Below are 267,279 nucleotides of genomic sequence, written 5' to 3' on the forward strand. Positions count from 1 at the left end.
CGGTTGTGTTAGCTGTTCCCACTATCAGCCCCAGCATCTTTCACACCAAGTCCAGCTTCTGTCAGGAATGGCTGACCGTAAACTGCACTGAGTAACCAAATCTGTCACCTCAACCCCCACTCCCCACCCCCCACCTCCTTGCCCTCCAAACAAGCTAATCATAGTAAGGAGAACTACTCACTGGACAAGCAGTATTGGAGCTTTACGACCGGATGAAATGAAGACACCTGAGGTGTAGTCTTGAGTATGGATTTGGTTGTGCAAGCTGTGGCTGTGTCTGCACTTTTCAGGTGTGGGGCATCGGAAGCGAGGACCGCACCATCTATTTCCGACAGGGGGTAACCGCCAGCCAGGTGACAGGGACTGGCTGGACTCCAGTGCTTGCCCAGTGGGACAGCTCTCGACCTGCCGACGGCCAGCCAAGGTCAGTCCACCAGGCAGGCCGCCAAGGCTTCCCCACTTCCAGTAGTGCAGCTGCTTTTTACTGCCCGGCAGAAAATGAGATTATGTTTCAGTGTAACAATTTCTTTCATTGACACAGAGAGGATCTCAGTGTTGATACTGATTCTGGGTCAGTAAGAAAAAAAGCCACACATTCTAAATGAGTTTATTTGGGGAATATTATACTATTTACTACCAGTAGATGGCGCCTCGTTGCAGGCACTCTTAGTGGGACTGTCCCCTGTGCTCCTATGTCATTGTGATGATTGGAATTGTTTTGATCGTTGCTGGCCCCTCTTCTCTGGCCTTCCCCTGCAGCCATGACTTCAGTGGGGAGATGACCGACTCGTCCCAGGGCTCGGTGCTGGGCTTGGAGGACTCCCTGGGGGGACCGGACAGCCCAGTCCCAAAAGCGACCATCCCCAAGATCACCAGCGACAGCTTCATCTCGGCTCTGGTGTCAGATCGCGAGTGCACCATCAGGCCCGCGGGCAGGACGCCACTGACCACGGTCCCCGCAGAGAACCCTGAGGCCCAAGGGGAAGACGGTGAGGAGGAGGAGGTCCCTCTGACCCCGAGCGAAGCTCCCTCCCAGGCAGCTGGGGTCGACCCGTGGAGCAACGTGGATCTGGAGGAAGAGGCCAAGGGCAAGCGTCCTGCTGGCCCAGCAGGGGCCACTGCCCAGCGGGTCTCTGTGGCTACTTACCCCCTGGAGCTGCCCGAGGTGGAGGAGAGGCCGCCGTGGGCCTGGGTCAGTGGGGGAGGCTGTGTTCTCATCTCAACCTCCAAGGTTGACTGGCTGGAGTCCTCAGCAGACAGTAAGACATCACTGTGGCATTTATATAGGTTTATATAAGTTGCATTTTAATTCCAGCACTAATCTGACTTTTGTATCCTTTTCTGAGCTGTGGGCAATTTCAGCCCCTCCATTATTGATCTGATAAGTGTATAAACACACACACTCATAACACATTCTGTGTGTGTGTCTCTTATTCTCCTCCCCCAGAGTCAAGTTCTCTCTCTTTATCCATCACTCCAGCTCATGCCTCGGGTGAAAAAAAGAAGGAGGCGTCAGAGGAACAGATCTTTGAAAAGGTGAGAGCGAAATGGAAAGAAAGTTGAGAAACCTCCATCAAAGGTCTGACCGGACTGCACACAGCCACCCTGAAGGTTCTACACATGCACTGAAACTGGATTTGTTTTTGTTTGTTTGTTTTGTTTGTTTTTTCTCTCGCTTGGCACAGTCGGTGAGTGTCACTAAAGGACACCTGCGCTGGTGGAGAGATTGGCAGCCCCACCAGTGGGAGGAGGTCAGCATTGCCCTGGAGCAGGCCATCACAGAGCAGGGCAGAAGAGACGACATCCTTTATCTCTACTACAAACAAAATGATGAGAAAAAGGTAGAAAAAGGAGACAAAAGTCAATAGAGCCAGTTTGTGAAAATGGTTTAAGATTTATAAGTCATTTTCTTAAGGTAGTGTACCAGAATATTCAGATATTGAGCAAACATATTTAGTATAGTAAACTTAAGTGTCTATCTCTCTATCTCTCTCTTCCTCTCTCTCTCTCTCTCTCTCTCTCTCTCTCTCTCTCTCTCTCTCTCTCTCTCTCTCTCCGTTCCTTTGCACACCCATAAGTGAAGTGACAGCACTGGTCCCCAAGGTGAGGGAATCCCCATACTGCTTTGCCATCTACACAGCAGAGAGGACCAGACAGAGGTGGCCACTACTGCTCTCCACACCTACTCAGCAAGACCTGCAACAATGGGTACTCACATTACTGTGTTGAGCTCATGGCCCCAGACCAAAGGACACTACCCATTTTCAGATAGCAATTTTTTTTTGCACAGAAAGAGATGTATTGCATTTGTGCCATGCAATGCTGAGTTTTTATTGCACTTCTCAAATCTCCCTCTTGCAGCTGTCTCTCCTCGGTGAGTCCTGCTGCCACAGCAAGGGCATTGTGGGTTGGCCCTCCGAACAGGCCCTGTGGGCTGTAACCTCCAAGGGAGACATCATGGTGCATGAACCTACGCAGAGCCTAGAGGCGTCAACACCAAACCCAGCCTGTGACAACATGTGAGTCTGTCAGAATACCTTCCAGTCTTCTCCTTCTCTGTTTCTCTGCATGACTGGGTTGACATGTTCACAGGAGCTCCCATATGAATAATAAAGTGATGGGCCTCTTCTTTCTGCATGTGCACTCTAATACTTTACCATTGGCAAGGCCAAGACAGCATATAGAGCCTCTTCATGGACACTAAACTCTTGGAGACAAATAGGAGCTGACTCAGCCTTTCACCTATTTTCTTTAGCTCTGCTGTGCTGTCGTGTGTTACCGGACTTGTGCATTCATTAACATTATTTGTGGCATTTCTCCCACGGCATGGCTGCCAGCATCCACCAATCTGTGCATCTGTCTTTGTCTGTCTGTGTGTGTGTGTCTGTGTCTGTGTCTGTGTGTGCCATGGTGCAGGTTCTGGTATCAGGTCCCAGGCCACCTGCACACGGTGGAGTGTAATAGTCTGGGTGTGGTGTGGGGCATTGGCTTTGATCACACAGCTTGGGTCTACACTGGTCACAGGGGATGCTCAGCGGAGGGTAAACGCTCCTTTTCTCTGCATTGCTTTGACCCGGTCAGTTTCCCTTCTGAAATCCAGCCCCCTTCTCCTGTTTCTCAGCATTGCTTACTATCCCTACTTCACCACTGAACTTTGACCTGTGCACCATCTCTTTTTTCCTCTCAACACTCCCCCGTCTCAGTGGCCTTCCACCCCAAATGTCCACAACTGTCCCGGTCCCCATATATAATACGTGTGTGTTGGGTATGTGTGTATGTGAATGTGCGGTGTCAAATATTTTGCCTCTGTATTTCCAGCAGACAGCCGGGATCATCAGCATCCACAGGCAGACGTTAGGAGCATATTCATCTTCGAGAACCAGCGTTGGATCCCTCTGACAGGATACACAGACAAGTATGTCTATATTTCTCTCTCTCATTCATCTTGTGCCTGGTTTGGACTGCTGGCTGTGGAGCTGGTCACTGACGTGTCGGTCCTTCCCTGTCTCTACTCCAGGGGTCTCCCCATGGACCGCCATATGTGGAGCGATGCCTCTGGGCTGAAGGAGTGCACCAAAGCCGGCACCAAACCGCCCTCACCGCAGTGGACTTGGGTGGGTGCCCTCACGGGCGCACCGATAGTAAAGGGCAGGCTAATACCAGTTTGGGTGCTGCAGGGTTCCCACGGGTCATGGAATTTCTGGAATAGAATAGAATTTTAATAAAATCTATTTTTTTTTTTTTTAAAGAAAATCTATTTTTAGATCAAATCTATTTTAGACATGGAAAGTCAGGGAATGTTATAATTTTTGGGGGCAAAGTCAGGGAATATCAGGGAATTTTGTTGTAGCAGTTTCAAAATTGACTTGCTAAAATAACATTAAGACAAATATATTTCCATGCAGCATTGGTGTTTATCGGGTTATTAGCTTTTTCCATTACTGCTTGCTTGAGTGGTTGTGGTTAGGCCTACTTTTTTTCAATGCCCATTTATTTCTCGCTCTAAAATGTCAAAGATTCTAAAAGACTATGCAGCTGCTCTGAAGTCTTTTGGTCAGTACAGTATATTGAACCACTCTCTTTAACTATTACTTATAAACACATGCTGCTCATGCAGGTAACAGACTGGGCTATCGACTACAGTGCCCCGGAAGGGACAGACAAGGAGGGCTGGCAGTATGCCGCTGACTTCACTGCGTAAGTGTGCTCAGTGCTATCATGACCTAAAATAGTTAAACTTTCAATTCAACATTTATTCCAAATGCATTGATGCAGAATTTATTCAGTTGGTTGGTATTTTTATAAAGGGAATTACAAAGGAAACAGCCAGCATAATGTCAACCAGTAGTTCGATAAACTGTAAGAAAACGTCAGCTATGATCACAGTGACCAGTTTAAATATATGCAAATGTTAGTGATATTATTAATAATGAGAAACATGGTATTGGTTGGACAGAGCCTATACTGGCAACAAGACTCTCAAGGACTTTGTGAGAAGGAGGCGCTGGGTCAGGTAAGTCTCCTCAGTGTTGTGGTTTGTTGTTAGAGAGGAATGCAATAGCCTGAGGTATCGTAAATGTTCTAATTACCAACCATTTCGTTCGAAAATTCTAAAACAATGTTTTTTAATACTTCAAAATAACATTTGATAAATTAACCTTACATTTTTCAGTAGCCATAGGTGTGTAGATTTGAACAAAATCTAGTTTGGTTCTTACCAGAGCTTTTACTGCCTGCTTTTCATGGTAATATTGTTTACCATGCTCAGAGTTTAGTGCTGGGCTGGTGGGTGCCTATTCCCAACCTTTCTCACGGCACATTAACGGTTAGCCCAAGAATTCTGGTCGCAATTCAAAATTCCACTGGAGCTCCAAGCGGATTTGTACACGCAGCCTTAGAAGACTGTTTACAGCTCTTCGAATCACAGTAAAATGTAATTTTTGGTACATAGCTAATTTAGATACACTTATGGTGTGGGTGCTTGCGTTTCTTTAGGAATCTGCCATCTTGGTTTGTATAGAAATTAATAGTAAGTGACACATACACGTAAGAGGTTGGAAATGCGGGACGGTTGGTAATATGTGACGTTCTGATACTTGTGAATAGAATTGAATTGAGGGCTAGGGGATTCAGGCACTGAGAACAGTACATTGCCTTGAGACAATGGTGATCAGAGTATACAGTATAAATAAATAAAACTGTATTGCCTTGAATTGAATACCTAACCTGTCTGTCCATGGCCTGTCTCGGCAGGAAGTGTAGATTACAACTGACTGGCCCCTGGGAGGAAGTCCCGCCCATTCCACTGAGTGACATCACCATCCTGCCCTGCTTGGCTAAGAGCAGCATGGAGCAGGTGCCCCTGTGGGCCATCAGTGAGAGAGGAGATGTGCTCTGTCGCCTGGGTGTGACCAGAGAAAACCCTGCTGTAAGGACCCATGACACTAACCTTTCAGCAGACTAGATGTACTGTAGGACAATATGCCTTTAGCAGCATACATGCCATCTCATTTGGGATTCCATTGGGTCACGCAGTCAGTGAGATAATTGTGTGGAGTCTCACATGTCATACAAGTGACATGAAACTGAAGACTAGTAGGTGTAGATTAATAAAGATAGAATGACCAGCCCAGGAAACACCGCTAAGCCCCTTAGACAGCAGGCTGTATCAGTGACCAATGTGCTTCCCACTCCCCTCAGGGCAGCTCCTGGCTTCACATCGGCACTTCTCAGCCATTCTGCTCCATTTCCATTGGTGGAGGTCACCAGGTGTGGGCCATCGCCCGAGACAACTCGGTCTTCTACCGGGGTTCTGTGTCTGCCCAGAATCCTGCAGGTAAGACCTTCTGCTGAGGAGACATACAGTATGTAGAATCGTCCATTCGTCTGAGAAACAAACAACTTTGGTGTAACATTGCGTTACTGACTGTGTTAAGCCATGTGTATGACCGGGGGGATTTCACTTGGTTTGGTTTTGGTGGTTTTGTTTGTGCTCTGCACTCCGACTGCTGTTCTCTTCTGCAGGTGACTGCTGGTACCACATCCCCTCTCCACCTAAACAGAACCTCAAGCAGCTCTCCGTGGGACGGACGTCTGTTTACGCCGTGGACGAGAACGGTGAGCGTTCTTCACGTGTCCCTCTGTTTGCTCTGCTGGGTCAATCTGACAGGAACCTTTCAGAGAACCATGACGAGAATGACTACTATTACTGTTTGGCCATTATCCATTAAGGAGGCCATTTTACACATCACTCACCCCACTCTCTGTATTTAGGTAATCTGTGGTACAGACAGGGTGTGACCCCCAGCTACCCCCAAGGTACAGTGTGGGAACTCATCTCCAACAACGTGAGCAAGGTCTCTGTCGGGCCACTCGATCAGGTACAAGACATCAACATCCAAATGATCCTTTTATTGTTCTTCACGTAGTGGTCATAGTTTCAGACAACTGTCTGTAAGTGAAACTGAGATTATAATTAATTAGCAATGGTGATAATTACTAATATTATGTAGTGGTAGGTCATGACAGCAGATATTTAAAAGATCACTCTGGGGAAAGATGGCCGGATCTGAAGGGCTTGCTGACTGGTGTGCTTCTTTTCTCCAGGTGTGGATTATGGCAGAGAAGGTGCCAGGTTGTCCCTCGGACAGTCCGGGTGTCGTCTGTCACCGGGCTGGGGTGCAGCCCATGCAGCCCAAAGGCCAGAGCTGGGACTTTGGCATCGGGGTGAGTGTCTGCTGGCCTGGAGCAAACCCGGACCAATGCTATAGTCTTTAAAAGGGTAGCATTGAGGAGATGGTGTTGAGATAAGCTTATAGCACAGCTCAGCTTATAGCACTCAGACGCGTCGACGTCTACAGTTACGCCAGTTCATATTAACTCATGTTTTGTCTAATTATGCCTGAGGAAACCTATAAATAACATATTATTCTTAGATTTTACAGTTATATGCCCTGAGATATCCTAATCCACTATTCACCAAGGCAATGAATTCGACATAGCGTGAAATCAATAGCACAACAAACTTGATCTACTATTTAGTGAGTTAAAGCTGACCCTGAACTGAAAAGGACTGCCCGTGTCAATGTGTGTTTCTGTGTGTGTGTGTGTGTGTGTGTGTGTGTGTGATCTTGTGCCCATACAGGGAGGATGGGAGCACCTGTCGACCAGGGGGAACTCCCAGGACGCTCCGCGCGCCCTTGCCCGCAGTCCACTGCCCCCCCGCACGCCCAGGCAGGTGAATGGGAACATCATTGCATGCTGAGTGTGTGGTCATCCACCAAGTCTCTGTCCTCTCTCTTCCCATCACAATAAGCCTGCAGCCCACTGTCCTGGGGTCAGTCAGGGGTCATCTGGCATGGAGTTACTCGCACCCTGCATGCCTTCTGGTCCAGTGATCTGAAGACACTAACACACACCACACTCCTCTCCTATTAACCACCAAGTGACTTTTGTCTGATTTTGTGTTGAAGCATGATTTTGTTATTTTTTATTTCTGACCATCACAGATATGTATTGTGTTCTGCTAAATGGAATATTTGTTTATTAATGGTAGTAACCATTAATATAAAGGTATTAATAACTAGGTATTAACATCACATGAGGATGCTGTGGGATTTATTTTGGTCTCTGAGTTAACCCTTTCAACTCCATCTTCAACATGTAAATCCGATCATGACCTGTCCATATTCTCATGGAAAGCCTCATATTGTTACATGGCAGACCTTTTGATCATAACATATTAACCTAAATTATTTACAATATGCTGCCTTGAAACAATGTAAGGGGTATCTCTGTACATGATCCATGTCTATAATAAATTTATTTTGTGGTTGATCTTTCATTAGTGTTTTGTTGCTTGTCTGAATCAAATCTGCATATTTTGGTAACATAGCAGTGCCATATGAATAAGGTTATTTGGATGGTAGCCTACTTTAAACTGAAAGGTGCCGTAGTATAGAGCAGTGTTTCTTAACTGGTGGGTCGGGACCCAAAAGTGGGTCACGGAACCGTTCTGGGTGGGTCGCAGAGCTTGTGGTTAAAAATAAATTTAAAAAATCAGCAATTTAAAATGATACCTTATCAGATCTTATATTGGACCTTTATTTTTTTTGATAAACTTTATTTGTAGTTTACATATTGGTCATTGACATAGACAATGTTTATGTGACAGGTCATGTTAGATCATTTTAGTGGTAAACGGAAGTAGGCTACTACTCTGAATATTTGAAGTAGCCTACAGTAGGCTCAGATATGGATTCGCTTAAACTGAGGACAAAATAGGATAGAAACCCCATTGTGTGGTGTGCAGTAGATGGCTGGCACATGAGAGCATGAAACCATCAAAACTAAAATGCCACATAGAAACAAGGTACCCCTGTCAAAGTCATACATGTAGAGTACTTTGAAAGGTGACATCAAGAGTTGAACACTTTAGCTAATGCCAAACAAGTACTGTAGGCCTACAGGCACTTCGCTTGTCTTACCATGTAGCTCGCCATATCCATGGCTTGAACGCTAAAAAATATATATGGGTTGCGACTTCATGAACATGGGAAATTGTGGGTCCCAAAGTCAGACCAGTTGAGAACCACTGGTATAGAGTATAGGTCACATAAGAGAGCCCCCCCCCCCCCCCCCTCGCTCCCTTTCATTCATTCTACAGAGGTGTAAGATCTCAATTCTATGGAAGGTAGTGGTACTGTAAAGAAGCTGAAACTTGACAAACCCAATTGCAGAAGTACATTTTCATTTATTTCCATATTAAACAGTGTAATTATAAACAATTCATTCAATTACACTACATAGGATCATCAATATTAAGTAAAAATAGCACAATTTTTAAAATGTACAAGTTACGCATACAGACACAGTATGACTGCATCTTCTGGTCATTGTCCTTAATTTAAACGTCTTTATCTTCACATCATTCGAAACCATGATATGTTGTCATTTGTTTCACCTTAAATTACAAATTGAAACCTCAAACTAGAGCTTACACCATTCCCAATTTACAGACAAAATTAAACGTTTATATACATGAGTACAGTTTAACATTTAAGTTACACTTTTCAGATGTGCAAGATTAAGCAATATACAATGGGAAAAGAAACAAAACAAAATGGTCATTTCCTTAAATAAAATGTTCAACTCACAGAGACTGCTGGTAATACGGATGTAGGTTTGCTAAAATATGGGACTTCTGTCTGTGAATTAAACAAAGGCCATCCACCTGTTACTTCAGCAGATCCATTCACACTCTAATCAACACCATCAGCCACCATAACACAACTGTGTGACAGCTAGCTGCTACAGACCTGTGTTGAGAGAACTCAATTTAATTCATAACTTTCAGTCAAGATAATGGGAAAAATCAGCTTATCTTGCTTGAAATTTATTAATTTAATATATACACACAAACAAAGCCCAATGAAATGATTTACCATTGAAGGGCATGAGCGGGGGGAATTCCCCAATTTCACCTGTGGAGAAGATTTGCTGTCCAAAGTTTACTAAAATAGGGCACGATACAGAAAGCTCTACAACAGAAGTGCCCTCCACCTCTCTATTCTGATTGAAAAGCACAGAATAAATACAAGACTTTACATTTTGTCCTTCAGCATCATTAACATGTTTGACATGGGAAAGACAGAAGGAATCTTCTGACCCCAAACCGATTCCCTTTTGATCTCACCACAGAAAGAAAAGGGAAGCTTTGACAGGAAGTCTTACAGTAGGTTTTGTTTGAAACCATCAGAGTCACTGTACCCCCAGCTTCAGAGCATATATGAAGACAATTCATATTACATTCTCTTATTGAAAACAAATCACCGGCCCTCCAAGCATTTCAGCATATGGCATGATATCCACCAGATTAGTGGTTACGTTTCTAAAACGTGGAGTGTGTATGTGTGTGAATTAGGGGGCAAAATGGTGTAGGCACAATGCAGATCGACTGATGTCGGGCAATGCGAGGTGCATGGAGATTGGAGATTGAGATTGGTTCAGTGTACGGAGGGTCATATCCTCAGCACGGGTGAGTGAATGATGGGTCTCTTGTGAGTGTCCACGGCATATGGGTTAAGACTACACCAGATATAAACACAGTCATAGCTGCATTATTTCCCTGGCTGGGCCTCAACAGTGTCCCATCCCATGAGGTAACACTGAGCTGCAAACTCATTGTTCTGGTTTAACACTGCAACCTAACCCAGGAAGAAGACTAGAAGACTCACGCTGACGCTGAGATTCAAGTGAACGCAGATTGCGTGGTATTTTTCTATAGGGGAAAATGAAAACATCTCCTTCAAAGGAAAAAGGCAATCGACACAGAACAGGAAATCTCTATTATCTAGTAGCTTGAGAGGACAGCCAGTGTTGCCAGTGTCACTGAGAAAAAAAACAAGATTATTCAAGTTCAACCGTCAACGTTTAAAGCAGATATCTGTAGCTAAGAGTGTGTACAGTGTAAGTACAGGGTATGTAAGAGCGCACACAGATACCAGGTAAGACACTGGGGAAGCTCTTGAAGTTCAACACCTTTGTGTTTGTTTGTTTGTTTGCTTGCGTGTGTGTCTCCTGCCATCTCTTTCGGGAGAATACAGAATGTTCTATGACGTCTTGATTGCACAGAGAGGAATGATCCGAGATGCAAAGGATCACGTTTAAGTCAAAATAATCCTCACCACGGTTGGATGAAGATGACCAAAAGAGTTCTTGATAGAGAGGGTGCAAGTGGTGGCGTTCGCAGTAAAGTGAAAGGGATTGGTCTGAAGCTGCAGTCCTAAGCACTGTCTGTAGGGAGAGATTTGCAAAGCCTGACCAGTCAGGGCGACTTCCTCTCCAATAGCTCAATGCCGAGACTCCCTCCCCTTAGTCCCTCTCTCCATCTTCACTGCTGCCTGTGGAGCAAGAGGAAAAGGAGACACATTAGATGTGCTTCTAGGGGTGGCAGTTTGGCCATTCTTAGTTTTGCACTGTGGTGTTTTAAGCCCCCAACGTTGCATGGAAGGCTAGGGTTAGGCAAGGGTTAGGTTTAAGGTGCCTTGAAGTCGACGGTCGCAGCGCTGCCTTGAAGTCGACGATGGGGGCTTAAAACACCATCGAGCGTTAGTTTTAAAAGCTTTTATTAAATAACAAAAGGATAGAACAGCAAACAATGTGTGTGTGTGCGCATTAGGAATGTGCAATTAATGAAATTCCCATTTCAATATAAATTATGTCCAACGATTATGATACTATCGAGATGAAACAATTATTTTGCTGCGTGCGTGCGTGCGTGCGTGCGTGCGTGCGTGCGTGCGTGCGTGCGTGCGTGCGTGCGTGCGTGCGTGCGTGCGTGCGTGCCTTACCCCCTTGCTCTATGTCCGAGTCGGTGAGGTGTGTGAGCGAGAAGCTGGCGATGCTGGCTGGGGAGATGGAGAAGCGGGAGTAGGAGGAGCTGGTCCAGCTGCTCTCCGGGCCCCGGTTCTGGGGCGGTGGAGAGAAGTAGCGTGAGGCACCTATGGGCGAGGGCTTGGAGGCTGCCACATCACTGGCCGCCTTGGCGAGGAAGGAGGAATCGGGCGAGGAGAAGTCATCGTCCCACTCGAAGCCACCACCTGCGGGACAGTAACACAGCTTGTCAGGGCTGTTTGGATAAGTGCTGCATTGATGTATGTTCACAAGTAAACGTTGTGAATAGCTTTACCTTCTTCATCAGTGGAGCTCTCTGTGGAGTTAGTGAACCTGTTCAGGTAACCAGTGGACTGTGCAGGGCTGCTGAATTCTGACACCTGACTGTTGGAACCAAGAGTGTGGTCTCCCAACTCTTTAGTTGGAGTCTCCTGTTAAGGGGAAGACGGACGGAACAGACAGGAAATGTAAGAAAACACACAGAAATTACTTGCTGAAATTGAAAAAGAAAATATTCCAACAATTTTTTAGTTTCAGCGAGGCATCAGATGGTACCTGATCAAAGAGGTAGACAGTGACATCATCAAAAAAGGACACGGCTCTTTTAGAGCCGTCGTTGTCGCTGGTGTCTGCCGCTGCGGAGGCTTTGTCTACCGCTAGCGACGTGGGCTTGAGCAGGCTCTTGAGGTGGCCCGCGTCGCTGTTGTCGGAGATGATCTGTGGAACCGGGTGCTCCACGTCGTCCTCGCTCTCCTCGCTGCTGCTGTGCAGGCGGTAAGCGCTGTGCCGCTCGTCGTCCGAGTCGTCGCTGTTCTCGTCGTCCTCCTCGTCCGCGTCCATCCCGTCCTCGCGCCCGTCCTCCCCTCCCGCGCCGTCCCGGCGGTTCAGGTACCTCCCCTCGCTGTCCGGCTCCTTCCGACGGGTGATTTCGGCGGCATACGTTCTGGTCAGCTTGGCGTGGCCCATATTGTCCAGCGGAGGCCTCGGAGAGTGTTCCGTGACATTGGAGGAGGCCTTCGCTGAGGGTTCTGTGCTTGCAACGGAGACTGCTGGGGAAGAACACACATCAGAGAAACCAGCTGTCTTCTGGGCTTCAGCTGACACCAGGCTGTCCTCAGTACGGTCCTCCTCTGCACCAAGGACAGACTCAGGGACACCGTTCCTTGTGGACTCTGGGAGCACGGCATCAATGAGGCCAGAGGCAGGATCAGACAGGCCTTGCGACGTCCCAGTCAGGGAGTCGAGCATCTCCTGGTGCAGGGTCTCCTGAGGAGGCGTCACTGCATTACTGCTGTTGCGGAGCTCTGCTTCGGCAGACTCCCCGAGCCAGGCCGGGGCCTCGACGGGAGTCCCACCGTTGGTCTCCTCGGACCGCCTGTCGGTCTCCAGCTCGTTGTCGGAGAAGTAGGCCGAGTCTCTGTAGCTGCCTGTGATGTAGACGTCGGAAGGGGGAGCTTCCTCCTGCTGGTCTGCTGCGCCTTCCTGTTGCTGCGCTTCCTCGTCCACTGCGTGTCCGTTCTCGACCTCGGACACGACGATCTCCGGGGGCACCAGTGGCATAGAGGGGACTTCCACTGAGGAGCTGGCTTCGCTCTCCCTGGAGGCGCCGTCCTGAATCAGCTGAGAGTTCCACTCCGGAGACTCCAGGTTCTCCGTCTCGTAGCCGCTGTCGGCCGTCTTGTAAGGGGGCTGCAGCTTGCACGGAGCCGGGGTGCTAAGGGTCTCCTCCTGACCCCCGAGTCTGTGGATGTCCAGAGAGTCCAGGGAGTCTGGCGTCTCGGCGGAGTTCTCCATGGTTGGCAGTGGGGAAGAAAGGCTGTCGTCCAGAAGGCTGTCCTGACTGATCTGGTCTAAACAGGGTTCGGACACCTGTAGAGAGGTCCTGTCTTGAGACAGACCGTCTGCAAAGCTGCCCTCTTCATCGGTGCACGGCGGCAGGTGATCCGTTTCTGCATCCAAGCCTTTATCTACATCTACAGCTGAGTCGGTCAGAGAAACAGCACTGTATGGGTCTTTGTCTTCAGCTGACAAGCCAATGGGTTCTGAGGAAGAGGCATGATTTAGTTCTGCAAAGTCTGTTTCTATGTGTTGTTGCATGTGATCCTGAAAGTGGTCTAAGGGGCCTTCAATGCTGGGCGTTTTGGCAACGGCGCACGTCATTTCTGGAGTGGCACTTGGACTGAGCACAGGGGACTGGGGACCAGTGGCCAGACATACTGGGACTGGACCTGTGAGGGCCTCTGCACTGGGGGAGGTAGAGGAAAGAGCAAAAAAGATCTCAGAGCCAGGAGAGAGCGGCGCTAAGTCGCTAGGAAAAGCACTACTGACAGGCGACAGGTTGCTACTACAGGCCTCTCCTAAAAGCAAGGGTTTCGAAGGCACCAGAGTTTCATTTCCTAAAGGCTGCAGAAGCGCCCCAAAGTCAGGGCCTGAAAAGTGCAGCAGTTCCGCATTTGAGTGGGGGGCAACATTTGCTACAGATTTTGCAGTGTCCTCAGTTACGGATGCTTTTTCCGTGAGCTCTTCACTCTCGAAGATGCTTGTGATTGCACTGCCAGCAGAGTTAGCGTTCTGGTCCAATTTGCCCAAATCTGGGCTCTCCTTCATTAAACTTTTCTCCTTGAGAAACAGGAAGTTGTCGGCCAGCTTCTCAGTGTTCAGAAGCCTCAAGGCGTTTGCATCGTCCGGCTCACAGTCCTCCACCAACATGTCTCTCCATCCCTCCGGTCCTAAAAAAGCCAGGCTGTTCTGTTCTGTGTTCTGAGACTGGGCCTGTGTCTTGGCCTGGGCAGTGTTCCCCTGCTGGAAGCCACCATTGCTGTGTCCACTCATATCTGGAAGCTCCAGGAACCCAGTCCTCCACGAATGGGGCTCCTCTAGCTTCGAGTCTCCCTCGCTGAATATGTTGGTGTGGAACGGACTCTCTTGCTCACTGGAAGACCAAGTGTGGCTGTCCGGCATGAAGGAGTCCTTGGAGTCCATGCTGCCATGAAAAAAGTCTGCATCGGTGCTCGACTCGTCCATGCGCGAGTCTTGCAGCATCAGGAACTGATGGGACTCGGGCGGCGGCTCAGCCTTGGCCACCAGGTCCTGCGAGTCGGTGGTGCTCTCCTCCTGGTCCTCCAGCTGGATGTAGTAGTCCTTCCCAGAGGCCACCTCATGGGCGTCGAACACCGGCAGGACACCTGGCACTCCCTGGGCGGGAGGACTAACGCGCTGATGCTGATGCTGCGCCCCAGAATCGCTCGCCGACGGAGGGAAGAGAGCGTGGATGTCTTGGCTAGGCACGGGAAAGAAGACGCTGTTGTAGTTGAGCGTGGAGTCCATGGCAGCGCGGCTGTGGTTGTCGTAGTGGTCATGCTTGGCGCCCTCCCACACGTACTCGAAGCTGAGGCCTCGGCTGGTCTCAGTGACCGTCAGCATCTCGTCCGGCTCGCCGCCCTCGTCCAGCGTCTCCAGGATGGGGAAGGACGAGTGGCTGACAGTAGTCTGGCGGGCGCAGGGGTTCGGCCGGAGGGCGTTCCAACGCTGCTCGAAGTCGTCCTCCACGTCCTTCTGGCCCTGCATGCGCAGGTAGGTCAGCAGACGGTGGACCTCCTCCGCCGTGGCCCGCTTGTCTGGGGGCAGCCAGCAGAACTGCAGCACCTCGTACCTGCACAACCACACAAACACACACAGTCAACAAGCACCACTCATATGTGTGTTTACAATTACCCTTTTCCTGAACCCCTGATCGTTCTTACCTGAACAAATACAAATCAGTAGTGTTATTTGATTAGCACAATCTGCACCCAAAACTTTAGAAACAATATGGCATTTCTATCCCCTCATATTGTATATTTTCAATCTTACGCTCACCATCTCTCAGAGTATGGCAGGTCCAGCTGTGGTTTGAAGAGTTTGATCTGTTGATCCCTGATCACATGGTTCAGTACTTCTCTATCAGACAGGTGAGGGTAGGGCTGGTTGGCATTCTCAAACAGCTCCCACAATGTTATGCCCAATGACCTGCAACAACAAAGACAGATATCTCTTTCAAGCTACAGCAATTGGGATGACCAAAACGTGAGACTGCTACTGGTGTAACCCACTCTACAGCCAATCTGACCTCATGAGGATGCCTACATGTATAAAATTGACCATGGCAATTTGAGGGGAGAATCATATTAATAATTGCAATGGGATCAGTATATTATATGACCTGAAAATGGCCTATCCTTATAGATATGGCGACTACTCTTAAAATAACTCTGTATTGCATAAGGGCCTGGGATATGTGGCACAGAGCCACGAAGATATATTATTTTAGGAGGCGAGAGAATTATGCATATGTGCCAGCAGAAAAAAGAGCAGTGCCTGATCTCACATCCATGCATGGGAAACGGAGATTTACGAGCACTGACAAGCAGCGCCTGCAACATTAGTGGAGAGGCTCACTTTCAAAAGGCTCTGACCCTCTCAGCAGGGGGATGAAATGACAGAGCACCAATCAGCTTCTGAGCTCTACTTACAGCAGCCAGACTCAGCTGGACAGAGTGACGTGTGCTGACCAACACATTGTACTGACTTCTATTTCTATTAGAAGTGGTGTGCTCTTGTATGGGTGAGGCTATGAGTTTCAACGCTATTTGGTTAATTTCTCTGTGGCTGGTCTTAATGTAAAAATAAATAATAATACAAATTTAAAAAAAAAACAAGAACCCCAAACTGTACTGCAGAGGTTGCAACTATACAACATCTGTATGGTATTCTGATGTTCTGATAAACCTAAATGACCAGAGATTCCACTTTATTCAGTGTTTCTAAAAGAAAAAAAAAAAACAATGCTCCTTTGATATTGGTTCTATGATGTCTGAAATTATTTACCAGGACAACATACACTTTCAACTTAGACATGGGAGCATGCCAATGCCCTTACCACACATTGCCAGGCTTGGTTTGTTCTGCGGTGATGACACCACCATGGAGGTCCCCCACCAACTCAGGGGCCAGCCAGCGCAGAGGAACCAGCTGATCCTCCTCCGTGGTGATGTAATCCTCCTGAGACACACACACACACACACACACACACACACACATCACATGAGGGCATTGTCCCATACGTGCAAATATACTGTGCACATTAGTCACACTGCAGGGTGGGTCAAAGTTACCGGTGTGAGTCCATGGCACTTGAGAAAAGCAACTGCTAAATACCAGTCAACTTTTACATAATTCATCCAATGTGTAACCATGCTCACACCACTTGGGTTGACCACATGCATGTGGTGGTCACCATACCCAATCCCTTCACTTTAAATGTTGCCCATCATACTTGGGTATAGACCAGACTGTATAAACAAGTATGGATATACACGCACATAGAATCCAAGAAAAGCCAAGAAAGACTAGCCTGGGTGAATCCAAATCACCATAATAGCTATTTGAATTTTGCTAACAGTGGGGTATACTACAAACCATGCTGAACATACCCAGGCTTTCTTTGGATAACCTGGATCGACAAATACGAAACTCACAGAGTTAAATGGTACCACGAAGCTCGCTTACGAGGAAATTTGTCAAGCCAGGTTGTCCTCTTTAGTTTCAATGCGCGTTCCCATAAAAAGGGCGTTTATCGCGTCACTTTACACGCCTTTACAAAATGGATCAATCTAGAGCGGTTTATTTCACACAAGAGGAACATGTTATAACATTTAGAAGAATAACAGATCACTGCTAGGTGCAACACAGTTGCACATAATAAGCTAGGGATGCATGCTGGCAAAAAAAAGCCAATTGTTTACATTTGTTATGTGAAAAGATTCTGCATATTGTCTGAAAAATAAATATGCAGACAGGCTAAATTGATTGCCATTAATGCCAATAGAGTGATTATGATTTCAAAAATAAAAGCTGCTTTGTGGGGCTAGGAAGCTGAGCTTAGTGCTTTAAGGGTCTGTGTCCACCAATTGAGTTTTGTTGTGCTGATCTAACCTGATCAGCTTGGCTGATAACCTCCTAACCTAACCTGTTAGCAACTTAGTTGGTTGGCAATGGAAAATTGCATCGCAACCAACAAAGTTGCTAACTAAGTTAGCAACTATGGTTTTGGGAAACGCACCCCAGGTTTGGTTGGCAGCATAAGATGCCATGATGACACTAAAACAGAGCCACTTTCGTGTTACAGCCATAGGTTACAGCATACCCTTGGCTTTGAGCGGAACATACCTCGCTAACCCACCAATCGAGCTCCGTTTTACTATATACCCCACAGGTTTGTTTGGGTTATCTTGAGAAAACAAACATTGTTATATAGAGATCTGAACTTAATGATCTTATAGTTGTTATTTCAATATAAAGTTTTAAAAAAACATGACAATGGCCTCTTTCGGCTTCTGTACATAAAAAAAGTGCCGTAAAACAACTCATGTCATGACCTGGCAATCTCCAGGCACCCAACTGAGATCTCAGCAATATCTGGAAAATGCAGATATACATCTCCGGCTAGTCTGTGTTCTGCTGAAAACATGGCCACTGGATTGCATTTCACCGAGTCTGAATCTAGACCTTGGGCTTTAACTCGGGTCATGGGGCAACAGCTGCACGTAAACTGCGGTGGAAAACATTTATATTTCTGCAAGGGCATGGACCTTGGTTTTAATGGGTGAAACAGTATCTGCTGACAAATATGTGAGCTAGCACATCATCATATTGGAGAACGTGTGAACCAGGGTAGTCTTACCTTATATCTGTACGGTCCTATTCCATAATCCCCAACTTTAACTGTCAGGTCAGCAGTTAAAAAGCAGTTTCTAAGGGCCAAATCACTGTAAAAGGAAAATATTAAAAGAATGAGATTTTTCAAAAGAAAAAATATATACATTACACATATAACATCTATCAGCTACTAACTGCATTTTGATTCCATTTGCATTAAATCTGTATGGTTACATTCAGGTGGTTTTACAGCTGAAGCTGGCAATTACATCTTCAAACAGATTATGACAAAGGACATGGTGTCAGTCAGTCAGTCAGTTAATTGTTTTGTAGGTCTCTATTCAGGTCTGTATTACAGTCACCAGTCTGTATTCAGCCTGATGGATATCAGCTTTCCACTTCAGGTCCTTCACCAAATTCCCATGTCCACTTCGTCAGGTGGCCCAGTAAAATCATTTTTGGAGATGCCAATCTGTTCACAGGCCCACCCCGACACCTGGCATTGCGTGACATGGGGCATTAGGAGTGTGTGTGTGTGTGGGGGGGTAACCATCTTCAGGTGTGTCTGCTCTCCCCCTAGCAACAAAATCACTGATGCTGGAGCATTTCCCAGCTCGCTCACACAGCACCATGATATTGTTCCCAGGGAGGGACACTCTCGCTGTCCTCCACAGCAGGTTTGACGGAGCGGAGTGTGTGTGTGTAGGGGGGGTGGGGGGGGTGGACTCTGGCACTGCCCAGCATAGTGGGACAGATGGTAGCTCATTCAGACAAGAGTCCGAGTCCGGTTTCATCCTGGCCCTGCTGTACCCTCTCACACCAGTTCCAGAAGTGTGTCTCTTTTACCGGCAGCCTTCCCGAATCACCCCCCTCACCAGCTTCTAACCCAGGACATCGCTGACACCAGTGGTCTTTGCTCCATACACCCTGCTACTGTCAGCCTGCATGAAACTATTGCAAGATAAATGGAGGGATATTTTCGAGGCTGTAGCCAGGTCTTGGCGAGGGCACAGCATACAGTACTGACAGTCTTGCCCCTCGTCTTTCAGCCCTACAAGGCTCCTGTGCAGCACAAGCACAGAGAGGTCGGGCTAATAGAGAGGCAGATTCAAATGTGGGAAAAATGTTGAAGAAAACGTTGTTGAATTTTGATATCAGGAAGGGTGAAGACACACAGTGAATACTTGTCAGAGGAAGTGCAGGTCAAGGAGAGATTATAAAATAAAAGACATTTTTAATTTGCCAACGTTTCTGCTGTGCAGCCTTTTTTCAAGTCTTGAATGTTGATCTACAAGACCAATTCCAATGACCTTCCAGTCCGACAGAATTATTCAGTTGTTATTCAGTTATATCCAGATCTGTTCTCCCCCATGGTGTAAAAACACATGATTTTCTCTTTGTGCCACCAGCCTGTCTGCTCGCCGTGTGGAACAAGACCTCACACCCGAGTCTCATCTTCAGCATACGCAGACTCCATCCCAGAGGGACCAAACAGAACGAGGGGCACGGGTGAGACAGGGGCGCGAGATGGAGACCAACCGGAGCAAAAAAAAGGGGGGGGGGGGGGCGGTTGCTCAAAAATAAATCTGCTTTATCGAAAAATCCACAGTCATTTTCATGACCGCCTTTACAACACGCAGAGGAATTTTGGGAGTGTCCCGGTTGAGTCCTAACACCAGTGGAGCGCTGCCTGGTGTGAGGCGATCCACTTACACGCAAATCGCAGATTCATCATGTCCCGTCTGTCCGGGGCAAGCCGACACTCTAGCTGTCCCCGGGCACAGTGTAACCAGACGCCTTCCGGCATATTCCGAGCATGCAAAACAGAGCAGACCGACTCAGCGGCGCATATCACCCAAAACTTCTCCTCCATCCCGAACCCATCGCCCGAACCCTCTTTTGCTCACTTGCTCGCATTCCCCCCCTGTTTTTCTTTCTTTCTTTACTTCTCTCCCTCCCAGACGCCCAACACCAACACTGCAGAGAATGAAAAACTAAAGCACGTCTGACATAGCTGGCCTTTTTAGGAGCGGCTCAAGGGAGCTGCACGGCAGTCTTTAGCCCGGTGCCATTCATGTGCAGGTTTACAGCAGGACAAGAAGTCTCCTGCTGGATGACGCGCGAGCAGGGAACATGCCATCCCTCCACACTGACAACAAGCAGCAGCAGCAGCAGCAGACTTCATCCAGTTCAGCAGCCACAGTGTAAACACGGGGGCCACACCACTGGCTCTAACCCTTCAAGGTGTGGGTTTTTGAACATTCGAACATAAGATTCCATTCCGCAACAATTGAAGGTTCTAAAATTCTATGCTGAATTCAATGAACCCGGATATTCTTTAGAACGTTAATTTTCCAACATTCCCGTCAACCTTTAAGAGCTAAGTAAACTTACTACAGTATACACTTGACTGCATTTTTCTTATTTGGTGGACCCTGGTGATGGGGAACCTTGGCAATGCACTTTTTGTGTCCTTGCATATTAAATACTTCACATAAAAAAAAAAAAATTCACAAAACGATAAGTGGTCAGGTCCATCCTACAGGGGAGTTTACCTGTGCAGGAAGTTGTGCTTGTGGAGGTGGGTGACCCCAGCGGCGATCTCACAGGCCATCCTCTGCAGCTGCAGGAGCTCAGCCTTCCCATAGCGCCAGTCCTGCTGAGCCAGGTAACTCTTCAGGTCGCCCTGCAGCACACACACACACACACACACACACACAAAGACACATCATTACAGGTGCATATAGAACAATGCTGTTATAACATGACAAACAATAGTCAATGCAGTAACGGCACTATAAACTCACATCAAGTGGGTATCCCAGTGAAAAAATACTGTATTGTGTAAGTAAGTACTAAGGTGACTGATCGTATGAACAGATAATGACAATGGGCATCTTTCCAGTGAATAGAACATACTGTATGACGCAAGCTGCTAGTAACTCAAGAGGCACTGACAAGAAGCTGCAGTTCTGCAAGCAGCCACAGGGTGGCAGAGATGCTCACCATGCAAATGCTGTGGACACCATGGACCCTGGTGCTGGCACCAAAAAAGGGAAAGCCATTTTAATGGCCACCCAGCCTGGGTCACAGCAATTTTAAAAATAAAAGTCCAGCAGTCAGTTGGATGTGGTGGCTGTATGTTCGCTATTGCAGGTTGAGTTTCTGATAGCTGTGGTCATCACAGCTCTAATATCTTCTCTGGGGTGGGGAAGGGAGGGGGCCTAGGGGAATATCAGGTCAGGGGAAGATCATCTCATTAGCGCTGATGCGCCACTGCATCGGGGTGTAACGGGAGGGTGGGAGTGGTTAAAGGAGCATGGTGCATGAACACAGAGGTCTGTCTGTCCTGTCTGTCTTCTCGGTCCTGTCTGTCTGCTTTATGGGGCCATGAGTCAGGCTTGCCGTCAGGGGACCCCTGCAGTCTGCTGTGTGCAGTGTGGTCACCGTGCTTATGAGTCAGCAGGACTGCAGCCTGCGTGCCCAAAAACAACCCCATGAGAAAGGCTGACTAGGTGCGAATACCAAAGGAGCTCAACATCAGGGGCATTCCACTAATTACTGGAGCTGATGAGGCACACTGCCACAGGACAAGGAATTCAGTGGGCATGACTAGTATGTATTGAAATCAGTACAAATATGAATTATTAATATACCCCAAACAATTACATTCAACATAAATAAATAATTCACTTGCTATAAAGATAAATATCACTGATATAGCACTCATACAGTTGGGTGATCAAATGTGTATAAATTCACGCTAAATGGTCACAAAAGGGCTTCACTGTTCCACTTGCATTCTACTAAAGATTCCTACAGGGATGCACAAACAACTAATTACAATGGCATTCTTCAAAAGGGCTATGAACGGAAATAATTTTAAAGTTTTTTAGTATAAGGGTGTATATGGTTTTTAAAACATTTTGACATTAGTAACACCACTCATCTCTACATTCTTACAATATGTGTTTATAGAATAGTACTGCAGCATTACACACATATCAAGAGGGGGGTGAGGGGGTTTAAGCTTCCCACCAGCAGTCCAGGCCTCCACTGTCGTCACACTGCTGCCTGATTACAGAGCGCCACTTATGTTATGCAACAGTCATAAATCAGCTGCCCCTGATGCTCCACACACCTCTCTCACACGTGCACACACAAGTGCACACACACACACACCTTTCTGTCAAACAGCTGTGAAGGATGCAGCAGTGTGACAAGAGAGAGAGATGCAGGGGCCGTGCGTGAGGTTGCTAGTAGCAGTGACAGGAAGCGGTGGCCTGTAGGAGAGACGGAGGCTGTGTGCATGCATAGTAGCTGACCGCCTAATGTGGCAACAGCAACATGCAGCAACTCGTGGCACTGCAAAACAGTTGTGGCCACGGCAGATATTTCAGTGGAGAAATGTGGCAACCGTGAACAGCAAGAAGGGTAGCAGAGCACTTCCTACCAGACATTCTCTGACTTGCCTGCTCCATCACAGCACAACTGCAGTGTCTTTGGAGTTTACATTAGTGACCGCAACAAACATCCGACTACCATCTGCACTTCAGCGCTTTCTGCTCCCTTACTTCCTCCAGTTGGCCTGTACTTGTGTCTGATTAATAACTCATTAACAACTGATTGCTTAATACACTGCGGATGACATGATTTCCTGTCCAAGACTTAAGTGGAGCTTCCCTGCTTGCCTCCAGCTTGGACTCTGGAGAAGCATGTGTAGTGGTGAAATGAAAGTGTGGCCTATGCAAAGGTCCAGCAGGTGAGGACAGGAATGTAGCACATCGGGTCATTCAGGAAATTCGGTTTCAGGGATCTAAGCATTTTTCCGCCTAAAATTATAATGATTTTCATCTCCCTTGGTAACACATTTGGCATCTTGCCCTGTACACACGCGAAGACACGCACGCACACACACACACATGCACACAGACCTCCAGTCAGCTCCCTGAGCAGACGAGGCTGTCACTCAGTGTCGGGGCAGCTGGCCTCCTGCCGGCTGTGATCCGGTTGCACACGGCTGCTTATTTCTGCACACAATTTCCTGAGTCAGGCCTACCGGCTGTTACCAGCGCTACTGCCCCAAAACAAATCATCAATCACACACTCATCAGGACTGACACCCTGCCTCCCTCACGATGGGAACAAAAGATGTACACACTGAAATGGATCACTTTTATGCAAACATAAAAGTATGAAATTGGGGACCACCATCTTGACTTACCCATTTTGAGTAGCAGAACTTTTTAGTGTGATGCTCAGAACATCAACTAATATGCACACACAAACACACACCAAAACAATTATAACCTATACCCTCTTAGGAACAGTGCAGCAAGTAACCCTCTCAGATTGCATGTGCTGTGATACGTGTGTGTGTGTGTGTGTGTGTCCGAGCTCCTCCAACCCAACTCAGCACTTCACCTCTCAGCTGGAGCTTGTCAACACGGACAGCCACCAAGGCCTCTCGCAGATGCGTAAGAAACACTGATTTAATCCGCTCATCCAATGCCATCATACATATGGCCTTGACCAACACCCCCACACCATTCCCTTCCTCTACCCTACAAAGGGCAGACAACAGATGATTTTTGGTTGATCTATTTATAAAAATGACAATGGGCTGCTTTTAGAGTCAAATTGTTTATGTCCTTTTTCTTCAGGAAACCATTCAACAATGTCTTCTATGCACCATTCAAAACCTTTAAACAAATATAGGCATAAATTTACATACGCCGGCCACTGATCAGCCACACAGACAAACTGACCAGCATAGGCTAAACTAGACGCTCCACGCTGGACAGACGAGAGCCCTGAAGTGCTGTGATTAAAGAGCAGGGCGGGGGCAGGAGAGGGAGAAAGAGCAACTCTGAAAACGCCTGAACAATCTCCATGGTGCAGCCTTTTCAGCAGGACATTGGAACGAACGAACACGCACACGCACACACACACACACACACACACACACACACACACACACACACACACACACACACACACACACACACACACACACACACACACACACACACACACACACACACACACACACACACACACACACACACACACACACACACACACACACACACACACACACACACACACACACACAGCAAGATGCCTGACTGACACAGGGAGAAAGACGAGCCTGCTGCTTAATTGGGATTGGGGAGCAGGGGAGAGTGAGGCAGAGGGTGGGTGGGTGGGGTGTGCGGGGGCTGCAGGAGATGTTGACGGCAGCTGCGTGACTCACAGCTCTGGGTGCAAAACAGGCCGCCGGCTAACAGAAATAGACTGAGGAGATACATGAAGTACATCAGAGGAGAAGAGCAGACAGCCGTGCGATGCAGACAGCCGTGCGATGCAGAGCAGCGCAGGACAGAGAGAGAGTCTCTCCTCCAGCCTTGGTCTCAGAGAGCGTTCTCTCGTTACAGCTGCGAGAGGTGGCAGAGGGGCCTAAAGAGGGGCTCCCAGAGTGAGCCGTGACTTCTGGGTGTCAGCACAGACCCAGAGGGACACAAACCCACCCCACAAACAAAATGCACCACCGGGTCTTGAGGACACACTGGGTTACCCTAGGACAGGTCACCCACTGAGATATCTGGGCCTTGACCTTTCTGTAAATTCATCTACCTACACAGTGACAGTTGATTGATATATCTGCTCATAATGTTGGATGTCAAATGGTACGAGATATGCATACATTTATGTAAGAATGCATTTGTGTTAAGAAGTGCTTATCCTCTCTCGTATTTAACATCACCACATCATTTCCACATTCTCCTGAGAAATACCTGTGAATTTCCCTGGTTCTGTATGTAAACACACTTACCAGGTCACAGTATTCAAAGACTAGCAGAAAGGGAATGGCTTCCACACACTGGCCAAGACACTGGAGGATGTTGGGGTGCTGGAGGACCCTGCAGAGGGATGGAAACCACAGAGATCATATTAAGACCAGGTAAAGACCATTGACACCCGTCCTTTAGATACCAAAGCTAGTTCTGCTGAAGGGAAACCAAACCCCAAGGTTCTCTACAGACCTGTAGGGGTCTCCCTGCTGGAGGAAGTCGTTCTGCTCCTTGGCACCAGCATTGGCCTTCAGCTCCTGGACCACCACTCTGGAGGCGCCTGGGTCAGCGTAGATCTCACTTAGCAGAACCTGTCCCCCAAAGACAAACAGGCCACGGTCAGCGCAGGCACGGGTGGGGGGGGGCACAGAATGACAAGCATGAGGATGAAACACAGACCGGAGCCAAAACCATCCGAGGCTTCACTGGACACTACACGCTGGACAGACAAGAACCCTCAAGTGCTGGGACTAAAGAGGACAGGACGGAGGCAGAAGGGGTGTGTGGGAGATTTCTCTCTCCCTCTTACACTAAACACAACACCGTATATAGACAGACACACACACACACACACATACACACATACACACACACAGGACCACCAGAGATGAGGTTTGGAACAGCAGAAAGAACAGAGTGTTTGAGCAAGAGGAAGAGCTACTACAAATCAAAGAGAGCAAACAAAGAGACAGGGAGACGGCAGCCTGCCACGGCTAAGATAAAGGCTAAGGGCCTCCGTCAGCAGCAGAGTTAACTGCACCTGCACAGCATCACACTCATCCTACACCTTTTGCCAAGAAGGAAGAAAGAGGAAGCAGGTGATGATGGCAACTATTGCACCACCTATTAATCAATTAGTTGTCTACAGTGAAATTAATCAACTATTTTGGAAATCGGTTAATCAGTTTGGATCCTTTTTTAAAGAAAATACCTCTCTGATTGTAAGCTTCCTAAACTTGAAAATGTTCAGCTTTACTTACTCTTCTTTGGTGTGTGGACAAAACAAGACATTTGAAGACATATTCTTGGGCATTGATAAACAATGATCCAACATTTTCTTCTTTTTGTTTTGTTTTAAACAATTTCTCATCAAATAACTAATCGATTCATTGAGAAATTAACTGACTATGACTACTAATTAGTTGGAGCCCAAATGCAATGGGAAGTCACGTCTCATGAAGTCACCCTATGTGCAATATCATTTCTGTTATGCCCTGCTCTACTCAAGCAACCAGACCAACAGTCTGTGGTGGGCTGTAACAGACCACACCTACCTTGCCAAACCAGCCGCTGCCGATCTCCTGGATGTAACTGAGGGTGTGGCGAGCAACATGTGGGCCCGACGATCCATCTGCGGAGGGCAAAACAACACTCATCAGCTACACAGAAGTGGATGAGCTATTAGTTACTAAGCACACCAATGATCAGTTTAGTCACCGCATCAAGAGTTACGGTGTGGTACCGTATCCACAAGTGCTCCAGCTCATTCGGTTTTAATGCTGTTCTGTAGTTAGAGTTGGAAAAAAACTGTCTACACTTGTTATTTTCTCCATTCACACCATGAAATTATATAGCAAATTGAGGACAAGTCCAGAGTTCATGATGAATCATTTGTTTTATCCATCTTTGTCAAGACACTGGTAATAACAATGACATGACTAATAACCATAACATGGAAAAAAACAATTGTGTGTCTGTAAGGTAGGACAGGTTGTGGGTGTTATCTGCAAACACTTACATATTTTGGAACCGTTTCCACAACATTACAGTAAGTGTTTATGTAACATTTCATCAGCATCATATTTGCTTCATTGCACTTCAATGACATCATCAAAAATATATAAAATACAATCAAAGCTAATCTGTTACCAGTTGACTAATAATTTACTTGTTCTTCACCTTTTTCAGTAGAGCACAAAAAAGTAAACCTATCAGTTTAGGCCATTCTGAATCTTTTATAGGATGGTCAGAAAGGGGACTCTGATTGACCTGATGGAAAATTCCCAGGAGAAAGCACAAGGATTTCTCAGAAACTTGCAATTAAAGCACCACAACAACTCATGTACAGAAAATCAGCTTTGTATCCATATCCTACAGGCAGACAGATTTATCTTATGCACAGCCTTTGAAGTGGTATGTTCTTTAGGTAACTCATAATGAGCTTGACTCATTCCAGTCATTTTTAAATGCATTCTATGCATCAATGCAAAGATTACAATAGCTCTATCTACACCAGATCTATCTATTCTGTCTACTACCGAAGGTCCTGTACCACCAGGCATAGCTGTGGTGCATCTACTGTAAGCACTGTAAGTGCTTTCATCATATTAATCCAGTATAATCCAACAATTAATCTTACTACTAATCCTGCCTTTGTTATTCTCTGAGAGTGAGTAGTAAACACACTCCAAGTTACACATCTACTTAACTCACACAAACTGAAAGATTTCACTTTCTGCTTCAACACATAATGCTTTGGCTCCAGAAACAGCCAAAAAGGAAAACAACTGGTGATCTGGGAATGTGCACTTCTTAAGAAAGAGTTACAAGTAGGGGTGAACGATTTTGGAAAAAAATCTAATTGCGATTTTTCTCACCAATATTGCGATTGCGATATGCGATTATTTTTGAGCTCTTTATCTTCTGTCTTATTCAACAAAGACAAGCAATATATTGTTCTATAGTATGACCAACACAAAATTAGATAAGTTAAACATAAACTGTTCTTTCCTGGAGCCCAGGCCTATGTTATGATGGCATTAAGTCATTAAATAAGATTGATGAATGAAATATTTTAATCACATTAGTAGACCTATATTTGTTGAACTTCCAGCCTTGTAAACATTTAATGATTCTGATTCGTTTCTATTTTGTTTCTATTTCATGTAGATATGACCTTCTTGTTAGTTAACAAATAGGTCTACATGTAGTGGCACTGACACGGCTTCTCCTTGTCCTGTGCTCTCCATACACACGGGCGCGCGCGCGCAGGCACACACACACAGACCCGCTCCTCTCCTCTGTAGGCTACTTGCACGTGAATCGGAACAAACTACTGTAGATTGTTGTAGCGCAAATAAATGCGGCCGAATGACCGTTCGGCTCGTTGTTAACTAAAGGTTAGCATCATCAACACCGCAGCGCAATACGCATGCATGCAAATTAACTAGTTTGTTCATATCACAAAGCCAATCGCGGAGACAAAACTCTTTAAACATGCAAAGTTAGCAGCATGTATGTAGCCTAGAGCCTTAGCTGGTAAGCTAATGTTAGAACAGCTGGGTTTTTGGTGGTTAGCTGTGTCAACTACTTGCGGATAACATTATGCATCAATTCTGTGCCGCCAACCCCCTTGGATATCGCAAATGCCCCCACTGTCACTGTACTCCAGTAAACAAAGTGCACAGGTGAATGGCTGCTGTGCAGCCTAAACAGTCGTGGAGTTTTAATCGTCAGCTGGACAAGTGAACGAAGTTACCAGCCAGAGTAGCAGCACAGGGGAATTATGAACTAGAACCAGGGACATGGCAGGTTCGAGCAAAAGGTAATGAAGAGGTTTATTTTTAACCAAAGTAGCTCTACTGATCAGACTTTTCTTGACACTGTTAGCTGGTCCTCTTGTTTACGTTTTTTGCTTTTTCAGTGGTCGGTGAGAAGAGTCGGTGGCGCGTTGGCAAGCGCAAGTATAAATGCGTTTTGGTGACGTCACATATTACAAATCGCAGCCTTTGCGGTTTGAAAATCGTGTTTCATCATATCGCGATATTATCGCAAATGCAATAAATCGTTCAGCCCTAGTTACAAAGCAGTGGTGCATTACAAAAGGCTAACAGGGAGACTAGAGAACTAAGCTTGTGCATGGTCTCATAATTGACTGGCCCATCATGAAACTATTAAATGTAAGAATAATGTACTTAGGACAAAACACAAGGTGTTTACATGTGTATTAGAATCAGTAAATAAGACTACTGTGGCAGTGCAGCCCATGTAGAAAGGCTTTAATATGACAACAGTCATTTATAGCGGAGTATAAATGCAGGAATATAATAAAATAATAAACATACAGTGGACTATGGAAAGGTTATGAGGCAATCAAGTGTCCAGCAGCAGACGTAAGCACTCGTAAACAGTCAGCAGGACATTGCGGTCAGCAGTCAACAAGACAAACTGTTCATTATCTATGCTCATCCTTTCACCTATGTTTCCAGGAAGCAAAAATGTCTGACCTCACAAAACCTTTCAAAACACACAAGTAAGCCAGCAGTGCACCACAAGGGCTTTCATGACTGATGCTCTTGCGCCACAACCCTTTTTTTCTACACCTTCTTCAGAGGCGAGATCTTTCCACTGACTTAAGTTTTGATGGGATCACGGGCACTGCCAGTGCGCGACTGCTTGAGCGACCCACCTGCAATCCTGGGCAGGTCCAAATGGGGCGGCCCTGGCATGGCGACGGGGGGCACGGCCAGAGTGTACACCTCCGCTGGGGACTGCATGGAGGGGGTGTCCTCCGCCGGAGGGGTGAAGTCAATCTCATCTTCAAAGTTGTCCTCAAATTCCTGGGGGGAAACGATGCAAATACATTTGTGGGGGGTAGCGGCAAAGTGTAGCGGTAGCACTATGTTAGGGGAAACGGTGAAATAGAACAATCATTTTGTGTGTCATTGTGTTATGATGTGGGGGCTGTATCTGAAAGCATGACAGCTGCTGGAGTTGGAGAGGGGTGTGTATCGCAGTTCTGTATTCTCGAATCGTGATACGAGATCGTTTGTATCACGATTTAAGTTTCTGTTCTCATGTTGTTACAGCGCTATTCAATAGGTGTGTGTGTGTGCGTTCACCTTGAAGTTGATCTCACGCTCCTTGCAGCAGCTGACACAGTTGAAGAGCACCAGGACCAGCACCACCAGAGCACAGACAGACACCAACAGAGACAACTGGAGAGCCTCCTCCCCCAACTCCACTGCACACACACAAACATGACAGGGTTAGCTGATGAAGAGCTACACACACACACACACACACACACACACCTCAAAGCTGCAAGTTACCGTTCACTGGTAACTTGCAGCTAGCTCGGCTGGTGGCACTGTCGCTAAATTACGTTATGAAGTTTGGCACAATACAATCTCACTCAGAATAGGGATTTTACAATGTTGACAATTACATAATCATTGGAAAAAAACATAGATAGTTCTAACATGAAATAAACGTTTTTCCTTCTTTTTTGAATCAACCTTCCACGCCTCCCCTCAAATTATTTGGCGCCCCCCCCCAGAGGAGGCACGCCTCACAGTTTGGGAATCTCTGCTCTATGGCTGCTCTATGTCCCATAATAAACTCTGAACACCAGGTGGATGGTTTCCTTTCCTACCTCTACAGCAAGCGAGCGTCTGATATGTTTCACCCTCACAACTTGTGTAATTTGTCTCAGCACTTTGTTCTAGCTGCTTTCAGCACGTGGGCTTTTAGCAGTTCAGCCTGTGCCGCGAGGGTGTCGTGCACAAAGGGCTTGGGCATCTGTACTGAAAGCAACCCTCAGCGCATCCATTCAGCGTCATCCCCTCAAATCACATTCTCCCCTTCCTCACAGCGCTAGCCTATTCCTCATCAGGGTCAATGCCCTACTGGTTGCGTGCATGTGCGCGTGCGTGCGTGCGTGCGTGTGTGTGTGTGTGTGTGTAAAAGAAGAACTCTCCTGTATCTTTGTATCTTGTCTGACAGCTTCATTAAAGCAGATGAAATGTGTGAAGGGAAAACAGAGCTCCTAACATTTTTAACCCTGTGTTTATGTTTTAACAGCCACCAAGTTAAATTCACTGACTATAAATAATGATGGATAACTTATATGAGAGCAAGATCACCCAACCCTACCTGTTCAATCGGTAGGCTAACACTCCTGCCTTTAAACACACTATAGTAAACCACAGACTTGGAAAAACCAAAAACATTTATAGAGTTCAACTATGGTGTGGCCTGCACACCTGAGTCATACACATGAGTCACACCAGGTCACATGACCACCAAGTCTCAGGTCCAGCGGCATAACTAGCACAAACAATGTCACAGCGGCATGACACAAATAAGGCATAAGCCTCCTTCCGCATGACACAATGACCGTGACCAATAACAGTCTGTGCATTCTTTCCTCGTCAATATTCAACCAAAGAACAATATATCTAGAGGTCAAAGTACAACCTTGGCTTAGGCTGGCAATATATTCTCAAACAGACTGTTGAACAGTTAGCCTAGCACCTATGCTAACAAACCTTTAGCTAGTATCGTCAACAAATATCAATGAAATGTTTTCAGGAGGGAAAGGTGTTGGAGGCTGACTAGTCAGGTAACCCTTTATTATGACCACTCTTATGTCACTCTCTGGAACTCTCACTCTATGCAAATTTAGGCCTACATCATGACCCCATGCATCTAACAAATTATTCAGTTGGCTTCCAAGCCAATAGCCCAGGAGCTGCCATATCTTATTTCTCATGCCTGTCTGGCAAAGTGGTCTCTGTCCACGGAGAGGAGGAGCTGACCCAGTTCTTCAAGTCCTACGGATGCACAGGCCACTATGTGACAGCGACACATCAAAATGGGACATTGATGGCCTAGTGTTTTGGGTAACCCTACTCCGTCGGTTACGAGTTAGGTCACATTCATAATCCTGAGTCCTGAGTGAAGGCTGCTGGAGCCAGCTACCGGTGGTCATTAAATTATCTCTATTATCAAAGGGAAACCCTTGTTGTAAAACAATAATTGAGGTCAGTTTGTTGACAGTCGACAAATAAGTCTTTTTACTAGGGTCTTGGAAAGAAGATTAGGTCGCCGAGTTCTTAAATAATTTGCTTACAAGCAGGGGCTCAGCCCAGTATGTAAAGTCTGGATAGGCCTGGCTATCCATCACTGTCCAGCATAGCAGAAAAAGGATGACTTAGGCACTAGGTTGTTTGGGCCACAAAAAGATGCAAAGTTTAGGTCTAGATGAATGAACTAGCTATGATTAAACTTTCCTGGAGTAATGTAAACATCGGACAAAATAAAAACTGTGAAAAGCATTTACAGAAAAAAAAACTTGGAGAATGGGAAGAATTTGATTCAACTGAAGGTGCAATATTTGATCCTCCATCATGTCAAACCAGATAAATCATTGAATCAATGAAACCTACCTTTCATTATCAACAGACATTTCAATGTACCTTAAACCTACTGACTCACTACAAGGTTGCCAAGAGTAGTTGTTTTCACAGTCGACTAAACGGCAAAGCCATGCATTGTGTAATTTAAAGTAAAATAGGGTTAGGGTTAGAGTACTGTACCATGTACTCAGATGACACATTCTCCAGTTATTCATTACCACAGCAGGAATGCAGAACAAGCCTGCCACTGACTTTTGCAATGAAACTTCTACAAAGTTTTTTTAAAGACATCTGCACAGCTTCCTCTAGTGCAGGGTTTCTCAAACTTCTCAGGCCTAGGGCCCGGTTATGTCAGAATTCAGGGTCATAGGGCCCACCCGTACAATGCCAAGCTCTCGTAAAACGCCCCTCCCCACTCACATCAAAATAATCGGTATAATGTATATAGGTGTGTAAAAGAATGATACATATTATTAGGCAGATTCTGAATGGAAGAAGCCAAGAGATTCAGTGAATGATAATGGCCATTGACTTAACTCTGATTTTGCTTTAGGCCCTTTAGATTTTTAACCTTGAAAGGCCTATTCCTGTCACTGCTCATCGCGGACAGGCACCGGTCCCCGGCCCATAGTTTGAGAAACACTGCTCTAGTCTATACATCAATAAGCAGGTCAAATCTTTCCACTGATTTCCAATGAGGTTGCCAGGTTGCCTGCTTTCCCCCAACTTAAGTTACATCTATTCGGTGGTATTGATATCTTTTTGTTGAGAAATAGTGGGAGAGGCCCTTCTTTAAAGAGGCCCTTGAAGTAAGTGAAACGTGATTTGACTAATTAGTCTAGCCTACATGTAAACATTGCCTAGCTATGGCATGGCAGTGCACTGGGGCTGGTACCTATCTATCAACAACAAGTCATCATTGGTCAAGTCAAGTGCATCAACTGTTAAATGTCCCAAATCATGCTGTGGATTCACTCATTGCCGAAAAGTGGACAGTGCATAGCATGAATGATCTAGTTCTTGCCGTGTCTTGAAAATGACTACTTTATCACGAGGGGACAAAATGTAGTCACCCACACATAAGTTGGCTTACCAGTTTATCTGACTAAAACATGTTCTGCGACGCTAACGTTAGCGGCTAACGTTACGTGTAGACTAGCAGCTACATCCTATCGAAAGCTAATAACGCTAGCTTGCTTGGCCTCCTATGGTTTGACGGACTATTACAACCAACTACGTCTAAGGGAGACTACAAAGACCCATTGGTTCAATACACCCCATCCATAAAAAATTCAAAGCATTGAAAGTCTTAGATGCAATATTTTCACTTAAGAATGGCCTAAGCTAAAAAGCATTGTCCCGGCTAATGAACCGTTGAACTGTCAGTCCAATGACTGGCTAGCAAGCTAGCTACCAAACGATTAGCTCGCTTGCTTTCTATTCAGTAAGTTAACCACAAACCGACGTTATTTCACACTGACACGTCAAGAACCACATATTTAGGGATTACAAATTAAAATCTTACCTCTGTCTGAATACGGAAGTGGAACACATTGAACTAGCGACGTTGTCAACTGCAGAGTCCATATCCCCAGCCACAACAAACATCCATGATGGCTCTCCATCCTGTACAGGCTTGACTTCTCCAGGTAGTCCCCCAAATATTCAATCACAATTCGTATAGCTAGCTAGCTATAACAATCAGATCTAAACACTTGTATCAAAAAACGTGTATACTATGCGGAGATTGTGTTACAGGTAAATGCCAGCACCTGCAGGACTTCATTGAATATATTTTTACTGCCCAGCTAGCTATACTAGCCAGTTAACAAACAGCTAAAGAAGGTAACGTTAGCAAGCTAGCTTACTAACTATGCTAGATCGCGACTGTTTTTATAAATTAGCCTGGTAGCTCGTAAGAGCTAACAAGAGCCAGCAGGATTATCTTACCGTTTACATTCATTTGCCAACAACACAATTTACCGCTCTACGGCTATAACGTGCCTTTACAAGTATCATCCTACCATTTTCACAAGGTGTTCTAAAGAAGCCATTTCGGAATTGCTAGGAAAACCAAACACCACCTCCTTTAACCAGAAACGCCATGTTTCTACGTCATGCTACAGAGCACAGTACGTCCCAACAAACCAGACAGACAGGAACATATACCAATGACGTTCCTCGGTTCCGTCCGAAACACATATTTATCCAATCATGTCATGCCAATCTCTCTTGTGCCCTTTAATGGCAGAGTGCCAAATGTAAGGCGTCTTTTATTATCCTGCATTTTCGTCGCTCCTCTTCGAAAAATATAATCTGCATGGCCTACGGTAACACATAGTGCATATTGTTATATTATCAGTAGGCCTATAAAAGTCGTTGTTGCCAGTACCCTATAGCCTACTACGGGACCAGCTCTCTGCTATGTGTCTACCTCTGCCTTTACAATAATGTGAGCTATGCAAGAGGGATGGCTGGCATCACATGATGAACATCTAGAGTTGGACCATAAAACACCGACCTGTTTGATTTTATGGGAAGTAGGCCTAGCCCAAGTAGCCAGTAAGGACTGTTTTTAACCTACATGTTGGACTCCGGTGTTATGCAATTAGTTTATAGAGGAATATTCAGTTGTTCATTGTTCAGTATTCATTTTTATAAAGAAAAAGTTGCCGGTAGCCCTATTTAAGCTACATTCTGTAAACAATTTGATAAAGGATGAGTCATATGATGATTCTGTCATGATGTCACCAGACATCCTCTTACTAAAGGATGGCCTAAGATGACATAGGCATCTTTTTATTGTTGTCAGCAGGCATTCACATGACTAATGCATTGTGCATTTATGAGGTGATCTTAATAATTGTCAGCAGCTCATAAAATCAACAATACATTCCAATTCATGTGCACTGTATGGGTCTTGTACGCAGGGATGGATTACTGCACGGGCCTACCGGGCCCAGGCCCAGGGGCCCAAGGGGTCAGGGGGCCCTTAAGCCCAAGCCTTTGCATTAAATCATTGCCTCAATATCAGCACATCAGGATGTAGGCTATGAATCTGATTGAATTTAGTATTGGCCATCCCCAAAATGCACCAGAATACAGGAAATCATATCAAACAAATTAAAACATTTCTGAGGGAGGACCCCCAAACCCCCCTTCCACATGTGACAATTAGTGGGGGGCCCTTAATACATCTGGGCCCAGGGGCCCGAAAGTTCATAATCCGTCCATGCTTGTACGTGCACCCATGCAGAAGATCTGTGAGGTGAATGATGAACATAAGCAAATCTTCCAGGCATGGAACACAGAGACAAAATGGCAAAATGAAATTTATAGAAAGACAATGAAACATGTCGCATATTGCATGGAATGATCTAATAAATAGGATACAGTTCCTGAAAGAAATGTAATCAAAAATAAGTAAAAAAAATCAGTTATGCTCCACCATATTACTTACACTCCACCATATAACTTTCAGAGATGGTAACCAAAGGCTCTTACAGTGGTCTGCTCTGATTCACTAATGAGGAGGGAGGTGTTCTGAGGTCCCCATAGGTTTGACAGAGATGCTATGCACGCTCTCTGTCGCATCACAAAGCTAGATTTGAACTGGGCAAACACTGGACAGGAGACAGATTTCACAGCATCAAGTGGTGAGTCCTTTGCTTTTTTGCAGATGTGCTTTAAAAAATATGTTACATGTCATATAGGCATGTACAGAAATATGATAAGTCCAGATATGATACTATGAAGATATGTAAATTTTGTATTCTTTCAAACTCACAGTGATACAAAGGCTGCATGGCTGAATAGCATATTTTGCAATACAACATAATTTTTTATCATGTTCATATGTACAACATGTCAAATCAGTGTATGTATGTGTGTGTGTGTGTGTGTGTGTGTGCGTGCATGTGTGTGTCTGCGTTTGTCTGTGTGTGTCTGTATGTGGGTGTGTGTCTGTTTCATATTTGTTCACAAATAATGCAGTTTAAGGTTAAAATGGCTTTTACTGGTGTATTGAAAGAGGATGACATCAGAAATGCAATTGACGCTTGTCAAGGTGAGTATTTAGCTCTATATGCATCCATAGACACACACACACACACACACACACACACACACACACACACACACACACACACACACACACAACTCCACTCTAACCGCACACATAAACACACAAACACACAACTCACATACACAAATTTTGCACTCCAGGGTCCACCATGGGGGAAGGGTGGCACCAGGTAACTAAGCAGCCAGGGGGCTAGGGAGTGGTAACCACGCAGATGGTTCTGTGTTTATACTGCAGGAGTTTAAATCACGCCAGACATTCCACTCACAATCAATTATTTACATATAAGAATTAGTCTGATTGGATAGACTGACAAACCACACTGTTTAAAAATGTGTGAGATCAGGAGAAGGATTTTTATAATTGTTATCGCTGAAAAACAAGATTGTTAAAAGAAGATTATTTTTGCAGATGATGTACAGAATTGAGCACACACCCCACCATTCAAACCCACTTACCATTAACTCTCCATCTGTGCCCCTGTTTAACTCCTTATGACATCTCTTCTTCAATCAAAGGACCAGACACATTTGATTTTAAGAGCTTCTTCAAGGTTGCTGGGCTTTGTGGCAGACCACAACCAGAGAGAGAAAAGGTGTTCGGAGTTGTAGACCAAGACCAGAGTGGATTCATAGAAGAGGAAGAACTCAAGTAAGACATGATCTGACTTGATGAAAGGTTAAGGAGTCGTTTAGGACAGCATTATTTAGCTTTGAGACCACAATGAACAGTACATCAAGTCCAAAAGCTTGCTCTGTATACCCTAACGATTGTTTCCCTGTGGATTCTACAGGTTCTTTCTGCAGAATTTCCTCTCGGGAGCACGGGAGCTCACTGAGGCTGAGACCAAAGCGTTCCTGCTTGCAGCAGACTGTGATGGAGATGGCAAGATCGGCATGGAAGGTTTGATTAGATATAAGATTTGGAAGTATGCAGGTGATATTATCATGTATGGTATTACATGTTCGATGTTCAATAGACTGTGATTGTGATTTCATGTAAGGACAGGTTGGGTGTCATGGCAGGTGGCCAGAAATATACAGGTGTTTTGCAGCAGCTTTGAGTTCTGAAACACACAGTGCACATGGCTAAATGTAAATGATATATGGTCCAAATCAGTCAAATGTTTTCTGATTTGACTGATTTGGATCATATATCTAATTTCATATCACTACCAAATGTGAAAATTAAGTTATAGAAAATTGAGCAATGAATATATCAACTAGCAGGTCGATCTCTGTGTCCTCGCCTCTCATTGCTGTTGATCTCCCATTGCCTCGCCTCTCAGTGCTGCATTGTTTCCACCTCACAGAGTTCTGTTCCCTGATGAACTGAAGACCTGGCTGTCATGAGGGAAGATGGTGAATTACCTGTCTTCAGTTACTCTGTTGATGGAGATATTGTCAGTGACTGCCATAAAGGTGTAAAGGTTCAAAGAACAAAGAGTTGAACCAAACAACTTCATTAAGGCCTGTGGAATAATTAAATTCAAGTCCACCTTAAAAAAGTGTTTAGTTGTTTTGTTAGTGTAATGTGTATGAAGAGTATATTGCACTAGTAGCCTACACAAACAACACCCAAAAAATCAATAAAGAAATGTGTGTTACAGTTCTACACTGATGCAAGCCATATAAATACCTGTCTCACTGCATCTGCATAGTTATTGGTATGAAAGCTGCTTGGCTGTTTACAGCCTTGACCACTTCCTGGAAACTATAGGCCTAACCCTTTGGAGACAAACATTATTTGCATTCCAAATTACCAGCTGGGTAAGATTTGACCCTGCAGAGAAATAAAGCCAAAAATCTGATTTTAAAACAATTGAGCAAATAGTTTAATTCCTGTCATTGTTGGCACCTAATAGAATGATAAGTAAGGACTACAATACACACCACAATGACCTTTATGTTATGTTCTTAGTTGTATACATTTTGAGGAAATATCAAACATCTCCACAGAAAAGGTATATTCACTTAAACAATGAAGCAATACATTTTTAATCAACTAAAGTTTAACTCTCTTGATTGTGTCAAATATCTGTCAGATCGTGATAAACTGTTGGGGCATACAGAGCAATGCTTAATAAATTAAGGGGAAAGGTGTGCATTCACTGTAAGTCCTTATAGGAGACCGGCATGTGATCAAAAGGTAAACCAAACAGCAACACTTCCAGATAGCACAAACACATTCTTTTCAAATTTGTCATGCAGATCATGAAGTCTTTCAGTTTCTGCAGACTCTCAATCAGTAGTTTTCACCAGTTATGTTATACGAAACCTTTAGCTATATGCTGCCTCAATGTGTCCATAAATCTGACTTGAGACACTGTAACAGGAGATCTCACTCTCTCTTCACATCAGTCAAAGTGCAGAATGATCTTGCGAGCCAGCAGATGATGAAATCACACATTTGTTTATGTCACTCAAGGATGTACATCTTTGTATGAACTTTACAGCCCGACTAACTGATGGTTCCTTATGGGGAAAATAATCATGGCACCTTTGATTCCATATGCTGGTTTTTCTTTATTAGTATAGGCTACAGATTACAGCTGTAAGAAAGAACTGGATCAGTGTTAAGTGGGTTTTATTATATTTGTCTGTCATGGTTCAGAAGTAGTTGAGGGTGTAATTTTTGAATAAAAATAACATTAACACTAAAGTTAATAACATAAATACATATTTATCTTCTATCAAAGCTGATTGCTAAATCTAAACCCATGAGGGAATTCATTTATTCATATAATATCATGAGTTATATCCAACTATATGAAACTTAACTGAATAATCACTCAAATGCCGAGTAGACTACAGAGACGACCCCATAGGCCAATAACAGAATGCAGACTCAGTCAAAGTCCTATAAACTGACTAGGTGATAGACACACATGGCATGTATCATCATTTCAGGCTTGTAGGTTAATCATAGAGACAGCATAGAGTATATCCATGTGCACCCTCCCTGGGCTATACATGGGTACTGATGGTAATTTTCCTAGTACCACAGTTATCTGGAAACTCAGTCAGGATGGTCAATTAGGAAACAGGCTTTTATTCTTTCAGTGATGTGCATCAAGGGAGAGAGACAAGCTTCACCCAAAAGATCCACCCGTATCTCTAAAACAGGGGAATATCCTTGACTTAAACATGTTACAAGCAAAATGGGGGTGGGGACGGGGCCTCTTGTTATAACACTGCTTGAAGATGTATAGGTGGAATGGCTGACCCTCCTATACTCTATGTTGGAAAAAGTTGGAAATACCATCAGGTCTGGTCACCTTTTATTGTTCTTTAATTAAAACTCTCCCTTGTCTACAAAAGCTGATGTTTCACACCTCACTTTGCTTCCTGGCTCCAGGTGGTCTGAGTGCTAGAGCCAGGAACAATAAGAAATACCCACAGGAATTATTCTGATTCACAACCCTTTCAGTACTGAGCAAACAATTACATGTGAAATGGACTGGTGAGTGCTTCAGCAGGTGTAAGTACTGCAAACGACCTCATTTGACAGTAGATCAGACATCAGAAGTATGAACAAATGGCGTCCATGCATCACACATTTTGACGTGAAATTTGACACCATATTTAGAAATCATGAGGTAGCACCTGTTTAATGCTGACATGCCTTTCTGGAAACCAAACCTTCTGCCTTGGTGACAGAAACATAATCTTCTGATACATATGTGGAAATCTCTATCTATAAATATATTTGAAGTGTATTTCTTGTTTTATTACTTGAATTGGAAATACAATTCTGTTCTTGAAGAATATGCTTGAATAAACATACTATAATAAATAAACTATACAGCTGCAAATAGATGTCTCAAGTGTCTACACATGTCACACACATGGTTTCAGAGCATCACTTGTTTGTAAAGATAAAAATAGACCAACTTGACTACTGGACGCATTTTTTGAAACTATTGCACACCAGTGCGTCTCTCGGATATCAGTTACCCGGCCTCAAAGGCCTGTAAATGGAACGGGATGGGGGTATATAAACAAGAACTCTAGAGACACCCAGCACACCTCGACTTACTCCTTTGGTTTTCACTCGCCTCGGAAAGCAGCAAGGTGAGTGAGATGCGTTTGGCCATGCCCAAGTGGCGGGAGGATGCGCCTCAGCCAATTAATGGAATATTTCGATGGTTTGACCTACCGGCATCATGCTGACCCTCTAAGTGGATTTCTGTCTTTGGTTCCTCGAAATAGGCCACATGCAGTGATGCGCAACTGAGCATCGTTGCCATTAAACGTTTTCACCGAGGATTTGGTTGTTTCTAATGACGACTTTCTTATAGAATTTTATTATTTGGTCAGTCTTGATCGAGATTTGTTAAGCGCTCCTGGTTTCTTATTGTCTGAATACTGGCCGCTTGTTTGATTGTTTTGGATGTCATTTTATGGTAGGCCAACATTGGGGCTACATATATATATATATACAAGTTAAGTAGCTATTTGATATTATTTCGGATACTTTTAACAATTGTTAGATTGTTACTTTGCGTCATTATTAAGCTGTCTACAGATTATAACACATCATCCTGCAAGGGGATTCAATCGGATGTCGTTTGTGTAGCTCATCTGGCAGAGTAGAGTATAAAATCATGGGTTGAGCGCCAAGACATGCTCACGTGAAATATCTCCCACCTCACATATTAGTGACTTTGGGTAAAGTGTCTGCTAATGGGCTAGATGATATATCCCTGAGTTATATCCTCGGCATATTGACCAACTTGCTTGGCTCTCCCACTTCTGAACTGTGTGTAATGTTTGAAAGGGATAACACTGATCATTCAACCTCAAGTCTTTACTGAACTACAGTAAGACTCATGGGAGCTCTCACTCCCAGACCCATAAATGTACTAGTAGCCTACAACATACCTATCATTTAATCATATCTAAACTCTGACATTGACAAATAGCAAAACTACATTGCCCACACAACAATGTCTTGCATGTTTTCTTATGTGTTGTTTTTATCATTTGACCAGATCAACAAAAATGGCCTTTGCCGGACTTCTCGCTGACGGTGACATTGCTGCTGCACTTGATGCATGCGCTGGTAAGTCAACTGACCACTTTTTGTGCTTCTTGTAATGATCAAATATTATTCCAGTTTTCAAACCACTCTTTGTGCTTCATGTAATGCAATAACAACATACTATGCCAGTTTTTTCTCTGCTGTTGTGTAGAGAATGTATTACATTAAACTCATGAAAACATTTGAGACGTCTACTCAACTTGTGTATCGAGTACTGGTCAGACATGTATAGGTGCGAAAATATCGACAACTGTCCTGCTCATACTGTCACACAGCTGCTGACTCCTTCAACCACAAGAGCTTCTTCGCCAAGGTTGGTCTGAGCGGAAAGTCCGCTGATGATGTGAAGAAGGCCTTCTACATCATTGACCAGGACAAGAGTGGCTTCATTGAGGAAGAGGAGCTCAAGTAAAAATGATGAGACTCCTACCTTTATCCAGATGGTGTGAGTAAACCATCAATGATATTCACTCAGAAACCCATGAAATACTCTCTTTCTCTCTCCCAGGCTGTTCCTGCAGAACTTCAAGGCTGGTGCCAGAGCCCTCACCGATAAAGAGACAAAGACCTTCCTTGCTGCTGGTGATAGTGATGGCGATGGCATGATCGGAGTTGATGGTATAACTTTTCAACATCTCAAAAAGATCTTAGATCTTTACTGTTCTGGTTACATAATTAGATTAATAAATCTATGCTATTGGACCACCACAAATAGGATGTGTATGATATACATGTAATTATATATTGCCATTTTAAGTACAATGGTTTACAATATTCCACTATATTTTAATCATAGCAGAGTTTTTACATTGTTAAAAGATTGATTTTAACCTCCAGCAGCCTAACTGTTGTTTTTCTTTTTTCTGTTTCCCCTTACAGAGTTTGCTGTTATGGTAAAGGCTTAAATACCAACTGACCAAGATCCGCTTCTTTTGGAACAAGCACTCCTTGCAAGCAACCATTTTTCCAACATTTGCATATTTTTTATACCTTATTTATGAGTTGCATTTGGACAGTTCAGCAATATTGAGCAAGATTGTTCTAATTAATTGCTGGTAGTTCTTCAGTTGTACAGTATTTTATGTTCTCAACAAGGGTTTGTGCAATTGTAATATCTATTTTGCACTCCAGGGGAAGAGTGAAAACCCAGGAATAAATGACAGTTTTGGTGTACATGACTTGTGATGATAGCTTTATTTATCTCTGTGTATCTTCATTTCTGTGTTGGGTGTTTGAAATGATCATGTCAACCTTACAACTAGTAACCCTGTTACTCTAACCCACTGGCAAGAGAAGACTTGAGGTGTAGATGCTCCATCTGGCACGCAGGCAAGGCAGAGGATGGCTAATGGCTTAGTGAAGGATCACTGAAGCAAATTTGCAAAGGATATCTTTGTCATCCACCTAAGGGTTGCATTTAGTCAGGGGATATTTCCACATTAAAGTCCAAAGAAATGTGCCCCAAGCAATCTCTGTTCTGATGATACAATACTGTTACATGTAATTAACCTAAGTTGTATCAAAGGCTTTGTTTCATATTTCTAGAGATACCATTTAAGACAAAACGACATAATCAAATCGGAGCATACACTTTCTGTCCAATAATCGAGCGCTGCCCTCTAGTGCCATTAGGGAGAATTACTCCCAAGGAAAACTCCTTTGAGAGATTGATATCCTATCTCATAAATATATATCCCTATTCCATGAAACCTGTTTATCTGTTTGAACGTTGTAGATGTAATCAATAGGCATTTTTGGCGTTTCAATTTTCACGAACTGTCATCGAACACGGGATCCGTGGACTGAGAATCTAAAAGGCGCATTGCCCATCATTCACCATAGCCTACGAGGTTGTGTAAATTGATGTTCATCATAACCTTTAACTTAAAATAACAGTTTGAACTCTGAAGTTTCCTTTCAATTAGTGAGAGGTCTGCAGATGTTACATTTATGTAAATGTATGCTCTGACCAAAGACAATACACAAGTGATTCAGAGGCAATGCGTTTTTGCTGTCTGACACCTAGTCATCTTTACAGAACTGTTGAACAAATCGTTGCCCTGACAGACTAACATTAATTTCGCTAGTAATGTTAATAACAGTAGTGTGTAACCTTAGCAAGGCGCGATATGAAGGACTTTCCTCAAGCACACCTTTTAAGCAAATTTATAAAGCTAAAAATAGCCCAGTCTGTCTACGGGACACATTTTAAGCAAGCCCCTCCATCTGGTGTCTATTACATTAAGCCTCATATTTCAGGTGAGTGATAGTATATAAGGGTTCGGTGCTAGCCTTAGTGGGGCACTGCAGTTGCTCGAGTCTTCTCATCCAACCTTACCACCAAAGAAAACTGAGGTGAGTGGACACTCCACAATTCTGAGACAGAAATGAGCGGGATTTGGGATAGACAGGGGTGCCAAGACCCTAAAGAACACAGAAAATATCAAACAAGAAACTCAAACCCACATTTTTGAGAACCCCACTCACCTTATACCTCTTCTGTTTCCTCGGACTATAAACCGTCAGAGGAATGTATTTTGTTATCATTTCATGGAGGCTGCACTGGGAACTACTTTTTTGGGGACCCTTAATGTCCTTAAAGGAATATCTGGATAGAATCTACACTACTGTGAATATATAATGGTGAAGATTTGGTCAAATATCCATAAACCTTTATAGCTCATCTACAATAGAGAGTGGCACATATTTAAACAATATAGCAGTCAGGGGGAAAACCAACTTGAAATGTGACCACAAAAAGCCTGTACCGTCTACATGTTGTCAGTAACAAAGATGTTAGTTAGGTCACTCTGATGTCCCTGTTCTCACACAGCTAAAATGGCATTAGCCGGCATGGTCAAGGAAGCGGACGTCACTGCAGCCCTGAGCGCCTGCAAAGGTAACGTAACGTGCGTTACGCATGAATGTGTTACATATATACCTAAAAGTACCATGTGATTTAATGTGGAAAGAGCATTAACAGTAGAATGGTATCTTCCAGCTGCTGACTCATTCGACCACAAGACTTTCTTTGGCAATGTTGGATTGAAAGCCAAATCTGCTGATGAGCTGAAGAAGGCCTTTGCCATCATTGATCAGGACAAGAGTGGTTTCATTGAAGAGGAGGAGTTGAAGTAAGGAAGATGTAGTAATAAAGAAATACTTTTTAATAAATATACAAAAGAGTATCGAAAGCCACAATATTGATACCTAACCTCTGTTACAGACTGTTCCTTCAAAACTTCTGCAAGGGTGCAAGGGCACTGACTGATGGCGAGACCAAAACGTTTTTGAAAGCTGGCGACAGTGATGGCGATGGCAAGATCGGAATTGACGGTATGTTTTCGATTACTTAATCAACAACCACTGCAAGAATAACAATTCTTACAAATTAAAATAACGACAGTATTAGGCTTCAGAAATTGTGATATGGTTTCTAGTATTAGTCGACCTGTTTCACTAAGTAGTAGCCTATATATACTCTTTTGATCCCGTGAGGGAAATTTGATCAATTTGGTTAACTGGCGACGTCGGCAAGAGTTGAAGATGTGTGTCTGTTTAAGATAGATTACAATAGGCCTATCATTTGAATGTAAGTAACATTAAAAAGTTATATGTTGTGTTTTGTTGCCTGTTTCCTGTTACAGAGTTCTCCGCTTTGGTTAAGGCCTAAACTGCAACTGACCAACAGATCTTGCCCTGAAGGAACAACATTGCCCAAGACCTCCCATTTTCAACTAATAAAACATGATTTTTGTATTTGCTTATGGAGAGATTCCTCCCATGCACCACATTGTCCAAAATGATGATTGCGAATGTAGTCGGTTGCGTCTCATGTCTTAAATATGAATTTTGCTAACTGTAAAATCTTCAATGCACTTTTCGAGAAAGAACGATGAGAAAAGAATAAATATTCTTTTGCAATAGCATGTCTTGGTTTGCTTTCATTAGCGGTTGTGTAGCCTAGCCTACTAGATAGGCCTATGCGTAAAATGAGAAACGCATTTTCGGTAGGTCAAGTGCATGAAGTCCAAGACAACTGTATATGCATTGGTATTTTACGCCACTAGATGGCGTAGAATCTGCACTTGAGTGTTAAGTCATTTAAGGCAATTAAGTATTCCATGCTGCCCAGCACCGTCTTAAACAGATCCGTCAAGGTTTACATTTTGTTGCCAGTTAGGATACTTAAAATGGTAGTGTAGATTACCAGATTTGCTTATGCAAAACATATACTACATAAATAATGAAACGAGGACCTATGGAAAACAGGTCTAGTTGAGAAATTAAGATTCTGGGATAGATTCTGTATGCGCAGCTTACCATAAGGTTATTACATATATACTAATAGGCAGTGTTGGGCAAGCTACTTGTCCAGTGTAGTGAGCTAAGCTATCAGTTACTCAACAATAAATTAAGCTTCACTACACAAAAGCTACCACCTATAGAAATATAGCAAGCTAAGTTACACAAATGTGTTAAAAGTAGCTTAACTACATCAGAAGCTACTTAACGTTGTACCAACCTAATGTCAGATCAATTCAAAATGAGTCTGATACACTGGTTAAAACATTTATTAAAGATCAGCCAATGACCTAACACAGTGTAGACATTGCTATATGAGCAGCATAATAAAATAAAAACTGAAGTAATTACTGCTAGAAATAAAACAAAAAGGTTATTGGCCTAGTACAGTACCCAGTATGAAACAATCTACTGTTATTAGTAGGCCTACCAAATTAAAGGTACTGTGTGTTCTACACATCTATGGCTATGGGTTTACATCCATTGGACATTTCTAGGGAAAACAAAACCCTATAAAAGGCATCTTATTTCTTCAGGGCCTCCCTTAGAGAAAACTTCTTCAGACCTCAATTAAACAAGTCGATTCAAGTAACAAATGAAACTGTTTACAAAAAAACATAATAACTAACGTTACATCTAATATCATGATTAATAAGCATGGCTCAGAGAGTGATCACTGGGACAATAGTAAATGAACACACCACACACTGCTTGCTAGTTAGCTGGGTAGCTTTCGTTTTACTAATTTACATACAACACTTGGCTAAAGTGAGTTGGGATTTACACTGACGCTAGACATTTGCATACTGCAGGAGGCAGGGGCGCAGCTACCCATTTTTTGAGGGGTAGGCTATGCAACAACAAATTGGCGCCCCCCCCCCCCCCCCCCAAAAAAAAAAAAAAAACAAAACACAAACAACTAAAGTAAAACAAAAGGGCAATAATGTATTAGGCCTACATATTATTTTTTAAGAAATTCTGCCGATTTGAACTTGAAGCATTGTTAAATGTCGCAGTCACTTTAAGAGAGTCTAAACGGTTCTCGTAACGTCCTTTTGCCAGCTGTTGCTCACAAAGGATAAGGCTGATTCAACTCTACCCTTTGTTTGAGCCACATTGACAGCACAATATTAAGTTATTACAAGGAGTCTTCATTGTTAGGAAATGGAATCATGTAATGAGTTGTTGCTAGTGTGACATTTCTGTTTGCAGTTTGCCATTAAAAGTGCAGTATGAGCATGGTAGCCACCTAGCTGTCTGAATGGAATAGGCTGTTTCAATCGGCATATGCTTAGCAAACGCTAGTTAGTCTGGTAACATGAATAACATGAACATGAAACGTGTGCTTCCCATAGATATATACACTATATATATATATGTGTGTGTGTGTGTGTGTGCTTCCAAGCACAGACGTCACACTTTAAATCCTACCTGTTGCTTTTCACCATCCACTTATTTAACTACTGTCGCATCCCTTGACATGTCATCTCATTTTCCCTTTCTTTTTCTATTTTAGCGTTATTTAACATTGAGGAAATGCAGAAATGATTTAGAAACGTACAACAGTAGCTACATATAGAATACAAGGATACAAGGATACAAGGAAGTTTATTGTCACATTTATTGAATACACTAAATATATTATTATTATTATTATTATTATTACAATCGCTTTGGCGCCCCCACCAAATATTCTATAGCTTTATCAACCGTCTCTGCCCCTAGGCTACACTCTTAAAAGTGCTGGGTTATTATTTTAACTAAAGCACTGGGTTAATGACATTTTTACTTTTTATTGGGTTATCATAACCCATGCTGGGTTATTGTTAAGACCCAGGTGCTGGGTTAGTGGCTGAGAGCACAAAAAGTCATGTATTGCACCCAGTGCCTGGGTAATTTTAACCCAGTCATTGGTCATTATAATATAGTCTACCAGTTGGATTGACAATAGCGAAGACATGAAGACAACAGTCTTGTACCCCTGCCATTGTGGAACAGTGTTCTAGAATCTTTGATTGCAACCGTTGGTCCTCCACATCAAGCAACAAGCCGGCAGTGAAAGCGCGAAGGTATGTTGAACTTGTCTAAAATCCGTATGCCACAATTTATATGATGATATATGATATGATATGATATTTGGTAGAAGGCATAGACTAATCCGGTGTAGGCTAACTTTTTGGAGATAGTAACGTTATATTAAGGTTAACATTAACGGTAACGTTGCTACACAAGCTATTTTTCAAGCTATTTGGTTATGTTAGCTGCTAGCTGCTAACTTCCATACTGTAGGCCTATATATATATGGCTAACTTAGGATAACACATAAGTAAACTAAACTCATTGTATAAGTGTGCGCCGCATATAGCGCATACCCACTTTTTGCGCTACGTTACTGGCAGGAGGGAAATTAGTGATTAACGTTAGTGATTCACCTGAATGTGAGTTCTTAGGTTGGTGTTCGATGTCTTGGACTTCGACAACAGTTTGGTTTTTGGATTAGTCTACAAAGCAGACATCTGAACACGTACTTTTTATCTGAGAATTCAACAAGTCTCATACATACAGTCGGTTAAGACGTTCAGAAAGGTTACCGCCCCCCACGAGGGGGAAAGCATGCTAACCTTACACAATGGAAGTCAATGGGCGAACTCGCTAACAGTTAGACTTCATTCATACATTCGTTTTACATTCAGGTGGAGTTCTGCTTGTTTCTGAACACAATAATTTGAAGGAATTGTGTTTACTTAACTGCCCAGTGTATGCTAACAACTTAATTCACCCTCGATTGCCCAATGTTGACGACAAATTTCTCTGGAAGCTATATTCAATGGTAGCATCATTAGGTTGCTAACTGGCTAACTTTATATCTTCAGTGTAACATAACCAACTGGTACACATTACTTGTTAAAACTATTCCCACGGCCATTGTAGGGAATGTGCATTCATGTGAGAATAAATTCAGATGCAACTTATGAGTATGTGATGTTAAGGCAAAAGGGTTAGCTTGCTAAACCGAGCTACACAGTCCGGCCATTGAAAGCAGTTCTACAATGAGTACACTCGAGACAGTTCTGGCCGTTTAACTGGAATTAGCAAAATGAGGGAACTTAATGTTACCCTTAACCTCCTTGACACACAGATAACTCTCAGTTGAAACGTGTTTGTGCCGTTTAGTGATGTTTGCTAAAAGATTTAATATTTTTATAGGTGCTTTCTGTACTCAAGCCAGTGCACCTCCATTAGATTACATCAGAGCCCGTCTAAGGAGAGCCTCCCCACTCTATTAATCCCATACAAACCGAATTTGGAGTTCACCTAAATGGCGATCGCGGGCGAGTCCAAAATACATGGGGTCCTATGGAGCTACATGGCTACATTTATTGTTTTCACCTATTTAACAACTGAAACCCTCAGATTTTATTTTATTTTTCGCAAAATGGATATGGATTATCAATCAAAAGTGAAATAATCCGGGAGTCATGTCCTTTCGTTTTCTTACAGGTTGGGTCGTTGTTGCCCATAACACGCTAGCATTGATGCTATGCTATGCTATGATCATGCTAATGAATGAAGTCATTGACACGTTTGAAAGGCTTTTTAGAACAAATAAGTGTCTTTAAAAAATATAATACTCAACCAAGTGTATTGTCTTTGCCTCCCCTTTCGAATACAATATTCAAATTACAAGTGGATTTTCAGGAGTAGGGGAGCGCGGGGCACAAAGTAACACGGGGTTAAATGTAACACGGACTTTTTCCCTATTTGCAGGGGGTTGATCGAGGCATGCTATTGGTCAGTTAATCACATTACTATGAGATGGTGTTCCACAAATTTTCAGTCAGTATGGACGTGTTTCCACGTAGATCTGCAGCAAAACGCCTTTTGAAGACATCAACTTAAAGGAGAATTCCGGTGTGATATTGACCTAAAGTGTGTTGAAACATGATACCGAGTGTGAACGTATGTCTCATAGCCCATCTCGGCTTGTCCCCTGCACTCCAAAATCTGGCGCTAGTTAGCCGATGCTACCAACAGCTTTTTCAGTTGTGGTGCTTCGGCATCGGGCTAGCCATGCAAATAAATCACTGTTTTACACCATTTACGAGGCTCAATGTATCTCCACACTTCATTGGTAGACTACCGAAGGCCCTGACATTTAAAACGAGACATTGAGAACTTTTAAAAATAGTAATGGTACACAGTGGTACACAGTGTACACAAATTCAAGATGGCTGCAAACGCTAAACTTCTTGAAGATACTGTCTGTATAAATCGTCTTGTAAGTAAACTACCAGTGCTTTTTAAAAGTTCTCAATGTCTCGTTTTAAATGTCAGGGCCTTCGGTAGTCTACCAATGAAGTGTGGAGATACATTGAGCCTTGTAAATGGTGTAAAACAGTGATTTATTTGCATGGCTAGCCCGATGCCGAAGCACCACAATTGAAAAAGCTGTTGGTAGCATCGGCTAACTAGTGCCAGATTTTGGAGTGCAGGGGACAAGCCGAGATGGGCTATGAGACATACGTTCACACTCGGTATCATGTTTCAACACACTTTAGGTCAATATCACACCGGAATTCTCCTTTAAATGTCTAGGTGGTACTTGTCTTTCCATTACTGAGTTGTGGGTGCAGCTCACTGACTCCAATCTTCTATCATCTTAATAACCGTCTTGTTGGCTAAAAATGAACACCGTTTTGAAACATGTAGCCAACTCATAGCAGGAGCTAGCTTATCTTATAACAAACGTGACCCAGAGGGGTTAGTTGTAACGCGCTTTTACAACCAGTGTTGGGCAAGTTACTTCCAAATCGTAATGTACTATGCATTACTTATTACTGTCATTTCAAAGTAATTTGTTACATTATAATATTACTGTCTCTGAATTGTAAGGCATTACACTACTATTGCATTACGTTTAAGTTACTTTCACCAAAATATCTCGAAATATGGATTTGCCATTCTAAATGCAGTTTATTACGCTCAATGCAGCTTGCTCTTCCAATGGAGGGAGATGTGGTATAGCATAATGACTGAGCTAGGCTTAAGGCAACAGTAGAATGCAATAGGCGCAGTGCTCATAATGCAATACAAGGAACAATCATAGTCAGAATTTTGTTAAAAACCGACAAAAGGTCAAAGTCTGGTAAATTGTGATAGAAATACTGTAACTTTAAGGCCTAGGCCTACTCATTAAAATCAATAGAGAGCCTACTATATTGTAAATCAAAGCTTAAAGGAACCGTATGTAAGATTGTGGCCAAAACGGGTACTACAATCACTTTCAAATTACTGTAGAGCGGTGTATCCCCTTCCCCTCCCCTCTGACTGGCAGAGTTGGCAACCGGATGACGAAACACTACTGACTTTGTGATTAGTAGATAGGTGGAGGGTGGCGCATTAGGCCAAAACACAACATGACAACATCAACATCAGTTGAGGGCTGCAACTTCACTTTTTAAATGACAATATCCTGGCCAGACTACTGTTGTCAGTGATATAAGTATTTGAAATGAACATGATTTCTTAATGTCTGGTGACATATCAGGGCAATTTTATGATTAATTGAAATACATTTTTTACATACGGTTCCTTTAATAAAGACATGTCAAGATGGTGGCCTGCTGGCCATTTCGGTGCCCTAAGTGAGTGGCTTTGAGAGAGTGACATTTAAATGATAACTTAAACACCTAAAGTAAAATAAAAGGCCTATTATTTACAGACCATTACTGTGTATTTTTAAACATTAATTTCTTAAGAAATGCTGTTTTACTTATAAATGGTGCACTGTCACTTTAAGAGCATTGATCTTTACGTTGTCATAATGCCCTTTTGCTAGCTCTTGTTTACAAGCCTTATTTCTTTGAGTTACATTGAGCACAATATTAACAATAATATGCACAATGTTACGTTGTTTTAAGCAACCTTCATTGCTTTGGAAATGGAAGTATGCAATGACATGTTGCTTCACATTTCGTGAATACAAGTGAATTATGAGCCTGGTATCCACCTAGCTATCTGAATGGAATGCGTTTCAGTCGACTCAGCATATCATGTGCTTCATGTAGCCTAAATGCTTGGAAAACGAATGATTGAAGACCCACCAATTCTAGTACTAGGCCTACGTGGTGATTGAGAGAACCCAAAAGGTATCAAACTTGCATGTAACATCGTGTTAGTGCATTTTGACATTGTAAACGTTATTGATGAAGAGTGAAACGCAGTTTGCAGTAAAGCTACTATTCATTGGTTACATTTGGGTGCCCCCTCTGTCCTTTGGTGCCCAACGCAAAGTGTGTGATGCGCGTGGTGGAAGCGGTGGCACTGCCAGGCTACACAATCTTTTTCTGCATTTCTATCCCTTTATTCTCTTCAATTCAAGTTCACAGCACAAAGCTGACATGCACAACAGCATAGTTTGTGTTTTATCAAGAATCAAAAAGATTAGCGTGGCACTACTTTAGATGTTTCATTAATTTACTTGTGCTATTTCGCGAGCTGAGAGATCTTTCGGTTTCGCACACAAAGTGCACTAACTATTATGTTCTTCATAGCCTTGTCTCTGACAAGCTGAAAATAATGAGCGTAGGCTTATGTCCATCCAGCAAATAGAGTCCGCCTGCGAGTCTGCTGCAGCCACAGTCATATTCAACCAGTATCAGGAGATAACGTTCTACTATTTTGCGTGGATTTTTTCTCCTCTGTTGTTCTCGCGTGGTGTTTGCGAATATGTATCAAAACAAAACAAGCGCTTAATTTTGGGTTAAACTGCATTGTAACGCGCGTTACTGAAGTTTGTACCGAGTAAATATTACCCAAATTTTTTTTTGTAATGCCTTACATTACCGCGTTACCGCAAACAGCAATATATTACAGTAATTACATTACTTTTGTAACGCATTACTCCCAACACTGGTTACAACTAAGCCACTCATACTGTACAATGATGTTGCAATACAAAAATATGCGCGTATTAGTGTTAGTTTAGTTAGTTTTTGTGATGTTTTGCATTTTGCCTCATGTGTTTTCAGGTTTGAGGGCTTTTCTTGGCAGGATTGACCTTGGTTAGACTCTTTGCTTCCATTGGCGCATATTTCTCATGTTATTTCTCCGTATAGAAAATAAAGTCAATTTTCGACACACGTCTGTTGTTAGTTCATGACTTATGTATCATAAATAGTCAGATCCTATTCTATCATACACATTCAGACACATTTATTGAATTCATTTAATTAAAAACAGCCGTTGGGATGAGTGTTACAACTAACCCCGCATATGGGGCAGGTTGTAACATTTCACCTATCGCCACTCTCGGTGGAATTGTAAAAGAACAGTAGCTCCTACAAACAAACTTCCAGTGCATATGTGTAACAGAGATATGTATGTTGCTTGTTAAAAAGTATAACTAGTGAAACTCATTATTTTAGAATTATTTAGCCATAACCAAAAAGTGTTACTTTGTGCCCCGCGCTCCCCTACAGCTCTATAGACCTCCATTCATTCTGGACTCGCCCGCGAGCGCCCCTAGATGCAGTACCACACCGGAAGAGTTCCGAGAGTGAAGGTTCTCCCCTTATTAGACATTCTCTGATTACATGCAGTCAAAACGAATGTTTTCCCCCTCAGGGGCTTTTCACCCACGGTAACCATGGCAACTGGGGGCGGTAACCACGATTATGACTAGTTGCCGATGGTGCATTCAGAGCACCTCGGAATGACAAGGACCGCCTCCATGGCTACTTTGTTTTTCCGAAATAAAAAATGACGTTAGTCCGCACACTGAAAACTCCTTATAAAAAATATTTTAATCACCACATGTGACGTTTCGGGCTGAATGCCCTTCTTCAGACATGTCTAGCATTCAGCCCGAAACGTCACATGTGGTGATTAAAATATTTTTTTATAAGGAGTTTTCAGTGTGCGGACTAACGTCATTTTTTATTTCTGAAGTATTCGGGTCCAGCACCTGTTTGAATCTGGATGTGCGCGTTCTTTTTTTGTATTTTTTGTATACTTTGTTTTTCCGACAGCAAGTGTTCATGTGCTTTGCCATCAGAATGTGTGACAAACACGGATGCCACAACAAAGGTTAAAACATACACTCACTAATCCTAAACAAACAACTGTATTTGCTTAAAATATAGTGTAAGATGCTCGTGAAAGAAAGATATGCAGCTTTCAAGTGATAAAAAGGGCAAATTCCCAAGTTCACATTAAAACTGTTGGACATGAAAGGCCACATGGACTACAAACGAACTACAACGTGACGACAAAAGTGATGACGAGCCACTAACTGGGCAACTCTGTTAGCAAAATCTAGCCCCAGTTTCCGACCTCTGACTCACACATTAAGTGACGTGAATGACGCGTAATGATGATGTTTTCACTCGGAGAAAGGTTTTTCCGAAGCCCATGAACGCTAGGTATGTTAGAGCATCACAGTCCCGCCCCTCCTCCGAGAGAGCTTAGTTTCCGGAAGTAAATTTCCCATTCATTTCTCCCATTGACGTTTTGGAAAAATCCGTATCTAAAGAGTTTTAGAGCATGTCTTAGGCTAATCAGCTACGGCGTAACTCATAAGCATACAACATATCATTTCGAGTGAAAAAACGAAGAGAAAGTCCAAAAAAAGTCAAAGGTACAAGACTGTACATATTTTCATTTCCGAGTGAAGGAACTACACATCCCATAAACCACCGCGTCTCACTGAAAAATATATAAGCAGCACGAACCAGCACGAAATCATTTCTAACCGGCGACAGCACGCGAACCCTTTCCTCCAAACAGTGATTTTTATATAGTTAATAGCAGTTATTTCAGGAGTAATCGTGTAAATAATAGTGTTTTGGTATTGAATGTTATATTTACCATCGTGCATTTTATATCTTGTGTGTGTGTGAAAGCGGTTAACGTTAACATTAGCAACATTGTGCAGTGCTTCTTATCTGACTGCCATCCTGATGCATGGACCGGTGCATGGTCTGCTCTTGGACCACCATATTCAGTTTATTATCTTGCTGTGAATTATTACACAAAATGTTCATTAAATGTACGAAGAAGTATTTCTAGGTTAATTGATTATATGACTCGTACAGTATGAAGGCTACAGTAGCCTAGCTAATGTTAACTAGCATTACCAACCTCCCTGCAAAACTCACCACACAACTTCGTAGGTTTGATAAGTTAGGTCTTGTCCCTCATGCTGGCCCTTACAAAACCCACAAGCTGACCCTCGACACAACAGTCAATAATGTGACCCGATTTAAAGTGGTTTTCACCCCTTTGGACACTCTTGATTTTGTCCTTGAAACAGTGAAATATTTACGGGGGCATGGACGGTTTGCTAACCATTTTACTGCAGTGCATCCAGCATCCAGTTTGTGCTATCACCTAGCTATAGTTCAAAGGTTTATGTACTTAATGGGGATATACAGGGCTTTTTATGCCTCGACTAAGTTGATGTTTCCTATAAACAACAATTCATGTTCATAGAAACAACAAGGTCACTAAAACATAATATATTTCATACCTGTGTTGCAGCATGTAGGCCAATGTTAGCAGCATTATAATTCTATAATTCTAATGTCTGAAAGGCTAATGATTAGCCTATCGGCTACCTGAAAAGTTAAGTGTTCAAACTACACTCTAAACCCGAACTAGTTGTCATTACTAGAAAATTGCGTGGAAACCGATTGCCTTAAACCATTCTAGTTTTTACAAAACATAAAACTAAACATGTTTAGTTGTGTCAACTAACAACCTTATGTTGATGCTGTAGACAAATTAAGCTTACATTAGTAGTCTTTACTAAAAATCTTTAGTTCACTTAACTTATTGTTTCAGAAGTTGCAGTTGTGTAAAATAACTAGGTTAAAATGCATGTTAACAAATTCATTAAAATATGAACTAAGTTCTGTAGATAGGCCTATTGTTTTTTTTTATTTTAAGATAAGGGTACTGTATTAATTTAATTGTTTTATTAAAAATTGAAAAGAAATTCATCACAATGTATAGGAATGCCTTTTATTATTGATAAAACATAAACAAACAACATTTAAACTCATAAATATTCCACATCCACTGTAGATGAAGACGAAGAAAAGACGAAGAACCTATAAAAAAGAACATAAGAAAACAATTTTTTAGTCCATGTTCATTTACACAGTTGAAATAAAAGTTTGTTATATCACCTATGAATGCAACAAATAAGTGAATGGACATTGGCTAACATTAGCCAAAAGCTAACCAACATGTGCTGCTATGGTTAGCTAAAACTGTCTACAGACAGAAACACCTATTTCAATGATAAAGTCTGAATTAAACTTAGTAGCACCAAGACAAGTATATTTACACGAAAACATATGTGATATTGTTATAATCTGGCATACACACCCATTGGAAGGTAGCTACCATGAGCTAACTGTCCGAAAGACTACTAGCATGCTAACAACGGAGCTAATGTTACCTTACTTTTCTTAGGTTAATGTAAGTTAATCACGTAAACAAACATTTAGCTAACTATTGGTCAAACTGAACATAATTTTCGGTTATTTAATCAGAATTTAAATTTTTCAACGAGTTCATCAGAAAGTTCACCCACCATTTGATGTAGTAGCCTATTTGTCACAGCAGCACGAGGTATGGAGTCATTCATCTGGACTGAGAAGCAGGAGGAACGGTTGATGGGTAGAATTTTTATTAGACCCCTCCTCTGCCTTGCAAAAACATAACATTTATCGTTGTCTCTGCTTAACATGATCAGTGCACTGTATATTTCACTTAAATAGTACAATCAACTCATTTCTTTTAGTTATGACATAGAGTTTTCACAAAACACACAAACATTAGTAGTGACCACCTAACATATTTATTACAACTAAATCTGGGTTTAGAGTGTAGCATTTACAGTGTTCTATTTGATGGTGTATTGGCCCTGACTAAGTTTGTGTGATATATAAACCACAATCCTTGTTGATACAAGTACCAATGTTCGTCTAGAAAGTTTTTATTCATATTAAGATTTTCTCCATAGGCAGTAAAAGACTCCACCATCTTTGTCAATAATTTTTGCTGATAAAGTTTCAAACTATGATCATAATGGCCTTTCCACCAATCAGAGGCATCAGTGTGGGATTGTGGGATTGTTCCGGATTGTGGGTAATGAAGTACTTATCCAAGACATCGCAAATAAAAGACATTTATCTCAAAATGAGGTTAGTGCCCCGTGAACTTTTGGCGTCTATATGAGCATATACACAATCGCTTAGTACAGCAGTAGCTGGTTTTGAGTCTACCATGTGCAGTTAAGTTTTTATGGCTTATACCCGAATTGTCAATGGAGAAATTGCATTGAATTCTTACTTCCGGAAACTCCTGTGGGCGGGACTGTGATGCTCTCTCTGAAGATAAGGCCACGGTGTGCTAGAGTCAGTTGGCTGATCTTCTCGCTCTCCTCCTGTCTCCTCCATCCTTCCTGTGTATGTGTATCTGTGTGTGTCGTTCTGTGAGTTCCACTGCCGTACGCATGCGCATGTTTCGATAGATACAGACAGGAGAGGCAGAGTAGAAGCTCGCGCATGAACATGTCCAACCAACAACTCTGATTGATTGTTCACTCTGATTGTTGTTTAAAAATAGCAAACCTGATTTCATTTCTTAGTTATGGATTTTGTAGCGTTTGTGGACGCTACGTCGCTACTTGATCAAAAAAATAACGTCACTACAGGAAAGTTACTTGATTCATAAAGCAGTGACGCTACGGTCAAGCTACTGGAAAATGTAGTTTAACTAATAGCTTCGCTACATGTAGCGGCGATACTGCCCATCACTGCTAATAGGCTGTTTACAATGTAATCAAAAACAGTTGCCCTCGGCTATCGCAAACGTCTTATGCATAAAAATATACTGTAGGCTACCTCAGATCTGGATATAGCATAGCCTATTTGAGAGTTTATGTTGCAAATGTATATTAAAGCAACACCAAATAACTTTTCCTTTGTCGCACGCCCGCTATTTGTTTATCCAGCTCCGGCTTTGCAAATAACGATGTCCACAGAAAAGGTAGAATATGTTGCATGATTTTATGAAAGTATGATGTATTGCGACATCATGCAAGTCAAATTTGTAGTTTCTTATGTCTCATTCCATCGAACTACAGATCCGCTACCCGATCTGGCAAACTTACATAGATAGATAGATAGATAGATAGATAGTTACTTTATTGATCCCCAGGGGAAATTCAAGTACACATAGTGCGGTTATAGCCGATAGAGGGCCGCAAAGCGAATGCAGAAGTGCCGTTCACCCTTTTACGAGTTGATGAACCACTGAAACGATTTTGGAAGCATTATTTTAAGGTTTAAAAAGGTGTTGCTTTAAGTTTATGGTGCAAATTAACATGAACAAAGAAATCCTCAGTAAGCCCATAGGACCCCGGCCTATCACAGTAGCCCATGACATCACCAAGAATGGTAAGATGCACCTGTGGATCTGATGTCAGCTCACGTCCTGTTCTCACCTCTAAGGTTTCCCAGTGATAATTCCGAATATATTCTGCAACATCAGTGTAATGACTGATTTAGCAGGGGGTCGAGCAGGTTTGCAAGGCACTGTGCATATAATTGCAGCTTGTCCAAATGGGTAGATGGGCCAGTGCCCCACCAAAAGATTTATCCACTTGTAATAATAGACCCTTCAATTAGCTTTTGTTTGTTAATGTAGGTAGGCCTGTTCTGAAATATCTTTAAATCTTGACTACTTAGACAGCCGCTGTCAGTTGTTACTGAACGCCCCTAAGCGTCGAAAGAGAGAGAGAGAGGCTTATGTTTTTACTAATAAGCATACAATTACGTCATCCAAAAGGCAAAAGGTCCCCAATTTCAAAGCCGACTTACGTTGTTGTATTTTACAGCTTGGGGAATAGAGATGTCAAAATGTTTATCGGAGTTTATTTCATTTTATATTTATTGGGCTACTCTGCAACATTATGAGGGCGAAAGCCAGCTGTCACATTGGACCAATATCCCAGCTGTTGTGCAACGAGTTCTGCCGGAATGCTACCGGAAACCCAGCTGCGGACTTATTTCCCGCGTGCGTTCGTTTTACTAAATCGCATTGCGGCTTTACAAAGTTGTTCACTCGTTTTTAATTTTTTTTTAATTGTGCACTCATACTGCACGCCACTAAGGCAAACCTTTGGTGTTAAAGGCCCTCCACAACCACCTAAACACTACATCTTCCAGAACCATGCTGCTAGAATCATATGCCCTCTCTATGGGTACTTGTCAGTCAATGTAGGCTACAATGAACTAAAAAGAAGAAGAATAATAATTGAAATGTTGCAATATGAAAAAAATGCGATATGTATGCATATACATTAGGTCATGGCTTCTATTTATTTAGGGTTGCATTGCAAAAGAAAATAAAAAGACCATCATGTAAAAGTACTTACAGTTAAATATTTCAAAACCAAACAGTTATGTTAGATTCATGTTGCTTTACGTTGCTGTAAATGCTGTACATGTATATGGTAGCTTACAACAAAAGGTGTAAAGACTTTTTTAAATTCAAATGAGACAACAACACATGGCTATTACTAGGATACTATAGCTCTAATACTGATCCACAGGTGTCCAATTTGACCTATTTTAAGGTCACATTTGCAGAACCACAACATTTGCCTTGAATCTTTAGTAAGACATATGTAGCATATCTTATCCACCCTACAATGTACATTACACCACACATACTTTGAGGCATGCAGCCTGTCTTAACACCAGGAAGAGGTTTTTTTACAGTGTCTCTTTGCCTGTCCCTAATTAATTATTGCTGTCATTGTGTGCATTGTGCGTATTTGTGTTACAGTGTTTAGCTCTGCGTTTTTGCAAGCAGATTCCTGGCCAATGCATTACTGTAAAAGTCACTTTGGATAAAATTATATTAAATACTTGGCCTTTTGTATTACTTTAATTGCATTATTGGGTGAGTTTCTTACACTGAGAGCCCACTTAGTAATAGTGAAAAAATAAAACAGCAAAAAATAAGATACAAATATTTTGCCTGATATGCACACTTCAATATGACCCGTTGTATGGATATGCTTCCCTGAAGTCAACATAATCTTTCTCATTGGCATTGAGTAGAATCATTTGTGTGTCCAAATACATCTTATTTTGAATGAAAGCAATGTGTGCATACACTGTATAGTGTGTTTACAGTGTCTACTGAAGTGAATATGATACACATGAACACTGATTTTATGGTGTATATATGCCTACACATAATATAAGTGTGTGTGTGTGTGTGAAAATATCTCAAAAAAACATTCCCTGCATTAGCCATGTGTATATTGCTATATATATATATATATATATATATATATATACTGTAAATCAAATGTACAGTATAATATAATGTGATATCACTTTATCCGTCAGGTAAGGACATAAATTAAATCTTGCAAGAAAGAGGCTCTGCTGAGGAACCTTAGAGACGGCTCACTTTTATTTTTCTACACATCTTTCCCGCATCCTGCATTGTTTCTCATTCAATAGATTCTTCTTTAAAAATATATGTAATGCAACTAACTAACGAATACAATGCTGTCACAATTTATAAGCCTAGACATTATAATTTAAAATAAAAGGAGTTAGCTGAGATAGTTGAGAGAAGGGAGTTCCACAGTAAGATACAGCTCATGTCAGGAGCTAGACTTTAATTCTCATGTAAGGAAATAGCATGGTGGTACTAAAGGGAGGGGTTGATTGGGAGAGCTCTAATGACTGTTTAGAAGAGTTTGATGAATGAGCACTTGAGATGTCTGGCGTTGGGTGGCAGGTGTCCCTGTGCTGTATCACCTAACAGTGGAGGCAGCTACAAGGGCATTTCTATGAGCCCTCCAGCAGTGTTGTGCATGCATGACTGTATTCACCATCTCTGAGGAATGTCACCATGTTGTCAACACTATCCTACTGCAATGCATACAGCACAATGCTAAAAGAGATACAACAAGCCATTCATTCTAATCTGCTGCATTAGCTCCCACTCTCAGATGATATCATTGTCTCACACAGAAATGTAGTCAGTTAACATGGAATTAACTCCTGAATCGAGTGGGTTTGCTAAAGACCATTCGGAGCTGCCACTATACTGTTGCAAGTGCTCTACTCCACTCTATACTGTCAGTGGGAGTTTGCCGCGCAGATTACATCAGGCAGCATTTGACGAAAGAAGGTGACCTGGCATCCCTGAATCAGCAGCATCCTGTAGAAATGATAGCCTACTGTTTGCAGTGCACTCCCATTTAGGACCAGATGAGAAGGTTGAACTGCCATGACATTCTGTGATCAACATACAGTATACACGTATGTGGCCATCGACAAAGTATATTGGACTTGCATAAGATCAGGAGATAAATTGACTCCATCTGACTAAACTGGGTGCAGTGAAATACTGAGAATGATAATATGGGATTGTAGCCTGTTTTGTATCTAGAAGTTTGCAGGAGACTTGTGAATATATGGCATCTGACTTAGTGCTGAACTTATAGAAATAAGTAATCAACCACAGGTCTGTCACCAACCAACTCTGTAATATGAATTAACATCAAAGAAAAATGGTCAGAAGCCAAGTAAAGAGGAATATCTGTGTTAGAGCAATCTGGATTATATTGATTTATAAAGGGTATTTTACTTGCTGACACACCCACACACACACACACACAGAAAGAGAGAGAGAGAGAAAGAGAGAATCCCAAACAGCCTTTTGGGATTGGACAGTGAGCATTGCTGAGACAGAGCATATTGGTTAATTTGCCATTTGTGCATTACAGATGTCTGAGGGCTTGCCCATCCATACTCAGCTCAGGCGGTTATAAATAGTAAAGGTTAATTAGTTAGGTAAGAAATTTGAGCTGAGCCTTTTGAATTTGATACGCAGACAGGTAACCTAAGAATTGCCTATTGTCACTACAATCAGACCTATATAAATCCTTCTTGGCAGACAGTCACCACACAGCCTTACTTCTCTGTTCGACCACCTACGGCGAAAACTTCAAAGGGGGTAAGTGGGCTTGTGTGTAGGATCCACACTTGTCGTTTGACTGTCCGCAGGTCTAGTTGGCTGTCCCTAGGATGCGTTTCTGCCATCGGCTTCCAGAATGAGCTTGCGAGGGACAAGAGTTTTTGCATTTTTGTAATTCTACTGTTCTGATCCGCCTGACGTTCTGTATAGCGAAACTTTTTGGATTTGCTTGTTTTGAGACAATTTGTGTAAGCTGCATCGGACAATTCTGGGTGAATACTCTCATTTAAGAAGCTTGACGCGTTAAACAAAATCTGTAGGCTACAAAAACGATGCTTTTGTGTTAACGTTTCTGAATTCACACAGCCTATTTATTTATTACTTAATTAGATTATTCTGCAGTCAAGATGTCGTTTTGATGGTTGCAAGACGTCCATCTCCAATCGTTTTTCTAGACAAGTTGATTTAATGTTCGGTTATAGTTACTGCTAGGCATGAAAAAAAGCCTGAATTATTTACACTGGTTGTTTCTCTAACAGGACAATGTCTATCTCATCTATCCTCTCCGCTGATGCCATCGACAGTGCCGTCAAGGACTGCCAAGGTATCGTCTTCCACTTACATCGTTATTGTTCCCTTAACTAGATTTCAGAATTTAATTGGTGCATCTTTCACCAAAAGAAAGAGTAGACAATGACACACCAAACCTTAAAGTGTTTATAAATGGAAATGTCGCAGGAACAGAAATACAACAACTTCGAACACAATCGGGGAATGGACGTTTGGAGATTAACGTGTTGTACAAAAAGTATTTTGGATGTCTGTGTGTTCCCGACAAGGCTATATGGACTAGTTTATTCTGTATTTTCTCCATCGCAGCCCCAGATTCTTTCAACTGTAAGAAGTTTTTCCAGCTATGTGGTCTGACCAAGAAGAGTGCCCAGGAGGTGAAGAACGTCTTCGGCATCATTGACAATGATGGAGACGGCTTCATTGAGGAGAGAGAGCTGAAGTAAGTTTTATCTTCCCCAGTATCTCAATGTGTTAAGCCATTGGATCTGTTTTGAACTGCCACTGTGAACTCATTTTCATATTTCAGGGTGCAGTGTACCCAAACAGTGCCGATAAACACAGCTGTTTGGGGTCATATTGCTCTGCTTTTGCATTAGCAAAACACTATTTTTGTTTTAGATAGAGATCCTTCAAAATATAATTTCCTATAGTAAATTAAATAATATAGGAGAGAAGGAAACATGCCAAAGTAATATTTCACTAGGATACTTACAATTCTATAGTCTTTAAACTGTGTAATGCTTTTAAAGTAAACCAATATTAAAACTACCATTTGTCTAAACTATTGCATACCTCCCAAAAGCCACTTCAGTTGAAGGTCTCCATACTCATTTATTTAGAGGTTAGGGGCATTATGGCATAAAAGCAGTAGCTAATTGCATGTTTCTGGCAGGTGTTTCCTGCAGAAGTTCTCACCTGGAGCACGAGTACTAACTGAGAAGGAGACCAAGGCCTTCCTCAGTGTTGCCGATGGAGATGGTGATGGCAAGATCGGAGCAGACGGTGAGTGTATGTCTGTGTCCAAAATGAATGGACGGTCCTGTTTTGGGGGATTTTTATGGCTTGGAAGATGAAACTAAGACATCACCCTACAACACAGTTGTTGCCACAAACTAAAGCAGCAAACTGCACATTAGTAACTGTGCATTGCGAGATAAGATGTATGGGGTGTTCAAGGATACAAGGACTGGACCAGCTTACAGCCCTATCACATCAGGCAATTCCATGTCCTTTTTCCCCCATAAAGATTTAATTGCAATTTTCAGGAATTAGTTCTGCTAAAAAGAAAGTTTATCAAATCATATCAATGTCTGTTTTCTCAGTCTTGAGAACTTATAACTCATTCCAAGTTTTCATTTTCTCTACAGAATTCCAGGCCATGGTTATGTCTTGAACAACTGAACCAAACAGGTTTTCTTCCTCCTCATCCCCCATGAACGCCCTTCTACATTTCATCTTACTTGAATTCTCTTCTGAAGCATCAGGACAACACTTCTTGGGAGGCTGCTAGTCGAGAGAATCCACATACACACCATTTGTAATACATTTTAGACAGGGTGCTACAGCATTATCTCCATGTAAACCACCAGTAAATACATTGATGGAATGCACAAATAAATTCATTAAAAATAAAAAACCCAACTGTGTATATATCATATTTCTTGTACGAGGTGTACTTTTAAAACTACTTAAAATAATCCTACTCATGTCAGGGTAATTCTTAATTCTCTCTGAGCACTGATCTGAGTTTTTGTGAATACACATTCACACTTTGACAATTCTGGGCCTGGATATGGCCAGTTAGAAGACTTCAAACTGTAACAAAACAAAACAAAACACAGTTAACTAGATGTAGTTGGAGAACATAGGACTGGTAAAGATGCCGACAGACACTGGGTAATGTGGTGACATATGTCATGTTTGCAGAGGACAGGTGTACTGTGCTGTAATTAGGCTGAAAGAAAAAGGAAGCCAAGCCTTTTGTGTCAAGTGAAACCTAAAGCTGCTGTACACAAGTATCCTGTCAATGACCTTTAACCCAATGCTGTACCTTCTAGGTCAGCTTCCCCTGTGTCTGTGCAAGGTGCAAACTGTGCAAGGTGTAACACTGGCAAATTAGATCACAGGAAGGATCTGGGGCTAAATAGTCTGTATGGATGTGATGCAAACATAGGGCTACACACTTCAGAGCTCTGTTCTTTTTTTTTTAAATCACACCCTTAGTGTCAAAAGCTTTCACATGATTCAAAAAAGACTGAAAGATTTAACTCGATTTTTATAGACGGAGTGTGAAAATGTTGTCCTTGGTCTTTTGCCCCTGATTATGCTTTTGTGATTTCTCAATTTTGAGTGCACCTTCTGTGACACGGATTGCTTAAAAACTATTACAATATAATGGCTGCACTCCAAAACGTCTGAGACAGGACAGTTTGAGAAGACACACCAAACCATTTACTCATAGTCACATACAACTGACTGAGCAGAGGCAAAAATTAGTGCCGGCAGAGAACAACAGCACACCCTAGCATTATCCACATGCCTTAAGTCCAGCTGTGAGCTCAGTCTGGGTGGGTGTGTGTGGCCTGGTGAAGTGCCATATTCTATCAGATGTCTTTTCCGTGCAGACAGCACACAAATCAAAACACAGACAGACTATTTCACACATACTGTATGTGCACAGACCTAGGTTCATATGCATATGCATAAATATACATGCATACACAGACACACACACACACATGCATGCAAGGATTAACACACACAGATGCTTGTATACTCCCATACAGTACATATTCAACCACATTTGACATGTCAATAAGCCTCTTTGTGCAAATCCATGCTGGCATTCATTATTCTGGCACAGCACACAGATTCTGAGAGCAGCACAACTGATCAGTTCTAAGTCGGTGACAGCTTAACTCACATATTGGCACAGTTTGCGAGAGCTGTGCATTGGGTAATGAAGAGGTTCTGACACGCCATGCGATAATGCTTTTTTCACTGGACGATCCAAAAACAAAAATACCCTGTTCCTCAGATTTGAGTGTTACATTTTTATGTAGTATCCTTTATCAGTTTGGTATTAGATTAGAAGATCAGAGAGCGATTACCCAGAGCCAGTAAAAATGATATGTTTCGATTTTGCTAACTTTTGTCAATTTATTCAGCTCTCAGTAGGATACTGAACGCCCTCCAAGAGATGTAAGATTAAAGACATTATCATGCTTTTTAATATCTAGTGCAGACAGATAGAGCACTTAAACGCATCTATCAACATGTGGGATTGAGCAGTCATACTTGATGCTGGTAAAATCCTGTAAATGTTATTTTTACCATAAACAATGTACCTATTCCACATTGTATTGTGAGATCATACAAACATGGCCTACTGCTGCTAGTGAATTGTGTCTTGATAAACTTAATAGCACACTGTACACTAAATCCAAACATAATTGCATAGACCTAATGGGCATTCCCTTCATTACCATGCCCAAACGGGTAAGGGACACACCCAGAGTGACCTGCGTCTTGAGACCCGTCCCTCCACCCTCTCCTTGCCTGTCAACAGCTGGAAGGCAGTCAGATTTCATTTTAATCCCCCCCACACACACACATACACACTCAGCAAATTGAACGCAAGGCAGTAATTAAAATGCAAACAGGGTAAACCCTCACAGGCAATTAAAACATTCAAACAAACAAACAAGCACAGAACAAATAAATAAAAAAAACAGATAAACAAAAAATCTAAATCTCTGATTAAAAAACAACAATAAGTAAACAAGTAAATTTAGGTCATACTGAGTAAGAGAGAAAATGAAATACCACAGACAAGAGACAGGACAGGCCAGAGGGTCAGGCTTTGCATGTGTGCATGTATGTGTGTATGTGTGCATGTGTGTGTGTGTGTGTGTGTGTGTATACTGAGCTGGGATTATTGCACAGTCACAGTTTCTCTGGCTCCTCTGCCCTTGCCTGTCACACTATCCCATCATGCTGTGTCCAGTTTCCTTCCTGTTTATCAGCCATCGCTTCTGGGGTCAAAAGGGTCATAAACCCATTATAGTTCACCCACATGATCCACAGCCTCAAGTGTGGAACCCCCCACCCTCACACACACTCACAGAGGAGCCAAGGAAACCATGACAGAGCAATAATCCAAGAGCTGTGCACACACATGTCTATCCTCAGGTATGAACAACAGAATAAAGACTTACGTGCCAAGGTGAATATTTGTATTGGCGCAATGGCTGTGTATTATATTTACATGGTCACATCTTTTTTTATCTGTAATACACCATGAGCAATCACGTATAGCTGAGAGAATATCGCTTTTATGTCAAAATGTTTTATTAAATCCAAAGAATTTGTTTTTGTTTTGGACAGCAATATTTGTAATCTGTGATTATGTGGGGGTTTTAGTGTAGTAAATAGACTGAAGTATTCATTACCATTATCTTTCTTGATGTCTGCATTGTTTGTGCTGCCACAGTAAAAGGATTGCAGGGGATCAGAGCAATCTCATGCAACATCCATGCTACAAAAATGCATGTCTTCTTGACCTGTTTCTGAACCTGAACATCTCTCTGTATTCCTTGTGTCCAACAATTCAAAGCAGACACACACAATTTGCAAGGAGTGCTGCTAGGGTGCAAGACTGGGTGTCCCTCTGGTGCTTTTTAGTTTAGGGATCCAGATGGTAAAGTCTCAATATTATTAACAACTGAGTATTTTCAGACAACTACTCAAATAATTAAAAGGGCGAGTCCTTTTGGAATCAGGGCTCCTCTCCTTCAATTTCCAAGTCTAAGCACAGTTTGCAATATGAACAGTTCCATGTCAAACAGTATTGTAGGCCCTGACAGCCTCTCTCGAGCCCTAGCACCCAAGCAGCGGCGGCCACACCGGGGTCGACGTCGGCATGCACGACGGAAGAGGATTACCGACGCTGTAACTTAAGCGTGCTCTCTGAAACTATTTGATGGCCGGCTCTAATCATGTGGTTCCCAGAATTACCTAAATAAGTAATGTTGGCCAAATTTCCTTTGTGACACAGACACAATTAGCGAGACCTGCCGAGTGGGCCAGGCGATGAGCCGCCAATGCCGCTCCAACAGACCTCAGTCTCGGACTGCGCTATAGCTCTGCCTTACCTCCGGTCAATAATTGATGGCCCCGGCCTCCATTGTCACCAAAAGCTAATACCAAGAAAGGAGTGTCAGGCTCACCTTACTTATTAAGTCTAACTGAATCTTTAATGGGCCACCCCATCCTCTGGCTGATAACAAAACACTGGCGACTTTTGAGATTTGTTGTGCTCTTCTAGTGCTCTTCACCATGGATGTCTAAATTTTGACATTTTTTCGTGCGACATCATCGCGCCAATCCCTAGAAATTCTGACACAGCTGTCAGGTAATCTAGTAGCCAGAGTCTCCACAAGCCACCTGATATTCAGCACGGGAAGGTGCGTCATGAAATTTTCACGTGCTTTCTTGGAATAGCATGCCATGAATTCTGGCTGCTAGAACTCATGTTTTATGCACTGTGCAGCAGAGTTCAACAGAAGTGGACATTTAATATTTGCAAAGTTTTTGTTTCGGCATGACAAAGGGGAATAATGGGGGGGGGGGGGGGGTTAAATCTCAGCTTCTGCTATGAAGGCAGTAGGCCTTGAAATGCAAACATAGATCTAATGAATGTGAATGAGGAACTTTAGAACAGGCAGCAGCTTCCTTACTCTCCACTGTAATAACCCAGAGCAGAGCAGACTTGGAAAACACCTTTCTGCTGTGAAGAAGCAACTCCACCATAAATATAGGTTTCAATTGAGGTGTGACCTACCAAAACGTCCCCAATTGCCCACCTGTGGTTGGATGCCTGTAGTTGAGATGAATAACATCTTATTATGTATAGGGGAGATAATAGCAAATTACAGAGCTGTGTTGAGACTGTCAGCATGAGTGACCATCGGATGGGATTGTGTGTGAGGGGTTTGAGGTGCTATGGTGTGCAATGTGTACAGTAAGGACAGCGCACACGTCGGTGTGGTTGTTCCGATAGTAACTGAGTGTGAGTGTGTGTAGCCATTCGTCCGGGGTCACTTTCAGTTTGTGATGGGTTTCACGGCTCAGGTTGATCACACTAACCCCCGCTTCACTTTTTGCGAGCGAGTTCAGGCTGCCTGGGCTCAGTTTTCCCCCTCCCAACATCCGGGCGCGCGAGCAGTACAGGATCTCCCTATTACCTCAATGCACTGTGTCTGTGCCATGGCTGTCACTTCTCTAGCTAACCACACAGGAGGGTGAATAATTCAGAGCTAACAAGCAGTTGGAACACCAAACTCAATTGTGCGTTTTAATTAAATCTCCCTCTTTCTCTCTCTCTCTCTCTCCCTCACTGCAGCTCTCCCCCTCTCAGTATCTATCTCTGTCTCTCTGTCTTTCTCTCTCTCTATTTTCCAAAAAATATATTATACAAATAAATGGCCATTTTCTATAAAATCACTAAAATATGTGAGTTTTGGGGGATGTCATCACCAGCAGGGGGTTGTAGCTGAAGAATTTTTTCTATTTGAGATACGTTTTAGAGTGCTGTTGTGTTTTTACACATTCTTGCCAAAAGAAAAAAAATAGAGTTGATAGACTTCACCATATGGTCACCAAATCCCCTACTTTTCTCTGGAATTAGTGATTCTATTTTTACATCACAGAGTGTGAAGGCTTGATGAGAAATGATGCTGCCCAAAAAGCACTCTACATCCATCCTCATTCACTCTTTCTATCACATTCCCTTTCTTCATCCCTCCTTCTCTCTCTCTCTTTCTCATTCTTTGGCATCCCACCAGCCTTTGCAAGTGTGTTGCCTTTCTGAGGTTAGCCTCCATTCTCCAAATCCATTTTGTTTCCCAAAGAAGCGGTTGCAGTCATTCACAGTGTGCGTCCACACCGGAGAGGGGCCATGGCTCAGCAGGAAACGAGCCGACCGGAGGCACTTATCATGCCACGCTCCAGGGCAATGCTGACTGAACTGTCACCAATACCGGCTAAAACACAACCCTGATCCCATATTATGTCCTTGTGCACAGGCACTCACCTCACTTTCTCTTTCTCTCTCTCTCTCTCTCTCTCCCTCTCTCTCTCTCTCTCTCTCTCTCACACACACACACACACACACACACACACACACACACACACACTCACCACATCCAGGGGCACACCAAACACACACACACATACTTCCCCACATAGAGAGACACACATATGAGAAATTAGCATCTGTCTGTCCAGTTACCTATCTAGCACAATTTTGCATCAGCAGTCTGAACATCTTATCTGACCTGTACATTTTAAACTCATTTGATATGCATGGTCCTTGTCTACATTTGTCCCCATTGTCCCACTCAAATCTTGTGTCCTGTAAACAACATGCAATATGCAAACAGTGTAAGTTTGCGACCAAGTTGCACTGGCTACTGTTTACACCAACCAGAGATCTGATCACGGCAGACTGTGCCAGGGTATCCCATGTCTGGTCTGTCCAATCGCACTCTGAGCACTTGGCATGTTGTGGACATTTTTACATGCATTTTCTATGAGGTGCCCTGTGTATATCAAGGAAGCTTGCATATATACACATGAAAACTTTCACTTACATTTTGCACATGCAAGGTGTAAAATGTGATCAAAAATGATTTTAGAATATACATGAATGTTCCTCATTACATAACAGGGTCTTTAGTTTCTATTCAATTATGCTATGAAGCCAGCAATACACTCTTTATGTCCAAGTATTGCTATATTATAAACAGGATTTAGCAGGTGATCAGGTGGAGATATTCTTCAACAATTCTTCAACCAGTCAACAAATTAATTTGAAGTCACTAAATGAACATAGAACTTTAGTTAAAACAATATAAAATAGCACTACAGAAATACTTAAAGATGTTTGCTGATATTTGAACCAAACACCAGACAAAACAACAGAGAGCAAGCTCACCCTAATAAACTCCCCTTGCCCCAAAATCCTGTCCTCCGCTTTCAGTGTTTAGCTGGAACTATTTTGTTATGGTTTTGGGCAGTGGTTCTTAAACTTTTTGTCTGGCGACCCCGCAAAAAACATGGGCCAAGGCCCGCGACCCCCTTCTCTCCAACCGGCAAAATTTGGTTTCAAAATGTTGTGAAATGGAAGCAGAGGCAGAAAATGTCTGCTCTCATAGGTAGGCTATGTCAACACCAAAAGCATTAATGTCAATGGCAGCCTTTGACAATCTGATTTATTACATTCAAAAGATAACTAGCATCCACTGTTTAAATGGCGTTCCTCTGGCAAAAAGGACTGCATAGTGTTCTGTCACTTGTAATCTTATACAGCACAGCATCTTCGAGCTTATCATTGCAAGAGTTTGCATTAACAGAGTATCCACTTTCTGAGGAACATTATGGAAACACTGTGAATTGGAAGCCTACATCTAGGGCTACTGAATATCCCAGTTTTTAAAACAGGTTGGTCTAAAAACCTTTAGAAAAAATGTCTTTAATTCAGACTGTTCAGCAAACAGTTATTGTGTGCACATCCCACCTTCTGGCAGGTGCAGGGCAAAAGAAAACTATACTCAATTGAAAAAATATAATGTCCGCAACACTGCTTTTGACTCCCAATTATTTAATGCACAACAGGCAACGTTTCGACCCTGCTGGGTCAAAAGCAGTGTTGCGGACATTATATTTTTTCAATTGAGTTTAATTCAGACTGCAAATCATTTAGCGACCCCCTCCAATATGTTTGGTGACCCCACAGTTTAAGAACCACTGGTTTAGGAGACAGGTTTGCTCCACTTTGTTTGCCTTCCCATTCATTGATTTTAGCTCAGCTTTTAATACGGTCAAGACTGACATTCTTTTTAAAACGACTATCAAAACTTGACACAAATGGACACCTTGTATTATGGATTAAGGACTTTTTAACTGATCGTCCTCAAAAAGTCTCTGTACAGGGTACCATGTCTGATGAGGTCATTTTAAACACTGGAGTGCCTCAAGGCTGTGCTCTATCCCCAGTATTATTCTCCATGTATATAAATGAATTGCAGATCTGTGATAGTCATTTTAGCCTACTTAAATATGCCGATGATATGGCAATGGTCGGTTTAATGGTTAGGGGAAATGGGGATCTGGAGAGGGCCTACTTTGATCACATCCACCGCCTTGTGGCCTGGTGTGAGGAAAGTGCTCTTGTCCTAAACCCCACAAAGACCAAAGAACTTGTGGTCAATACTAGGGGTGGAATACCTACATGTCAGCCAGTTACAATTGGGGGCCAACACGTTGATGTTGTCTGCAGTTTTAAATATCTAGGTACTATCCTAGATCATAATCTAAATTTTACGGAACATACAGATCATATCTTTAAAAGGGCAACCCAAAGATTGTTTCTTTTAAGAAAACTTAACAGTTTTGACGTTAGTAGAGAGGTCCTGAGGATGGTCTACACCAGTCTGCTGGAAAGTGTCATCTCATACAACATCACATGCTGGTATGGCAATCTAGGGGCTAGAGGCAAAAGTGAACTCACAAAATTATAAATATGGCCAGTAAAATCACACTGAACCCCCAGAGGCAGCTGGTGGAACACACAACACACACTAAGAGGAAAGCCCTACAGCTAGTCAGGATCCTTTACATCCACTACATCACACTTTTGGAAGACTCCCTTCAGGAAGAAGATATAGAGTACCTATACATCAAGCAGAAACATTTTTAAGAAATCTTTTATACCATCATCTATTATTTTGCTAAATCAATATAATCTTTGAGTTTTATGATTAACTGATTAACTTATATTATTTACTGTTTGACATCAACCTCTTTTGCACATTTCCATGTCTCCATATGTTGTACCTGCTGTGTAGACTTCCTTGTGTGTGCTATATGTTGTACCTGATTTGAAGTCTTGTTTGTGCTTGCTATATATTGTACCTGCTGTATAGTCTTTGTGTGTGTTTGCATTATGTTGTTGTTGTTGTTGTACCTGCTGTGTAGTCTTGCTTGTGTGTGTTACATGTTTGTGGGGCCAAAGACGAATTTCCACAGTAGTGGACAGAGGCGGACAGAGTACACAGCTTTATTACTTGAGTAAAAGTACAGATACCCTTTGCTAAATTTGACTCAAGTACAAGTAAAAGTACAACAGTCAGATGTCTACTTAAGTAAAAGTACTGAAGTACTTGTTTTTAAAAGTACTTGAGTATCAAGAGTACAAGAGTAGCCTACATTTTCTAAATATTGCATTACTGCCACAGTGCTTACATTTATGTACAGAAACGTCCTACATGGAGTTATGAAAAATGTTAATGTTAATACCTTGGAGGATGTACGTAAAAGGAATTGAAAGTAAAATCAGGTCATTTTCATCTTTTTACCATGTTGCCAGAGATGGGCAGTATTTCTAATACATGTATTTAAAATACGTATTTTAAATACAAAACACTATTTTGTAATTTAAACACTTGAAGCGAAAACTATCATTAACTTGTTCAGAAAATTGAAATAGTCTGGCGAGGTGGGGCCACAGGTTGGCACATTCCTGGGATGGACCTGCTGCGTCTTCATCCATTGTTTCGTCCATGGTTTCGTCTCTTATCTAAATCTGACCATGGAGTTGACTTTGGCGGAAAATCAGTGGCGCCTACACATTCGAATCACGTTTGAGAGGGAAACAACAAATTGAAGGTTTCCGAGATTTTTCTTTTTTCTTTTTTTTTTAGATGAAGTAACGGGTACTCACGGTAATGGATAGAAATGTAGTGGAGTAAAGAGTACAATATTTGCCTCTCAAATGTACTTGAGTAAAGTCATGAGTACTCCCCAAAAATGATACTCGAGTAAAGTACAGATCCCTCAAAATTGTTACTGTCCGGCTCTGGTAGTGGACAATAAAGACTTCTATTCTCTATTCTCAAACACTGAGTAGATACATTCAATTTCTAGTGTTAAATTACAGTCTTTAGAACAAAAAGGTGTTCATCCTTTGTATTTTGAATCAATTTGTTGTTGTTTCTTTTACTGCTCCTTTTCTAACCTCTGTTAAAGTCCTAATGTTTTATTTCTTGTACTTTTACAACATCATTGTAAATGAGGGCTTTGCCCTCAATGGATTTTCGAGTTTAAATAAATGAAATCAAATCAATTTGGTGGATTCATGGATTGTTTTACATTCTCTGATACATTAAAACATTTCACCCAACACTGAAATATTTCCCATTAAACATAGTTTCTACATAAATGTGTTTACGAATGTTGGTATTGGAAATATCTTTCAATACCATAGATTTATATGGTTTAGCAGGCATTATATCACAGACCTGTGTTGAGGTTAAATAACCATTACCAAATCTCTCATTAGCCACATAGGCTAAAAACAGAAAGCAAAGCATGTCGAGAGAGGACCTTGGGCCACACTTGCACACTCACAAAACAAAAAAAACAAAACAAAAAATTTCTCTTTGTGTGTGTCTGTGTGTGTGTGTGTGTGCGTGCACGCGCATAGAGGGGAGAACTTTTTCTCTTAGTTTTTTTTTTGTTGAGAGATTACCAAAAAGTTGCAAAGCTTGAAAACAACATACTGCCAGATGGTTCTGGTGCTCCATGATTCAGTGGCAGCAGCAGATGGGGCAGAGTGGCATAAATTGATGCCCTCTGAGAAACCCTGAAGTCCAAAGGACAGGGACAAAACAGTCATGATTAGCCATGGAACTGGAACCATTCCTTCACCAGCATATTACTACAACATCAGTCTCTTTTTTAGAGATTTGTTAAAAACTAAATGTAGATCACTGGTCCCTGAAAACTTAATGACGAGACATTTATCAGCTAAATTGGACATGGGTTGAGACAAGAGCAGGAGTATTTCTAAGATATAAAATAGCCCTCATCTTGTCTCAGCCCAACTCTAATGGAAACTTAAGATTTCAAAATAGGTAGCCTATTCTGTTTTTTATTTCTTATCTCACCTTGGGTCCCTTCTACATTCCATTTTCCCTGTTTAGTCAAGTCAAGTCAAGTTTATTTATATAGTGCATTTCATACACAGAGGTTATTCAATGTGCTTTACATAAACAAAGCAAATAGTATTAGCAAATAAAAGCATAGAAGGGCAATAGTGAAAGAATGATTTAAAAAGTAAAGAATAAAAAACATAAATCACAAAAGGTAGCCTAATAGTACATAAAATCATAAAAGGGTAATAAATAATGATAAAGAGTAATAATTAAAAGACATAAAAAACAACCTAGAATGATTAACAAATGACTAGAACACCGCCAACAACTTAACCTATGTGCTTTATAGTGTCCAAGTCAGCCAACAACAGTGATAGTGATCCTAGTCTAACACTCAGTGAATAGCAGCACTCTCTATATGAAGATTCTTGAAATGCGCACACATATATTTCCATTCAGGGCCAAAAATGCCTCCTCATTAACCTACTTGGAGAGTGACTAAAACCCTAATTTAACACTCAGAGTTTCAGAGAAACTCTTTAGGGTTCCTTAGGGTAGAGAGTCGATAGTAAAGTTTGTAGAGTAGTATTTTTCAGATATAGGATACATAGGAGATGTTTTCAGTTAACTTGTGCTATAGGTAAGGGATTTCCCACATCCCTTTGTCATCTGTTTTTTCCCAACTCGGTAGGCTAGTAGGCCTATACGAAGGAAAAACACCAAAACACTGCATTGGTCTGCCCTCTAGTGGGAGAAGGAAGCAATATCCATAGAAAGAGTGGACACATCTGCCAAAACACACAGAATTACAACTTAAATAAATTAATTCCCTAGGCCTAATTGTTTTACCCATGCAATATGAATGAAACACAAGTTACTACAATATACAATATAGCTTACTATAAGTTGTTTCTCATAGACGCATGTCGACTTAAACCGCTAAATGTAGCGGTGATTTTTGTTCTTTGTTTGTTTTTTGTACATCGTTTGCTTTTAGGGAGTCTATTTCTTCTGAGATGATTCAATCGACATGAGATTTAGACAAATATATTAATTTCTTACGTGCGCTGAAAAAACCAAGCTCAGACTCGCCGGATATGACGTACATAGGAAAACAGGCCTTTCCCCCTTAGCGTTGGCTCCTTGGTAGCATTTGACACTTTCTAAGGGGTGTGTGTAATGATCTATATAACGTTTTAAAGTTATTCCAAGGACATTTTATTTTATAATTATTCTGTCTGGGAGTCTTATAAATCATCCGAAGTCATGTCTATGTATCAGGTAAAGCCCATCACCGGGAGTGACATAAAAGTTGATTTGCCGACGTGCATGTACAAGTTAACGAACCTCCATGCACAGCCTGGCAGTGGCAGCTGCATCGACAATGTGCTACAGGTAATTCGAGTTTTGGAACTAGCTAACTAGCTAGCCCCTAAAACACATATTTTGACCCATGTCGAGTCGAATTTGTTCGCCTTTAAGAGCTACAGGGCTAGCAAGCACGCCATTCACTAATCGCGGTGCCCAGTCACGACAGCTGCTAGGATAGTCAAATTTCAGCTAATGTTAGCAATAGCATCCCTTGGTCTTCCCTGCTAATGCAATGGTGGCCACATAACCTATTTTAGTGTAAATCTGCTCTGCCGTGTTTACAAGGAGGCGCAGGCACTTGAAAATTAGTCCCCATACTTTTGGTCAAATGGACGTCTAACGTGTTTGTGTGTGTGTGATTAACATTGATTGCGCTTAGAAGTTCAACATGGTTATGGTTATTTTTTGGCAGACGCCTTTGTCCATCCCCTATGTAACGTTCCTCCTGCTTAAACTCTCAGCCACGCACTGGGACATGGCTTTCAGTCTTGACACTTATCAATTGGCCCGTATGTCTCGTCCGACCAGAATGGCGAGGTAGACCCAGCCCTGAAGGCTCTGGAGCAGCGTCAGGATGATATCTTGCGCAGACTCTACGAGTTGAAGGCAGCAGTAGACGGACTGGCTAAGACTGTGACCACCCCTGATGCAGACCTTGATGCAACATCTCTCTCATCTGCTGCCATGATGTCTGCGCCTAAAGAAGTGGCACACCTGGACTCATTATTGGGAAAGGTATGGTATATCAAAACACCTGGCTGGCATATCGAAACACCTGGCACCAAGTTTTTTTGAATACCGATTGTTCACTGTTGAACTCTAATAACCTCATGCATAGTTCACAAAACTTCCTGTAATCACTCTGAAGTTTCTTATAGTGTTTGGAGTCTAAGTGTTTCGTTCTGTCTATTTGCATATTACTGGGCAAAGCAATACGCACCACTTTTTCCACACAGTGAAATTAAATACTTTGTCTTGTTTAAATGTTCACCGTCTCAACCCATACAGGACCTGGGTGCTCTGCGAGACATCGTGGTCAATGCCAATCCGTCCAGCCCACCGCTGAGCCTGCTGGTACTCCACGGGCTCCTGTGCCAACGGTACCGCGTGCTGTCCACTGTCCATGTCCACTCCTCCGTCTCCTCGGTCCCGCCGGAGCTGCTAAACTGCCTGGGGCCGCGCCACGCCGACAGCTACACACGCCAGCGCTTCCAGCTGGGCTTCACCCTCATATGGAAAGATGGTGAGTTGATAAGGCATGGGCATGCAGAGAGGTAGTACAGACAGTTACATTAGGAACTACTGAACTGAGCTCACAATGACCCCGTCGGATATTTTCCTCAGATCCATTTTTTTTGTTTGGCTGTTCACATTACCTTTTAAAATGTGGTCTATATCAGATTCCAGTGTGAACTGTTTGCGGTTTCGAACTGACCCGCATGCGCAAAAGAACAATAACATCAGCTAACTCCTGCGGCGCATAATTGTGACAAATGTCGATGTAGATTGACGTAAAAGTCGCATCAAATCCACCTTGGTTGTTCACACTGCGGCCGCATTGAAAAAAATCAGACCTGCGTCTGATTTAGGACCACATATGGAAGTGGTCTAAATCTGATTTGAAAAAATCAGATCTGGGCAAGATTTGAGTGTTCACACTACTTCTGAAGAAGTCTGATTTGGGCCACTTTTGGCAGCAGTCTGAATGGGGTCAATGAGAGTTCCGTATTGTACGATCCAGGAGCCTTTGAAGGGACATTGGGTCTTCAATCTTACACTGTCACCACAATCTTACATTGTCTATATGAGTGTCAGCAAGAAATAGACATCAGTCTGGTTGCAACTGTGTGTCATGTAGCCAAGTTGTTAGGTGAAATAAGCTGCAAGCTTAGCTTTATCATGCTTTTACATCAGCTGAAAAAATGCCATGTGAAATAAACTGAACCTACGCCATTATGCAACACTTAAATTTATGTTCACAACATACACTATAAGGACAAAAATAATTGGGACACAATCACTTAATCGTAGTGTGGAAATGTACGCACATCTATAACAATTCTCGACAGGTGCTGAATACTAGCAAATACGTAGGAAGAAGAAAAGATGTCCGCACACTGTCTTGTATGCTCCCAGTTTAATGGTAGGCTAAGTTACAACGTTTCGACCACTCAGGTCTTCTTCAGGTATAAACACCTTGGGATTAACTGGATAGACACACTTCAAAATCTTGTGGAAAGCTTTCTCAGAAGGGTGAAACTTTTTATAGATGTCCTATGTTTCTAGATTTTGAATGGGATGTCATAAAAGGTCCTTTAGGTGTATTGTCCCGGTGTCCCAATACTTTTGTCTATATAGTGTGAGAGGTTCATCATTGCAGGGGGTTCTTGGGGTCACACACCTAGGTTTTAGACATTTAGACTTTGTAAGCCATGTATCTCAAGAAGCAAATACAATTCATGACTTTGAATACCCTATACACCCTACCAGATGAACTTCCTGTCTTTTTTTTTTTTTTTTTTGGGGCTTTTTGGGCATTTAATTTTGATAGGACAGTAGAGAATGACAGGAAGCGAGTGGGAGAGAGAGTCAGGGTGGGATCTGGAAAGGACCACGGGGCGGGAATCGAACCCGGGTCGCCGGCGTACGGTGCAGGTGCCCCAGCCAGTTGCGCCACAGCTGGGGCCATGAACTTCCTGTCTTGATGTGACTATCTTATCATAGGAACTTCATATCACTGGCCTCCTAGTCATCTAAAGACTCCCTGTGGCTTCTCTGTTTGTGTCCATCCCAGTGCCCAGACTCCAGATGAAGTTCAGCGTGCCCAACATGTGCCCCATCGAGGGCCAGGGCAACGTGGCGCGCTTCCTGTCTCGCCTGGTGGGTCTGGAGCCCCACGACCCGGCGGCCGCCACGATGTCCGACAGTTGGGTGGACACGGCCTTCTTCCAGCTGGCTGAGGGCAGTGGCAAGGAGCGGGCGGCTGTGCTTCGGGCGCTCAACGCTGCGCTGGGCCGCGGGCCCTGGCTGGCGGGCGCCGAGCTCTCACTGGCCGACGTTGTGTGCGCCTGCTGCCTCCTGCAGACGGGCACCAGTGCCGCCTCGGCCCCCGCCAATGTCCAGCGCTGGCTTAAGGGCTGCCAGAACCTAGGCCACTTGTCCTGCATCACCCCACTGCTGTAGTTATGGTCTCGGGAGGTGTGTAGATTGTAAAAGGCATCTTTTATAATCTAGTATAAGGCCTTTATACACCCTACATAACTTGGTCATAAGACTGTATCTTTTGCTCACACGTCTACTGTGTTTGACATCATGGTTAATGATGTTCGTATGACCGGAGAACTACAAAAGGAATTATTTCATTGAACTCACTACTGTTGACATTGTTTTTTTACTTTGTTGTGAAGTAGGGTTTATAAAGGCCTTATATAGCTCTTATGAGGCAGCCCTAAAGAAGTGGACCTTTAGACAGATACTATGAAACCCTGATAACGAGGAGAGCTATACAATGCTGTACACACACATCTTCCCTTTCCACCTTGTGCCTAATATGATGTTGTACTAGATGTGTGAGCTGCATTGCTAACAGGTAAATACATTTTGAACACATTTGTAAATGTGAAGTACTGGACCTACTGATGTCTACAAGCAGTATGACAACATTGTAGACTTACTTTGTCTTTCTGTTGAGTATTAAATTTTCCACTTTGGGTCATATCTGATTGTTGTATTTCTATTTATTTCTATTTTTCTGTTGTGCTTGTAGCATACTTAAGATCAGTTTGTCGTCTAAGACCCCATTATTTGGGGCTCAGTAGTTGGTTGTTGGTGAGCAGGGCTCTAGAGTGCGTCCAAAATGTTTAACTCTGACTACAATTTTCCCTTGGTCGCACTGGTGCACCCAACGTCATAAGTGAGCGCCTATATAATTTCCTCCATGCTCTGACAACAGCTCATGGAATGTATATGGAGAGCGATAGAACCTTGGAATTGTGGCATTGAAGGCGATGCAATGAAAAATGTGGGTGCACCTACTGTAAATTTAGGTGCGCCAGTGCAACCAATGCAAAAAGTTAGTCTGGAGCACTGGTGAGGTTTGTGGCATTCAGTTTTTTCTCTGTGTATTGTACTCGCATGAAAGATTCATCTGATTTTGGTGTGTGGTTTGGGTTCTTTGTAGCTTATTACACTTCACTCCAGTACAGTTAGAGAATTCTATTGATGAAGTAAGTGAATTCCCAACATAAATCCCAGCCTGGAGTCTTAATTGATTGCCTAAGTGGTTTCAAAAATACACAATCACTTAAGAATATAGGTGGTAGAGTCAGTAGGATTTACTAATTTGCAGTTCTTGTAATTAGGCTCTTATGAAGGTGTGTGGTGTATCATCAAAATATTTTAAGTAAAGTGATAGTAGCAATTAATGGGTTTAACACACCTGGGCACAAGTAGTGAAGTACAACATGTGTGCAGTAGGTGGCAGCTCAGTCTTGATTTTAATTTTAAGTTGGGGCAAGGACTGCTTGACTGAAATCAGTGAAGTCAGGAAGATAAATCCAGGTTGTGTACATACATGGTTACTTGGCAAAATCAAGATGTCTTGTTTAGACAATAACTTTTGGACTCACACTTGGTGGTGTGGCATGAATATTCATAGATGACATGTAGCATAACAGATGTCATACAGGGACAATGAGTGCAAGCGATTAAGAAACAAATGAAAGTGTTTTAGGCATGCAGGACTACTTTGATGCTTTTAGAGAGAATTGAGTGCCTTGAAATGTGATCACATTAGTGTAATGTGGTCGATCCGTAATAATTATAATAATGTAATTATTATTATTATTATTATTATTATGAATATAAATGTGGTCAATTCGTAATAATTATAATAATGTAATTATTATTATTATTATTATTATGAACATAAATGTGGTCGATCCGTAATAATTATAATAATGTCATTATTATTATTATTATGAATATTAAAGAAGGAGATGAGTCACATTGCTTGAAGTAAGAGAGCCATATACATGTCTTGAATGCATGACTTAGCCTCTGCTATGCATGACTTGGCCTCTGCTTTTGAGGAATTATAAAAGAGTGTCAGTTTAGACATCGATATAAAAAAGCAGAGAACCTTTAAATGGGACCGCTGGATTGTGAGTCTGACCAACACAACATGTCAACCTTGACTATGCTTTCAAAGACTTGAGAGCATTGCTGGATGATGCGGAACACACCACTATGTGCGTAAATACCATACAGATAAACCGCTTTCATTCTAAGAAGACATAACAGGGTACTCCTTGAATAAATGCGAAGATGGCCGCATGGTTTGCTTTGGTCTCTCTGCCTGTCCAACTGTGACAGTGGGCTCCTGAGACACGCACGGCTCTCCATCAGGCCCGCTGATGACACAGCCATGCCTGAGCCCCTCCATTACAGCCCACCTCAGCCTGCGCTCCTCAGGGGGCCGTGGGAGAGCTCTCTCATCACACTCGCAGCTGAGAGGATTGCTGGCCAAAGATCAATGGGAGAGGAAAAAACAAATGGATAAAAAAATAACACAAGAACACAGTGATCAATTCTTGCCACTTAAACTAGAGATAGTCCTAGAGGTGGACACCAGCTTGATGTCAAAAGAGACAAGACCTTTGTTTTATGTTATACATCCCAATATTTAATCAGCTCCATGTCATTCATAGCCTGGTTAGCATGCAGACCTTATCAATTGGAATTGAGCCAAAGCCAATTCGCCAAAGGTTCTTATGGGTATTCCCAGGCTATGCCATTCAGTCACTGATCTCCATTTTAGAAGGTGTTACAAGGACTACATTAGTGCCTAGGCCAGGGGGATATTCCAAGTATGTGCTTGAGAGACAAGCCTGGGTAACTTAACCCAGAGTAAGTGGTGAACCTCCTAAAAATACTACTATAGGTTTATTTTGCTAGAGGAATGAAGCCAGCTGGCTCCTCAGTTTATGTTGCAAACTAGAAAGTGAGGTGTCAATCTTCCATTCTGTGGTTTGAGATGAACTCCATTCCATTCCGCACTTCCATTTTGAAGAAAACAAAACTAGAAATAGGAGAGGAGGGTTGGTGACAGGCAACAATCATTGTCATTGTTAGAGCTCAGTTGCAAAACAATTATTGACATGAAATCTACTGGGTGCTTAGCAACCCCCACCAGGCAACACCTCTTCCAACGGGTACCGTCTATAAAATATATTGACGTTGAATTGTCACTCAAAGATCACACAAGCTCCATAGAACTGATTTGAATTCTACCCACAAAAAAGCTCAGTTACAAACCATTGGGATCCATATGGTTGCTTTTGTATATGGTTGCTTTTGTATACTATACTATATAGTGTATGGACATGGAAAACTGATTCAGTCACATTACCCTAGACTTGTGAGGGATGCTGTGCCTAATTCTCACAATGGTCAAAAATGACTGTTTCATGTAGGATATAGTGTTGTAACAGCTGAACAGAAAATCCCTTTTAAACTGTTTGTGAAATGAACCACTGAGGTTTGGTAGTTATCTGTGGATAACATCTACTGTAGTTATTTACAGGTGTGGTGTGTCATTTGTGAGTTCAGTCTAAAAATGTGAGACCTGGCCTAGCTATTCCTTATTATTCAAAGGTAATTTTGTTGAGTGGCTATTTCATTTTACGTTTACAGTGTTATCTAAAAACTCATTATGTGTTTTTACCAGAGCAGGATGCTGTTGTGTTCTAGGAGGTCAGTGAGGTAGGTGGGGATATAATTGTGTAGGGCCTTGTATGCCAGGAGTAGGACTTTGACATGTATTCTGTAGGCAACTGAAAGCCAATGCAGTTTCATCAGTAATGGTGTTACATGACTAGTGGATTTGGAGCCTATAATAATCCTTGCTGCAGAATTCTGAATTAGTTGGAGCCGATGGAGTAGCTTATTAGGGATTCCGGACAAGATGGAATTACAGTAGTCAAGGCGGGATGTCACATACGCATTTACAAGGACTTCTGCACTCTGCTGGGTGAGCGCTGGGCGAAGCCGTGCAATATTCCTTAGATGGAAAAAGGCACTTTGAGACATACTGTTTATGTGTGCACTAAATGAAAGTGTATTGTCCAGTATGATACCAAGGCTCTTGACATGGTTGGAGCAAGGGATGGTGCTCCAAGATGGTGGGATCTACACAAAGGGTGAAAGGTTCCATCTTAGCAAGAGCTGATTTGGAGCCAACCACTAGCTCAGTCTTACTGCTATTCAGCTTGAGGTAGTTTTGTGTCATCCACAAGTTTATGTCATGGAGGCAGGCAGTAATTGCAGCTGGCGGAAGAGTGGCAGTGGGTTTTGTAGATAAGTAGAGCTGGGTGTCATCAGCATATCAGTGAAATTGAACACCATGTTGCCTGAGGATAGTGCCAAGTGGGAGGAGGTAGATAATAAACAACAGAGATAACAAATGATAACATAATATTGACCAGATCATATCATGTAATGGCATAATTCATGACCACAATAAATGAAGACATGTTGCATATATTCTGTTAATGGGCAAAGTGGCCTTATTTGTTAGCCTATACTATTAATAATACAAAGCAACAAATGAGACATTTTTATTCCAGCAACAAATAACAATTTCCCTGATTTCAAGGCTAGTATAGTGCAGTAACAAGTAGGCTACTGGATTTCACAGCCTACATTTGCATATGCAATCATAATGCCATGCCATCATCTAATATGAGACCTTTGGAGACTACAAGACTAGGTCAACTTGGTAAAGCCCCTTAGTCAACATCTCAAGTGGTTTCCTACCTTACTAACAATACTGAACTCTGGAAATATTCGCAAAACTTTATAGCCTAAATGTTCAAGGGCTTGACATATTTTCTGCCATCTAGATCAGGCACCTATGCAAATGTGGGAGGAGATACGGTAACAAATAACGCAAAATCTGCACCCTGTGGTAAATCTACATTTTTAAAATTGTATTGATAAAACATTTGAGAAGAGCTTGAACTAGCAGGCTATATAAATAAAAGTTACTTGACTTGTCTTGACCTAGACTCTGCCTATGCAACGCAACCCTGCCTATGCAACACCTCACGCAACCAACAGCATCGCTTTTGTCGGCATCACAGATATGCTATTACTGTCATCGGCTCCTTTTTCTTAGGACAACTTTTATTTCATATCCGAAAGCAAGTCGTTAGAGGAGTAAAAGTCTGTGTATGAAGCCCCACAGGGAAAGAATAATTTACATGTCATTTTGTTTCAGTCAGGGCTACAAGTGGTTAAGGCTTTACACTTAAACACACATATGCGCAACCGTTGAACCTTTCGGAGAGCTGAAGTTTGGAGGCGAGGATGTGCGCACTGAGATGACACCTGCGATAAGAGTCGGCTTCGGCTTCGACAGTGTGGGAAAACAAAGGCGTGTGGACACGCTGAACATGGGATGCGCGCAGTGACGCTCCTCGTGTGTTAACAGGGTAGGCTACTCAGGTTAGTATGAGGCGCGATGGCTTGGTGCGACCGTGGGGTTCAAATGCTGCTTGCCACTGTGGGAGCTTTCACAGCTTTCAGTCTGATGACCATCGCCATAGGAACTGACTACTGGCTTTATTCACGGGCATATATCTGTAACACCACCACCAATTCCACTACGGACGAAACTAAGAAAACTAACGTCAAGGGCGATCTTACGCACTCCGGCTTGTGGAGAATCTGCTGTATAGAAGGTAAGACAGACTTCTGTTCCTACCCTCGTTTCCTTTCATTTCCAAATAGCCTACTAATAATAATATCTACAATAAAAAAGTGACTTTAAAACTTCAGAAGTATAGGATATGTTTACCATCAAATAACTGTTGCTTTCATTGGCCCTTTGTTCGCAACTCAAGCGAAATGACTGATTGAGCGGAAAAGCAGTCATGATGAGGCTTTTGTCTATAGGCTAGCCTACCAGATTGTGCAGCTTGGTTTGAGTGAAGTCACCTGTGCACAGATATTTTCATCTGCCTGACATCTCGTCGGCAAAGTTGGAGCGAGGAAGAATAGCTGAAGCGCAGTGACAACAACAGAAAGAGCTCTCTTTATATTTTGAGGAGAAAACAAGTTCATCGTGCCCTAAGTTGTGGACTGTCTAGGAAACAATAAAGCCTGTTACATAGACTACTATTTCGGATACAGAATGTGGCAAACCCCACTTTTTACGTAAAATGTTAAACGTCTCTCTGTTTTAAATATTGGTGTGGCTCTGACTCTGATTCACGTTCACTATCACTCAATGGGCGAAAGGGAGTGTGCCTTGGAAAGGTGCATAGTCTTTGCTTTCATTCATGTCTTTATTGTATTTGATGCTGTTGCTTGGCAACAACATGTCTGAAATCACTATGGTAACGTTGGGTTTAAAATGTTTAAAAATAACCCTTGATATATCTGTTGCATTTTTTCATGGTCATGGACTTATATTGTAGAGAGGTTAAACTGGAGAGGTAAAAGTGATTAGCGAATTCCTTGGTGCACCCCATTAGTCTGTAGCCTATGCTACTTACGACATATAGCCTCTAGGTTACTGTTTCATCAGCGACAGGAGTGTAGGCTAGGGGCCATCATGGAATTTTGAGTAGCCTAGCTAGTCTGTTGCGCAGGTTTTCATTTTAGATTATGTAGGCTATAGCAAAACAAAATCAACTTCTGTTAGTAGACTTGTAGAGGAATGATTCTCCAAGTCACATTCAGACTCTACTCTAAGGTATGAACAGTTTCTCTTTAGTCAGCCTCTTGCCATAGTAGCCTAGACTAATTCTCTAAGATTAGTTTGTTCAGGCGCAAATGAAGAATGCAGCATAGTTTTGTGTAGGCTAAATACTCGTAGATGGCTCTGATTTTATCCGAGTGATGGGACGCAAGATGACGCTGCGGTGGTCTGTAGTGTGCTGTCCATTCTTGTGGTGCTGAAGTTCACAGTAGGCCCAGGAATAAAGATTAGCCTATTTAGGACAGGTTGAGGAACCGGCCCTGGTAGCAATTTGTCGTGGAATCTCAGTTTCCACCGACTTTCTCACTTTATTTTTTTCATGCAGTTTATGAATACAAAATTAAAACTAATATTGGATTGTTTTTGCAAAGTAGGCTATAGGGCTAAAGCTGACGTCAAAGAATGAGAGAACCGTTAAGGAAAATAGTCCAAACTTCCAAGAGCGAAGCCATTTTGTCATAAAAAAAAAACAATAGTATTAGGCTATTTTCTAGAAGATGGGGATAGAGAGGGGTTGAGAAATGTCACTTTTTCATTCCCAGCACGAGCCACAGATCTGTAATTAAAAGGCGGGAGCTGAAAAGCCACAAGTCGCTAATTAGCCAGCGGCTCTGACTTCCGCCCGCCAGCGCTGTGCACACAGAATGAGGAGCGTGAAACGAGCAAGGAATGCGTGCAAAATGCAAAAAGAGTCCTCAGAAAATGTCCATTCGGATGTCGTTAACCACTGCACTTGTAGGCTATATTCGACACATTGATTGTCTAAAAGAGATTTCGATATTTAGATATTGTATGCCTTTGCATTTCGTGACGATGAAGAAGCCAGTCTTTAAATGCACCAGTAAGGCCTTCACTCAGCTATTGGAGGACAAGGACTGACATGAAGTTCACAATGATCTAGGCTACAGCCTATTTAAAAAGAGCTTAAGGGTACTGGACTTACTGACAAATCAAATAAAATGTCATTAATTTACCTGTTAAGTATCACATTGTGTTGAAAGAGCTGGTATAGTAGGCAATAGTTAACAATTGTTTTTATTTTTAAGGGAATAGCTGCCCTATCACCATGGGCTCTTAAAAACCTGTATCCATGCTATTCCTGGTGCCACAGTGGAGATTGAAAATATTTCTGTAGTAAGTCCATATGTTTACCACAGGTGAGCCATGTTATTGGCTTTCACTAGTGGATTAATTTACACTAATAACAATCTCCGACAACCAGCAGCGGTGTTGTGACAGCTGTTTTGCTGCCACCTCCCCTCAGCCCCTTCACAAACCCCCCTTACAGTGCCAGAGGGTATTGGGAGATGGGCTTTGGGTTTTGGATGTGATGGGGGCTGGGGAGTGTTATTGGCTGTTGTATTAAAGCACAATGAAGATGTCAAAGGCATCCTAGGAGACATTATGGAAATCAGATTGTCGGGAACAGAGCTGAGGTTGCCATGGAGAAGATGTGCTCAGTTGTGAATGCTGTTACTCTTCAGGCCTCAGGGACCTGTTTTTTTCTCTCTCTCTGTTTCTCTCTTTCTGTTCTATTTGTTCATTATCTCTCTACTTCTCTCTTTCTCTCCCTCACACACTTCCTGTATGCCTACCTCCCACCACCCTTTGTTTTGAGAGGTCAGTTGAGAGGTTTTTTACCTCTTTATGACATGCATGCAGGGGCCCTTCCCACACCTGGCGTATGCATGGCGAATCACGGCCGTCGGCAAATCAGGCGGGCACGAGTGGCGTGGTGCTCCGATGGAGCCCAGGGGGCCTGGGCGAGGCATGGCGCGGCCGGAGTAATTTTGAGTGAATGATGATCAGCACGCCTCCGTGAAAGGCCCATGCTCAGAGAGAGGGGGGCTGATGATGACGGACAGCCCGAGGGTGAGGGACAGGGGGGCTGGTGGGGGTGGGGGCAAATAGCTGTCCCCGTGGGGCGAGCACATGGTACATGAGATGAGAGTGCCTAATGCACGGCGGCTGTTAAACACAGTGGCAGGCCGGTGTGGTGAGACCGTAATGGGGAGCCTGCAGCAACACGGCTTATTGTGTTTCTCCGAGTGCAATTACTCTCCTCTCGCACACACACACACACACACACTGTACACTCACACACTCTCTCTCTCACTCTCTCTTTCTCTCTCTCTCTCTCTCTCACACACACACACATACACACACACACAGACAGCATGGATTTTCAACTATGCTCACAAAAGGGTGGTACTCTCAGTGTAATAGATATATGAAGCTTCTCGGCTTCCTGTTTTGTTCCCTGTTTTGAAAGATAAGAGTTCAGCTGTAATAGAGAACTCTTACCCAAAGACATCATTGGGACAGCATTGGGGGTTTTGTAATTTTTTTCTTTATGGGAGATAATTTATCTCTACTGCTTAGCACTGAAATTATCCAAAACCAGAAGGGCACATGGAGAGCATAGAGCTCACAATGTAAATTAAAGTAAAACTAAAGACATATATTTGTCCTATGATTCAGATACACTGAAAATGTCCCATTTGTCCCAAAATGTCTTCCTTGTCCCATGCTACACCCTTCTGCCAAGTTTCATGGTATTTCCCCATAATTCTTTTGACAATACATAAACAAATCACACTGAAAACATTGCCTCCTTGGCAGAGATAATGACACAGGACTTGTATCTCTAGTCTGATCTGATATGGAAACACAAATGTCAAAACTGTTCTGTGACACACAGGGTATGAATGGGAGTAGGTGATGGTTAGTTATCATAGGTCATAGGTAGCCCTTCTTCTGGTCATGTTTAGGCCTGTCATTGTCAGTTGTCAGTGGACCTTGTGTGTACACTGATCTGTAATTGTATTGTAGATCATTGTAATTTTACACCTCTCACCTTTTTTCTGTAGCCCTTATGTTAGTATATATGTAACTGTCTTCTGGTAATTTGAGGTGTCCCATTCCTTGTTATGCTAAACTAATGTTCAGGTGTTAATGAAGATGACAGGTGGACCGGAACAGGAACAAAACAGCAATGACATTTTCAACATTCTGCTTTCTGCTCTACAGAAAGCAATCTGTCAGAAATTGTTTGCATGCACGATTACAGCAGATATACAAATAAGATCCAGGTGCATGTGTTACTAGAATACAGCATGGTCAAAGCACCATCAAAAGCCAGTTGTAAGTCTTGATATGAGACCTTTAAGGGTAGGTATACCTATACTTAAATTAAATTAAACAGTGTGTGTTAAATACTATTCTGCATATTAAGTGGGATGTTGTGGTCCTTTTTTTTCCTGTCACATTCTCTGCTGAAACTTTAACATAAGCCTCGATATGTGACCCCATAAGTTTCCTGTTTTTTCTGTCAGTAGCATTTTTCATCCAGAGTCCAGATCCTAGAGGATTAAATTGCTTTTGTTTCTCAGATGCATTATTTACAGGTGGTTAGCCTAGTCTATTTTTGATGCACTGGCAGGCGACTGTCTTGTTTCTAGAGTGGCTTCAACAGAGTGCAAATAAAGGTATGCAAGCCAAGGTCCAACATGTGAACATGGACTGTTGCCTGGTGATTATATGGAAAGAAGAGCTCTGCACGGAGAGGAAAATGACAGTTCAGTTGAGCAGAGAGCGAGAAAGAAAGAGATGGAGAGGGAGAGAGAGAGAGGTAATCACAGCATCCTGATATCAGGGTAGAATGTTTCATGCACATGATTTTATTCAAAGACAAGACAAGCAGTACAGCTTTCCCGTATGGATTTTGCAGTTGACACAGAGAGAACTCTCGTAAAGACAACCGTACATTTGGTTTTCATACTTTTTAATAAAGCAAATACATATACTATTCACAGATTGGGAAAATGGTGTGAAATTTAATTGGATTTTAAAGCATTCTGTATAGTTAGCACTGGAATGCCTTGGTTGAAGTCAGCCTCAACATTATATATATATATAGTATATATATATATATATATATAAAACTGTATGTAATATTCCAGTTTCAGCAATAAAATGTGATATAAATTGTAATAATGTATAAATATATTTGGAGCATGATGTCAGAGTTGGTCACATGCCAAGGCTTTGATGCTTGATGCTTTGAAAGCTTCACGAGTCTCACTCACATCAGGGGCCTTAAATAGGCCCTTCTTTTTAAAACAATGACTCGCTAAGAGCAGAAAAAACCTGCAGTGCTCCACTTCCTCGGACCTATTTAACTCTAATTAATTGGATGCTCCTGATTAAACAGCAGACCCAGTTAACAACGTCTTGTACTGTCTCACCTCAGGGGCCCCGTCGCAAGTCACGTCGGCCCTTTCCACACACAGTCAGGGGCCTCTTCACACCTCGTCGGCCTGATATGATGCCACACAGGGGTTAGTCTGCCCTCTTGTTCCCAACCATATTCCCTATGGTTGGCCTGCTTGATTTGCTAAGATTGAGGACAGAGGTGTTTGTATTGAACTTCTCTGCAAGTTCATATCCGCTGTGCATTGCTACTGTATGGAATAGATTACTGGGCCATGTCCCTCTTCCTGGATCAACCCCCCCCCCCCCCCCCCATTAATTGGCAGAGACTGCCTGAGCATGATTTATCAAGCATGTATACATTTCGTTTGGGCCAGTGACAGACTTACTCAAGGTAGACATGAGACAGCGAGAATTAAATGTATCAGAAATAGTTTAGTTTATTGATAGAAAAGGGCTATTTTAGTAGTTACATAACTGCTGAGATGTTTGTGTATGTATGACTCAGACGCCCAGCTGGAGTTCAGACCAAACCAGTTGGATGAAGGCCTTTGCTTCCTTTCATAATACATCTTTTTTAATGATTATTTTGGAAGGGCTTTTATGCCTTTTATCCGATAGGACAGTGAAGAGAGAGACGAGGTGGGATCTGGAAATTACTGGAACTGGAGTCTCCATGGTAGTCTGGACCTGTGGTATGGGTGCTATAGCTAGTTGCACCACAGCACTCCTCCTTTCATAGTGCATTTGATGCTGAGTATTTCATGATCATTCTCTTGACATAGTGGCATGCCAAGGGCACGTAGAGGCAGATGAATAAATGATAAATGAGGCCATGGCAATAATGACAGACTGGACCAAAATATTCTGATTATAAGCTATCCCAAATGCCATGTCTGCACAAAGTCACAGTTTGTGGAAGATCATTGGATTCTCTGTCATTTTTTCACTATAAAGCAGTCAGATAATCATATTTTCTTATTATATTTTTCATTAATTTAGTGGTAAGTGCTTCATAATATCTGCCTTTCTTGTAAGTTGCTATGGAAAAGAAATGTCAAATAAGTGTAGATCAGTGTTTCTCAAAGTGTGGTCCGGGGACCACTGGTGGTCTGTAAGCTATCCCAAGTGGTCCGCGAGCAGACGTGGTAAAATATAATATAGATTAGTTGTTTGCAATATTGAACCAACTTGTATGTAAATCCAAACAGTTCTGCAACAACGCTGCCTATGTAAGCTACACCAATTTAAATCGTATTAATTGAATTCTCTGACACAATAAGCAAGGTGCAAAGACAATAGGCAAGGTGGTTCAGTGAGTAGGCCTATTGTGTAACTGTTTTTTTTTTTTTAGCTAGGTGGTCCGTGAGGTTTTTTTTATTGGTTAAGTGGTCCTTGGTCTGAAAAAGTTTGAGAAACACTGGTGTAGGTAGATACTCAGTAGCGCTAATGAGGAAAGATAAAAACCACACACGCTCAAACCTACTTTAGTCTCGTCCATCATTTCCTCCTTTCTTTCTCAGGCATCAATAAAGGGTACTGTTACCGGATCAACCATTTCCCAGATGACAATGACTATGACACAGACAGCTCAGAATATCTCCTACGTGAGTAACCAGCCTCTGTGTTTTCAATATAGTCGACCTACGGATAGTTTTTTTTTTTAATCAGGCATTATATCACCACTGAGGACCGATCTCTCTTTGTGTGCATGCGTACATGTTTGTGTGTGTGTGTGTGTGTGCGTTTGTGCGTGTGCTTGTGTGTGTGCTTTTAACAGGCATAGTGCGGGCCTCCAGTGTGTTTCCGATCCTCAGCTCCAGCTTATTGCTGCTGGGAGGGCTGTGTGTGGCAGTCGGCCGCATCTACAGCAAGAGGAACAACATCCTGCTCAGCGCTGGCATCCTGTTTGTGGCTGCAGGTGAGTCCACGTGCCACCCTGCTCTCATAAGCACATGTAAACAATCATAGGAGGCATTGATGTAATTATGTAGGGGATTAGGTTAACAAATGTGCTGCTGTTAATATAACTCCAACACAGTAGCTCAGGTCTGACACCATATCTCCCAGATACAAATCTTAACAGGAGCATTTAGGCCAGAAAAAAACATCAAATGTGTTACATTTCCAACCAGATGCAGCAGTGGAAAATAACCACGTGAAAGTGAAACAGCTTCTCATCTGACTTTGCTGCCAGATAGAAACACAAGGAGCTGTATCCAGATCACCTGTAGCTATAAATGGAAAAGAGATGTCTGACCCAGCTAAGCCTCTGCTTGTTCTCCATCCTCGTCTTGTTTCCAGGGCTGAGTAACATCATCGGGATCATCGTCTACATCTCCAGCAATACAGGCGACCCGGGCGACAAGAAGGGCGAGGACAAGAAGAGTCAGTACAGTTACGGCTGGTCCTTCTACTTCGGTGCGCTGTCCTTCATCGTGGCTGAGATGGTGGCCGTGCTGGCCGTCAACATCTACATTGAGCACAACAAGGAGGTGCTGCGTCTGCACTCGCGCCACCACGCCCTGGTGCGCTCGGCCTCGTCCTCCTCGCCCTACTCGCGCATCCCCAGCTTCCGCTACCGCCGGCGGGCGTCCCGCGAGAGCTCGCACTCCACCGAGGCCTCGTCGTCGCACGAGGCGTCGGTGGGTGGCGGCGGCGGCGGCAGCGGGAGCGCGGGCGGCACAGCGCCGCTGGGCGACATCTCCATGTACACGCTGACGCGTGAGCACTCGCTCAAGGCCGGCACGGACAGCACGTACAGCCCCGAGCACGATGCCGCAGGCTTCCTGCAGGTGCACAACTGTTTCCCCAACGACCTCAACGACACCATCAACAGGCGGACCACGCCTGTGTGAGGAGGAGGAGGAGGCGTCACAAAAGCCAGGCCCTCTCAAAGAACTGGAACGGACGTGTCCTGATCTGGGATGGACCTCTCAAAAACCAAGGCCAAATAACCAGCGGTTAGAAGTACCATGTCAATACTGTCCTGGTCACATCCCAGTCCATGTTATACAGACTGGGTCTGTCGGAGAGCCCATGCCTATATGACATGGATCTGGAAGTTCCACTCTGTAGGAGTTTTTTATGGGGTTTTATTTCCATAAGCTGCTCCTAGATTGTGGCACCATCACCTCATCTGAGGAACCAGGTGTCTTAGAGACTGAGTGCCTATATGAAATCAGCCAAAAAGGCTTTTCTCCATTTGAGCTGGTCTTATTGTAGTCCCGTCAGCTAGGTATGTAGAATTAACAACCCTGCATACGTTGAACCCAGCTTGAATAAGCCAGACCCAGCAAGACTATTTCCACATGAGCCGAGGTCCTGAAGCTCTCCATGAAGGATTAGTGGACAGATCGACAGACTGTCTCATTATGAAATGCATATGGAAGTGCCACATTTTTTTTTATAATTTTAACTAGTAAAAAAAACTGTGAAGACCATCTATAGCATATGAGCTGGACCTAAAGGGACAATATCCAAAAGGATGGCAATGGCGAAAGATAGTCAAATAATCTCTTTAGAAGCAATGCCACATCATGTTTGATGGACAAGCCTGTGACTTCATATAATTGAAGGATTTCTCAAAGAGAAGAAATTGAGTTTACTTTCAGCTATGGACAACGAGAAGACAAAAAGAAACAGACATTGTCTCACCTTTTCTCATTCATAGATGTTGCACTTTCTATCTGACAAGTCATGAATATGAATATAAAGGATAATATGGAACTCTAGATTCTAGAAAATAACATCTATGATGAGAATATAATCACATTACTAATGTATTAAACATTTAAAATCTTAAATGGAAGGAGAAATATTTCTCCTGCAGGTATTGAAAATGTACACACTCACCATCCTGTAGAAATGTGACTTTCATGGACTGCAATGGTGCTAATGGAGAAGTAGTGCCCCTGCCACCTGTGTGCATTTTGTATATAAACGCCTTTAGTCTTGTGCTGTAAACCTCTCTTGTGCCATATCTTTGTAGCCACAGTTGTCTTATCCTGTTTTCTGTGCCTATCAGCCAAATGGTACAGCAGTTTGTGCTCCAGTGAGGGCTTGGACAGCAGACAGTGCCCACGCATATAGGAAAAAAGTATTTCATTTTTGTCGAAGTGCCGTAGTTTTGACACAGGTGTATGATAAGCTGTTAATTAAAATGCCTTTACTTCAAACTTGACATTGGACATTAGTATCCGTGTATTTGATAAAAATGTCAGCTGAAGAGCCATTTTAACATATTTTTTTATGTTTTACGAATGTATTATTTTTCTTTTTTTTTTCTTTACTGGACTGTTAAGTATGGCTTGTAGTGTCTTAGTAGTGGTTATCTTTGTCTCGCAGGTATCTCCCATTCAGTGCCCAGTTTTAATATTAAAACAATTTCTTGCTGTTTTTAAAAGCATGCTGATTTAGACCTCCTCCCATTCAGAAATAACATATTGTTTACAATAGTAACATTCAGTTACATGTCCTGAATACTGAATTCTAATAAGAATGGCTTTGACTGATGATGTAAGGAGGGTGATGTTAACACCAGGTGTGTGAGTTTACATTTGGTAAAGGTCAGTAAACCCCTTCTATAAATGTAGTAAATTCCTTAGGGCTTGTGGCATGTCTTGATAGTACAATTGCTTAATCCAGCTCTTTTGCTCTCAGCGACTGGTGTTTACAGTTACTGTGTGCCACAGTTTGAGCAAACACTGGAGGGGACCCTGAAAGCCACAATTAGCAGCTCACCTACACACAACATGTGTAAAATGTTATTAAGATACAGCAGCTAAAAATTGGGCTGTAGGAATCAGTGTTACTGAGTGTTGGGTCAACAAAAGACAGTGCTGTCACTCAAATGCCTTTTTTGCAATTTTCTTTTTACCCCAATTCCCCCATCCCCTCCACACACACTTTAAACAGCTGACATTTGTCTGAAGGGTGAATGTGAGTTAAATATAGCCTGTCCTCTTATGAGTCTGAGAGATGCCCTCTTGCCTGTCTGACTCTGGCCCGCTCCTGAGTGCAGCTCCACCAAGGGAGACTGGGACGCCACTGGGGGACAAAAGGACTGCCGGCATAAATGTCACACGTCTTGAGGGGGTTGGGGGGGGAGGGGGTCAGACAATGAGATTTCCACCACGGTGACATCATGTGTGCGAAAGACAGTAAGCTGATAGAGATCTTGGGAAAGCGGAAGATGACAGGCCATTAGTCAAAGCCATGAAGAAACCCACGGACAACACGTGGCCTCAGGCCACCAGTTAGAGCTCTGTCTCCGGTCGGCAATCAGGATCATTTCAGCCCACTTCTTGGCGTAGAATCGTTGCAGTTATGAGTTTGATTCCCAGTTGACTAATCACATGACGGCCTCAAATGGATACTTAGGGGAATTGAGTCATTCCAATTCAGAAGTTATTTGTCTACACAGCACCATTAACAATGAGCAAGGCTCTTAAGGTGCTCTACAGGGTACCTGCTCAACATGAGTGATCACAAGGTTGGTAATAGCTGCCAGGAAAGCTCTGCGTCAACAAGAGAAGAAACCTTGAGCAGAGCCCAGCCCAGGGTCTGGGGGTCTCACTTCTGTCAGCCTGGGACTTCAAACGTTTGGAGTCACTTAGACATTTTAATTTCACTCCAAAGTTGTCAGCTTCTTCCCTACATGGTTCTTGCATAGTTTGCATCTGTGCTTTGGGTCATTGTAATCCCTAGATAGATTTGTCTATCCATATCACTTATTCACTGTCTTCTAACAATTGTTATTTTACCTATGTTAATCTTTTCTTTTTGTTGGGTGTTCTGATATATGGCTAATCTTTACAATTATGTGTAGAAGGCCAGCACCCTGAAATCACCTCTTCAGTTGATGTTGACACTCATGTTCTGCTGGTAAAATTTAGCAGTTGCCAGTTAAAGGAGAATTCCGGCAATTTTTCACATAGATCTCTGTTTCTCGAGGTTGTCGAGTACTATCAGTATGAAAAAAATGAAAGAATTTTTTTTTAAATCATGCCCCCAGAGTGTAGCACTGTAGCTGCTCTATATGATAAGTTTTCCTTTAAGGTCCTGCGAGTCAACAGTTTCTTGACCATTTTTAACATAGAGCCCTATGGTTTGAGGTCAACAAGTACTGTTGGTAGGAAAGAAAAAAAAAAAAAAACGGTGTTACATAGCTTGATTCTACTAGTGGCTAGCTCTTAACAGACTCAAGATGTCATTCTCAGTAAACTCAGTAATTGTGAAGAAACAGTATCCAGTGTTTGTACAGGCAGTCACAAATCTCTGTTTCCCATGGTCACTTCCTGTTGAGTCCAAACACTGGAACATTTTTTCCCTACCAACAGTACTCTGTGACCTCGGACACCTATGGTGGCTCTATCTTAAAAAAAACGTTCAGAGTTCTTCCTTTAAACTAAACAAACTATTGTGTCCATCTTGTTCCTCCCACTCCATACTATTCTGGTTTAAAGGTGCTCTAAGCGAGGCCACGCGTTTTTTAGCCTAAAACATTTTATGCACCTTACCAACCGCTAGCTGTCTGTGTCGCGATCTCTGTGGACAGCCCAGGCTCCAAGAACGGCAACAAAAACAACCTGGGCAAACCTAGCCCATGAAAACATAACAAACTGTTCCAGCAAATCACAGACGAGATGCTAGGAGAGTTTCAATAGACCTCTGAAGTTCGCCTACAAAAAAGCAGCCATTTTTGACATCCGGTATCTGGCGATTTTTCCTATGGGAAAATAACATAGGGGGTTTTGAATTATCGCACCTGTTAAACTCTGGCGGGGATGAACAAGTCTGAAATGCAGACGTTTTCCTGAACACACTTTTGTCCTCTGCCTTCGAGTGGATACTGTGATCTCCGATTACACTTAGATTTTTGCTACCACAGAGCTAACTTGCAATGCAACTTGCCATAGGTAGTTAGCTTCAATTAACAACCGGATCTCCTTATATGGGCAAAGATGGCCGTTTTGGTTCTTTTTTGTAGGCGAACTTCAGAGGTCTATTGCATGGGAGCAGCACGGGAGGGAGGGGGAGGAAGTAGCGAGCTAGCTCTCTGTTTGTTTGAAAGTCAACAGAAGTGACGTTGCCCAGCATGGCTTAAAGCACCTTTAAGCCATCAACTGTATAAATAAGGCTAAAGCCAGTTTGCTCTCTTCTGTGAAGGCAAAAGCACACAGCATTGTATGAGACCTTCAGTTTATTAGCCATTTCTTACATGGACTAGCCAAGAATAGATTGATTCAAGATAGATTGATTGATTCAGAGGTCTCCATTTTGTGTCTTTAATCAAACCTACAATAGCTTATGCTTTAGATAATTAAGGGGACATTGCAATAAAAAAAATCAGCCATTTCCTTCTTTAATAATCATTTACAACATTAATGATTTCTACACTATTTCTGATTGATTTGGTGTTGTTTCACAGGTTCCTTCAAAAATAAGACATTTCTAAGTGATCCCACACTTTTTCACAGTAGTGTATGAGAGGAAGGATTAGAAAGCAAGAGCATGAAACAGGGAATCAGAGAGGAGCAAGTCTATATACTGTATTAGTGATAAATGCACAGATATACATGTGCAAGCACACATTAATAGAGCTACGTTAAAAACTGTTACCTTAAAATGACTGCTTCAAACTCAACCAGATTAAACCCCCAAACCAGACTGAATGAAAGAGTGCTCTGACAAGACTGTTTCTGTGGATTATGTTCAAGTCAACTGACTGTATCTCCTATTTGTGCTACTGTAAGTGGTACCAATATCAGTTGAATGAAGAGGAAAGCCTCACTGTAATTGTCAGAGATTCGGCTGAACATCTGCACAGGATGAGGGCTTCTAAACTGTACATAGGCCTTTCTATTTTTAAATAAAGGTGAAACAGGGAAACAGAAATCATGTTCAGTCATTTCTATCAACACTGTTTCAGTGCCAGCAAAGTGCAATATCTTTGAGTAGTGCAACACAGAGTAAAATAGTTCAATGTACAGTGTCTATGCTTTAGGACTTCTGAATGTCTGCTTGTTTTTGCCTCAGTGACAGTCTCAAGGCGCTGGTCTCTCTTACACACAGGTCTGAGGGCTAGGATATGCTTATCACACACAAAGTCTTGCCTTTGAATAATCTGCTTATTTTAGCATCATAACCTAGCTGTGTTGCTTTCGGTATGACGGTTCCCATCTGTTCATGATGATCCTTGTTATTTCCATGAATAAACTGTCAGAAAACTGGGGGAAAGAACATTTCCTGATGCTGTTTTTGTTTCTGTTTGTCTGTATGTGCGTGTGTGTGTGTATTTAGAAATCCCCTTGCCGTTTTTTGTGGAGAGCATTCCTGAGTGTTCAGGTCGGGAGGAGCCAGAACAGACGGCAGCTTGTCCCAAACAGATCAGCTGAAGTTTACCTGACGCGACCCGCAGGGAGTCATCCCCATAGATATTAGAAAGCTAGATATACCGCATTGTCCGTCGAGTTCTATTAGGTGACATACATGAATGTGGCCACCATAAACACCTTGTTGTCTATGGGCAACACTTGCCGGCAATCAGACACCTGTCTGATTTCTAGTCAGTGTCACATGTTTCTCCATTGGCCTCCAGTGATTGTTGCCCTGGTTGCCCCCACCAATATTTACATATGTTCTGGAGCCCAATGCGGTATCTAGCTTTCTAATATCAACGGTCATCCCTATGTTCCCAGGGTCCTATGTTCCCCAGAATAATCTATACATTACAGGAACGTCTGTCTGTCTGTCTGTTTGTCCATTTGTCTGTGTGTTATTCGCATATCTCTCAAACCGTTCCTCCGATTGATTTCAAATGTGTGTCTTGCTACAGCAACAAGTAAGTGCAGTGCCTAGTTTGATGTAGTTTGGATAAGTCATGCAAAAGATTGTTAAATGTATCAGTAAAAGAAGCACACACTGGCTTTCTCCGCTCTACTGTAGCCACTCCCCCTCTCACACAGCACAGCGCAGGACCAGAGACAGAAAGGCTGCACTGAATCAGGCCACAGCACGAGACAAGATGAGAGATGTTTGGATGATTATCATGTCTGACATCAACAATAAAGATTCCCTGTATGCAGTTTGCTTGCATAAAATGATTCTGCGAACACGGCAACAAACACGGGTATGCAGTGGCTATTCAAAATGATGTAAAAATGATGTGCAATAAACTGACACTTGGAATTGCCCAGGCTACTTTGGACTTGAGACTTTGAATAAACAAATCACAATTCCGACTGCAAGGTCCCAAATTGAAATTGTTCCCAGGGCCCTATGTTCCCCTGTTAGAGGGCCCTACATATGTTCCCAGGGCCTATACAGTAGTTATTATGGATTGACTTGCCTTACTTACTATTTGAAAACTTCCCACATCTGTCAGATGATTTTGAAAAAACTAAATTGTGTGGTTTTTTTTTCTTCTTCAGGATGCTCCCGGCGGCAGTGCCTCTAAAGACGTGAAGGCAGATCAGCTGGACCTGAAGCAGCTCATGGAGCTGGAGAGGAAGGTCAGGGAGGCTGAGAGGAAAAAACAGCTGAAAGCTCTCGCCAAGGCTGAGAAGAAGGCCAGGAAGGCAGAGAGGCGCAGTTGGAAGAACAAAGCTAAGAAAACCCAGAAGAAGGATGACCAAGTGGAGGCCATCAAGCCCAAGCGATGCTGGCATCGCTGCATTTTAACCCTGGGTTGTGCCACTTCACCTGTTGAAGACTGATCAAGCCTCTGCATTTTAACCCTGGGTTGTGCCACTTCACCTGTTGAAGACTGATCAAGCCTCTGCATTTTAACCCTGGGTTGTGCCACTTCACCTGTTGAAGACTGATCAAGCCTCTGACCGGGCCGTGAAGGAGGCTCACATTATAATTCTTATTTTTATTATATGCCTAAATATATTTTTATACAGAGTATTTTAAAAAATATTGACTATTATTTTTTTTGAATACGATGCCAACTCATTCGAATGTCATTGTCAACTCATTTGAATGCCACACACACATGCAGTGGCAATTTTGTTAAATTTCTCATCTCACCGATAAGAATGCGACTGAGTAGACCAAACCTACAGACGGAGTCTGGTAGGATTGGAAGTTAGTTATAAGCACAAACATAAAGATTGAGCTTTTAGCTGTTTAATGTCATAATTGCAAACATGTCGACAATCGAACGGACCGGTCAAGAAAATATAATTATTTGATAGAATCTGGATCATTTTCCACTCAAACATTCACTAAGTGATCATGCATAGTGTTGTATTACTGTTATTCTGTGGCTTCTTATTACAATGCATGAACATACACATCTGTCTATTCATATCCATCCAATCATCCACCTATCTATCCACATCCATCCAGCAGGGAAATCAAGAGGAAAGATATCTGTAAACTGTCTTACATGCTCCCAGTGTAGTTTAATCAAAATGTTTCTGCTACTCAGGTCTTCATCTCAGTTTTCCCACAGTTCTGCAATCTCAATTCTACTCTTCCTCAGTTTTTCCACAATTCTACAATGTCAATGCCCCACCCAGTGTCCCCATGCTTTAAAACTGATTGGACCCCATTCATTGACGTCCGAAATCCTTAGCCTCGGTGACACCAGACCCTTCTCAATCAAAGTCCTTTTAGGCAAGTCCCTCCACTCGGTGGCCATATTGTAACGCTTTTTGGGCACTTATCGGGCATCTATTTTGGGCAGAACTGCATGTGCGCAAGGCTTTACGAATCAAGACACACCAACCTCGCTCCAGCTGCGAGATCACAACACATGATTGGCACATGTATTCACAACATACCACATGATTGGTATTTTGGCACGATGTACAGTATTCACAGGTCAACTTTTGGTGGTGGAAGGGGAGGAATGTGTAGACAACTGCCATGTTTGCGTTACGAACTAACCCCATCCATTTCTATGGGAGATTCTTTGAGTGCTCTGTCTCCTCATTAGCAAGTCTCTGTCTCAATTGAGAGTGGGTCTAGAAAAGGTTCATTGACTTATGACTTCCAGCAGGGGCATAACTAGCAGTGAAATTAAACTTAAATTGGTACAGTAAACTCTTACCAAATCATTTCAGAAGTGTAGCAATCTTGTAAACGAAGGTTTTAAATGCAGTTGTTTACTCAATTGCAAAGAAATACACGTCAATGCGGATTTGGAGTTGTACTTGTGTGCCCGTGTTTTAGGGACATTGGAAATGGGCTTCAATGGCCTCTTGACCAGACAGACATGCAGAGCAAATCCTAAATTTGCCGAAAGTTCGTATGGGTATTCCCAGGCTAGGAAATGTTAGATAAATGTTAAATTTTGAGCTTCAGTATATCAAGCCTTAGAGGACTGACCTTTCTTTAGTTGTAGGGATCAAAATTAAAAATGTTTCTGCCATGCATTATGTTTCCGGTAAGCTTATGAACTAAAATTCTGAAATAGTGGATTCTTTTACATCTAACTCACTTTAGGCAGAGTTTCTGCTTAGAGGTTTCATGCAACCTTGTTTTAGAAACCATTGGGAGTCTGATGCATAGTTCTCAGAAAACAGAAAAAAGTGTATTGCTTATAATCATACACAGATGAGGTATGCCAGCACAATCATTCTACTGCTACTAACCCAAACATGTTTACCAGTTTGCAATTATCTGAGATATATCTGTTGTAAACATAAAATTTGCTGTACAACATGGAGACAAAGTCTCAGAGCACAGAGAAGGGGTTCAACAGTAAACATCCATTGTTTCTTTCATCTATTGAGACAAAGATGTGTGGAAACAAACCACAGACACACATTCAAGCAGCTCATTCTTTTAGTGGTGCACCAAAACAAGCACTGGTTAATGCAATTTGGCGGTGCAATTCAGACTGGAGGATCATCATACACAGCCGGGCCAAACTATAATTTGGTGTTAATGTGCTATGACTCAAGGCACGGTATCTTAAAGCGCCTCTAATCCATGACCTTGCAATATCATCTCATCACCCCCCACCCCACCCCATTAAGAGCTTATTAAGTGCGGTGAAATGCAAATCCTCACGGAGCCCTACTCTGGCGTGCTGGCAGACACCCAGGCACACAGGCATGCATTACAGTAAATGGAGGACTGGCTGGCTGGCTTCTACAGACACTGAATTGGGTTTGCCTCGGCCCTTTCCCTTTTTAAATGCAAGCCTTTTAAGATGGCTGAGGTGCTCCTTGATGCGATTCAATGTAATGTAGGCTGGTTTAAAAAAAATGTCGCCGATCAAATGTTCTGGCTGGCAACACAGACAGACACATTCAGCGGAGTGTGAAATCAGAAAAATCATATTATCAATAGTGTCTGGAGCTGAAGCGCTCAGCGTGAAAGGAGGGGAAAATTGTATACAATCACTATGTGATGTGTTATGTTTTAATGTGAGTGAGTGAGTGAGTGAGTGAGTGCAGCAACTAGTGTGTGTCAGGTATATGCTACATACAACTACAACACCCATTTTGTGACATATACTCCTGCAACAACAATTACTACTTAATAATTTGAGCAAGAACTTAAGGGAACGAAGAGACACATGTGGTACAGAAGACACTGTCCTCTGTCCTCTGAGGGAGTGTCAAAGCTCCCAAGTTTAAACAGAAACCAGTGGACTGATACCAACGGATAAATTCCCAGTGTGGCCAAGCTCACAGGTGCACATGAGTCAGTCCGACTGATGGCTCAGGTGAACCCCAGGTGAATCTCCATCTGGCACAGTGGGGCCAGTAAAGGGGAACATGAAGCACATACACAGATGTTCCTGTGGTAGAGGAGCTGACTCATGAGATGCATTTATCAGGAAGGAAGGTGCTTATAACGTCCCTCACTGACAGATTTTTAGAACTAATGTTGTGTAGACCTACAATCAGTAAAATCAAGAACAGCAGCAACAACAGAATGAACTTGGAGATCAACAGCAGTTAATGAAGTATTTGTAAAAGAAGGTGATGAAATCATTCAAATCAAAACAAGGATTTGTTGTTGTTGTTGCCATTCCAGAGCCTAAGAAAAATAACATCACCTGCCTTAACGATTACAGACCTGTTGCACTCACGTCTGTTGTCATGAAGGTGTTTAAGCGCCTAGTCTGCAGGAACTTAGTGCATATTACCCACCAATTCACCTACAGGGCAAATTTGGGAGTGGATGATGCAGTGTACACATTTCATTCTCCAACACCTTGAGGCCACGTATGACCGTGTTCTGTTCCTTGATTTTAGCTCAGCTTTAAACACCATTATCCCTGTCAGGCTGTACAACTCTCTTCTGGCCAAAGGTGTTAATGCTGTACTGTGTCAATGGATCCTGAACTTCCTGTCCTATAGGAAACAATATGTCAAAATTCATAATCATGTGTCATCAACCAAGGTTCTTAACAGCGGTGACCCACAAGGGTGAGTCTTGTCTCCTCTTTTATACTCTCCTTATATAAACAACTGTATATCCCATTTAACAGCAGTCAAACTGTTAAAATTTGCAGATGATACCATTGCAGTAGGTCTTATCTCTGATGGTGATGAATCTGTTTACCGGGGGGACGTGGAACAGCTGGTGAGGTGGTGCGAGGACAAAAATCCAATCCTCAATACTTCTAAAACCAAAGAGCTGATAGTTGACCATAGAAAGAAGGCAGACCAGCAACTCCCCCTCTCCATCCATAGCCAGATTGTTGAGAGGATCTCCTCCTTCCGCTTCTTAGATACCACCGTACACCAGTCCCTCTCATGGGACCTGAACATAAGCAAAGCCCATCAGAGACTCTACTTCCTCCGTCAGCTGAGGAAATTTGGGGTTAGCCAGAAAGGCATGACTCATTTCTACCGAGCCGTTATAGAAAGTGTGCTGACCTTCCCTATCATGTCCTGGTACGGTAACGCGACCAGCCAGGATAAACAACAGCTAGAGAAAATAGTACGCAGAGCCTCCAAGATCATCGGCTGTTGTCTGCCTACTACAGTCTCACACTATGACACCAGAATCACCAGGAAGGCTAGACACATCAAAACTGACCTCTCCCACCTCACGCTTCAGAGACCCACCTCCAATACAACACTTAAACATGGCTTAACGTTAATGTTTTTTCCCTGTGACGTACAGTACCGGTATGTGCTGTATTTCCTTACAGTTTGGACTGCCACCATTATTATTATTATTATGGTATTATGTACTTGTGGGGGGCCCTGCACTATGGATGCCCCACTGCACTAGGGTCTTTCCCATTTGCCATTGCACTATGGACTGTTCCTACTGCACTCTGGCCTGTTCCAGAGTGTAATTGTGCAATTGTGTGGTACTGTATATGCACACCATTAGAAATTCCTATCAACTGTAATGTTGAAATGGTTATAATAAACTTGAACATTAAGGTAGCCTGATACAGATCGAATAAGGCACCACATTTCTGGTTGCATAAACACAACTGACACAATTCCTGCTGTTTCATTTCAAGGTCTTTTTTTCCTGTCAACACTGCTATGTCTATTTCATAAGAGCTGTTACTCCGTTGCATTGTACTACATACCGTCAGGTGTCTATTTTGAAATCCAGTCTATTTTTTCTGTGTCAAAAACTGAAGATGAGACAGAACTGTCTGGGGAGAAAATGGGCCATGGTCCTGTACAGAGAAGTGGGCCACCATGCTTTATAAAAAGACCAGCCGTATCCTCAGGTTCTAAATTGGGATGCAAAAGTTGACTGGAGTGAGAGTGTCCATTGTAAACCTCAAATTGCACAAAACAAAAAAACAACACAATGGTGGTTGTCATGATTATGATTGCTTTAATATTCCAGATTTAATATTATTTCTTGAAGTATCTGATAAACCAATTAAGTTATATCTCTGAAAAGGAATAGCTTCACAGTTTCATAAACAGCAAAATATGTTCATCTGTCTTTTTATATACTTTTGAAATCACTGTAACAGATGATAACATATGGGTACAATTTTGAAGAACACTGATGGCAGAAGATGAAAAAAGGCATGGAGGACGATAACATTACAGTGTCTCCATACTGTTCGTCCTCCCCAAATCTTCCAGTGTGGAAATTTTAAACTCTCAACTTATTTTTATAAAGCGGCCAGGCGGTCAGGTGAATGAGCTGTCTCTAACCTCCCCTGATTGGGGGAAAGTAGATCAGCTTGTTCAGACACCCCCCCCCCCCCTAATAAAATAAATGTCCCCTGTGACCTAAGACAAGAGACAGCAAAACCATCCAAAAACGTAAAACAAGGCAAATTATACCCGAAAGACAACATTCCATCAACATCTTTCCACTTCCATGAGAACTATTATTTTGCAATTAGACGATGTACAATTTTGTTGTTGATGACTTAAGCCCTGAAACTGCTCCTGATATGACCAGAGGCATCCTGTCAACAGTCCCACTGGAAACAAAATACTTCTGGGCCATTCTGAGTCTTGTGACAAAGTGGTAATAAAGCTTTTCTGTGTCATTACATACGCCTGAAAAGCAGCGGTGGTAGCCACAGCCCATAACAGCAACACATAGCAGGGAGGGAGAGTGAAATCTAGGGCACTGTTATCTTTTTTTCCTATGCAGACAGAGAGCAGAGATTTGTGACCAGCAGGTTGGAGAGAGGAGACAGCGTCTCGAGTTTGGAAACGAAAGGCATTCCTGTTGACAGGGAGAATCCTTGGTCTCAACCTGCATCAAGGAGACAACAGACTGAGGGAACCCTTGGATGCCACAACAAAACAAAAACAAGAAAAGCAAAACAGACCAATTAAACACAGGGGAGTACTTGACCAACTTGGAAGGTAAACAGAGAAGCCATGCTGGAGGACAAAAAGACCAAGGTGAAGATCACATTCTTCATCATCCTCGTGGGGATCTCCTCCATGTTCGTCGCCATAGTGACGGACCACTGGGCGGTCCTGAGCTCCCGGCTGGAGCGGCTGAATTCCACCTGCGACACGGCCCACCTGGGGCTGTGGCGGCTCTGCAAGAAGTCCATCTTCATTGCCGAGGAGGACCACCAGGGCACCGCTTGTGGGCCCCTGAGCCTGCCTGGAGGTAAGGGCTTCTCTGAGACCCCACCGCCCAGACCCCATCCACCCCCACATCCATCCACCCACCCACCCCATCCCATCTTATCCCACCTCGGTGGTTCTCTTAACCCCCATCTAATCACATGCCTACAGTGGGCTGGGGTAGGTTCAAATGGTAGGTGGCCTCTGCACTTACATCCTTTGTGTGGATTTTGTTCTGAATACTTGTTTGCATTTATTTTGAAAATGATGTAGGAACTCACGGATGATGATTATGCAGAGAGAACTCCCAGTATGACTGATTCACAAAGGACAACCAAGAATTATAATTAGCTATTTTAAAACTTTGAGCATGTGAAACTTTCATTGTCAGTGAAGAACAGATTTTATAAATCTATGTTTACCAAACCACATACATGTCAATGTATAATTCGTTGGTTAAATTATTAACATAACACATTATAACACAATGCAATTCTGGGTGTTTGTTATCAGGCTCCCAGTGTTTGAAATGCTTAAATGTTTCACTCAGCATGCTGTCTCTGCACAGGAACTGTCTGAATGTTCGGCTGGACAGTTGATATAGCTCCCTGTAGACCAAGTCCTCCAAAAGCTTGCAGTTACTGCAAGATAAATGATAATCAATACAAACCACTGCTTTGTCTTGACTCCAACAGAGTGGATTGGAGAGAGCGCAGTGACAGATAGAGAGAGAGAGAGACTGAGAGAGAAAGGGGGGGGGGGGGGCTGTGGATGCCTCTGTAACAAACATGTCAGGCTAAACATCAGTCTGTCAGTTCCGCAGGTGCGCGCACACGCACAAAACACGCGCGTGTACGCATGTGTACGCGTGCACGCATGTGTACGCGTGCACGCACGCACCCGCACCCGCACCCGCACCCGCACCCGCACCCACACCCACACCCACACCCACACACACACACACACACACGCAATCACCAGTAGCAGCAGATCAATACCTCACCTTCCCACCACCTGTGCGCCCTGAACCTTCTCACAGCTGATAAGCCTGAGGGGCAATAGAGCAACAAACAGTTCCATAACACGTGCAGTAGTATGCTGGCAGTTGACATTAGTCTCTATGCTCTGACAGACATGTTTGGGATTGAGCCCTCTACCTGTCTCTTTTGGGGGCAGCCCTCACTGTGTATGGCAGCTTAATAATGACAGTCAAAGCTCTCTCTTCCTCCCTCCCTCTCTCTCTCTCTCTCTCTCTCTCGCCGTGGCAGCGTGTCGCCTCTCCCCTCTTCCACCCCCACAGTAATAACTGTGGATTCCGCTTTGCCTTCATCTTTGAGGCCTTCGGGTTGCTTGTGATGGTGCCGCTACCGATGCTGTCAGTTTAGCCAGTGCAGTGTCTCAGTGCTAATGAGAGGGAATGAGGGGCCGCGCACTGCACCGCACCACACTACCATGGCGGAGCATGATCGCCCACAATTGTAATTGCAGAATGGAATGGAAGTAGTGCTGCGTCTGGCCCAAGAGACACAGAGAGTGCTTTCGATATAATCAGATTTGAATGCTGATTGTCAGAGTTGGAGGCAGGCCAAGCTATCATGTACCATTTCAATTACGGTGCCTTTGTGCTGTGAGAGCTACAAGCTGGAATTACTGCTCTTGATAACATGCATGCTGTCATAACACAGACCCTCGAGTGCTCTGCAGGCTACATGCAGAAGAGGATCTCTTGATGGACAGAGTAGGAGGAGACACAGATGCACCTTCACCAGGTGGCAGAAATAGCAGAGGGGCGACATGTTAGCACATCATTTAGTTTGCCAGCCAAAGGCGGGACTGGGCTCAACAGCACTATTTCTGTACATGATCCACTGTTGCATGTTACTTGCACGTTGGTCACAAGGCTTATGCTGTTCCGGACTAGTATCTCCCTGAAAGGAGATCTAGGTGAGCATGTCCAGGCTAGGAGATTAGGGCAAAATTACTGTGAATGAATATCCACAACATTGATTTATCACATGAACAGGAGGGAAAACCCAGAGATGACTGAATGAGGAACAAAGGTGGGGCAGGGCAGCTCCTCTGATAGTGGCGCGAGATGCTGTATAGATGTTGTGTTGCTGCTCCAACTTGGAGGTCCCCGGGGCCCGGGGTGGTAAAAGTTGGGCCCAAACGCTGGTGCCCCCGAGGAGAGCAGGCTCGGTGCTGACCCAGATGCGAGAGCTCTTAGCAGGCTAGCAGCTCCACTGGAATCCTCTATTCACATTGACCCAGAATCTGACGGTCATTCTGTATATATGTGTGTGTGCATGTGTGTGTCTCTGTGTGTGAGAGAGAGAAAGAGAGTGTGAGTGTGAGTGAGTGTGTGTGTGTGTGTGTGTGTGTGTGTGTGTGTGTGTGTGTGTGTGTGTGTGTGTGTTTCAGTGGACAAAAGACACTCTAAAATGCTAAATGTACTGAATGTCAAAAATAGCCATAACTAGATGTACCGCGTAGCGGTACAAAATATGACCGCCGCTCAGTCCTGCACATCCATTCCGCGAAAATAAATCATATTAATGAATTTGTCTCCATCTTCTACTCCATCCCCCACTCTTGAAACTTTTGTGTATGCTTGTTTGGAATGTGTGTTTGCACACATTCCGCACACAAAGTAGCCTACTGGCGCTGCAAAGGTGAATAGATTTGTTTCTGGGCCAAAAAATCTGTAACATTGTTATAAAACCTTTAAAATCTCTAAACAATCACAAGTAGGGCAGTTCATCATAGTCCATCCATTGCAACTGGACTGATGAAAGGTACACCTGTAGGCTACATTGTATTTGGGAAAAGCAGAAGGTAGCAGCATAATGTATTTATTTATTTATTATTAAACTAAAACAATCCCTGTCAGTTCCATGCAGTTTTCAACAGCTATCAAGAAGAGAGGTCATGTCATGGATTTTTGTGAATGTTTCTTCTTCTACATATGCATAGGTTTAGTCATCTAGTTCAAATTATATTCAGCTTTATTGTCAATGCACAAATTAAATACCAGTAGTCTAAAACAAAATGCCGTTTTACCCAGTGGTGCAAATAACTGACATGTCCAAAAGGGCCTTCATGAAATGCGTTGCGAGACTGTTAATACACATTTTAACGGGCAAAGTTGAAGAGCTACTCTCCGTTATTGTTTGTGCAAATAATATGCTGATTCATGTTCCCTTGCATTTTGCAACCATGAGGTCCATGGTTAAGCTCAATCTTTTGACGCAATCTTTTGATTTTCACCCAGCCTAGTCCATGGTAGGCGCCCGATAGAAATATTGTTTAATTTTGCGATTGAGATATCCACGCACTGGCGCCCCCCCTGCGACGTGTTCGCCCCCCGGTTTTAGAGCTATTCTAAATGCAAAAATGCATAGACATTGCATGACAAAACCGTGACTGTTAACAAACTATAAGCTATATAAGGTAGGCCCTATGCTAGGCCTATAACACAACACAAATTGTCACCAGGCTATGCTGGCGACCCAAATAAAATCTCCGTTGGAACCAATGGCTTACACCTTACAGTATCAAGCTGCCACCTCTTGGCGAAAAGTTAATAGTTTTGCATATCAGTAGTAATACATTTCACGTAGCTGTGAATCACGGAAAGGGCGAATGAAGTGGACACTTCTAAATGGAACCCAACCCACTGTACAGTAACTCAAGGTCTGTGGCTAAAGCAGCCATAATGAAAGCGTTATCATTGTTTGGATACTTCACACACACGTGTTTTTTAATCGCATAGACTACAACTACCAAGCTGGAATCAAAGCACATCGACTCCCCTCTCACACCCTAAACACGCACTTCGAACAAACAAAAAGCGCCTCAGTCTCACGGAATAGCCATAGGCAAAACTGTATCTGACCGGTGTAACGTTGGTATTAAATCATCCATCGCAAAGAATGATTTTTGTAGCACGTGCAACAAATATGTGTAGGTACAGCCCTGCCCTGAATACATCTCAACGTGCGCTCTAAAACATCTGGTTTAAATGGAGATGTAGATCATCACGGGATCATAGACAGGTTATCTTTCAGGTAGCCTAGGCCTATATATTTTCCATTAAAAAACCATCACGTAGCGAACGTGTTGTGGCTAACTCACTTAGCTCCTGTTAGTAGCCTAGGTTATGGTCATAAGCAAATGAGATGACAGTCGAAAGATACAATTAGTGCTGTTATCGATTTGCTTGGTAGCCTATAAACGCATTTATGGTTTTCTACAAATACATCAATAATCAAATTGGCCTCCATCACTCAACCATGCTAACGGTAAAATTATTTTACCTACGTTCTGCTATTGATAGGATTAACGTAGCCTACCTGCAGTAAAAAACAAGCATGTCCGATAAACATTCTCAGATTTATTTCGGCTTCAAGAGGAAATGGGAATTACATTTCATGCAGAAATCATCCTACCCTTAGACGTTCTCTGCGGTAAACTACTGTAGCCTACAGTCTTGTCCTTGTAGGAAGCATAGTGTCTTTCTAACCCACTTTAGATTAACTTCCAACAAAATTACGTCTCACTGCAACGATGCGCCATCTAGTGGACAAACGACTACTTATCGCCAATACTGGAAATGCAGCCATGATGATGATGATGAATATTTATTTTGGCTTTCTTTTAATCCTACTGAATTTGTAATTATGTATCAGCCGTTCTAATACCGATAGTATGTGGGTGCCTGTGTGTGTGTGTGCATGTGTATATGTGTGCACCACCATCTACAGGCCAATGAGTGTAGAGTCACTAAATGTACACATAACTTAATTTTTTAGACCCCCCCATGGATGAAATTCTACGAAACTTGGCATACCCCCAGAGAATGTCAGGTTAATCATACACATAAACTTTGGTGCAGTTCTGAACGTCTTTACTGAAGAGAGGGGCGATTAAAGCAGAATGATATTGCATTTTCATTTTTTACCGGGGGGGTGCAAATCACAAATGAGTGATTATGGGCTAAGTTGATGTGGGCCCTTGAGACCAACATACCATAAAAATTTCTTCATCCTCGGTGCCACGGTTCAGGTAGTTATTTAGGAAAAACTGCATTTTTTGGGTTTCGGGGGGCCCAGCGCGGAGGGGGAGTGGCCCCCGGGGACCAAACGAAAATTTTCCGTAAAAGTCTAGTGGGGCTACATACCCACCAAATTTCATGTGCCCCGGTGTTTCGGTGCCCCGGGTATCGTTGACCAAAATTTCAGGAAGTAGATGACGGGAAAAAAAAAAAAAAAAAAAACAACTTTGACAATCCCTATATGACCGCTTCGCTAGCGGCGGTCATAATAAAGGTCTGCCTCGAATAAGCATACCTCAAATAAATACTTGTGCTTTGCAGCCTAAGTAGATAGCAGACCCTGGACATAATTTAGGATTTACGGAAATGCAATCATACGATGTTGGACGCCTGGCGATGCTCTGGCCGTCTACTGTGCCTCCGCTGCTTCATTTGGATGGTAACTCCACAGGTGAGCGCAAAGATTGGACGTCGTGGATGCGTAAGTAAACTGTTTTTTTGCTGAGTCCGCAGACAATATTCTCTTTAACCGTTACTTTACGGTTGTGCGGTGTACAACTCAAAGTAAAGACTCCACATTTTAGATGAGTTGGGGACGTAATTGTCCGCTCAGGCTGACCGTTTTGTGCGTTATCTTCAATACTATCTTCAATATTATTTTCAAAACAGGGTGGCTATTGAGGGCTCTGGCTCCAGTCATTATTGTGGCTACTGGCTATTATTGGCTTGATTTGGTCATGGGCCAACGCTAGAATACGTTTAGAGCACCCGCTATGAGATGGCAAACAATAAAATAAAAAACAAACTAATCATAGACTGTAAAAATGCGCTACACTTGGCACTAAAAACCGAATAGTTTATTTATAGTTCGACTACGGATATTTCACGTCAAGTTCGAATGCATATTTGCAGCAGGACAGCAAGCAGACCGCTCCTAGTTAGAGCCGCTGTGTTATCCAATGAAATTAAGTTGCGCTTCAGGGCGACTCCACTCGGACTCCATGCGCGTTCCCGAGCAACTTTTTCTTCTTCTTGTTATGAGGCAAGGACTTTATGTGCATTATCGCCACCCTCTTACTGGAGGATGACACTCTTTTTACAGAATATCCAATAAAAATCGACGTTGGTCCATGCGTCATTTCCAGCTTTGTAACTGGCGCATGGTCAGAGTCGACTGGCGCTGGATCCGAACCCCAGTGTTCAAGATGGCGTTGACTATGAATTGGCCGGATTTACTAGCCTAGCCTCCACCATTCATTTGTATGGAGGGCGGGACTTAGTCACTCTCTCCAGTTATATATAATACCTCCATGAGCCACGACGACGGCGCTGCTCCTGCTCTGTGATTGGTTTGTGAACTGAGATTCATGGTTGGCTAGCCAAACCTGAGGATCGCCATTGGCTATTCAACAGGAAGCGCCAGAACAGTCTCAAAAGTATTTGTGTACTTGTAGAAAATACTTGTGCGAGCAGCAGAGATTTGTAATGGCAGAAAAGTTTCGTAATTGAAAGACAGCAACTGTGGAATATTTAATACCTGTGGAATATATTTGTAAGTGAACGACATATGAGTAATACTTAAAATTGTTCGTGTTATTTTTTTGTTAAATCACAAATCATTTTTACAGTTACAAATCCTGTTACACACACACACAATACATATGAGACACTTCTCATCCCTAAGGTGGTGCAAAAGTCTGTACACCTGTAGAAAAGATTTGTAACTGTAGAGCAGCTTTTTGTGCGTAGAATATTGATGTGTAATTGTAGAATATATTTGTAATTGTAAAATATTTTTAACTGTAGGATTATTTGTAGCTGTAAAACCGATCCGTACCCGTAGAATAGATTTGTAAGTGTAGGGCATATTTGCAGTGTTGGGGGTAACAAGTTACAAAGTAACGGATTACAGTAACGATATTACTTTTTTGGGTAACGAAGTAAAGTAACGCATTACACTAAAAAGATCGGTAACTACACTACTTTACTAAACTAAAGGAACGCGCTTTTTGGCGTTACCCATGCCTTGTTTGCCTGTGTGTAGGCTAAAGTTCTGATCTGTTTAGGTGGTGTGTGCATGCCTGCTGCTTGTGTGTGTGCTTGACTGCTGGGCACTGTTGTCATAGAGATCGATTTGAGTGACGTAGCTGCTGGTGCGTGCGAAGGAGGGAAATGGAGATGGATATGGAGACGCCAGAGAAGGATATAAGGGGGTTTCGGCCAGTGGCGGTATTCACATTACTTTCAGTTTATTGCTCGAAAGGACAAAAATATTCGTGTGAAATGCACTCTATGCCCAGGCGACAAGTGTTTTTCAACTGCTGCCACATCAATGAGCAACCTGTCTAAGCATTTGTCAGCCCAGCATGGCAATACAAAACTTGTGGCTAAAGATCCTGCTCGTCGGTCATTTGAAGGAGTCACTCAGCAGCCGACCCCGCCTAAACAAGCTAAGCTTTTGTCAAGTCTTGGAGCACGGCAGGTAACACAAAACGAAATGAACAGGCTAGTTGCAGGGTTCATTGTAGAAGACATGCTTCCCCTGTCGACCATTGAATCGGCAAGGTTTAGAAAAATACTAGATAAAATACCCGCGACTCGCAAGCCAACATCCGACAGGAAAACATTTCCCGGTACCTCGACAAGTGTTACTCCGACATGGAATCGAAGCTTAAAATAACTTTCGAGTCCCTGGATCATGTGTCTACTACAGCGGACATTTGGTCCGCCAACAACAAAAGTTACTTGGGAATGACGGTGCACTGGATAGACAGCATTAGTTTTAAACGCGAGAAGGCTGCTGTTGCCTGCAAGAGGGTGAGAGGAAGACACACGTACGATGTCATAGCTAGCGAAATAGAACAGGTGCATTCAGCCTTTGGGCTATCACATAAAGTAACAGCATGCGTCACCGATAATGGCAGCAATTTTGTTAAAGCCTTTAGAATGTTTGAATCCCATCCTGATGATGAATCTGACTCTGACGAGCCATCTGATAAGGAGGAGGAAGAGGAGGTCACTTTTACTGATGTTGCCGAAGCACTCTCCACAGAATCAGACGAGACATATTCACTGCCACCTCATCTGCGCTGTGCATCACATACACTTAATCTTATCTCAAAAAATGACCTGGAGAAATGGCTGACCAGTAACAATGAATGTAAAGCAGTTTACAGAACTGCTCTCGCCAAGCTCTCTGGACAAAAACTAGTCGCTCTACCGTGGCTTCAGACCAGGTTGAGGATGTTCTAAAAAGAAAGCTCATCATACCCACTGCTACACGCTGGAACTCGACTCATGATGCCTTGTCTCTCATCACAGAAATCCCAATCAGAGATTTAAACACCATTTTTTCCAGACTGAGTATAAAGGGCATCACTGAGAGAGAGTATCAGTTCCTGAAAGAGTATTGTGCAGTGTCTAGGGATGGGCATCGTTAAGAAATTATCGATATCGATGCCATTGTCGAGTCTGCTTGTCGATGCGATTCCTTATCGATTCCCATATCGATTCCTGTACCATTTGCTGAACACTTTCAGGACGGCTTTGAGAGTTGTTGGCTTTGAATGTTTAATTTAAAGTGTTTTTAGAGAAGGAATATCAAGTGTGCAATAACAATACAGAAGTTGAATACTTAAAAATCTTTAAAAAAGTATACATTTGTAAAACAAAGCTTTGTATTGGAATCGTTAGTGGAATCGTTAACGTTTGGATGTGTACGATTCCGATGGATCGGAACATTTGGAACCGGTTCCTTACCGATACCTGGAACCGATTCCCAAGCCTAGCAGTGTCAAGACCTCTTGCTGCCGCATTAGATATTCCACAAGGAGAAGATGATTGCTACTACGGCACCCTCCTGCCAACCTTGGAGATTCTCATGTCGAAGATGCTTGCAATGAAGGATGGCCTTTCCCAGATGACAGCTGGCATGCCTGGTGCTGTTGTACAGGTAAACACATATAATAAAATAAATAGGCTCTAGCCCTTAAACAATAGCTTGCAGTGTAGGCTGTGTAGGCCCACAGTTTAATATAGCTGATGTAGCCCAAATTTATGAGGCTGTAAAATCTGTTAATTGAACTGTATGTCTGTCTAATGTAGCCTACTATTTCATATCACAGATGATCAAAGACAGATTTGCATCTGTCTTGGACAGCAAGGATGCTCTGATGGCTGCTGCCACAATGCCCAAATTCAAGGTCCGCTGGCTCAAAGATGAGAAGAGAAGAGATACTGTTAAAACCATGCTAATTTCTGAGTGTCGTGCCCGGATTCCTGAAGAGCCACTGGTGAGACCAGCAGTTCAGAGCCCTGCAACCTCTAGTCACAACGACTTTTTTGAATTTGAAGAGGAGTTTTCCTACACAGCAGAGACTGAAGTCATGGAGTACTTTAAATTGCCCGGATCTGACTGGGAGGTTCTCTCCAGGTTCCCCAGGATTAAAGAAATTGCAAAGCAGTACAATACTCCAATACCATCAAGTGCACCGGTCGAAAGGCTTTTCAGCCTGGGCAGTATTGTTCTGACCCCAAGGAGGAACAGGCTGTCCGATAAAAGATTTGAAAGACTTTTACTTATGCGGTACAATCGATATTTCGAAGAATAGAGAGAGAAATGAATTGAATGGGATGAAGTTTGAGAGAAACTTTCTGTTGCACTTTCTGTTTTCACTGTTGCACTTTTGTTGAAGAGAGCTAAGGGGAAAGTATTGTTTTAGGATGATTTGATTTTGAATTCCGTTTATTTAATTAATTGCAATTTCTGTTTCCTTTTTATGGGCTTAAGTGCATTTCTGTTTTAATTCTATGAGGTAAATTGACCTTTAATTTTTACATTTTTAATTGACCACTTTCATTGACGCCTGTGTTCTGAAACTTGTGTGTTGCTGATTGACCCCATCATAGCCTCCTTTATCCTGTTGTTTGTGGATTTTCCAGTGAGGCATATTTCTTCGTGCAGACAGGGATATTGTTCTTTCATATGGTTTTACATGCCATTTTGTATACATTTATACAATAAACAGTATGTGGGCAGGCTAAGTGATGTTTGTCCATGTATCTACACAGTAAATTAAGAAACAGGAAAGTAAAGTAATAAGTAGTGAAGTTACTTTTCAAATCCAGTAACTAGTAAAGTAATCTCATTACAATTTACAGAAGTAACTAGTAACTAGTAACTGATTACTTTTTTTGAGTAACTACCCCAACACTGCATATTTGTGATATTGACAATTACTTGTACAGATCATTTTTACAGTTACAAATAATTTCTACAGTTTCAAAACGTGATACACACGTACAAAACTTTTGAGTCTAATATTCTTCCATAGAAACTGGGCCCTGCTCAGTGAGAGAAATTCACTCTACCTTCATCAGTGGAGGAATCCTTAGGAAGAGCCTGATGGCTGAGAAATGTAAGCAAAGCACCTTGAGGGAGAAAGAAAAGATATGTTAGCATTTCCATATTTTGATATTTAGAAGGGATGCCCCATTTGGTAAATAGATTATCACGGTCGAATAGTTAGTATAGCAGAGATAGTCTGAGCGAATTAGCCTAGAAAAGGGTCAAAGGTGGAAGTAAATACAGCAAAAGCATATTTGGTATCATTTGAATCGTAATTTTCTGTAGATTAAGAATTTGTGGTGCCTACAGCGCAGATTTGTACCGAAAAAAATATATAGGGCTTTGAATGGAGCATGGCACAATGAGTTTTGGGCCAAAAACGTATGTTAGTACATCTTGATATTAGGTGATATCTCTTAAGCCAATTGAAAGATATTCATCAAACTTGGTCTACTTACCCACTATAAGTTTTCAAAGAGCTGGCAAGACAATTTAGGTCTTGAGGTCAAAGGTCAAGGTTACAAGGGGTCACACAAATAACTCACATGCAGTATTTGGTTCATATCTCCAAAGCAGACTAATGGATCTTTATTAACTCTAGTACATTTATTGTCTATACAAGTTAGATGAACTTAGGGACTCAGGGCCATGGGGTCAAAGGTTAAGGTCAGTTTCATCCCCTGACATACAAGGTTATAGATGGTGGAGACATGCTTATCAACATGCCATGTTCAATTCAATTACTGTAAATATAGCATTTTTTTTATGTTGCACAACATAGACTTGGTTGTTTTTGTCATGGGGAGTGCCTATCTACAGCACAATGAGTTCAATACCCCTCCTTTGTATATAAGAATCAACATTCTGATTGCAATTAGTGTAGGCAAATGTGCTTAGCAGTTACATAGCAGTGAAATACTTCCACTAGCATAGTCATGACCTGACCAATATCTCTTTCAAAATTGCCCATGCAGTCCTTTCTACAGTACAAGCAGTGCTACTTCCAGCTGTAAATTATAGCTTTCTGTGCTGTGGTGACTTTCCATAAGTTAGTATGACTGTTAACTGTGGCCCTTGCTATTTTTCCCTTCATGGACAAGGTGTCCACTTTCTCCTGGCAATTTCTGTAACCCTGAAGACTAGCATTGTCTTAAAGGTTTTGATGTTAGTAATGTGGCATGTCCGTTGTTATCTGTTCAGTTGAAGTTACGGGTGGGCAAAAAAAAAAAGTAAATATTTTGGAAGATTTTGACGGTAGATATCAATAATATAATTAAATACGAATTTGTCAATCTCTTAAAAAATGGGATTTAATTAATTAGTTACAAGCCACCTTATAATTTTTTACAAAGCACATTAAGGGACACAAAGTATTAAGATAGAAGTTCATTTTCTAAATTTTGTTTCTGAAAGATGAGACTGTTGTAAGAAGCAATATTTTCCCCTGGGATGAATATCAGTATTTAGTTGTGCTCAGTACTGTCTTGATTCATTATTTTCCATTTCACTGCAATGGATGATGAGACAGCACTTGAAGAGGAACTTGGCATATGCGCAGATCTTTGCGTTATCTGCCAAGGTGAGCTATCATCTTGTAGCACTGGCTTCAAAAGCTGATTTACTATAGCATTGCTATAGGCAACAACACATTTTTAAAGGGTGGTTCAGGATATTGGACAAAGGACCTAATTTCCAAGTTAGCATGTGTGATATTTATCAGTGGAGACCGTTTTCAACACGTTTCATCCAGTCCTTCTAGTTGCAGAGTTTGCAGGTGCTAAGCTGGCGCAAGTAATCAGTATGTTAGCCTGCCACTAAAAACAGTCTCACCCACTCCAGAGTACACCCAGGCAAATAAATTATAACGGCAGACAAATAAATTATAACGGCAGACTGTCGATGTAAATGTCTGTGTGTTGATAGTTTTATATTTCTAACATTATTCTATCCTTGCATTTCAATGATTGCATAACATTTTGAGGGAGTAGTTTCTTAGCAGTGGTTAGTAGTACTGCGTCGAAAAGTAAACAGAGAAGCGCACTCCAATCAGGATACTGTCGTGGAAAATGTCTACCCTGGAAATCCAGAGTTCTCGCGAGAGCACAATGGAATGAGCAATGATGCAGGTTACTTTTAGCCCTTGCATCCCGGGGAACCAATCAAATCGGCGTATCTGATATATGCGGGCCAGAGGCGAGCTAAACTGATGACGACAGCGCTGCAACGTTGGAGTTCAGTAAACATTGGTCATAGTGTTATCCAATTGTGTCGAATTCCGGAATCATTCAGAGTAAACATTGGTCTAGTGTTATCCAATTGCATGCAGTGAGATTTTCAAATGCATGCTTGGTGCCGCCCCTCGAGTTGGGCCATTACATTGTTCGTGGCCAGACCCTTAATCCATCTATATTAACAGGGTCTGGATTTTCCAGGCTAGAAAATGTCTCCTGGTTTCAGAGAGGCTACTACTACAATACTAAAATAAGATGTGGATTTTGAAACAACTGTTTTTATACAGAAAATAAAGTTTGTTTTGCTTTAATAAATGTCTTAATCTTTTTTAATGTCAATTCAGATAGCGGATTCTATGCCTCAGCCACCTATAGCCTCATGACCTTTAACCTCTACCTGTGACCCCATGATCTTTATTGCCTTATCAGTTAATTTAGGCTTAATTAACTGTGTTGGGTTTAATGAGGATCCTTCAATCTGCTTGAGAGGTATAAAACAAACATTGCATGTCAAGTATGACCTCAAGTGACCTTGACCTTTGACCCCAAGACATTAAACACCTACTAATTTCATCAAGAACTTATGGTGAGTAATGGGCCGTTCTTTTTGTCTTCTAATCGCGACTTGCATCTCGATAGTGACGTCACGTCTGTATCGGAAAACAGGTAACAGCTGTTTTTTGCGTTCTGTTTGTACACAACACGACGAGTCGGAGATAATGATGGACGCCCCCAGGAAAATCGCTCTTGCATTAGCTCTGAAAGAGTACAGAGAGCTACAATCCAAGTATGTGGTTCATCAGCGAAATATGGAAGAAGATGATAGAAAACGGAGAATGTAAGTACATGTTTCAGCTAATTTGAAAGTAGTCTATGAATGTTTTAACCGCTGTTTAAGTGAAAATTCCGTTGCTACGTAACGTAGGCCTAACTTGTAACGGCTTTTTATGTGTAACATTGTAGCCTAACGCTTGTTGCGACATGCAGATGTCCAATCAAAGGTTAAATAGCGGAAGCGGGGGTTGGGCTACTCATTCACTGAGACATCATTACACTGAAAACACAAGGGAAGTCAATTAATAAAACAAGCGCGATACACGAACGGGGGTAGTCACATACAAAACACCGGGTAAAACACATGATGTAGGCTACAACCTAAAGAAAGACTCTAGGCCTACAAGCTAACACATACATGGCAAGATATAGGCTACGCAATTACACTCACAAAAGATGCAGTTTTTAAATGCAGCCTACCTAAGATGTTGAAAGATATTAGTGGAACTTTATTCTAGGTTTTCTAAGCCGAATGCTGTAAGCTACTCCGATACGTTAACCTGCAACAAAGAAAGGTGCCCCAGTCTGCTCTCTTTGATAGACTTGCCTGATTTTGCAGCCTCAACTGGATGATGGAATATCCCACTTTAATTACCTATAGTCTACCTACTTAAGTCTACCTATATGTTATATAAGTTTAGAATGCCTATTCTGTAAAGTTCTTAAGATCTATTGCTAGTATAAGCAATCAACCCCTTTTTACTGCCTTAAGAAACAAAACAATATAACAAAGCAATAGATTTTAAACAACATTTATTAATTTTAGGTTTTCTCTTTCATCAGGGCACTGATCTCGATTGTATTGCGCTCCAGACATCAAATTATCCTCAAGACAGGAACTGAGTGGGAAATAATGCTCAACTGGAGTGATGCCACCTTTGCTCGTCATCTGAGGATCTCAAAACACCAGTTCGAGTACCTATTGACCAAGTTACAGGAGGATTATATGAACCGCAAGGCATACTATTCTGTTCTCCTTCAGGGGATTGTGGATGACCGGGCCCGCTTCATTGACATCTTTGCAGGACCACCAGGCAGGGTGCATGATGCCAGAATGCTGAGGAGTTCCACCTTCTTCACACAATGGCAGGAGAAGATGGGGGAGCACTGTCTGCTTGGGGATAGTGCCTACATTGGACATGCCTTCCCATTCATCAAGACTCCAAGGCGTGACAATGGAGCTCTAACGGTGGAAGACCTTAGGCACAACTCAAAGATCAGCCAGGGGAGGGTTATTGTGGAGAATGCCTTTGGCAGAATGAAGTGCAAATGGAGGCGTCTACGTGACCTCCAGAACACCCGCATTGACATTGTGGTCATGATCATTATGTCTGCTTGTTTCTTACACAAAATGTGTATCGCTGCTTCAGCCGTATGTCCAGAACACCGACATGGCTGCCCAAGGCAGGATGATCGATCACAATGAGTAGACTCATTTTTACAGTTGAAAAGCTTCTAAATATATTTACTCTTACAATGCATTCGCTTTCTGTTGTTATTGATGTTTACTTGTTATATTCTGTGTGTACTAATGATAATGTTTTACCTAAATTGAATGCTTCACCATTTTCTAGCCCACAGTATGGTTTTGAGTAATTAAATATTTATTTTCCATAAAAAAAAAAATACTAAATAAGAAACATAGAATAAAATTATTACAAAATATATTATACATACATACACACACACAACTTCACTTAACAAACTAAAGATTTTGAATAAAAAAAAAAAAATATATATACAGCTTAACAAACAAATATAATTATATTAAATAATAACATATATTAAATAATAACTTATAATAATAACAAATATAATTAAATAGAGGGAGGATCAAATGTCACTCAGAATTTATCTATCAATCGTGTAATCAGGCTTTCAAAGCCCTGCTGTGAAGTCCTCATCTGGGCCATGGTCTCCTGGTGGCGTTGCTGGCTGGCCATTTCTGTTTCCCGGAGGAAAGTCAGGAGGTCATCGTCCCTTGGACGCTTGCGTGGCATTCTTGGGGTGGTACAGGGTGTTTCTGGTGGGTTGGAGTTGTATGTTGGGCTGGGTGTTGATGTGCGTGAGGTGGTGGCAGAGACAGTAGGTGTTGATGTGCGTGAGGTGGTGGCAGAGACAGTAGTGTGGGAGGTGGTGACTGTGGCAGTGGCAGCTTCACTGCAAACCACTGCTTCCTGTCTTCGGACATCCACCCCATCTTTCGTTCCTACAAAAGGGAACACCACATCATGTTGGGCCCCAAGCAGATCGTCCATTTCCTTATAGAACTGGAAACGCATGGGGCCCTTCCCTGTGCTGGTGTTATTATCTTTGACCTTTTTATACCCCTCCACTAAGGTGCACCACTTCCTGGCCACCTTGTCAGGGCAGAATGCTTCATTGTATTGTTCGGTTAGTTTTGAGGCCATATCTGCCCACAGCTCCTTCTTATTTTTCCTGCCAAATTTTAGCCGGCTGTTGAGGTCCCTCATAGATTTTGGGAGACCCTCTCCCTCCCTCTCCAGATGTAGCCTCATCAGGTCAACCAGGAAGAGGGTTTGCTCCCTCGTAAAAAAATCATGCTTCCGCATGGGCAGCGCTATGGGATCGTCGGCAGAGGGTGCCTCAGGGCAGCTGCCTATATAACACATAAAAGCAATATGCCAGTAAGCACAAGGTTATTAACATCCTTACTAATGCTATTAATATGATTAAACTATGGTCATTATTTCCATTATCTTACCAGCTTCAACGAGGTTGACCTTAATGGATAGGTCCCCATCAGCATAGAATACTGTGGGGTCGGCTTCATGCTGGTACAGAGGACCAGGGAACGGCAGGGTCCTCTGTGAATTGAGGAACAGGTCCGTGTTCTCTCCTAAATACACTAAAACACACACATACACGGCAATTACATTATAGCCATGATTTAGCTTGAGTAAACATGTAATGGTACTGACCACAATTGGCTTGTCAATCCTTGACCTATGTTTCAGGTCTCAACTAATTATCACACATATAACAACCCTGAAGAGGTTTCCATTGTGTTCAGAGTGGGTGAAGTGCTTTGCTCTAACCAGGCACATTAAGGATTCACCCATTTAAGGCCTATTCACACCAAGAACGATAACTATAATCATAACGATAAAAGCGTTCACAACGATAACAGATAGGCCTAGTTTATGTTTGAACGTCGTCATTCATATTAATTAACGCACGATATATTTATAGTTACCGTTGTCGTTCTTGGTGTGAATGGGTTGTAACCTAATATGCTTGAACAATAGTATCTTTCTGTGTTTAAACGTTAATCAAATATAGACACATGTTCATTACATATTGCCAAACATATTTCACAGTTTGATATCTGAATATTCCGTTATTATTAACGTTAACGGTAACGTTATGCTACTGCTCTGACTCGGCATTGTTGACATAGCAACAGGAGCGTCTCTAGACAATTTTAACGGCACAAGCTACAAAATAACTTATTAGGCGGCACTTGACACATAAAAAGACTGTAGCGACATGCCTATAGGTAACAGTATACAGTGCTGTGTGTACGACTTCTTCATTTGGTTACAACAAAGACAAAAGTGCTTTAAATAGCATAAAACCATAATTTTAACTTACGTGTGATGCTTGTAGTAGCCATCTTGTAAACTGAACTCGGGGTCCTCTGAGTTCAGACGAGTTGACGAGTTGTTTAAACAACCTCGGGAGCATTCTTTTTGCAACGTCTGTTTCGTAACCCAGGTAACCGGCTCGCAAATCGAGTTCGGTGGACAAAAAGAACGGCCCATTAGTACATCAAGTTTGGTAAAGATCCTTTTACCAGTATGGGAGATATCAGCTAATATCTATATGTGATAATATAGATATATATTTTGGCCCAATAATCATTATACCATGGTCCATTCAAGGCTGTATATCTTTTTTCTGGTACAAATCTGCGCTGTAGGCACCTGAAATTCTTAATCTACATGAAATTACGGTTCGATTGATACCAAATATCCTTTTGCTGTATTTACTTCCACCTTCAACCCTAATTCGCTCAGACTAAGAAGCTATGCCACTTTCATCAAAACCTATTACAAAGCTATAGCAATGTTATGTGATTAAATACGATAAACAGTGATTCTGGAACAGGTCTGCGTCTTCCTTATCCCGTTAACACACATATTACAGTATATAACCATATTCTGTCCGTTCGGCAAAAAAGGTTGTGCTAACTGTTCTAGTTTGTTACAAGCAGCATGGGCCGTCAGGCAGCTAGTTAACATAATTTTTTTTTGCTAGGCTAGCCTTCCTGCTGTGACATTACACCATTTGTACAAGACAAGTAGAGCTATTTTATCCAGTGTAATTTATCACTTACCACTATCTTGTTTTTTCTTGTCATCCTCTTCCTTTCTCTTCTTTCTTTTCTGGCTTCCGGACGCATAACTCCGCTTCATTATGACTGCCGATGTTTATATTTTAGCGGCAGCAGAGATCACGAACCTGGCTGGCTGGCTGCTGTCAGCGGCTACTGAGAGGGGCCCCCTTGAGGGGGATCCCGGTATTGCCGGTAACAGTGTCGTTGCACTTTACTGCATTGACTATCAAAGCGGCGCTCACAGTTTGTCGTTGCATTTTATTCTTAACCAGTTGTTGTCTTGGGGCCCCTGGCAAGCTCGGGGCCCCAAGCAATTGCTTGGTTTGCTTGCCTTCTAGCGACGGGCCTGGCTCCGCCAATGAATGTCTCTGAACGAGTGGTGAAGAAACCATCATATGTTTCATCTGCAACAACAGGACAAATGCAAAATCAAGTGGACAAATGGAGGGGAAGATCAGTTACAACACAGCATGAAAACAAGACGAATATTTCTTCACCACATGCAAATTAGTCAACAAAATGATACCCATATGCAAATTTGCTCTCACAAAATAATGGACAGAGTGTATATTTGCATTAATTCTACGCAAAAAAGTACTATAGAATCAATTGAGAAAAGTTTGGTAGTGACCTTAATCAGATCGTTCTGGGTTTTTCCCTGTCTATGATAGATTTGATATACAAACCATTCTTAGCTCCAGTCAAGGCTGTCTACAGTGTACATGTAACAGCTGTGCTGCTACAACCTTGTTACTCTTTGATACAGTGGAATAAACCTATTAAGTGTACCAGTTAATTACCAGTAGTCTTCGATGTCTTGGAACAGGTCTACAAATTCACTACATAGTACATATCAGACATGTGGACTCGAGTCACATGACTTGGACTCGAGTCAGACTCGAGTCATGATTTTAATGACTTCAGACTTGACTTGATAAAATTCGGCATGACTTGCGACTCGACTTGGACTTGAATACTATTCACTCGAGACTTGACTCGGACTTTGCCTCTTTGACTTGTGATGACTTGACATGTCTCGAATCAAAAACTAAATTTCCTGATCGTGGACCTGTCACCCCAGAGACGCTTTCCCTCCGCGACTAAAAAAAAACTAGATGTACCGCGTAGCGGTACAAAATATGACCGCCGCTCAGTCCTGCACATCCATTCCGCGAAAATAAATCATATTAATGAATTTGTCTCCATCTTCTACTCCATTCCTCACTCTTGAAACTTTTGTGTATGCTTGTTTGAAATGTGTGTTTGCACACATTCCGCACACAAAGTAGCCTACTGGCGCTGCAAAGGTGAATAGATTTGTTTCTGGGCCAAAAAATCTGTAACATTGTTATAAAACCTTTAAAATCTCTAAACAATCACAAGTAGGGCAGTTCATCACAGTCCATTCATTGCAACTGGACTGATGAAAGGTACACCTGTAGGCTACATTGTATTTGGGAAAAGCAGAAGGTAGCAGCATAATGTATTTATTTATTTATTATTAAACAAAACAATCCCTGTCAGTTCCATGCAGTTTTCAACAGCTATCAAGAAGAGAGGTCATGTCATGGATTTTTGTGAATGTTTCTTCTTCTACATATGCATAAGTTTAGTCATCTAGTTCAAATGATATTCAGCTTTATTGTCAATGCACAAATGAAATACCAGTAGTCTAAAACAAAATGCCGTTTTTCCCAGTGGTGCAAATAACTGACATGTCCAAAGGGCCTTCATGAAATGCGTTGCGAGACTGTTCATACACATTTTAACGGGCAAAGTTGAAGAGCTACTCTCCGTTATTGTTTGTGCAAATAATATGCTGATTCATGTTCCCTTGCATTTTGCAACCATGAGGTCAATGGTTAAGCTCAATCTTTTGACGCAATCTTTTGATTTTCACCCAGCCTAGTCCATGGTAGGCGCCCGATAGAAATATTGTTTAATTTTGCGATTGAGATATCCACGCACTGGCGCCCCCCCTGCGACGTGTTCGCCCCCCGGTTTTAGAGCTATTCTAAATGCAAAAATGCATAGAGGGAGTTATGACAAAACCGTGACTGTTAACAAACTATAAGCTATATAAGGTAGGCCCTATGCTAGGCCTATTACACAACACAAATTGTCGCTAGGCTATGCTGGCGACCCAAATAAAATCTCCGTTGGAACCAATGGCTTACACCTTACAGTATCAAGCTGCCACCTCTTGGCGAAAAAGTTAATAGTTTTGCATATCAGTAGTAATACATTTCACGTAGCTGTGAATCACGGAAAGGGCGAATGAAGTGGACACTTCTAAACGGAACCCAACCCACTGTACAGTAGCTCAAGGTCTGTGGCTAAAGCAGCCATAATGAAAGCGTTATCATTGTTTGGATACTTCACACACACGTGTTTTTTAATCGCATAGACTACAACTACCAAGCTGGAATCAAAGCACATCGACTCCCCTCTCACACCCTAAACACGCACTTCGAACAAACAAAAAGCGCCTCAGTCTCACGGAATAGCCATAGGCAAAACTGTATCTGACCCTTGTAACGTTGGTACTAAATCATTCATCGCAAAGAATGATTTTTGTAGCACGTGCAACAAATATGTGTAGGTACAGCCCTGCCCTGAATACATCTCAACGTGCGCTCTAAAACATCTGGTTTAAATGGAGATTGTAGATCATCACGGGATCAGACAGGTTATCTTTCAGGTAGCCTATATATTTTCCATTAAAAAACCATCACGTAGCGAACGTGTTGTGGCTAACTCACTTAGCTCCTGTTAGTAGCCTAGGTTATGGTCATAAGCAAATGAGATGACAGTCGAAAGATACAATTAGTGCTGTTATCGATTTGCTTGGTAGCTTATAAACGCATTTATGGTTTTCTACAAATACATCAATAATCAAATTGGCCTCCATCACTCAACCATGCTAACGGTAACATTATTTTACCTACGTTCTGCTATTGATAGGATTAACGTAGCCTACCTGCAGTAAAAAAACAAGCATGTCCGATAAACATTCTCAGATTTATTTCGGCTTCAAGAGGAAATGGGAATTACATTTCATGCAGAAATCATCCTACCCTTAGACGTTCTCTGCGGTAAACTACTGTAGCCTACAGTCTTGTCCTTGTAGGAAGCATAGTGTCTTTCCAACCCATTTAAGATTAACTTCCAACAAAATTACGTCTCACTGCAACGATGCGCCATCTAGTGGACAAACGACTACTTATCGCCAATACTGGAAATGCAGCCATGATGATGATGATGAATATTTATTTTGGCTTTCTTTTAATCCTACTGAATTTGTAATTATGTATCGGCCGTTCTAATACCGATAGTATGTGGGTGCCTGTGTGTGTGTGTGCATGTGTATATGTGTGCACCACCATCTACAGGCCAATGAGTGTAGAGTCACTAAATGTACACATAACTTAATTTTTTAGACCCCCCCATGGATGAAATTCTACGAAACTTGGCATACCCCCAGAGAATGTCAGGTTAATCATACACATAAAATTTGGTGCAGTTCTGAACGTCTTTACTGAAGAGAGGGGCGATTAAAGCAGAATGATATTGCATTTTCATTTTTTACCGGGGGGGTGCAAATCACAAATGAGTGATTATGGGCTAAGTTGATGTGGGCCCTTGAGACCAACATACCATAACAATTTCTTCATCCTCGGTGCCACGGTTCAGGTAGTTATTGAGGAAAAACTGCATTTTTTGGGTTTCGGGGGGCCCAGCGCGGAGGGGGAGTGGCCCCCGGGGACCAAACGAAATTTTTCCGTAAAAGTCTAGTGGGGCTACATACCCACCAAATTTCATGTGCCCTGGTGTTTCGGTGCCCCGGGTATCGTTGACCAAAATTTCAGGAAGTAGATGACGGGGAAAAAAAAAAAAAAAAAAAAAAAAAAAAAAACTTTGACAATCCCTATATGACCGCTTCGCTAGCTTCGCTAGCGGCGGTCATAATAAGAGGTGGAGAAAAAGGAAAAAACACTTGTGGTGACCGATTTAGACCAGCCTCAGCAGGTCCATGTGCCCTGCTTGGTGTGGTGAGGACGACAGGCAGAGAAGACACAAGAAATAAAAACCTAACGTGATGAGTTGCGTTACTTCCTAATTGGCCTTCTCTTAGGAATAATTCCTTTCATTAACACACCTATGGGGCCAGTGTTATGGCCAAAAATATCACCTCCATTCTTCATTTCACCATTTCAAGAGGCACAAGCTATATTGCATGCACAATAAAAACAACAAAATGGGTGCAGGCACTGTGTGAACAAATTACATTTTTCTTACAAACACAGGGATGGCCAAGCTCCAGACACAATGCTCCTGGCATGGATGTAGAATTTTGACAGAACTGACAGTCACTTGAAAACTGTTCACTTCCATTGCTAACCCTCAAATAAATCGGAATCTTTCTCAGAAAGCCATCATGTGTTACCCATGTAAAGGAAATGTTTATACTCACTAGAGACAAAACTACAGAAAAAGGAACCAGACAATAGTACCAATTATATGTGGAAGACTTTCCATCTGCCTGAAATCTTGTTTTGAGAGCTATGAGGTTTTTCGGACTTGTACATCCTCGAGCTGACAAAAGGCGTTAATGACATGGCACTGGGAACAATACAGTCACTCTATTTCATTCTGAAAACAGCTCCTCTCCTTTCCATTCTTATGCATTCCTCTTTTCACCACACCCCCACACTTTCTCCTCTCCTCTCCACTCCTGTCTTATGTCTTTCTTTCTGTTCTGCTCATTTCTGCCTGTTATCAATTCCATCCATTCCCTTAACTGTCTCTCCCCCCATAGCTTAAGTTATACAGCCGTTAAGACAAGATGGTTGCTAGGTTACCTTTGGACTGTTTTCTTTCTCTGTCATCCTGATAGAGATTCATCGTCAGACTAACAAACAGCTTCCCTGTTACCATGCCTGCACCGCACCCTCCCCCAACCCCCACCAATCTACTCTGAACTGGACCCCCCCCATTTGAAAATGCAATACTTGTGCCTCTTTGAGCAACTGCCGGCACGTACACTCAAACACACCATCCATCCGTCCAGTTCCCTCCAACACATGATTATCTCCAGGACCCACATCAGGCTCCACAGTTCAGATGGGTCACTTTCAGGTTATCTTAATCTGCGGGGTTCAGCAGGGACCTAAGGAATTCCACTGCACACCTGCAGGCATATGCACACACAGCAGGAATGCTGACACTGACTATAAACAATGTTTGATAAATGTTAAATCTGCAACCAACATACAGAATGCTTGCTTACAGCACCTGTGATTTGGTCTGAAGCTGTTGCACTGCCTTGGCATTTAGCCTCTGCTACGCTATGTTTGCTCTCATCCTCTGTCCTCCACACACGTCCGTCCATGCATGCATACGCTGCTCGCCCGTGCAGTGTGGTTGCCAGCTTCGCAAATGTCAGGCTGAGCTGGGCTGAGTTTTTCCACCACCGCAAGCTGACAGCCATTAGCCACCCACCAGCCCCTCAGACTCCCAACAACTGCTCCTCACAACTCTGCTCTCCTCTGCAGCAGAGAACTGCTCCTACTTCAGGCACTTCACATCAAAGGAGGAGGCGGAAGTGTTTGAGGTAAACACACAGAAAGGTAGGTCGTGCCTCTAAAGTCTTATTAATCTTGGTGAGGGAACGAAAAGAAGTGAACATGTCAGTGCATCACTGACTCACGCAGCATCAATGGCAGTTAAATAAAACAAACATCAAAAGGGTGGCCAGGTTGAAGCACAGAAGGGTGGCACATAAACATAAACAGTAAATATCAGAGCCCTAGACTCAATACTATATTGTGCATCATTCATAACCAATCTGTTTATTTTGTGTAAAGAAGAATTCAAAATAGGCAACTTGACATGAATGAGCAAATAATTACCTTTGTAGAACATCTGAAACACAATGATTTGGTAGTTGCCATGCAAGAAGAAAGCAGGTTATTTTCTAGGAAAACAATAGCCCATTATAATGAAGTTGTCCACCACATAGATATGCTGGCTCTTGAGGCCTCTGACCCATAAACTTGATAATGGAAAGAATACAGGTATAGAGAGCATCAGAAATCTCGCCTGAAATATAGCCTATATATGACTCAAAGCAAATCAAAATGTTGGTTTTGGCTAAGAAAATAATTTCAGAGAAGATTCACATATCTGGTGGGGTGACTGATTGGAACCCCCCCCCCCCTCTGGTCAGCATAGCAGTGGCATTCAACAAGTAAAGCACTTCAATATATTTTATTGGGCATTCATTCGATAACTGTGCTGTTAAGGAGAAAGCAGAAACTGAAGAGGAAACAAGGAAAGAGATGACAAAAGGGTAAAGGGATGGGACACCCAGGCTATAATAGGATGATGACATCCATCCCCCAGCCTAATAGAACCTCTAGATTGCGGAGTCAGTTTGCACCCTGTCTGATCCCCCTCACTCACCAGGCTCACCTTTAAAATGCTTCGCATGAACACAAATCCTTCTCACTCAGACATAAAATGGCAGACGTTAGGGGTATCATTTCTGAGATAATGTGGCCACAGCAGCTGAGCCATCATGCTGTTTGAGGACAGGTCAGAGTTGCACTGACCTCTTTCTGCTGTGGATCAGGGGGAGACTGAATGATGGCAAATCTTTAAACAGGCTCTTCGGAAAAATCCTATTCTCTCTGGGGCAGTGCTTCCTCCTTCCTAAATAAGATAAACGATAAAAAAGGGAAAAAGCCTGTCTCAATTCTCTTAAAATTAAGAGACCCCTGCCACCATGAATTATTTGGTTTAGTCTGATCTACATGTGTTAATTTGGTCATAAAAAGTTAAACACTTCAGTTCAGTAACAAAGAAGCCCGTCACTGTGTCTCTTATTTATGAAATACATATTAAAGTACGTCAGCTCTCAAGGACTGGCAATTCAGGTATTTTATCAAGGTATTTATGAAGTGGCTTATAACTCTGACTGTCATTCCTGATTTCCAGAGTACAATCTCTCTGCTGCGGCGATCGCCATCTTCAGTCTGGCCTTCATCCTCCTGGGGACAATGTGCCTCCTGGGTGCCTTCGGGAAGGGCAGAGATTACCTGTTGAGGCCATCTGGCATGTTCTATGCCTTTGCAGGTGGGATACAGGGTACAGCACTGCACTGATGCATTGGTCAAGTGGCATCAAGAATCAGAGGGGGAAAAAAAACATAACTATAATGAGAAAGATCTTTTTTCACTGACATTTTCAGACTTACAGTCTTTGGCCCAATAGAAGTGGAGAATCATGAGCATGAACATTGTGTGAAGCAGTTTTAACAAATGGAAGGAAACAGAAAAATAAGCTTAAAAACTTGATGAACTTGCCACACACCTTGCTTTCCACAGGTCTCTGCATCGTCATCTCCGTGGAGGTGATGCGTCAGTCGGTCAAGAGGATGATCAACAGCGAGGAGACCATCTGGATGGAGTATTACTACTCGTGGTCCTTCGCGTGCGCATGCTCAGCCTTCATCCTCCTCTTCCTCAGCGGAATCAGCTTACTGCTGGTGTCCATGCCACATATGCCCCGTAACCCCTGGGAGACATGCATGGATGCCGAGCCTGACACCATAGACTAGTCTCACTGAGGCCAAGTCAGGAAACTTCACTTCCTTCTCTTGGAGGAGGCCCCGTGCAATTGCTGTCTTTATGCTAAATCTGCTTCTCTCTGGTGCCAATAAAGTCCACCTCACTCACCTGAAAATACATTGGAAATAACTAGCTATAACTTGCTAGTATTGTCTCACTCCTCTCAGAACTTGAAAGATGTAATTAGTTTAGAAATGCTCATTTGTATCTTTTTTTTTCAGTTCAGATCATGGAGCTTGATAAGTCAGCCTGAGTGTGTATGAAATGGGGGAGACCAGCATTCATTTTATCATCTTATGTTTTGAGACAATACGTCTATTTATAAAAATGGAATTAAAAAGTTCAGTGCATTTCTTGCAGTGACTTATTATTGTTGTCTGTACTGAGCTGTTAACAATAAACTGAATAATAGTTTACAATGTTCATTCAAACTCTAAAATTAGTGAGGCATTCTATAAAACGTAACACTAAGATATTTCATTAACTGAATGAATAACTGGATAAATGTATCTACAATTGAGAGGAACACTGCACAGATTTGACTATTTGTTAAATCATTCCTATGTTAAACACCACTTAAGTTTATGTGATGTGGGTATATGAGTCATAAAAGCATGTGTATCCAAATGTATCAGAAATCCTTTGCATTTAGATTCTTTTCAATAGAGGTATAATCTAGAAGGCATCCACTAGCTAAATTCATGTCTGTCACATATTAATTCAAGAAAAAAGAAAATTACAACACTAGCACTAATAGTCACTAAGTGCAGTAATTTTTATTAAAGATAAGCCATAGTAAACCAAGTGAAATATAGAATATGTCAAGTGTGTCTCATGCACCTTCCCTCTTTAAGAACACAAATGTTGAGAAGCAAGTCTGTCAGACACAATGGCAGAACACAACACCACCATTCAGTCATTCAGTGATGGAGAGAGAACACCGTTATCTCAATTTTTTATCTCGCACAGGTTACAAACCCTCTCTTAAACTGAGACAAACAAATGATTCTTGACTGAAAGCTTTTACTGTCAGTCAACAGCAGTGGAAGGACACCCCCCCCCCCCCCATCAGTGGAAGTTAAGATGCTGGGCCTTACAAGATTGATTCCCCTGCAGAAGGCACAGAAATGCCTATATAGCTCACAAGACAGACAGCTACTTTACTTGTGTTTTACAGAAAATATGAAATAAAGTATTGTTGCACTAAAATATGCCCTTCGAGAATCTTGTGTGTTTTCAGTGTTCAGTGTGGGAATGAAGACACCAAGACTCACTAAGGGGTAATAGCTGTAATAATCTGCTGACCCTGTGGGATCTGGCTGATACAGTTACAGTATTGAGTGAAGAGGAAACATGCTCAGACCTGCTGATGTCCATGCAGTGGCTCCATAAGGCTTTTCACATTATGCTGACCGACATCCAAAGGCATGGCACAGGTGTCGGATATGGGGAGGAGAACAACACTGAAAAAGGTGCACAAGCATAACTTACAATGCTGACAATGTGAAAATCAGTGTCCTTTAAAACACTATAAATCATTAGAAGCTGCTAAATTATTGCCTGACTTGGCTAATAAGGAAGTTAGCAACACTATCATAATTTGACAGTAGCATCCCTCAACATACTACTATTTTTGATGTCCAAGTGCTGAAATCGGTTTCAGGCCAACTAAATCAGAAAAACAAAAACGTAGAATGAAGCCTTGGTCATATAACGTCAAAAGCATCAGATTACAGATTTAAATAAAAATTATTCAAATGAATAGAGAAATAACATCAAGTGGAAATGCCCACTCTGCGTAAGAGCTTATGAACAAAATCCACAAATGAAGCAGGTATGGTCTGAACTCTCAGGTGTGTCTTTAATTACCTTCTAGTCACATGACCAGTTGTTTGTAACGTCCATTTTAAATGCCAATATCCAATATTCCCATAAACAGTTAAATACAATGAACAATTAACAGACAAAGGACGTGTTCTATATCTTTGTCTGTTAATTGTTGATTGTATTTAACTGTTTATGGGAATATTGGATATTGGCATTTAAAATGGACGTTACAAACAACTGGTCATGTGACTAGAAGGTAATTAAAGACACACCTGAGAGCTCAGACCATACCTGAGCGAACCTGAGGACGCTGTATGTGAAACGCGTTGTTCACTCTGAATAAAATTAAGTAAACGTCAAAACAGTGTGCGGTAGAACCATCTCAATTTTTGATACATATGGAGAGCTTTATAACAACGTACAGAAATCTTTACATTTCATATTTCAGAAGTGCGACTTGATGAATCAAATGTTCCATAGCTCAGTATAGTGTAGTGTAGCTCGTTTCTTGTTGTTAAAGAAAATACTACAATCTGGAGACGTGGGTCATTTCATTCATGTCTTTTTATTCATATGTACAGTTTTGAGAAAAGGGTTGTCTACAGCTATACAACTTTTTATATAGGTTTTTTTTTTGTGTATGTGTGTGTGTGAGGGAGTCAACTAACCACTCAGCTGCAAGCACAAGGAAACACACCAATATTGATAAAAGGAAGAATTCAACATCATTTCAAAAATGAAAAGCCAGCTGAAGAGAAAAAAATATATATAAGAAAAATCACTTCAACAATTTTACTTTTTTATGAATCGATGCAAACAAAGCAGACATAATTCCTGAAAAGAGGGAAGCAGAAGACAGGCAACTGAGTGGTTAGCTAATTCGCTTAAAATGTGTTTAAAAAACTTTTTTTTTTCCTTTTCTTCGTCCCATAAATCTTTTTTTTCCTGATTTTTGTTTTTGTCCAACATTTTGGTATAACTTTGAATATATGCTTAATTTTGTTTGCAAAATCACAATTGTCAAACTGTAAAAGAACAACTAGCTAAATTAAAAGTAAAAAAAAGAAACGAAAACCGCAGGGAAAAAAACAAAACTATCTGACAAAATCATTTTTTTCTTCATTTTCTTGATTATTTTTCCTTTTTTTTCATATATATTTCATATTTTTTACAGGTATGTATTTGATTTTATTTAAAATAGGAGTAATACCCATTGCTACTGTTTGCACTGCCTATGCTAAGCTCCTGTAACAGAGAAAGAGGGTTGTTTTTCTTGGCCTGCTCAGGGGCGGGCCGCGGTTTTGGGGGCGCGCGCAGGGCACTGGCGTAGGACATGGTTGGGGTCTTGTGGGGCCCGGCGGGGCTGGGGCTGCCCCCTCCCCCCGGGTCTGGAGGGGTCTGCTTGCTGGGCAGCAGCGGAGGAAACTGTCCATGGTGCTGCAGAGACGCGGTGCTGGGTGGGTGCGAGGGCGTCTGGAGGACCTCCGTCTTCCCATGATCCTCGGCAGCATTCATGGCCTTAGTAACTGTGGAGAAGCGGGGAGGTCACGTTAGTTGTTGCATGGAATTAGTCAACAGCTTCACTACGCACCAGCAATCGCACAAAGCAGGGAACATTTCTTTACCGGACATTATCAGAAATGTTCAAAGCTGTTATATATAATTATCTATTTTCAAACACAGGAGTTTGTTAATCAGGCCCACGCTTGATTTCCCGTGCAGTGCCTGAGAACATTTAGCCCGGTGTATGTGAACCAATTAGCAAACCATCATTGTATCCAAAATGACAGTGAGGCTTACATAAGGAGTTATCACAGGGGTTCTAAAAGTTCTTCTGCACATGATAACGACTTCATAATACTCTGTGATTTCATTACTGACTTTTAGCATAAACTATCAAACAGCAGGAGAAAGACATTAACACACAAGTGAACCTAACATGACAAGCACATCCTATCTGAAGTGTGCTAAACGAATGTGAAGACGCGTGCGTCCCCGGCGGGCTACCTATGTTGTCCCTGTGTGGGGCCAGGGGGCTCGCTCCGTTGCATGGAATGTTGTGGATGGAGGCAGGGCCGCTGGCGGGCCACAGCTCCGCAGGGGGGAACCGGCAGGGGGGCGCGGGGGGCTGGGGGTCCTGAGGGCTGTCGGGGTACGGCTGGGGAGAGCTGGACGAGATCCGCCGCTGGTACAGGGGCCGGCCGGGACCCCGTGGTTCATACTGCAGCGAGGAGAAGAGGGAAAGAGAGGAGGAGAACGACAGGGAGAGAGAGAGAGAGAGAGAGAACAGGAGGGGGGCATAGAGAGAGAGAGAGAGTGAATGAGGGGTATGGATGAAGAGAGAGAAACAGAGAGAGAGAAGTTGAAAAGAGGCGTGAAAGCCATGGATAACGGGTGAGAAACAAAACACACCTTTAGGAGAAACATCTTAACACAAATCAACACTTCACCACAACTTTCTACACCTCGACTGGTGGGATGTCGCCATGGCGATGGGGAGCGGGTGGGCTTGATGCTCACATGGGAGCTTGACACAGACATGTATCTGCTTAAATCTGTGAGCTGCCACTGGGCTAGCAATCACACTCCAACACTGAAGTTATGCTCTGTAAAATGCTCTCTGTAGGTTCAGATACCTCCTCACCTGCCTCTGTGAGGGGAGGTAGGCTACAAAATTACCAAACTGAGACATTGAGTTTGGCACATGAAAACAGGTCTGGTGCACAGGTATGTGGTGGATTAACGATTCTGTGTTACAGGGTTTCTCACACCTTAAACAACAAATTCAACAACTTTTCAAGGATTTTCAACACCCACTCGCTCGAAATCAAGGACCCAACATGGCATAGTTTGAGACAGATCAACTAACAGATCATTTTCTAACTAAATATATAAAGTCAAGCACTGTAATGATCACCCATGTCTGTTTATGTCTACTTTCACTGATGGTTGGGTGGGCTGGAGCAGGCCATCCAATAATCTCAAAGAAGATTCACATTCCAAAGTTTATTTTCGTTTTCTTTGCGCAGGAGGGGTTGCAACAAACGTTTTGACCACATGGCCTTCCTCAGTATCAGAGCACCATGTGGGCGAAATGTTTGTTGTGACCCCTGCTGCACAAAGAAAGAGAAAACAAACACAACAAAACAAAACCTTGGAGCCTTAACCTTCTTTGAAATTTTCAAAAACTTTTAAAGGCCTTGATTTATTTTTTTTGTGAATTCACAAACTTTCAACTATTTCAAGGAGCCCTAGGAACCATGGTGTTAGTAAAATATAGTAAAACATACAACTTATTTGTTTTTATCACACTCTGATAAATAAATATGATTAGCACATCAGTTTGTTCTTTACTGCCTCTACTCTAGACACAGTTAACACATATGTGTGTGTGTGTGTGTGTGTGTGCGTGTGTGCGTGTGTGCGTGTGTGCGTGTGTCTGTACCTCTTCTAAGCTCTGCAGGGCAGTGTGTGTGGCCTGTTGCTGTTGCTGCTGTTGCTGCTGCAGCAGCAGGGGGCTGTGTTCGGGCCGAGGACCCTGCAGGCCCTGGAGGCCCAGTGGGGGCAGGCCGTGCTGGGGGCCCAACATGTGGCCCTGGGCCAGGCCCGGGTGGCCCCACGCCGCCTCCGGCAGCAGGTACTTCAGCGGCAGCGCGGCCGCCGGGTGGCCCGGGTGGTCCGGGGGCAGGGGGAAGGCCTGGTGGGGGCCGGCGTAGGCCTGCTGCAGGTCCACGGTGCGGCCCGGAGGCTCCGGGTAGCCGTGGAAGGGACCGGCGGAGGAGGGGGAGGGCGGGGGGATGTCGCCCCGCACCTGCTGCTGCTGCTGGCGGTACTGCAGCAGGCGCGACTGAGGTGGGGGCATGTCGGAGGGGTCACGCTGCTGCTGCTGATGCTGCTGTTGTTGATGTTGTTGTTGTTGGTGGTGGTGTTGTTGTTGGTGGTGGTGTTGTTGTTGTTGGTGGTGGTGTTGTTGTTGGTGATGATGTTGTTGTTGATGCTGCTGCTGCTGCTCGTAGTGCTCCTGTGCAGACATCTCACGCAGCAGACCGGGGTACCTGCTGTGACAGCGGCACAGAGGAGAAGTAGTCAGACACAGACACACACACACACACACACGCACGCAGGGAAACACCCATACCACACTGAAGAATCTAGTGCACACTGGCGTCAGCAGGTTACTCCACACCACTGAATGGAATGAATGCAATGGAATTATGAATGTATTTATAGCTTAAAATGTTTTCGGTACATAACCAATTATACCCAATTACCACCACCAGTGGAACACAGAAACCAAGCTCGGACACAAAAACAAGCAAGCTTTCCAGCTATTTTTTATTCAGATGCACTCCTCCAAAAACCACCTCAATCTTTCTAGAATTACTCATTCTTTTCAAATAGAGCTGTTTTTTTCCTTTCATTATATTTTGCCCTGCCCAAGACTTTGCCTATGGTTAGTCCTGTCAGGTCCATTACTGGAGGAAGTGACCAGGTTCCTGCACACCTGGCCTTTGCACACGGCATCTGTATTGTTTTTTGTATTTTTTTGATGAATTGACAAATAGATATGGCCTCACACTGTGTCAATCGGAATCGGAAACGTCAAAAGAGGTTTGATTTTCTGTGCTTTTCCCATCCATATAGCCTCAGCGAATGGGGCATCCTACTGCAGGGGTGACCATGTCTGTGCTCACCTGGTGAGTGGCCCTCTGGGTCCGTCCTCCTCTGACGGGGGCGGCAGGCCCCAGCCGGTGCGGATGAGCGGGTGCGGGAGCCGCATGCCGGGCTGGCCCAGGTGGGAGAGGGGCTGCAGGGGGAAGGCAGCCGCCGCCACGCCTGGGGGCAGGAAAGGGCCCGGCTCACCCCACTGGCCCAGACGAGCCTGCTGGGACATCAGCTCCAGACTGGACGAGCCCTGGGAGTCTGGGGAGACAGAGAGAGAGGGTCAGAGACAAGGTTGGTGAAGAGCTATGCACAAAAAGCCTCAGAGAGAGAGAGAGAGAGAGAGAGAGAGAGAGAGAGAGAGAGACAGAGAGAGATAGACAGAGGGAGAGAGACAGAGGGAGAGAGACAGAGGGAGATAGTGACATCTTTTCGCTAGCAACAGCCTGGCTAAAACCAGAACAAGGGCTGCGGAGCTCTAGGGAGATGCCGTGCGAGACGCTGTGTGCTTGAGAGTAATCACATGTGTGAAAGCCCAGATTACAAGAGCAAAACAACCCCAGAGTCCCTTTCAAGCACTAACCCCAATCACACTGCCGCCCTAACAAGTTAACGAGAAATGCTAATGAGCAAAACCAGATGTTTGGGATACAGATTACATTGGTTGAGCATCCTGATTAAAATCCGGTCATCATAATATTATACATAACATGTTGAAGTAGAAAATTAGATTTTGATATTCTGATCAGTCAGGCCATGAAAAGACGTTGTGGAGAAGATATTTGAAAAACGGACGAGGCTTACCCAGTCCCTCGACCAGTCCTGAGTCCAGACTGTCCTCCCCGTAGCTGTTGACGTGCATGTTCTGATGGTGTGTGTGTGCGTGCTGCTGGTGTGTGTGTTGGGCGTGTGCGTGCTGGACCGCGGCCAGCTGCTGGGGCTGTGGTTGTGCCCCGGCGGCCGCTGCTGACGGCTGCATGGCTCTCAGCGCCCCCTTGAGCTCCTCGGGCACGGCGGACTGCTCGGACGCGTCCCCCTCCAGGCCCGGCGACTGCAGCGCCCGCGGGAGGAAGAAGGAGGTGGCGTTGGGGGGCGCGCCGGCGTTGGGCGGGGGGAAGGGGGGGCCCTGGTGGGGTGGCATCCTCATCTGGCCCTGGTGGCGCGGGAGACCGTAGGGCGGCTGCTGTTGCTGCTGCTGGGGTGGAGGCTGCTGCTGCTGCTGCTGGAACTGCTGGCTGGCGCCGGCGGCTGCAGCCGCGTGAGGAGGGGGGAAGGCGGGGTGGTGGTGGTGGTGGTGGTGCGGGGGCAGGTGGTGCTGGGAGGCCAGGTGGGGGAAGCCCATGGGCCTCTGGGGACCGGTGGCCGGGCCGGAGGGGGGCTCCTTGCGGAGGAGGCGGCCGCCGGGGAAGCCCAGGGGGCCCACGGCTTCAGGGCTCCTGTTGGGCCCTTGGTCAGACTCGCCCTGTAAGAGGATACAACGGTTACCGACAGAGCACTGGTCACACACAGGCACAGGGATGGAGGGATGTGGGGAGGGATGTGGGGAGATGTATGGTATAATGGAGAGGTGTGGTAGAGTGCCCACCTGTTTGTCCTTCTGTTCAGGAGCTTTCCTCTCTGGGGTCAGGAGGCGCCCATGCTCCACCTTCCCATTCATGTCCATTTTACCTGGAAAGTGGATACACATGCAAACTGTTAATCGCCTTTTAAACAACAACCGGAATCTAGCCGGGATAAGGGCTCCTGTCGAACAGAGTGTAATTATACCCGAGGGCGTGTTGCTATATTTATATGTGATGTGAAAGGTGTTACTATAGGAGATGGTGTTAGTCTAAGTGTCAACGCTACATGCTACATGTGACTGAGGCTAGACTACATACTAGTGATTACCGGTAGTATTTTAATTAATTATTTTTTTTTAGATTATGTTCCCACGGAAACTGTCACCATAGGAACAGACAGAGCCCAGTGACAGCAAGAGCTACAGTGGGAACTGGTATTGTGTGTACCAGTGTGCCTGTCTTGACTGATAGGAGTGATGGGATTAGCTCTTTGAAAGAAGAGTCTTTCTTTGTAGTGCTTTGCCATATATTTCAAACATCCAATAGACCGTTTTACTGCTTACGTATAAGTATGCGCGTGCATTTTTTAGAAAAGTGATGTGCCACCCCATTCATTCACACGAAGAAGAGGAAACTACAGAGTTTTGAATGCTGATTTAGAAGTGTATCTAGCATGAAGTTGTTGCGTGTTCGGCTGTCAGAATCGCTACTCTACCAACAGCAGACTGACGTTTTATCGAACATTTGACATGACTCCGCTGCCAAAATGTGCGCACATCCACACCTACGTAATCACTGTTTACAAACTGCAAAAGGGTCCATAACCAACGGTAAGAAGGTAGCACCAGACACAGGTCTTCAGGACAAAATGCACTAATTTGTACGGTGAAAGTGTTGCTGCTACATTCTTCCTTTAGTATTGAGAACGTATAGAAATGACCAGGGCTCAGGTGTGAGTGTACCTGCAGTTCCGGCGTCCTGCAGCAGCTCCTTGTCGGTGCTGGACTGGGCGGTGAGTCCGAGGGGTGAGGGGTGGCTGAGTCCGTAGAGGCCCGGGGAGGCCCGGCTGGTGGGCTGGCGCAGGTTCAGGTTGTAGGCGGCCATGGCCGCCTGGTGGTTGATCAGCCGGGGGTCCATGGGGAAGCGGCTCTGGTAGCCCGGCCAGGGGAGCTGGGAGCCAGGGAAGAAGAGGAGGCTTTAAAATCAAGACAGTCTGCACACAAAAAAATATTCTGGGAAAGCTGATCTGTCTGGAGTCTTGCTCCACAGACACTACTATCTAGTCTTACAGTGTAGATAAGTCAAATTCAGAAAGCTGTATGAAGATCTAGTAACTGAGACTTGTTGCTAATATAACAGTTTACTATGTTAACCTGACATCTGTGTCTATGTGTTTTTGTGTTAAATATCCCACTGCCGTATACCTAATTGCACCCACCACAAATAAAGTGATTAATTGATCTACTGACCTCTCCATGGTTGGCTGTACTTACGGGTAAAGGCATGGGCATGACCATGTTGGCCCCGTACACTGCAGGCACGTAGAGGATGGAGGCACCCGTGTGGGGGTCCACTCTCTGGACCGGGCTGGGGGACTTCCCTGCCGAGCCTGCCGCACCCCCACCGGCCACTGGGGGGGTGAACGCCTGAATGGGGTTCCCCATGAGAACAGCAGCACTGGGCTGAACTATAGAGGGCGAGGGAGAGAGGGAGGGAGGGAGAGATGGAGGGAGGGAGAAAGAAGGGAAAGAGAGGAAATGAAAGAGAGGAAAGGGGGCAGACATAAAGACAGAGAAAGGGGGGGTCGGTGAGGGATGAATAGAGGGTTCCAGAGAAGAATACAGAGAGAAATATTGAGTGAAAAACAGGTCAGAGCAAAGAAATGAAAGTCTTGAAAACATGTTAGCCGGTGGGAGGCCAAGAGAGGCCCTGGGACCAACATAAACAACCAGAGGAGAGGCTCCTCTTCGTAGCCATCTCTCCTTCCAAGTCCTTCACAAACACTCCACCAGATGCTTTAGGGAGCACTTCAACCAGTCTTACACACACACACACACACACTTGCACTAACGGTGCTAATGAGAGTCATTTGGACGAGTAGTAGTTTCATCATGTGCTGTTCTGTTTACGCTCAACCTCTCCAACTCTTAAAGGCCCAGGAGGCCCGCACTTAACCACCGCTTCACACCTCTCTTTATATATATCTCTCTCTCTCTCTCTCTCTCTCTCTCTCTCTCTCTCTCTCTGCTCTCCTTCCTTCTGCCTCAGCGATCTCTCCATGGCTGCAATGCAAACGGATGACCTTGATTCCGGGTGACAGCACAGGTTTGGAAGCGTTCGAATAAGATCACACCCAAAAATGTCGCCGTTGACGCTGAAGCGTCGCTCTATTGACCATTACGCGTGGATACGCCATTACTGAGGAAATGCTCTCCGGTGCCTTTGAAGGAAACCTGTGCCTTTGAAGTAGTCCCACTCACCTGACTACTTCAGGACTAGAGGACGAGATTAGAGGTTTTCTGTCGCATCAGTAATGGGTGACTCCACAAAGAAATGTAAATATCTGACTGAACTGGCAGAATTTCAACTTAAACCATCTACACTGTGCAGCCTAAATAATCCCTTTATAGGTGTCAGTTGATATTAAATGTTAAAGAATGAGTGAGAGAGAGAGAGAGAGATAGAGAGAGATGTGTCATCCATGGCTAGTTCCTGCCATGGTTAGTCCCGGCCATGGTTAGTTCCTTACCGAATCCCTCCGGTGGGAAGTGCTCCGAGTGGTTTGCCATCGTCCCCTTGGCCTGCAGAAGAGAAGAGCAGACAGGAAATGGGTCAGAGATACAGCGGTCATGAGGTCACAGGGGCAGCAGCAGGCAGGCACCCCACTTCTGTCACAACATGGCAGCAGTGCTAAGGCAAAATGACAGGACCCCTACAGGTCGCGTTACTGGGGGAGCGGGTAGATTGGGATGGAGGGATTGAATGTGACACAGAACGTTCCCGAGCGCCTGATCCTCCACCCAGTTTGGGTTTGGCTGGGGTGGTGCAGAGCCATATAGAGAGAGAGTTCGGCAACCAGGGAATCGAATGAGACCAATATTTCTGTAAGGGCCTTTTACATATTGACAAAAAGTTGATGATAACATTTATATGCCTGTGAATGGTGATAAATAAGCCATTTATTTCAACATAGCATATTCGCTGTTGGTATCCAACATGGCGCCCATGCTTTCAGTTGGTCAAACTCTCTCTCTGTACGGCTCTTGGGTGATGGTGGTGGTGTTGAACGTTTATGCTTGGGTGTGTCCACTGGAGTTGGGCTACTTTTTTGGGGACGGGGGCCTGGAGCTATGAGATGCCTGCACCGCCTCAGTCAATCAGACAAAATGTGGTACTATTTGCTAAAGTGACCATTCCAATGAGAACTTGGGCATGCTAGGGTGGCAGTGCTGGGTAGAGTTCGAGACTTCACCTCAGGTATGCAGCGTTGGCCTGAAATTAGAGATGTGCAACATTGTATTTCAACAATTTTCTGGCCTATTGCCAATGCAAATACTGATATATACAAATGTATCTAGAATGAAACATTCGCTGCCATTGTGATGGCCTATTTGTTGCAGATACAGGCCCATTTCCTTTCGTTCTTTAACTTTCAAGAAATCTGGACATCATGACTCATGCGCGAGGTGTCCGTCTGAGTATCACCTTGGGCGGCGAGTGCTGGTGTTTGCTGGAGGCCTGCTGCGGCGGGGGCAGGGGCCGCAGGGCGCGGGGGATGAACTCGGGGGCCAGCGGGTTGAGCACGTACGTCTTCTTCAGCTCCAGGGCCTCCAGCTGGGCCTTGATCTGCTCGAAGGTGATGCCGTGCAGACTGCTGTTGTCATGGCAGATGGAGATGAACGTCTCCCAGAACTTCCTGTAAAGGTTGGAACACACACACACACGCAATTGAGCACATGAAAACACAGTGATGTATGCATAATTGTTTAAGATGAGTGTTTGGCCAGTTCCCTACACATCCCTATGGAAAGGGTTGATAGGTATATATTGAATTAGACCAAACGGAGGCGTTTTAGCGAAGTTAAGGTATGAGCTACACCAGGCGCGTAACTGAAGCGTTCCGTTCGCGACGCGTAATATCCATTTTAGATGAATGGTCTATTTTTTTCGAACCTACGCCCTACTGTCACGTCTGGTGTAGCTACTTCCATTGATTATAATGGAAGCTAATTGTTGCAGCAGACGCAACGCGAACGGAACGCTTCAGTTACGCGCCTGGTGTAGCTCAGCCCTAACCCTGGAGGAGGTGCCCTGAGTGCCGTCTGCACATATCATCCGAGGGAGGCTGCTTAGCAACTGACCGACAGTGGTGCTTGAGGGTTTAAGAGAGACAAGCCTCCCACCACCACTCCCTCTCCAGCTCTCTTTCTCTCACTTTTCTCCCTCCATCTCTCTCTCAAAACACACCAGTCTGTGCAATCAGATACAGGGTACGCACAGAGCACGATTAAAATAACGCTGGCAAAAGAGAATCTGCGAAAGCTCCTCGTCTTGCCAGAACAGAGAGGTCAGGTTTTGCGCCCACTCAACAAGTGAAGTTAATGAATAAATGACAAGTAATCAGATGGAGGGGGAAAAAAGGGAAAAAAGGCAGAAAAAAAGAAAAGGATAAAATAATGATAAAAACAAGTGAGCGCTGCTCCTCCAAACACACGGATTGACTTAATTGCCAGGGCAATGCGATTGACATTTCCTGCGGTCTGGGCCTCTGCGATTGGCTGAACGTGAGGTAGTCTCCATGGAGACGGCAAAGAGCTGCAGCTGTGAAAAGGAGAGCGAGCGAACGAGCGAGAGAGGGATGAAGAGAGAGAGCGAACGAGAGAGAAAGAGAGAGTAAGAAATAGAGGGAGAGAGATATGGAGCCTGAGAGAGAGTGACATGAAGGGAGCCGGTTGCTTTTTGCGGCGGATCGGTGAGGGTCTCTCACCTACCCACTAGCGACAAGCGCTAGCTCCCGGAGTGGGAGCAACGCTGGCATCAGCACAAACAAGACAGGCCACAAGTGCCCGGCAAAACCGCTCCCCCGCACTCCACCTGTTTATGGCAGTCTAACTCACTCTGTGTGTGTGTGTGTGCGTGTGTGTGTGTATGTGTGTGTGTGTGTGTGTGTGTGTGTGTGTGTGTGTGTGTGTGTGCTCATGAGCGTGTTCTGGTAGTAGTTTGCTTCATCATCTTTAGCGGGCAGATTCGGCGTGACATTTCCAATCCAGTGCAATAACACACACACTCAAAACAGCCTGCAGACACACTCCGCCGCGGCTTCGTGCGCTGTGGAAATGCCAGCTTCACAGCTGTGGGAGGAACTGCCGCTCGATACCACTGTGTGAAGCAACAGCTCAAGTCCACCACACTGAGAAAAGGAAGAGACACACTGACCTCGGCACAGGTGATGACCAATACAAATAGACTCGTGGGAATAAGAACAATTTGGAGTTTGGGTTTTGGATGATTTTTTTGAGTGGGTGCAATGTTCAATTCCAATCGGTACAACACTTTTCTTGCAGATCCTCACTTTGAGCTGGTTAAATCAAGACTTTTTTTCAGAGCACAGGGCATAGAGCTTTGTAGATTCTGAACAACGTTTATGCAACACATTCAAGCACTATTAATCTACCCCTCCATTTTGTGAAGAGAAATCAAACATTTCCAAATACTTGGCTAGATACTAAGTTCACACTAATTAATCTACTTCAAACTGTAGTACATTCTGGTACAGCAAAAGCATGCATTCTGTGGTTTGTGTGTGTGTGTGTGTGTGTGTGTGTGTCTGTATTGGGTAGTCTTACCTGCAGCGCCCCACCGAGCAGAGAGCAATGGGGTCTCCCACCACGGCCACCAGGGACTGGGCTCGGGTGATGGCTGTGTTGAGCAGCTTGTAGTTGGACAGGAAGCCGTAGTCCAGGTCCTCGGTGGAGTCTTCCACCAGCTGCTCCTTGCGCTTGATGGCCGTCTGCTTGTGCTTGCAGGTGTGGCGCGTGCGCACCGTGCTCAGGAACAGCACCCGGAACTGCTTGCCTGTAGCGGGGTGGGCAGGGTCAAACGGCAATGGTCAGCAGGTAGTCCAGACAAAGGCACACCCAAACGCTCCTACTCAGACTGGCTATGAACTAAGGCATCTTGAGAGGGCTAAAAAGGGCCGTTCACTGCCTCACTGGAGATTTGTTGAAATAACTGCACACTGTACACGTGTTTGTGTGTATGTGTGACTACGTCTCCATTGTTATATGACCTACATATATAATAGAATACATTTATGTAAGAGTCAAGAAAATACACCCTCAGAATAAACGTATGTGTGTGCATATCTGAGCCTGAGTGACCTCTGTGGGACACACGTTGAGCATATGTAGCGTGAGCATTTAGGGTTCCTCTATCAAACAGAATGTGTGTGTGTGTGTGTGTGTGTGTGTGTGTGTGTGTGTGTGTGTGTGTGTGTGTGTCCGTGTCTCACCCTGCACGTTCAGCACCCTCTCCACGCTGACGTCGTGCATCCTCTTCTTGCGCAGCTCGGCGCGGATGCGGAACACCTGGTCAGCGTAGGGCGACACCACGCCGATGCTGCCCTCGTCCAGCTTGCCCCAGGCCACCGGCCACTTCCGCCGCATCTCCTCCACGCGCTCCACTATCTCAAACACCTGTGGACGAGGCACACGGTCAGAAACGCACAGAACAGGACAATCCAACTCACAAACATGTCACATGGAAGCACACACAGTCACATAGAAACATGCGAGTTATGCTGAATTTACTGCATCCTGTTCACGGATGGTACTGTAATGATGCCTGTTGATCAGTGTAAGAGGACACGGTGACAGAGTATCTGTGCGTATCCGCTTGCGTAAGTGGCACATCTGTGTCTTTTTGTGAACATCTCAAAGACAAAAGGAGTGTGGTGCGTCATCCCAGTGGAGTGGCTGACACAGCTTCTCAAGACCGCTCAGTCAGAGCCATTTTAACCAGCGCCGACACACTCCCAAAAAGGCTGATGTGCAGAGTGTATTACTCCCTCAAAAAATAGGGGCTGATGAATGCCAGCTCTCCCACTGAGAGCCCTACATGTAGCCTAGGCAGGACAACAGCCATTTTAACCCATTTCACCTGTGTGTGTGTGTGTGTGTGTGTGTGTGTCCGTCTAAGCAAATGCTTGTGACTCATACCGCTACATCTCGTTCAGACCCACTCCTAGTCAAGTATGTGTGTGTTCATGAGGGTTGAGGGTGTCATGTGACTGGACGTTAGCCCCCTCAATCAAGCGCCCCCCCCACCCCTCGGCGGCTGATCCAGTCTTGTCTGTGTGAGTCATTTCTCAGCTTCGGCAGACCGAGCCTCTCAAAGTCTGAAGTGCTGCTCTTGTAGCTTCTGTGGTCACAAACATGACCAATCACTGCCCTCCTCTTCTTCCTCTCCTCTCTTCTCTCCGGTTCTTGTAGTGCATAGAGCATAGTGCATAATCCAGCTCCGCACCTGCTCTCAGAAATGCCCCTCTTCAACATCTGAGCTTGACAGCACACTGGGCTGCACCACCAACCCCTGGTCTTTCACTGGCATAACAGCCTTCTCCACCTGGAGTGGAGTAAAACCACCTGGACTGGCATAACAGCCTTCTCCACCTGGAGTGGAGTAAAACCACCTGGACTGGCATAACAGCCTTCTCCACCTGGAGTGGAGTAAAACCACCTGGACTGGCATAACAGCCTTCTCCACCTGGAGTGGAGTAAAACCACCTGGACTGGCATAACAGCCTTCTCCACCTGGAGTGGAGTAAAACCACCTGGACTGGCATAAAAGCCTTCTCCACCTGGAGTGGAGTAAAACCACCTGGACTGGCATAACAGCCTTCTCCACCTGGAGTGGAGTAAAACCACCTGGACTGGCATAACAGCCTTCTCCACCTGGAGTGGAGTAAAACCACCTGGACTGGCATAAAAGCCTTCTCCACCTGGAGTGGAGTAAAACCACCTGGACTGGCATAAAAGCCTTCTCCACCTGGAGTGGAGTAAAACCACCTGGACTGGCATAACAGCCTTCTCCACCTGGAGTGGAGTTTCGGAAACTTTGACTCACCCCTGATTATCTAGACCAGGCTCCACTCATCCATTTGGTTCAACACTTACCAAGGATTTGTGCTTAAATATATATTACTGTTTGGATTAGCCTTCTCACAAAGAGGCTAAAGGTTAACTCGGTTTGTGATCTCAGTCTAGGGGACTCACCACCATCTTGTGACTACCTGAGGACATTGTGTTGGAGGCTGAGTTGTGTCTGTGTCATGTGATTTGTGAGGCTAAGAGGCGCTACACTGGCCTCTGATGCGCAGATGAGTAAAAACGTCAGCAAAATAGCAGGTCCTCAGTGACATCCATTTGCTATCGCGAGGTGAACCCAACGCCCCCGCAAAAACCAATCACAAAGCAGCAGGGTGCGAATACACAGTTTTGCACCTTGTTCCTTGTTGTGGGCCCGACAGCAGCATTCTGGAAACGAGTGCGCAGGTGTGAAAAGTGATCCGTGTAAGTGTCATGAGGGAGACTGTGGACCGCGTGACATCATTTACGAGGCGAGAGGCAGAACGAGTGTGTGAGGGGGGAAGCGGTCAGCAGGTCGGTCTCTCACCTCAGCGTTGTTGTAGTAGGCCGTGCTGTTCTTCTCCTGCACGTCCTCGCCTCTGGCGGTGAAGAAGGTCAGAGGGTAGAAGTCCTTATGAGGCGGCTGCTTCCCACTGGCCATCAGCTTGCCCTCATAGAACAGGTCCGACGTGTAGCTAAGGAGACACAAACGTGAACCAATCAACTTCAACCTCTTCATGTATAGTTATTCAGCAGACACTTTTATCCAAAGCAACTTAAAGAAATCATACATTATAGCATCTTATATTATAGCCACAAAGACAACACCTGGAATTTAGTCATTACCAAACTGACACATGCTTCCATAAGGACATATGCTTTTAATATGGTTATCAAATATTCAAACTAGGGATGCACTGATATACTGACATCAGTATCGGACGATTTTTGACTTGTTGGCTGGTACCGGACTATTGGCAATAGTGTGTGAGTGTGGTAAACTGAAGCACAGCTGGACTGCATGTGCATGTTTTGAGCTTAAGGTATACAAAACAATTCAATAGAAACCTGTAGAAAATATTCGCCTGGGTGAACTCAGATGAACCTGTTGGCAAATTTGAATTTGCCAACACCAAAGCCCAGGATCACTTGCATTTAACACAACCAATGGCTGTGCTGATAGGCTAAACAGATGAGGCCATGTATTTAAAAAACCTTCATTTACAAGAAGGTTGAGTTTGCTGCACTTCTGAAACGATTTGGGAAGAGTTTATTTTTAAGTTTGAGTTCACTGCCGGTTACTTCCATGGAAGTAATAAAACGGGAAGCTCGGCAACGAGCGCCAATGGGATCCTTTCCAGACACATTTGCCAACATGTTCATCTGGGTTCACCCCGGCTAGCGATGTACCAAAACCCTGATGAGCTGCTAAAAGTGTGGTGTCAGTGGTAGGGAAGGGCATGATTAATCGACGATCGATAATTGATTATTAGGAATTTCGTCGATCACGTTAATTTGCTATCGATTAAACTAATGCAGGTTGCGTTGCGTAGTATGAGTCTTGAAGCAATGAAATTAATTTCACTGTATGGCAGCAATTAAACATTTTACCACCCGGGGGCAATATTTGAAGGCATAGTCAGTTACCTGCGAGTTTCCGTTTTGATTCCAAAAGTAGGCCTAATGATGAAAAGGTCACGCGAAGTGTGGCGTGCGACCATTTTGATTTTAAAAAATAATGACTTAGTTCACTGCAAACACTGCGATGCCGTGTATAAGTAGCCTACAACATGGCCACGACTCAAATGATGTAACCTAGGCTACCACTTAAACAAAGTGCATCCGACCCTGGTTAATGTCTCTGGCGGTGCATCCTGCTCTCAGTCTTAAGACGGCAGATTCCTAAAGAAGTGCAAGCACCCACCCCATAAGTGTACATTGTACGATCACTCGAAGAGCAGTAAACAGTGTTGTAAGGCTGCGTGTACAAATCCGCTTGGAGCTCCAGTGGATTTTTGATTTCGCGACGAGGACTCTGTTTAAGAACGTCGGCTCGCAGCTGTAGGTTTCGCTGCCTTTAGAGCACCGCAGCGCATAGGCTAGATCTTCAAGTTTAGCCTAACCAACGTCCAGTTTAACTGCCACAAGTTGTTCTTCTTGTAATAAAGATGTCATTGAGGAAAAACACGATGTATTTTTGTATTTCCATTGCATTTTTAATTTATAAAAGTGAAATAAATAATTAATTTTAATATAAAAATATGAATGATTAATCGATAGTCGATCGTTAATTCTCCTGACGATCGACTAAGAAAATTTAATCGAATGCCCATCCCTAGTCAGTGGCACTGGTTCAGTTGGCCTCCGATTCTTCGCCTTGCCTTGCCATCAGCTGTCGCCTGAGATTGGCCATTACTGCCTGGCTGCAGACTTTAAGCCTCAAGGCAGAATGCAGGTGTTGCTCATTTGACTCATTTTACGTCTGTAACCTTTAAGAGTCACATACTGGCACATACTGGTGGCCTCTGAAACAGCTGGACAATGTATGCAGAATTATGGTCAGCTACTCCTCCGCAACAGATGCTATGGAAATCCTCCCCCGTCCGGCAGCATATCCTCATTAGGCTCTGGACGCGTAGGATGCTCGGACGTCAAGGTCAAAACATTCCTGTTTTCCATGGGTTTGACTTCTACAGTATCTACAGTACATCCTGCGGTGGTCCCCGTTGGCGTCAGCCAGGATGATAACACGGGGGGGGGGGTCACATGGAAGGGGTCTCTCCCCTCCACTAAGACAACCGTCAGGCAATTTGACCGCTCTACTCCATGGGGAGACGGTGGCTGTTAATGTGCGTCAGACAGCCACATTGTCCGTTACGTGATTTACTCAGGCGTGAGTGTGACAACATGTGTGAAAGCCTACGTTCCAGTTTATGACCACAGTGCCACTGGCACTCAGAAAGTGTGCACATACCTTGGAGAAAATGAGACTGTGTGTGTGTCTAAAGAGAGAGTTGGTTTGAGAGAATGGAGATAGATAGATAGACAGATAGACTGATAGACTGATAGATTAATGGATTAGATAGATAGATAGATAGATGAATGGATTAGATAGATAGATAGATAGATAGATAGATAGATAGACTGATAGATTAATGGATTAGATAGATAGATAGATAGATAGATAGATAGATAGATAGAGATGTTGTTTATCCTGTGGGAAATGTAGGCGTATAGATAAGACAGTAAGAAGTGCTGGTATGTTGGTATGAGTGTGTGATGACACGTCCCTGGGGCGCGGGTGTGGGGTGAGGCGGCTCCACCTACTTGATGATGGCCTCGTGGGAGCGGTAGTTCTCACACAGCAGGATGCGGCACGGATCCTCCGGCGGGTAGTGCTCATACAGACGGTCCAGCAGAGACACGTGCAGGTTACGCTCCCGGGCAAACTCACTGTACACAAATGGGCTGAGCTGTACGCACACACACACACACACACACAAACGCACGCACGCACGCACAAAGGACATACACATCAGCTTCAATGGCAGACATGCTTCATTTCTATGAGTAATAGGCGTTTACAGATACTAAAGGTGCAATAGAAACACTACATTCTCATATAGTGGGAGTCATCACCACTGTACTTTAAAAAATAAAACTCTTGAAACAGATGAATAGCAAGCAATGAAGTTTATCGAGTTAGTGGTGTTTTATTTTCTCGGCAGGCTAAAGGACTATGAATTTGGCTGGAGTCAGTTGGAGCTGTATGAAGCAGCCTCGTGAGAGAGAGAGAGAGAGAGAGAGAGAGAGAGAGAGAGAGAGAGAGAGAGAGAGAGATATTGGGGTTGTGGGTTACCTGCATGTGGTCTCCTGCCAGTACGATGCGGGTGCTCTTGCTGGCCAGGGCCAGAGGCATGATGGTCTCACTCTCCATGGCCTGGGCAGCCTCGTCCAGCAGGATGTGGGTGAAGAGACCTTCGGATGGGGAGAGAAAGGCCAACATTCAGCACAGAGCAGGACTGCGTGGGATACAGGCCACATGGGCCTCCGCCGTGCATGGGTCTCCTGCTGATATTAACCACTTTGAAATATTCTACATGTATGTGTGTATAGACATAGTTATAGCCACACACACACAGACACACACACATATATTACTTATCTATGCTACTAATTAGTATGTTGGTTTTACAGTCAGGTTCAGGGATGCTGGTGCGTGCTGCTATGGCGATGTTTATCTGAATCTCTGCTGTCTGTCTCCGTGACAACTCCTCCCAGACGTGGGGAGCTCATGATGCTGAGTCCGTCAGACAGCCGAGCCGTGTCTCTTAGCAACAGATGATGTTGTGAGCGGCTGCATCGAGCGCTGTTAATAAACTGGCTAACAGGCTTGGTCTGGGGCTCTCTGGGTGTGGGTGTGTGTGTGTGTGTGTGTGTGTGTGTGTGTGTGTGTGTGTGTGTGTGTGTGTGTGTGTGTGTGTGTGTCGAGCTGCTCTCCACTGCCCTAGCGCTGTCTGTGTGATGCTGAGGATGCGTGTTGCCTGGTGCCCGCTGCCATCGGCTCACACACACAGCTGTGTATGTCCGTCAGGGTTCATCTTGAGGATGTGGGCAAGGGTGTGTGATATGTATGTCTGAGTGTGAGTGTGAGTGTGAGTGTGAGTCAGTGCATGTGCGTGTATGAACATTAAATGAAAGCAGTTTTTCACAGAGATTCGGAGGATCAGTGTGCAATGAGGATTGACTGAAATGATCAGTCAATAACAGTGACTGAAAATTGATAATGATCATTTTTAGTTGTAGGTGAGATGCTAATGCTTTAGAATGTGTGTGTGTGTGTGTGTGTGTGTGTTACCTGGCTCTAGGTCCAGCTGGCAGAGGTACTGCGAGGTGCTGAGCGTCACCACCACAACCCGGTGGCGCTCCACATCGTCCCGCTGGGGCATCTGGAAGCAGTAGTTGGCGCCGATCAGGCAGTACTGCTGCACCACAGGGTGCACCGTCTTCACCCACCGGTTACGAAAGTAAATCCTACACACACACACAGTATTAGACATTAGATGCATCATCTTAACACAGGAAGGGGAAGAGGGAGGGAGAGAGAGAGAAAGAGTGAGTGTGTGTGTGTGTGTGTGTGTGTGTAAAATCACCCAGTCACTTAGACAGACACATTATCCAATTACAGAGACAAATCTGGTCATCTGGTGACACACAGAGCCCATAGCCTGTCACATGAGGGTGATGAGTATGAGAGAAAGACAGACCCCTGATGATAGAGACAGGTGTGTGTGTGTGTGTGTGTGTGTGTGTGTGTGTGTGTGTGTGTGTGGCTGGAGAGAGAGAGAGAGAGAGAGGGAGAGGCCAGTAGGGGCCGGTACCTGAGGGGGCGAGCGTGGGCATTGCCGGTGTCTACATAAGGGTGCAGGTAGTCCTTGATGTAGAGATCTGCGGCACTGTTGGAATGGGTGCAGATGAGGACCCTGATAAAGAGAAGGCAAAACGCCAGCATTAGCGCATACTTCATTTACTACACACACACACACACACACACACACACAGAACTTAACTGAAAAAGCAAACACAAAGGTAACTTCAACATTACAATAAAAAGGCTAAGTGTAGAGTACATGATCAGTGTGGGAATGCTTAACACCTCCACATACAGCAGCAAATCGCTGGCAGCAGTGGAGAAGTAAGGCATGTGGATCTCAACAGCTTCTGACGGCGAGGTACAAAGACCTGCCGATCCATCTCTAGGCCCACTCGGGGCGGACTGAGTGCTGCACTCGTCTTGTTTTTTTCTCTTGTGGGATGGACACTGACCTGGCATGGGGTTGCGCAGGACACTAATGACACTGGGCTAACTGGGTGGTGAGCTGCACAAGGTGACGGAGCAGGCTAATGTAAGCACAGGGTGGCACCATTTCACTTCATCGCCATGGAGACGTGACCCTTTCTACCTGCTCTCGCCATGGCAACGTTTCCCTTTCTGACTCAAATGTCACGCAAGCCTTTTCTCGGCTCCGTCTTGCCCACTTGTGCTGTTCGGAGGCCTCTTTTGAGACTGTTGGGGGGGGGGGGGATTACCGGCTTCTGTGGTCACTGCCGACTCCCGCTGCCCTAATCAAAGGAGAGGCTGGACTCTGCTAGCGTGGAGCCGTCTGAAAGGCTGCTGGGGCAGCCGTGAGCTTGACTGGTCTGTTTGAGAGTCTTTTTGCAGCCAGACTCAGCCTAGGCTGGGAGAGTTTCGCTGCATTCCGACAGGAAGACACTAGCAGCGATGAGATAAGGGAATGTTTATGGGATTCAGAAACTCGCAGCCATTACAGGTCAAACAACCATCGGTGGTGCAACAAGGGCAACAAGCTAATCTGGACAGGACTTTGGAGAGGAAGACTGTGGGGGTGTATGAGGATGTTAAGACTTGCCTGGTGTTGGGCTGCTTGAGGATGTGCTTGACCGCTTGGGCGAGGGTGAAGGTCTTGCCCGTACCGTAGGGGCCAATGATGAGCACGGGGGGCAAGCAGATGGACAGGGGTGTGGTGATGGCCAGGATGGCCTCCTTTTGCTTTGCGTTCAGACGCGGGTCCAGCTGTTCGTCCCACTGCCTGCAACCAATTAGGAGAGACACAAGGTTTTACATAGGTGGCTTTTGAACCAGATGTTGCTAAATATAAATCACTGCTATCTGATGAAATAACAGCAATTGCACTTCAAAACTAGCACAGTATATATCCTGCTCACTACAACATGGATATTTTTTATTAGACATGGTTTAAAACAAGTTTTCTGTTGATAGCCCTGCGTAGTTCTGGACACTGCAGTATATTCATTCTGCCACAATGACTTCATCAGTGCATTTCTGCATGTGGGGGAGTAACTAATATTTTAAAACGTTTGTCTTAATAATCAATAAGTCTTCCAGTGTGTGTGATGGAGGGGTCTGCTTTTGTTCCTATTTGTATGTAGACAGTATCTCTGGGCCACTTCTGACTGCAGCTACACTTCATCATACCCAGCCCAGCCCAGCCCAGCCCATGCCTTTGTTGTGCCCATGACTGGCTTTGTGATTCAGGCAGTTTGGAGACGCTGCTAACGTCACATCTGGGTAAGGCGTCCCCCACTAACACCGAAATCACAGCTCTCTGATGGGGGAACGGGTATTGTTCTGAGACTTTCTGTGTGTGCACGTCAAGTGGTGTTTAACATCACTCCTCCCCCCTTTGTACATGAGTCATCGAAACAACAACCAGGAAAACACACACACACACAAAAAAATGATCACTAACATCTGCTAAAAAATTGCTTCTAAGAAGTTGAGTACAGCCACAAACAACTGCTTTTGTGTAGCTGAACGCATCCATTACTACAAGGGCAAACATAGTGTTTCTGAGCAATGTTACCACCTGTCTCATGAGAGAACTCAAGAGACATTCCTCCTACCTCAGCATACCTGTCTTTCTACCTACCGGACAGGCATGAACTCTGTATGTAAGAGTGTGACTGTGTCTGCATGTGTGCGTGTGTGTGCACGTGTGCGTGTGTGTGCGTGTGTGTGTGTGTGCATGTGTGCGTGTGTGTGCATGTGTGCGTGTGTGTGCATGCGTGTGCATGCGGGTGTGCTTGGGGGGTCAGGCTCACCTGTTGGGGCTCCAGGGGATGGTGGGCGTGAGGCTGACGTCGGGGAAGAGCAGGCCGGTGTCCTTGATGCGGTCCAGGGCGTAGTGCATCTCACACAGGGGCAGCCGGTTCAGCTGAAACTGCAGCTCCACCTGTCAGGAGGGAGGGCAACATGGTGATGAGGCCACATCAGCAGCACTAGCAGCTGTGTCCCCTGCAGGTCAAGCCCTGAGCATCAGCAGGAGAAACGTCCAGTGCCTGCTGCTACCCGCTTTACTATGACAGGAGTCCAAACTAAGTGCTTTTGCTAAAACTGCCTGGCTGACAAAGTTAGCGTTAGAACAGAGAGAAATTCTTCAATAAGTCAGTGTGAAAGAAGCCGGTCAGCATGTGTATCAGGAGAACATACAGGTCAGACAGAGAAAGTTTCTGACCTCTGTTTGATTGCATTTCATTCAGGCTGCACCCAGAGAAGGACGAGTCGCCCACCTGAAGCTGACATTCAGGCGAGACTCAAGAAAAGTCTGCAGAGAGAGCGCTTTGTTTGGCGTCCTTGACCGCCACAGCAGACATATAGAGCAGGAATTCTGGGAGATGCTCTCAGTGGCATTAACCACGAATCTCTCTCTTCTCGGTGTCCTGTCAGGGCGGCCTGCTGTCTACACAAATTTAGGACAGGCCTCCTTGGTCCACTTTTCTGTGTGTGTGTGTGTGTGTGTGTGTGTGTGTGTGTGTGTGTGTGTATTGTGGCACAGCTACTTATGTGGTCCTTCAGCAAGCTCAGTTTTTGAAGATGGGTATATGAACCCCAGCTAACACACACACACTCCTGGAACACTAATGTTTTTCTGCAAAAAAGTCTAGCGTGTAAATCAGAGAAGCACCAGCTGGCTTCCTCAGCAGCCGGCTCCAGCTTTGCCAGGCTCAGAACTAGCCAGTGCCTAATTCATTCTGTGTGGGCAGCTCTTACGTGAGGTTGCCAGGAGATGATCAGCGGTGACACACTTAATGAATTTTCAGCGGCCTCCCCCATTCTCGCATGACTAACACAACATCTCTCTCTCTCTCCATCTCTCCGCATTTCTATCTATCTCTCCTGTGTGTCTCTCTATCTGTCTCTCTCTATCTCCTGATCTGTCTCTCGCTCTCTGTCTCTCGCTCTCCGTCTCTCTCTCTCTCTGTCTGTCTGTCTGTCTCTCTCTCTCTCTGTCTGTCTCTCTCTCTCTCTCTGTCTCTCTCTCTCTCTCTCTCTGTCTGTCTGTCTGTCTGTCTCTCTCTCTCTCTCTCTCTCTCTGTCTCTCTCTCTCTCTCTCTGTCTCTCTCTCTCTCTAGCCTGGCCATCCAGTAGCAGGCGTGGTCAGAGGCAGCTGATGGACAGCATCCTTTCCCTGAGGAGTACGCTGGATGAGTTAAGGCCCTGAGGTGCTCAACACACACCTGAGTTTTGGACGAGTGAGCTAATAACAGAGGGGCATAAAACCACATGGACTGGCACAAGATCTACTGTTTAGGTGACAGGCATAATGCATGTTCACTCTGTCATATGTACTAGTGCAAACATGTGTGTGAGTGAGGGTGTTAGTGTGCACATTTGGTGTTGGGCATGAACACATGTCCAAACATATGAATTACATGTTAATACTGTGATAATGATAATGTGTTAATAATGTGATTGCATATGCTGGAGTGTAATACTGAGACAGGAACATAGATTGTGTGTGTTTGTCTGTGTGCGCATGTGTGTGTGTGTGTGTGTGCATGCGTGTGTGTGTGCGCGCGAGTGTGTATACCTGTAACTCTCGATCAGGCAGCAGGTTCAGCTCCCCACAGCAGTCCTTGCAAACACGCAAGAAGATGTAATCCTTGGTTTTCTCCTCAATCAGTGCCTCATACACGCGCTCTTTGGTGCCACCTGCTGCATGGCCACTGCGCTCGCGGTCCAGTGGCTGCAGCAGCACAGAGTTGACCTTGGTCATGACCAGCCGGCCGGCCAACGTGTCCTCGGACAGCGTCTCGGTCAGCTTGAAGCGTCCGAACAGCTGCCCGCCCTGGGCGTACTTGGCTCCTCCTGAGATGCCTGTCAGCATGAAGCTGTTGACAAGCTGCAGGTTCACCTTAATGTTAAATCTGAGGGAGAGGGCAGTCACAGGGTTAAAAACAAGAGCAACTACACGTCCAGCATTCTTCAGATGGGGACGCTTGGACACACATCTCCCAGTAGACAATAGAGCACCCCTACCCTACCTGTCTAACTGATAGCATGTAAATAGCTAAAAACAAGGGCGAGTATTTCAATTTTAGTTTTTCCCCACAATCTCAAGCGGTCACAATCACACTCAAGCTGTGGCTACATAACACTACCACAACAGTTTTTTTCCCCCTCTGAACACACACACACACACACACACACACTAGGGGTGTAACGGTACACAGAGGTCACGGTTCGGTTCATACCTCGGTTCGGACATCACGGTACAATGGAGGGGAAAGCAAAACAAAAATGCAGAAAGCTATTTTTTTTTATTGTGCATGTCTCAGGCTGTACCACCTAGTGTCATACAGTCTCTTCCCTGAGCTATCTGCAACAGCCTCAAGTGTGTAAGATGTAGGCTAAATAGTACAATAAGTACCCAGACTTCATCTGTAACTTGTAAACAAAATGTGACAATCAGCTATAAAACTGAAAATAGGCCTAGCATCTCTTATTTCTGAAAGTGCAAATTACATAGAAAAATTATTTTTAAAAATCCATTTAAGCAAGACCTTCAACATCCGTGTTTAGTTGTATATGGAAGGGTCTACAATTTGCCTCAATATTTTTTAGTGTGTACAGTAATAATCTACTAACTGTGAAAATATCACACTATTTTGCCTTCTTTTAAAAAAACGAAATTGCTCCTTTCATTCATAAACAGACTACAACTAGAAGTCACGTGACTTTGCCCTTCAACGTTTACTCGCATGGTTTGTTTATTAGCCTGGTTAGCGTTGACACTTTCTTTTACTGTCTATGCACTTAACACTACCAGCTCCTCATGTGAGAAGTTACAAGTTACCCTAACATAAGGGTAATTACCACGCGATTTACATAGCTTTCAGTCATTACGAAATCATTTAATTTAAGCCATAGGTTTTGGCCCCATTTGTATGTGTATCCAAAGGCTGGTGAAGCGCAGGGGAAGTTTTTTTTCTCGTTTCAGCGATTGGTAGCCTACATCATCTGGGTGATGGCTTCGAATATGTGTAGCATGTTCGATATATTTCCAGTCACATACCCAACTGCTGAACATCGCCGACACAGTTTCATCTTATCCACCACTCTCTCGCCTGTACTACTGTAACTGAAGTTCATCTTAGTCATCTTAAAGAGACCAGCGGATCCTCTAACTCTTGTGGGTCGCCACCACTCGCTTAGTGCTGCTATCTCTGACTGACTGACTCGACCGACGACCTGACAAAAAAATAACATAGGCGCCAATCAGAGCTTCAGAGCTAAGGCGAGGCTACAGATTAGCGTTAGGTGTCGCTAAAGAACTCTCTTACTTAACAGTAATTGCGCATTACATTAATTAATCCGCACACAAGTTTTATGTTTTAAATTATACCGTGTATTCTCCGTGTAAATTCATGCACCGAACCGTGACGCCCATACCGTTTCGGTTCAATACGAATACATGAACCGTTATACCCCTAACACACACACACACACACCTCAGCAAAGACTTGTACAAGAGGACATTGGAGACATCTAGTGGTAAGAGACTGATAGCAGCTCCTTATCAATCCCACCATATAAGGCTGCACTCCCAATGAGTCAATGAGTGTCAGTAGGGTCAGAAAAAACATTGAAAATAAATAAGTGTATTAATTAAACTCAGTCTTAAACTTAAACTTAGTGAGTCTTAAAGTAAACACAATCCCCTGGGAGATGCCTCAGAGGAGAGGTGGAACACCCACTTGCTGACTTCCTTGTACTGGGCGATCTCCTCGATGTAGAGCAGGTCGTGCAGGCGGGCCATATAATTCTCCTTCGTCAGGCTCTTGTCCAGCACAGACTGCGTGAAGAGCTGGTCGGCGGACAGCGGGATCTGGTAGCGGGCCAACAGGCTGCGCTCCAGCTCGCCTGTCTCACCCGGCCCGAACTCCACGATGGTCTTGCAGGACGAGTCCCAGCGCTTGGCAGTCATCAGCAGCTGCTGCCGCGCCTGCATCAAATGCTCCAGATCTGAGGGGGGCAAAAACAGAACTCATGGTCAGATATAATGCAATCAAGGGCAGCAACAATTAATCGATCAGTTGTCGGCGTTTACATTAATCGCCATCTATTTTGCTAACCATTTATCGGTTTGTGCGATTTACCTCAAAATCCTGTGAATTGACCTCCGTAATTGACATATTTTCTGCTTTATTTACTCTTGATTATTGGGCTTTGAGAAACACTTTCTTCCCACCATTTTCTGCCATTTTATTGATTAAAGAACTACACAATTAATAGAAAAAAATAATAAGCAGAGGACTAGTTGTATGTTGAGCCTAAAGTCAGAGATACATTGAAATTCAGCAAACAGAAGCAAGCTTTCTTGGCGATTGCTTTGTTGCTGCTCCATTGTCTGGTTGCCGAACCATTTTACACTTTCAAATAAAGAATTTGAAATGTTTGCACAAACATTTTAACATTTCAAAGTTCAAAGAAAACTGTTTCATTAGCTACGTCCTCTGGCTTTAAACAACATGCCACTAATCTTGCTTTGCAGGATATGCCCCAGGACTAAGTGATGGGGATCACATCTCTTTGTATGTCATTTAGAAGAAAATCTTAGATACCATGTTATCTGAAAAATGATAAATGACAGATTTACACACTTAATCTTCTGCTCCCAAATGTAACGCTTTTGAGATATTCAGTCTGCTGAAGGCCTGAAAGGCTTGCATATTAACATAGAACCATAAAATGAAATGTGCAGATATCTTTGTTCTTGGTTCACCCATCCCTGCGTCTTGGCCCTATACTCAATTTGAGGGGTACTTCACTACTACCACACTGACTCCGCTTGTTTACCTTCTATAGAGGCTGCATCCACCAACACCCTCTGTGTGAGCACAGGCTCAGAGCCGAAATCAAACACCACCGTCTGCCGGAAGGTCCCGAAGATCTCTGTGCTGAAGGCCACGGTCACCGTGTAGAGGCAGTGGTCCATGCCGTTGGGCGGCACCAGGTTGGCATCTCCGCTCCACTCCTGGCACCCGCCCAGGCACACTTCCTGGGGCACTAGGGAGGAGGTGTCGCCGGCCGACACCGCCGTTATGGAGAAGTGTGGCCGGTTGGCATCATACAGCAGCGCCACGTGGTGTAAAGTGCGGGCAGGCTGGGGAGGTGGTGGGGAGAATATGTGTTAATATAGATTTAGTATGACATGTTGATGTCTGCTTCATGACATTTCTGTTCACTATAACATATTGAGGGCAGGTGTCATGCATGTTCAATGTAACATCTGGCCTAAGCATTCATTGATTATCGCACACCAATCTGGGAAACTTACCACTCCCATTTAAAAATGTTTCAGATGTATTCAGATATATTGAAATGCTCTGTGGTGTGTGCAAGTGTCAGGAGTCCTACCTTGCAGAGAAGAGAGAAGGTCCATGAGTGAGATGACTTTTTGGAGGTGACGGTCACTGACAGGTCAGAGCTGTGCTCCACGCTGACACCCTCTAAACTGTCACTCAACTAAGGGAGGGAAGCCAGGAAAAACAGCCATTACTTTGAATCAAATAAAAATTGATGGTCACAAAATGAAATTTGGTCATGTGACATTACTGCAACAGATGTTTGCAATACTTTCAATAACAGATACCCCACTGGCCAGCAGTACTGGAAATCGAGGGGCTTACCGAAAAAAAGGCCACATGGCCTGAAGGTTGAGGACTTACTTTTTGGAGAGCGAGGCATTTTTATGTAGCATTTGTATGTAGCTTAGCAAGACTAGCCTAACTTTTAGATAGATCTATTTGTATGTAGCTTAGCAAGACTAGCCTAACTTTTAAAAATGATGTAAGTGGTGCATCACAAGGCTAAAAACTACCACTAAGGTGCTAAGCCGCATTACCACATAACTTTGGACACTGAGCCTCGTAAAGAAAACAAACCAAAACCAAACAAAAAACAATGATAGGACAGCATGATCATACTGCATCAGTAAAAAAAAAACTCCCTGTGAAGGTTTCCTTACCACTTTCTCCGGGGTTAGGGAGTTGATCCACTTCTCGATGAGCGCCTCCATGTAGTTCTCTGTGAAGCTCTTGCTCTCCTGCTGCTGCTTGAGGCGGATGAGGCGCGAGGCATAGCGCCTCTGCCACTCCGTCAGCTCCTCCTGCGAGTGGGCCGATGTGCACTGGGCGCCGTACCGACACAGTCCCTGCTCCAGGAACCTGGGGGAACGCACGAGATGATGAGTGACCTTTCCTACTCTACCGGTCAAAGATGTTTTAGTACAGCATATACAGCAGTAACAACTCGTGCAATCTGTTAGTGTACGTCTCATAACCTCTGGTGATGAAGCACGCCATTGAGATACCCCAGTGGTGCTACCTGTGATGGCAACATGGAGGGTAGCAATGAAAAAAAAAGCTAAACCTGCTCCACAAACCCATAGAGTCACAAAACAGGAGGAATTGGTGTGTGATGATCCTGCTGCCCAGCTGGGACAGCATGGCGTTGGATAAGTAAGGGATAACGGCCGCTGAGGTGTCCTGTTATACGGAATTAATGGACGAGGGGCAAAGAACTCCCCGACGCGCAGCGGAGTTGCCTCCGCCCAAGTCCATTAATTCCGTATAACAGGATCTCTCAAAGGCCGTTATCCCGCTTATCACCCGGTTGCCACTATATGCAATAGTCATGCCTTTAACACGCAAAGGAAACAAGCGGTTCCGTTTAAAAAGAAGCCGACTTGTACAACTTTCTTTGGCCCTATAACAGCGATTGCATGGACAGTTAGCTTATTTACAGTTGATTCCATTGTTGTGAAGCCCGCTTTCAGGCTCAACCGTCGTCCTACTATGGTTGTTATAGTTACCATTCATAAGCATTGATATGGAATGGTGAATAAACTTTTTTTTCCAGATCTACTTCATAGGTGTCCTGTTATTCAGAATAGAGTCCCGAAGCCATGACGTAGTGTTGCCAAGGCAGCAATTTCACTGGATCTAAACAAATCAATCTAACCATTGAAATCACCATTAGCGGTGGCTTTCTTAATCTATTTCAATAATTTTACAAGGTTTCTAAGATGTTAGTATATTTTTTTACACTGTAGGAATCACATACTACAACATATATTCATACCAACACGATCAAATTCGTGACTACAGCGTTTTATTTTAGCATGGGTTTCCTCTGTAAAAGAGATCTGCATGTAACTTCACAGCATGCGGTTAAAATCCTTAAATTCACAAACGTATTTTGGCTTTATTTTTTAAGCAAAAAACGTCACTCTTAACAGCCGCCAGTCTTTGAGAAGACGTGAAATATCCAATGGAATTTTGTTTCTTTATATTACACCTGCCAGGGAATCCGTGTTATGTGGGTAAGCTGCTGCCTAGCAGGTAAAGCACGTTTAAATGGCTATAGCCTACATTTAAAACAATTTATTAGCTAGAAATGATGCCACATGTCTACATTCAATGCTATTTAAGTCACTTCGAAAGTTTGTTTAGATCCAGTAATTCTACAGTCATGGAAACGCTACGTCAGACTTCTGTACTCTATTAAAAGCCACCCCACCAGCCAATCAGAAAAGAGTATTTCTTCTCTCCGGGTGATAAGTGCCCAGTGTTGCCCAGTGTTCCTAAATTGACTTACAGTATTTGTGGCGGCCCACCACAATATCATCATTGACCACCACACAATGATTTTCCATGTTGTACTATTTCAATTGGATGGAATTCTTTCATTGTAGAGCTATGTGCACCTTTGTAAAGACTCTCCTTGTTTCTCTGTCTCTCAACGAACCTACATGCATGTTTAAAGACAATATTAACAATCCTGCAAGGCATAGAAGACGACCAGAAGATTGTGCTTAAATCTGGTTAGCATCACAACTCCTCTGCGCTAATTTGTTAAAAACTTTTGCATTCAAGTTAATTCTGCAACCCTACCACCCCAAATATAATTAAATTCTGTGGGAAACACTGAGTGCCGATATATGACTTAGGCCCTAATGGTCCAAATCGCTACACATTTACACCATCATCAGTGTTAGAATCCTGCCCCAGCTAGGAGCGCACAAAATTATCAACATTTGTGAGAAAGGTGGACTCTGCAGTGCTGCAACTGCCAAACACCAAGCAGCCAGAGTTGTTACTGAACCTACTGAACCAAAAACACACCAAACCCATCACAGAGTGGAGACAGCCGGTAAATGCAGATCCAAGAAACTGCCTTGCTGAAGCGACACATGAGAATGAAAAATCACTGTCCCATATTGCGCAACTTTTGAAAATAATCATACATTTATTGTTGAGCAAGTCAAATAGAGAACAGGAAAAATAAAAACAGAGGACTTCCATTAACTACAACTCTTTGTTGGTCCTGTTGGTCTGTTGGTTATACTCTCTGCCTTTAAAGAAACAAACAATGTGTTGTACACCACTGACATCTGACACTGAGGTCATTTCAAAGTGTGTCTGCGCTGTAGGAGTGTTTGTGTGTGTGTGTGTGTGTGCCGTTTCAGAAAACAGCTTACAGAAACAGAAACCCTATACAGTTTTGGCAATTTCTTCGCTGTTTTCTCACTTTTTGCTCACAGCTTTTTCTACAGAGCTCCTATATCTACATCTATACAGGGTATATATTTCACGACACTCCTCGCTTGCTGCAGTTTCTTCTTTGCCTGTTCCTGCCATGACGAACTCCATCGCTACCTTGATCTATCCGGTGCCTGGCGTGTATGTGTGTAGTGCCGTAAAGCAATTTGTTACATCGCGAGACCGCAAGACTTTCTGACTGACGCCGGCGACTCGCCGGATGAAATTTGCAAGGTCGATTTTTCCGCTCACAGACGCTAGGGCAGGGGTCGGCAACCCGCGGCTCCGGAGCCGCATGCGGCTCTTTGATCCCTCTGATGCGGCTCAGCTTTTGAAAATAATTAATGAGTATTTAATTAAAATGTATTTTATTTTAGTTCGTTCATTTTCAAAATGTAATATTGTAAGTCTATCTGAGTAATTTAGCCTATATAACTTTCCACCTCACTTGACTCCGTAACCGTAGCTGCACAATATTGTTACATTCGCGGTTCGTTGCCATGTCAATATCAAACAAAATCACCGATTTCCCTCCATTTTAGTCAACGAGAACTCTTTAATTGTTATTGTTGATGTGTGCGCTTGCTGTAGGCTAGATAAGGAATATGTCAAAAAGGAAACGTCAGCGACCACAGCTTGCGAGCACGAACACAAGGCTGAAATGGGAAAGTTTCCATCCGAAGACTGATTCTGAAAACGCGAAATGAACTGCCCGTTATATACCGCACACTGCAACGAGTTAGTATTGCTGTGTTAACCCTGTTCGGTTCCACTTGCATGTATGAAATCTTTCTCACATATGAAAAATATAAAGTCAAACCTGCGCTCACGTTTAAGGGCAATTCCGGGCAAAACTGTCACATCCATAACGCCAACACAATGCCATGGTATTTAGTTGGCGTTATGGATATTACAGTTTTGCGTGGAGTTGCCCTTAAATGGTGACGGCCTCAATTCTTGCATGAAACTTCACCTCACTGAATATGAGCCAGCCAGACTCCAAGGCCATTACCAAATCTAATCTCTAGTAGGCCTAATGTTCAATTTCGCCAATGACATGTCAACGAAAATTGAGTGTTGTGTTGTTAACTATGATGTTACTTTGCATACCAAAGGACACTGGAAAAATAGGGGGTGGTGTTTAGCCTACATGGGAAGCCTAAGGCCTATATTTCTGTCATTCCACTTTACATTTCAAGTTACTTGCACATTAAAACTAGTAGAAAATGTAGGCTCTGTTGAATGAAAGTAACTGTACGTTAAATATCCAAACTTTTTCTTGTAACCGTCTTTATGTGGCTCTTCTGAGATTAAAAAAATAATACATTTGGTAAAAGTGGCTCTCCAGGCAAAAAAGGTTGCTGACCCCTGCGCTAGGGGGGAACCCGGAAAAAGTCATATAACCATTCCAATGACTCCAAAGCTGTTAAGGTAAATTAAGCTAAAAAAAACTTCACAGTTCCCCTTTAACAGAGTCAGAGTCAGAGTGTGTGTGTGTGTGTGTGTGTGTGTGTGTGTGTGTGTGTGTGTGTGTTCCTTTTCCAGAAATGCATAGGCATGTGCCCGTACCTTTTACAAAGTGTGTATTCTTCGCTGCTGGTGACCCCCCTTGGCGGGGGGCGAAACTGCCATCCCTCCTTCCCATCTGAAGCAGACAGAGAGAGAGAAAAGAGAGGCAGGGAGGACAAGAGGGAGAGATCAATAAAGCTATTATTCAATTATTTAAGGAGAGAATAAAAACCTCAGAGGACAAACTGTCATGGTCAAGAAAGTACTGACCTTCCTCATTGTCTTCTGTGAATTCTGGCGGCATTTTACTGTTCGCTGCCTGTGGTGCAAAGTAGGATTAAAACAAGTTCTTTTTTCACAAAGTTAGACTAAAAATGTAGTGGCAATTACTTTAACTTGAATTTACTCAGTTCCAACTGCATAAAATTTCTTCTGCAAAAGGATAGGGTAATGGCATGCTAAATAATTGAAAAGGTCATAAACAGTTTTGGGAGGTTTACGGAGGGCACTCACCTCTATTTCAGAGAGCAGCATTTTCAATCTGGTCATGTCTTTAGTCATGATTCCATTCTGGGGAGAATAAAAAAAACATTATTGTGATGAGTAAACAAAGCTGCACGACTGACACTTTTATTGACCCTCACAACAGTACAGCAAAACTCCTATATCGCTTTCTACGCGCTTATTCATATTCCTTCTAGGGTTCAACATTTATGACAGATGGGAAGCTTGAAGACAAATGTGGAAAACAAAACCTTCATACTGTTTGGTGCCAATATGTATGGGTTGCTTCTAGCTTGTTTATTCCATGAATGTATTTATACTGGAAAAATTACCCAAAATAAACTATTGCTACATTCACACCTCATGGACAGGCAGTACATTTACTGGGAGGCCTTACCAGAGGCTCCCCAAACAGGGCCTTGGACAAGATGTGGGACACCTCCTGCAGACTCCCGTCCAGTACCATGCCCTGGAGTCCCACCCGAAAAGAACCGTCCCCCTTGGCAAGCTCTTGTGCAATGACTGAGACATGGAGCAAAGCATTAAACCATGGACAATATCTCACACACACACAACACATGAACCAGCACGTTTGTGATCTGCCAACCTGAAGAACAAGAGTCTAGGAAGAGCTTTCAAAAAGATGGAATAGTTTTTGCTCGTGCAGTTGAATCCACTACTACTTGTTCATCACCATTGCAGCCTACCATGTGTTTTTTATCTCTTGGCTCCACACTTGTGATAAAGTTGTAAATGCAGGTGAATGGAACAATGTGTATGTTATTGGAGATACTCTTTTACACCCTCCTAGATCTAGATTGAGCAGAAAGGAGCAGAGGCCTTCTCTACATGTGTAATTCTATCTCTTAACAGGGCAATTTTGCCCTGCTCTCCCTCGCATTATTTTACACCAGTCCACTACCAATCTACAGTGCACTTATCAACTGGACAATCACTTTACACAATTCCAACCACAAGAAGACAAGCACTCAGGGAGCAGTGAAGGGCTCTGGATCTGCAGATGGGAGTGAAGCCCAGAAGGCTTTATGAACTTACTGACCTGAATGGTCAGATCATTGTATATACAAACATACATATATACATACATACATACATACATAGACGCTGAACACTTGTCTTCAATGCAGTTATCAACTTTAATTTGGCCTATCAAGCAGAGAGACTACATTTAATTTGCACTCAAAACAAATGGCCGTCGTAAGCCACGTAATCGGCCCTGGCTGAAGACTTACCATGCTCGCAGTCTTTGTCTGCCTGATCGTAGTTCTTCTGTTAGGAGTAAAACACAGGATGCAGTGAATATACCTTGATCATTTGAAAGTGCAACATTATGATGTTGGAGATTCTACCTGCTTTCCAGTACAGTGGAACAAGGTCAGAAATGACAGACAAAACAGTCTCTTGCTAGTCACAGAACACATAGTGACTAACCATTTAAGCCCACATATTCAAACCCTCAGCTCTGGTTGGACAATAAACTGACACTGCTGCAATCTTTCGTAAGGATCCATGAAAAAAAAAAAAAAAAGATGTTGTGTCTGTGTAGGGGCGCTATTAGACAGGGGAGTTTGGATGGTTCCATGGGCCCTGCGCATACCGGAACACTGCCAACATCATCATTATCAGCTTCTTATGTCAGCTATGTCTAGCACTCGCTTCTGTTTCATACAGAAAACATTATATACAATGTGCACTTGTTTCATTCATCTATATCTGCAAGAGCTCTATTAGAATCATGTTAACAAAAGCCCTTATTGCACATACTCTATATTATGCTTAGCTATGCTTTCAACATTCAATTCAGTGTCAAGTCAGCTAAAAGTTTGAGTACAATTATGAACTTAACTGCCAACTGTTGAGCTGAAGAGCTTGATAACATGTTCCACTCAGACCAGCCACAACTCACAAGCTCAATCTAGACACTGTTGCACTTGTGCACATTACGTACGGCACCAAACAAATGTTTTTTTAAAGCACATTTTTATGAATAGACTGCTCTGGGCTATGGGGCAACATTACCTTTCCACATTGTTGCGGCTGGTCCAGCAGCAGTCTTGGTTTTTCCAAACCGCACAGTATTTAAAACTGTGAGAAATGTTTTAAGGGAGCGGCACTATGTGCTGTATTTTGCAGGCCCTCCTAATTTATACGACACACCCTAAGGCTAAGTTCACACTGCAGCTCAATCTGACCCAATTCTAATCTTTTCCCATCCACATTATTAATTGCTATTTTTTATTTATTCAGACCTAATTCTGAAAAAGGATTATGAAATTCTAAAGAAATACAGAACAGCAAGGCATTCTCTCAAACAAGCCTCGGTTCTTACATGGTGTACTGACCATTAATAACTGACAGAAACAAACAGAGAGAGAGAGAGAGAGAGAGAGAAATTTACTGATGCCAATGTATAAAGGCTCAATCAGGGTTCCCACTCTACTTCAAGTGTAAAATCCCATGACTTTTCCTGACAAAAACCCTGAATTTCCATGACCTATAATGAGATAAGATTTCAGAGCAGCCATGTAGTGTTCAAGAATCGTTGACTTTTTTAGAGTGGAATATGAATAAATGGTCATTGAATGAACAAAGTTGGGCTAACCATCACCACTCAAACAAGCAGTAAATCTAATAACCAGATATACACCAATTCTGCATGGAAATAATTATATTTGTATTAATGTTTTGCCAAGTATATTCTAAACTGCTACAACACAATTCCCTTATATTCCATGACTTTGCCCCAAATATGATAGAATTCCCTGACTTTCCATGTCTGGAATAGACTTTATCAAAATTCCATGATATCCCAGAAATTCCATGACCCGTGGGAACCCTGGTCAATAAATAGTTAATAGTTAAATACAAAATAAATCGTTTCAAGTGACTTCCTACACAATAATCAGTATGCATGAAAAGACTAAATGATGTTAGGACATGAGGCATTCAAGTAGTCTGGCAACACTGTTTAGTAAGGACGGATTGACAGAGATATGTATACAAGTGGTTGTGTTATAGAAAAGGCTCTCAAGATTGACCAGAGAAGATTGTAGCAACATATTTTCGAGCAGGCATTCGATTTGATGGCCAAGTGTTTAGAAATGTGCCATGTACACCTCAATGGTTTAACCAGCTAGTTTAGATTAGTGACATTGTAGCCTTTGCCAACGGCTAATTTGGTGCTACTGGAAAGAGCAGAAAGATAATCAGACATTAAGCGTGTTTGAACTTGGAATGGAAATGGTGCACACCTCCCACATGCTTTCATCTGCAACCATTACAGTCAACATGTAGCCTGACTAAAGACAAACATGTTTTTTGTGCTACTCATTTGGCTTTGTTCATTTACAAGTAATTACAGGACTAGACATTCAGCATGTGTATATATAACAGGATGCTGATTTCCCTCAAGCTTTGATTTATTGTATTGTGTCAAACAAATACATGGGAAAAGTGTATATGTGAGGTAATTCCCCATAATTCTGTGCAGACAGCAATGAGGTCAAACACCTCCAAACATCTAGCCCAAGAATTCCTAACCTTTTTTTGGCAGGTGACCCTATTTTGATGTCAAAACATTGGCGACCCCAATCATTCACAACATCTCTGCCGTAACACCCAGTCGAGAGTGGTACTTCTAGCAAGCTCATTCGTTTGGCTATCTTTGTGCATCTGGTTGTTTTGCTACTTTGTTTGGAACGTTGATCTAGCATGATTACGTCAATCTAACATCTTATGTGGCCAGTCTAAGTTTATTTTTACGTAGCCAGATTGTAATGAAGGATCCGATTAGTTACTTAAGTTTTTAATATTTTTATGTAATGTATATATATTTTAATATAATGTACAGGTCAATTGTAAGATTTTGAATTTCAGGCGACCCCAAGGTTGGGAAACAATGATCTAGCCGTTTCTCTGTATGCAATCCAGTAGTCACAAAGCCTAGAAACAAGACCTTGGGATGTGGGTCCAGTCCGATCCCAGTGACCACATCAGTGGACTTAAAAACACCATAAGACTAAAACTCTTATTCAGCAAGTTGTCTCAAACAACATCTTGACTTTGGCAACATCCTTCTCATACTCTGATGCTTTGAGACAAACCACAGTCGTTCATGACAGCGGTCAAAATGAGGAACTGAACACTAGCGGACATGACGTGGGCATTCACTGAACAAAGTCAGTGTCCAAAAATGTGAGAACAAAAAAAAAAAACATACTCTGGAAGAGACACTCTGTCAAAGAAGTCGACATCATCTCTAAACAGTGGTCAAGAGATGAACACATAGCACATGCTTACTTTTCACACAGTCAGGTTATCTAAAACAAACAAGGTCAGACAAGAGCTGTGGTGTACAACACGGCTGGAAGCATTAACTGGGGGGGGGGGGGTGGGGGGTTGGAGATTTGGGAGGATCTCTTACCAGCTGTAGTAAAGCGGCGATTCTGTACAGCAAAGCGCGCGAGCGCAGGGCGGCCCCATGGGGGCCCAGGGGCCCTGGCCCGAGAGCCAGGAGCGCCTCTGTGCTCTGGGTCACCGCCTCCTCATACTCTTGTCTCACTAGTGATCCAATGGCTTCTTCACATGACCTCTGTGGTCGCCCGTCCTCCATGTCTCTGGGACAGAGTTCCTGAAAGAGAGAAAGGGGGGGGGGATTCAGAATGAGAACCAACACTTTCATCAGATTGACAGCATACTGAGACAAATAATTATTTGAGAAATCTGCAAAGTACATGAACTAGAAGCAACATACTCAGTTATGGAGAAAGAGTAAACAACTGCTTTAGGGTCCGAAAATGAAAAAAAAAGGGGAGGAAAGTGGCTCTCTGATTTCAGGTTAACTACAGATACAGGGTTGCAAAATTTAGATGTGCAGTGAAATTTAGGCCTATATTCAGCTGGGAGGGGGAGTGCTCTACAGAGTTTACAAACTAGCCACGCCAACATTAATGACTACTAGAGAGAAACTTCTCTTTTTTCATCATTATGAGTAAGGCCTTGTGTACTTCCAATCAGTGTAAACTGGTTCAGGATCACAATTGGCTGTTCTCCATTTGCTAAGTGTAGGCATATAACAAATATCCTCACGATCTTATTGAAGTAGGCAGTCTGAATAGCAGGAGTAGTTTAACGCACTGATAGTGGTGTAGCGTGCAGAAGATCCAACCACGCAGACGTACGAGAGGACGTGCGTGGCACCCGTGCCCACTCAATACCATACTACGACTAACGGTGGGGGGAAATATAAGGGAAGTCTATTGTTTAGTTCTAAATGACATTGTCACAACTAAACTGTTCGTAAGTTTACGCCATACACCCAAGACACTACACAGGACAGACATTAGTCTAAATGGTAGTTCGTGATTCAAGTTGGCTAGTTTTCACTTGAACGTCAATAACGTTAGCAAACGTTAACATCCAACTTAGCTACTTTTAAATGGTAGATCTAATTAACTTGGATCAGACCAAAAAAGGTAACATAGTGACTTAGAAAAATATAAACAGTCTATATTTGGATTCCAGGTCAGTTAATTATAGATGTCCCGTCTGAGTGTGTGTTGCATGTCCATCAAGAGAGGAAAACAACCACATTCTGCTATTCATTTGCTACGTGACACAGTGTCTCGGTGATTTTTCCCATCAACACATATACAACAAAATGCCTCTCAAGTGACAACTGCTAAATATTTCGAAGCTGGTGTTATGAAATCTCGAAGTAGTTCCCGATAACCCATGGAGACTCAACTGCCCGTCAATGCAATTGCTGTCTATTTTCTGCGCTGTGGCTAGTACCCAGCTTGCTAAGTACCTAGCTGGCTAGCCAATGTTAGCTTGCTAGCTAGCTAAATAGCTCTCTTGGCCTTGAACAACTCACGCCCCCATAACGTTACAAGGTAAATCGAACAACACATTTCACGACACCAACACGAAAGGACTGCAACCTAAAATAACCAGCAACACTTTTGCGTTTACAGTGTACAATAAACAACAGCTGTGTCGATGCGTTCAGCTTGCGAGCGGACCAACTAGCTGGCTGTCTATTCGTGCAGCTAGGGAAAGCTAGCTAGTTAGCCAGCTAGTTGTACTAACGCTAGGTAGCTAGTAGGCTGCAAGGGTTGCGGTTCAGGCCTTATATTGATTCGATTCATATCGTATATTACGCGTCGGAAAACTTAATCTTTAGTGCATCTTGACGAAGCTTTCTTATGTATCTTGACTTTGAGCAGAGTTTAGACGCTTGATCAAGATCTTATATACACCCAGCTATAAGATCTTCATAGGAAGTCTGCACTTACCTAGCTATACTTTCTACGCCATCTTGGATCCACTTGTCAGCCTTTCGCATGGCATTATGGTCAAATATTTTCCTCCCTGCTTCCTGGAAAACTGCTCATGTGTATGGTCAACATGTTGGGGTATTGGACTGCCATCACAGGCAGGGAAATGCAGTTGTAAAGTGATGGACAGCAGGCCAGTCTGTAGGCAGTCATGCATTCAAGCAGCAAGGGACTTTGATGGTTTGTTTCACATGATCTTACAGCCTAGTGAAGGCTCAAAAGCCACCACGAGGTCACTTGCTTTGTAGAAAATTTAAATATAGAGACTCACATTCTCTTGCATTTCTGTTTGGTAAATGAGTTTTTAAAATTTATCTTGTGTTACCCCCACCCCTCCCAATCACATTATGTCTGGAGGAAAAATACTCCATGATCATCATGACTGTATGTTTTGAGAGGAGAGGACCAGATGATGTAACACTTGCAGGTAGGCCCTTGCACTCCACATGAGCTTGTGGTACCACTAGGGCTGGGCGATATGGACCAAAACTGATATCCCGATATTTTGGGGCTGATTGGCGATATACGTTATCGATACGATATTGATATTTCAAGCAGAAAGAGCGAAGTGCTTCATATATTCACTCAACACAACAATTATGACAACACAGCCAGTTTTAATTATATTAATTTCAGACTGCTCTAACAGCTGTGCAATAAAGTGTAAACCATAACATAGGCCTACAATAGGCATAGGCAGTTGCTCTGATAAAGCTGCGCAAATAACAAAAGACCAAAAGTTGACCCTGACTGACAACGCAGGCCTACATTGTACTGCACAATGCAATAGGCTATTTTGGGCACAACAATATTGAAAAAAACCTGCGGTTTTGTCACACAATGCAGTTTTTTTACCTCTAAGGGTTTAATAGGGCCTAGATGACAAGCAAATGTAGATTATGATGGCCTAGACATGTTGCTTTCAACAAAAAAAAAAGTTTTAAAAAATTAGGCTACTTAAACAACGTAACTGAGTCACTCATCAAGAGTGTGATAGATGCTACCGTCGTTTTGTATGCGTTCATTTTTGCATGTTCCGGTTCGTAAGAAAAATCCCTATGCACGATTGAATGGGGTTTCAGGAATCATAAAAAATGATGCCATAACTGCTCGCGAGTCGCGTGCATATCCTCTTAATAAAATCAGCGTTTAGGTTGCCTCCCTGAGGACTTTAGATCTGCTACTGTCACTAAACGCAAGCATTCATCAGTGTATTTAAATTAGCTAGGCTATGTACCAAAAATGACATTTTACCGAAGAGCTGTAGCTGCTAAACAGTGTTGTAACTTAAATCTGCGTGTACAAAACCGCTTGGAGCTCCAGTGGAATTTTCGGCTAGAGAATTCTCGGTCTAGCCGTTGATGTGCCGACGGAATAGGCATCAGCACCAACCTCTGATCCAGGTAAACAAAATCTGACTCAGTGTCCGTCATGTTTGAAAGTTTGTAGTGCTGCGAGGGAGAACGTGCACACGCAAGGGGCGCAGTTGAGCAGAGCTGCGGCTATCTGAATGGTCTGAACACAGAAGAGCAAGTGGCTTTGATAAAATGGCCCATTATTTGACATAATACCGGTATTACGATATTGTCTAAACTACATATCGTTTTCAAAAATATATCGGTCGTAGTCGTAATACCGATATATCGCCCAGCCCTAGGTACCACTGTCTAAACAGGCAGTCACTGCCTGAGAGGAACATGCCGTCTTTGCAGACATCTTGCAAAGAGCACAAACCCCCAACTTTGCTTCAGGAACACTGAGGGGTCAACTTGTTTGTGTATTTAATTAGCTGTTGTGTTCAAATTTCAACCAGATTTAGACTGAATAGCAGATATTCTATATGTAAGAGAGAACACTGACAAGAGTTTTACTGATTTGGTGTATTCTAACCATGCATGATGTAGGTTATTTATTTAACTCCACACACTACACCTGAAAACTTTGGAACCTCCAAAGGGACATGGTGGGGATTTATTCTCATTGAGGTGGGATTTAGTTTTTTGAGCCCCAATTGAGTTCCTTAGCAATAGTTTTGCATTCCCTTGCAATGTTTTTGTAGCCTGACGAGCCAGACCCACATCAAGATGTAGGGTCTGGGAACTCACCATTGGCAGTACTCAATCCGAGGGGCGGGATAAACAGTTGTCTTTCAAATCCCCTGTGCACGCAATAGCGCTACAACTCATGAGTCCCATGCGTTTTCCTACCAGCGGAGCTTGTTAGCTAGTTGATCAAACGTTTGCCAACTTAAAAAAAAAAGCTTAACTCGCCAGCAGCATGCATCTTCTTTGTTATCAAGTGGGTCATTCCACGTCAATTCAACCAGGGCCCACGCACTTAGGTCTCAAAAAAATCTGAAAAAATTACCAGGTGTAACTATGTTACACAGGAGACACCCTGTAAAATTACTTTTATGTAAGATCAATACTTTCCAAGATACAGCCAGTTTTACAGGGGGGGGGGGTCGATTTTGTTCGGCCTCTTTTTTTTGTCAAAGTTCCCAAACCCATAGCGCAAGAACTAATGTAGGAAGCTCAAATTTTGGGTAACATAGCTACACCTGGTAATTTTTTCAGAGTTTTTTGAGACCTAAGTGCGTGGGCCCTGGTTGAATTGACATGGAATGACCCTATCCAGTGTACAAGACAATGCTGCTGTGCTTACTCAGTGCATGCTACTCCTCCTATATCAACTAATCAAATTAAAAACTAAAAATTCAATCGACCTATGCTAGAGTAGACGTCATGAGTTCACTAACTCTAGACTAATATGACCCCATTGAACAATGTGGGATGTGTGCCAAAATCTCTACCCGGGACGAAAGTCCTGAAAATGACCACAACAGATGACACTTATCACACTACAGGTTAATGGGACTTTTTCCCCCATTTATAGATATCCCCATACATTTCTACCAGATTAATCTTCATATTAAGAGAAATACTTTTTGTATTACACTTTGCCTAAAAATAAAATAAAATATGCAAATGAGGCAATATCTCATTAAATATGCGTACATATAAATTCTTGAAGGTACAGATTTTATGAGGTGATCACAATGTTTACAATGACCATGTAGTGTATGTGTACGAATTCTGGTTTGATATTTTTAATTGTGTTTTGTGCTGTATTGAATGGAACATTTATTTAATATTATAGTATTATAAATTAATAACAAGGGATGCATAAGTGGGGTCAAAAATTACCCCAGCGGTTGTTTTTTTTTGCAGTATCTTGGTCATTTTAAATTATTATTGTTTAATCTACATGTATACCTCAAATTTGGATTTGTATCTAATTGGTATATATTTTTAAGTAATTGCATTTTTTGTATCAGTACCATACGTAGGGTCAAAAATGACCCCAAGCATTTTGGAATTTCAACGGTTAACCTTAGGAACCTTTTATTTTAATCAAACTGTGACTATCAGGTATACATTTACCGGTGTATTATCAACAACTTTTCATAACATATCAATGTAGGTGTCATAGGAAATTACTAAAAACTGCATGTTCCCATGAGACAAATTGCTTACTAAACTTTCAGAAAGTCAGGTGCAGGTAACTTGCATGAGTGTGCATCAGTACGCATACATGAGTATGCATGGGTGTAAGTGTGCAAACTCATGGATATGTGTGTGTGGTTGTGTGTGTATGTATACTGTACCGGAGAATGTTTGGGGAGATTTATGGAGCTTTTAATTAGTACATAACAGTGATTTTGATTATTTCCTATGATAATTTGTATTATTATAACTTCATATTTGTAAAATATTAATATTCATTCCGCAATGGTACAATGTTACCTGGGGGCAAAAAGTAAGTTTATATCAAACCTTGCTATTATCATTGGAATGTTAAAGTGAAAAATACAAAACAACAGGTTTATTCCCAGCAACAGCAAGGTAAAACTTTCACAACAGAGTCCAGGTATGGGAATGATGATGAGACCTCATTCAGTGATAGGATTTTTACAACTATAGCCTCCCTTGCATTTGCAGTACTTGCAACAACGGATACCAGCTACCCGACAGGGACACCCATTCTTGTGTGCACACTTGCCACACGAGCAGGGATCTGGTAAACCTTCAGGTTTTGAGATTACAATCTCAGGAACTAATAAACTGCACTTTCTTACAAAACCATAAGCATCTGCATTTAAGATCAAGGTGTCTGTAAATTGTGTTTGGACCCAAAGCTGCTGTTGGCTCTTTGTATGTTTTCTTGCATTAGTTGAGGTGCAAGCGGCCCTCTTAAAGTCCATCTTAAGGGCATTACTATTGAACGCAGCAATGCGCAGGTCGTCAAATGTCTCCATGTCCGTTGATGGTTTGAGACATTTGACCAAGAATGTTTCTGCCATTTGTGTTGCACTCTGTTAGCTGTGGACAGTTGACATTGAGAATCAGAAAAGAGTTGTCTGGTTTGTGGACAGTGCTCAAAGCTACAAGTTTGGTTGATATTTTGCTGGTTGTATCGCACCCAGCTAGCACAGGTAGTGTTGGGAGACACTGTGTGAGCTCGTCTCCCAGCGCTATGCAGATATCATGAAGTGGTAATATTGATAATTTCACTCCTGAGTTGCGGATGAGCCACAATTGTTATGTGGTATAAAAGGCACACAAAGACATCTTTGTCACCTGATGACAGTGTCAGTGATGTAGATCCATAAGTTGTTCTCTCACTTTCTTCAGATCTTTTGGAATTTTGTAAAATAAGATTTTAAATATGAGTAATTGGTATGTACCAACTTATCTGTTCTTTGTGAGGAATAACTTCATGACATGAAGACATCGTAACTTCATCAACTTGTCTGAGACAATCTGGTGATGACATTTTCCCCATTTTGCAAAAAAACAAAACAAAAACACTAGCAGCAAGCTAACTACAATACACACCAAATTAAATATAAAACTGATACAAATTCATTATAATTATTTAAATACACAAAACTACAACTCATGATAATGATACATAAGAAGACACATGCCAACACAAAGAATAAAGAGTAGATTTCCTTACTTTTCTTGATCTCACAAGTCATCTTGCTTTACAGCCATGTGCTCTGCTATGACCTTAGGTCACTATGGCTGCCAAGTAAACTTTTGTTGGAGAAAAAAAAGTTGGAGGTGATGGCGTGATGACAGCAATATTTAGAACAGGTAGGAAATGTAAGTCATGTAAGTTTAGGTTAATACATAACTGCCAATTCATGTATGTCACTAGTTGTATGTAATAGGTTGACTGTTTTTTAGCCATTTTCTGTATATCAAATCAGAATGCTTACACTCTTTTAAGACCTTATAATTATGGTCACTGTGAACATTGTGATTACCTCAGAAAATCTGTAACTTCAAGGGTTTATATGTATGCATATTTAATGAGATATTGCCTCATTTGCATATTTTATTTTATTTTTTAGGCAAAGTGTAGCCTAATACAAAAAGTATTTCTCTTAATATGAAGATTAATCTGGTAGAAATGTATGGGGATATCTATAAAGGGGAAAAAGTCCCATTCACCTGTAGTGTGATAATAGTGTCATCTGTTGTGGTCATTTTCAGGACTTTTGTCCCGAGTAGAGATTTTGGCACACATCCCACGTTGTTCAATGGGGTATTAGTCTATAACAGTTGAGATATTCTCCGCTAAATGAAGTGCATACAAATCTTACCCAGGACCTCTAGGCCTACTAATAGGCCTACCCGAAATGCCAAGCCTTCTTTGTGTTGCTCTGTGTCACTCTGTGTCAACGTCTGGGTGATTCATCAAATCAGTCATGAAATGTTCAATGGTTTGAATACTGAGCGGTCTGAATTAAAAAAAAAAAAAAACTTATTCAAATTGAACATGTGAGTTAATTCTTTCGCAGACAGCTTTGTCAGGTCGAGTCATCACAAATGGTTACTGTCACTTTCAGTAGCGTAGGCTACGTGCATTCAAGTGTAGGCTAGCCTACATATAGGCTGTACGGAGAGTGCGGTGTTCATGCGGTATCTGGACATTCCCCTCGCTGCAACTGAGCATCCCACATCGGAGCTTCTCAAATGGTCGGCTTCTTTTATGGGAAGGGCAAACCAATCCTGTGTGAGAAGAGAGGCTATTGAACTCCACTGAACTATCAACACTCAGACTGGCAGCTTCAAAAGACAGAAAGCAAGCAATCATCTTAAAAAGCGAATTGACATGGGCGCGACATCTAAAGGCGACGATTTCACGACATCTGTGAAGACCAACCTAGTGAAATTTTACTTTTCGTGCATGACCTATCTTCATTTATCATGAAAGAAACACAACGTTTTCCTGGCTGTGGATCCATGGAATCTTGTCACAATTTCTATTTTTAAATTATATCCTACTCTATTTTAATTAATGTATAGCCTAGCCTACGTACAAGCAGTTCAATGAAAAGTTGAAGGACAGTTAACCTTATCAAAGACGTAGGTTATTCAACTTGTGAAAAACGCTTGTTAGTCTTCATTCGGTCACACAGGCACCTCTCTTCAGAAGACTTTTGGTTCACCGAAGACCGAACACGCTGAAATGCTGATGAAAGAGTACAGAATATGTATGCCACTTACCGTGGAGGAGGTAAGAGCTTGAAGTTATAAAGTTACAGCCTAATAGTTTGCTATTAGGCTACTTCTAGGTTTAGCAACTCACTGACATCTTTTTCATGAAACAGCGAGAGCTCCCGTGTAAAATTAGGGCATTTACACATAGGCTGTGACAACGTAGTGGTAGGCTAAATGAAAATGATTCAGAAGAAATATTGTCTAGGTCGATGTCTGCAATTTGGCCACCTTTGACATATCATAGCATAAGATGCACTGATTGTGAATATGGCTTATATTTCTACCTGGTCTAGGCTACTAATATTTTGTTGTCAGTGCTTGTTGTTTGTCGGAGACTTATTTGCCACTAGGTGACGCTATTGTAACTTGGTCAGGATCGCTCAGCATCATTGAAGAATACATCCATCTAGGCTACATAGCCTAATGATTTTGAGATGTGAACATGCTAAATGCGCATATTTTACCACTGATTATTAGACAGAAGGGCTTCAAAGATTTTATTTAAGTTACCTCAGTGGATAGTGTGTTCTGCATCCTTTTGACAGTCCACTGTGCAATGCAATTGCATTACCTATCAATGCAAGTCATGCAAAAACTTGAAAACAATGGCAGTTCTGAGCATCTGTGCCCATAGGCCAGCTCGACCTCTAGAGAAATTGCGTTTGTCATGTGTCGTTCAGATGTGCTCTTCAGAGAGAATTTTCAAAGGGCTCTCAAGTATTTAAAGCCTTCTGGCTTTAGCGCTCTCCCATTCTCTGTGAAGTAGGTCTTGGCTGGAGCTGTTTGCTCCAGTGGGTGGGCTGTAACAGTGGCCCACTGAACTAGGAGCCTTGAAGATTATTTTGTTTATTCTGTAAACTTGACCTGTTTTGCTGGTATTTCTATATTTGTGTGTGTGTGTGTGTGGGGGGGGGGGGGGGGGAGGGTAGTGAAAGGGATCTATGATTGTTCTCTGTGGTGTGTTCCGAAAGTTTAATTTTATTGACGTGCTAAACAAGTCCCATCAGCTAAACAGTCCTTGTCAATACTGCATGTTTATAACTGATTCTCACTCTGAGCTTAGTTTGTCCTGGCAAACAAACGCAGGTTTCAGAGCCAAAATCCTAATGAGTCTGCCTACCACACGGGGTGTTGACCTTGTGCTTCGTGGAAGTGCACATATGTTCATGTCCATCTATTGACCATGTATATCTGTTATTATGATGCCTAGGAGGTTTTTTACACATGTTTACTTCCTCTGTTTTCCATTTTACCATAACTTGTGTTTGTATCTGTTGTGTTTGAATGTGTATAGATTTATTAAATAAAATAGGTTAAGTGAAGTCAGCATTAGTGTTGGGTTTGGAAAATAAAAGTGTAAGCAGTCAGGATAATGCGGTGTAGTGAATAAGCAAAACAAAGTCCAAAACGGTGCGGAAGAGACTCATCTGATGCCCTTTTTAAAGGCCCAAATCAGGAAGTGATGTATGAACATGAACACCTGCATCCAGCTCACCTGTAGGAGAGAGTCTCCTCCTCCTGAATATACACTTACAGCATTCTATGAGACCAGAGGAGCTCCCGCTGCCAGACATGTCAGCAATGCCTAAAGACCCAGAAAGTGAGTAATGTACAGTATTATGAGATGGTTTTCTGTGTTTAAATAGACCAGTAGCTATACACAATAACTACAACTCTGGGGAACATTTTGCCCACTAGGCTAAGTTTATTAGTACAAATAGGCCTATATTTTAATGTACGGTGATCATTTGTGCCAACTTTGAAAGTATGAAAACAACAGTTCTTTAGAGAAATATTAAATTAATGGAGATCAGTGATGCTGAGAGTAATTCTGGAGTAACTCAGTTCAGCTTAAATGTCATACAGCATTGCCAAAAATGCTTGATTAATTATTGCCAATGATCAAGATGCTGTGAAGACATTACAAAACACAGTGGTGTATTGGACATTTTTGATAATTTATGTACCACTTATGTACAGATGATAACAAGTCTCCTTTCAGATAGATGCATGCTGTTGTACAAAAAAGTGGTCTATGTTGTACAAAATGGTCTATCTTTCTTTTGTTACGGTCTGATTTGATCAATTGTAGTGGAGAATATGCACATTGAAGTTATTTCAAAAGATGAACATACTTTGTTCACACTTAATATGCACATTTAGCTGTGTATTTGTGTATAACTGTAGTCCTCATCCTCACATTTTCTGTCTTTTGGTATTATAGGATCACCCCTGGATCCTGATCTAAATGTAGAGATTTTTCTACATGGAATTCCAAATGTTAACTCCAAGCCATCTCCAAATAAATGTTATCTGCCCTGGATGCCAAATCGATACGAATACTCATACAGTGATTATAAAGTCCCGAGTGTTGTTCACGAGCCCTACAATCAGCATTTATCCCAGGTCTCTTATCTTACAGAAAAAGCAAATATCACAAGGCGCCAACCGCACACACTGAAGAAGTCCCAAGTAGCACACAAGCAGCAGGTCACTGAGACAGTAAGTCTGGCGGAGGCTACTGAGTCTGAGCGCTTTGGAGACCGGATTTTCCATGTCCCTCTCGTTGTCTGCCAGCATCTCTGTCGGCATTCCAACCATTGGCAAGGCTTCGGTCAGTGTTGGGCTAGAAACATGCATCATCCCTGTTGAAAAGCAACTCTTAAGACCCAATCCGAGGAGCACTCCTTGACCGTGGAGGTCGTAGTCCCCCCAGGCCACACCTGCGAGTTGAGGATGAAGGGCACTGAGACGGAGGCGGTCATTCCTTTCAGAGCGCTCCTCACCAAAACCTGCAAGGACGGCAGGGAACACCACACCAATATCACTGGCACGTACAGAGCAATTCAGGTGGGGGAGATAAATGCTGTGGAACTGCTCCCAGACACAGATCCTGCAGCCGCTGGGCATTCTGCCATGGAGCTAACGCCTGAGTCCACCAGCCGCCAATTCTACCAATGCTCTCCAACCTCAACATGAACCCCGAGACTTCGCGGCAAACTATAAGCACCCCCAGAGTGCAACCTGCAGTAGCCGGTCAACTCTCCACAACAGCCCAGCCTGTGGAACCGACACCCGGCTCTTCAGCGCCTCATCCAACGACTCGTCACAGGACGAGGAAACGATGAACTTCTCCATCACCTGGACTGTGTGGAAAACGGCGTCGCTGCCTTTCTCCATCCAATGCATCCTCCACCCGCTGTGTATTAGCCTCTACTACAGCCGACGACCCCGTTCCACCACGACAATTAGTCCGACGCGCATGCTGTCCCCCCAGCCACCTCCGCAACCTCTGATGACGTCACACACCTGGGATCCCCTTCTCAACTCCTGGATTCCGTGATCACAATTGAAGACAAACCTATGGCACCCCCCAGAGCCATGGAGTCCCATTCCTCCTCTGCCACTCACCAACTCCCCCCAAATCTTACTATTTATACATACAATGACACCGCGGTTCCACAAAAAACCTTTTGTTTGGTGACTCCATAATCAGACAAGTAAAACTCCCTTCCTGTATTACATACTGTCTTAATGGTGGTAAGGTCAGCGACCTCACTCCTCTAATACCAATAATTCTTAAAATCCATCCCTCTAAATGTAATCTAAATGAATCGCATATATAATTTTTGCTGTGAAGGTATTTTAAATATTTAAATTCAAAGGAATCATTGAATAATCAGCATTAGTAACATTAAAGTTCAAAAACTCTTTTATATTATTTTCACTGTTCAAATAATTGCCATAATAATCTATGATATGACCTAATATGCTGAGGAAATAAATTCAAAAGTGCTTCGGGAAGAAGTTTTTTTTTCACATACAAGGCATTTCAGGCCACAGATAGGGGACACAATTAAAATAAATTAACAATCCCCTCAATGTCAACACTTATTTCTTTGCATTGATGTGCGACTATAGAGTTGATGAACTCCGGTGATATGCAAATTCCTTGCTGCAGACATTGCAGAGGACTTTATTTTCAACACCTTATTTTTATCAACACCATCAGGCCGTTTTTTAAAAGTAAATGTTCCAATCAATGATCCAGGCAGCACGTTTTCTTCTCTCTCCTTCATTTTACAGTCTAATTTTTACTGACTAGAACAGCTCGGGGTCAAAGGTCATACGGAATCGATTAATCAGTTATTTTTTCTCAAATTAATTAATCGAAATGAATCAGTTATTTTGACAGCCCTAATTAAAACAGTTACTAATCAGCCTTTTACCACTTAAAAAACATATCCAAGCTTAGGGACCTAATGACCCAAACAGATCTTGAGAAACGTATTCACGCCTTTATATCAGCAGACTGGATTACTGTAACAGTCTCTTCAAAGGCCTTCCCAAGAAAAAAATCAAGCAACTCCAATTAATCCAGAACGCAGCAGCAAGGATTCTGATGAGAGCCAAAAAAACAGATCACATCACACCGCTACTCAAACGCTTACACTGGCTCCCTGTGAGTCACAGAATCGATTTTAAAACACTGCTACTTGTTTTTAAAACTCTGAATGGCAGCGACCCCATTTATCTAAAAGACCTACTCCACCACTACACACCCCCTAGGTCACTCAGGTCGCAACAGAGACTACTCCTGGTTCCACCAACTACTAGAACTAAATGTGGTGAAGCCGCCTTTAGCTCATATGCAGTCAAACTCTGGAACCAGCTTCCTGAACACATAAAGGCCGCACCCTCAACAGATTGTTTTAAAAACCAAGTTAAAGACCTACTTTTTCTCCCTTGCTTTCCCTTAACTTTATTTGATCTAATCCTTCCCCTATTTTCCCATAATTTTATTTCCCATAAATCTAATTTTTCATTTACCTATTTTCATATGTTTATTTTAATTGTTTATGATTTCTCTGGGTATGATATGTATCAACTTTTATAACTTAGATTTTATCAAAATTACCTCGATGTATATATGGCATCTCTTTTTATGTAAAGCACTTTGAACTGCCCTGGTATGAAATGTGCTATATAAATAAATCTTGCCTTGCCTTGTGGAACTGTGTGCTCCCATCTTGGTGGGCACAGAGAGAGTGAACAGGGGAGCTGCTTCTCCCTCCCTCACGTCTTTGGTCGCGTTGTCTTTTGGTGTGGCAACTCTGACTGCTGTAATCTCACGAAGAGTATTTGTCCAAATATGTCTTGTTATACATTGTTTGGGATATATGAGCAACAGACAATATATTGTATATGCTAAGCCTATAATTTCCTTTGACACATATTTGAATTTGAACAGCATAACTGATCATATATGGTGCTTATCAAAGTAGCTTCAGCAAAACTATATTAACAATTAAAATATAGTACAACATTTTACATGTGCATGTTTCTTGAATGGATTGTATCTAATATCATTGTAATAAACAATATGACAAAACACAGCTATGTTTTTGTATGTTATTTGGGTGTTTGTTCTATGAATTGTATGTAATATAATTGTAATAAACAATATGACACAGCACAGCTATATTTTTGTAGTTTTGGAATTCTTCCTGTTAATAGTCAGTTATTTATTTGATTCATCGCCTTCAAAGATTGTTTTGTGCCAAATCATAGGAAAGAAAACAGGTCTGATTGTGGGAATAAACTGCAGTTTATTCAAATTGTTCTTTTCATTCAGCTTATGAAGAAAGCGATTTAACCCTGTCTACAACTCCAATAAATCAATACAAAATGCACAGTTACAACACACCAAAGCCATATAGTCCAGTCATTTTATGAAAAAAGTTTGAACAAATTGCAACAGAAGAAAACTTAACTGATTTTGTTAAGTTTTCGAAAAAAGACCCAAATATACCCTATTCTTGCACCTAATCAGTATTTTTCTCACGCAAATAGGGGGGAAAATTACCTTCACATATCCCCATGAAAATTACTGAGTTGATTACTTATCTCAAGACAAACAAACAATGTATTACAAGTTTTTTTGAAATTGTTTGTTAACATGGGCAAACAGGGCATAATGTAATTACGTATAGCTAATTTGTATAAATACCACAACAGAGCTAATAATAATAATAATAATAATAATAATAATACATTTTATTTGTTACATAGCGCCTATCAAAGCACCCAAGGTCACTTTACACACTGGACATTAAGACAAAAGATGCCGTACGGAGCGACGTAGGTTGTCAGCGTTCCCGTGACATCAAGACAAACAAACAAATTTACAAAATAACAATTGACGCACAAGACAAAAGATGCCTGATGGAGCGGCGTAATCGCCAGCGTACCCGCGACACCTAACGGTAGACATACAAGACAGACAACAAACAAAAATGAACAAGTAATAAAATAAATAAGAAATTCAAATAAAGAAAAGTCTGTAATAGTCCAGGCAAAGTAAGGTCTGACCCAAAACTAATTGCAGCAGAATTTATTTTCACATTTGTATATTTCAATTGGTGAAACACCATAGTAAAAGACCATGAAAATCCAGTTGGTGGAAATATGTTAAAATGAGGGTTGTTTTATGCATTATTCTTCAGCAAATGCTGACAAAACTGTAATTAGAATGTTGTAGAATACACATTCTAAAGAATATCTGACCCCATCTAACTTAACATGGAACTTTAGAATCTTGCATTGTTGAGGAACATTCTTTTATTTTGAAAGAGTGGTTTGTTGCAAATTTGGTGAATCAATGGAAATGGTTGTTGACTCTTTAAATAGAGCCAGTGTGTTTTTGCATGTAAGTGTTCCACAATGTTCAAGCTGTACAAACACATAGTTAAGCATTATTTAGCCTATAGGGAAGTGGTTTTGGTGTTTAATCTGATTTAGAGGTCACTGAAACATATACAGTATATCACACTAAAGTATCAGTTCATCATTTTCCAAGACGTATAACAATTGACCTCTTGCCCGGTTGACTGATATACTGTCCGTCCAATCAGAGGGGCCTGTATGATGCCCCTTTACTTTGCACAATTTTGTCTAAAACAATAATCAGACAGCACATTATATTAATGTTAGTGAATGCAGGAAAATTGTGAAGGCAAAGTTGAAGATGGACATGATAATGTCCACATTCGACAGAAGGGTGCAGATGGGACAGAAGGGTGCCAAAAAGGTGACTATTGTTGTGACATCTGGCAAAAAGGTGCATGCTATACTAATAAATATAGTTTAAGATTAATAATTAATAATGCATGGGTCATGGTTTTACCAAAGTCATAGAACAGTCAAAACTATACATATTCTAAAAGCATATGCACTGTACATTAAATATAGCATCAATCAACTTATGTCTCATCTTCCTCCATACCATGCATAACATACTCCTCTATTCTGTATAGGCGAATCAAGTGAACAGCTGATACATTTTGGTCTGCACTATTAAGGAAAACAAATTAAACACCCTAAACTATATATTTTCTGAAAGCATATAGCCTCTAGAGGAGATATAACACAATTTAAGACATTTCCCATCTTCCTCCATACCATGCATAACACATACTCCTCTATTCTGTATAGGTGAATCAAGTGAACAGCTGATACATTTTGGCCTGCACTATTAAGGGAAACAGATTAAACACCCTAAACTATATATTTCTGAAAGCATATACCCTCTAGAGGAGATATAACACCATTTAAGACATTTCCCATCTTCCTTCATGCCATGCACAATACATTGCCCTCTATTCTGTAAAGGCAAATCTAGTGTAAAGTGGATACATTTTGGCCTATAGTGTCCAGGGAAAACAGATTAAACACCCTAAACTATATATTTTCTAAAAGCATATACCCTCTAGATGAGATATAATACCAGTTAAGACATGTATTATCTTCCTCCATGCCTTGGACAATTTGTTTGTCAAATGTTGCAATTAGTTTTGGGTCAGACCTTACTTTGCCTAGCTATACATAATTACATTATGCCCTGCTGGCCCATGTTAACAAACAATTTCAAAAAACGTATAATAAATTTTTTGTTTGTCTTGATGTAAGTAATCAACTCAGTAATTTTCATGGTGATATGTGAAGGTTAATTCTTTCCCCCTATTTGCGTGAGAAAAATACTGTATAGGTGCATGAATAGGGTATATTTAGGTCTTTTTCTAAACTTTCCCCTATTGGGATTCTTCGGGGCTTTCTTCCCTTACTCAGGACATATTGAGGATACAAAATCACTTTAGTTTTCTTCTGTTGCAATTTGTTCAACGTTGACCCCTATTTTGGCTTAAAATGACTGGACTAATATAGCTGTAGAGTCAACATGGGAGGGGACCAACTGTCCCATACAAATCCATAAACAGATGGAGTGATATGTTTATATATGTTTTATTTTTACAATAGTGTCTAAAAGTAGGCTACCCTATTACATAGTCTGTTCTTCCTCGGTCTATCTCATGAGATTCCATAAATATAATTGTTATAGGAAAATAAGTCCAGATATAGTGACCAAACTTTTGCAAATTGTACTTCTATTTATAACGTGGGTATTCAACATTTGCTCTGATTTCTTCTAATGTTGCCCTTTTGGGTTGTGTGGCCAGATAACCATGGTTCAATGTGATTATGTAAATCAAAACAACTGCATCCTAAACTAAGCTACTAAGCCACCTTTTAACTGAATAAGTCCTTATTTCCTCATTGCTCTCTCTCTCTCTCTCTCTCTCTCTCTCTCTCTCTCTCTCTCTCTCTCTCTCTCTCTCTCTCTCTCTCTCTAGTCTACCCTGAATGCACCAGAGTGAAATATTATCAGTAAACTGTTTCTTGCATGATGTTCAGTAATGGACAACTATTTTTTTCTTTATTTTGTCTCAAGGTCGTAATCATAATATTCTTTGAGAACACATGCTCTTACCAGCAATACACAATATGTGTTCCCACATCTCTGAGCCCAGTTGGAGCAGTTTCATTTCTCTGTTGCTGAGATAGTTTCAGGCATCATAATTCTTTATTAATATAATAAACAATATTTAATTATTGGGCTAGGCTATTGCTTGCATGAAGTTATACACCAGCTGTTTTCTTTCAGAATATTCAAATTATGTTTGAAAATACCAGTTTTCTAGACCAGAAAGGCATGCCTCTTTCAAAAGCATCCATTTTTCTGTTTGTTTCATTTTTTTTTTTAATCTTTCATAGCCTTTGTGAGGTTTTGTTTGTGGATACACAAAAAAGCTGGATCAAAAAGCCTCCTCAGTGAACATCTACGTTCAGCTATGAAAGAATAGGTGGAGTTCCTCTTATTTACCGGGCTATCTTCAAAAGCATACAAGTAAGCACATGATTGCAGGAGATTATGACACATCATGAACACTTCATGTCTGTATGTCATCTTTCCTCCTATTCTTTAGTGTTTTAAAGAAGATCTTTCACCAGACAGTTTGGTCAGTCTGGGTCTATAATCCAAGCTGCTGGCTTGAATGTTGCAGAAGAAGAGCTCAGTCACATCCATTTGATTGTAAGGTCTTGGGGATCAGACCATCCCCATGTGGTCTTTAATAAAGCAGCAGGGATGAGGGGGTGTCATTTGAATTGGCTTTTAGACAGTTGAAGGTGAAAATATTGTGCCTTCATTCTGCCTCAAGGATCAGTATAAAATGATGAGATGGTAAGGGAAGACAAAAGCAACTGTTGTAAATCCTTGTAACGTTATTGATAATGGATCAAGTAGACAGTAGATCAAGCTAGATACTATGTGAAACATCACACCTCTGATCAAGCTAGGCACTATGTGAGACATCACACCTCTGCTAGCACACCGCTAGCATGCTGAATTAAAACACAAACTGTAGCAGCATTTTGCCGCCTCTGGTTCAGTGTAAACCTGTGAAGGCAGCATAATGAGGAGTTTTCTCAATGATGATGTAGCGGGGTCTCTTTTTTATTAGAACTACTCTTTCTCAGCAATACTCCCGGTTACAGGCTTATTTAAGCAGAGTGATAAGGGAAAGCCACAGCTTGCTGTCAGTGACCATGCTTGATAAGTGCCTTTTAATGAAAATGTGTGTTTACGCTAGTCGATGACACATATAGGACTCCCATGGCTGTAGAGCATCACTACTGCTCTTGTGAACTGCTTACTGTTCTTCATCTTTTTTTTTTTTTTTTAAAGTATATATTTTTGGGCTTTTATGCCTTTAATGCGACAGGATAGTGGAGAGTGACAGGAAGTAAGTGGGAGAGAGAGTCGGGGCTCCGGAAAGGACCACGGGGCGGGAATCGAACCCGGGTCGCCGGCGTACGGTGCAGGTGCCCCAGCCAGTTGCGCCATAGCTGGGGCCCCTGTTCTTCATCTTATACTGTTTGGGTATGCAGTTGCTCTCCTCAGTTAACATCATCCTACAGATGACTGATCTCTTTAAAGATCAATAATGGGTATTGATTGTGTGTTGTTATTGATTGCCAATGATTATTGCTGGCAGTAGGAGTGAGAAATGTTCACAGACTCATATGCAAGTGTGAATGGTGGCACAAAGAAGTCTTACATAATATGATCACTGCTTAATCCTACATGTTCTGTCTGCAGAAAATTAATCACTCACAACCAAAGTGTGTGAGTGAATGTGAGTGTGTTCTCTGTTTGTGTGTGTTGTGTGCATGTGCGCACGTGTGTATGTGTGTGTGCCAGTTTATGAGTGTATGTGTAACAGGCCTATACTTAGTGTTTCCCTCCGTCTGTGTGTAGATGGGTGTATGGAGCCAGGTGGTTCTTGAAATATACAGAAGAACCACCATAGAGATATTGAAATTCATAAATTCATCACAAGTGTTGTCACAATGTTTCTGCATGTACAGTACCTTTCACTAGATTGCGCTACACCACAATTGAGCTGTTATGGCCATGTTTGATGTGGCTCCTTAAGGCCAACATACCACAGATATTTCATCATCTTGGATGCAATCACACAACTGTTAGTGAGTTGTGGCTTTGGCCTACCTGGCTCTTGAGGGGCCCAGCGCAGGGGGGGATAGTGCCCCCGGGCACCAAACACTTCTGTTTCTTATCAGCCTATTGGGGCTGCATGCTCACCAAGTTTCATGTGCCCTGATGTTCCGGGGTCCCGGAATGGAGGGAAAAGTTATATGACCATGCTTCGCCAGCACTAGTGGTGGTCATAATTACTCTCTCATAAGCATATGAATTGTATCAAACCCCTGTTAACTGATGCACTGACCAGCTCCTTTATTCTTATTTTTTGTTTTCATCTGAAGTGTAAAGTCCTATGTCCTAAACCATATCTGAAATGCAGAACTGACCATCATATATCTCACACATGCTGACATCTCAGGAACCATGTCTGCTGAAAAACAGGAGCGTTTGCTTTGATGACTGCCACTTTCGCACTCCTCTTTTTCATGCTGTGCTCCACACGTCCCCTGCTGTCCCTTCTGTGTGGCTTCGCTTCGGATGGTGTTTTCACAGTCCATTAACGTCATTCCTCTTGGCCACGGGTACGAGCCTCAACAGATGAGATACTTGTGCAATCAGTGGTAGCTGCAGTCATCAACACACTAGTGTGGTCAGCGTGAGTGGCACTTGAAAATGTAACTAGCAAACTGAAAACTGTCAAGGGAAACAGAGCGGCCTTGGACTTAAGTGAGACTGAGAATAAGTCAGATGGTTTTAGACTGTCTGTGAGGTAATCTTATGTGCTATAAATTCACCAAAGAAATTTCCATTCACTCAGCAATTTATATGCGCACTTGTGGTTTCAGTGGTCTACCTAGTGAAGCAGGACTTCTGGGAAGCTTGCCTGCGCGCATAAAGCCTTGATCCCTCCTGTTGTCTCTATTTTCTGACTAATAGAGCAGTGAAAGGCCCAGTGGTCACCATGTGATGTCCAGGCTATCCATCAGCCCTGGTGACACTTGAGGGGTTTCAGTAGGGCCTGGGAGGTCAGGCAAGACTTAGCCCAGACTCGAGGGGAAATAATGCCCCCCCCCCATCCTCCTCTCTTGTTCCATCCCAGGCCCAGCCCATCCTATACCATTCCTGTCATGGAATTCCTGTCCGATCCCTGCAGCCTGGAATGAGCCCTCACCTGTCCCTGGCTTTTTCTGCCACTAGTTTCCGTCAGGAGCGCTGTTTGGCTGTCATCACACCCTCTCCACTGGGACTGGGGAGAGCCAACCACCCCCCCCCCCCCAACCCCACAACGGTCACTGAGAGCAGGGGTGACTAGGGGGGAGTCGGGACAGAGGACTATTCTTGACCTCTTTTGTAGTTCTCCCTCAGCCTCAGTCTATCGCTCTAGCTCTCTCTCTCCCTCCCTCCTTGTCATTAATTCTTATAACCAAGGTCTTACAACAGCACTGTCATTTTGTTGAATAATATAAGCTTAATTGACAGATGGACAACAATGTAATGTGTCTTACAGAGTATGTGCAGGTTGGCGCCTCACCTCCTCCATCGGTGTATGAGTGGGTGTGTGTGTGTGTGTGAGTGATTGGGTGAATGTGAGGCATTACTTTGTAAAGTGCTTTAAGCGCTCTGAGGAGTACAATAAAGCACTATATAAATGCAGTCCATTTACCATTTATATGATAAGACATGGGAAACAAAAATACAAGAAAATGGGTGAAACATAGCTTAAGGTGACATGTGAAAGTTGTATATAAGGCATGTGTTGTTGTTATTGTGTGTGTGTGTGTGTGTGTGTGTGTGTGTGTTTATATTTAACTGAGATTTAACACAACTCTCTCAGTCATCTCTCTCTCCTGACACTCTCCCTGTCAGCACCTCAGCTCCTCTCCTCGGTCACTCCTCTCTGGAGTCCATGCATAACACCAGAGGTCACACACGTTTAATATGGCTCAGGAGGTTAAATTTGGCTGCTGGCTGTTTGAGAGTGTTTGCCTCTTAGCAGGTTTATTCCATTAACTTGCACTTTTTTGTGCATCTCAGTGCTCTAATGCAGGAGGTTGGGACTAGGTGGATTTGTAATGCACTTCTGGTGATGTCTAACTCATTGAATCACACATTCAAATATATCTGTATAAACACCCACATTTGTCTTTTTGCTCATATTCCTCTCATTTAATAGTTTAACATGAGCATATTCCTTATATTCCTCTCATGGAACAGTTTAATGTGGTCTGCACATGACTTATAACAGAAAGAGAGTAAGAGAGATATCAATAAAGTTATACTACACATACATGTGTTATGTGCCGCAGGGGGCCTTTACATTTGTTTTTAGGATGCATCTTGCATGACACGATGGTCAGCCGAGACAGATCTCTGTTTACATGGATCCAAGGTGTAGGTGAAGGTGTGGAGACGTTGCTGACCACTGTTTAGATTCCGTTCCTGTCAATGCCACATGCATTGGAACTCCCAGTGCGCAGGACACATTAGACCGCATTAGCGTTTACATTACTAAAGACATTACACAAACAAATGTAAATGAGTTCAGACAGACAGCAGTGAAAGAACTACAATGCTAAGGTGTAATGATAAACAAATACTATCAGGTCTGAACTGCTTTGACCCTACGTCAGCTGTAAGGTTAGCTGTGCAAGAATCAGGGATATGAGTGTCTGAACGTGCAGTTGTTAGTGTCAGTTCAAGCATCAGAGGTCTGTTTGACATTGGCTAGTGTGCTCTCAGCAGGGTGCTCCCTCTATCAGTGGCCCTCCTGATGATCACGCAGCACTGCACCTCAAAACTCAGGACAATGAGGGAAAGAGATAGAGGAAGAGACTTACAAGAATCTTATGTAACGTCCCAGCTGGTTGTCAGCCCCCACAGACACATAACTCTCCCACTCTAATGGAACTTCAGCTATCCTCTCTGCTACAAACCATCCATCTCAGCTCTCGCCTCCTACAGAGAGAGCGATGAGTGGGTACGTGTGCTTGGGTGTGTGTATGATCTGCTGTGTGTGTGTGTGTGTGTGTGCTTGCTTGGGTGTGTGTATGATCTCCTGTGTCTGTGTGTGTGTGTCTGTATGTGTGTGTGTGTGTCAGCAGTTGAACATCTTGGATGCAAATAAAGAGAGTGAGAGAGGGGATCAGTAGTGACTCTGACAGTCCCCTGAAGTCAGCCTTTACATTGTTGCCGCGTGTGAGCACTGCAGCTCAGCCATGAAAGGGAGCCCACAGAGATTGCTACGCTGTCTTCTAATATTCGATCCGCCAGATAAATGTTACATGCCAGACAAACAGGCTTTGACTGACAGCTATGAGTGTGTTCGTTCAGAATTAGAAGTTTGTGCCTGTAAGGCAGTTTGCTCTTCTCTGTATTGCGAGTGCAACACTATTTAACTGTCTACCTGTTTTTGGTTTTTGGTTGCCATGCAACCACATAAAGAGGCTGTTATATGTGGTCTTGCTATCTGGCAAAAGAAGAATATGGATTTTGATTATGTAAATATTTGTCATGAAAATAAAAAATACGAACTCTCACATAATTGAAGACTGATTGCTATGCTGCAACAACATGGTCTGTTACAGAAAGGAGAGACCACAGTTCACCCTGTCAAAACTTTAATGTGGACTGAAAATTACGAGAATTACTGATTACTGAGATTACTGATCTATTATCTCAGTTGTATGTCTGTGTAAATGTCATTATCTTCAGCTTTTCTAGTCTGGTTTAAATCCCTCTCAGTATAGCGCAGTTTTTCCAAGCCAGATGTGTGCAGAGTGTGCACCTTTTTTCAGATATGTATGTTGCATTATAAAGAATTCATACGTACAGAGAGAGTACAGAACACATGCTTTCATTTCTTCACTGGCATAGACACTTTCTCTCTCAAGCACTCATACACACACATACACTCATACTAATATGACATCTGTGTAATAGAATATACTCAGAAATATAAAAACACACTTAGGAGACACATAGGTTGTTATATCAATGATATAAGAAAACATCTTTGTTCAGCCCAAAAAAATCTCAAAGGGTCATTCAAAATGTCCTGGTTTTGAAGAACGATACCTCTATTACTGTAATGGATATCTTTCTGCCCATATATCTACCTATATCTACATGTACGTATACACACCAACATACTCCCATTTATTGCTTATGTTGTCTTCACTGCCCTTATGTGCTGAGGCTGCATTTTGTCCCACCCTCTGCGGCTTTCCTGTGTGTGATGGATAGACTGCAGGTATAATGCTGCACTCACTCCCTCACTTGGTAACTTGCCAAGACCCACTCTAGTGTGGCCACCACCACCACCGACCCTACCCAACCCCACTCCACTATCCCCTCTACACACACACACACACACACACACACACACACACACCAACACACACTCCCATTCCATCCATCCTCAATTGGTCCCACCCACACACCCATGAAACAGCACGCAGCGTCTTGCCCCAGCCACTTTAATCACCTACTCATTACAGAGACTCCATCCGTGCGACAAACTCCACCCCAGACGCCATCATGCCTCTCGCTCCACTCTGCCTGTAGGGTGCGATTTGTCATCTCTTGCCCCACGGTCTCCGACCACTGATCGTCCCACTCCCACTGCCATTCCCACCTCCACCCCCTCGCCCCATGGCCTGCTGGCAGCCCTATAAATCTCGGCTGTGTGAACCCGCAAGCACAGAGAGGACTTCTTCTGCAGTCTGCGAGGACTCTTCTCTCACCCCTCTCCCGTCCCCTTTTGTTGTGGGTGCAATGGATGGGTGCAATCTAATCACCAGTCAGGTCTGAAGTAATGTGCCATCATGTAACCGTGAGGGCTTACACAGATGGAATCTGAGACCATAAACACACACACACACACACTATACTCTTATAGTATAAGTGAATGGCAGTAGCAGCGTGCTAATGACTGCAGTCATCTGTGTGCTGCAGTGCTCCACTGCTGGAGACACATCTTTATCAGCAGGCCATAATCTGATACCTCATTACCCAGTCAGCACTCTGCATGGATCTGAATTCATCAAGTTTATTTATCGAATTAAAAGCTTTCTGTGTGTCTGTGGTGTTGTTCTTGCGTTATGCACTCAAATGGACTTTTGTTCTTGCCTTTGGCAGAAGGACTTCAAGCAGCTGAAAGGGCCTCTAATAACTATCTGCACTTACAACTGTGGTCTGAGAAAGAGACCTATACTGTGTTTTCTTGCCACATATTTGTGGGCAGGATAAATTACTACACCAGTCATGTATGAATACCTTGTTCTGAATACCATACCCACGGACATGATGCCTGTTCAGTGGAATGCTTTTAGTTCCTGAGAAGTTTCTAGGAAACCTTTCATTCTCGCACGCCAGAACATTTTTAACATTTTCAAGTCAGCGTGAATGCTGATGAGTAATCATGTTATTCGGTCACATCCACAATATAACAGTTGTATGGCTGATGTCTGAAGCACGGACACTGGACAGCCTCTCACAGCACCAGCATTGTGCTCTGAGCAGCTTTAGCTAGAATACCAGAATGTTTGACACATAGAGCTTAAGTGGTTATGAATCTGATGTGATGATAAATGCTTAGAGCAAGCTGACAGGTGCTCAAGGTGTCAATTTCTGACACATATGAATTTTTAGTTTAAAGTAATTTTAGTAGTCACCACTGTCACATTGTAAGAAGTCATGTAACAAGAACCTCTCGTCACATAGTGTGAGCCTGGCCTACAAGGCCACTTCAGATTTCTTAGACATTTTGGATGAATGAACATGACTGAGCTAGCCTGATTAACACCAGACCGCTAATCTCAATTGAGAATGGGTCTGGAAAGGCTTCATCGATTCGAGGGCCATAACCATCAGTGAAATTAAACTTAAATTGGTGCATTAATCTCTTCGCAAATCGTTTCAGAAGTGCAGCAATCAAATCTTTCTTGTAAATGCAGTTGTTTACTTATTTCCAAAGAAAACACACGTCCATATCTGTTTAAGCCTGTCGCCATCAGCGCAGACATTGGTTGTGTTGAATGTGCTGCTCTATTTCTCATATATAAATGCCGGATAAGCACTTGTGATTAGTGCCTGGGTTTTTGGAAATGGATGTCAATGGCCTCCTTGCCAGACTGACCTGCAGAGCAAATTCAAATTTTGTTAACAGGTGTCTGGTTCTCCCTGGCTATGACAGACGGCAGGGATGGCAGCATGTGAAACTTCAAACTTTTAGTAACTGGAGGAGGGTATCACCAATACATCACAGCACATCAGATCCATTTGCCACCCTTTGTGTTCCTGTATGTCTCTCTATGCCTCTCTGCAGGGTTAATACTGTAGATGCTCAGTTACCTCAGGTTTACACAAGAGAGTATGTCTGGTCACTATGGATACCAACTCTACATAGCATTAATTATGTCGCCTTGCAGGAAGCTAAATGTGGCATTGTCGCCTGCTGTGTAATTGCACAGATTCGCCACATTGGCCATTGTCAGAAAAAAGTCGGCGGTGTCTTTCGTGCTGCACCTCCCCGCCCACACAGCGACCTATCTCTGGAGAGCGACCCTTTCATCTACTGTTCATTATTTTCCCTGTGAAATATTGTGCTCAAGAGAGAGAGAGGGAGACGTAGGGTGAGAGATGGAGGAGAGAGATATCTTGAAACATCCATCTGTTACCATTTGTCTGTGTTTTTTTCTCTCCTTTCAAGTCAGTGATTGCAGCCATTGGTTTACAGACAGGGATCCTTTTAAGATTTCAAAAGACCATCATTAGGCACCGAGCTGCGCAAAAAAGTCTGCGTTTAATCTCCTATAGTGCAAACAACTCTTACAAAACTGAAACCTGACTGATAGGGGCAAAATGACTGATGGTTCTGATCCCTCACTCTCTGACTGCCTTATTTACTTGAGAGATATCCACCTGCTTAGAGTCTGAGATGAACTAAATCAAGCAGACCATGCATATGACATCACAGAGAGAGGGACAGAGAAGTATACAGTGAATTATCTTAGATGTTGATTGGTTGAAATTGTATCCTTACTTCTACATGGCTGGTTTTCTTGCATTTCTCTGCTTTTTCTCAAATTATTAATAAATTATTTAATTGTTGTTTATATTTTGTCATTTATGTCTTGTGCGGCCTGATGTCAAAACCAATTGCCAAATGAACATGAAAGCCATCCATTTGATTGCCCCTCTATTCATATACCTATATTTACCTCTGGCTTGATGGACATGATCAATTGAATGTGCCTAGACTGGATGATCTCTAGATATTTTGAAACTTGAGAGGGTTTCTGCATGACGTGTAATAAGCCAATCCTTGATTTTACTTGTTGTTTGGAAAAGACAGCCAGTCATTTAAACTGGTATTTCACTGACTTACATTCAGGTACCCATACTTGCATCAATGATACACGTCTATATTTGATGCTGGTCTCACACTTCATACAAAAACACACAGGTTTCATTATCTGGAGGCATGACCTTCCCATGAGCTCTATGAGGCTGGCCTCCCTTTTTATTTGGCCACTGCCAGTACACTGCCAGAGTAATAAGAGGCGTTCATTGTGCTCTCCGTCAATGCGTTTGTTACTAAAGAGAGCCTTCGCAAAAGACAATCTGCATGGTGTAAAAAGTACTCCAAACAAGCTACGTTTGCCTTTAAAAAAGCTAATTAGCATTGTGACCCTCTGTGTGTCCTTTATCTTGTCCATGAAAACATGAAAGAGTGAGAATGAATAATTCAGTAGACCTCCACCCATTCAGGCTGCCCTATGCAGCACTTAGCATCCTATTTCCACCACTTGTCAGCCAGATACAAGGATAAGAGGGAAAAGAAAGCATCTCATCAGCACATGTTGAAATAAGCAGCAGTCATATGTGGACAGTTGGGTGTGTTGGCACATGTTGTCCCACTACACACAAAGGTTGAAATCATATGTTATCCTCAAATTTGCCATCTGACCACATATATATGGGCTGTTCACAAACAAATGGCTAATTTTCTGGTAAACAATCTTTACCGCTGTGGGGAGAGTTGGGTGGGAAGTTTGTTGTGGAAGTTGTGGACAACTAGAAACTCATCAATATAGCAAATATAACCTCTTTTAAAGGAATTTAATAAAGCATGATAGGGAAAAACCTGCCATCTCTGACCTCTTAAAATATAACCAGACAGAATATAAAGCAAGCATTTTCACGGTAACATAATAAATGCACTTGTGGTCCTCCTGTGTCTCCAGTACAGGATAGGCCAGCTGTACATGATCAGCAAGCACAGTCTGGAGCAGAGCGAGCGAGGGGAGGGCGTGGAGGTCGTCCAGAACGAGCCCTACGAGGACCCCACGCACGGCCTGGGCCAGTTCACCGAGAAGCGGGTCTATCTCAACAAGTACGTATCCCCGCCGGGCCACAGGCCAGACCATCTGCTCCTGCTGGTGTCCGTTGCATGGCTTTATTCCCGTCTGTTTGTTTTGAGAACGATGAGGCTGTGTGAGGACTGGTTTGAGTGGTGTATAAATAAAGGAAGTACAGGTCTCCTGTTTAATTTTACTAACTGGTAAAACTGTTAACATTTCCAACTCTTGTGATCAAACAAAATATACTGTATTTACACTATCATGTTAGTCAAGTAAAATACAGTGTTCATGATTCTGTCATTATATTGTAGTTATTCAGACATTATTCAGTCATTCAGCCAGGTATCAGTAACCAGAGGGGGAATATTAATGTGATTTAAGTAGTGCTTGGCACTCAACTGCCAAAGACATCCTAGACTGTGCATCTTTACCTTATTGCATTACAAATCCTTTACATTAAAGTCCTTAAAATTCCTTCAAATGAATTTACATTGTTTTTTCTATTGGGATTCAAATTGGGGCCATGTGTGCATTAAGCAGCCATTAATCAGAAATGCACATTCATTTGTTCTTCGTCTATGTGGTAGCAAAGAATGTAACTCATTCTTGAATCCATAGAAAAACCTGAAAAAGTGTTGTGGAGCGTACACACGCACATAACACATGGTGCTGGAGAGACTGTTATAATAGTTGACTAAGTTAGAGGTGTGTCCGACCCCCCCCCCCCCAAGAACCAAGACTTGTTGCTTCTGTGTATCTTTTATTTCCACCAAACAACAAAATATCAACTCTGTGAACTGAGATGTGGAGACTGGACTGGGTGAGACTGGATGTATCGTTTCATGCTAGACTCAAATAGTCTATTTGATATGTTAGTCAGAATGTTGTCTAATAGCTCGACAGCCTCAGACCCATAGGTGCTTAAAGCACAACGGAAGCATCCATCCTCCTCTCTGTGGAAGGTATGACGGCAGGCATATTGCCCCGGTTAAATGGATCTGACAGTTCGTAAATCAGAAATAGCCTCTCCAGAAATAGCCAGGCAGACGGCCAGAGCAGAGCACTGTCCTGGAAGCACGGCCCTGTCAGACCACTCGTATGGAAAATCTATGGGGTCCCATTTTTAACTCTGGCCAAAGACAGACCTGTCCGGAAACTGCATTTAATTGACCAGACATCCCACTTGAGATGTGGCGATTGACCAATCTTAGACTCTCAGTCTCAGACTAGTTTAATGAAGACACCGAGAAGTCTTGTTGATGTCGTTAACAGTCTTTGTCACTGTTTGGTAGGTAACTCAAACCCCCAATGTTGTAGCTAATGCAATACCATTGCACTCTGCAACGTTTATAGTTCTTTCTCTATGGGGCATTCTATAAGGGATTTAAAGAGTCAATCTGCAATTCATATTGCTGTTGATACTTGAGCTCAAGAGCAAGTCAACAAGTTACAGCCTTCCCTTCCTACTCCCAGATCACTGTTTGTTTCTCATGCACAAAACTAGTAACCTGACTCCGGATTTGCTCCGCATATCCATCTGGGAACTTTTCATTGAAGAACTTTTGGGAAGGGGCGGACATACTGGTTAGCTGATTGGATAAACCATCTGTCTATCACCACCTTTGTTGGTTATCGACGGGCCAAATCAACCAATTAGATGAACAAAGTATTCTTCTAATGCTGTTTAACATACAATTAAGTTAGGTAACGTGACAAACGTTAAGATGTTTTAACTTACCATTTATGAACCTAATCAACGACAATTCCCATCAAGTTTTCACGGTAGGCCCTACACTACTGAAGAAAGTATATTCCTCCATTATGAACTGGAATCAGCCGTGGAGGATGTCTGTGTCGTTCATTCCTCCCAGCTGCATGGCTGAGACTCATAGCTTCACAGTTTACCCAGGAATACTTTCTAATTTGAATAAAACTTCTCTGTGGATGCCGTCATGTTGTTCGTTGCGTCACACCTCAACCCGCCTCAAAGCCAACGCTGATTGGACGTTCGTTTGGTGAACTGCTCCAAATTTTCTTTAACGGAAAGTATCCAGACTGATCTGCGAGTGAAACCCTGAAGCTCGCGAGATCAGGATGGTCTCACGAGGCTACAAAACTAGGACCTTGTACAAACACTAGAATTGTTCTGAGTGCAACGCTGAACATATAGCTAGAGGCCACTGAGGAGCATTTCGCTGAATTTGACCCAATAGTTACAGAATGATCATGATAGGCTACTCTATGTGCTATATGTGCTGTATATACAGCGCCCTTCACATTTATTGACACACAAAGTTGAGTAAATAGGTATCATGGACTCATATTGAAATCAGACATTGAAGGGGAATAAGCTAATTTATTTTGAGAAACTAAAATACCTCATAAAGAAAAAACAAAAAGAGATGTTCCACAATTATTGGCAGGCCTGTATTTGTAAAGCCTCCCTCTGCCAGTAAAACAGCTCGTAAACTATGACAACCCAAGATCATTTTTCTGTACGTTCTTCCGTACAAAATCTCTTCAGATCTTACAGATTCCTAGGTCCTGCTCCTCAGCATTGTTTTTCTATGGAGTTCAGATCAGGGGACTGGGATGGCCATGCAAGAAACCTGATCTTGTATTTAGTAAACCATTGATGGTAATTTTGATACCATAGATTTAATAGAGACCCAGTCAGACCAATAGTATGAAAAATCAGGAATAGAGTTTATTTACAATGATGCGCATCAAGGGAGACACAGCATGACTTCACCTAAAGATCCATCAGCTGCTCTAACTAGACAAGGAAATAGTTTAAGTATCCTTCCAGGCTGACGGGAGATGGCGTTGGTCATCCCATCTCACATGGACTACACTGAATCAGACCCTGATTAGTGGCAGCCTGGCAATCCGGAGCAGATAGCTACTGACGCAGCCATGCAGAACAGTGAAACACTGCAAAGTCATAATATGCTTATCTTTAAACACAGTCACACAGAGATATACACAGGGACAGTACAGATATCATACAGTCATTACATAGAATCATATTTTTAGTATCAAAGTGACCTACTAATGAGAATGCAGAACATTAAACCACATATTGGAATATTGGACAAAATGCAGAACATTAAACCATATATTGGAATATTGGACATAATGTTCTATTCCACTTTCTCTCACCATTTATGTTGTGATCTGGACATATGTTTTAGTTAATTGACCTGCTGGATGATCCAATAACGACCCACTTTTAGTCTCGTGGCAGATACTTAGATTTTTTTGGTTACACTTTAGTTGACAGTATCGACATAAGAGTGACATGACACACTGTCATGAAGGTGTCATAAACAAGTCATACACATTTATGACATAACGCTTCTGTTTTTAAGTTACATTCGGTTTTTGTCATAACAAGTTAGGGTTAGGTTTAGGCAAGAGGGGAGCATTGGAATCAATGGATTAGGGTTAGAGGTTAGGGTTAGGGTTCATGTGTCATGACAGTGTCATATGTTCATGACACTCTTATGTTGATACTGTCAAGTAAAGTGTTACCGATTTTTTTTTCTTTTAAAGGTCATTACCATGCACCCTAATAAGGTTCCCAAGGACTTTGGCATAAAAACAGCCCCACCGATAGCACTGACCCTCCACCATATTTATCATTGTGGTTCTTTTTCGTACAGTCATTCTTCTATGTACACCAAACCCACCTTTGTTGCCAAAGAGCACATTTTCATTTCATTTGACAATAGAACACAATACCAGACAAAGTTCATGTAGCGTTCAGTAACTCCAGCTATTTACGTGTTTAATTAAGAGACAGGCTTTTACCCAGCCAATTTCTCTCAATCAAAATAATTTCATGTCTTCTGCTAGTTAAAAGGACCACATTTGTTGTTTGATCCAGCAGTAGTATATTGTTTCTGTGCACCTAGGTACAGCTTTTCATCAGTAAGAGACAGTAATCCTCTTCATCCTCTGGGCATGCAGGGGCTTTATATGTGTTTTAGTGCAGAACGCGTAGCATCCTTAAGGGCTTTGGTGGTGTATTAAATAATAAAGACCTTACTGAAAGCCTATCAATTCAAGGCTGCTTCTTCCCAAGTCTCCACATAAATCTGAGTCGTGAGCAGCATGAGAGAATGGCACGCTGGCTTGTTAGCATCAGCACCATACCTCATGCTCCAGCCCAAAGACAACATTTTCCATCTTAGCAAATAGATGGATCATCCCTGTTTCTGAAGTCTCCTGTCTTCTCACCCCTCTCCTGTAGCAAGCTGCCAAGCTGGGCAAGAGCAGTGGTCCCCAGAATATTCTATGTGACAGAGAAGGCCTGGAACTACTATCCACACACAATCACAGGTAAATCATCCATTTATCAAAGATTTTTCCTTTTCATTTGTTGATTGATTCCTTGATTCCATGATTAGTTTTGTTTTATTTAGTGATTCCATGATAAGTTTAATTCCCACATAACTCCTGTATGAGTCACAAATGTCATAATGTCCATCTCTTTGCCTTTCTCTCTGTCTATGCCCACATGGATGCTTCCCCTGACACAGAGTACACAGTGAGTACCTCCCACTCTCTCTCCCTTCATCTCTCCAGGTGACCACTGTAGCACACACACACACACACACACACACACACACACACACACACACAACACAGCCAGAGTCACACACTCAGCGCCAGCCCTCCAAAGGCCCCCTCGGCCCCCTGTAACTGGAGCGCCTCCACCCGTGACCATCCGCGCATGCAGCAGGGATTGGAAATAATTCAGCCACTGCTCCCCACTCCCCCCTGCGCCCGATAGCACAGAGTGCGGAGCAGTAGCCGGCGGTCTCGAAATCCGGTCTATGAAGGGCTTGTTGCCCGCTGCGATAAAAGTGGGAGTGGGGGGGGGGGGGGGGGTCTGACGCGGTGCCGCGTGTGTGCCACAGGGAGATAACAAAAACATCCCAGCTGTTGCGGGTGCCCCTCCGCTGAATGCAGGAGTACAGAAATGCCCGTGGGCAGTGCGCAGTGCACAGGTTAAATATATCTGTGTGGACCAGTGCCAGAGAACCACAAAAAACAAACGGCTCCTTGATGTGGACTCTCAATGATTTTCTCAAGTGTTATTTTGCAGCTGCTGTTTAATACGTGATAGTTTCATGATTAGCACATGAGAGAGAGGGGAAGGGGGGGGGTTCATTTTTATATTTTTATACACTCCATCAGGAGTTGTATTAATGTATTTATGTGTAGGTATGCCCCATTGGACTCCTCCTGCAAGGCTTTTACGGAGAGTTTCAAAAAACACATGTACAGGGAAACTAATATGATCTTTCTCTCTCTCTCTCTGTCTCTCTTTCTCTTTTTGTCTAAGGTGTTAGGTGTCTATGACTCACACCAATCTGTCAATGAACAATTTAAAGACTGAATGCATGAGTAAATGAGCTGCACCGCAGAGTGGGAAAAAAAATCGTTCTGTCTCTTTGAAAATCAGACAGATCGACTCCTCTCTGGTCCGACATCAGCGATGTCCATGTTTCACTTTTGCACACCTGTTTGCCATCCCAATGACAGTTGAATTCGCTCTAAAAGCTATTTTTCTGGCCAAACATAGGAACAGCCGTGACTGAACGCATAAAACTATGAGGAGGGAGATCAGGGTGCCTCTACAACAGGAGAAGTACACATAACAAATTCAATTAGTGCTATTGAGCTCAGGTTTGAGTATCTTTATTATTAATCTCATATGATTATATAGTATATTACTACCTCCCCAACGTTTAACATTGTGCTCCTGTGATTGACAAAGAGCTTCAGCTTGGGGAAAACTGATCTTACTACAGTTATATTCTGTGCCTATAGTGTACCACTCACCTGAAAGCGTAGCTTTTTATTTAATGGTGCATATTAGATAGTCTTGGCTTTTTGCTGGATTCTGTTGTGACATTCTATAGAACTCATCACCATACAGCAGCATCACAGAATAACGTTTCACCTAGCCACCGATGCTGTATAAAGGGACAAGGGGGGAGAGCACCATGATATACTGCTTTGCCACGCTTGTCCATTTCTTGTCATCCGTAAAGCGTTTCATCATTTGCCCCTCTCCACTACCAGGCCCCGGTCCTGTCACACAAATCAGCAGATCGCAGACGGGGAGCGGGTCCAGGAAGAATCAGAGATCATTAATTACTGAGACACACACACACACACACACACACTTCTCATCTCAGTCCCTTGTGTGCTTCACAGCTCCTTTATTGCTCCCATTGATCTTTGCTGTTTGGACTCCTTCCCCCTTCTGTTGCGTAAGGGATCAGTGCAGTAGCTGCCTATTGTGATTGCTTGAATGACATAAATTAATTTAATCCAGCATGTTGTGGGCATCTATGGAGAAGGGGGGGGGGGTAAGGGGTAGCTGAGAGGAGAAGTCCTATATACATATATCTCATACATATGTCATGTATGAAGCCGGACAATCTTCTTGATTATGAAATGATGTGACTGAACTGAATGCAGAAATAAATTGTACAGATAACAGCTAACAGGAGGTGACAGCTAACTTCACTAAGTGAAATTCACTCTGAAGTGATGCATAAAGGAATCACTCAGGATTATTATTTTTCCTCCACAGTGCTCATTTCTGCCGAAGTTCTCCATTCATATAGAAACTAAGTATGAGGACAACAAAGGCAGCAACGACAACGTAAGTCTGTCAAGAATCGTGTGTAATGTCTGTGTTTATTTTTTTCTTGTCTCAACCACGTTGTTTAATATCACAGCAACAGTTCTCAAACAGTCTTCTCATTCAAGATGAGCACGCATGAATTCCCTCTGCTGCTCTTCTGCCACTTCCGCCATTAGAGTAGGAAACTGATCTGCCACTTCCGCCATTAGAGTAGGAAACTGATCTGCCACTTCTGCCATTAGAGTAGGAAACTGATCTGCGACTTCTGCCATTAGAGTAGGAAACTGATCTGCGACTTCTGCCATTAGAGTAGGAAACTGATAGCCTAGAAATCTAGACGCACCCTATCGGCGGCAAATTAATTTGCTCAGCCTGTACGTCTAGTATCAAACCATAGGGATTTCTATTGGCTGACGCCGTGGATGTCATCCAATCACAGCGCTCTATTTTGTAACAGGATAACGACAGTCCTGCGACAGTGAACAACAAGGTGGCTCTGGCGAACGAAGAGCGGTTGTTTGAATCGGCGTTGGCGTCAACTTTGGAGGAGTTGGACTTGTGCTCTACTTTGAAAATTGAGCAACACAATGCACTTAAGTCATTCCTTTCGAAGAAGGATGTATTTGACGTTTTGCCGACCAGATACGGATATGGTCGTAGCGCTGGCCTATTGCATGGCAGTTTGAAAGACAATTCTCTGCCCGCCCCTTGGATTAAGCGAGGTGAATGGTTCGATTCCAGACTATACATTTCAATGATATAGGATGGCCCGCCAGGCTAGGAAACTAAAGCTCTCTTACTGGCATGAAATGAAAGAAACACAACGGCGTGTTTCATTTTCAGAAATCTTATGGGAAAGGCTCTACACCAGGAGCCGTAACCTTCTCGGTGACCTAAGGGGCTGCACACATGGTCACAATCGGTGCATCCAGATGATCCAGCTGAAGCATTAAAAATGCATTAATTGCCCACCACACTCCTCGTTACAGTTGCTGAAGTGGAAGCACCCCTCTGAGAAAATCATATCATGAAAAAGGTGTGGAGAAAACGGCCTGTCGGTTCTTGTGTTGTAATGGAGCCTCATCTGAGCAGATGGAATACTGAATGTGATCTGGGTTGTCTTTTATTGGCTAAGACACACTCGGTGCTACAGTAGACCTGATGAGCTGATAATCAGATCTAGGTTGAATTTAACATCTGTATTGTCACGCCCAAGCAGACCGGAGGCATATAGAATCTCCTGCCTGGTTTATGCTTCTCGGGCCTCCCAGTGTGCCGTGTCTGTCAAGTGAGAAATCTCATTACGGGAGAAATGAAGAGAGACACTGACATGAGTCAGGCTTCTGCCCAGGTGGCAGAGAGACGGCTGAGAGGGAAAAAAAAGCTCCGCTCAGAAGTGCCATTGTGCACGTTTGTAATTCAGGGTTATGTAAACACGCCACATCCAGAGCTATGTGTGCAATCTCCTTTCAGCCTCGCTGAAGAGACGGACGAGGGGTCGGACACATCAGACTGCTGTGTTCTGTTTCGTTTGTGCTTGGCCCCGTCTGAAGGCTGCTTAATTGGTGCACCTGAGAAACTGATTAGCTTCGCTCTGGCCCTGCGCCCGCCCACCCAGGGTTGTGACTCTGGCAGCATAACAAACGCCTGCATCGGTTTGTTGACTTGTCACCAAACCTTGAGTAAAGAGCAGGAAAAAATAAAAAAGCCCCGCTTGGGCTCTTTATGAAAGATGTGTTGCTGTGGATGATTCATGATGATGAGGATGATCATTACTATTCAACTCATTTTAAAGAAAGGGGAGAAATTCTTATCAAGGACGAAGGGCATTAGAGCAGTGGTATCTTTTGCTGGTCATTGAAAACTTTCAGAAAAAACATTGAAGACTTCAAATAGCTCAATCTGTAGCATACCTTTTATGGTGTGGAAAACGGGAACGGCCCATCTGTCACCTTCTCCTGAGCCAAAGATTAATGCAGGCCTGTGTTTTTCCAGGACTTGACTGACAGGGCAATTTTCTGTGAAAATGTTTCTGTGAAAACATGAGATGCTGAATATTTGTGTGATTTCAGGCACAGACGACGGATGTTCATAAGGTCAGGGACTTGTTATTTTCCACAGAGCTACAAAATTAAATGTCAGCTGTTTATCTGAGGATTTTCTAGTCTCATGTAATATATTCGCTTTGAGCTCACTTACTTGATGAAATTTCACCATTAAGCTGACATTAGTATTCTTTGTCAGTTCACCGACGTTTTTCTATTAGGTCTCAAGTGAACAGGCATCATACTTGAGTTTAATTGATTTCCTCTGAAAAGGTGGCAGTTCATAAGTTATTCAGGGGGTGATCTTGTAGTACAGAGATGAGATCTATTGTTTTCCTGCCTTAGAACATCTTCTCTGTTAGTTCCAGTTAACCAGTGTTGGTCTTTTTATCTCTTATCATTGTTGTGTAATTCCTCTATCTACAAAAGCACCCGAGCAGTATTGTAGAGGACACCTCAACCCAAAGTTAAAAATAATAGCTGAGTGTTCACCTTCAGCACTACTACTCCCTGACCTCTGCAGCTGAACATACAGTATATCACACTTACTGCTGCTCCGCTTCATTCTGCACACACTGGGGCTTTCTAAAGCAGAGCCAGTGCTACTGGAACAAGAAGATTATGTAATGCTGTCGCTTGGGCAAAAATAAAAGCAACCATAGAGCTCCATCTTGTGCTCATCAAAAGAAAAGCACTTGAGTTGGATTACATGTCCTGCTTCTTTTCCTACTCATTACCTTTGTTTAGTTTATTGCTTTTGTTTTAACTTTGTTTGTCACCATAACTAATGGTCCCTGTTGTCCCTGTGGTAAGTCTCCTGTATGCCACTTCCTCTTGTAGATTTTCGACACCGTGGAGAAGGATGAGACAACGGAGATGTGCTTCATTGACATCGCCTATGACGAGATCCCTGAACGCCATTACAAAGAGTCAGAGGTGAGAGAGAGCTCACAATATTACAGTATTGTTACCAGGTTTACGAAAAGATTATGTTATTTACATGACTGTTGTTATTGGATCTAGGCAGTCCATCTATTTTAGATGGATGATGTGGATAAATGGATATGTCACATTTTTTCTTGTTTTCTTTAATCGTGTTGTTATTGGTATCAGTGCTGATTGAGTTCCAGTTCCTCATTTCATTTCAATATCTATTTGTCTATCTCACCTAAATATCTTTAGCCCCTTTTCGAAGTAGAAAAATGTCCCTAAAATCTACAGGAACATTTCCTTTATGGGGTCATTTTTAAACAGGAACAGGAATAGATTATCCAGAAAATCTGTGGACCTACCCCCCATTTACCTTCACGAGACTTAGTAACATTTCCTGAAATGTTTCTGAATGGTTCCTGATGTTAATCCCATTAACATTTCGACACAAGCCAATTAATGCATTTTTCGCAATGTGTTTCAATATCAACAGTGACCCTCAGACACCTTTAGAGAGAAGTTAGTCGGGCAGTTGGTCAGTAAGCAAGCGTAGCTCCTGTCCTGATAGATGACCCCTCTTCCAGAGGCCAGTTAGTTTATCTCCTCCAGCCCGCATCTCAATGAGAGCAGCCTGCTGTCGGATCAATAGCTTCTCAATTCACTGGCTGCCTCCTCTCAGTAGCCTCCATTGAGAAGGGAAATGTTCAGCCAATCAATATGTGCTAAAGAATCAAGGAGCCTGTCATGGCAGATTTTCCGCCAGACCTGCAGCTCCAGCCAGTAGAGACATGGCAGTGTGTTTAAGTGACTAGGGTTCGGTGTCTGCTAATGGAATTGCACACTGATTAGAACGCAATTTAAATCAGCAGGTTTTTTCTTCACTTGGACTTGTCATTATTTAGTGTGGGTGAAACAATACCAGCTCAGATGATCCAGTGTGGATTAATGGATCTTGTCCATGTACAGCAAATCTAATCAAAATCACTTGCTTCGACTAAATAGAAAGCTATTTGTGAGTCATAGTCAAGCTATGGTTCGTTGAAGAACAGATTAATACAAATAGAACCATTAGTTTGTGAATGGGGTTAGCAATATGCTTTTATGCATTGTTCCAAAAACCCTTGATCAGATTATCACTGGAGTATTATTCTACTCTGCAAAGCACTAAAATAATAAAGTTGTTCCAAGTTATATTTATTGCTGCTCAAGAACATTTGAATTCTATCAAACTGATGAAAACATTTGGTCTGGAACAGGAAATGAAGATGGCGGGGAATAAAACACCTCATTTCACTCCCTTCCATATCGCATACGGCAGGAGAATAGTGTCTCACTGAGTGGGATTAATTAGCAGGTTTTGCTTTGCACCCTTGTCACGATCTGTAGGAGGCAACCTTTCTTAGTACAATTTCCTCCCTCACAATCAACCACCGTGTAATCACAATCACATTCATTGTTCAATCTGTCATTCGGACATAAGGTCTACTGCTCTGGGATCAGTTCAAATGCAAATGGCAGTCCTTAGAGGTCACACACCTGGAAGCAGTGATGACTTTGGATAAGATGCACGCAGGCACATACATTAATTCAGCGCCCACACGTGTCTAATGTGTGTGTGATTGAAATACTTAATTGGCCTAAAAGGAAGTGTTTGGCTGATGTAAGGCTAAGGTGATGAGCAGAAACCCTATTGTGTAGAATCACTGCTTTGTAATTAGACTTGCGCAGTTCATTAGAAAGAGAAAAGATAATTGTGCAGTCAGTCTTGGTGCAGCTGTTTATTATTCCGTAGACTCCTCTCACTTTGTTAAGTGGCACTCCAGGGTCTCAATTATATATCAAAGCATTAAACATGGTTGTGCAATATTTGCACAATATGAGGAATATGATTTCATATTTTTACTTTTAGATTTTTTTTTTAGATTTGTTTTTTTTTTTTTGGTTTTTTTTTACATGCACATTTTGTATGTTTCAATACATTTAAGAGCGAAAAGGTGAAAGACTATGATTTTGGTGGAAGTAATCACAATGGATTATGTATATTGTATATACTCATCACATTATTGCAATACGTCTGTAAAAACAGACATTGGGCTCTATTTTGCGTCCCAGCGCAATTGACTTTGTATACTCGCGCTTTTGTCTTTCCTATTTTGCAGTCAGCGCATATTGGAATTTTCCCTCCACAGGTACATGCCTGTGAATTAGGGAATTCGATTGCGCCCACGGGGGCGGTTCAGCGAAAAGACGGGGCGTGTTCCGGCGCAAACGTTCACTGCTGATATTTTGCAGTTTCAGAAAACAATTCCGCCACAGACCAGGAACTCCCTGGTCTAAAGTCTGTGGCGCAAATGCAGATGCTAGGGCGCATGCATGACCACAGGCCTGCATGAATGAATGCGTTTACACACAAATCTACAGACACCCCCGTGCACAGACGGAAACATTCAAAGCCTTGATAATATTTGTCCATTTCCCGGTTTTGTTCGTGCATTGGTGACCTAAAATATCTTTACAACCACAACGCCTAATTATGACCTATTAATGTGGACAACTTTATACAGCCCTATAAATGCTAAAGTTACCTTTAGTTTTGTTACAATTTACCGTTGTGTATGGCTTTAAACATCGCGTGCGCTTTAACATCAGCCTAAGCATTATTCCAGCTGCGCTAAGGTTTTAAGCACCATCATTTTGCCTACCTTGTTGTAGCCCATCTGAAATAACTCCAAGCTTTGTTATGTTCCCTCCATCCTTTCTTTATTTTCAAAAAACTTTTTATATCCATGATGGCCTTGAAGTCTTGAGTTAGTGAATTAGCTTAAATCAGCTTTTATGTGCTGTTAACCAACCATAGTACAAGAAAGCAGCAAGTATGGCTACAATTTCTGTAGTTGCTGCATCCATTCATTGTTATTCTCTCTCCTGCTCAAACAAATGTTGTGCGTGCATTAAGTTGATGATAACGTGTTTACAAACTCTACGTAACAGAAAATATTGTAAATAGCCTACTGTCATGCAGTTAATGGGATACTGTGCAGAGTTGAAAGTTAGGTCAACTTGGAAACTGTTTCTCTTGTTGAGTTGCCTGAGGGTAAGGAGCCCTTGCTTGGCCGCCTGTGCTGCGCAACGCACACTTCGCTCCTCTCATCTATACATTCTGTAAACCATACATAATTTCAAAGAAAAATATTACCACTCGAGGGAAATCAGTGTGGTGTCCATTAAGATGTGAAAAAATAGGCATAAATCTAGCGTACACATTTTCACGAATCACGGATGTGTTGATGACATAAATTAGGAAATATTAGAGGACTTAAGAAGACGTGATGTTGAATTGCATGCCGATGCCATTTAACCCAAATGCCCCAGCGGCAGCACGGGAGAGTATGTTTGATTACATTGTACATTGCAAAAATATCACCATGCATTCATAACCTCGTGATTCAGTGAGAGTGATCCCAAAACATCGGAAAGTATGTCTTTGTGACAATTCTGCATTACATTTTGTCAAGAGGAAAAATCAATAGCTAACTGTTCCCAACTGAACAGTGATTATGGGCTATATTTTGGGGCACCAGCGCATGGCGTACAGTTCGTTTTTCAGTCGCGCGAAGTTGAATTCGGTATTTTGCACCTTTATTTTTTAAGCATTGCGCCCAGGGGTGTGGCAATTAACAACCTAGGGCGGGCCCTGGCGCGTTGTCTAAAAATCGCTATCATACACCACCTAAACCTGGTCAGAAGTCAATGGCGAGTTGTTCATATGCTATTTTAAGAGCGCATGTCAACAGTCATATTGGCAGGTGCACGCACCATCCTTCTATCATTCATGAACGCACACCAGCGCACGTCCATGCAAAGCATTACAAATTGCACGATTACAATGTTAAACATAATTAGAATAAAGATATTACGAAATACTGTACATCTCATGATGAGTAGTTATTCACCATCATTTGCAAATTGGTAATGACGGTTAAAAGTGATTAGGGGAGAGGCGAGAGACACGTATGGAGCACAGCTGAAGACGCACTGTCACGAGATATAAGCAACTCCTCTGCAGGATAAATGTTGTTTTATTCAGTCATTTGAGCAACATTAGGGTAAGTGTTGCATTTTCCAGCCTATGTTTTCGATGGTAACCCATTGTCAGTCAATAGTGAAAGTAACTGCATATAACTGTCTTGTCGTTGACTGACTCCTTGGTGAAGTTAGTTTCACTTTGCCAATGAGTTCAAATAATAGACGAGTGCAAATGCGTGAAGGCTATGCTAGGCTTTAGTAAAGCATGGTTTAAGAATGACTATTCCATACGGTCTCGCAAGCAGCCTCCTTCAAATGCGCCGTTGAATGCCAAAATACCGATGCATTTATTTGACATATCGCGTGTTGCGCCGTTAAAGGGAATGACAGATGTCATTCTCATTGGTTTAAAATGATGTTACGCCCCAAACACACCCATATGACTGATTAAAAGACCTAGGAACACCTTGTTACGCCATGCGCTCCACTTTTGAGAACGAAACCCCTCCCAATGTGAACTGAACATCCTACTAAATTTGAATAGACTTTTGACGAGTGACGATGCACTTTAGAATGTCATGATAGGGCCCTATAGCTGTGAACGCTCCTGGCTGCGCCTGGCAAATACACCACCATAATAGCAATCAGCTATGGAACAAGCGTGCCTGTTGTTAAAGGGAATGTGAGATGACGCTCTGATTGGTTTATTGCACGTTATGCCCAAACCACACCCATGATTAATGTAGCTACTTCAGACCACCCCATTTTAGATTTGCGGGCGCAACAGTCATTAACCCGCCGGTAAAATAGAAACAGCGCCCAAGATCCGCCCACAAAGTCACTTGGGTTTTAGACCATTAAAATAGAGCCCATTGTATCATTTTTAGGTCACATACAGAGTGCTCGTTATCTACATACAGTATGTGTGCACCTTCATTTTCATTTTTGTGCACCTATTTTCAATGTTTATGAATTTTATGAGGATAAGGACGGCTGACGGGCTTCTTTCTCTGCCACAAATGCATGTCCTGTACCTCGATCACCAAGACCAGCAAATTCACTAGCTACTCCACTGGTAAACAGTACGCTACAACATTAGAAAATTCATTACATGCAATTCCACTAATGTAATTTACTTGCTATATTGCCGTTGTGGTTTGCAGTACACAGACTGCACCCGTAGACATTTAAGAGTCCGCCTCAATGAACACCGCAGTGCCATCAACAGGCAGTCACCAGTAGCGCGGCATTTTGCAGAAGCTAACCACTCCTTCTCAGAGCTAAAGGGCCCTATCATGACATTCTAAAGTGCATCGTCACTCGTCAAAAGTCTATTCAAATTTAGTAGGATGTCCAGTTCACGTTGGGAGGGGTTTCGTTATCAAACGTGGAGCGCATGGCGCAACAAGGTGTTCCTAGGTTTTTTAATCAGTCATATGGGTGTGTTTGGGGCGTAACATCATTTAAACCAATGAGAATGACATCTGTCATTCCCTTTAACGGCGCAAAGCGCGATATGTCAAATTAATGCATCGGTATTTTGGCATTCAACGACGCATTTGAAGGAGGCTGCTTGCGAGACCGTATGGAATAGTCATTCTTAAACCATGCTTTACTAAAACCTAGCATAGCCTTCACGCATTTGCACTCGTCTATTATTTGAACTCATTGGCAAAGTGAAACTAACTTCACCAAGGTGTCAGTCAACGAAGACAGTATGCAGTTACTTTCACTATTGACTGACAATGGGTTACCATCAAAAACATAGGCTGGAAAAAGAAACACTTACCCTAATATTGCTCAAATGACTGAATAAAACAACATTTATCCTGCAGAGGAGTTGCTTATATCTCGTGACAGTGCGTCTTCAGCTGTGCTCCATACGTGTCTCTCGCCTCTCCCCTAATCACTTTTAACCGTCATTACCAATTTGCACATGACGGTGAATAACTACTCATCATGAAATGTACAGTATTTCGTAATATCTTTATTCTAATTATGTTACCCATTGTAATCGTGCAATTTGTAATGCTTTGCATGGACGTGCGCTGGTGTGCGTTCATGAATGATAGAAGGATGGTGCGTGGTCTGCCAATATGACTGTTGACATGCGCTCTTAAAATAGCATATGAAAACTCTCCATTGACTTCTGACCAGGTTTAGGTGGTGTATGATAGAGATTTTTAGACAACGCGCCAGGCCCCTCCCTAGGTTGTTAATTGCCACACCCCTGGGCGCAATGTTTAAAAAATAAACGTGCAAAATACCGAATTAAACTTTGCACGGCTGGAAAACGACACTCCTTCAGTGCGAAGTGCGTTGGATCTATTATCTTAAAACATTACATCCACATGGGTTAAATGATGACTTTGACTTGACTTGCTTCCTTTGAGCTGGTTTTATCTGAGAATGTTCAATCTGCTGATTATATATTTGAATATCCATCTATTTTTTTTATATTCACTTGATTATTGTTAATCTTGTTTCCTTATGTTTTTCTTGTTTTTCTATTTTTCCTGTGATTTGTATGTCTTTGTGTATGGTTTGCACTGATGAAGGTCTGAGGACCGAAACGTTTGTACATCACCTCACTTGGTAGCACCTTGGTTTGATGGATTAAACACTTCATTTATTTATTTTTCAACGGCAAATAATGGTGTGCGAGTTTTTTCCTTGATTGACTGTTACATTGCCCAAAACTAACGCACCCGCACGGCCTTAAGTAATTGGCGCGAGACCCTACCTGTCTAACATGAGGATAAGGACACATTTCAGAATTGGAATAAGGTGAATTTAATTGATGAAAATTACATTTAATCTTAGCCACAGTGTGGTTTGCCTACCTTTGCCGATTTTGAACTAGCAATGTGCCAGAGTTCACCCATACTCACTCAACCACCCATTTCTCACTGCCTCTCAGGACCTCCGCTACTTCACGTCAGAAAAGACATCAAGGGGCATGCTGAAGGAGAACTGGAGGGACACCCATGAGCCCATCATGTGCTCCTACAAACTGGTGACCGTCAAGTTTGAAGTGTGGGGCCTACAGACCCGTGTGGAACAGTTTGTTCACAAGGTCAGGACTTCGTTGTCAATTCTCACAGCTCCGGTTCTTGTCAGGATTTAAGTTGCTCTCTCTCTCTTTCTCCCTCTCTCTCCTTATTTATCGCCCACTCTCCATTTCCCTCTCTTCAGATTGTTAGGGAGGTCCTTCTGTTGGGTCACAGGCAAGCATTTGCTTGGGTTGATGAATGGATTGGTAAGTCACAATTATTGTTTATTTAGTGCTCTTAGTTGTTAGTTACTGACTAAGGCACTCCACAACAGTTTCAAATAGAAGAGATACTTCACCACGTGGGGATGTTTTAGAGACCCGTCACACAATCTATCCAAACCATGTATTCAGAATATCCTCTATAGTGTTTAAGTAGGTGTGCTTCAGCAGAGGTGTTGTAAACTTGAATTCAGTCATGCTTGCTCCTGAAACCTCAGTTATAGAGGGTATCCACACATCTTGACATGTGTGAAATGTGTAAATTTATGAAGAAAATATAGCCTCCATACTAGCACATGTAGAGAGATGTGTGATTGTGTCTCTCCTTGGTAGATATGTCCATGGAGGAGGTGCGGGAGTATGAGCGTGTCACACAGGAGGCCACCAACAAAAAGATCGGCTCCTTCCCCCCTGCCATTACCATCAGCCAGACCCCACTGGCATCCTGCGGCCCCTCCAGCGCGCCCACCACCCCCCTCTCCACCGAGCCCCCTGACTTCCTGCCCGTGCCCAAGGACCGGCCCCGCAAGAAGTCAGCCCCCGAGACGCTCACGCTCCCCGACCCAGCTCGCCGCCGAAGCTCCTCTTACCGGCTGCCCAGTTTGTTCTCTTGGCCCAGCTCGTCCCAGAACGAGTGAGAGACACTCCCATGGGCAGAACATGCAACCAGTGGGGATGCCATGTTTCTAAATCGGTTATGGCTCTGTCTGAGACAGACAGGGGAAGAGGGAGACACAAGACACATGCTCAAGATATACAGTGGACACTCCTTGTGTAAACTGTCTCACCTAACTGCTTCAGGAAATCTCAGGATTCATATACACAGAATAAGGGGCAGAATTTAAAGACAAGAATTGCATGGCTTAAGCAGAAACAGATTGAATTGCAGAATGACAATAACATTTTGAGTAAAAAAAGAGTATGATGTTAGTATGGAGCCAGGAGCAGTTTACATTGTAGGGCCACAAAAACCAAGATGCGTTGTTTTGTCAAATGCACACTACATGTGTGAATTGTCCAAAACATTCACCAAGTCCCCTCCAGTGCCTCCAACCGACTAAAGAAGGTCATGCATTCACTGCTCAACTGTCAATCATTTTATTCTCCACTTCCTGATGTAGTGCACATACTGTAGTGATGTCAGTTTATTGTACATAGTGATGTCAGTTTCTACTGTATTGTATATTCAGACTGGTTATTACCTGACCTATTTTAAACATCTCTTCCCAGACTGTGGTCTTGATGGCCTTTAAATTGTGTGTAGATTTAGAGACACTTAAATGGAAGTGATACCATCTCATTGATTTTGTTGCATGCATTTGGTGAGCTACCTGTGGTTTGGTTTCTGTGAAAGTAAAGATTGAATTGCATTAACAATATGGTCCAGAAACAGACGTGATTATGTATTGATATGCCAAACAAGAACTGAGCAGCTACTAAATACTGTTACCTGTTACTTTTTTTCCAGATTTTGTAAATGTTTTGTCCATAAACCTTTCATTGTGATGGGAAATGTTTTGATTGTATGGACACAGGAGGTGGCTTCACAACAAAAGTGAAAAAAAGGATTTTCAGGAACCTTATGACCGTCATATAGGTTGAGTCAGAGTGAATATTTACTGTAGAGAACCATAGGGCCTAGGATGAACAACTTTTTTTCGTCTCAAGGGGCCATGTCAACCCATCCACTCATTGGAGGTATAGCGCCACCTAGTTAAAAATTAAAAACCAAAAACGAGGCGTTGTAATCACAGGTATCTTTGGCTAACATGTTCAAAACTGCACGAAATGTGAAGTGTAGGATCATTATGACACCCTCTGAATGCATGCCAAGTTTAGTGGAATTCCGTTCATGGAGGACCATACAATAAATTAATATAATGTGTACATTTAGTGATTGTACACCAATCAGCCTGTAGATGGCTGGACAGTTTTCTGTGAATTTCTCGAGAACCGTAGGGCCTAGGATGACCAAATTATTTTTGTATGTTGGTCTCCAGGGGCCATGTCAACACATCCCATATCCACTCATTTGAGGTATAGTGCCACCTAGTTAAAAATAAAAAGCAAAAACAAAGCATTGTACTGTAATCGCAGGTATCTTTGGCTGAAAGGGTCAAAAGCGCACCAAATTATAAACACACACAGACATAAACACACACACACACACACACACACACACACAAAGAAGCACACATATGCACAAAAATAAACACACACTATGCACACACCCATTTACATACACAAAAGTAGGAGATGGAGACGAATTGACAAGCGTGATTTCTTTTTGCAGAGAAAATGTGCAGGACTGGGCGGCGGTCATATTTTGTACCGCTCTGCGGTACATCTCGTTTTTCTAAGTTGTCTACAGGGTGACATACAATTGCCACAAATAGAAAAATGTGTCTGTATCCCATGTTGTCTTATCATAAGGGTCATAGTAGAAACCATGATGATTATTTTAAATAATTTCTTTCAGTCATTAGTTGAGAGGATTTAAGTTGGCTACAATGTGGCATACTACTTCAAGGGGAAAATGGGTTTACATTTCATGTTGTTCTTCCAAGAATAGAAGAGGTAATATAATTTGGCTTTTTTATGGACAAACCTAGAGCTTATAGATTTTGTATAAGACAACTAACGATTTCACAATTCCTTCAGTGTATACTGGCTGGCTGTAGTGTCTGTGGTGGACCAAGGTTCGGGCGCGAATGGTCTCCTGAGCCCGTCCCATCTCTCTCTCGCTTCCTGTAAGGGCTGTATTTTCGGTCACCAGCGCATGGCGTAAAGTTCGTTATTCACCGGCGCGAAGTTGAATTCGTTATTTTGCACCTTTATTTTTTAAGCATTGCGCCCAGGGGTGTGGCAGTTAACAACCTAGGGAGGGACCTGGCGCATTGTCTAAAAATCGCTATCATACACCACCTAAACCTGGTCAGAAGTCAATGGCGAGTTGTTCATATGCTATTTTAAGAGCGCATGTCAACAGTCATATTGGCAGGTGCACGCACCATCCTTCTATCATTCATGAACGCACACCAGCGCACGTCCATGCAAAGCATTACAAATTGCACGATTACAATGGTAAACATAATTAGAATAAAGATATTACGAAATACTGTACATCTCATGATGAGTAGTTATTCACCATCATTTGCAAATTGGTAATGACGGTTAAAAGTGATTAGGGGAGAGGCGAGAGACAATGGAGCACAGCTGAAGACGCACTGTCACGAGATAAGCAACTCCTCTGCAGGATAAATGTTGTTTTATTTAGTCATTTGAGCAACATTAGGGTAAGTGTTGCTTTTTCCAGCCTATGTTTTCTATGGTAACCCATTGTCAGTCAATAGTGAAAGTGACTGCATATAACTGTCTTGTCGTTGACTGACTCCTTGGTGAAGTTAGTTTCACTTTGCCAATGAGTTCAAATAATAGACGAGTGCAAATGCGTGAAGGCTATGCTAGGTTTTAGTAAAGCATGGTTTAAGAATGACTATTCCATACGGTCTCGCAAGCAGCCTCCTTCAAATGCACCGTTGAATGCCAAAATACCGATGCATTTATTTGACATATCGCGCGTTGCGCCGTTAAAGGGAATGACAGATGTCATTCTCATTGGTTTAAAATGATGTTACACCCCAAACACACCCATATGACTGATTAAAAGACCTAGGAACACCTTGTTACGCCATGCGCTCCACTTTTGAGAACGAAACCCCTCCCAATGTGAACTGGACATCCTACTAAATTTGAATAGACTTTTGACGAGTGACGATGCACTTTAGAATGTCATGATAGGGCCCTAGGTCTCTAACTATCCTATCACAATATGGAAAAAAAAGGCAAAAATGCACCCAAAAATATATCTTTTAAAAAATGTGTAAGTGCTCTGCATTCACTTGAGAATAAAATAATAACATTGTCACACTGAATGGACATTGCCGATGCACACCGGAATGCCTAATGTTGCACTATGCAACAGTGGAGCACAACCCTTTTTTTTCAGTTTTAGACAAATTGGGTACCACCTTAGTACTAACTGTTACCCAGCATGTTGAATATTTCCGAAATGGGGAATTCCTACATTGCGTTAGTTTAGGGAATATGCTGGAGTGAGAATGTACATCAGCTGAGAATGAACATTAATGGTCAAAGGTCATGGTCACATGGGGTCATACATGTCATAATGCTCTTCCTCAATATTTTCACCTATAACATATTACACTTTTAGTCCTGTAGCACCTGACCCATCTGACCATTTAAGCTCCTGAAGTAACCTTTTTCATTTTTAGGGCCCGAGCACTGGATAACACAGAATACGCATTACCTGGGACACTTAGGTAACGAGTTCAGGCATTGTGTTCCTCTCAGTTTATATAAATAAAGGAATATTTTTCAGTCATAATTTATCTGCAGCTTATTCTATTAAAAAAAATCATGAGAAAATCGTATGGTGAACTTACAGTTTTTTACAACTGTTTACACACGTTTTCAAAACTCTGTGTCTATTTTTCATAACTCCACACACAAAACCCACAATTGCTCACGCAAAATGCAAGATGCCTCAAATCTCCAGCAAAATGACACACAACATTCAAAATGTCATAAACACATCTTTAAAGCAAACATTCGCCTCACATTACAAACACATTTTGTACACTGTTGCTCAAAACCTAACGCTCTTCTGTCTTTCATAGGCTTTATGTATTTCCATACAAGAGTAAAAGTTACGGTATCTACAGAAAGAAGTTGAAATACACAGTAAAAATGCAAGCAATATTGAAACCAAAAATAGTGATTTTTCCCAAATAATTTGCTGTTGCGAATACAGTATTTTACAGCCAACAAGAACAAAGCAAAGCAAAATACAATGACAACCAGATGTACATGGAGTTCTGAAAAAGCTGATTTTGCCTAAGACGGAAATGACTGACTACTATCAAATTACTTTGCTTTTTCCAAAGAAAAGTGTGTGTGTGTGTGTGTGTGTGTGTGTGTCTGTGTGTGTGTTTGTGTGTATCTGTGTGTGTGTGTGTGTGGGGGGGGGGGGGGGGGGGGGTATGGATTCATAGGTCTATAAAAAAATGTATTGAGCTAATGGTAACTTGGGGAGACATAAAAATATAGTAAAAAAGACAAGTTTTACATAAAGTCAACTTTTTGTAGAACATTACTGTAAGCTAAAGTTCGAGTACTGTAATTTTCCTTTCAAAGTATCTGAATTGGTTCTGCACATTTCAACCGGAAATCCTCTAGGGCCAGATTGAAAGGGTCCATACCTACATATAGAGTATATCTATTCATAGGCCTATACTAAGGCAATGATTGGATGGTGTGGCATTAACTAAATCAAGTTACTTCCTGTTAGATTTTTGTGTGTTAAGTAGAAAATTGTGTGTGGTGTTTTGCAAAATGTGTTTTAGTAAATTGAAAACTGAGTCAAACACTGAGAATTAGTGTATGGTTTTGCAGATTTGGTGTGGGGTTATGAGGTTTGGAAGACATGTTTAGAAAATTGTGTGACAATCAAAGATTTAGTGTGTAAGCAGTTGAAAAAAACTGTAAAAATGCAAATCGCTAGCCTAGAAATCTTGACGCACCCTAGCGGGTGCGTCAAGATTATTATGGTAATATATTATATAATTATTATTATTATTTATATAATTATATAATTATCATTATTATGGTAATGATGATATCAACATGACCAAAATGCATGTCTGCCATACTGTCATCATCTGACAACAGAAAAACAATGGCAAAATGGAACAATCAGTTTTACCCACACACATCAAAGTTGGTAAGAATTGGAACTCCCTAAAGCAGTGGTTCTCAAACTTTTTCTGTCATTCCCCACTTCGAAGGTGGGGAATTTTCAAGCCCCACCTGACCCCATTAACCTGGCAAAATGGTAACGATAAAATACTTTTTTTTCAAATACTTTTTTCACAATACATTTCCTGTCTCAGTCCACTGATTCAGATGTTATTTTAATTCATATGTCGGTCTGTTTATGACTTATGTTTGTGTGTGGCTATTTTGTTTTGAATCTATGATCTTCCTTGTCAAAAAAGAAAGGCATTATTTAAGATAGGCACAAAAGAACAAATTTCCTCCTTTTCCTCGCGCCCCACCTGTCATGTCTCTATTCCCCACTAGTGGGGCCCGCCCCACACTTTGAGAACCACTGCGTTATAGACTTCTCCTGCCCGTTGCAGTGTGGTGCGTTTGAATGCCTGTGTTTCATGAACTGAATTATTAAAAGGATAGGCTGGACAAAAGGATACAAAATTAGGCAACACATTTTTATTTGATTTATTTTCTGGCTTTCATGTGCCTCTACTACAGACACTTCAGGTATACTACTTGGAAATGATGCTTTGCTAAGGTCATTAAGGTCATATAGGAGGCATCCATGTATAAAGAGGTCAATATTCCAAGAAGGTTTGAACCTTCCAAATTGGGGGGACCGGGGGGGGGGGGGGGTAGCTTACTGTTGTCCAAGTGTTAATAATGGACTGGGTGTCATTTTTTGTCATCTGTCAGGCTTTATTTGTTGGATTAACTAACCATGTGTAGTGACCCTCAGCTAATCCTCGGGGCTCTCCCAATCAATAACGCAAGCACACAAACAGAGACACACACACACAAAGACAAAAGCCCGCCAGTGAGTATATTACTAGACAATAGGATGAGAATATTACAGGTCCATTAGGTCGCGGGCGCATATCTCACTCCGCCCGGATGCTAATCCCTGACCAATTATGAGTGGAGTGGGGTGTGTGTGTGTGTGTGTGTGTGTGAGTGTGTCGGGACATGTCAGGCTGGGCCCTGTTTGTTTGCGTCCCCTCAGGTCACCCCATGGGCTGTGTGGAGAGGCTCCTTGTGTTGACATGTCCTGCTCAGGTAATGGCAGTGTTACGGGGACAGCTGGCTCAGGAGAGCATGTCAAGCCAGGCGTTGCCCCGCGCGACACGGCCTCAGTGCCTGAAACGCTCAACTTGACCAGCGTTGAACCCCCCGGGACCTCAAATGATCGATCCCAGAAGGGCATATATGGCTGGAAAAGCTCATTTGTAGGTTCACAATCACCACAAACTTCCCAACAGAACACAAGGCTGACAGACAGAGACAGGCACAGACCAGACCAGGCACCTCCATACAGCCATCCACCCGTACACAAGAGCTGGACAAGGGCTAGCCAGCGCTCTCACTCTGGAGATGGGGCAGTGGGGTGCATATCTGGATGATGTTTATGTGTGTGTGTATAAGAAACAGACAGAGAGAGAATAGTACTCCAGAGAGTCGTACAGAACACATTGTTGGATTTTAATGTTACCGGACGCTTTTGCTATATCCAGGAAAAGTATAAGGTAAGCCATACATTTGTGCTATTTTTTTTTTATTGTTCATCGAACAACATCTAACCAACTTCACAAGCAACCACTCAGTTTTGTGCATTGCTCAGACTGCGTGGTTTGGATCATTTAAGTCACATGTGTCAGAGTTCACATGGATCTGCTGTATCTGTGGGAGGTGTATTTCTGCTATGGACAGAAAGGTATGTTGATCTGAAAGGACATCAGTAGTCAGCTGCAGAAGATGGCAGATATTTGCCCTAGTCCTGCCACAGATATTTGCACATAGTCCTGCCACAGAGGGCAGATATTTGCACATGGTCCTGCCACAGAGGGCAGATATTTGCCCCAGTCCTGCCACAGAGGGCAGATATTTGCCCTAGACCTGCAGGAGAGGGCCGATATTTGCCCTAGACCTGTGGGAGAGGGCAGATATTTGCCCTAGTCCTGCCACAGAGGGCAAATATTTGCCCCAGTCCTGCCACAGAGGGCACGAGAGCTGAGGGGGCTCTAATGATAGCAACCTTTCAGGCGTTCTAAAGATGTTTAGCCGTCAGGGGCATCGCAGACATGGACACAGCGTGGGGCAGCATCCAGTGGTGCAGATTTCTAATCTAAAGCATGTGAGACTTTATAGAGACTTTGAATCTAGTAGGTCTTTCGCTTCATGGAAATTCAGTAATAGGATGAACAGAAACCAGAGAAGACCCTGAATGAGACATTAAGTAGGGAAGAAAAAGAAACGGAACACATAAAGCGCCAAATGGCTTTTAGAGTTGCTGCCCATCATGTTGAACAGATTGGGAGCGTTTCAGACAGTTGTTGTTGTGTGTGTCTGACAAGTGGTGGATTCTTGGAAAAGGCCCAGTAAGTGTCCATCCCGTCAGCAAGGAGATTAGCTTTGTGTTAGGACATCACCTAATCAAAAGGTTAAACTGGTATCAGGGCAGCCTCCACAGCAGATTGGCCTCAAAAGACCTGGCTATGAACAGCCTGCTGCACTGGAGCGTGTCACGGCTTAAAGCATCTATGGGGTGTGTGTGTGTTTGTTTTTGGTTGATTGAATATAAATGGAGCATATTTAGTCTATATATATTGCCTTTTCCTACAAACTTGTTGTTCTGCATAGTTCTACTGATGTAATTTTTGTCATAACAAGTTAGGGTTAGGGTAACAGTTAGGGTTAGGATTTAGGTTAGAGGTTAGTATTAGGGTTAGGGTTCATGTCATGACAGTGTCATGTGTTTATGACAGTGTCATGTCACTCTTATGTCGATACTGTCAAGTAAAGTGTTATCCATATTTTTTCCAAAAAGTAATACAATTTCTCTCCTTCAACAGTTGATATGTTGTCTTTGAACTATTCTCAATTAAATAAAGGGTTGACATGATTTGTAAATCATAGCATTCTTTTTTTATTCACATTTTACAAAGCGTCCCAACTTTTTGTGATAATACATGATAATACATAATAGTAATACATATTGGTATCAGCAGGTCCTGCTGTGTGTGTGTGTGCGTGCGTCCGTCCGTGCGTGTGCATGTGCGTGTGTGTGTGTGCAGATGAGTCAACTGTCTGCCAGATTTTGAAGATTTACAGGGAACAGGTAGTATTCATCTCCCAGCACCCTTCTGAGATCTCATCTCTGTCATGAAGTCCTTATACAGCATCTGAATTATCAACCAATTGATCTTTTTTTCTTTCTTTTTTCTTTCTAACACACCCTATCTTAACTCCATATGTGTCCGTGCTGCTACAATTAAAGGGTCACTTTGCCTGATGTTCGGGTTTTACCCATCTCCATTTCTGCCCTGGTTATCATCTGACCTGAGACGTGGCCATTTTGACACTCCGAGACCTTGGGTCCAGTCCTCATGAGATGAGCTCCATCCTCGGTTACCGTCTAGGGCCATAATTTAGATGACAGACAAAAGTGCACAGTCAGGCTGTTCTCGACACCGTGGCCATGTCATTTCCTCGAGGTTGTATTTGGTCATTGGAAATGAATAGAACTATTCTGATGAGCTAGATAGAACGGCAAAAGTGTTACAATCTGAAGTTGACAACAGCTAGATTGTGTGAGCTACGAGTGACAGCTATGCAGTGAGTGGCTTATAGAAAAATGACCCGACTAAATGGGCGAATATTCACTGTCATTTTTAAATTTACTTCAGTTGTCCATGTCTTTGTTTTCACAGTGTCCCAAACCGGAAGTGACCCACCAATGGTTCCGCTTAGGATTTTGCTCATGGCATTAAATTAGCAAATAGATTGGAACAAGATATTGAATTTTCTTTAGTATGACTTTAGACTTTGCACCCTGAATGAGGAGAGAGCTGATGTGAGATAATTATTTAACTAGTAATCTCATGATGTATGCTAACTTAAAAAGTGCATAGAGTCACTACAAATAGTAAATGGTAACCATAGGTAACCCATAGATTACCAACATAAAACATTCAATAATACATACCTTTAACTTAAAACAAAATAACTTGAATTTCTTATAGGACTCCAGGCAATGGCCAGTCATTGCAATAGGCATTTAATATGTGTTGTTCCCAAGTGGTCCTAACCCTTACATCTCACACACATGGCTGTAGTGTTTCGTTGGTCCTCCACAGCATGTTCCATCTCACACACAAGGCTGTGGTTGTGCGTGTTCCATCCCACACACATGGCCGTAGTTTGCGTGCTCCTGATGAAATCAATATGACAAGGTGTCCTCATCTGCCACCACGCTCCCGCACCCTGCAGAGTCTCTCCAGATTCCGCAGTGATCAGGATTGTCTCCTGGTGTCTAATCAATACGGATGATGCCAGATTAAGAGCCCCTGTGTTTGGCGAAGGGCCTTGTATTGGAAATCAATACTTGCTACCCTAGACCCGGGTGTCCAGTGCCTGTGAAGTTTAAGACCGGCAGAAGGATTGTCAGGATTTGTCCCGCTGCATGCCGGTCTTATCTCCAACAGGTGTCAATAACTGCAGTAGGCTAGCGGGTCAAACACGGGGACACCACAAATCCACAACTTGTTGCTGTGATGCAGTATTGTCTCTTAGTTTCCCTTGTTGCTTCCTTCAATAAATCTCCTGAGAGGAAGTGTCTTGGCTTGCCAGGGACTTTGATTATTTATTAAGTTTAAGTATTAAGTATTAAGTATTAAGTATTACGTTTTTTTGTTTCTTTACAGTTTTTGCCCATTGCTTGAACACTTTTTACAACATTCGGTTCATTGTGTCAAAACTTTACACACAAGCACACAAGACACAGCACTGGGAAATAAACCATTCACATCTATGTCGAATTGAAACACTGCTATCAAAACCTAACATCCACTCTGATGACAAAATGATACACACTTGCATCATATGAATCCACTCTCAGATTAGCAGCAACACACTAGTGTACTTTATTTAAAACATTGCAGTCTTTCATTTTCACTGCTTTTATTCAGTTTATCAGTTAACATTCTGTGAAGCTCAATGTAACACTTACAGTTTTTGTTATGTTTTTTTTTTTCAACAAAGGTTTTGACAAAAAACAAAAATGAAAGTACTGAAAAGTTACAAATTACATCAACTCAATACTGTACATCACAGTACTATACTTTACAGTACAGTAGTAAATGCAGTAACACAAAAATAAAAATAAAAACAAAACACACTACTGTGAAACAGGCTTAGATGTGGTGGAGTCTCTGCCCAGCTTCCCTAATTGTCAGGCCATGATTTATCACATGATCCACCAAAGTTTCTGTAATATCATCTGAAATATTGTTCCGTGCATAGCCTCTTCGACCTCCTCCTACTCCTCTTTCTCTTTGTCTTCCTCTACCTCTTGCTCTCCATGCCTCCATGCTTGCAATGTTCTCAATGGCTCAACTGAGGCTTATTTGTGGCTGGCTTATTGGTGTTCAGTTTTGTAAGCAAGTATTTTCACATGTGTGTCTAAGTGTTTTCAATCACCCAATGTGTTTTGTATTTTGAATAGATGTGTTGTCCCAATGGTACCATGAGATTTCCTTTATGAACAAAGTGTCTGTATGAAATATGAAATGTATGTCTGTATGAAATGTATGAAATAGTGTGTAGTGTGCAGGAGCAAGTGTGTTGCAGAAAGGTGCAAGTGTGTTGCAGAATTGCAACTAAAGTGCAAAGCAGCACTTTTGTTTAAGGTATAGTTACACTGTGTTTAAGGTATAGTAACAAAAGTTTCAAGTTTTGTTACTTTGGTGTAAGCATGTATCTATAGTGTTCAAAAAATGACGACCTCATGACCAACAGAGGTGGCGTCTCTGAAAGGCTGGCCAGTTCATTAGTGACAGCATGATGTTTCATTAAGAACTTTAAGCAGCCAGTGGGTTGTTATAAAGCCCTTTAGGAGTTAGCAAGCAGATTAACTTTATGTGAGCTTCCTCACCTCATTGAAAAGTTAAACTGGTATCAGGGCAGTAGAGCCCGTCTGACCACCTGTAGTTAAACCCCCAAAAAAACAGTGGTCACCAAAGTCCACCAAAGTCTCCCCCACTCTCCCCCCCTTACCATCCAGAACGACACGGATTCCTTTAGGTTTCTACGAACTACCATTTCACAGGAAAGTGGTCTCCCATTAGCAGTCTTCAGACCGTCGAGCCAGGCCAATTTGGGGGCTACCTGGTGATAGTAGCCCAGGTCTACAAGCCTCATAACCCTGAGACCATTGTGTTCAGACTACCAGGCCATTAGCCTCTCCGCATTACACCTCGACACACCCTCGCTTGTGAAACGTCACCAATAGCCTACCACACATTTTCAAACAGGATAAGCAGAAGCTATCGAAGTCAGTCACCTAGTTCTGTCCTTTTATGTGTATATCACTTAATATTCATTTCTATACAAACCAAGATGGTGGATTCCTAAAGAAACGCAAGCACCCACAACATATGTGTATCTAAATGAGCTATGTACCATAAATGACATTTTACCGTGACTCGAAGAGCTGTAAACAGTGTTGTAAGGCTGTGTGTACAAATCCGCTTGGAGCTCCAGTGGAATTTTGATTTCACGACAATGCCGCGTGAGTGCATCCACCAGTCCATCACCAAACTCTGAGCGCACAGTAAAGAAAATAGGATTTTGAAGGCAGTAGATGCTCCTGCTAAGAACCAAAACAGACTTTGTTCAAATCTACACATCTATGGCTACTGGAAAATGTAAAGTTCATTTATCAAATGTTATTTTGAAGTATTAGAAAACATCTTTATTTTAGAATTTCCGAATGAAAGGGGCTGAAATTTGAGCTTTTACAATTCTTTAAAGTATTCCACACTATAAAACACACTGGCAGGAATAATTTAGTGGGACGATTGTCTATGTTAGTTAACTCATAAGTTCACGTTTTACTGTGCTACATGGCGACCTCTGGACAGAGTTAGCCTACTGACAGGCAAACATCTTTAACATGGACGTTACCGCTATCTCTAAACTCGGTGTGCTAGCAAATATGCTACTACTGCATGTGCTTTCATAGCCATTTATTTCTCGACTCAACACACAACAACGGGTTGACCCCGCCTTCACCTTGACACCACCCCTAGCCCTGCTCTAGCACCAAGTGGCCCAACGTTTTGGGTGGGCCAGAAATCAGGGGTCAGTGGCACCAATATAGCCCCCAAGTGGCACCAGTTAGCACCCGCACCTGAAGGTGTAAATGCAATTAGCCCCGGCACGGCCTGGCTAGCTCGGCTTTGGCTTGACAGTCTGAAGGGGCTAAGGCCCAGCAGAGGTTATACTTCCTGCGACAGCTAAGGAAGTTTAACCTGCCTAAGGAACTGCTGACCACTTTCTACTCAGCCATCATACAGTCTGTCATCTGCACCTCCATCACACTGTCTGGTTTGGGTCAGCCACCAAACGGGACAGGGCCAGACTGCAACGGACAATTAGGGCTGGGAGAGCTGAGCTTCCCTCCACCCAGGACCTGTACCGGTCCAGGGTCAGGAAAAGGGCAGCAAAAAATGTTTATATTTAAACCTCAAATCTTAGTCTGTACTGACATTGCACTTTTTCTTTCCCTCTCCTCATTGTTATTGTATATGTTTTGTATATTTTATTGTATTGTATATTGTATATTTGTAACAGTATTTTTGTATATTTCTTACTGCCCTTTCTGTTTTTATTCTTATATGTAAAGTGATTATTGTGTACTTGAGAGAAAAGAGCACCAGAGTCAAATTCCTTGTTTGTATACGCAAACCTGGCCAATAAAGTTGGCCAATAAATTCCGATTCCCCCCCACCCCACCCTACCCGTCACACACACACACACACAGACACACACAAACACACACACACACACAGACACACACACACACAAACACACACTGCCAAGATTGTTTGCTGGAGGGCGCTGAACTAACTCTGTAACTGTTTGTGCTGTGTGAAATCTTCATATGATATTCATATCTGTTCTGTGTGAAATCTATTCATATCTACATTATATTTTAATGTCACCCATTTCCGTCCATTACACGATAGACAAAATCTCAGTTCTCTAAATCTCAGTTCAACTGTTTCAATCAAAGAGTGCCCCTAAATAATAGTCAGTATACCAACAAATTGTGTGTTTGGGTAGTTTGGACAGCCTCTGTTTAAAGCTAGTCTTCCATGTGGAAATGGATTCTTTGGAAATTGATTTTTTTTTTTTAATTGCTCCAGTGCCTGTGAAGTTTAAGGATGGACAAGTGATATAGGATACCAGGATGGATATAGGACATCAGGATGGATATACGACATCAGGATGGATATACAACCCGAATTCTGAAAAAGTTGGGACGCTTTGTAAATGAATTAAAAAAAGAATGCTATGATTTACAAATCATGTCAACCCTATCTTTAATTGAGAATACACAACACAACACAACATATCAACTATTGAAGGAGAGATATTTGACTATTTCATGAAAAATATAAGCACATTTTGAATTTGCAACATGTCTCAAAAAAGTTGGGACGGGGGCAGCAAAAAGGCTGGAAAAGTTGTGTAATGATAAAGACAACAAAAGGAGGAACATTTCACAACTAATTAGGTGAACTGGAACCATGAATGGGGATTAAAAAAGAGCATCCCAGAGAGTCTCTCAGAAGTAAAGATGTGGAGGTATTCATTACTCTGTGTAAACCTGTGTGAGCAAATGATTTCATTATCTACAGTAGGGTACATATCATACATACATAATATCATTAAAATATTCAGAGAATCCAGAGAATCCTTTTAAACAAGGGACAGGGCGGAAAAAAAATATTGGATGACTGTGGTCTTTTGGACCTCAGATGGCACTGCATTAAAACCAAACCTTTTTCTGTAAAAAAAAGCATTGTATGGGCTCAGGAAAACTTCTGATAACCATTGTCTATGAACAGTTTAATGCTCCATTCTACCATGCAAAAGAAGAAATGTTATTTAGACATCATACAGAAAGTCTACCATCTTATCTGAGCCTGAGCTCATTTAAAATAAACTGTTGTAAAGTGGAAAAGGAAAATTATTTTTGGAAATCATAGACTCCTCTGGACTAAAGGGGAGAGGGACTATTCAATATCCAACGTGTCCAACTTGTTATAGTGCTTAGTTCAAACCCCAGCATCCATGATATGTGTGGAGGTGCATTAGTGCCTATGGCATGACATCTGGCAAGGCACAATCAATTCTGAATGATGTTCACAGGTTCAACATATACTATCATCCAGACAATGTATTTTCAGGGAAGACCTCAAGTATTTCAGGAAAACAATAACATTAATTCTCCACATATTTAAACAGTATTTCTCCATAGAGGAAGAGTCTAGGTGCTAAAATGACCTGTCTGCAGCCCAAACCTGTCATCATGGGTGCATCATGGAATGAAAAACATCCCCAGACTGTTGAGCAGCTGAAATCCTATATTGGGCAGAAATGGGACCACGTTTCATTCTCAAAACTCCTCAGTTCCTAAACATTTACAAAATTTTGTTAAATGAAGAGGTGAAGTACACAGTGGTAAAAATGCCCCTGTCCCAACTTTTTTGAGACGTGTTGTTGGCATTAAATTCAAAATGAACATATTTTTTCCAAAAAATAATACAATTTCTCTCCTTCAACAGTTAATATGTTGTCTTCAAACTTTCAATTAAATAAAGGGTTGACATGATTTGTAAATCATAGCATTCTTTTTTTTATTGACATTTTACAAAGCGTCCTAACTTTTTCGGAATTTGGGTTGTAGGATATCAGTATGCTTGAGACTGCAAACTTTCGATTATGCTTGAGTCTCTTTTTTCATTCGTGATAATACATGATAATACATAATAGTAATACATATTGGTATCAGCAGGTCATGGTGTGTGTGTGTGTGTGTGTGTGTGTGTGTGTGTGTGTGTGTGTGTGTGTCTGTGTGTGTGTGTGTGTGTGTGTGTGTGTGTGTGTGTGTGTGTAGTGTTCTTCTCCTAGCACCCTTCTGAGATCTCTATGTGATGGAGTCCTTACATAGCATCTGAATTAGGACTATCTGAATTGATCTTTCCTTCTAACGCACCCTATCTTAACTCCATATGTGTCCGTGCTGCTACAATTAAAGGGTCACTTTGCCTGATGTTCGTGTTTTACCCATCTCCATTTCTGCCCTGGTTATCATCTGACCTGAGACGTGGCCATTTTGACACTCCGAGACCTTGGGTCCAGTCCTCATGAGATGAGCTCCATCCTCCAGAGTCTCTCCAGATTCCGCAGTGATCAGGATTGTCTCCTGGTGTCTATACGGATGATGCCAGATTAAGAGCCCCTGCGTTTGGCGCAGGGCCTCGTATTGGAAATCAATACTTACTACCCTAGACCCGGGTGTCCAGTGCCTGTAAAGTTTAATACCGGCAGAAGGATTGTCAGGATTTGTCCTGCTGCATGCCAGACTTTTCTCAACTAGATGTCCAACAGGTGTCAATAATAACTGCAGTAGGCTAGTGGGTCAAACAAGGGGACACCACAAATCCACAACTTGTTGCTGTGATGCAATATCGTCTCTTAGTTTCCCTCTGGTTGGACTGGAGGCATGAGTGTTGAGTTTTGGTCCATTGACCCATTTCTGACCCTAGATATGTGGCAGCTTGTCTGATGTGTGTGTGTGTGTGTACACCATATTGGTGGCGTTCTCCATGTTTTTGTGGGGAGTTTGCCGGCAGGCTTAGAGCAGGGATGTGGGGAAGCGGGGGGATCGGAGACATCTTCTCTTCTCTCTTGCTCCTTTGCTGGGATTTGTGGAGCCTCAGATTAGCCGTCGGCATCATCGCAGATCTGCCATCTCATTCGGCAGCAGCCGGGCAGGTGGGCAGGTGCTGCCCTCAGCATAAATACGGCCCGCTGCAGCCGGCGCCATCTTTCCCGGCACGTCCCTTCGGTGTCTTTCAGCAGCCGCACCTTAGGCTCAGCACTGCAAAATGGCTCCTTCCTGCTGACTTTTGTGAAAGGTCGGCCAGGTAATAGCTCCTTTTGGGCATTTTAGGCTAAACTTAAACGGGACAACAATTCTACGAACCTTTTGACATTCTTCACGGTTAAACCACTCTTTTGTAGTGTTCGTTTTTCCATCTTTTTAAAAAAAAGTTTTTTTATATATACATCATGAACTACTGCATGCCCGACATGTACGAGATGCCTCACGGAGTGGCGGGAGGATTCCCGGTGCAGGGCGGCAGGGGTGGTGGCGGAGGGGGTGGCGAGTACTGCATGCACGGGGGCGAGGGCACCAGCTTTGGGCACTGCGAGCCCCAGCGTTTGCACCACCACCCCCCCTGCATGGAGCAGCAGTGGCCCCCAGGGCCAGCATACAGCTGCCCCTACCCCCCCGGGCCGGGCCCCAGCTGCCCCTACCCCCTCGGGCCTGGCCCCATGTTCAAGAGCGAGTACTGCAGCATGGAGGTGCCGCTCAGCCACTACCACCAGCCAGACTACTACAATGGTGACGGTCGGGCAGACTACTCACAGATGCAGTGGATACAGAACGCCTACAAGAGAGGTACGGGGGGAGGCTGGGGGCTGCAGAGGGCCACTGGTGTTGGGTCTTAGCCTGCCTGAGTGTGGTGGTGTTAAAAAATGTCTGACTGTATTGGACATTCTTCTGGGTTTAGTGTTTCTCATTGTGTGAAGTGTTTTCAGTGTAGGTCTGTCTGACTTTCTAGTTTTCTAGTTCTATATGTTTTACTTAGGTTGTATCTGGTTGAGCGCTTTTTCTGGGTCTGACTATGTGTAACCGACTTTAACCAGTCAGTTACATGATTTATAAATAAATAGTCTTTCTATGGCTAGAAGTGATGCAGAGGAGGCGAATAATTGATTTGTCAGCATTTATTCCTATTCTGAAAGACAACATGGCAATCAATGGACATGCAGACGAAAGGAAAGCTCTGGCATCCCCTTTCCAGACTTCCAAAACGTGATAAAAATAAACAAAATACATACTGTAAGCTACATAATGTAGCCTATATTGTTCAGTACATTCTCTGTTCAATACAGTGTGAAATAAAACAGACTACAATAGTAGCGATGCACTTGACTTTGATCGTATAATAGGTTACAATATAGGCTACAAAACATGAAATAAACCAAGCAGTATAATGCCAAGGAAAGAGTTCTGGCATTCTACAAAGTAGGCTACTGCACCTGTTAGCACCCAGTCAAATGGCTACACTCAGATAATAATCGGTTTATTCACACGGAATTACGACACTAATTTTGCATTATTCAATCTAATACAAATAGCGGATGTGTAACAGAGCATTCTTACATCAAAAAATAATGATTAAATATTGAGGAAAAATAAGAAATACACAGTGTTAAGGCCAGCGGCGTTTTCTCCCGAAACCCAAAGGAAGCCATGCTTCCACTATCTCGTCCGACAATCGTTGTTAGTTAGGCCTATAAAACATTTTGTTTAATGGTTTTACGGTTCTGTTCATTCTTGATGTGCTGTCATCTCCCGTTTTCATTTAGTATTTTGCAATGAGTGAAATGGCGCCCCATAAATTATGTGCTAGTGAATGTGGTGAAACACAGTATTACACTCCCTTGGTAAAATATGTCTCGTCTCCACCGTGGGATAGTGGGAAACGTAATTTCGATCTCTTTGTAGCCTATGTCTTGACATGTGAAGAAATTGACAATAAAGCAGACTTTGACTTTGACTTGACTTTGACTTCGTCTCTAAGTGGCACCCAGCCCTAGTTGGAATCCTTATTAGCCTACTAAAGCAACGAGTAAATAAAAAGATGATCAACCAATCAAATTAGGTACAAATGTTACGACTTTCAAGGGACGGAGAGAGAGAGCCCGTGTGTGTTGATGTTACGAGTGGCAGCTAGTCCAGGCTGCGCTGTGTAGCCTACATTGCCGTGACATTGCGAGTTACGTAGCCAACGCATAGGCCTAATGTCGCAGTGGCCGAGTGTGCAGTTGTGAGGAGGACGTCCTCCAGTTGGGAGAGAGAGACAGCGCGCGTGTGTTGCAAGTGTCCCTCGCCAAGCTTATTTTACGTGGTCTGTAGGTTAGGCTACAGTTGTGCCGCTATATATTGCGCGAAATCCCCCACCCGAAATAAATGAATGAATAAATAAATAAACATTTGTCACTTGGCTTCGTCGGAAAGTTTCTCTACGCCTCGCCTAAGGCATTTCAACCTCGCAAAATTTCCAGCTTTCGAAGTTCCAGACTTTCAAAACGTGAGAAAGTCTGCAACATCAATTAATGCCCCATCGGAAAGAATTAGCAATACCATTTACGGAACCATTAAGAGATTAATATTAAAAAAGAGATTTGGGGACGTTCACAAAAGAAACAAAAACTTTATTTATACTAAATTATGATTTTTCTACATATGGTTGTGCCTAATTTCTATATGTTTGTGTCTGGCATTATGCACAAAGCAAGGACTTTTGTCATGACGTGTGCAAGGTAAAAGGCTCCAAGTGATCCAATAAAAGTAGGCTAACACCCAGGAAACACGCAAGAGAATATGCATTTAGTGTGTTATAGTAGCCTATATATTTTTATTGTTTTGTATTTGTATATGTCGCTTTAGATAAATCTTCTGCCAAATCCCATAACCATAACCATTTATGTTTTGCGTCATAATCAGTCTAATTTTTAAAATGACGGAATGGTTAACCTGAGGAGTGAATTATCTTCCTGTTTCCTTCTAAAATTCTACGCAAACGATATAGTCAGTGTTCTTTTTCAGTCTGTGGGGGAAATCTCTGAGGGTAATTGTTGCATCATATAGGCTAGTGCTGAACTCGGTTCGCAAACATTCTAATCTTTGTGACCGTACTCCTCGATAGGTTAATAAGGGGCCATTTCAGGGGCATTAGAGGATATTTAAAAGTACAAAGGTAAACTGTTGAAGGTAAATCTAACATTTATTAAGATCGCAACATCTGAAATAAATGAATTAACTGTGTCTTACAGAATTGCAGTTTTCATATTCAGCATTATTTTCCTATTTGAATTACTTTGACATTTAGTAGACTACAGGTCCAATAGAGCTGACTGGGTCTGTTATATTTATTGTGGTAGTTACACCTGCTGCAAAGGAGAAATATGAATCACTTAATATTAGTTTAAGGAAATTGTCATTGAGAAATGTGTCATATTTAAATCAAATTGTGGAATATAAATTGGATATTAACTCAGCTGGGGCTGAGAGAGGGCTTGCAGAGAGCAGTAGATGGATCGCAGTAGCCTTAATCCTCCACAGTAGCCTCAAAGGCTGCAGTAGCCTCAATCCTCCACAGTTTGCTTATTTGTTTCATTACAATGCATTAGCATTACAGTCAGCTTGTCATACTTGCAGGGTGCGATTTGTAGGGGGGGGTGGTGAGGATTTCCTCACCTCTGGTTTTCCTATCCCTACCTCTGCTAAATTATTTTTTATCGTCGGGGGGGGACAACATTTATCCCCCTCTGCCCCTCATATTGATTAATGCCACTTTATAGTAAAGCGCTGCAACGTGAGAACAGTCTAGTAGGCTAGCCTACATAATAATCTGACATCAGAAACGCACCGTCACCGTCAGCACTGATGCTGCTGACACAGTGGCTGCGTGATAACTTAATTTGGCCTTGATCGTGCAGGACATTTCAGAATGTCGAGTGTGTAATCCATCATAAATGGCTATGTTCAATGGAAAAGTTAGCTGGACAAATGAAAGAAAACGAGAAGGATTCAGTGAAGCTTAGTAATGTTTTAGAACCTTCAAAATTAGATAACTGATGCAACTGAGATGGAAGACAACTGCACGTAAAGTAGAACGTAGGCCTATTGTCCGAAGGAACCTACATTAAATGAGGAGATATTTGCTGAATGTCACAAAAAGTGTTACAGAAATTGCTTGGCATCGCTTATTCAATGTCTCTCTACCGAAACACCTGTAGTTTGCGGAGGACGAACGAGAAAGCACTCGTTTGATAAATCAGCCAGTAGTAGACAAATAACTTTTAGAAATAATCTGTACTGCAAAAACGAATGTTGGTGGGTATTTAAACTATCTAGCGGGTGTTTTAACAGCTGCAAGAAATAAAAGCTTCATGGTCTTTATGTTATGGTTCGTAAATTATTTTCATAAAACTTCAAGTTGCCCTATAACTTTACTCTCCAAACTCTTCACTGCACTGTAGGCAATTAACTGACAGTATGATAGGCTATTTATTTTCTGTAGGCTACAATAAACACATTTATTTTTTCAACTTTTGCAATATTACGCACTTGGCTACTGAACGCAAATCAGCAGGAGAGAGAATGCACGTAGCCTACGCAGCGTGTAGCGCAATGTGTAGGCTATTTGGTTACCAACTAACACTGTTAGACAATTCACTAACTTAAGACTTCAGTGCCATCATATACAACGTTTTTTTACACAACAAATACAGAAAGGATGGAGGCAGCAAAAGTAGAGAAGTCATTTTTAGATGGGGCAAGAACAAGGTGAATCTGTATGCTTGTCAAAACGTAGTCCTACCCTGCATTAGAGGAGCTGATCATCATACCAAGCACACTCGCTGTTTAAAGTCATACACCACGGTAAACTAAAACTAAAATGTTACAAAGGTGGCAAAAATAATATAGGGTATTATTAGCCATGACATTACTAGGCTATGAATCGTTCGTTCATTTTTTTTTTTTTTTTTTTTTTTTGGGGGGGGTTACAAACTTATTCAAAATCATCCCCCCCTCTGGTTTTCACACAAATCGCACCCTGCATACTTGTGCCATATGTTCTGAAATATAACTAAGCTGATGCAGAGTAGGCCTATACACTAATCTGGGGTCTGTAGGTGTTGGTGTGTGTGTGGTCATCTGGTTCATCTGATTATTTTAATCTACTATGGAAACTTATGTTGAGGCAGAGACTGGACACCATGGTGACATTCATGGGGGGCAGACTTGAGCAGGAGAAGTAAACAATTTTCAAGTTTCAAGTTTTATTGTCACATATACTTTGCAGTATAACGAAATTCTTGTGCCACAGTTGCATTAGTGCAAGGAGGGGTAAATAAGCACAGGGAGGGTGTAGGTGGGACCTTAAATAAAGGGAGTTGAAGAAGGACTGTAAAGTACCACACTAGCCAAACTATCCATACATGCACACATTATACAGCCATAACACACACACGCACATGCACACACACACAACCACTATACTTGCATGCAAAGCATAAATAAAATCTCATGGACATGTAAGTTTACATTTAGGATTCTGACAGCTTGTGGGAAAAAAATGTTTCTGAATCGTGTGGTGTGGGTGGTAATGCTCCGGAAGCGCTTGCCAGGGAAGCAGAGAGAAGAGGGAGTAAGCTGGATGGCTGGCCTCCTTGATGATGGACTCAGCCCTCCTCTGACAGCGTGTGGAGTAGATCATTTGAAGCTGAGGGAGGTCCGCCCCAATGATTTTGAATGCAGTCCTGACAGTCCTTGACAACACTTTGACGCTCAGTCAGGACGCTCTCAATAGTGCAGCATTAAAAGTTCACCAGGATATTGAACTCCAAAGCTCTTTAGCCTCCGCAGAAAGAACAGTCTCTGCTGTGACTTCTTGAGGATACAGGTGGAGTGTAGGGACCATGAGAGGGAGTCGGTGATCTGTATGCACATGAACCGAAAACTGCTGACCATTTCCACAGGTGAATCAGTGATGCAGAGAGGAACGTGATTGCTACCTTTCTTCCTGAAGTCAATGACTATCTCCTGCACTGCAGCCCAGAATAAGAGTCAAGCCCATAAGAAGCAGGGGTGGTGGGCATGACAGAAATAATCGTTTACTAATCGACTAATCAACTAAACAAAAGAATAATCAGCAGATTAGTTGACTACCAAAATAATCATTAGTTGCCTGATATGTGTATTGATTGTCAACAGAAGGGCCAGAAGGCATGCAGCTCCAGGTTTGTGTGTGTGTGTGTGTGTGTGTTTGTGGATCTGGTATTGATCTCCACCTCCGGAGTCTGGCCTGGTTCAGACCTCCTCCAGTCGTGCTAATCTGACCGGGATCTTGCGTAATGACTCTTAAAACCACTTGCACCGCCCAGCTCCGCCATTTTCTTTCGTAGAGCTAAAGAACTTCTTCACACGTCCTCATCTGAGTCTAGAAGGGCACTGATCATTAGGTTCTTGTGTGTTTGCTCATTCTCTAAAGATATAAATAATCCTTCAAATTCATGAACAGTGTTTGTTGTGATTGCTGTGAACTCTTCCATAGTCATTTTTAAATGCCATTTATTATCTATAACTTACACATTCAACAAAATTGTTTTGTTGTGATTTCCAGACACATCATTTTAAGCTGTTTGGTGTCATCTCTTAGAGAGGAGAGGAGACTTAACATTTTCTGGACTCTCTGTTCTTTCAGGGTACATACCAAGTTACCTGGACAAGGACGAGCTGTGTGTTGTATGTGGGGACAAAGCCTCAGGCTATCACTACCGCTGCATCACCTGTGAAGGCTGCAAGGTAAGGTCACACACACCCACACACACACACACACACACACACACCTGTCCCCCCACAACCTCTCATATGTATTCCATACACTCAAAAGAGACATTTTAATGGATTCCGGTAAGCATAAACAATATCGTAACAACTAACAGTCTACTGTTTATGAGATCATAAAACTAAAGAAGGACAAAAAGGTTGAGCTCAAGTGTTTCTGTTACCGAGTTGATAAATGTCAGTGGATCAGCTCCCCTTCTCTTCTCCCAGTGGGGTAAAGTCCGTCTCTGCTTGTAGGGTTTCTTCAGGCGAACCATTCAGAAGAACCTGAACCCAACGTACGCCTGTAAGTACGACGGCAAATGCGTCATCGACAAAGTCACCCGCAACCAGTGCCAGGAATGCCGCTTCAAGAAGTGCATCGCCGTTGGCATGGCGACGGACTGTGAGTGTTCTCTGGCCACTGTCCTATAGGCTTCTGTGAAGATAGGGGAAAGGGGGTTTGGTGTTTTGTGCAGCTTTTGGTGGGGGAGTGTATTTCACTGACCTCTTCATGGGAAGGTGAAAGAGGGGCAGGGATATTGCAAAAGATTTTTCATATGGAATTATGACCAGGGTTGTGCACAATTCGAATTGCAATTCTGCTTCCTGTTTGCTACCTCAATTGAAATGCAAGTGAAATTCAAGAATTGAATTGGAATTTAAGAGCCAGTTTCAATTCAATTCTGGAATTTTGCACAAGCCTGATTATGACACGTAAGATGTAGATTCTGGTTTAGGCGGCAGAGAAACCCTGCACTCCCCCTTGTCTCCAGACTGGTGGGCTGTGCTGTGTGTGGTTCTTATGGTTGACGGTGCCGGCCATTTTGCTCTTCTACCACCTCCTCTGCCCTCTTCACTATTTTCACTCCCTTCTTTCCTCCCCCCTTCTCTCTTTCCTACTCCTCTCCTCCCCCTTCCTCTCTTTATGTCTTTCATTTTTCTCTTCTCCTCCCCTTTCTCTTATCTCTTATCCCCTTTCTCTTATCTACTCCTCCTCTCCTCTCTCTGTTATCTCCTCCTCTCCTCCTCTCCTCTCTCTGTTATCTACTCCTCCTCCTCCTTTCCTCTCTCTGTTATCTACTCCTCCTCCTCCTCTCCTCTCTCTGTTATCTACTCCTCCGCTCCTCTCCTCCCTGCTCTTTCCTCCTCTCCTCTCTTCTATTTTCCTCTCCTCTCCTCTTTTCTCCTCTCCTCTTCTCTCCTCTTTCCTCTCCTCCTCCTCTGCTCTTCCCTCCTCTCCTCTCTTTTCCTCTCCTCTCCTCTTTTCTCCTTTCCTCTCCTCTTCTCTCTCTCCTCTTTCCTCTCCTCTCCTCCTCCTCTCCTCTTCTCCTCTCCTCTGCTCTTCACCCTCCTCTTCCTCAGTGGTCCTGGATGACAGCAAGCGTCTGGCGAAGCGGGAGCTGATCAAGGAGAACCGTGAGCGGCGGAAGCGCGAGGAGCTGCTGAAGGTGGTGTGGGACCGTCCGGAGCCCACGCCGGAGGAGTGGGAGCTGATCCGCGTGGTCACAGACGCCCACATGGCCACCAACGCCCAGGGCAACCACTGGAACCAAAGGAGGAAGTTTCTGGTGAGATGCTTCCCATGAAGAGGTCATGGACAATATGTCTCCATATGTTTTGCACCTCCTCTCACTCTCTCTCTTTCTCTTGTGTGTGTGTGTTTGACTTGTCTGTCTTTTGTCTGCCTTTCTTTATGCCTTCTGTCCATCTCTCTCTCTTTCTTGCTCTTCTCTCTCTCTCTCTTGACTCTTCAGTTTAAACATTTCAGTTTTTTCTAGTGCTGTTGACTTGGGTTCTCCATTGAAACGTCACGCTCCCTGTTGCTTGTCCAACAGGTGGAAGAAGCTACGCTACTGAATGAGATAACAAGTAATTTATTCTATGCTTCTGACCAGAGTGCAGTGGGGATGAAAGACTCGAAGGTAAGAACCTGTAGAACCAATGATGACCAAAACCAAACACTCTTGCCAATCTCAGCTGCTGTGTTCTCTATTGTTTTCTATTCTCTATTGTTTTTCATTTGAGTTATTTTGGATAGACTTCTGCTGGCTGCCTTGAGCATTGTCAATGTGTATGTGTGTGTGTGATGCGGGGGGGGGGGGGGGGGGGGTTGTTGTGGAGAATAATCAGATGGGCTCTATTGTCCTCTATGGGTCCTGATACCAGTTAACCTTTAAATGAGGTTGTGGCCTCCACCTCAGTGAAAAACCCTCATGGGGGGGGTTTGTGGAGAATAATCAGATGGGCTCTATTGTCCTGATACCAGTTAACCTTTAAATGAGGTTGTGGCCTCCACCTCAGTGAAAAACCCTTGTGGGGTGGGGTGGGGGCAGTTGTAGTCAATAGGGTGGGGTGGGGGCAGTTGTAGTCAGAGGCAGACGCCCTCACACAGGGCTCAAATGCTCTCTTCTTTTTGCAATTTCTCCAATTTCTTCCTTTTAATTTCTAATTTCTTTCTTAACTCTCTATCTCTCTCTCTTTCTCTCTTGGTATCTCTTTTATTTATGACGTTTCTGTAAGCGTACCTTGCTCACACTTGTGCTGGCCGGCTTCCACTGAACCCCCAAATACTGAGCGCGTGCCCCCCTCTTTCCACAGCTCGAAGACATTGGCCAAGCACCGGTCGTCAACACCGTGGAGCGAAGTAAAGTGGACATAGAGGCCTTCGGTCAGTTTACAAAAATAATCACCCCCGCCATCACACGCGTGGTGGACTTCGCCAAAAAACTGCCTATGTTCTGTGAGGTAAGATGTGTGTGTGTGTGTGTATGTGTATGTGTGTGTGTGTGTGCGTGTGTGTGTGTGTGTGTGTGTGTTCATTTCAGTGTGGTTAATGTGTGTGTGTGTGTGTGTATGTGTGTGTGTGTGTGTGTGTGTGTGTGTGTGTGTGCGTGCGTATGCGTGTTAATTTGTGTATGTGTTAATGTGTGTGTGTGTGTGTGTGTGTGTATGTGTGTGTGTGTGTGTGTGTGTGTGTGTGTGTGTGTGCGTGCGTATGCGTGTTAATTTGTGTATGTGTTAATGTGTGTGTGTGTGTGTGTGTGTGTTTGTGTGTGCGCGTAGCTGCCTTGTGAGGACCAGATCATCCTGCTAAAAGGCTGCTGTATGGAGATCATGTCTCTGCGGGCGGCGGTGCGCTACGACCCTGAGAGCGAGACGCTGACGCTGAATGGCGAGATGGCTGTGACGCGCGGCCAGCTCAAGAATGGGGGCCTGGGCATGGTGTCTGACGCCATCTTCGACCTAGGCGTGTCCCTGTCCTCCTTCAACCTGGACGACTCGGAAGTGGCCCTGCTGCAGGCCATTATCCTCCTCTCTTCCGGTAGGTCGCAGGGAGATGATCACAGGGAGACACAAATCATGGCAGAACTAAATAAGAAAACTGTATTTGATATATAAATCAATAAATTAAATATAAATTATTACACGGCTCTTCAGAGTGCTGCAGAACGTTCCATTCACATGAATGGGACTTCCCAACGTTCGGGCCTATGTTAAATCTACTTGTAATAGACAGTTTAAATACATACACCAAGTATCAAACTTCACTATTTACTTCATCATCAAAATGAAAATCTATATTGACCAAAATAAGGCAAGATGGCAAGTAAAAGGAAATTGTCTGCATTTGTCCAGCCAGTGAAATGAATGAAGCAAAGGAAGATAGCTGTGTGTGTGTGTGTGTGTGTGTGTGTGTGTGTGTTAGAGATGCGCGGTTCGTGGTTACAGCCGCGGACTCCGCGGTTAAACCGCGGATCGGGCGGATGACATGAAGAAATATAATATTTTAATTACATTCGGGCGGGCGGTTGAACCAATCAAATGAAAAAATATATAGTCTATACATTGTTAAATTGTGTTACCTACATCCGAAAAAAAACGAGCACACTTTGAAATAGTCAAATTTTCCTCAGGCAGTAATTTGACTTGTTGCTGCATGCTGCTTTGTTTAGGCCTAGGCTATCAGAGATGGTGTTGCGGAATTGGTGTATTCAGATGTTTCACTGAGCAACCCCTCTCACGCACGCACACACACACTCAAACACTAAAGGTAACATAAAGTGTAAGTAGCCTATCGTAGCTATACCAGCATTTCTTCCTCTCCAGTGTGCAATAAGAAAGTAGAATAGGCTACAGTGCAAGTTGACCGATGATTCATCTCCCATGTCGCGTCTGGTTGCAGAGCCTTGGTAGGCCACTAAGCAAATCTGCAACCTATGAGTCCAGCTGCCAGTAGCCTATTGGAGGAGGCCTAAACATCTCATAGATGAGACTGCCTTGGTTATTTTGTTTCGATATTATATATAAAACACATAGTCATTGTAGCCTACCATTCAGGGAATAGGCATTTAAAAGAGAGACAGATTATGGAGTGGTATGAGTCAGAAATTACATCGGGCAATGGCATTGCGAGATGTTCAGAACGTAAAAGTTAAAACTTCTACAAGCTCAATAACATCCACAGCGGAAAAAAAAGGTAAGAAAAATAGTCGGAAAACGTAGATGTGTAAGGCAAGCAAGCAAGTTTGGCGGTTGTTACTAAAAATGTGAACATGCACGTTGCAATGTTGTGCGGTGGACTTTCGGAATGAATAGAGTCGACGTGTCTAATATCGAGGCGCCATAGTTTGTCCGATCGTCCTGCTGGTATAAAATTAATTGCGCTGTCTGTCTGAAAAAGAAAATGTGTATGGGGATTTAAGTCAAATAAAAGAAAATAAACCGAGAGCAAGTGTGCGGACCTTCTTTGTTACTGGATCTTGCTCTTTGGGCTCCTGCACCTTAATTTGGATGTGCGCACGTTCCCAAACTGAAAAAGACGCGCTCCCATGGAGTCAAAATTAATGAATTGTCATAGTGTCACCCTGACATGACAGTGCGTAAAGTAGCCTATAATGTGAATGACTTGTTATTTTATTAAGGATTTCTTTCTTTTTGCAAAAAATAAAGCAGGCTACAATAGGCATTAATTAGTAGGCTAAATAGCAGCATGTTGAAATTATGTGCCAAATTGCATTTTTTATTACAATGATAAAATTGTAGGCTACAGGCCGATGTGCGTTTTATTTGGAGACTTTTTTGCGAGACAGAGACCGAGTTTGCTGCTGATATTCTGGGGATAGGCTACAACATAGCCAATGTAGGACTTTAGCCTTTTAATATATTTGCTGCATTGGATCAGTCTTTCTAGAACAGGCAAGAGCTTTCTAGCCTCACGTCAGCAGCGCCGCATCACCCATATTAAAACAACCAGCGGATGGCGGGCGGCTGCGGTTTTGAAAATTGGTCAAAAAACTATGGTGCGGATGGATGATAAGTTTTGCTATGCAGTTACGGTTGAAATAATAGCTAATCCGCGCATCTCTAGTGTGTGTGTGTGTGTGTGTGTGTGTGTGTGTGTGTATGTTTGTGTGTGTTTCTCCATTATTCTGACCCTGCAAAGTAGGGATTAGTCCCTGGAAATGATCTAATGACATGCTTAGGGGGGATTAGCCTACACTCTAAACCCGAACTAGTTGTCATTACTAGAAAATTGTGTGGAAACCGATTGCCTTAAACCATTCTAGTTTTTACAAAACATAAAACTAAACAGGTTTAGTTGTGTCAACTAACAACCTTATGTTGATGCTGTAGACAAAATAAGCTTACATTAGTAGTCTTTACTAAAAATCTTTAGTTCACTTAACTTATTGTTTAAGAAGTTGCAGTTGTATAAAATAACTAGGTTAAAATGCATGTTAAAAAACTCATTAAAATATGAACTAAGTTCTGTAGAAAGGCCTATTGTTTTTTTATTTTAAGATTAGGCTACTGTATTAATTTAACTGTTTTATTAAAAATTGAAGAGAAATTCATCACAATGTATAGGAATGCCTTTTATTATTGATAAATCATGAACAAACAACATTTAAACTCCACATCCACATAAACTCCACTCCACATATTCCACATCCACTGTAGATGAAGAACCTATTAAAAAAAAGACGAAGAACCTATAAAAAAGAACACAAGAAAACAAATTTTTAGTTCATGTTCATTTACTCAGTTGAAATAAAAGTTTGCTATATCACCTATGAATGCAACACATAAGTGAATGGACATCGGCTAACATTAGCCAAAAGCTAACCAACATGTGCTGCTATGGTTAGCTAAGACTGTCTACAGACAGAAACACCAATTTCAATGATAAAGTCTGAATTAAACTAAGTAGCACCAAGACAGGTATATTTACACGAAAAAATATGTGATATTGTTATAATCTGCCATACACACCCATTGGAAGGTAGCTACCATGAGCTAACTGTCCGAAAGACTACTAGCATGCTAACAACGAAGCTAATGTTACCTTAGTTTTCCCAGGTAAACAAACATTTAGCTAACTATTGGTCAAACTGAAGATAATTTTCGGTTATTTCATCAGAATTTTAATTTTTCAACAAGTTCATCAGAAAGTTAACCCACCATTTGATGTAGTAGCTGCTAGCCTATTTGTCACAGCAGCACGATGCATGGAGTCATTCATGTCTCTGTGTGGACTGAGAAGCAGGAGGAACGGTTGATGGGCAGAATTTTTATTAGACCACTCCTCTGCCTTGCAAAAACATAACATTTATCGTTGTCTCTGCTTAACATGATCAGTGCACTGTATATTTCACTTAAATAGTACAATCAACTAATTTCTTTTAGTTATGACATAGAGTTTTCACAAAACACACAAACATTAGTAGTGACCACCTAACATATTTATTACAACTAAATCTGGGTTTAGAGTGTACACTTCCGTTGTTAGTACGGTGTCTTGTGTAATTCCGCTGGATTTTCTTGTAAAAATTTATTTTTTTTGCATATTTTGCTAGTATAGAGTCTAAGGAACAAGATTTTCTTCTGTCTTCAAATTTTCACGATCCATTTTCATACTTAGATGACATCATAATTTATATAATGCATAATTAAGACTGGGACTACTATCACTTGGGGGTCAAATGTGAGAAAACACTGGTAAAGAGAGTATTCTGCCTAATTTTTGGATTCTGATTCTGAATATCATATTTACTTAGCTGATTTTTTAGTTTTAAACCTGCTAATTAGCATTTGCGGCCTAAAACTGGCCTCCATAGGCAACATAGAACGGGTGAATAGAGTAAAAAATGTAACTCCTTGATATTCTTATGAAACTTTACTAGTTGATTATTTATATAGAGACAATATTTTTTTGCATTACAAGTTTTCTGAAAATATATGTTTATGCATGTAATTTAACAATATCTCATTAATTATGCACTAATTTGCATACATTTCAATTACAGACATCTGAATATTGGATAGTTAACATTTAATGTAGTCACGTTCAGGTTTGCCTTCAGAACTTTTTCTGGATTCAGAGCCTTAAAAGAATGGCTTGTTCAAGCACCAGTCCTAGGTTTGGCGATTTCAGTCGTCCATTTATCTTAGAGACGGATGCATGCCATGCAGGATTGGGGGCAGTTCTGTCACAGGAGAAGGATGGGTTACAGCGACCAATAGCCTTTGCTAGCCGGGGCTTGCGGCCAAGTGAGAGCCCCCCCGAACTCCTCCTATGGCGTGTGATTGTAGGCCTGATTTTTAAGCTAAGCAGCAGCGATGGTTGTAGCCGCTGAGTGGAAGGGAGACCTACGGTTAAACCATAGCGATCTTGCTACTCAATGTTTTTCTAAGGTTGGCTATCACTATGTTACAAAGGCAGTGAAATATTAGACAAATGTATGGCCAGTATGGCCACCGCTTGTTAACCCATTCGTATCAGACAATACAGTTTGAATGTACCAGAGAAATGGTACAGCCCAATGGGGGTGAGGGTTTGAAAATCGTATTTCATTAGATTATATCCTGAATTGTTGGTATGTGATGGTAATACTGCATTTACATGCAATATTGGATAACATTCAATTTTATTACATTTTTTCAGTACCCCCCCAAACTATTATTTTCATAGATATACTGACACGGGGAGAGGTTTAATGAGGCGATTTACCATTTTGTACAATTTCATTCTTAATGTCTTAACAAGAGGGAATTTGCACTAATACTCAGGGAATTTCGCATGTAGATTAGTGGTTCTCAACCTTTTTTACGCAAATGCCCATACATCCATAATTGCAACGTTATCTGCAGTTTGTTTGAAACGCTACGTGAACATATAATAATCAATTGGACGTGAAATGTCTTTCCTCGTTGCTATTATTAGAGATCAGCCTTTCTTAAAAGCGTATTGCTGCACAAACGTTTTGTGATATAACACCAGGCGCACAATGCACTAGATATACTACATGATAGTATGGAAATGGACTTAAAATAAGAAGAACATATCAAAATTGGATTCCTTGTATCAAACAAAGTAGAGAAAATACATTATACAACAATTTAAGACTAAAGGAAGCTGAGATATAACCTTTTCTCTTTTCGGCGGGGGCCATTTTGGATATTATGGATAACTGCCACTAGGGGAGCCACCCCAAATTGTATCCATGGATTTTTGAAAACCTTAGGCCTATACCTAACACCCTGCCAAAAACGTATCCAGAAGTCCCCAATTTTCATGAATTGCATCTTAGCTATACTGTTTGCGATTTGGGGCTAAAGCGTAGGCTATACCAGGGCAAGCTCTGTAGTGGTTGATCAACGAAAAATACTTATTAAGCATACTATGCTTATTTGATGTGTTTTAATGCAGACAAAAGACCCTGGGGTCAATTGTGTGTTATGGATATGTAGTAGTGTGTGTGCGTGTGTTAAGGATGTATAGTATTGTGTGTGTGTGTGTGTGTTTGTGTGTGTGTGTGTGTGTGTGGGTGTGTAGTAGTGTATGTGTGTTAAGGGCGTGTAGTAGTGTGTGTTTAAGATGTGAAGTAGTGTGTGTGTGTGTTAAGGATGTGTAGTAGTGTGTGTGTGTGTGTGTGTGTGTTAAGGATGTATAGTAGTGTGTGGTGTGTTAAGGATGTGTAGTAGTGTGTGTGTGTTAAGGGTGTGTAGTAGTGTGTGTTAAGGGTGTGTAGTAGTGTGTGTGTGTATTAAGGGTGTGTAGTAGTGTGTGTGTGTCAGAGGAGGCTCCTTCATTGAGGAAAGGGAGGAACACCCTCCCTAAAATTTCAGAGAAAAATAAAAAATATATAAAGTGAATTACTATTCTGATAAATTACTGTTAATATATTACTATTTGAACACTTTAAATGAACAAAATCGTTCCCCTAGGTCAAAATGCCTCATTGAAGTCCATTATAAACGCCTCGGACCCCAGCGGCTCGTGAATCACGTCGTTTTCAATGGCCAAGGGAGGTAGCTCCTCCGTACAGTAACTTTAAATTGCGATAGGGGGTGCTGTTTTTAGCGGCAACGGTGAACTAATGAGCAGCTGCTCTGCAAGCAAGAACGTTATCGGCAGTCATACAACTAAGAATCTTGTGTTGAACGGAAAGCTTGTTTTTTTGCTCCTGAAATAAACAGTACAATGGAATCAGAGGACAAAGTCCATCTTTTATACATTCAAATACAGTGCAAAAGTTAGGATCAAAGCAGGAAGACCAGATCCAAAAATGAAGGATGGTAAGGCTAGTGTAGGCTACTGAATGCTACGTAGGCTAGTATGACAAATAGCCTACTCGTGACTAACTGGTAACGTTAGCACTGGTCTGTCACAAACGTGGACAGTTCAGGGATTTGGTGATAAAAACATTTTCGGATAGTTATGCGTTGTTATAATCATCCAAGTTATGCCTCAACTAAACAATTGTTAAATGATGTTCTTGTTGTTAATATGCTCTTGTTTTCACCGTTCTAACTGTATCTTTGGATGGTTACATTGTTAATGAATGTTTCAGACCATGATGCATTCCTTTAATGACGTCTTCAATAACATTTGCCTTTCAAGTATAAATTAGCTATTAGCTATTACAACCTGTCTTTAAATAATAGCAATTTGGCTTTAAAAACATTAGCATGTTACAAATAATTACTTTTAAGGGCTATTTTTAATGGTCAATAGTTACATGGTTTTTTAAAACAAGTGTCTACTTTTAGTATTATAGACTTTTTTGCAAATGTATTACATTGAGCAAAACCTCCAGACCTCAAGACCTCCAACAGTGTTTCATAACTAGACCTACATATCTTCCCTGACTTCCCAGACCTAAATGTACATTTATTTACATATACATTTATTAATTTAGCACTATTATCCAAAGTGACTTGTTAATTTAAATTATATTACAAAGTCCCTGGAGGAAATGCACAATGTGGAAGCCAAGAATTGAACCCACAACTTTTCTGGCTACTGCATGCCAGCCTAGCTCCTTAGGTCAGACCCCCCCCCTAAGAATGTCAGAACAGCATTTATTGCACAACATTGCCAGTTAAAATGCTACATAGTACATTCTGCTGCTATAAATGTGTCTGGGTAGGTGGCCTACATACTCGTTCACATATGCCACCAACACCATCACAAACTTACATTTGCCACTAACACCAATCAAGTGGACATTTCTTCCTCCGTTATTTTTTTAACCACCGGCCGCCACTGGTGTGTGTGTTAAGGATGTGTAGTAGTGTGTGTTAAGGGTGTGTAGTAGTGTGTGTGTGTGTTAAGGATGTGTAGTAGTGTGTGTGTTAAAGCTGCAGTTGGCAAGTCTGACAGATTGAGGGGACTTAGCTAAAATTTTGAATGTTTACAACTCTCATGCCCCTCCCCTACTACCACCGAGCACCCTCTCATCGAGTTTGTGCTCGTCAGTGCACACCAGAATGCACCAGACTGTGATTGACAGTCAAATCTCACACAGCCCTGCTCTGATTGGACCAGAAGAACCGGGAGCTGTGGATTTTTGCAAAACAAATAACAGGCTCTAGGTGGAGGTAGAAGTGCGGGTTTTTTTCTAAAACCGGCTGATTTATGTTGTTCTGTCGGAGCATAGTGTCGGTTTCAGTGAATATGATAAAAAAAATCTTGCCAACTGCAGCTTTAAGGATGTGCAGTGTGTGTGTGTGTGTGTTAAGGGTGTGTAGTAGTGTGTGTGTTAAGGATTTGCAGTGTGTGTGTGTTAAGGGTGTGTATTAGTGTGTGTGTGTGTTAAGAGTGTGTAGTAGTGTGTGTGTTAAGGGTATGTATTAGTGTGTGTCTGTGTGTGTGTGTGTATGTTAAGGATGTGTTAGTGTGTGTGTTAAGGATGTGCAGTGTGTGTGTGTGTGTGTGTGTGTGTTAAGGGTGTGTAATAGTGTGTGTGTGTTAAGGGTGTGTAGTAGTGTGTGTGTTAAGAATGTGCAGTGTGTGTGTTCAGGGTGTGTAGTAGTGTGTGTGTTAAGGATGTGCAGTGTGTGTGTTCAGGGTGTGTAGAAGCGTGTGTGTTAAGGATGTGCAGTGTGTGTGTGTGTGTTAAGGGTATGTAGTAGTGTGTGTGTTAAGGATGTGCAGTGTGTGTGTGTGGGTTGAGGATGTGTAGTAGTGTGTGTGTTAAGGGTGTGTAGTAGTGTGTGTGTTAAGGTTCCGTAAATTTTTGCGGGGGCCAATCACAAACTGGCTTATCCACCTGGCGCGCTATTGGCAGGTTTGAAGCGATGGTGATAGCGGGAGAGCCTGGAGTTTTCGCGTTGCTCTGCAAACGTCACCCGGTTTGTTGGTCAGATTGGTGAATGACTATCCAATTGCGTACAGTCATTTGAACTATGCCCGTTGATCACGCCTCTTGTGCAGTAGAAAATACATAGCGGACTCCCCAGACCAATGTTCAGTCTTAAAAGATTGAGCTTGGTCTGGCGAAAGTCAGACTACCAGACCCCCGTCTTTTAGGTTTCAAAGTTTCTGAGGAATCTTTTGTTGTTTCTCTCTCTTCATGCCCCTTCCTCCTTCCGTCTTTCTCCATCCCTCGCTCTCTCTCCATCCTTCCCTCTCTCTCCATCCTTCCCTCTCTTTCACCCCCTCCAGATCGTCCAGGCCTGACCAGTGTGGACCGTATCGAGCACTGTCAGGAGGGCTTCCTGCAGGCCTTTGAGCACTACATCAACTACCGCAAGCACAAGGTTCCACACTTCTGGCCCAAGCTGCTGATGAAGTTGACAGACCTGCGCATGATCGGTGCCTGCCACGCCAGCCACTTCCTGCACATGAAGGTTGAGTGCCCCAACGAGCACTTCCCCCCGCTCTTCCTGGAGGTCTTCGAGGACTGACACACACTCACACACACACACTCACACACACTCATACCTCCCCTGGGGTACCGGATGGAGGAATGCCCCTTCCCCAACTCACTCACCTTACTACCTGGAGGTATTCGAAGACACACACACACACACACACACACACACACACATACTCCCCTCCGCTAGTGTGCCAGGAGGCAGAGGGTGTGTGTAGGACACTGAAAGGTCTCTCTGGACACATTTGAACTCTGAACTCATGCGGGCACTACTGACGAGTCGTTGTCATTCCGTAGACAAACAAGGAGAGTAGCCTTTTGTTTTGTTTCGTTCTCTTTTCTGGATGGAACAGTTCCTCATGATGCGGGTACATGTGAATAGTGTTGTTTGTCTGTTTATTCGTTTGATGTTTATTTGGGGTTTTTGTTTTTTAAAGGTGTCTCTCACCTCTCAGTTACCATAGAATGTGTGTCTAGACATAAGATGACCCAACCACACACACACACACAGCTGATGAGTCAGTACACACACACACACACACACCGGACAGCTGATGAGTCAGTACACAAACACACACACACATACCGGATACCGGATAGCTGGAGTATGGCAAAATGACCTCTCCTCACCCAGGGACGTTGTGCAAGCCAAAATTTTGGGGGAGCACAATCAGGAACGTTACAATTGTTTTCATTTTGAAATTCTGGCTGCTACCATTTCAAATCAGTTTGGGAGGGACAGAAATACCTTAACAGAGCAAGCAGCAATCCTCTCCTCAATCTGAGTACTAAGCTAAAGTATCTATTTTGTAAGTTAATGTAAAACATAGGTTGATGAAAGAACTGTAAGATCAAATTCAAAAGCTTTTGAAGTTTATTTCATTAAAGCATGTTTACACACACACACACTTATGTGTAAACATGCTTTAACACATGATTTTAAAAACAGTACCATTGCAGTTTTTATGTTATGATTTTAAATTGGTATGTGACCTACAATCTTATATTAAAAAAGGTGCTGAGGTCTGACTTTCTGAAATTAAATTATTATGACTGCCGCTAGCATAGCTACTGTATCAAAGCGGTCATATAGGGATTGTCAAATTTTTTTGTTGTTTTTTTCCCCCTCATCTACTTCCTGAATTTTTGTTCGATACCCGATACCCGGGACACCGAAACACCAGGGCACATGAAAGTTGGTTGGCATGTAGCCCCACTAGACTTTTACGGAAAAAAAAGTCAGCCTGCGCTGGGCCGCCCGAAACCAAAAAAATTCAATTTTTCCTCAATAACTACTGTACCTGATGAAGATTTTTTTATGGTATGTTCGTCTCAAGGGCCCACATCAACCTAGCCCATAATCAGTCATTTGTGATTTGCTTGGTTTTTACTGCAGGTAGGCTACTAATCTTTCACCAGCTTGATGTTATATCCATAGGTAAAATAATGTTTCCATAAGTTGAGTAATGGAGGCTAGTTTGATTGTTGGTGTAGTTGTGAAACGTGGTTATACCGATCAAATTGATAACAGCACTGTAATTGTTTCTTTCGACTGTCATCCCATTGTGTTCTGACTATACTGACAGGAGCTTAGTTAGTTAGTTAGCCACAACATGTTCGCTAATGCTATGGTTTGTTGATGAAAGATATAGGACACCTGTCTACAACACACCCTAAACACCAGGCTAGGACATTTCTGCTAGCTAATTAGGGTTTCTGCTGTTGACTCGCTCACAGTCTTTAGTGGCCCTGTCAGCTGCTTTGTAAAATGTTGCATTAAGACCACAAAAAGTCTAAACGAAATAAATGTGAGCAACACTTACTGGACTACGTGCAGTGCCAAGTTTGAAGTTGTTTGGATTAGTATGTCTAATGCATGTATTGTTAAATAGGCTATATCAGTAAAAGCAGCACACATTGGCTTTCTCCGCTCTACTACCCCTCTTACACAGCACAGTGCGTGGGACCAGAGACTGAGGGAGTAGAGTTTTTTCAACACTGAAAAATGCAAGATACTTGGAAGATTATCATGTCTGACATCAACAATTAAGGCTCCCTGTATGCAGTTTGCTTGCATGAAATGATTCCGCGGATGTTGCAACAACACGCCAACAAACACGGGTAAGCAGACGAAAACGACGAAAAAATGATGTGCAATAAACTGACAATTGGAATAGCCCAGGCTATTTTGGACTCGAGACTTTAAATAAACAAATTCCGACTGCAAGGTTTTAAAACGAGCGATATGCTAATGGTCCCGAATTTAAAGACGTTTCAGAATGCCACACAGCTACAGACAACAATTGGCAGACAGAGCGAGATGTCACTTATGCTACCAGAGACTGTTTTTAAGTCACATCGTTGCAAATTTCATATGATGATTCATCATTCCAAAATGGTTTGTCTTCTCTATCATTAAGTTATTCAATAGGCTTAACAATAAACATATAGCCTTAAAGGGACACCAGGCAACGTTTTCGTGTTAATTAATCATCTTCGTAAGTCGGTAGGCTATATGGTTAAATGACTCATTACGGGGCGAATGAAGGCTCTCAGTCTCGCCCGCCCCTACTGCCTGTAGGAAGAATATCCCACTTGCAAGTTCGGTGTATCCTACCCGCCGACCGAAGCAGGATCAGTTTACAGCACAGAGGCAGGCTAACGAAACGCTAGAGATTGTTGCAAACGTGTGTATAATGGCAGAGCCGGCGAAGAAGCAGCGAAAACCCTTGACGAAAGACGCAAAGAAAAGGAAAAGAGCTTCAGACCGAGCGAGGGGGAGTTTCGTAGAGAAAAAGCATCAGGCTTGCCTGGTGTCCCTTTAACTAAAAATTGACCGCAACTAAAAACAGACCGCAACATAAAGAGAGACAACAACAGTTTTAAATTTAACCATTTATTAATATTGATCGCAACATTAACAAACTATAGTGTCTAGGGAAATGAGTGTTGAAGAATGCATGTATGCGTGAATGTAAATGGTAGTAGGGCTATATGAATAAGTGAAAGGCAAAGGGGAAAAATAGAAATAAAGAGGAGAGAAAGACTAACGTGCCAGTGTAAAGGACTGTCAAAGTGTCTGCAAGAAAGGAGGAAAAAGTGCCTACCGAGAGAGAACCCTTTACACCTAATAATGTAATTAGCTTAACCAGGCCCAACCCTGCCCGTGCACTGACAGGCCAGGACCTGAAGGGGGTCGTAACAAGGCTTATCATTTTGATCTGTAAAAAATGTCAGCCATTCCTAAATTCTGCTCACTGCACATTTTTTTAAAGGCTAATGTATTATAATATAATATTCAATGTTCATTATTGAATGCTTAGCTCAACCCCCGCGCTCTCTCTCCACTGTGTGAGCCACAATCTAAATCATTCTCCAGGAGGTAGGTAAAGACCCATTGCCCGCAATGCCCTAAACATGGTTCACGATGTCCATGAAATAATAACATCCTCGCCAAAACGCCTGGATATCTTCGAGCGCATTCGTGCCTCTTTTGAATGCACATCGCCTGGCCTCAAACAGCTGTGTCCGACGCGCTGGACAGCACGCACGGCTGCCATCAAGGCACTGCTCCTTAATTACGAGGTAGTGTATGACAGTGTTTCCCAAACTTTTTTTCTGGGGACCCACTTTTTAAAAATGACAGACCATCGCGACCCATTTTAACTTCAGATCTAACATGCAACCTGCATGCAACCACCAATATTTAATTTATTAGACAACGTAAATTGTGCTGGCGACCCAAATAAAATTTCCTGCGACCCACCTGTGGGTCGCGACCCAGTCTTTGGGAAACACTGGTGTATGACACTCTGGAGGAGGTGGCTTTTTCAAATGGCAGCTCGGACACAGTGGCAGCACGAAAAGCACCAGGCCTCTGTGCTCAGATGACCAAATTCGATCTGTTTTTCGGCCTGCAGATTTCCTTGCGGCTGTTCTCCTCTGCAGAAGAAGTGGCACGAGTGCTGCAGTCTAAAGACCTTACATCAGAGGCAGTCTCAGTCTCTGTCCAAATGCTGAAAATCCATCTCCGCAGCTTCCGCAGCTCACAGGCAATTTGCACAGCTGTTTCAGCAGGTACAGCAAGCTGCGCCAGACATGGTGCAGCCCACGGAGAGCACCTGTGCGGTATGATGACGGTGGTCAATCTCATCAGTGGGAGACAGCAGAGGAGTATTTCCGATGCGACAGCTTCAAAATGATTGACCTCATCAATGCTGAGTTGGCCTGTCGATTTGAGCAGCCCACTCTGGTTCTTCTCAGCACCATCGAGAAGCTGGTCCTCTCTGCATTTAATTCTCCTCCAGCCTCTTCTCTCGACGACGTCAGCATCCCTGAGGTGGTAGCAGAGGTCTATGGGGGTGATTGACACATCACTTGATTTAACTTTCATCTGTTGTTTGCCCTCGTGATTTTTTATTGCCGATCCAATAGAAATTCTTCTAGCAGTATGACGTCGTTTCAGAACCTGGTGGGCTGCTTGTGGGCCTAATTAATTATTCACGAAGCTGAGGATGTCAACAAGAGTTCATTAGCTGCTGGCCTCCTCTATCTATGACCATCCTTGAAGTATGCTAGATCTATTGCTGTTTATGTATGCGGTGAAGCACAAGATTGTTTCAATGTTTTTGATGGTTTCGATGTTAGGGCTCTTGTAAAATGCAATGAATTTATAATATGTCAGTAATTCACAGGCCAAAATATGTGGGTGCATCTTGGCACTGCGTGGAGAATGGGAATGACCTTGGCTGCGTGCACAGGACAGAAAATTGAGATTTTGATCATTATTATTGTAGGCTATATAATAGACTACCTCCTTTATTCCTCGAATGGAAATTCAGTATTTTAGCAGATTATTCATTTAGAACTTGTAGCCTAGACTAAATCACACTGTGCGTAAAAAGACGCTACTTGCAGTCCAATCAGCTTGAATGAAACCACCCAAAATCACTACACAGCACCTAACCACGCACCTAACTGTCAGGATTTCAGGAAGGAGGACCCAAATGCACGACCAGTGAAGCAAGACTTGAATCAATCAAGATTTTACTCAGACAAATACATAATCACTTAGTCTAGAAGAAACAGAAATCACGATCCAACAAAGCCAACACAGAACCCAAATACACAGAACAATTAAGTAGATAACCAATGACAGAGCAGATAATCAGTGAAAACAGGTGAGCAAACAATTAATGAATTGACAAAGACAAAAGGGATCAGGTGAGAACAGAAAATGGAGGGAACAAGCAGATACAGGAAGCAAAGACCAAATAAGATATTTCATCAGGAGCCACTTCCGGGAACCCAGATCGCACGAGGGGGGGGTCAAAATCCCCCTTTATGCAGAGCAGAGGCAGCGACTGCTCCATTGAAGTCTATGGGCATAGCTCAGAATTTTACCACATATGCTAAGGTCTTGGTTCTATAGAGTTAGGAATCATCAATTCATTAATTCACTCATCAATACGTCATCGACACACCTCTTTAGGCGGACAGGATTCGATCCCCATTTCGCGCCCATAGACATGAACTACAACGAAGTATCTTGCTCCGCCTTAACAATCTTTGGTCATACAAAACACACCAGAAATCAGGAGCAATACACAAAATGGCCAGCAGGGTGGTCAGTGGGCACAAGTTCTGGCTGAAATCATGACACCTAACATAATGACAGTTTTTTAGACTATCTTATATCGTAATATCCCACGTGAAAATGTGTGTGAATAGTTGGCCTCTGGAATTTTCAAAATTGTCTCGAGGAACCCAGCCCGAAACAGCTTTTTTTTTAGAAATTCAACAGAGAATAATGGGTTTGAATTTGCGTCCCTCGGCCACATGGCCAGGGGTGGCCAGAGTTTATGTTGTGGTGGCCGCGGCCACCCCTTGGTGGCGCCCCTGGTCATAGCTAATCGTCATAGCTGTAGCTTTTGAACGGGTATCCTTTTTCACTACATTTGGATAAGCTGCCTGATAGGCCTATGTGAAGAGAACAAGAAATGAAGAAACATCAGTGCAATGCAGGGGCGGAGCTACGTGGTGGCCAGGGGGGGCCACGGCCACCACTGGTCAAAGCTTGGCCACCCTGCTGGCCCCCCCAGCTCCATTCAGTGAAAAGTAAAAAAGAAAAAATAATTGCTGCCGTTTTCGACGGCACTTTGCCAACACTTTGCAAAGCAGGGACTGAACCAATTACTGCACTCTATCTACGACCATTGGCCGAGTCAGGAAGTGTAGCCCACGGTTGTGATCAAATCGTGAGTAGGCTAGTGCAGCAGCAGCAGCAGCGGGGCAATTCAAGTCATCTGATAAAAACACTTGACAGTAGACTACTACTTAACCTCAGTAACAACAGGTGAGTTGATGATGAGTTGGAACATTAATGCTAATAAGATTAGAATGTGTCACGAATCATAGCCAAGTGAGCTGTGTTGTCCTTAGGTAGGCTCTTGACATTGACATTGACGTGTGGGGCTGATCAGAAATAATTGGATACCCGCGGTAACGCTGTTACAAAAATATTTCGATAAAATTCGGGTGAAATGCAAGCATATTAGGCACATATCATGGCTCCAATAAAAGTAGCCTAATAGGGCCTAGGCTAGGCTACTTTATAAAAAACATAATTTGCTGACTGCGTGTGGTTCTTGCCATAGCTGGTCAGGCAGAGGCTGCTTTGCCTGAGTTCTTTGTTACATTGCTCCAGAACTGTTCGTCGCAGCGAGATGAAACTTTAATTGCGTGACAGAGCAGAAGTGGGGCTTTCCAAAGAGACTAAACTCTTGCCTGTGCGATCAAGTATGAAAAAAAAAATCATGAAATTAAATCAATTGATTCATATTTATAGTTTACCTGCGCACCCATTACTCTTGTTTGAATTACTCGCAAACCCGTGATCGCATAGATATGGCAAGCATATCAGAAGAAAGAGGAGACACAGGGCTATCTATTGGTACCAAGTATATCGATGCTTCTGGGCTATAAAAACAGACAACAACGTGACTGCAAAATAACATCATGTACAAAAACCAACTCTCGTTTGAATTAGGCCCTACTCACGAACCGTGATCAGATAGATATGCCACGCATGTCAGATGAAAGAGGAGATACAGAGCTATCATTTGATACCAAGTACATCCTTCTGGGTTATAAAACAGACGAAATGACATCAAAATAATAACTTCATATAGCTCCACTTACCCCACGTTTTTGTGTGTTGTAGTGGCAAGGCATGTTCATAATCCAACGCTGTCATGTGTTTCTCTATGGCAAAGTATGTTCATAATGCGGTTTTGAGATCCCAGCAAATTCCTGCATGGCATCCAATTCGAGACTCACATTGCATCCCAATTTATTCGACAAAGAAACACCTTTTTGCATTCACTTTGTTCATGACAATGCAGTAAAAAGTTGTTTTAGAATCATCATGAGTGTACACACAGAACACGCAAACTCGGGTTCAGTCAGGTCAGATCAGTTCGTGTCACAGATATGGAGCGCAGAAAGGGCATTTTTCATTACTAAATAAAAAAATGGCATTTATTTCTGTATGGCGCACACCACATGTCTGTAAATTGCTCAGCCCCAAAGCCCCTCTCCACCATGGTTCTTATATTGCCAGATTCAGGACAGTCTGCCCTACACATACATGAAAGTCATGTCCAGCTGACAGAGATACATTTCAAAATAAGAATGGTATAATATGCTTTTTGTCTTTGTATTATTTAAAAATCAAAATTAAATCAATTGAAGTATTAATATAAATTGGTGGCAGATCTGGGTAGCCTAGACTGTTCTGAAAAAAATATAGCATGTGTAAATGGCACTTACAATGACCAGGATAAATGCTTACAACTAAAGGTAGTGGAAAAGCCCTTAAAACAGTCTAGGGTTCTAAGGGTTAATTTCTTAATTCAGAGCCATGTTACTTACAGCCAAGTACTAAGAGTGGATATCAGAAAGAAATATAGTTTGGCCATCAGTATAAGATTAAATATCTGAATACAATATTTGTAGTATTTATTATTGTTCTTTAACATCATTTGAATAAGACTGATTAAGTAAGGTGCATTGTCATGTACTTTTTATAGCATTGGCTTATGGAAAATGATTTGGAGTGGACAACAAACTGACCTGTGTATCAGTGTTGGCTTTACACAATTTATTACCATTATTAAAATAGGCTATCCTAATCTTCAAAACTTTTTTAGTAGTTTTTAAATAGTAGTTTTGATTCCCAAGTGCCACCCCAATAAAAAGTCTGGACCCAGCTGGCCCCCCCTATAAAATAATCCTGGCTACGCCCCTGGTGCAATGCCTTGGTAACGTTATAGGTTGGATTTTGTAGTTAGGCCTACTGCAAACACCCTCGTTTCTATGAAACTGGAAACAATTGAACCAGGAGACTTTGTCACAAGAAAAAACAGAACAGATGTCTCATAGCCCATTAGATAACGTTACTGTGGTTTAGCTTTGTATAGCAGCAACGTTATACCCAAATATTTGTTTACGGTTAGACGTTACACTGACACAGCCTAACTTAATGCTCTGAATTCGCGGCCAACATCAAATCCATAACTTTTTGATCACCAAGACAAAATTTCCACCACAACCACAAATAATTCCACTACTTTTTAATATCATCCGATAACTAATTCAATGCTGATTTATTGCTTAGCCTACTTACCACTTTAACACCATTGACTATAACTGTAACAGTTATAGTTCAACTGTTTATATTGTAGCCTAACGTTAACTGTAACAGGTCAACACAAGCAAAACATTGTGAGTTGTTATGGGAAAACACCAATTTTAGGAAAAAGGGCTGATGTTGACCGGTCTTCAGCTATTTTGGTACGATGTACACATCCAGAAGAATACATTTGAGTCGTTATAGGCTCTGGCTTATTAAGGGGCATAATAGGAACAATTTTAAAAAAAATTATCAGGGAGGAAAAATCCGAGGGGGCACATGCCCCCTTAACTTCAATGGGCATGACGCCTCTGTCCTCACCTAACTGGTAGAACACAGTAGGCTACTAAAACAGCTCAGCAGCAGAGTAAGCGCCCTCTAGTGGTCATCCCATTCCTCTGCGTCTATGAACTGACTGCTTCACTACGGCAGTAAAATTGACCTCTTTCTCTCACTACACTCAGCAAAGGACACGCCTCAGATCTGTCAGGGCATTGGTCTGGATGTAGCAGCACACACACACACACACACACACACATACACACAAACGGCAAGGCAATCAGAGGCACTGGTGCTATGCCCTCCAGGAGATAAATGTTTAGAAGGCATCTTTCTGTCTCTTGTGTCCAGACTGTGGTACTCGTACGTCTCTGACCTCCTCCTGTCCTGACACACACTCTCTCACACACACACAGTTCCTGGAGTGCCATACGAAGAGAAAGAGAGGAGAGGAAAGGAGAGCCAGTCACACACACACACACACACACACACACACACACACACACACACACACAGTCAAAGCTCTTTTACCGCCCTAAACATGCATCTGCAAAATACCATAAACATGAACAGTCTGCTAAAAACCATAAACAAACATGCATGCTCTCTGTCCAGTCATTCATTCATCCTAGACACCTGCTCTCCTACAGAGAGAAAAATATGTGCACTGAGGTCGCCCTGTTTGTCCCTCTCTGTGCGCCGTAGGTTTCCACGCATCTCGGCTCGTACCTCTGCCCTCACACCTCAGAGTGACCCCGGCTCGGCTGGTGGCCCGGATCTGGCCTGACACCGGTGGGATTCTGGCAGATCTAGATCCGGTTCACTCAGCCAGTAACTGGGGGTTTGTTTGTTTGTTTGTTTTATGGACAGTCCCTACCTCGGGATTCTGGTAACCAACCCACACACACACACACACATAAATACAACACGAAAAAAAAACACACACACACACACACAAATACACAAAACATATACACACAACACAAAAAAACACACATATATACTGTATATACATGGACTGTGGTCATTGTTGGAGAGAATCACCCTACCGCTTGGAGATACACACATTGTGAAGCCCTTTCTGAAAGACAGAAATCATTCTGACATCTTGTGTGTGTATGTGTGTGTGTGTGTGTGTGTATGTGCGTGTGTGTGTGTGTGTGTGTCATCCTCCTTCCACTGATTCTGATGGCATGTACTTGTTTGTTCTTCTTCCTTTCATTTGTTTTCAGACTAAAATAATTCTCGAGCTGCAGATTGCATAAGCATCTACAGTACTATGCTATAAAATACAGACACGCTTGCTCATAGGGTGTGAGGAGCACCTGCGTGTGTGTGTGTTGGTCAAATGTTCCTCTGTTCCACATCAGGGGGACAAAAAACAGCAGCACTTTGAACAGCAAAAAAGCAGCACTTTAAGCTTCTCACTTCTACAGGAGCAGGGTGTGTGTGTGTGTGTGTGTGTGTGTGTGTGTGTTCTCCTTGTAAACGTGTTCAGTCTGCAGAACGCCCTCTCCTGTTCGTGACCCCAGCACCACAGGTTGTTCTTGGATAGGAGGTCTCTTAGTGGCTTGTCCTTTTCAGATAGGTTTAAAATGAACTTCCCAAGCTGATTCACCATTCCAAGGAAGCTCCTCAGCTCACTTATATTTGTTGGCTCTCATGTCTTGTACGGCTTTCGTTTAATCAGGATCAGGTTTCATCCCATGCTCTGATATGATGTGTCCTAAAAACTTCACCTCTCTTCTCCCGAACTTGCACTTTGGCACCAGGACTGCATGTACCCTAGCGTTGTGCTGCTCCTTTGTAGCTCCCCAGATAAGGATGTCGTCCATATGGCAGACCACACCGTCCAAGCCTGCTGTGACTTCAGATGTCATCCTATTCTGGAAGTGCTCGGGGGCGGAGCTTATTCCGAAAGGTAGCCAGTTAAAGTGGTAACGCCCAAATGGCGTAATAAAGGTGGTATAGCGAGCTGATTCTTTAGACAGGGGTATCTGCCAAAAGCCCATGTTTGCGTTGAGTCCCTGTGAGCATGCTAGGGTGTGTTCAACTGATGGCAAAATTAACTTTTCCCGGCACACTGACTGGTTCAGGGGTGTCGTGTCCACATAGATTCGGACTTCATCTTTATTCTTTTTAGGAGCTACCACCATGCCACAACACCACTCTGTTGGTGCTTTGACATGGCTGATGACGCCAAGTTTTTCCATCCTTTCACACTCCTGCTTCACCTTGCCCATGAGAGGCAATGGTACTCGCCGTGGCACTTTAAGAGAGAAAGGTTTGGCATCCGGCTTGAGCTTTATTGTGTAGGGCTCCTGGACCAGCCCAAGTCCATTACAGAGTTTAGGATATGTCATCCTCACTGTCTCTTGGTCTATAGCGTCGACTCTAGCTACCAGTTTAAGTCTCACTGTAGCTGGCCTGCTCAATAGACCCACGTGCAGATCTTTAACTATGTAGATTTTCTCTGTGGAGCTCCTCTCCTTGTATGTGAGCGTTTCAGTGGCTGACCCCAGGACCGTCAGTTTCACACCACCAGGGCCATAGTTGTTTCAGGGCTCCCTCTAGCTTTTCATCTCTGTGCATAACAGTTTTGTATACCTGCTTGGGTATGACTGTTACATCAGCACCAGTATCTATTTTAAAAGTTCTGCTTCTGCAATTTATATCAGCCATCCAAGGCTCTTCGCCAGAAGACACCTCTCCTAACAGTCCATCCATCCTCTGCAAGCTCATTCACTGTGTTGCCGCAGTTGTGGCATTTAGCGCTTTTAGCTGGACACCGAACAGCAGGATGGGATGGTGTTTTCCCACATTAGTGACATGCTTTGTGTTCTGTTGCACTTTGTGCCGTTTTCTTAGCCTGGGGATTTCCCTGCGTCTGTCCTTTTGCTTTAAATTGCTTTGCGTTGTGTGGTTTTCCTCTGTTTTTCTGCACTGCATCTACAGCGGCTTTACTAGCAGCGCTCAACTCTCCCCTCAAGTCAGTCTGCTGCCGCCTTACTTCCTCTGACCGCCTAGCCATGGTGATCGCTTTCGTGAGAGCGAGTTCCTGGCCGAGTTGCATTTTCTCTGACAGCGTTGAATCTTTAAGTCCAACCACCAATCGGTCTCTCAAAAGTTAGTCATGCAATTCGCCATACCCACAGTGCATAAGGTGACGTGAGGAATGCATCCACTGTTTCTGTAGGCGGCCATCTCCCTACCCATTCACCTCACAAACTCTTCTGTCAACACATGAGAAATAATATATCAGAATAAACAGCAGACCTTACCGAACACAAACGTGTAAAGCATTCCCCTGTACAGTTAGTCATTCCAGAGTAATCCGGTTTTGAATTTGCAGCACATTTATACATGCATCTCCAACTTTGGGCTTTAAGTTTCACAATGTGTTTAAATTGTTCAATAGATGATTTCATTACAGGTCAAATACAAAATAAATGTTACAAATATCGCCTAGATATCTGTAAATATTAAAATCAGAGGATATACAGCTGACTAAGAGTTTGTCAAAGTAGCCTTAATGATCACAAAATGCTAAGCATGCATGTAGGCTATTTGAGTGCTTAAATTGTTCAATACATGATTTCATAACAGGCCAAGTAGAACATAAATGTTAAATATTAGGCTAGGCTAGATACAGTACCCTCCATAATTATTGGCACCTTGGGTAAAGTTGACTAAAAACAGGTATAACAAATAATCTTTTGATGATTCATTGTACTCTCACAATAAAAACAATGAGAAAAATCCACTCTAGAAGGGAAGACAATTTATTCTGAGAAAAAGGAAAATCTCATAAAGAAATAAATATTTTTTAACGAAAACACGTTGCTCACAATTATTGGCACCCCTAGAAAAAAATTATATACAAAACCTAACAGAGGCATTTTCCTATTTAATTTCAACTTATTTAAGTTAATCAGAGTGTCTGTGAACTATCTATCTATCTATCTATCTATCTATCTATCTCAGTCCCCGGATCTAAACTCCATAGAGAAATAGTGGGGTGAGTCAAAGAGGAGAATGCACAAGTGTGGACCTAGGAATCTGGACGATCTGGGAAGACCAACGGTCTTAAATCTCTTGCTTTGTATTCTCCAACTGTATGGGGTGTCATAGGTGAATATTACAAACTGTTTTATTGGCAAAGGGAGGCTTAAGAAGGTATTATAAGCAGGGGTGGCAATAATTGTGAGCAACTGGTTTTTGTTAAAAATATTTATTTCTTTATGAGATTTTCCTTTTTCTCAAAATAAATTTGCTTCCCTTCAAGGTTGGATTTTTTTTTTCTATTTTTTTTTTCATTGTGAGATTACAATAAATCACCAACAGATTTTTTTTATACCCGTTTTTTAATCAACATTAAACAGAGGTGCCAATAATTCTGGAGGGTACTGTATCTATATTAAAATCAGATGATATACAGTTCTATGTAATATGTCATGTCATGTTTTTGTAATGTTTCATACAGTGATGCAGGTCTACTGTTGTGAATAGGCTATATACAACTTTGATCCTTTTTATGTAGCCTACTGTATAGTTAACTTTGGCCTTTGGCCTTGGCGTGTGGCCTTTGCGCCCCCTGCCAAATATGCCCAACTGAAGGCAAAGTGGCCTTTCCCCTAAAATTATGAAATGCCAAGCCTGAGCCTAACCTAAGATAAACTATGCATAGTGTGTAGCTTGACACAATGGTCTGCTTCAAAACTTCAAATTCATTCATGCTGTACAAGTGACCCTGTAAATTGTAGACTAAATCATGTATCCATGATCTCCCCTTAATGCCTTTGTTAATCTATCTATACCTCTTCTCTTAATTTCTCTCTCCCTGTCCGTGTCAGACACACACACGCCATAAGTGTGCCATGCAATGGTAGAACGAAGACCAAATTCTGCCAATGAAATTGTCTAATGACTAATGACCAACTAAGTGCCAATGCCAAGTAGGCCTATATATATGCTTCCCAAAGCAAATATCTCACTCCAAGCTGAGGCCTTTACCACCTTGATTTACTCAAATTTGAATATTATGTCCTTAAGATCTCCAGATCAATGAGTTATGCCTATCTACTCTGGCATTTACTAAACACAAAGCTGACAATTGTATAAAGAAGCTTGTCGATATTTTCCCCATGTGCACTGTGATGCTTACTGACGAAAACTTTCCAAAAGAAAAGCTTGTCTGCAACCTCTGACTTTGTTTTGGGATCTCATACAACATATATGGACAGACATGCATGCATATAGAGTGGTGTAGTGTATGTGATATGTAGGTCTACAGTATACCCACTTAAAAAGCATAAAAATTTCCGTATTTAAAATATCCAAGTATACAGTATGTATCAACATACATTTGTGAAAGAATTTTGACATGAGATATTTTTCGCAAACAAAATGTGACAGTCATTAATGTTGCATAATTATGGATTAAAGCACTCTTCTCCAATAAGACCGCATTCTCCCACCCTGAGCACTGCAATATCTCAGTATACCCACTACAGCAAACTCAGTGTTGGGTAGGTTACTTTTAAAATGTATTCCCCTATAGATTACAGAATGCATACCCTTAAATGAAATTTGTAACACATTCCGACTCAAAGAGAGTAAAGTATTCTCAATATGTTGTGAATACATATAATACAATCAACATTGTATTATATGTATTAGCAGTGGATAAAAAAAAGTTAAATTGAAGTTGCAAAACCCATAGCTAATGTCAACAACAACCCACAACCTCCTTTACATTGAGGATGGATTGATAAGCCTAGTGTAATGAAACACTTTTAACATCAGATGTATATATATATATATAATTTTAACACCACAAGGGGAGGTTATAGCCTATGCTATGCAGGGGTTTTTTTTCCATTTAAACTATCAATATGAACAGAGAGGAAAGAAAGGGACCTTCTGAGAGATGCACAGGCTACATGGTTTGATTAAACAATATTTGAATTTGAAAAATCTTGGCCTAAATGTAATAACGAGTCAAAATGTAATCCCTTAAATTGATCAGTGTAACTGTATTCTGAATATTCATATATTACTCATATTTTGTATTTTATATCTGATCCCGTTGCATGTATTCTGTTACTTCTCAACACTGAACAAACTAGACTACACCACTGCATACATACATACATACAACAACATACATTCATTTCAATTTCAATTTAATTGTACTTATAGAGCGCCAAAACATTACACATGTCTCATGGCGCTTTACAGAGTGTTAGACAATCAGAGAAAAGAAAAGAAAAGAAAAGAAGGCCCATGGGTAACAGGGGTAACAGAGGAAAAACTCCTTAGAATTGGAGATACATATAGGAAGAAACCTCGAGCAGATCCACGACTCAAGGGCCTGACCCATCTGCCTAGGGTCAGATACAGGACAGTAAGGTCTGTATACATGACAAATGCATATGTTAGTCAGGTGTAGAGAATAGGACATGGTGTTTAAAGCCACCTGAGGTGAAAGTAACAAGAGGTGGGATGATTACATATCCGGTATGATAATGCATTAATCCTAATTTAGTGTCAGAAAGTTCAAATAGTCCAGCGTAGGAAATGGAATTGTCCAGGGGAATAGGAGTTGTCAAAGGGCATGTAGTGGGTCGGCAGTACGGGCCAGGAATCTGGGCAGAGTTGTTGTAGGCAGGTGGTGGGTCGCTAGGCTGTACGGGCCAGAAATCCAGGTACGGGGACAGTAATAGGCGATGATAGGGCAGTCATAGGGATGGGACTTCAGGTGAGATGAGTGAGAAGAGGGCCAAGCACACGGATGGCTGATGACTGGTGATGATATACCTCACAAGTGAGGTAAGGGGGAAGAAAGAGAGATGTAGAGTGGGTTAGTATTACTGAAAACTCAAAATGGTTCATGTCAATAAGTAATCTATTATATATTGTTACAGTATACCATAGTGAGAATAGGCAAGAGAGGGAGAGTTGAAAGAGAGAGGGAGGGGGGGGGGTTGTATTAGGTGGCACATGAAAAGTCCATGACAGCACTATGCTATAGCAGCAATAACTAAGGCATGGTGAGGGGTAGTCGACACCAGCGCAGGTATGGTCACTGTGACCACCAGCGCACGCATGACTGAGGTGCCAGTCACACGAGGACTCAGCAGGGTGTTCATTCCAAAAATCCCTGAGGTGGGTGAAGTTCCACACCGCACCATACCTAACTATGGGAGGCAGTAAAGAGGTATGTTTTAAGTCTAGACTTAAAAATAGGGAGGGTGTCTGCTAGTCGAATTGAGGAAGGGAGATTATTCCAGAGGAGGGGTGCGCGATAGCTGAAATCTCTGCCTTCTACTGTAGTTTTTGATATTCTTGGAATTACAAGAAGGCCAGTGTTCTGTGATCGTAGCGGTCTTGATGGGTTATATGGGACTAGGAGATCTTGAATATATTCTGGTGCCTGGCCATTAATGGCTTTGTATGTTAGAAGTAATATTTTGCAGTCAATGCGACTTTTAACAGGCAGCCAGTGTAGGGATGCCAGGATAGGGGAAATATGTTCATATTTTTTAGTTCTAGTGAGTGTGCGAGCAGCTGCATTTTGTATAAGCTGTAAGCTCTTTAGACATGTGTTATTGCAGCCAGCATATAGAGCATTGCAATAATCAATCCTTGAGGTGACAAAAGCATGTATTAATTTCTCAGCGTCTGGTAAGGACTTCCTTATCTTTGAAATGTTCCTTAAATGGTAAAATGAAGTTTTGGTAATCTGTTTTATGTGATTATTTAGTGATAGGTCTTGGTCAATTATAACTCCTAGATTTTTAACACTTGTGGATGAGGATAGTCAAAGATCAGTAAATGTAGCCTGTGATGAGGATAGGATATCTCTCATCTTTTTAGGACCTAAAACCATGACTTCTGTTTTATCGGATTTCAAAAGCAGGAAATTATTTGTCATCCATGTCTTTATGTCTCTTGTCAAGTTTGGCTAACAGAGTTAATTCGTCATTCGTCATAATTCATTCATTCGGAAGGTTTACTCAATATACATTAGGGATGTATTGATGCACCGTGAATTGGCTACAATTCAATACAAATGTATTGGCAATAATAGTAAAATTGGAGTCAGATTGATTGGGCAAAAGATTATTCTAATTTAAAACAACCTTATCAGGGCGC

General features: G+C 42.7%; 12 protein-coding genes across 14 annotated transcripts in view; 10 read left to right on the forward strand and 2 right to left on the reverse strand.

The window, feature by feature from the left end:
• Positions 1–7,778, forward strand: part of tecpr1b (tectonin beta-propeller repeat containing 1b) — a 15,415-nt gene extending 7,637 nt beyond the window's left edge. The window contains exons 9-25 of the mRNA XM_076265165.1: positions 291–424; positions 760–1,259; positions 1,448–1,536; positions 1,686–1,840; positions 2,058–2,208; positions 2,362–2,519; positions 2,917–3,076; positions 3,348–3,415; positions 3,518–3,614; positions 4,118–4,197; positions 4,457–4,513; positions 5,254–5,428; positions 5,701–5,836; positions 6,025–6,117; positions 6,274–6,380; positions 6,607–6,726; positions 7,145–7,778. Coding sequence (XP_076121280.1) covers positions 291–424; positions 760–1,259; positions 1,448–1,536; positions 1,686–1,840; positions 2,058–2,208; positions 2,362–2,519; positions 2,917–3,076; positions 3,348–3,415; positions 3,518–3,614; positions 4,118–4,197; positions 4,457–4,513; positions 5,254–5,428; positions 5,701–5,836; positions 6,025–6,117; positions 6,274–6,380; positions 6,607–6,726; positions 7,145–7,264 — 2,400 coding nt within the window. The 3' untranslated portion in view covers positions 7,265–7,778. The remainder of the gene's footprint in view (positions 1–290; positions 425–759; positions 1,260–1,447; positions 1,537–1,685; positions 1,841–2,057; positions 2,209–2,361; positions 2,520–2,916; positions 3,077–3,347; positions 3,416–3,517; positions 3,615–4,117; positions 4,198–4,456; positions 4,514–5,253; positions 5,429–5,700; positions 5,837–6,024; positions 6,118–6,273; positions 6,381–6,606; positions 6,727–7,144) is intronic.
• Positions 7,779–8,732: 954 nt separating this feature from the next.
• On the reverse strand, positions 8,733–34,216 carry lmtk2 (lemur tyrosine kinase 2). The gene is made up of 14 exons (XM_076265164.1): positions 33,609–34,216; positions 29,786–29,907; positions 29,353–29,503; positions 26,219–26,295; positions 25,137–25,255; positions 24,926–25,013; positions 20,646–20,776; positions 18,116–18,200; positions 16,313–16,434; positions 15,253–15,402; positions 11,950–15,046; positions 11,690–11,825; positions 11,352–11,600; positions 8,733–10,901 (listed from the first exon to the last, which is right to left on the reverse strand). Exons 1-14 carry the CDS (start codon positions 33,706–33,708, stop codon positions 10,873–10,875), a joined length of 4,656 nt encoding a protein of 1,551 aa, XP_076121279.1. The 5' UTR covers positions 33,709–34,216; the 3' UTR covers positions 8,733–10,872.
• A 1,394-nt stretch (positions 34,217–35,610) lies between these two features.
• Positions 35,611–37,553, forward strand: LOC143101886 (parvalbumin, thymic-like). Its single transcript, XM_076265169.1, has 5 exons — positions 35,611–35,739; positions 36,077–36,149; positions 36,683–36,815; positions 36,958–37,067; positions 37,477–37,553. Exons 2-5 carry the CDS (start codon positions 36,089–36,091, stop codon positions 37,497–37,499), a joined length of 327 nt encoding a protein of 108 aa, XP_076121284.1. The 5' UTR covers positions 35,611–35,739; positions 36,077–36,088; the 3' UTR covers positions 37,500–37,553.
• A 2,606-nt stretch (positions 37,554–40,159) lies between these two features.
• On the forward strand, positions 40,160–42,380 carry LOC143101884 (parvalbumin beta 2-like). Its single transcript, XM_076265166.1, has 5 exons — positions 40,160–40,237; positions 41,158–41,228; positions 41,483–41,615; positions 41,716–41,825; positions 42,087–42,380. Exons 2-5 carry the CDS (start codon positions 41,168–41,170, stop codon positions 42,110–42,112), a joined length of 330 nt encoding a protein of 109 aa, XP_076121281.1. The 5' UTR covers positions 40,160–40,237; positions 41,158–41,167; the 3' UTR covers positions 42,113–42,380.
• Positions 42,381–43,516: 1,136 nt separating this feature from the next.
• LOC143101885 (parvalbumin beta-like) lies at positions 43,517–45,133 on the forward strand. Its single transcript, XM_076265168.1, has 5 exons — positions 43,517–43,562; positions 44,041–44,106; positions 44,209–44,341; positions 44,434–44,543; positions 44,855–45,133. The coding sequence occupies exons 2-5, from the start codon at positions 44,046–44,048 to the stop codon at positions 44,878–44,880; spliced, it is 330 nt and encodes a 109-aa protein (XP_076121283.1). The 5' UTR covers positions 43,517–43,562; positions 44,041–44,045; the 3' UTR covers positions 44,881–45,133.
• Positions 45,134–61,731: 16,598 nt separating this feature from the next.
• Positions 61,732–63,643, forward strand: pvalb8 (parvalbumin 8). The gene is made up of 5 exons (XM_076266815.1): positions 61,732–61,804; positions 62,072–62,136; positions 62,412–62,544; positions 62,998–63,107; positions 63,473–63,643. The coding sequence occupies exons 2-5, from the start codon at positions 62,076–62,078 to the stop codon at positions 63,496–63,498; spliced, it is 330 nt and encodes a 109-aa protein (XP_076122930.1). The 5' UTR covers positions 61,732–61,804; positions 62,072–62,075; the 3' UTR covers positions 63,499–63,643.
• An 11,592-nt stretch (positions 63,644–75,235) lies between these two features.
• Positions 75,236–79,189, forward strand: aimp2 (aminoacyl tRNA synthetase complex interacting multifunctional protein 2). Of its 2 annotated transcripts, none has more exons than XM_076265170.1 (4): positions 75,236–75,496; positions 76,001–76,207; positions 76,481–76,715; positions 78,267–79,189. In XM_076265170.1, the coding sequence occupies exons 1-4, from the start codon at positions 75,368–75,370 to the stop codon at positions 78,653–78,655; spliced, it is 960 nt and encodes a 319-aa protein (XP_076121285.1). In that variant the 5' UTR covers positions 75,236–75,367; the 3' UTR covers positions 78,656–79,189. The 2 variants fall into 2 exon arrangements, with proteins under 2 accessions (XP_076121285.1, XP_076121286.1); XM_076265171.1 differs by having other exon boundaries at positions 75,236–75,382.
• A 4,804-nt stretch (positions 79,190–83,993) lies between these two features.
• cacng4b (calcium channel, voltage-dependent, gamma subunit 4b) lies at positions 83,994–92,386 on the forward strand. Its single transcript, XM_076266816.1, has 4 exons — positions 83,994–84,213; positions 90,971–91,054; positions 91,228–91,368; positions 91,752–92,386. Exons 1-4 carry the CDS (start codon positions 83,994–83,996, stop codon positions 92,303–92,305), a joined length of 999 nt encoding a protein of 332 aa, XP_076122931.1. The 3' UTR covers positions 92,306–92,386.
• Positions 92,387–105,244: 12,858 nt separating this feature from the next.
• cacng1b (calcium channel, voltage-dependent, gamma subunit 1b) lies at positions 105,245–130,888 on the forward strand. The gene is made up of 4 exons (XM_076266817.1): positions 105,245–105,485; positions 128,823–128,897; positions 130,267–130,404; positions 130,656–130,888. Exons 1-4 carry the CDS (start codon positions 105,245–105,247, stop codon positions 130,886–130,888), a joined length of 687 nt encoding a protein of 228 aa, XP_076122932.1.
• Positions 130,889–133,271: 2,383 nt separating this feature from the next.
• helz (helicase with zinc finger) lies at positions 133,272–171,875 on the reverse strand. Of its 2 annotated transcripts, none has more exons than XM_076265173.1 (31): positions 171,834–171,875; positions 169,961–170,167; positions 166,770–166,806; positions 165,914–166,038; positions 165,526–165,582; positions 165,283–165,331; positions 165,073–165,148; positions 160,929–161,127; positions 160,319–160,426; positions 159,758–160,064; positions 158,656–158,923; positions 156,489–156,825; positions 154,720–154,850; positions 153,507–153,686; positions 152,457–152,558; positions 151,934–152,109; positions 150,935–151,053; positions 150,403–150,548; positions 147,623–147,770; positions 145,461–145,644; positions 144,796–145,024; positions 142,655–142,865; positions 141,699–141,750; positions 140,443–140,636; positions 139,912–140,119; positions 138,973–139,055; positions 138,192–138,849; positions 137,420–137,648; positions 136,171–136,783; positions 134,733–134,946; positions 133,272–134,251 (listed from the first exon to the last, which is right to left on the reverse strand). In XM_076265173.1, exons 2-31 carry the CDS (start codon positions 170,147–170,149, stop codon positions 133,914–133,916), a joined length of 5,967 nt encoding a protein of 1,988 aa, XP_076121288.1. In that variant the 5' UTR covers positions 170,150–170,167; positions 171,834–171,875; the 3' UTR covers positions 133,272–133,913. The 2 variants fall into 2 exon arrangements, with proteins under 2 accessions (XP_076121288.1, XP_076121287.1); XM_076265172.1 differs by having other exon boundaries at positions 140,419–140,636.
• A 6,019-nt stretch (positions 171,876–177,894) lies between these two features.
• On the forward strand, positions 177,895–216,045 carry pitpnc1a (phosphatidylinositol transfer protein cytoplasmic 1a). The gene is made up of 9 exons (XM_076266819.1): positions 177,895–178,466; positions 197,540–197,688; positions 201,912–202,000; positions 202,201–202,208; positions 204,270–204,341; positions 207,209–207,304; positions 214,245–214,400; positions 214,520–214,583; positions 214,932–216,045. Exons 1-9 carry the CDS (start codon positions 178,419–178,421, stop codon positions 215,234–215,236), a joined length of 987 nt encoding a protein of 328 aa, XP_076122934.1. The 5' UTR covers positions 177,895–178,418; the 3' UTR covers positions 215,237–216,045.
• Positions 216,046–231,590: 15,545 nt separating this feature from the next.
• LOC143103032 (thyroid hormone receptor beta-like) lies at positions 231,591–250,975 on the forward strand. The gene is made up of 8 exons (XM_076266820.1): positions 231,591–231,984; positions 237,866–237,966; positions 238,246–238,393; positions 239,353–239,558; positions 239,826–239,912; positions 240,589–240,735; positions 241,054–241,312; positions 249,941–250,975. Exons 1-8 carry the CDS (start codon positions 231,591–231,593, stop codon positions 250,180–250,182), a joined length of 1,584 nt encoding a protein of 527 aa, XP_076122935.1. The 3' UTR covers positions 250,183–250,975.
• Positions 250,976–267,279: the final 16,304 nt, after the last annotated feature.

Source organism: Alosa pseudoharengus, unplaced genomic scaffold (genome assembly GCF_046254945.1).
Source record: "Alosa pseudoharengus isolate Yale_2024_CS ecotype anadromous, Long Island Sound unplaced genomic scaffold, YU_APseudo_1.1 YU_APseudo_1.1_scf_4, whole genome shotgun sequence".
NCBI classification, from domain to species: Eukaryota; Metazoa; Chordata; class Actinopteri; order Clupeiformes; family Clupeidae; genus Alosa; species Alosa pseudoharengus.

What these genes read in the sequence shown, in the direction of transcription:
- lmtk2 (XM_076265164.1), bottom strand. Translation starts at nt 33,708, where the DNA reads ATGGAGAGCCATCATGGATGTTTGTTGTGGCTGGGGATATGGACTCTG. An exon ending in GCAGCGGCTGGTTTGGCAAG is followed by an intron (nt 25,256 to 26,218) that starts GTAGGTGTGGTC and finishes TTTGGGGGACAG; the next exon opens with GTTCTGCTAAGTGAGATCTA. An exon ending in CTCGGACATAGAGCAAGGGG is followed by an intron (nt 10,902 to 11,351) that starts GTAAGGCACGCA and finishes CTTGCTCCACAG; the next exon opens with GCAGCAGTGAAGATGGAGAG.
- LOC143101886 (XM_076265169.1), top strand. Translation starts at nt 36,089, where the DNA reads ATGGCTTTTACTGGTGTATTGAAAGAGGATGACATCAGAAATGCAATT. An exon ending in TGCAATTGACGCTTGTCAAG is followed by an intron (nt 36,150 to 36,682) that starts GTGAGTATTTAG and finishes CTTCAATCAAAG; the next exon opens with GACCAGACACATTTGATTTT. An exon ending in TGGCAAGATCGGCATGGAAG is followed by an intron (nt 37,068 to 37,476) that starts GTTTGATTAGAT and finishes TCCACCTCACAG; the next exon opens with AGTTCTGTTCCCTGATGAAC.
- LOC143101884 (XM_076265166.1), top strand. Translation starts at nt 41,168, where the DNA reads ATGGCCTTTGCCGGACTTCTCGCTGACGGTGACATTGCTGCTGCACTT. An exon ending in ATTGAGGAAGAGGAGCTCAA is followed by an intron (nt 41,616 to 41,715) that starts GTAAAAATGATG and finishes TCTCTCTCCCAG; the next exon opens with GCTGTTCCTGCAGAACTTCA. An exon ending in TGGCATGATCGGAGTTGATG is followed by an intron (nt 41,826 to 42,086) that starts GTATAACTTTTC and finishes TTCCCCTTACAG; the next exon opens with AGTTTGCTGTTATGGTAAAG.
- LOC143101885 (XM_076265168.1), top strand. Translation starts at nt 44,046, where the DNA reads ATGGCATTAGCCGGCATGGTCAAGGAAGCGGACGTCACTGCAGCCCTG. An exon ending in AGCCCTGAGCGCCTGCAAAG is followed by an intron (nt 44,107 to 44,208) that starts GTAACGTAACGT and finishes GGTATCTTCCAG; the next exon opens with CTGCTGACTCATTCGACCAC. An exon ending in ATTGAAGAGGAGGAGTTGAA is followed by an intron (nt 44,342 to 44,433) that starts GTAAGGAAGATG and finishes CCTCTGTTACAG; the next exon opens with ACTGTTCCTTCAAAACTTCT.
- pvalb8 (XM_076266815.1), top strand. Translation starts at nt 62,076, where the DNA reads ATGTCTATCTCATCTATCCTCTCCGCTGATGCCATCGACAGTGCCGTC. An exon ending in TGCCGTCAAGGACTGCCAAG is followed by an intron (nt 62,137 to 62,411) that starts GTATCGTCTTCC and finishes TCTCCATCGCAG; the next exon opens with CCCCAGATTCTTTCAACTGT. An exon ending in TGGCAAGATCGGAGCAGACG is followed by an intron (nt 63,108 to 63,472) that starts GTGAGTGTATGT and finishes TTTTCTCTACAG; the next exon opens with AATTCCAGGCCATGGTTATG.
- aimp2 (XM_076265170.1), top strand. Translation starts at nt 75,368, where the DNA reads ATGTCTATGTATCAGGTAAAGCCCATCACCGGGAGTGACATAAAAGTT. An exon ending in TGGACTCATTATTGGGAAAG is followed by an intron (nt 76,208 to 76,480) that starts GTATGGTATATC and finishes CAACCCATACAG; the next exon opens with GACCTGGGTGCTCTGCGAGA. An exon ending in CACCCTCATATGGAAAGATG is followed by an intron (nt 76,716 to 78,266) that starts GTGAGTTGATAA and finishes TGTCCATCCCAG; the next exon opens with TGCCCAGACTCCAGATGAAG.
- cacng4b (XM_076266816.1), top strand. Translation starts at nt 83,994, where the DNA reads ATGGCTTGGTGCGACCGTGGGGTTCAAATGCTGCTTGCCACTGTGGGA. An exon ending in GAGAATCTGCTGTATAGAAG is followed by an intron (nt 84,214 to 90,970) that starts GTAAGACAGACT and finishes TTTCTTTCTCAG; the next exon opens with GCATCAATAAAGGGTACTGT. An exon ending in CAGCTCAGAATATCTCCTAC is followed by an intron (nt 91,055 to 91,227) that starts GTGAGTAACCAG and finishes TGCTTTTAACAG; the next exon opens with GCATAGTGCGGGCCTCCAGT.
- cacng1b (XM_076266817.1), top strand. Translation starts at nt 105,245, where the DNA reads ATGCTGGAGGACAAAAAGACCAAGGTGAAGATCACATTCTTCATCATC. An exon ending in GCCCCTGAGCCTGCCTGGAG is followed by an intron (nt 105,486 to 128,822) that starts GTAAGGGCTTCT and finishes TCTCCTCTGCAG; the next exon opens with CAGAGAACTGCTCCTACTTC. An exon ending in CATGTTCTATGCCTTTGCAG is followed by an intron (nt 130,405 to 130,655) that starts GTGGGATACAGG and finishes TGCTTTCCACAG; the next exon opens with GTCTCTGCATCGTCATCTCC.
- helz (XM_076265172.1), bottom strand. Translation starts at nt 170,149, where the DNA reads ATGGAGGACGGGCGACCACAGAGGTCATGTGAAGAAGCCATTGGATCA. An exon ending in CCCTAACCCCGGAGAAAGTG is followed by an intron (nt 160,427 to 160,928) that starts GTAAGGAAACCT and finishes TCCCTCCCTTAG; the next exon opens with TTGAGTGACAGTTTAGAGGG. An exon ending in AGGACTGGTCGAGGGACTGG is followed by an intron (nt 137,649 to 138,191) that starts GTAAGCCTCGTC and finishes CTGTCTCCCCAG; the next exon opens with ACTCCCAGGGCTCGTCCAGT.
- pitpnc1a (XM_076266819.1), top strand. Translation starts at nt 178,419, where the DNA reads ATGCTGATGAAAGAGTACAGAATATGTATGCCACTTACCGTGGAGGAG. An exon ending in TGCCACTTACCGTGGAGGAG is followed by an intron (nt 178,467 to 197,539) that starts GTAAGAGCTTGA and finishes CTGTGTCTCCAG; the next exon opens with TACAGGATAGGCCAGCTGTA. An exon ending in TGGAACAGTTTGTTCACAAG is followed by an intron (nt 214,401 to 214,519) that starts GTCAGGACTTCG and finishes CCCTCTCTTCAG; the next exon opens with ATTGTTAGGGAGGTCCTTCT.
- LOC143103032 (XM_076266820.1), top strand. Translation starts at nt 231,591, where the DNA reads ATGAACTACTGCATGCCCGACATGTACGAGATGCCTCACGGAGTGGCG. An exon ending in ACCAAAGGAGGAAGTTTCTG is followed by an intron (nt 239,559 to 239,825) that starts GTGAGATGCTTC and finishes CTTGTCCAACAG; the next exon opens with GTGGAAGAAGCTACGCTACT. An exon ending in CATTATCCTCCTCTCTTCCG is followed by an intron (nt 241,313 to 249,940) that starts GTAGGTCGCAGG and finishes CACCCCCTCCAG; the next exon opens with ATCGTCCAGGCCTGACCAGT.